Source organism: Dama dama, chromosome 22 (genome assembly GCF_033118175.1).
Source record: "Dama dama isolate Ldn47 chromosome 22, ASM3311817v1, whole genome shotgun sequence".
Taxonomy (NCBI): Eukaryota; Metazoa; Chordata; class Mammalia; order Artiodactyla; family Cervidae; genus Dama; species Dama dama.
This window is the reverse complement of record NC_083702.1, coordinates 12,586,651-12,825,646: the sequence shown is the minus strand read 5'-3', so window position 1 is coordinate 12,825,646 and position 238,996 is coordinate 12,586,651. Positions and strand designations below refer to the sequence as shown.

At 48.5% G+C, this 238,996-nt stretch overlaps 2 protein-coding genes, 2 long non-coding RNA genes and 2 other non-coding genes across 10 annotated transcripts; 3 read left to right on the top strand and 3 right to left on the bottom strand.

Annotated features, from left to right (window-relative positions):
* Nucleotides 1-15,250: 15,250 nt before the first annotated feature.
* Nucleotides 15,251-112,462, top strand: B4GALNT3 (beta-1,4-N-acetyl-galactosaminyltransferase 3). 3 transcript variants are annotated; one of them, XM_061124678.1, is made up of 20 exons: nucleotides 15,251-15,425; nucleotides 88,816-88,919; nucleotides 89,887-89,964; nucleotides 96,934-97,029; nucleotides 97,426-97,516; nucleotides 97,865-97,965; nucleotides 98,311-98,378; nucleotides 99,843-99,921; nucleotides 100,036-100,102; nucleotides 101,910-102,053; nucleotides 102,929-103,038; nucleotides 103,691-103,791; nucleotides 104,004-104,065; nucleotides 104,614-105,391; nucleotides 107,275-107,594; nucleotides 108,303-108,456; nucleotides 108,666-108,738; nucleotides 109,088-109,241; nucleotides 109,836-109,962; nucleotides 111,544-112,462. In XM_061124678.1, the coding sequence occupies exons 1-20, from the start codon at nucleotides 15,257-15,259 to the stop codon at nucleotides 111,650-111,652; spliced, it is 2,985 nt and encodes a 994-aa protein (XP_060980661.1). In that variant the 5' UTR covers nucleotides 15,251-15,256; the 3' UTR covers nucleotides 111,653-112,462. The 3 variants fall into 3 exon arrangements, with proteins under 3 accessions (XP_060980661.1, XP_060980660.1, XP_060980662.1); XM_061124677.1 differs by having other exon boundaries at nucleotides 104,611-105,391; XM_061124679.1 differs by lacking the exon at nucleotides 15,251-15,425 and adding an exon at nucleotides 70,463-70,493 and having other exon boundaries at nucleotides 104,611-105,391.
* TRNAG-UCC (transfer RNA glycine (anticodon UCC)) lies at nucleotides 90,084-90,156 on the top strand. Its single transcript has one exon. It is a non-coding gene; the product is annotated as a tRNA-Gly (tRNA).
* A 2,103-nt stretch (nucleotides 112,463-114,565) lies between the features above and the next one.
* Nucleotides 114,566-189,051, bottom strand: NINJ2 (ninjurin 2). Its single transcript, XM_061124052.1, has 4 exons — nucleotides 188,526-189,051; nucleotides 116,008-116,239; nucleotides 115,353-115,528; nucleotides 114,566-114,930 (listed from the first exon to the last, which is right to left on the bottom strand). Exons 1-3 carry the CDS (start codon nucleotides 188,670-188,672, stop codon nucleotides 115,371-115,373), a joined length of 537 nt encoding a protein of 178 aa, XP_060980035.1. The 5' UTR covers nucleotides 188,673-189,051; the 3' UTR covers nucleotides 114,566-114,930; nucleotides 115,353-115,370.
* On the top strand, nucleotides 124,232-220,360 carry LOC133043226 (uncharacterized). Of its 3 annotated transcripts, none has more exons than XR_009689671.1 (3): nucleotides 124,232-124,284; nucleotides 139,808-139,956; nucleotides 176,819-176,994. It is a non-coding gene; the product is annotated as an uncharacterized LOC133043226 (long non-coding RNA). The 3 variants fall into 3 exon arrangements; XR_009689672.1 differs by lacking the exons at nucleotides 124,232-124,284; nucleotides 176,819-176,994 and adding exons at nucleotides 125,299-125,480; nucleotides 220,297-220,360; XR_009689670.1 differs by lacking the exon at nucleotides 124,232-124,284 and adding an exon at nucleotides 125,299-125,480.
* A 1,842-nt stretch (nucleotides 220,361-222,202) lies between these two features.
* Nucleotides 222,203-222,309, bottom strand: LOC133044144 (U6 spliceosomal RNA). The gene has a single exon (XR_009689886.1). It is a non-coding gene; the product is annotated as a U6 spliceosomal RNA (small nuclear RNA).
* Nucleotides 222,310-228,436: 6,127 nt separating this feature from the next.
* LOC133043224 (uncharacterized) lies at nucleotides 228,437-230,735 on the bottom strand. The gene is made up of 3 exons (XR_009689669.1): nucleotides 230,577-230,735; nucleotides 229,911-230,056; nucleotides 228,437-228,866 (listed from the first exon to the last, which is right to left on the bottom strand). It is a non-coding gene; the product is annotated as an uncharacterized LOC133043224 (long non-coding RNA).
* Nucleotides 230,736-238,996: the final 8,261 nt, after the last annotated feature.

Genomic DNA, 238,996 nt, shown 5'->3' with positions numbered 1-238,996 from the left:
TGCAAATCAGGCCTGCCACCACTGACTTGAGCAATTAGTCAGTAATGTTTCTAACACCCTAGCCTCAATTCCAGTGATCTTCTTCTTCACATTAACCACACACTAAATCTCATCAACACACTAAATCTCATCATCACCAAAAAGCAGTATAATGTGGTGGAAAAGCACGGGCTATGGAGAGTCACGGTCGTGGATTCTGCCATGTCTCTCTCTGGAACTCCAGGCTCTAGTCTCTTCATCTACAGAATCAAGGTGAAACTACGTGCTTTAGCTGGGTGATCATAAGTATCAAGAAAAAGGAAATCTAGTACAACTTATCAATAAAAAGACAAAAAGTGGCCAAAGGGTCTGAAATGGCATTTCTCCAAGAAAATATACAAATGGCCAATAAGCACATGGAAAGATGCTTGACATTCGTTACTGAGAGGTAGACTCAAAAAGGAGATACCACACCCATAGGATGGCTATCATAAACAAGATAGTAAGATAAAATAGGTAACTAATGAGGACCTACTGTATAGCACAGGAACTCTCCTCAGTACTCTGTGATGGCTTTTATGGGAAAAGAATCTAAAAAAGGGTGGCTATAGGTACACATACAGCTGATTCACTTTGCTATACAGCAGAAACTAACACAACATTGTAAATAATACTCCAGTTAATCAAACAGCGAGATAGGTGCTGGCAAGGGTGTGGAGAAACTGCAGGTTTCATGCATTGCTGGTGGGATTCTAGAGCGGTGCTGCCACTTAGGAAGGCAGTCTAATGGTTACTCAAAAGTTAAACACCTATCAAAGGAGGAAACGGGAGGAGGGGTAAACTAGGAGTTTGGGATTAACATATGCACACTGCTATACATGAAATAGATAACCAACAAGGACTTACTGTATAGCACCGAGAACTCTAATCAATATCTTGTAATAACCTATATGGGAAAATAATTTGAAAATATATATATACATATATATGTGTGTGTGTGTGTGTGTGGAGTATGTATGTCTAACAGTCTGTGCTGTCCACCTGAGGCTAACATTGGGAATCAACTTTCTTCAATAAAAGAAAGTTAAACACAGTTATGTGATCCTGCCCTCTGACTCCTTCGGTATACACCCAAGATGAAGTACCCATCCACAGAAATTGTACAGAAATGCTCAAAGCGGCATTATTCATAGTAGCTAAAAAGTAAAAGGAACCCATGTCCAGTTGTAATCAACTGTTCTGTTTTTTGACTTCTATGAATTTCTTGCCATTGTTGTTCAGATTGCAGGGTGTATTTAATACCATTCATTCCTTCATTCTGCATTTCATTTTTAGGTGCTTTGTCCTAGAAATTCTGCTGGATCTTAAGTTTGTAGAGGACACAAAAACTGTGCTCCAAAGGTTGGCGGGAAGGTGAGCGCTGTGGGTGCCGAGGACAGGAGGCAGAGAAAGTGGCTCAAATGAGGTAATGTTTGAGCTGAATCAGCGGTGATTTTGGAGGCAGAGAACTGGGTATTTTAGATGGAAAAACAACAAGAGCAAAGGCAGGGAGAACGGAAAGTTGGGGGAAGTGTGATGTGGGAGACAGAGGCATAGAACATAGGCCATAAGACGTAGTATGAAATTTCACTTGATACAATAATATAAATGTTACATATTTCAAAATCTTTTTCAATAATTGGAAACATTTGGTTTTGCTTAAAAATGGGAAAAAAGACCCAATAACCAAAATCAGAAGCATAGTGATACCAATTCATGCATGAAGAAAGAATTTGAAACGCAAACTCACTTTCTTAAAAATTAGGAGTGAGAAGTAAGTATGATGCAATAATATATGAAACATTTATTTCTTGGGAAATCTTTGAGGGTAAGATACAGTCCAGTGTTCTTGCCTAGAGAACCCCGTGGACAGAGGAGCCTGATGGGCTGCTGTCCATGGGGTCGCACAGAGTCAGACATGACTGAAGCGCCTTAGCAAGCAAGCAAGCAAGGTACAGTCAATATCAGGGTTTGCTGCAGTATCTACAGCAACCAAGCAAAGGATGGTCTTTAGATCTTCAGAAAAAAGCCTTATCTGCTTTGTCTTTTAAAGTTTCTCTTTTAGCCAGGTAAAAGAGTTGCTTAGGAATAAATCACTTTTAAAAATTTATTGAAATACAGTTGATTTATAATGTGTTAAATTCTACTGTACAGCAAAGTGATTCACATACCTACATATATTATTTTTAAAATATTATTTGTGCTTTATCAGCATATTGAATATAGTTCCCCGTGCTATATATACAATTGTTTAGTTGCTAAGTCCTACCCACCTCTTTGCAACCCCATGGACTGTAGCCTGCTCAGCTACAGCCATTCATGCCATGGAGTTCTCCTGGCATGAATACTGGAGTAGGTTGCCATTTCCCTCTCCATAAATCCCTTTTTTATCCATGAAATTTATGTGATTTTGCCCAAGAGAAAATAGCTCTGGCTATGTTATTTTTGGTTCAGTCTTATGATTCCCACTGCTCTCCACCCACACCACACTAGGTTGGCTACCAAGATTCACCCTTAATATTTGCAACATAGCAGACGGTCCTGTCACCACTCACTGTACACAAGAACAGAAGGAAATCGACTGCTGTAGCCCTGATCCAGTAGAGGAATTCAAGGCCAGGTTTCAAGGGAGACATTAGGACTGGAGAGGAAGGGGCAGGTCTGAGGACCATTCAGGAATAGAAAGGACGTCGTTTCTTTGTAATGGAGAAGGTGTGTTAGAAAAGAGTTAAGGGTAGTTCTTTTTTTGTTTGTCTAGCTGCATGAGAGATCCTAGTTCCCCAACCAGGGATCAAACCCAGGCACCCTGCAGTGGAAGCACAGAGTCCTAACCACTGGGCCTCCAGGGAGTCCGTAGAGTAGTTCTCTTAACTCCAAAGTTTCCGGCTTGGGGCACCACGCATATGTGACACTATTAAGTTAGATTTAGCACATATGAGAAGTAGCAGTTTTCCAATAAACTTGAGAAAAGGGATATGGAGGTTCAAAGAGAAGTTAGGATTAAAGATAGAGATGGAGAATTATTAGCATATAGAAAATTACTGAAGTCTTGTATCTAAACCATGGATGCAGATGAGATCAGAGGTGGGAAGCATAGAGAATATGAGAAGGAGGCCAAAGAAGGGAAACCTTAATGGCTAGAGGAGATAAACCTAGAGAAATGAGAACTTCTAGAAGTGAGAGTTTGGCAGGATTGTCAAAGGATGCAGAAAAATAAGGTGAATTAGAATTGAGATAATGGATTTGGCAAGTTAGTAGCAGGTGGAATCAAAGCAATTCCAGGGCACTTCTGTGGTGGTCCAATGGCTAAGACTCCGAGCTGCCAATGCAGGGGATGTGGGTTCAATCCCTAGTCAGGGAACTAGATCCCACATGCCACAACTAAAGATCCTGCATGCTGTGACTAAGACCTAGCACAGCCAAATTAAATAAATAAAGCCATCCCAATGAAGTGGAGACAGGAGTCGACCCATATTCAGCTCAGGAGTGAGACAACGAGGAAGCTGTGAAACAGCTTTAGAGATGAGAAAACCAAGGAATGGAGTGTGATGGTTTCAGGTTGGGGACGATGTGCCCACATGTAGAGACTGAAAGGAACAAGCCGGAGGACGGTGTTGAAGACAAAGGGATGGAGGGCGAGAGGGTATTTGTGGAGGAAGGCACTGCTGGAGGGTAGGGGCTGGTGCTGATGGAGGCGATCAGAGCAGAGAAGTGGGTGGACTGTTAAGGCGTGGCTGCCTCATTCTCATATAGGAAATAAAATCAAAGCCCTCCATCGAGAGTGAGAAGAGGCATGGATGTGACAGGGAGCTTAAGAAGTGTGAAACTACTTGGGAAGACAAGAAGGAGGGAGGAGGGGCGAGCGATAGAATTGTTAGGAGTAGGTCTTTGTTTCTTTTAAAGATTTTTCTTTTCTTGATGTGGACCATTTTAAAAGTCTTCACTGAATCCGTGACAGTATTGCTTCTCTTTTACGTTTTGGTTTTTGTCTGCAAGGCATGTGGAGTCTTAGCTTCCGGGACCAGGGACCGAACTCACACCCCCTGCACTGGAAGGAGAAGTCTTAGTCATTGGACCACCAGGCAAGTCCCTAGAAGTAGGTCTTGGTGAAGGCTGTTGAGTTGAGTTGACGGCCAATAGGAAAATGCCTCAGATGACAGCATGTCAGTCAGCTTCCCTCTCCCCTTCATGCCGCCCCACCCTCACCCCTGTCCAGCTTCCCAAGGATGAGGACACAGAGCCCCCAGAGGATCAGACTAGGCAGACCAGCAGAACAGAAGGCAAGTGAGGAGATGGAGCTACAGGGAGGGCTTGGCTGCCAAGCAAGGGGAGAGGCACAGCAAAGAAGGTGTTTGGAAAATGGGTGGTTTTTTTTTTTGACCTCTTTTTTTAAAAATTTATTTATTTTTTAGTTGAAGGATAATGGCTTTAGAGAATTTTGTTGTTTTCCATCAAACCTCAGCATGAATCAGCCATAAGTACACATATGTCCCCTCCCTTTTGAACCTCCCTCCCGTCTCCCTCCCCATCCCACCCCTCTAGGTTGATGCAGAGTCCCTGTTTGAGTTTCCTGAGCCAGACAGCAAATTCCCATTGGCTCTTTTACATATGGTGATGTAAGTTTCCATACATCTCACCCTCTGCTCCCCTTTCCCCAAGTCCTTAAGTCTATTCTGTATGTCTGTTTCTCCATTGCTGCCCTGTAAATAAGTTCTTCAGTACCATTTTACTAAATTCCATATATATGCTTTAGAATATGATACTTATCTTTCTCTTTCTGACTTATTTCACTCTGTACAATAGGTGTGCAGGTCCATCCACCTCATTAGAACTGACTCAAATGTGTTCCTTTTTATGGATGAGTAATATTCCATTGTGTATATATACCACAACATCTTTATCCATTCATCTGTCGATGGACATCGAGGTTGCTTCTCTGTTCTAGCTATTGTACATAGTGCTGCTATGAACAATGGGATACATGTGTCTTTCTCAATTTTGGTTTCCTCAGGATACATGCCCTGGAGTGCGATTGCTGGGTCATATAATGGTTTTATTCCTAGTTTTTTGAGGAATCTCTATACCATCTTCCAGAGTGGCTGTATTAATTTACATTCCCACCAACAGTACAAGAGCATTCTCTTTTCTCCACACCCTCTCCAGCATTTATTGTCTGTAAGACTTTTTGATGAGCATCATTCTGACTGATGTAAGGTGATACCTCATTGTAGTTTTGATTTGCATTTCTCTAATAATGAGCAATGTTGAGCATCTTTTCATGTGTTTGTTAGCCATCTGTATGTCTTCTTTGGAGAAATGTCTGTTTAGGCCTTTTCCCCACTTTTTGATTGGGTTGTTTGTTTTTCTGGTTTTGAGTTGTATTTTGGAAATTAATCCTTGGTCAGTTTCATTTGTTATTATTTTCTCCCATGCTGAGGGTTGTCTTTTCACCTTGCTTATAGTTTCCTTTGCTGTGTAAAAGCTTTTAAGTTTAATTAGGTCCCACTTGTTTACTTTTGTTTTTATTTCCATTACTCTAGGAGGTGGGTCATAGAGGATCTTGTTTTGATTTATGTCAAAGCAAGTGTTCTGCCTATGTATTCCTCTAAGAAAAAAATTTTTTAAGTCTCTCTGTTGTCACCCTGCTTATTTAACTTATATGCAGAGTACATCATGAGAAACGCTGGGCTGGAAGAAGCACAAGCTGGAATCAAGATTGCCGGGAGAAATATCAATAACCTCAGATATGCAGATGACACCACCCTTATGGCAGAAAGTGAAGAGGAACTAAAAAGCCTCTTGATGAAAGTGAAAGAGGAGAGTGAAAAAATTGGCTTAAAGCTCAACATTCAGAAAACTAAGATCATGGCATCCGGTCCCATCACTTCATGGGAAATAGATGGGGAAACAGTGGAAGCAGTGTCAGGCTTTATTTTTTTGGGCTCCAAAATCACTGCAGACAGTGATTGCAGCCATGAAGTTAAAAGACACTTACTCCTTGGAAGGAAAGTTATGACCAACCTAGATAGCATATTAAAAAGCAGAGACATTACGTTGCCAACAAAGGTTCATCTAGTCAAGGCTATGGTTTTTCCAGTGGTCATGTGAATGTGAGAGCTGTACTGTGAAGAAAGCTGAGCACCGAAAAATTGATGTTTTTGAATGTGGTGTTGGAGAAGACTCTTGAGAGTCCCTTGGACTGCAAGGAGATCCAACCAGTCCATCCTAAAGGAGATCAGTCCTGGGTGTTCATTGGAAGGACTGATGCTGAAGCTGAAACTCCAATACTTTGGCCACTTCATGCGAAGAGTTGACTCATTAGAAAAGACCCTGATGCTGGGAGGGATTGGGGGCAGGAAGAGAAGGGGACGACAGAGGATGAGATGGCTGGATGGCATCACCGACTCAATGGACATGAGTTTGAGTAAACTCTGGGAGTTGGTGATGTACAGGGAGGCCTGGCGTGCCGCGATTCATAGGGTCACAAAGAGTCGGACATGACTGAGCAAATGAACTGAACTGAACTGAACTGATGAACACATGGTTTCATGGTTCTGAGCTGTGAAGTCTCCCCCTCCTGCACTGGCTGGTGGCCTAGTTAGCCCTATAAAAGACTGGTGTGGACCCTGCCTGAACTTCTGAAGAATTACTCACCTCCCAAGGTAACTATGCAGTTTACCCACGTCATAGTGTAGAGACGGTCCTTCATTTAGGACTTGACGCACCTTTGTTTTGGAGCTACCAGATGATAAAACTCATGTCTAAAGTGGTGTGTACTGTGGTGTGGAGTAAGATGGTCCCTGAGATACCCATGGCCCTTACAACCCTCTGGGCAAGTGACCTCAAGGGCGACTCAACCTTGAGTCAGTGCTTCTGTTTGCACATCTTGGCATGTCTTTGCTTCCTGGGCTGCGTGGCCTCTTTATTAAAACAACCACTCATTTTAAAAAAAAATTAACTGTGTGTTGTATTGACACAGAAACTGACTAGTCAGTGGTGAAGAATATAAGGTTGAGAAACAGAGCCAATTAACACTGGAATTTGAGTTACAGAGGCATTTCAAGTTGGCAAGCTAAATATTTGTCTGAAATACATATTCTTTTATTTTGGACAAATATTTATTACAAAATAATATGCTTGATAATGTCAGCTTACCGCTGTCTATCTACTACCTACTTACTTACCTACCTATCTATCCATTTTTTAAAAATATTTTGAATTATCTATCTAAACATTTTAGATAATTCTGGGTTCACATGTGATTGTAAGAAAGAGCAGAGTGATTCTGTGTACATTTTTCCTGGTCTCCCCCCAGTCAGCCACCCCATTTGGACATGGTTAGCCTGCAGTTTTTGCATCCCAATAACTCCAAATTGGACCACAGTGTTGAGCTTGTGTTGGTTTTGTGACATTTTCCTCCCTTTTTAGCTCCCAATTGTCTCATACCCGCTGAGCACCTTAGTATCTGGCAATGTTCATGCTAATTTTAAATGAGCACAATTTTGATACTGTCGTGTTGACTGCTCCAGAGTCTCTTAGTTGACCACCTCATCTTGACATGTGTAAAGTGATAATTAAATATTAAATGACCTATATGAGAAAGGGATTTTTAAAAGAGTGGATATATGTATACGTATAGCTTTGCAATACAGCAGAAACTAACACAACATTGTTAATCAACTATAGTCTAATAAAAACTAAATATTAGAGGGATCCAGAATCTGGATGCTGTAATAGCGTTGTCTTGCAGATTGTTAAAAGATTTCCTTTGGCACCAAGCTCAGTGGTAAGTCGAGGCTGAACTGGTCTGTTCAGGGTTCTTTTATTTCGAGCGATTCCCCACCGCAGCACTGCTTCTCCTGTCACTCCCTGGCCCCAGCTAGCACCTGATAAGCTTCTGCAGAAAATAGCTCTACTCCCTTGGGAAAAGAGCTCTGTTCTCTTTCTTGCTTCATGTCAAAACAACAAACTCTATCCCCCTAGAAATAACCTTATAAAACTCTTCTTTCCCTATATATTCCCTGCCAGTGTGCTCAGTTGATCAGTAGTGTCCAATCCTTTGCAACCCCATGGACTGTAGCCTGCCAGGCTCCCCTGTCCATGGGTTTCCCAGGCAAGAATACTGGAGCAGGTTGCCATTTCCTTCTCCAGGGGATCTTTCCAACCCAGAAATCGAACCTGTGTCTCCTACACTGGTAGGCAGATTCTTTACCACAGAGCCAAAAGGGAAGCCCTTAGAGGGTAAGATGCCTGGATAAAGAACAGGATCTTTGTCAAGGCAGAAGAGTTTCTCATTAGCTCTAAAGGCTATCACTTTCTCCAAAGACGGGACCTTACACTGAACACCCTCCCTGACAGCCCTCCATCACCTTCACCTACGGGATGAAGGTGGGGAGAACATGAGAGGCCAGGAAAACAGAACCCAAACCACACCCCCAGACTTGTTTCGCTGTCTTGTTCCAAGTTCCTAAGCTGGGCTGGTCTCCTTTTTCCAGAGCTTGGCCAGAGGAGAATGTTCTGTGTCAGTCAGTCCTCGAAAATGGACTTTAAATCAGTCTCTGGAAGGAGATGGGAGCCTCTGCCACTACTGAGGGTCAGACGTGGTTCTCCACCCCACCCTAACCCTTCCCAGTCCCAACAAGTCTCTGCTAACGGAGTTTGCCGCCTGCAGAGGGCGCGGAGAGGGGAGCAGTGTTGCTCTTAGCTTTCCCTCTCCAGGGCCAAGCTAAATTCCGGAGAACCACATACAGTGGGGATTTGTGTTTTCTTTCTTCCATCCCCAGTCTGGGCGGCGGCAGAGCTCAAAGAGCAGTCTGTTCTGGGGAAAAGGCGGCGTCTGCCTCTCTCTCAAGCCAGCCCTGATCAAACCCTGAGCAGCCGGTCCTTAGATAACACAGCTGAGAAACCTGAAACCCACAGCTCGCCTGCCTCCCATCAGAGGCCAGCATCACTGTCTGGAACCCGAGCCGGGCCTCTGAGATGCGGCTGTGATTGAGCGCTAAGCGGCACGGCTGGGGTTCTCGCTCCAGGGTTCATAGCCTGGACCTGTGAACTTACACAAAGAAGGTTTTCAGAAAGTCTGTCTGGGGCTTGAGCACTTGAGCTGTTTGGTGGCACCCTGAACATGTCCCAGGCTTTGGCATCATTGTTCTTCCCCGGCAAAGCCATAAGGTAGGTTCACACGGCCAAGCTGAGCACTTGCCTGGGGAGCCCGCAGCATCCCCAGCAGAGGAGCAGATTCAGTGGTACTTGAGGCAAGAGGAGGAACATCCACACTCCCGTGTTTGCTTCATGAGAGGAAGGAGTCCTTACTCAAATGGACTTTGGAGGAGGCACAAAGTTCTGTACAGTCAAAGCTACGGTTTTTCTGGTAGTTATGTATGGATATGAGTTGGACCGTAAAGAAGGCTGAGCACTGAAGAACTGGTGCTTTCAAATTGTGGTGTTGGAGAAGACCCTTGGTCTTCTTGGCGCTGAGAGTCCCTTGGACTGCAAGGTGATCAAACCAGTCAATCCTAAAGGAAATCAACCCTGAATATTCATTGGAAGGGCTGATGCTGAAGCTGAAGGTCCAAAACTTTGGCCACCTGATGCGAAGAACTGACTCACTGGAAAAGACCCTGATGCTGGAAAAGACAGGGCCAAAGGAGGAAAGGGAGACAGAGGATGAGATGGATGGCATCATTGACTCAAAGGACATGAGTTTGACCAAACTCAGGGAGATAGAGAAGGACCGTGAAGCCTGGCAAGTTGCAGTCCATGGGATCGAAAAGTTTGAAGGCTACTTAGCGACTGAACGACAGCAGCCTCCATGAACAGGAACTAAGAATATTTTCTGTGATTATAGTGTTTACTGAATGACTTCTAGGCAGGATGCTTCAGAAGCAGTCCAGATGACAGACCATAAGACAGACGTGGTTACCGACAAGCCCTGTTGGGGAGAAGTGTGAAGTCCGGAGTGGGAGACGCACATGGAAGACTTTATCTTTCTAGGATGAAAGAACAAGAGCAGGAAATCCAGCTTTGCTCAGAGGTCTGGAGACCTACAACTTATTCAGCAAATGCTGAGAACACCTTCAGCGCTGCAGGAGGTGGTGCCAGAGAGCTCAGGCATGAGAGCAAGCTGACATCAGTGTCACAATCCTCAAGGATTGTGCATTCACCTGTGTGTTTGTGCACATGGGGACCAAGTCTGTGGGATGTGTCCCGAGGGGAGGAAAGCAGGACTGAAAGCTTGCTCAGAGACACGGGGGGACTTCCCAGATGGCCCTAGTGGTAAAGAATCTGCCTGCCAGTGGAGGAGATACAGGTTCAATCTCTGGGTGGGAAAGATCCCCTGGAGGAGGAAATGGCAATCCACTCTAGTATTCTTGCCTGGAAAATCCCATGGACAGAGAATCCTGGTGGGCTATAGTCCATGGGGTCACAAAGAGTCGGATACGACTGAGTTAGCCTGTGTGTGTCTGGAGCCATGGCTAGCCACGTGCCTTCCAGACACCACACGTGTACTCTGAGCTGTGGGCTGTCACCCTCATGTTCAGTACAAAGCCTGGCTGTTGTCCGTCAGCAAATAGGAGGCCACAGACAGGAGAAACCATCTTCGCAGAGGTGAAAGAGTATCTTTCCACTGCATTTAGCGTCAGAGAGACATGGGGTGGAGCTTCAGCAAGCACTGATTATCTTCTGTTTCAGCACCAGCTGACCAGCAACCAAGACTACTGCTCACTCTTTCTCTCTTCAGTTTCCCAGCAACCACGCAGACCTGAGTGGAGGGAAACAACTGGCATCACTCAGGTGAAAACCCCATGAGTCAAAGTCCATTTTTCAACTTGGATAATTGTTGACTTGCTGGGGAATCCTCTTCCCCGGGGCGCAGACTGCTGGAGGAGCATCCGTAATCGTTTGGAGGCGATCACAGTGCCTGAAAGGGGAGCCAGGCCCAGCCATCGATGCCAAACAAGCCTCAAAGCGTGTAGCTCTGGTCTGGGTCACGCCTTGCTTTTGAGGGCTGCATTCATGACTGGAGATGAAGTCACAAGCACTCAGTGTGAGCTGCCCGGGATCTTTCCCAGCCAATGAGCTTTGTTCTGACCCTTCAGCATCATGTCTGTGTCCTCTTCTTCAGGTTCCCTTGACTCAGTGGTGCAGTCTTCTTCATCCTTCTACAGTCTTAGCACCATGCAGTCTTACCACCATCCTTCTACAGGGGTGGTAAATATTCATCTGTTTCCTATTCTGGTGTGTAGAATGATTTAGGACCACAGACGGTGGAGCTAAGGCTTGGAGCTTGAACTGGGCTCATGTGATTCTTTCTACCAGCCAGACAGAAGGGCTCAATTGCATTAGAAATCAGAAGTGGACAAGAAGAAGCATTCAGTGAGGGTCTCCACCTTCTCCCAGGAGTGACCTCTGCAGTAGCAAACTCTGCAGAAATATGTGTGAAAGATGGGGACTTCCCTGGTGATCCAGTGGTTAAGACTTTGCCTTCTGATGCAAGGGGTGCAGGTTAGGTAGCTAAGATCCCACATGCCTCAGGCAGAAAAAACAAAGCGTAAAACAGATGCAATATTGTAACAAATTTAAAAAAAAAAGACTTTAAAAATGGTCCACATTTTTAAAAAAATTTTTTAAGGAAAAAAGAGATTTGTGAAAGATGGACTCCTGGAAGGAAGGGACAGGAAAAAAGATGTCTTTAGCAATGAGTGGCCCAGGAGGCAAGGATGAGGGTGGGGAGGAGAGGATGAGAAGAAGGATCATGTGGCTGAGTGAGTTACGGATGTGCTGAGGGTGAGCTCACAGTTTCCAGGGTGAATATATTTCTCCAGGGGAACTTCCAAGGTAGCAATATGTGCAAAGGGGGAAAAAAAAAAAAGCATTGGGTCTGAAGTTAGCAAGCCTGAGTTTGACTCCCATCTGAGACAGAATTACCTTTATTGCCTTGAATAAGCTATTTACCATTTCTGAGCCCATTTCCCACGTGCAAAATGGAATCAGAGAAACCTACAGCGTTGGGTACGGATGATTTATGTGAGTTGATCACGGCCCTTGGGGATTGCACTGTTCAGAGCTCTCTCTCGGAAATTCTCTCCAAGGAACTCAGGCCTCTATGTCTCGGTCTAAGCCACTGGCTTAGTGATGGCCCAGAGCTCCCCATGGACTTATCGTTGGAATTTCCAACCAAGGTATCTCCAAGAAATAACATGTGAATAGCAGGGAAGCTCCTAAAATAAAAGTGAGGAGGAGAAGGAGGTCTGTATAGACGTAAGACTTTGGAAGGTCGGGCTGAGAGAGGACAATCTGGGTACAACAGAAAGAAGCCAGAGGCCAAGATCTGGTTTTCGTCCTGATTTCATCACTTACTGGTTGAAATACCAGTAAGTATGGTATACTATAAGCTCAAACATGCTACATTATTATTATTATTCTTTGGCCAAGCCACATAGCCTGTGGGATATTAGTTCCCCAAACAGGGATCAAACCCAGGCCCTGAGCAGTGAGAGCACAGAGTCCTAAACACGAAACCACCTCAGGTGCTGTATTATAACATAGACATCGGGTTTCAGGAACTGAGAAGGCTAGTGCTGGGGTTACAGGAGTTAATATATTCTGACATCTCTGTAGTCTAGAATAAGAACTGCTCTGGGACTTCCCTGGTAGTCCAGTGGTTAAGAATCTGCCTTCCAAAGCAGGGGACAGGGTTTCAACCCCCAGTTGGGGAACTAAAATCCCACAAAACTGCAGGGCAACTGCGCAGCAACTACAGGAGCCCATACACTGCAGCGAAGACCCAGTGCAGTCAAAATCTAAAAAATAAATAAAAATGAAAGCAGAGTCTGAAGAGGGAAGCAGAGTCCCAGGGTTTTCCTGACCACCTCACCCCTCCCCACCCTGCGTCCTCTTCAAGGACACCATTCAAGGTGTAAGAACAGAGAAGGAGTGAGAAGAGGAGGGCACAATATTGAGAGGTGCAGAAAAGATCAGTCTTTTTCCTTTTTCTTTCTCGTTTTCCGAATTTCTCTGGAATTCACTATTTGGACTAGAAACTTGACCTTTAAAGTGTTAGCTGTCTCTTTCGGTGGAATATTTTTTTCTCTTAAATGGCATGCTCTGTGTTTTATTTCTCCCCTTGTTCCCACATAATAAACACTTCAAGGCTCTGGTTCATTGAAGCAGTTGCATCCGTCTCTCTGGAGGGCCAAACTTTAAGGAGAGAATCATGGGGCTGCCACCAGTTTTCATGACAAAATCCTGAAAGTGATTCAGCGTAATATCCAGGGCGGTTGCCCCAGTGAGAGAGAGACTTCACATGCAGGGATCCTGGTCACCTCCCTCCTGCCTCGGCCAAGCTTCTACACTCTGGGTGCTCCTGTCTTGGTCTCCTGGAGAGGAAGAAGGGGTGGCAAGTGTCCCTATCTGTGGTCTGGACCTTCACAGAGACATTCCCCTGAGGCTACTGGTACAGAATTGTCCTCCAGACTCACCTTTGGCTAAAGAACTACATGGAGTTCTGGGGATATTCGCTCCTGGTGCTGCCTTGGTCCTCAAATGGTAGCAATGGTACTGAGTGCTAAATGGATGCCGTGCTGTATCCTAAGCATGCACAGTTCCCAGTTTTGAAGGCTTACAGCGAAGGTGGAAGACAAATTGTTGTTGATCAGTCGTTAAGTCATGTCCGACTGTTTGCGATCCCTTGGACTGTAGCACACCAGGCTTCCCTGCCCTTCACTATCTTCCAGAGTTTGCTCAAACTCATATCCATTGAGTCGGTGATACAAGGACTCAATCTTGGAAGACAAGACTCAAACTCAAAATAAGTGTGTACCTATCAGTGAATGGCTACGTGTCATGCAGGCAATTGTGTTAAAGCTCCAAGGAGGGTGGGGTTACTCAGGACTGGGCTGGTCCAAGAAAGCTTCATAGACCTGAAATGGACCTTGGAGTAGGAGTCAGACCTGACCAACTGGAAAAGAAAATGTCTGGGAGGCAGTGAATAGGCTCTAATTTTAGCTGGAGCAGCTTTCATATGGTCTTAAGAAGTTGGACGAGATTTTGGAAGGCCTTGAATTCTGCACTTTAATTCATAGCCGTTAGACATTTCTGAGCAGGTGTAAAGGAGTTTTATAAGGACGATCTGGTGGTAGTGGAGAAGATGGGGGGGCGGTGCAGGTGGGGAATCTGGAGTTAAGCGCTAGTTAGAAAGTTACAATAGTCCAGTGAAGCCTGTGGGACAGTGCGACATCCAGCTACTCTCAGTAGTAACCTAGAGAAGGGGATCGGCACTCAATTATGTGAGCTTCTGTCTTTGAGCAGTATTTTGCATGCAGTTCATTTGGCTTTAAAATATCTAGGAAGGCTTGTAATCCTCCACTTTCTCTATAGTCTCCTGAGTGTCCTCCCCAGGAGAAAAATGGAAAAAGAAAACTGCACTGTTCCTTTAGATAGTCCACTCTGCCCCTCTGAACTCTTAACCCTCATTTAAATAAGAGGATAAAATTTTACCTGCCTGGAGGAATATCTTGATGAAGTTTTTAATTCAAGGAGTGAGTTTCCTTATGCTTTTTTGTTTTTTGACTTGTAATTTTTTCCTCAGAACCCTCCAACATCCACTCTCACACCAAGCTCTGTCATCCTAGTCAGAACTGCTTGGGGTCACCCTGGGGGCTGTGTAGCTCTCCTAGGGCCTCTTGGAGATGTGCTGGGAGAGGGGACTGCGGCTGAACGAAGGGGCCCTGGCTCCCGCACTCCGATGTCCACTCTAAGGCAGGAACAGGGTCGCTGCAAGCAACGAAACGCCCCCAGACGAAGCCTCCCCGCGCGCCCCAGCGCCCCGCATGTGCCCAGTTCGACACCACTTGCACTTTGGGAGCAAACCTGCCGGGTCTCCGTACCGCGCAGAGTTTGGATCACAACTGCCCGCTGCGCCCCACGCACCCCGATCTGCGGAGGCGCCAGGGAGTGACCAGCAAGGCGGGAGCAGCAGTCCCCCTCCCGCCGCTTCTCGGGGGCGGGGCCCACCTGTGGCCGGGGGCGGGGCCGGGTCGGGGGCGGGGCAGGTGGGTCGCGGGCCGGGACGCGGGGCGGGGCGGCGCACCTGGGGAACCTCCTCGTGGGCAGAGCGAGGTCTGGCGGCTGCAAGCCCACAGCCCGCGTGGGCAGGAGCCGGGGGCCGGGGCGGGCGGCCGGGGCGCGGCGCGGCGCTGAGCGAGCGGGCGGGCGGGCGGGCCGGGGGCGCGGGGCCATGGGGGGCCCCCGGGCCGCGCGGCTCCGGCTGCTCCTGCGCCCGGTCAAGCTGCTGCGGAGGCGCTTCCGGCTGCTGCTGCTGCTCGCCTTGGTGTCCGTGGGGCTCTGGACTCTTTATCTGGAACTGGCGGCGTCAGCCCAGGTCGGCGGGAACCCCCTGAACCGCAGTGAGTAGCGCCGGGGCGCGCGGTGGGGAGGGGCAGGGCCGGCGGCCCCCGCCTGGGAGTCGTCCCCCCCATCGCGGACCGGGTGTCCACTCGCGGGGTCCCCAGGTGCCGGGCGCCGGTGGGACCCGGGTCACCCCGGCGGCGCTGGGCTCGCAGACCCGCTGCCGGAGACACGCGTCCACGCGGGCTGGGTCCATGTCCCTCTGGGTCCCTCGGCCGCCTCCGCCAGGCCGCGCGCTCCTGTCTGCGGGGCCCAGACTTTGCTCCCTGCCGAGTCTCCACGGCTCGCTGGGTTCGCTCCCCAGGTGCGTTTTCGGGGCGGTTGGGAGGGGGTTCTTTAACGATAAGGCCGAGAGCCACCCGCCTCTCCCCCCTCCCCCCGCCACCTTCCCACAGGCCACTCCCCTCCCAGCCCCTTCCTCTTCCTCCAGTCGCCCACCTCCCGCTGAGTGGCCCCCTCTCGGGGTCCTGACCGCGCACTGTCCCCACACAGCGGGTTGTCTGCAGCCCCCAGACCACCCTGCAGAATGGGCTGAACCCCGGACCCCGGTCAGGGCGCAGTGGGCAGCTCCGTGGACCGGACGGTGGGTGGATTCCTACTCTTCCAAGGGAGCCAGAGCCACTTAATTTTTCTGTGCCTCGGCTTCTTCCTAGGAAAACGGGAGAGGATTGTCTTGAGAGAGAGCTTTGCTTCCACAGGCATGGCTAGCCGAGGCGATTTTCAGTTTACTACTGATGGAGTGAAGTAAAAATCCTCAGTGTCAGGACTATGTGAAAGGTCACTGTCACAGTTGGGATAAAGAGAATCTCCCAGAACTACCAGGTGTCCTTCCCGGGCCTGAAGGGTGGAGGTTTATAATCCCAGAATGTTGTCTGGAATTCTAGATAAACATTCCCCCCATTCAGGAAACCAGAGGAGCCGCTGGTTCTGAAGCTCTGCTGAGAAGATGCTCTGAGTTCTTGTGTCAGCTGCTCTCCCCCGGGTTGGGCGTGGTGCTTTGCCTCCTCTTGTGGCCAAAGACAGGGAATTACTCGGGTCAGTAATTGAGCCGCTTCAGGATCGAGATAGATACTTGTGGCAGAACCTCTGCCTCTGTGGCTGTGGAAATATTTCTGGCTGTGGTGAGGAGACTGGGGTTCCATCCCTGATTCTGCTGCTAACGAGTTGGGGAATCCAGGGGCAGGTGGCTGCTGCTCAGGCCCAAGGGGGAAGTTGGCCCCTTTCCGTGTGGGCAGTCAGATTGTGTGATCTCTCGCCTGAGCATTGCTGGGGTCTGGGCGCTCCGAACAGCATGAGGAAGGGTCTTCCCAGCCAGGTCCATGGCTCTGAGGAGGAGGGTGCTTCCCTCTGAAGACCGGTCTGCCGTCCCACGGCTGGTCTTCCCTCCCCAAGCCTCGCTCTTCCCTCTGAAGGACAGAGTGGGTGGACACTCCCAGACCCATGGCCACTCAGACCAACCCACGTGGGTGAGCCCGGGTGAAGTGTGGGTGGGTGGGAGGTCCGGTTGAGATCTGCCTTCTCTCCTCCTTGGGACACTCCCTCTCAGTGTGGCCACCATCTTGTCAAACGTGGGAGCCTGTGGGGTCCTCTGCACAGATTAAAACCAGAGGGGAAGGCTGTTGCTTGGTGACCTGAGGTGAATGGCCTCCCTTTCCCCTCCCCCACCCCGTTTTCCTCAAGAGCACTTTCTCCTCAGGGAGCTGGGGTGCCATAGTCGTACTCTCTCACACCTGCTCCCAACCTCTGTCTCCTGTCTGCTGCCTCATCCTTCGCCATCCGAAGTTCCTGGGTCTGTTTGCTTTCCCTTCTCGATGCACCATCACTCTCTGCCTGGGTTTCCTTATTCTTTGTTTCCTTTTCCAAACTGACCCTTCTCCAAAGGAATGTCCCCAGCTTCCTACTCCACAGTCAGCTTTCCGCTTCTCTAACCCTCGTCTTTAAGGGTCCTCGGGGGTCCAAGCCTCCCCTCACCGACTCAGTGGACGTGAGTTTGAGCAAACTCCAGGAGAAGGTGAAGGACAGGGAAGCCTGGCATGCTGCAGTCCGTGGGGTCACAAAGAGTCGGACACGACTTAGCCACTGAACATCGAGCCTCTTCTCAGCCTCTTGGAACTCCTCAAGGCCACCTGCTGTCAGGGTGGCTTTTCATTCTGGGCTGTCCCACCATATTCTACTCTTTTCTTCTTCTTTTAAAAGTTATTTATTTATTTATTTTTGGCCGTGCTGCATTTTCATTGCTGCGTGAGGACTTTCTCTATTTGTGATGAGCAGGGGCTACTCTGTTGTTGGGCACAGGCTTCTCCTTGCAGTGGCTTCTCTTGCTGTGGAGCATGGGCTCTAGGGCTAGGGAGCTCAGTAGTTGTGGCTCTCAGGCTCTAGAGCACCAGCGCAGGCTCAATAGTTATGGCTCCTGGGCTTAGTTGCTCCGAGGCATGTGGGATCTTCCCGGACCAGGGATTGAACCCGTGTCCCCTGCATTGGCAGGCGGATTACTATCAAGTATACCACCAGGGAAGTCCTCTACTCTTTTCTGATTTCCTGTTGGAATGAGATTTTTAGATAGTGGCTGTGATTTCTGGCTCCCTGACTCCCGTCATTTGTCTTTAAGAAGCCGAGACACCAGGCATTAAGGTCTTCTCTTGTCTTCTAGGTCTTGCTCCCAGCTGTTCCTCTGGAGGGAGAGTGGGGGAGGAGGACTTGGGAAGCAGAAGGGTGGGAAGAGGGCTGCAGGCCTTCCTCGCTATATACCCTGGCACACAGCAGCAACCGGAACCCCATCTTGACCACCCTGCCTCCCTCTAGCAGTCCTGCCAACTCACCCCACCACCAGCCTCCTGTCATCTGTAAGGCCAGCCTCCATTACCAGGAACCTTTCATTTGCCTGTCCCCGTGTGGCTGCCGCCCTGATCTGGCACTGGGAGAAGTGTGGGGAGAGATGGCAGTTAACAGACTCCAGGGTGGTAAGGTAATGACAGGGAGCATGCTTCCTGCTGCTTCTCGGAGTAACCCCATAGTTTGACATGGGTGATGTGCAATTTGAGCTTCATATTAGAAAAAGATACAGCCACATGGGGAGTATCCAAAATCGTTCACAAATGTAAAAATGGGTTCCTTAAACAAAAGACAGAGAGCTGTTCACTTCTCATTTAAACAAATATTTGTTCAGCACATAGCTCGAGCAGGGCATTATGCTCAGTCACTTAGATGTGGTGATGACTCCGTTATGGTTTCTGTCTCTCGCAGCTTTCCCTCTTGGAGGGCAGTTCGGGTGCATGTGTGAAAATAATCACAGTATGAGACAACCATCATGTTTTACATGGGTAGAACCTACCTGTTGCTGTGACACTTGTGAAAATGAGACATGGCTCTTTGAACTAGTAATTCTTGGAAGTGGTGACATTTCAGGAGAACTTGAGGAGTTGGTAAGACTTTAGCAGATGTAGAAAGAGAACGATGTTCCAGGCAGAGAGGTCAGCAGAAGCCCAGAACAAGAGTCAAGAAGTTCACGTTTGGGAGTGTTGGGTGTCTGGGTTTGGTGAAGGAGAATGGTGCCAGATTAGGGAAGACTTTTAACAACCTTAAAGGGTGGTGTTTATTCAGTAGATAAGAAAACATTTCAAAGTTTTATAACAGAATAGGAGCAGGAAAGGAAATAGTGAAACTGTTTAAGAAGACTGTACTTTGCTGTGGACAGTGGTGCTGGGTTGGGGTGGAAGTTTCCATGCTGTGGCTGCATTGGCCTTTAGCTGTTGGGTCATGGAGCTCCACTGGGGACAGGTCAGGGCTCTAGTGGGACATTCAGAGGGTCTGGGGCAGTCACTATATACCAACACGTTCATAAATGTTCCAGTGTTTCGAGAACTGGCACAGCTGTACTGGTGTGTACTGGCTGAAAGCAACGCTGGGCACAGACTATTACTGGAAGTTAAGGAGTCCATTCTGGCAGGTTTTAACGAGCCAGACCCATTTGTTCAGATTGGTTTAGCTTCGTCCTGCCCGAGGGCAGAGGTCTGGGCTAGAATGGTTTCTAGGTTCTCTGATCTGTAACTGACCTGCTGCTGTGACCAACTTGATGCTGGAACCAAGCAGTCATCTCTGGGCACAGAGCCAGGGCCGAGCAGTCATGCCTACCAGCCTCTTTCCAGATCTCACAAGGCTGGGTCTGCAATGTCCCCATGTAAAGGCCCAGTTTACCTGCTGAACCATCCAGAGTGTCCACAAGCTCAGGAATTCATTGGCTTCCACCACCTGAAACCTAAAACACCTCTCTCTGGCTGGCCTTGCAACTCCTAATGGACTCTGAGCAGACTGGGGAGGTACAGCCACAGAGGTCAGGCTGGCCCTGCAGCTCCTGGGGTCACCACAGCCATTCCGACTTGGAAGGGATGCAAACCCTCTAGTCATGGAGGTAACTCAGGGTAGAAGAGTAATCTGAGATGCAGACTGGGAGAGAGGGAGAAGCAGGAGAGACAGATGTGTGGGCTGAGCTGGGATGCTGAGACTCGGAGCAGCAGAGGCAAGTGGGGACGGAAGCCCAGCTGCTCTGTGGCTCCTTGTGGCCCCTGGAACCTGTCCACGCCACCCTGGGCTGGGCTGTCCCTCTGTCTCCTGGACGCTCTGGCTCCTGTCCCTCTGTCCTTATGTTGAAGGACACAAGTCCTCTGTCTCTTTATGCTGCCATTCTGGCCATCCAGCTGCCGCGTGCAACTTCAGATCAGTATTCAGTTCAGGGAAAATACTGGGCACTCAGATACCTCCTGGGTATGGATGGTAAGCTCTGAATTTCCAAGCACCTGATATTTTCCACTGGCAGATACTTTGTTTATCAGTGATGGATCCAAGAATAGAACCTAGGAATTCTTGCTCCTCGTCCATAATACATAGAAACAACAATAGCCTTTAAACGCAAATGGAAGGATAAGAATGATGCCTTCAGTGCTTTTTTATTAGAAGTGTGTTTCCTTTGGACCAGTGCGGCCTGCAGCAGGCCTCGGGGAAGCAAGGACAGGGACTCAGCTGTGACCACTCCTTTCCCTGGGTTCTGTAGTCCTCTTTGACGTGGGCGCAGAGTCCTGGCAGCCTGGCAGGCCCTGCTCTCCTCCTGCCAACCTGAGACCCTCTGGTGGGCTGAGCCCCGATCCGTGGTACTGCAGATGCCGACTGTGTCCTGGGAGTCATGTGTCCAAGCAGCATGAGATCTTTGCAGTGGCCACTCCTGTGCTGGCTTGCAGAGGGGCTGGGCTGCCTGCAGTAGTTTTCCAGGCCCCAGAGCCTGGCCTTGCCCTCCAGCCTGGGCTTTATGGAGCGGAGCAGAACAGCCGCCAGGACAGGGCTTGCTTTGGAATGGGGCCTGGAGGCTGCTTTTGGACTTGGCCTCTCACTGCCTGCTTCTCCACTGAGTTCCACCAGTCTCAGGGCCTTCCCTTTAAGCTTCCACGAGCACATTTCCTTCTATCCGAGGATGATGAGGCATCAACTAGGCCAAGCACACGTTCTGAGCTTTCAGACAATCCTTCTTGGACCTTGTGACCCGCAGTTAATGGGTCTAAATGTTATCTGATGTAGAAAGGACCCCTGGAAGAGCCGAAGCAGTTTGGACGGGGTATATAAAGGCCATTGCACTGAACGTGTCAGTGCATCTGAGCAAAGCATGATGGATACATCTTTACATTTCTACAGACTCTTAGGTTTCTACAAGTGCTACATTGTATTAGAAGTATCCATGAGATGAGCAAAAATGGATTTTAAAAAAAAATTTATTTATTTGGCTGCACAGGATCTTAGTTGGGCATGTGGGATCTTTGATCATAGTTGCGACTTGCAGGATCTAGTTCTGGGCCAGGGATTGAACCTGGGCCCTCTGCATTGGAGGCCTGGAGTTTTAGCCACTGGACCACCAGGGAAGTCATGAATATTTTTTTTTAATCTCTGTAATATTTTAGTATGTGATTAATTTTTTATGCTAAACTTTTAAATTTCTTAACTGTTGACCAACTTTTTTAGAAAATAAGCATGTGAATTGTCCATGTGGTCCCTGTTTTGTTTGACCTTTCATGGAAGTATATTACATGTACAGAAAAAGGCACATGTAAGGAAGCAGCTTGATGAATCTCCACAGACTGAACATACCCCTGTAAGGAACACTCCAAGGAAGAAACAACCTGACCAGCGCTTTTTGTCGCTACCATAAACATAGATTAATTTTTATACTTTATGGAAGTGAATCACACAGTGTGTGATTTATTTTTTAAATAGTATTTCCTTATGATTATAAAAGTGATACATGTTCATTATACCAGATAATGTCTGTGTGCCTGGACCACATTAACCCCCATAAAATTATCTTTTTGTGCGCTGAGCTTTCCACACAACTGATCCAGTAACTTAAGGAGGGGTCAAGGAAGACCAGGACCTCAGTGCTATGTGTATAGCCCTGTGAGATTCTCCAAGGATGGGATTGAGAGCCATCCAGAAATGTTTCTTCTGGTCTTTATTTTCTTCTTCCCGTTTCAGAGATATAATTGAAATGTTAAAGTATACATCTAATGGGTTTCCCTGGTGACTCAGTAGTAAAGAATCCTCCTGCAGTGCAGGTGACATGGGTCGGGAAGATCCCTTGGAATAGGAAATGGCAACACACTCCTGTATTCTTGCCTGGGAAATCCCATGGACAGAGGAGCCTGGCAGGCTGTAGTCCATGGGATCGCAGAAGAGTGGGACATGATTTAGAGGCTAAACAACAATAACACAGCATAATGGTGTGATATATGTATATGTTGCAAAATGATCACTACAACAAGTTCAGTTAACATCCATCATCACATAATTATAATTTTTTTTTCTTGTGATGAGATCTTTTCTTCTGGTCTTGATAATTGAACTAGCCATGCTCTCTTGAGCAATCCATTCATTTTCCTTTTTATTGGCCATGTAAGTTGTACTACCACTCAGGTTTCTCCCTTTGTGTTGGTTACTAGAAAGCTTCAGTTTTTGGATCATTTGGAAAAATGTGTAAAAGATTTTATGAACTGCATTTTGGCATCAATTTTATGCCTATATTTTTTCATTTTTTTCCCTGCAACTACTCTAATTTATGTCATCTTATCTTCTGTGGTACTTGAAAACCACAAAAAACTTCAGTATTTTTCTAGACTAAATCAGGTTTTAAAGAAATCAGTAAATCAATGGGATATTTAAAAATATGAAGAAGAAACTAACCATCACCTGTAATCCCACTACTTTGACATATAGATTGTTGAAAAGAAAAAATAAAGTATAATAGGTGTGATAACCAGATGCCTGATTCTGGAAAGAATTCTAGATTAAAACCCCCTAGAACCTGAAAAATTATTTTCTCTTCTTTTTTAGTGTATTTAGGTATTGAAAAATTTAATTACATTTAAAAATAAATTCTTGGGACTTCCCTGGCAGTCCAGTGGTTAAGACTCCATGTTACCAATGCAGGGGACACGGGTTTGACTTCTGGTTGGGGAACTAAGATACTACATGCCATGTGGAGTGGTCAAAAAATAAATAAAAATAAAAATCAGTGCAAAAAAAGAAACTCCCGATGAACAAAAAATCAATAATTAAAAAAAAAAATTCTCACCTCCTTGTATATGAAGAAGATATCAAAAGCTTGAAATTTACTAACAAATGCTGGGACCTGAGTGATTGTCTTTGAAAACAATGACATAAATGTAAGGAATTTAATAAAGCTTGGGACACCACTGACAATACTACTAAAACAACACATGGGACTGGACAGGAAGGCCAAGAATCTCGTCTGTCCTGGGGGTCTAGCCCCTCCCCCTAAGGCCAGTCCAGGGAAGAGCGGGAAGAGCTGTGGCTTCTGGATGTCACAGACATCAGCGGTCCAGCGCCTTTACTAACATGAGAAAACAGGCCTGGGGACAAGGTGGTATCTGCCTCCTACCAATCTCTTCTCTTCTTTTAAACTGTTCTTGGGAGTTCCCTGGCGGTCCAGTGGTGAGTTAGGACTCATTACTTTTATTGCCAGGATCCAGGTTTGATCCCTGGTGAGGGAACTGAGATCCTGCAAGTGATCAAAGGTGGAGTTGTGCTTTATGGCACCAAGACCAGGGAACAGGGCCCAGGGTGGAAAAAGGAGAAGGGAGGCTGAGGGAATAGAGAAATGGCATTCCAGAAAGACCAAGGGTTTTATACAGGCATGCCTCAGAGATACTGCGAGTTTAGATCCAGACCCCTGAAATAAAGCGAATATTACGAGAAAGTGACCCACACAAAGGTTTTGGTTTCCTAGTGCATGTAACAGTTGAATTTATGCTCACTTGCATCTGATTCTCTGTGACCCCTTGGACAGTAGCACGTCAGGCTCCTCTGTCCATGGAATTCTCCAGGCAAGAATGCTGGAGTGGGTTGCCATTTTCTACTCCAACGTAACAGTTATGTTTATACTATACTGTAGTCTATCCTGAGAAATCTGTATGCAGGTCAAGAAGCAACAGTTAGAACCAGACATGGAACAACGGACTGGTTCCAAATTGTGGAAGGAATACCTCAAGGCTATATATTGTCACCCTGCTTATTTAATGTATATGCAGAATACATCATGTGAAATGCTGGGCTGGATGAAGCATAAGCTGGAATCAAGATTGCCAAGAGAAATATCAATAACCTCAGATATGCAGATGACACCACCCTTATGGCAGAAAGTGAAGAGGAACTAAAGAGCCTCTTGACAAAAGTGAAAGAGGAGAGTGAAGAAGCTGGTTTAAAACTCAACATTCAGAAAACTAAGATCACGGCATCTGGTCCCATCACTTCATAGCACATAGATGGGGAAGCAATGGAAACAGTGACAGACTTTATTTTCTTGGGCGCCAAAATCACTGCAGATGGTGACTGAAGCCATGAAATTAAAAGACACCTGCTCCTTGGAAGAAAAACTATGACCAACCTAGACAGTGTATTAAAAAGCAGAGACATTACTTTACTGACAGAGGTCCATCTAGTCAAAGGTATGGTTTTCCCAGTAGTCATGTATGAATGTGAGGGTTGGACTGTAAAGGAAGCTGAGTGCTAAAGAATTTGAACTCTGGTGTTGGAGAAGACTCTTGAGAGTCTCTTGGACTGCAAGGAGATCCAACCAGTCAATCCTAAAGGAAATCAACCCTGAATATTCATTGGAAGGACTGATGCTGAAGCTGAAACTCCAATACTTCGTTTACCTGATGCGAAGAACTGACTCCTTGGAAAAGACCCTGATGTTGGGAAAGATTGATGGCAGGAGGAGAAGGGGTCAACAGAAGATGAGATAGTTGGATGGCATCACCAACTTGATGGACATGAGTTTGAGCAAGCTCTAGGAGTTGGTGATGGACAGGGACATGGTAATGGCATGCTGCAGTTCATGGGGTTGGAAAGAGTTGGACATGACTGACAACTGACCTGAACTGAAGTGTACAGTAGTATTATGTCTAAAAACCCCTATGTATATACTTAATTAAAAATACTTTATTGGTTGAATTCAGGAGGAAAAAAAAAAAAATTTTACTGGTTAAAAAGTGCTGGGACTTCTCTGGCGGTCCAGTAGTTGAGACTCCATGCTTTTACTGCAGGGGACCAGATACCTGGTCTGAGAACTAAAATCCTACATGCCATGTGACATAACCAAAAAAAAAAAAAAAAAAATTGCTAACCATCGTCTGAGTCTTCAGTGAGTCATAATTTTTTTGCGATAGTAGCATCATTAAAAAAAAAAGTAACATCAAAGATCACTGATCACAGATCACCATAACAAATAAAATAATAATGAAAAAGCTTGAACTACTTCAGGAATTACCAAAATGTGACATAGAGACACAAAGCGAACAAATGCTGTTGGAAAAATGGTGCCGACAGACTGGCTCAACACTCAACAAAGGTTGCCATAAACCTTCAATTTGTAAAAAATGCAATATCTGCAAACTGCACTAAAGCAAGTTATGCCTGTATAGATGCTAGGAAATTGAGTGAGGTGTAGTTTTCAATTCTTTTCTTTTGCAAATCTTGAATGGCTGCAGAGGTGATTTATTTTAAAACTTAAGTAAAAATATTTCTGGAGTATTTACTTTTCTGGGGGGCTGCTGACTGGGATAAAAAGCATGGATAATTCTTGGAAAAACGTATGGAATTTGAAGACAGGGCAGAGTTCGTATCCATGCTTTATCCTTCACCTGTTGCAGGACTTTGTATAAAGTGTTTATTCCTTCTCAAGCCTCAGATGCTTTGTCTGGATAATGGGCTTCTGTGACCTCCCTGCAGAGCTGTTATGATTAAGTAAGACTCAGTGACCCTCACACATGTTAAGCGCCCAGTGAGGCTCAACATAAGCCCAGCATATGTCAGGAGCTCGGAGAGTGTGGGTTCCCATTTCTTCCCCTTTGGAGTTCACAGTCTGATGGGAGTTAGGGAAAGGCCGGACAGGAATGTGTGGACATGGTCCTCAGCCAGCCCCTTGCTGCTGCCTCTCCAGCTTCTCAGCCCACGACACAGCCATGCCGAGAACCCTTTGCCATCGCCAGACCCTGCACGTCTGCACCTGCCACCACCTCCTTCCACCAGTCTTCTGTTTTTGATGATTGGTGCCGCCTCCTTCTTTCCATCTGCGCTGATGGGGCGGGGCTGGGTGGGTTAGGAGTCAAGGATTTTGCTGAGACGGAGAGTCATCTGGGGGCTGGACCAGGGCACCAAAGCTCTGCAGTTGGGCAATATGGCCCGTGGCTCAGCTGCCCGCCCCCGAGCACGCTCAGAGGATGTCCGGGGCTTGGAGGAAGCAACACTGGACTGTATCTCAGTTTTAATCCCAGCTTTGAAGCTGACTTATCACGGGCGCTTTCACAGGTCCTGTGTCTCTTGGGGGCTTCACTTGGGTAATCTTGCATTCAGTGGGGTGCCTGTTTCAGGGGCAGGTTTGGAACCTCTCTTGGGTCACTGTCCAGGGGGCCAGTCCATCCTTGCCCTTCGGGCCTTCAAGACTCAGTTGCCTGGTGGAGGGGTGGTCACTGTCCCAGTGCTTCTGGCTATTTGGCCTCCAAGGTCACCCATGATAATGTGGCCTCCACACAAGCAGTTGCTTCAGAGATTAAAGGCCTCTCTGCTGAGATCTCCTTACAAATCCTCTGATCCTTTCCTCTCCACCCTTCCTGCCAACCAGGGTCCAAATGGATGTGTGCAGGCCTGTACACACACATGCCCCCTCCCAACTACCTGCCAGCTGGTGTCCAGATCCCTCATCATCACCCCTGAGCCAAAGATTGGCAGGGAGAGCGAGGACATGGAGGGAGTCCTGGGGAGTCAGGGCGAACGCTCAGTCCTGGGTCCTCTTTTGTTATATCAGCTGAGCAGAGTGCTGAGGGTACATCTCAGATGAAGGACTTCCAGCAGCAGAAGGAGAGGAAGTTGGACAGACACAAGTGGGAAGTGGAGGCAGAGGCATCTACCCCATTTTTAAAATTTGATTCAGTGACTGTGTTTTTCATATCTGTGAGTTTTATTTGGTTCTATTTCTGATTTGGTTTCTTTTGTAAAACTGTTCTCCTAGGAACTTCTCTGACAGTCCAGTGGTTGAGACTTTGCCTTCCAATGCAGGGGGTACAGGTTCGATCCCTGGTCAGGACGCTAAGATCCCACATACTTCATGTGTGATCAAAAAAATAAAATAAATAAAACAGAAACAATATTGAAACAAATTCAATAAAGACTTCAAAATACTGGAGTGGGTTGCCATTTCCTCCTCCAGAGAATCTTCATGACCCAGTGATCCAACCCATGTCTCCTACATTGCAGGTGAATTCTTTGCCCACTGAGCCAGCTGGGGAGCTATATAGTACTGCTCTGTAATAGGTTTATATTTTTCACACAAATAATACATGAAAAGCAAGCACAAAAACATTTTTTTTTTAAATTTTTAATCTTACAGTACAGTACATTGCAAAGTGCAGTAGTTCAGTATAACAACTGGCATACAGGGGCCAGCATCAAGTAACCAGGGGCAAAGTTACTGACTGGAGAAGGGAGAGGAGGTGGGAGATGGTGGAGCTGAAGGACTGTCAGTGACAGGAGATGGAGGGCAAGCTGCCCGACATTGATAGAATGCGCATTCATGTCTTTGAAAGTTCACAACTTGACGGCTCATATGTAGGGACTTCCTGTAATGGCTGTTTTTCCCTCATTGCAAACTTGGATCCTGAAACCAGGATGAGGGGAGGACATCCTACAGACAGCCCCATGGGAATGAACCTCTGCCCCTCCCCCCGCCCCTGCACATTTTGTGCTCCGTTAGCATACTTATCAGAGGCTGCCTTGCCTCTGAGTTATTTCTGTCTGTCTGTCTTCCTCCACGAGATTGAATTTCTCGAGTGCCGGACCTGGGCACTTTCCCCTGGTCTCCTTTGTGCAGAGACTTTTAATCTTTTGTGGCTTGTGTACACTTGCAAGAATCTGGGAAAGGACCTGGAGACCCTCTCCCCAGAAATGTGTCTGCCCCTCATATTTTGAGTGCTATTTATGGGAGGTGCACAGGCCCCTGGCCCCTCTCCATAGATCCCTAGTTGAGAACTCTGCCTGTGTGCCTTGCCTGATACCTGTGGGTGACAAGTTCTCAGACTCTGGTTGGCTTGGAGACATCCTCCCAATTAAATCCACCTATGAGAGAGTTGGACCATGAAGAAGGCTGAGTGCTAAAGAATAGACACTTTCAGACTGTGGTGTGGATTCTTCAGAGCCCCTTGGACCGCACGGAGGAAATCAACCCTGAATATTCATTGGAAGAACTGATGCTGAAGCTGAAGCTCCAATACTTTGGTCACCTGATTGAGAAGAGCTGACTCATTGGAAAAGACCCTGATGCTGGGAAAGATTGAGGGCAGGAGGAGAAGAGGGTGGCAGAGTATGAGATGGCTGGATGGCATCACTGACTCAATGGCCATCAGTTTGAGCAAACTTCTGGAGATAGTGAAGGACAGGGAGGCCTGGTGTACCGCAGTCCATGGGCCTCAAAGAGTTGGACATGAGTTAGTCACTGAACAACAATAGCCCTAGTTGCAGAGACACATGTCAGGGTAGAAAGAGAGCCGGGATGCAGCCCTGCTGCTGGGAGATGTGAGGGATTGGGTATAAACTCTGGGACGGAGCACCTGAGTGCAGTAGCTTCACGAGTGAAGAACGGAGCTGGGCCTCCTCTCCCCCAGTTGGTCTTCCCTTGGACTCTTTTTTTCGGATGTGCTGGGTCTTCGTTGTGGTGTGTGGGCTTCTCTTGTTGTGGAGCACAGACTCTAGAGCACCTGGACTCTCTAGTTGTGGTGCCCAAGCTTAGTTGCCCCAAAGTGTGAGGGATATTAGTTCCCCGACCAGGGCTCAAACCCGCATCCCCTGCATTGGAAGGCAAATGCTTAACCACTGGACCGCAGGGAAGTCCCTTCCCTTAGGCTCTTGACTGCCGCTCTCTAGGCTCGTGCTGCCCTTCTGCCTGCCGGTCTTTCAGCCGCATCCTTTCCCTGAGCCTTCCTTGTTGTTTCGTTGTTTTGGTACCAGCTGACCTCACCCTTTCTGGAATGTCAGTTGAACTATCTGAAACTCACAGCTGATGCTTTTCTTTGATCCCTTTCCTTCATCTGGGTTGGGCTTGTGAATGCTGGCTTAGGTTGTCAGAGAAGCCGGAGGTGGCTCTGAAGTGTCTGGGTACCACAGTTGGCTTCATGCTCCCCATGAGCATGGATGGATCCTGGGACAAGGCAGGTGGTCAGGTTAGAATTCAGTGCACACAGACTTCATCAGGCCCAATTCTCCTCCCTGTGGACACTGCCATCCCTCTGCCTTCTGAAGTTGCTGTGGTGTCCTGCATGCCACCTGCTACTGTCTTTACTCCTTCTCCCTCCTTTCCTCCTTCCTGTCCTTCCTTCCTTCTGATTGAGAGCAAGTCTCTGATGTCAGACTACCCAAGTTTAAATCCATGAGCAGATGACTCCCTCAGTGTGCCCAATTCCTAATATGTAAAATGGGAATATTAAGAGTAGTACCCACCTCATTGGGTTTTGTTGTGACAATATTAAGAGAAATAACATAGAAAGTACTAAGAACAAACACTTATTAAATGTTAGATGCTATTTTTTTTATCACTTGATCAGTTTGTAAAGCCCCTTCGTCTCTCTTTTGATTGGTTTTGGGTGCGTTCTCTCACATATCATAGAGTCCTAGGATAGGAATGGACCTCAGAGATTTTTCAGTTCTGAGATGGAAAATGTTTGGGGTCAGTGGCACACATCTCCAGTGAAATTCTTTTCCTGAGCCCAGATGCAGACTCAGAACCTTTCTCAACACAGCTCACCAGGCTGTCACTGCAAACTGATTGGAGTTGCTTCTTCAAGTGTAATGTTTGCCCAGCCTTACTGATTTTACCAGGGCTTCACAGGTGGCTCAATGGTAAAGAACCTGCCTGCCAATGCAGGAGACGTGGGCTCGATCCCTGGGTCGGGAAGATCCCTTGGAGAAGGAAATGACAACCCACTCCAATATTCTTGATGGGAAATCCCATGGACAGAGGAGCCTGGATGGCTACAATCCATGGGGTCACAGAGTAGGATGCAGCTGAGCAACTGAACAGCTGATTTTACCAGTGAAGGATTTAAGGCTGAGAGTGTTTTCAGCCCCTGCCCAAGGAGCAGTGCTGGGTCCAGAAATCCTGGTGCTCACCCAATGCTCTCACCATCCCTTTTAGTTTGCTGAGAAGCTTCTTTTTATCTTAAAAATACTTTTATTTATTTATTTACTTATTGCCTGTGCTTTCTCTAGCTGTGGTGATCCCAGGCTCAGCAGTTGTGGTGCACAGTCGTTGCTCTGCCATACGTGGGATCTTCCTGGTCCCGGGGTCGAACCCGTGTCCCCTGTATTGGCAGAGAGATTCTTAACCACTGGGCCACCAGGGAAGTCAAGAAACTTCCTTTTAATATCTGGGTTTCATGCGGTCCTTTTCCCCCACAATGTGCACTAAGTATATATATATAATTGGTTCTCAGATCTATTTATCTTTTCTTGCCAGTCAGCTTGCTTTGAAGTTATTGCCACTTGGCTGGGGGTGGTCATGTGCCCGACTCAGAGGCTGTTGTGGGTGATCTGTGGCTTTTCTGAACTTTCTCCAGTGACACTATATATTGATACTCTACTGTTACCTGAAAGTCAGCTGCCAGGAAGTTCCTGTTGATGTTGAATTCTCATATTGCAAAGGACAGTCAAGACATGATGTGACATTCCTCATCCAGCAGGTCCCTTTGTCCCCTGCACCCTCCCGTTCTGAGAACAGAGCCCATTCTGCTAAAGAAGCATAGACTTTTCAAAACAAAAAGAAGCAAGTGGAATTATGACTTTGTATCTCACCTCCTTGATTTGAGGAGGGACGGGACTAGGAATACACAGATGAAGCTGATTTTGCTGATTTTTAAAATTGTATTTAGGTATTTATTTGCTTTTGGCTGTGCTGGGTCTTCATTGCTGTGTGGGCTTTGCTCTGCTCTCCAGTCGTGGTGCATAGGTTTGTTGCAGTGGCTTCTCCTGTTGCAAAGCACAGGCCTAAGGCAACTGGGCTTCGGTAGTTGCAGCTCCCGGGTTCTAGAGCACAGACTCAGGATCGTGGCCCAAGGCCTTAGCTGCTCTACAGTGTGTGGGATCTTCCCGGATCAGGGATTGAGCCCATGTCTCCTGCATTTGCAGGTGGATTCCTCACCACTGAGGTACCAGTTCAGTTCAGTTCAGTCGCTCAGTCGTGTCCAACTCTTTGCGACCCCATGAATCGCAGCACGCCAGGCCTGCCTGTCCGTCACAAACTCCCAGAGTTTACTCAAACTCATGCCCATCGAGTCGGTGATGCCATCCAGCCATCTCATCCTCTGCCGTCCCCTTCTCCTCCTGCCCCCAATCCCTCCCAGCATCAGGGTCTTTTCCAACGAGTCAACTCTTCGCATGAGGTGGCCAAAGTATTGGAGTTTCAGCTTCAGCATCAGTCCTTCCAATGAACACCCAGGACTGATCTCCTTTAGGATGGACTGGTTGGATCTCCTTGCAGTCCAAGGGACTCTCAAGAGTCTTCTCCAAAACCACTGAGGTACCAGGGAAGCCCAAATGATAAGAAACTGGAGCCCTTGAATTATGAAAGTCTTTGGTAGGAAAGTATGTAACAAGTTTTAAAAAGATGTTATCTTCTTTCTTTTATGTAGAAAGATCCTAGCTGATGTGGGCTGATATTTTTGTAATCCTAATTTTAAGATTATGGAACTGGCAATTCTTTGTGGCGTTAAAAGATGAAATGGATGACAAATTGAAGAAAAAATTGCAGATAGGTAGCAATAAGTGGGGTCAAACACCTTTGAAAGAGTTCAGAGAGGAGGTGGAAAAAATAATACTCAAGCTTGACTTAGTATGTTGCATAAGAATTCAACTTTATTCTGATGCATGAAAATTGCAAAAAATTTGCATAGGGAACATTTTACAATAGTGAAGCTTTCATTATACACTTAGGAAATACTACCTGTTTGGGGGCAATATTGATGAAAGAGAGCGCTATTCAATTGGAAGTTGATATTTACCACTTTGAGGAAAAGAAGTAGGCACACACTGTCCACAGTGCTTGTTGATATAAAACTTAGTGGGGGTTTGATTTCTGGGAAATGAGAATATAGTGTCATATTTTTAGGGAAACAACCATGAAATACTTTTGGCACCCCTTACAGACCCAAAGTCGTTTTCTGTTAGTTTAACAAGATAAATATATATTGTACATAACTTGGTTTGCTTCAATGATTATGCTTGGTATATTTAGACATTGGAAAGCTTGAAAGGCAGAAAAAAACCCTAAAGTTGTTTCTTCTAAAACCAAGAGAGAAAAAAATCCCCCAGAAAGAGTTGTTTTTCTATACTTTTCTTCTCCTTTATGTCTCTGAGAAGGTCTGGAAAGTTCTAGAGTGATGAACACTTTCCCTAACTGGCAGGGCACTCATGAATAGGTCACGTGGGGGATGCAGTGGCCGCCCCACAGAACAATGGCCCTTGTTTCACCAGGCACTTTGCTCTGGGAGCTTGGAGCTACTCCGGCCACAGGCTAACTTTAGGACCAGAGGCTGCCCCTTCTCCTGAATGAAGGTCGGTCCTTCCCACCTGTCGGGGAAGGTATCCTCGGCTGCAGCCTGTAGGTGGGGGCCAGGTGGGGGGACATTTGCATGCTTGGCCCTGGAGTTAATGGGGAAGACTGCTGCTCCTTTATTAAAGAAGAAGGGAGGAGGAGGTGCCTGGCACAGAGACCCACAAGGCTCCTGAAGGGTTCTGACTCTCAGAACAGGTGAGAGGTGTGGATGGATCAGGAGTCTGTGGTCCAGACTCTCCAGGGTCAGCTCAGCTCCTGCTCAGGACCTTTGGCTGTGCCTTAAGGGTGTCACCATCCTTTCCTGCCCAGACCTGTTCCCTCCACCAGCTGATGGATGCTTCCTGGACTGCCAGAGCTGAGGGGGAGGGGAGCAGGATATGGAATCTGGTCTTCAGGAAAAGGGGCTGCACCTGGGGGGTGAGGGGGGCAGTGAGGGAGACAGAATGAACTGTGAGTGGGGGCATCATACTGCTAAGGAGAAGGTGAGCAGGGGTGTCAGGTGCAGAAGGGAGGCCTCACATGCTTGGCCAAGGAGTGGGAGGTCACTGCTGAGTGGGATGATTGATTGGGTGTGTCCTAGCGGAAGAAGGAAAGAAGAAGCCGAGTTACAGAACCAGAGTATCTGGGCTGGATGAGGACTTGGGGGGGAAGGACCCTGGGCTGGAGTCAGGGGACCTGGCCTCCAGCCTCAGTTCTGAGATGAACTGGCTCTGTGATGTTGAGCGAGTTGGTTTCACCTCCTGGGCCTCAGTTTCCTCGGCTCCTTGGTCCACGAGATGCCCTGTTGCTCTGACATTGTTCCCAAAGGGAGTGGTGTTTGCACCAGCACTGGGGATTCTGCACTGGAAGGGGCTGGAGAAAGATTGGGGAGCTGGAAGCTGCCTGGACTCAGATCCATCTCCACTCCCTTCCTGGCCCTGTGATCTTGCCTTCCCAGGCAGGCAAGGCTGGGAGGGCACTGGGTCCTGTTCCCACTCTGGAGACAGTGGCCGTCCCCCACCTCCCCTCCTGCATTCTCTCCCACTTCCCCGGGTGGAGGTGATGAGGGAGGAGTGAGGCTGGGTGAGCCCTGGGCAATGACGTTTTAGGAGGTGGTCTTGGAAGCTCCTGGCTGGAGAGGTTTGGTGACCCTGAGGGCCTTTCACAGGCCCTGGTGACCACGGGCATATCTCTCTTGTGGCCCCCCTCTCCCCCTCTGCCCTGCTGGCCAAGCCCCACCTCAGAGCCTCAGCCTGCCCCTCTCCACCTCGGCCTAGCCCTCACTAAGTGCCTCTGTGTGCTCCGCCCAGGGAGGCAGGCCTGCTGCCCGGGATCTGCCACTTGTTTTGGCCAATCCAACCACAGGCTCCCTGACCAGACCGTCAGAAGCCAGGAACCTGGCGGTGGGGGTCTTGGGGTCTCTGGCTTGGGCTCTGCCTTGAGAGATGCCCCTTCCCAAGAAGGGGGCGGGCGCTTCTGGGCTCCCCCTCCCAGGGTCCCAGGCTCAGATCAGCGGACACAGTGAATATCCCATCGCTGAGGCTTCCGTGTGATGGGAACAGTGTCTCTGACCCCACAGGACTGTACTGGTCAGTTGAGGCCCTGGCATGTTCATTAGGAAAGCGTGTGTTCCTCTCCTCGTGGGCCTCCAGTGCAGGTCAGGGTGGATGCAGAGGCACCCACGAGGAGAGGCTGAGGTTGTGCACAGATGCTCCTGGGTCCCCCGCCTGGTGGGGGGTGGGGGGCGCCCACTGGGGAGGAGGACCCTGCCCCGTGCTGTCGCCCCACCCGCTCGCTGTCCCCGTGATTACCTCACCGCAGAGCCCGCCTGCCAGAGCGAGCTGCCTGGGTGGAGAGCAGGAGGCTAATTTTAGACCTGGAGACTCCCTGCCAACAGCTGCGGCTGCCGGCCCGCGGGGAGCCCTGGACACGGCCCTCCACGTCTGCTCTCCCAGTGGCAGGGACCACTGGGGCAGGGACAAGTGTTCCTCTGCACAGGGGTAGGATCTGAAACCATGGCCTTCTCCAAGTCTTCTTTTCTCCTCCTTGCCTTTAGATAGCTCAGTCCTTGGGACGTCCCTGGTGGTCCAGTGGCTGAGATTCAGTGCTTCCACTGTGGGGGGGCTGGGGTTCAATTCCTGGTCAGGGAGCTCGATCCCACACGCTGCAACTAAAGATCTCATAGGCCTGGAGGAAGATCGAAGATCCCTCGTGCTGCAAATGAGACTCAGCGCAGCTGAATACTTTTTTTTTTTTTGCAAAGAAATGGAGGATAATTCAGTCCTCCATCTCTTTCTAGGTCGCTCTGTACCCCAGAACCTACTGACGGGCACTTGCATTGTGGGCCAGTGGGCCTCTGAGTGGGTCAACGTGGAGAAGAGAGAGAAGCCCCAAACTGTCCTGATCTTGGGCTAAATCTAGCCTCCCGCTCGCCACCAACCTAATAGTCTACTATTGTGCTTCTCAATCTTTTCCCTATGAAAGTGTTAGTCGCTCAGTCATGTCTGACTCTGTGACCCCATGGACTGTAGCCCACCAGGCTCCTCTGTCCATGGAATTCTCCAAGCAAGAATACTGGAGTGCGTTGTCATTCCCTTCTCCTTTTTTTTTCCCCCTATGGGCTCACATAAAAAATGATGGGAAAATGTGTTTGCATCATACATGGGGTAAAGAGAGAAGCATATTTGTGGTTGAAGTCCTGCTGCTCCAGGAACCCAAGGGGTTGACACTAGGCAGGCACCTGTGTCACCCACGCAAAGTCCACTAGCGGCCAGAACACAGAGGTTGGAACCTGTGAGGTCATCTCCAGCTTGCTCAGTCCCAGCCCTGGGAGACAGCTGCTGGGTTCACTGATGACTTAGGCTGGAAGGGAGGCCAAGGAGCAAGGAAACCATGGACCAGAGAAGCTTGCCCAAGGTTAAACAGATGAAAATTTGTGTACTTACTTTTGGCCATGCTGTGTGGCATGCAGGATCTTAGTTCCCCGACCAGGGATCAAACCCAGGCCCCTTGTAGTGGGAGCCCATTGTCTTAACCACTGGACCACCAGGGAAGTACCCAGATGAGAATTTAAAAAGCCTGTTCTGGTTCTAGTTCTGCTAGGACATTCCTTCATTTATCCAATATTTATAGAATACTGTAAAGTTCAATATTCTGGGGAAACAAAGATGAAAAATAGTTGCTGGGGGACAATCTATTTTTCTTTAAAGAAAATCAAGGAAAAAACAACAGCAACAAAAAGATACTGTTTTTTCCACCATCATGTTGGCAAAAATTAAAGATTTTGACCTTCAAAGGAAAAATCAAGGCAAGCTGCAGGAAGGTGGTTATTTTGTGGGAGGAGATGAACAGAGGCACAAAGGGCTTCACAGGAATTGATTATGTCTATTTCTCTGGTATAATGATGGACACATGGATGTTAACTAAACCATTTCTGAAAGTGAAAGTGAAAGTCGCTCAGTCGTGTCCAACTCTTTGCAACCCCATGGACTATACAGTCCATGGAATTCTCCAGGCCAGAATACTGGAGTGGGTAGCCTTTCCCTTCTCCAGCAGATCTTCCCAACCCAGGAATCCAACAGAGGTCTGCATTGCAGGTGGATTCTTTAACAACTGAACTATGAGGGAAGCCCCTGATCTCTATCCCTTTATATGTATGATATGATTCTTATAAAAAAATTGAAAAAATACAGGGAGTTTAGATAAATGTTTAGAGAGTTAGGTAAGGAGGAGAGAGGTAAATGTTATCACCTAGCAGGTGAGAAGTGCTGTTGTAATAAGAGCCCACTGTGTGTATGTTGTACCGAGCTCATTCGGTGTTCATAATTGCTCTGTAGGGGATTTGAGCCTTTATATAGATTCCATTTTATGGGTGAGAAAACTGAAGTTCACAGAGGTTACTTACCTTGTTCAGGGCTTCATGGCAAATCCTCTTCACAGTCAAGTTTGAGTGCAGATATCCTAGCCATTCCTTGGGTTGATTTCTTAGTCAGTTGGCCTGTGGGGTTGGATGGAGGTTGGAAAGATGGATAATCTCAATCTCTCTAAGCTCATGCTCCCAGTGTAGGATATGGAACTCATTTTACTGGGTGCTCCTTCTTGTGCAAATAATTTGACTATAAAAGCACTGTGTCAGGGTAAAGCTGACATTTATTGAGAACTAAAGCTGTGCCAGCTGCTTCTCTAGTGGTACCTCCTCTGATCTTCCGGCTCCCCTCTCCCCGCTCCTTCCCCCACCCAGAGCAACACATGATTCTTATTTTACAGAGCAGTCTGCCTGACAGCTCAGAAAGAATTTGCCTGCAATGAGGGAGACGTGGGTTTGATCCCTGGGTCAGGAAGATGCCCTGGAAAAGAGCATGGAGAATCCTGTGGACAGAGGAGCCTGGCAGGCTAACAGTTTATAGGGTCCCAAAGAGTTGGACAGGACTAAGCGATTACACTTTCACTTTTTTCCTGCCTCCTCCTCCTCCTCATTCCTCTGTTATATCTCTCTTCTTCCTGCCTTCTCTAGGGGGAACAGCTTCAACTTTGCCTTGACATCCATTCTGGAGCTGAGTTGCTGGGGATTTGAAGCTCTGTCATTAGCCCACCCCCTAAGCTAGCGCTGCTGTCTTTTTGGCCTACGCCAATTTCCATGGTTATCTGTGGGGAGGGACCATCACCCTCAGCTGAGAAGGTGGAGCTTTCGAAGTCCTTAGTATGTCGCAGTGGTTCTCAATCTGGCTGCATGTTTGAATCACCTGGGAGCCTGAAGCACTATTCTGACTAAGACCTCACCTCGAGTCAATCAGCTTGGGGAGGGGTGGGACCTGAGCATCAGCTTCCCAGGTGAGTCTAACGAGCTGCCAAGGCAGACCACCTAAGATCTGTGCTTCCTCTCCAGATGCAAAGAGCTAAGAAATAAAGGGCGGTGATGAAGGGAGAACACAGCTGAGCAGTGACCAGGCTCCCCCCTGGGTCCCAGACTGGTCCAGGATTAGGCCAGGGAGGACTGGAAATGGGGCAAGGAACAGGGAAGGAAGGAAGGAGACCATGAGCAGGAAAGAAAAGAGAAAATGAAAAAAATTTAAAAAGCTTGGTGATTGAGGATGCTAGGTTGCCTCCTGTAATGGCCTTGTACTTGTGCAACACTCCCTGTTCTGTGAGTTCAGGTCCAGCCAGTGAACTTTTGATGAGGCAGTGTGTGAGAGCCGCAGGAGCCACAGAGAAGGGTGAACCCAGCCCCCTTGGTGTCCCGGGACCTATGTTTTTGCACAGACAGATATAAACATTGGAAATAGTGCATGCCTTTGACTTGTTCTCCCCAGCACCCAGAAACCCCTCACCTTGGGCAAAGCTTATTACTCTTGTTTAGAGTCTGTCATGTGAGAGCAGGAACCCTGTGTATTTTGTGTCTTAGTCCCCATTCTATTATTGCCCACAACCCAGCATTATGCCTTGTCCAAGGAAAGCCCTCAATTGATTCCATGTTTGTTTAATTGAATTTGATTATTTAAAACAACTAGAGCAAGGTGAAGGCCAAGGGCATCTGGAGTGTGATTATGTGCTCACGTGTCTGGTACCAGTGATTCTAGCTGGGGGAGGAAGGCTTCATGGTGGAGGTGGGATTTGAAACGGGACTTCCATGAGACAGAGAACTTAGATTAAGGGAGGTGAGGAAAGATGAAGACAGAGGGTCAGCCCAGGCTGTTCATTGCGCCCTGATGGGAGAGGAGGTGACTGCATTCCCCAGGGAAGGTGAGCAGGAAAAGGAAAGAAGTTCTTACAATCCAAAGGCAGCTAAAGTTGAGAGGTAGGGAGGCAGGAGCCAGCGATGGGAAATTGGTACAAGCTCAACACGTGTGTGAAGGACTGATGAACTGGTTTTTTTTTTTTTTTTGGCCACACCGCATGGTATGTGGTATTTTAGTTCCCTAACCAGGGATCGAACCTGTGCACCCTGCATTTGAAGTGTGGAGTCTTAGCCACTGGACCACCAGGGAAATCCCTGTTGAATTTTTTTTTTTTGTCTGTCTCTCTTTAAATATTTATTTATTCGGCTTCACTGGGTCATAGCTGTAGCATGCAGGATCTTTGATCATCATTGAGCCATGCAGGATTTTTTAGTTCAAGTTCGTGGGATCTAGTTGCCTGACCAGAGATCGAACCCGGGCCCTGCCTGCATTGAGAGTGCAGAGGCTTAGCCACTGGACCACAAGGGAAGTGCCAGGGTTGATGAATTGACCTTGTAAGTAAATTTTCTGTGTTCACTTTTAGCCTGATTCTGTAACATTAGGGATCAGCAAATTGGTACTCTTGTGGTGGGCTTGTGCTCACAGATGTCCCATCCAATTTCAGAGGATATGAAGAAACTAAGCTCCAGAAATAAGTGAATAACCTCAGAAGTGGTAATCCCAAGCCCTCAGTAGTCAATGAATGACAGAGAGTAACAGAGTGTGGTTCTCAGGCCTAGCTGCATACTAAACCATCCAGGAAGCTGAATAATCCAGGCAAAGGGGTGGAGGTTACACAGGCATATGTACGTTTGTCAGCACTTACGCAACTGTTTACTTAAAATGGGTACATTTTATTATACAATAAAATACATTCAGTTTAGTTCAGTCACTCAGTCGTGTCCAGCTCTTTGTAACCCCATGAACCGCAGCACGCCAGGCCTCCCTGTCCATCACCAACTCCCGGAGTCCACCCAAACCCACATCCATTGAGTCGGTGATGCCATCCAACCATCTCATCCTCTGTCATCCCCTTCTCCTGCCCTCAATCTTTCCTAGCATCAGGGTCTTTTCAAATGAGTCCAATCTTCACATCAGGTGGCCAAAGTATTGGAGTTTCAGCTTCAACATCAGTCCTTCCAATGAACACCCAGGACTGATCTTTAGGATGGACTGGTTGGATCTCCTTGAAGTCCAAGGGACTCTCAAGAGTCTTCTCCAACACCACAGTTCAAAAGCATCAATTCTTCAGCGCTCAGCTTTCTTTATAGTCCAACTCTCACATCCATACATGACTACTGGAAAAACCATAGCCTTGACTAGACGGACCTTTGTTGGCAAAGTAATGTCTCTGCTTTTTAATATGCTGTCTAGGTTGGTCATAACTTTCCTTCCAAGGAGTAAGGTTTTTAATTTCATGGCTGCAGTCACCATCTGCAGTGATTTTGGAGCTCAGAAAAATAAAGTCAGCCACTGTTTCCACTGTTTCCCCATCTATTTGCCGTGAAGTGGTGGGACCGGATGCCATGATCTTAGTTTTCTGAATGTTGAGCTTTAAGCCAACTTTTTCACTCTCCTCTTTCACTTTCATCAAGAGGCTCTTTAGTTCTTCACTTTCTGCCGTAAGGGTGGTGTCATCTGCATATCTGAGGTTATTGATATTTCTCCCAGCAATCTTGATTCCAGCTTGTGCTTCTTCCAGCCCAGCGTTTCTCATGATGTACCCTGCATGTAAGTTAAATAAATAGGGTGACAATTTATAGCCTTGACGTGCTCCTTTTCCTATTTGGAACCAGTCTGTAATATAGTTAATTTAAAAACAAAACATAGCGTAGCAGAAACCTCCATGGGAGCCAGTGACAGTGTAGGGAAACCTAACCTGTAATTGTCAAATTGCTGGAGGCTCAGTGTGGACAAGCCTGAGAGCTGAAAACTTCAGGTAGGAGAGGTAATGCATCACATAGTGATTACGGTCAACAATACTGAGTCATAAACTTCAGAGTTGCTAAGAGACTAGATCATAATTGTCCCCCCCCCCCCCCCCCGCAAAAAGAAGAATGATAATTATGTGACGTGATAGAGCTGTTAGTGAACACCACGGTGATAATCACTTTGCAACATATAAATGTATCAAGTCAACATACAGTACACTTAATTATGACAATTGAATCTCAGTAAGAAAAAACAAAAACACATTCTAAACTTCAGGGGTGCCCAGTCACTGGAGGTGGAACTTACACTTTTGTGAGTTTTTTATTTCCTGGAGCTCCACCAGGTCCTCACTCATCTGCAGTGAATAGTGAAAGTCGCTCAGTCGTGTCTGACTCTTTGCGACCCCATGGACTATACAGTCCTTGGAATTCTCCAGGCCATAATACTGGAGTGGGTAGCCTTTCCTTCTCCAGGGAATCTTCTCAACCCAGGGATCGAGCCCAGGTCTCCCGCATTGCAGGTGGATTCTTTACCAGCTGAACCACAGGGAAGCCCAAGAATACTGGAGTGGGTAGCCTGTCCCTTCTCCAGCGGGGAATCAAACCAGGGTCTCCTGCATTGCAGGTGCATTCTTTACCGACTGAGCTCTCAGGGAAGCCCCTCCAGTGAATCCTGGAGGAAAATGCTTCCAGCAGGAGGAAGGGAAAGGACCACTTTGAAATGTGCCAGAGACTTCTGTTCTTCTCAACAAGGTCTGCTGCAAGGAGAAGCTGTTTTCCCAGAGCCTGACCTACCTGGGGGAAGGGAAGTACCAACTCCAGGCCAGTCTAGCTTGCTGTCCCATCTATGGGTGGGGAGTGAGAACCGAGAAGCAGCAGTCAAGGGCATGGTCCAGGGCCACCAGCTCACCAAAAAATTGAGACCTGATAGCAGGATTATGCAACACTTCCCTACCCCAAACCTTACTCTCACATCACTAAGGGTCTGTTGACTGCAGTGTAGCCTGTCTACCTAGTATATCTTGTCTACCTTTCAGTAAAAGTTTACAAGGCCTTCTGAAAGGCAAAAACATAGTTTGAGGAGACTAAGCTTCAGAACCAGATATGGTGGAAATGTTGGAATTATCAGATTAGGAATTTAGAAACCTACAATTAATATGTTAAGAGCTTTAATGGGAAAAGTAGACAATATGCAAAATCAGATGATATAAAGAGAAAGATGGAAATTCTAAGAGAGAATGAAAAAGAAATGCTGGAGATCAAAACCACTGTAACAGAGAGGAAGGGTGCCTTTGATGGGCTCATTAGTAGACTGGACATGCCAAGGAAAGAGCTTTGAGCTTGAGGGTATGATGCTAGAAACTTCCAAAACTGAAAAATAAAGAGAAAAAAGACTGAGGAAAAAAATCTCAATACAGAACAGGACAAACTATCCAAGAACTGTGGGACAACTACAAAGGTATGACGGGCATAATGGGAATACCAGAGGAGAAGATAGAGAGGGACAGAAGACATGTTTGAAGCAATAATGACTGAGAGTTTTCCCCGATTACTGTCAGACATCAAAGTACAGATCCAGGAAGCTCAGAAAACACCAAGCAGGATAAATCCCCTCCCCACAATCATATTCAAATTTTAGAAAGTCAAAGATAAACATTCTGAAAGAAGATGGGGGGGGGACGCCTCACTTATAAAGGAGAGAGGTAAGAGTTGCATCTGACATCTCAGAAACCACGCAAGCAAGCAAGAAGAGAGTTCAGTGAAGTCTCTAAAGTGTTAAAAGGAAAAAACAAAAGCAAAGCACCAACTTAGAATTCTGTACCCTGTGAAACTATCCTTCACGAGGGAAAGAGAAATACTTTCTCAGACAAAAATTGAAGAATTTATTGCCAGTATACCTACCTTGCAAGAACTGTTAAAAAAGTTCTTCAGACAGAAGGAAAACTATATAGGTGAGAAACTCAAATCTACATAAAGAAAGGAAGAGCATTGGAGAATGAATACATAAAAATAAAAGCTTTTATGTTTCACAGATAAGTTGTTCAAAATAATAATAGCAACAGTGTATTTGACTGTGAATGTTTATTATGTATGCTTTAAATATCAATGGTCTAAATATACCAATTAAAAGATGGAGAGTCACATGGATTCAAAAACAAGACCCAACTACAGGAAACCAACTTTGAATATAAAGATATTTAGATTAAAAGTAAAAGAATGGAGAAAGATGTATCATGCTAATGTCACTCAAAAGGAAGCAGGAGTAGCTGTATTAACTTCAGACAGAGAAGAAATTTCAGAGCAAAGAAAATTATCAGGGATAAAGAGGGGCATTATATATTAATACAACAGGAAGACATAATAATCCTTAATGTTAACAACAGCATGTTATACTTTCTTCTTAAGCTTACACCAAACATTCACCAAAATCACTTTCTGGGTCATAAAGCACACTTTAAAAAATTTAAAAGAATGGGAACCATACAGTGTCTGCTTTTGGACCACAGTAGAATTAAACTAGAAATTAATAACAAAAAGATTGCTGGAAAACCTCAAATACCTCGAGATTAAACAACATACTTCGAAAGAGTCAAAGAAGAAATTTCAAAAGTATTTTGTACTAAGTGAAAGTTAAAATACAGTTTATTGCAATTTGTGGGATACATTGAAAGCAGTGCTTAGAGAATTTCTAGCATTGTTGAAATGTACGTGTTTAAAAGGACTTCCCAGGTGGCACAGTGGTGAAGAATCCGCCTGCCAATGCAGGAGACTTGGGTTTGATCCCTGGGTTAGGAAGATCCCCTGGAGAAGGAACTGGCAACCCACTCCAGTATTCTTGCCTGGGAAATCCCATGGACAGAGGAGCCTGCAAAGCTACAGTCCACGGGGTCTTAAAAAGTCAGACACAACTGAGCGTACACACACACACACACATACACATATTTATTAGAAAAGAAAAAAGATCTAAAATCAGTAATCTAAGCTTCCACCTTAGTATACTAGAGAAAGAAGAGCAAATTAAATCCAAAGTAAGCAAGAGAAGAAATTTTTAAAATTACATCAGAAATATAAGTGAAATTGAAAATAGGAAGCCAGTAGAGAAAATCTACAAAAACAAAAGCTGCTGGTTCTTTGGAAAGATCAATAAGGTTGACAAGCCTCTAGCCAAGTCACTAAGAATAAACAGAAGACACAAATTACTAGTATCAGAAATGAAAGAGAGGGCATTACTGTAAATTCCATGGGACATTAAGAGGATAATAAAGGAATATTTTGAACAACTCTCTGCCTACAAATTTGATAACATGGGGGAACTAGACCAATCCCTTGAGAGATCCAGTCTGCTAATAATAGCTAGAAACAGACGATCTGAATAGGTATATATCTATTAAAGGAATTCAGTCAATAATTAATAACCTTCCAAAACAGAAAACACAATACTCAGATGGGCTTACTGGTGAATTCTAACTAGACATTAAATGAAGAAAGGATACCAGTTCTCAACATCTCTTTCAGAGGATAGAAGCAGAGGGAATACAATTGACCCTTGAACAATGCAGGGGTTAATTGGTGTATAACTTATAGTTGGCTCTTGTATCTGCAGTTCTTGTATATCCAAGGACGCATCCATGGATCCAACCAACCACAGATCATGTGGTATTGTAGTGTTTACTACTGAAAAATATCCACGTGTAAGTGGACCCACACAGCTCAAACTAGTATTGTTCAAGGGTCAACTTTATTTAAAATTCATTCTATGAGGCCAGCGTTCCCCTACTACTAAAACAGGGCAGAGGGGCGGATTATAAGAAAAGGAAACTTCGGACCATTATCTCTCATGATCAAGTGCAAAAATCTTTAACAAAATATTAGCAAACAAATCTACAATGTACGAAAATAATTATACACCTGTAGTAAAGTGGAATTTATCCTAGATATGCAAAGCTGGTTGAATATTTAAAAATCTATTAATGGGAGACTTCCCTGGTTGTCCAGGGGTTAAGAACCCAACTTGTCACGCAGGGAACATGAGTTCAATCTCTGGTTGGGGAGCTAAGATCCCTACACTGTGGGGCTGCTGAACCTGCAAGCTGCAAATAGCCGCAACAGCTGAGCCCGTGAGCCACAACGAAAGATCCCACGTGACCCAGCAAAGATCCTGTGTGCTGCAATTAAGAACCAACATAGCCAAATAAAATAAAATTTAAAAAAATCAATGTTATCCACCACATCAACAGGGTGAAGAAGAAAAATCACATGATCATATGAATACACACAGAAAAAGCATTTGATAAAATCCAGCATCTATTCATGATAAAAAGTCCCAGCAGTAGAGGTGAACTTCATGAGCTTGATAAAGAACATTGACAAAACACCTGCAGCTAATATTGTACTTAATGGTGAGAAGCTCGATGAATCTCACCTTGGATATAACAATGATTTTCAGTACGACCCCAAAGGCACAATCCCTGGAAGAAATAATTGATAAACTAGAATTCCTCAGCTGGTAAAGAATCTTCCTGCAATGCAGGAGATCCCGGTTCGATTCCTGGGTTGGGAAGATCCACTGGAGAAGGGAATGGCTACCCACTCCATTATTCTAGGGCTTCCCTGGTGGCTCAGCTGGTAAAGAATCCACCCGCAATGTGGGAAGCCTGGGTTCCATCCCTGGGTTGGGAAGATCCCCTGGAGAAGGGAACAGCTACCCACTCCAGTGTTCTGACCTGGAGAATTCCATGGACTATAGTCCATGGGGTCAGAAAGAGCTGGACCCTCCTGAGTGACTTTCACTTTCACTTTTCAGACTTCATTGCAATTAAAATCTTCTGCTGTGCAAAAATCAGTGTCAATAGAATGAGAACACAAGCCACAGACCAGGAGAAACATTTGCAAAAGACATATCTGATAGTGGACAGTTATCCAAAATATGCAAAGAACTCTTAAAATCAACAATAAGAAAAAGAATAGCTCAATTTTTTAAAAATGGGCAAATTACCCAGACAGTTACCTCATCAAAGAAGATATCCAGATGACAAGTAAGCAAATGAAAAATATGTTCAACATCTTTTATTAGGGAATTGCGTGTTAAAATGACAGTGAAGTATCACTACACACCTGTCAGAGTAGCCAAAACAAAAGAACACTCAGAACACAGATGTGGGTGATTCTGTGGAACAGCAGAAACTCTCAGCCATTGCTGGGGCAACACGCCATGGTGCAGCAGTTTGGAAGACAGCTTGTTTGTTTCTTATAAAACAAAATCTACTTTTACCATCTGCTCCAACAGTCATGCTCCTTGATTTTTACCCAAAGGATTGTGTCCACACCAAAACCTAGTCACAGATGTTTATAGCAGCTTTAGTCATAATGACCAAAACGTGGAAGCAACCAAGATGTCCTTCAGTAGGTGAATGGTTCAAATAAACTGGTACATCCAGGCAGTGAACTAGGAAGAAATGAGCTGTCAAGCTATGGAAAGACATGGACGAACCTTAAATGTGAATTATTAAGTGAAAGAAGCCAGTCTGAAAAGGCCATGTGCTGAATGATTCCAAATATTTGATATTCTGGAAAAGGTGAAATTGTGGAGACTGAAAATGTCACTGGTTGTCTGGAATTAGTCAAAGGGAGGGATGAGTAAGTAGAGTGAGAGGAGCCTTTTTCTTTTTTTTAACCTATCCTTTGGTTGCCTCTTTAAAAAAAAAGTGTTTATTTATTTTTTTTGGCTGTGCTGGGCCTTTGCTCCCGCACAGGCTTTTCTCTAGTTGCAGAGAGCAGGAGCTACTCTCTTGCTGGGGTGCTCTGGTTCCTCTTGTTGTGAAGCATGGGCTCTAGGCACAGAAGCTTCAGTAGTTTTTGTAGTACAGTCTCAGTTGCTTTCCGGCATGTGGAATCTTCCTGGACCAGGGATCGAACCGGTGTCCCCTGTATTGGTGGGTGAATTCTTAACCACTACAATACCAGGGAAATCCCCAGAGGCGTCTTAGAACAGTGAATAAAGCCTCTTTTCAATCAATTCCTCCCAGGCTACCACTGTTCGGATTTCTCCGGTAGATCTACTCTGCCTGTTCTTGAACTTCGGTTCGACATTCCCCAGCTTACGACGGCTCGACAATTTTTTGACTTCATGATGGGTGCAAACGCAACAGGCATTCTGTAGATTGTACTCTGCATTTTGAATTTTGATCTTTTCCAGCGGTAGCGATACGTGGTCCACTACACTCTTGCGATGCTGGCAGCGGCAGTCCTACCATTACAGCGTGAACCACTGATACACTCAAACGATTCTGGACCCAGACAGCCATCTGTTCTTCACTTTAAGTACAGTAACCAATAAATTACATGAGATATTCAGCACTTAGGCTTTGTGTTAGATGATTTTGCCCAACTGTTGGCTGATATGTGTTCTGCACTTGGCTAAGCTGTGATATTTGTTAAGTTAGGTGTATTAAATGCATTTCTGATTTATGGTGTTTTCAACTTAAGATGGGTTTTTTGGGATGTGACCCCATCACTAGTCGAGGAAGTTCTGTCTATGAATGGAGTTATACAGTAATGGACTCTCATGTCTGGTACTCTCATTAGAAATGGTTTTGAGATTTGTCCGTGTTGTCGCTTGCATCAGTTTTTTTTTTTTTTAATTGATGAGTAGCATTCCTAATTTTGGCTAAACCACAATTTGTTTATCAGCTCTTCTCTTGATGGGAATTTTAGTTCTTTCCATTTGGTCTATTATAAATAAAATTACTATAAACTTCCTTGTATAAGACTTTGTGTAGACACACTTATTTCTCTTGGGTATATAAGAATAGAATTGCTGGATCATAGGGTAGGCATATGTTTAGTTTTCATAAGAAATTGCTAAACTCTTTTTATAGTATCTGTATCATTTTATACTCTCACCAGCAAGGTATAAGCAATACAGTTGGTCCACATCCTTGCAACGTTGGGCAATATCAATCTTTTAATTTTAGTAATTCAAGTGGCTATGAGGTGGTATCTCGTTAGGGTTTTACTTTGCATTTCTAAGATGACCAGTGAGGCTGAGGATTTTGCCATTACCTGGTGATTATTCCTGTATCTTTCATGAAGTATTTAAATCTTAGGTCATTTTTAAATTGAATTGTCTTCTCATTGACTTTTAGGAGTTCTTTTTATTTTCTGGAAATGAGTCCTTTGTCAGTCATGTTTTACGCATTTCCTGCTCACTTTCAGCCTTTTTCTTTGTCTTTTTTTTTTTTTCCATTTATTTTTATTAGTTGGAGGCTAATTACTTTACAATATTTTAGTGGTTTTTGCCATACATTGACATGAATCAGCCATGGATTTACATGTATTCCCCATCCCGATCCCCCCTCCCACCTCCCTCTCCACCCGATCCCTCTGGGTCTTCCCAGTGCACCAGCCCCGAGCACTTGTCTCATGCATCCAACCTGGGCTGGTGTTTTCTTTGTCTTTTAATGAGAAGTTTTTAGTTTTGATGGGGTCCAGTTAATTTTTTTGTCTTTTATCATTAATGCCATTTATGTCTTGTATAATAAATCCTTTCCTGCCCCAAAGCTATGAAGATATGATTTTCTAGATATATTTTCTTCCAGAAACTTAGCTCTTGACTTTAGTTCTGTGATCCATTATGAATTAATTTTTCTGTATGGTGTGAGATATAAATTAAGGTTAATTTTTTCCATACAAATATCTATATGTTCTAACTCTGTTTTAAAATATTTTCATAGTTTCCTTTCCCCACTGAATTGCATTAGAATCCTTATTGAAAACCAGCTGTGACCAATAGACTCCCTTTTGGACTATCCAAAAAAATTTTTTTTCTGGTTGTGTCATGTGGCCTGTGGGATCTTAGTTCCTGACCAGAGATTGAGCCCACACCCCCTTCAGTGGAAGCCCATCTTAACCACTGGATGTGGGAAGGGAAGTCCGTGGACTATCCAAATTTGATACCCGTATGACTCTGTCTTAATTGCTGCCTCTTTAAGTTTGAAATCTTACAGTATAAGTCTTCCAACTTTTTTCTTTTCCTTTATGATAGTCTTAGCTATCTGTGGTCCTTTAGCTTTCCAGAAATTTTTAGAATCAGCTCATTAATTTCTAGAAAATGTCTGCTGGGATGTTGAATGAAATAAAATTGGGAGAGAATGGACATCTTAGTAATATTGAGCCTTCCAACTCACAAAAATGGAGTATTTCTCTACTTATGTAGGCTTTCTCTTTTCTTAATGACACTTTTCTTCCTTTCCCTTTTTTCTTTCTTTTTTTTTTTCTTATTTTGGCTGTACCCCATGACTTGCAATCTTAGTTCCCTGACCAGGGATTGAACTTGGGTTCTGTCTGTGAAAGGGTCAAGTCCTAACCATTAGGCTGCCAGGGATTTCCCTGTAGGTTTTCTTTAATTTCTCTCAACAGTGGTTTGTGGTTTTCAATGTTAAGCTCATGCCCATCTTTCACTAAATGTATTCCAATGCATTTAATGCTTTATGATACTCTCATAAACATTGTATTTTAAATTTCATTTTCAATTGTTTATTGGTAGTATATAGAAAATACAATTGACTTTTGTATATTGACCCTGTATCTTGCGATCCCACTACATTAATTCATTAATTCTAATAGTTTGTCAATTACTTTAGGTTTTCTAAGTATATAATCTTTCAATTAAGAATAAATGTAGTTCTATTCATTCCTTTCCTGTCATTATGCCTTTTATTTATTTTTCTCACCTTACTGTGGTGACTAAGACCTTCAATGTTGAAATACAATGAATGTTGTCTTTTTTTTTTTTTTACAATGAATGTTGTCTTGATCCTAGAGGGAACACTTTCAATAATTCACCACTGTATTTATCAAGACTTTAAAAACTGTCAGTATCTCAACCAATGTCCTCAGTAGTTCCTGCCTTTATCTATGAGCTTTAACATCACTTCAGGTACATTTTCTATCTCATTTAAACATAAATCATGAAGATTGAGAGGTGGTTTTAAAAATTAATAAAAGTAACAGCTGCCATCGAGGTAGGTGGTGGGTTTTCTACATTTTCTAGGACTGATGGCGCAGCGGCCATGGAGTTCTTGTTGGAAAGGTTGGACAGTGCTTCTCATTGGTCACTTAGCCTAAAGTCTTTTTAATGCAGTTCTCATCTTCATGGGCATAGATCAACTTTAGAAAAGGGTCTTAATGCCCATTCTCCAAATTGCACCAGCAGTCAGAGAGTCCACATTGCAGGCAGGCTCTGGCATTTCAAACAGCCAGGACCTTACGTTAAACTGAACTCTGCTTGTTGTTCAGTCACAGCCATGTCTGACTCTTTGGGACCCCATGGACTGCAGCATGCCAGGCTTCCCTGTCCTTCACTCTCTCCCAGAGTTTGCTTAAACTCATGTCCGTTGTGTTGGTGATGCCATCCAAGCATCTCATCCTCTGCCACCCACTTCTCCTTTTGCCTTCAGTCTTTCACAGCATCAGGGTGTTTTCTGAGTCAGCTCTTCGCATCAGGTGGCCAAAGTATTGGAGCTTCAGCTTTAGCATCAGTCCTTCTGGTGAATATTCAGGTTTGATTTCCTTTGGGATTGAATGATTTGATCTCTTTGCAGTCCAAAGGACTCTCACCGGTCTTCTCCAGCACCATAGTTTGAAAGCATCAATTCTTTGGCTCTCAGCCATCTTTATGGTCCAACGCTCACATCTGTACATGCCTACTAGAAAAGTCATAGCTTTGACTATATGGACTTTTGTTGGCAAAGTGATGCCTCTGCTTTTAAATATGCTGGCTAGGTGCTTACCCAATCCTGATCCTGAATTTAGGAGCCAGGAGGTCAGAAGGTGAGTCCTCTGAAGTCTCTTCTCCCTCCTCCTCATTCCGCAGCAGTCCTGAAGGATTGGAAGGATGGTGGCTTAAGGCAGGGAGGCCCACATTCAGGTAACACTAGTTTGACTTGGGACAGCTTCCCGAGGAATGTGGTTTTCCTTGCCTCGGAGATCCCGTGAGTAGCAGCAGAGGCTGAGACCCACCCTTTGATCTTAGGCTAATGGTGGTCCTGACTGTGTTGGAGCATTCAGGGTTAAGTCTTGCCTTCTGGTAGCACTTTTTTCTTAAAGTTGTGTCCCAAGGAAATGATGGAAGCAGGTGACTCATGGTTACTAAGAATGACGAGAATATCAATGCTCTTGAATGATTTATTTTAATTAATTAGTTGATTAGATTGCATCAGGTCTTAGTTGGTGCACTCAAGATCTTTGTGGCAGTGCACAGACTCTCGAGCTGTGGCACGTGGGGTTAGTTGCTCCGCAGCTTGTGGGATCTTAGTTCCCTCATCAGGGATCGAACCGGCATCCCCAGCATTGCAGGATGGAATCTTAACCACTGGACCACCATGGAAGTCCCCATGAATGGTTTATATCATAAAAGTATGTATACATTAGTACATACTTTGCTGGTAGTGTATATTTTTTGTTTGCATCAGTTCAGTTCAGTTCAGTTCAGTCTCTCAGTCATGTCCGACTCTTTGCATGCAGACCCATGGACTGCAGCACGTCAGGCTTCCCTGTCCATCACCAACTCCTGGAGCTTGCTTAACCTCATGTCCATCGAGTCGGTGATGCCATCCAACCATCTCATCCTCTGTCGTCCCCTTCTCCTCCTGCCTTCAATCTTTCCCAGTGTCAGGGTCTTTTCCAGTGAGTGTTTACATATGTATCTATAAATTATTGATAAAAGCTATTTCGTGTCCTTTTCCCTCACTTGTATTCCAATACCTCTTGAGGCCTGGAGAAAAGGATGGCATTTGTTAGGTCCTTGGGAACCAAGGAGAGCCCCAGCTATGCCCACAGCCAGGTACCCTGTCTGTGACTGGGGCAGAGAGAAGGCTGAGTGCTGTGGACTCAGAGAGCAAGTCGTGTTGACTCAGTCTCTGGCCCACCTCTAGTTCCTGTTTTCTCTTCTGTCATCTCTCAGCCTTGTTCCCTGGGCTCCCTTACTGCCTCTATTCATTCATTCATTCTTCTTTCTTTAACTGAAGTGAAATTCATATAACACTGACCTTTTAAAATGTACAGTTCAATGGCATTCAGTACACCCTCCATGTTGTGTAACCATCACCTGTGCCTGGTTCTGAAACGTTTTCATCACCCCACAAGGAGACTCTGTATGCCTCAGGCAGACACTCTCCTCTTTCCCCCAGCCCTGCCACCTTCTAATCTGCTTCCTGTCTGTGGATTTACCTGTTCTGCATATTTCGTATAAATGTATTCATAGAGTATGTGACCTGTTATGATTGGCGTCTTTCGCTTAGCATCATGGTTTCAAGGTTCATCCATACTGTAACATGTTATTAGTACCTGGTTCCTTTCTATGGCTGACTCATACTCCATTGTGCGGGATAGACCACTCATCTGCTGATGGGACATTTGGGTGGCTTCCACCTTTGTCTGTTGTGAATAGTGCTGAACACTGGTGCATAAATATTTGTTTTGACACCAGTTTTCAGGTCTTTTGGGTGTACACTCTAGAAGTGGAATTGCTGGGTCACATGGTGATTGCATTTTCTTCTGGAGGAATCTCCTTTGTTCATTCTATCTGAGCACTGAACCAGTGCTTAGCTGCCATGCTTAGCTTTCCCGTCCCCATCCTTTCCCCTTCACCTGTCTCAGTGCTGGGAGGTAGACATCCTGTTCTTGGTGAGGTCCGCCTGTCATCTCCTCATTGCTCCTCTCTTGTGCCATAGAACGGCCATCCTCCAGGGAGTCTGGGTTTCCTGCCCTAAGCACCTCCTTGCGATTGTGATCCTTGAGTCACCTTCTGGGTACAGGGTCCTCTGGCTTTCTTTTTTCTTTTCTTTTTTTGGCTGTTCTGTGCAGCATGTGGGATCTTAGTTCCCCTACCAGGGATCAAACTCGTGCCCTCTACATTGGAAGCGTGGAGTCTTGACCACTGACTGCCAAATTTCTTAGTCCCTGCCCTCCGCTATCCCCTAACTGGGATGCCCACCCCAGATTTTCAGAGCAGCGGCTAAGCACTAAACAGACCTCCCTCTGCTCCTCTGGTTTAATGCCCCTCCCCTGCCCTGGCCACTTGCCAGGTCCTCTGTGCTTTCTGCTGGGCTTATTAATACCTTAGCAGTGCCCCACAGTTGACCCGAAGAGAGATTGTTTTCCCTCTTCCCGCTTGATGCTGCCTCTGATGGGTATCATGAGGCCTGCCTTTATACCTTTATGCCTCTTAACGCTGAAAGATGTTTTGTTGTGTTTTGATATGGACCATTTTTACAGTCTTTACTAATTTGTTACAATGTTGCTTCTGTCTTTCTTATGTTTTGGTTCTCTGGCCACAAGGCACCTGGGATCTTAGCTCCCCAACCAGGTATTGAACCCACACCCTCTGCACTGGAAGGTGAAGTCTTAACCACTGGACTTCCCGGGAAGTCCCTGAGAGGTGGTTTTAAATGAGATCCTGTGTCCCCACCCTCAGCTCCCACACCCCATGTGGTCACACACTGCTGGCTTTGGATGCTTCAAACCAGTGTCCTGGACTGTGCACTCGAGGGATGTTCTTGGACCCAGGATAAAGTTTAATAGTTACATCTGTGGACCCATGTGATGCTGATTTCCTGATTCCTGTTTTTTCTTGATATGTTTCTTATTTGGGGGTTTTTGTTTGTTTTGGTCCCCTCCCATGTCGGTTTTCAATGAGCTCTTAGGAAGCAAAGGGCTTCCCAGGTGGCACAGTTGGTAAAAACATCTGCCTGCCAACGCAGGAGACATAAAAGACGCGGGTTTGATCCCTGGGTTGGGAAGATCCCCTGGAGGAGGAAATGGCTACTCACTCCAGTATTCTTTGCCTGGAGAATTCCATGGACAGAGGAGCCTGGTAGGCTATAGTCCATGGGGTCACAAAGAGTCGGACACAACTGAGCATGCACACACACTCAGGAAGGAAGGATTCCTGCATGTGTGGGATCATGGGTCGGGGTAGGGGGATTGGCAGGTATGGCTGGAATGGAACCTACAAAGAAAGAAAATTTCCTGCCTGGAACAACAAACTGAGGGAAAGCAGATGTGTGGGGCTGAGTTAGAAGACCTAGGACACCAGAGCTGAGGAATGGATATTGATAAGTCTGCATTTATAACTTTGTCTTCCTGGATGTTCCCAAGTCCATCCTTAAACAGGCTCCTCCAGCATCTGGATGGCCATGGGGGCACTGCCCTGCCCTGGACGTACAATTGGGAAAACCGGTTAAGTGGTGAGTTGGTGAGTCTAGGAACCCAGCAGTGGAGCTTTGACTAGAAGATACAAAACCTTGGGGGGTGGGGTGCTCTGGGTCAGAGCCCAGAGACCCCAACAGTGTGTTAATAAAATCTGGGGACAATACTCTGAGGGGCCTGGGGAGGTTTCTAGAGGCTGGTCTTCCCCCTCTGGAAGCTTGAACTAGCAGCAGGATGGGCTAGCTAGCATCATGGGAGTCTCCTGTCTGGCTGTGGTCCTTCTGACCTTTGTTTAGGTCTGGGGTTGGGGTGGTCAAAAAGTTAAGGGCCAAGCAGGTGACTTAAGTAAGGATGCTAGCCCTGTGTGGATGCAGGCACACACTGGGTGTGGCGTGGGTGGTGTCTCAGCCAGCTAGGGTAGGGCCTTCTTGCACTCTTTGCTGCTCCTGTCACACATATTTGTCCCAGCCCAGGAAGGGATCTAGGCCCCCTAAATGCTGACAGCAAAGGCCCGAGGAGAGGAGTCCGGGCATCTTGGGCTTCAGGATAAACCAGACACTCAGGGTGAGGATTGGGTGTTCTTCCTGGAGGGGAGATCCGGTCCAGGCAGAGGAACTTGTTTATGGGCGGTTTCGCCATTGCCTCTCATGGGGCATGGGCCCAGTTGGCTGGCCTGTGCAAGCCACCTGTCGACAGGGCTTCCTGCGCCCTGGTGCCCCTGCCCCCTCGGAGTTCTGAGAAGCAGCTGTTGCCGGGCCCCTCGCCTGCCCGTGGCCAGCCTCCCGGATGGAGGATATTGTCACAGCCTGCGGGGACAACTTGTTAGTTCCCAACGATCAGGACACGGAAGGTAGCACAGGAGTCGTGGGGTGGAGACCCTGCTGCAGAGGACTCAGAGGAGGGAGGAGGGGCCAGTGGGAGGAAGGACAAGAAGGACAGAAGAGCCTCAGGAAGAGAGGCCACGCCAGGCCTGGGAAGGAGCTGGGGGAGTCTGGGATGGGGGCGTTCTCAGTGCTGACGTGGATAGAGGGTGTGACCACCCCTTCACCTGATTTCAGGATGGGTGACATCTTTCCTTTTGTTTAAATAAGTTCCCGAGGGACAACTCCTAAATGGATGGGGTGACTCAACAGAGGCCAGCAGTTGGCCTGTGGGGTTCACCCACTGCTCCCTGGCATTTCCCATGAGATCTGGGTGCTGCGGGGAGTGCGTGTGACTCATGCCCCGGGGCCTCCCTGTTGGACGGCCACACCTGGCCCACCTCTTTCTTTTAACTACACACCGGTCCTCCACCTACCCAGGGGCCACACCTCCCAGCTCTGCCTCCCCTGCCAGGGCTGTGACTTTGGCTCACCCCCACCCCCCAACAAGCCCGCCTTTCCTTGGAGCCCCGACATCGCTGCCATCGGGGTCAAATCCTCCCGGCTCTGGCACAAAGCGTCTTTTCCTGTCTGTGTCTCGGATTTCTGACCTGTAAGATGAGCCTCGGGCTCACTGCTCACTCCTTGCTGTGTGGAGCTGTGAATTCCTGTCTTTAAGGAGCTTGGAGCTTGTCAGAGGTTGGCCAAACTCGGCTTCTGTCCCCCAGCAGCCCTGCCTCCCTTCCTGACCACCTACCATGCAGACAAGCGCTGACTCAGAGGCAGGGCCCCCGGGGGCCTCAAGCCTCAGCAGTCTCCCCTTCTCCAGGTCTCACTCTGCTCACCTCCAGAGCATCTGAATGCTGCTTATCACCTGTGTCCTTCTTGCTAAAATTATGCAAATAATACATGCTCACTGTTTAAAAAAAGAGAGAAAGAAAAAGGAGAAAAATCCAACATTGTTGACTTATGTTTAAGTAAAATGTAAGAATCACTACTTCTCCCACCTCTTCTGTAGAATCATGAAATGTGCCTCAAATCCAGCCCCCTCTCTCCACCCGCTTCTCTCAGCGTTTACCAGATTCTCATATTCAAGTGTCTTTAGCTCATCTTTGAGGTCAGGGACTGGTCGTCTCTCTCTATGTCTTCGGTGCTGGGCACAGTGCCTAGTGTATTGTGGGCATTTGTTAAGTATCCTTTGAAAGAATAAGTGAATGAAGGAACAAGTGAATAAGGAGAAGATCTAGCATTCAAATCTCTGCTGCCTCCTTGTTGAGTGAACCTCAGTTTCTTCACCCTTAAAATTGGGATAATAATTCATATTCTTTTGAAGTTAAATACAATGCCAGTGATGGTGTCAACACAGTACCTGGCACAGCGTGAGCCTTCAGTAAGTGCCACTGAATTAGATTGTGAAGGGACCCAGTTGCCCTTCCTCCCCAAACCTGGGCTGCCCCCTGCTACTGAGTGTCCCCTATCCTGCCAGCCACTCCCCTTCCAGTGTAGGGCCTGTGCGGCCAGCCCTCAGGGAGCTCATGGTTGGGCTCGGGAGAGGTAAGCAAGCCCCAGCCAGGGGAGTGGTATACAGATGCTGAACCTGAGCCCAAGGGTGGGGGAGGAGGAGGGACCACAGGGGGGCCTTGGGGTGATGGGCCAGGGAGTTTGAGAAGAATGGACACATGAGTGTCAGGCTGTCATCTATAGATTCAGACAGGATATTCTGTGTAGGAGCCAGGTGTGACATCACCTGCCACGTCTTCCCCAGATCTTAGCTGATCCTTCTGTGTCAAGGTCTCAAACTTTGCCATGATCCACAAAAAAGTACACTTTGCGTTGCCAGTACAAACATACACACCTACGTTCTAGATATAACAGGAGCAAGCTAACAGCACAATAGTTCCTCCAACTACAAGGTGGGGGGTGACGGTGATGTTTTCCTTTCTGTACAGATACTGTTTGTGTCCCACTAAAATGATTTCATGGACCACTTATGGGTGGTGGTCCTCAACTCGGAACATACTGCCTGGCTCAGCAGTTCTATATGAGGTTGTCTTCCAGTCCCTTTCTGTCAGAGCTCTTGATCTCCGGTGTTCAACTGAGAAGCCCACAGCTCACGGAGGGTCAGAATTTATCTGGGATGTACACCAGCTAAGTGGCAGAACCAGGAGTCACATGCAGGGGTATGTGACTCCAAAGCCCACCACCAGGTCATTTCCCTTTCTCTGACACTTTGCATGGGGGTTCTGCCAGCCCTGCGCTGGACTGCAGATCAAGGAACGTTCAACGTGGCCCATTTCTTTGTGCCCTGGGAAGCTTGGCTGAGATGACAGCTAAGCCTGCCATATATTATCAAGTGCCACTCAGCCTAAAACTGAACAAGCAGCCCTCAGGAAACAAAGTCTTAATACATACCCCACCCCCACCAACATGCAAGAGTTGGTTATTGAGAAAAGGTGCAGTAAGATGAACCTACTGCCCTATAGCCAAATATAACATATATAACAGGATCAAACCATGTCTTCACTGCCCACTGGGGCTTGTCTGGTGGCTCAGACTGTAAAGAATCTGCCTGCAATGCAGGAGACCCCGGTTTTATCCCTGGGTTAGGAAGATCCCCTGGAGAAGGGAATGGCAACCCACTCCAGTATTCTTGCTTCAAGAATCCCAAGAACAGAGGAGCCTAGTGGGCTACAGTCCATGGCGTCCCAAAGCATCGGCGACGACTGAGTGACTAACACTCTCTGCCCACAGCACTGGCCTCATAACTCTCTTCCCCTCCTTTGGAACCCCTAACTCAGAAATTAGGGGGTGGTCTCCTGTGCTACCCCAAGGAAAGAAGGAAAGCTGGGGAAAGGCAGGGAGAGAAGAACAGATGAGTTGGGAGGAAAAGAGCTGAGGAAACCAGGAATACAGATGGGCCACGGGCCTCTAGTATCTGAAACCCTAAACCTGTGGAAGGTAGTGAGTTTTATACGAAGAAGGAGGGGATTAAAGGGGTGTCACAATTGTAAAATCATGGGCGGGCGGAGGGAGAAGGATCTGAGTGCCCTATTGAGATAAGGGCAAAGCAAGTGAGACTGTGAGCAGGACTGGTGTCCTACCACGCTGGTCTGTCCTCTTCTTTGTGCCAGACAGCATGGGTCATTGATCAGATTATCATGCGTGCTGACCGGCACGGGCTGGGAAGTGTAGACCTTGTAACAGAGACCACTGTTATATTCGGTTTGCCTTTGTGTATATATATATATATTTTTTTTTAATTAAATTAATTCATTTTTGGCTGCACTGAGTCTTTGTTGCTGTAGTTGGGCTTTCTCTAGTGGCGGAGAGCAGGGGCTTCTCATTGTGATGGCTCTTCTAGTTGCAGAGCATGGGCTCTAGCTGTGGCTCACGGGCTTAGTTGCCCTGAGGCACGTGGAATCTTCCTGGACCAAGGATAAGATATTTAAAAAATGTTTTTATTTATCTGGCTGCACCAAGTCTTCCACTTATTTATTTATTTGGCTATGAGGGTCTTAGTTTCAGCATTCAGGGTCTATAGTTGCATGCAAGATCTGGTTCCCTGACTGAGGATGGAACTTGGGCCCCCTGCATTGGGAGCATGGAGTCTTAGCCACTGGACCACCAGGGAAGTCCCAGTACTTCCCAGTACTTCCCTGGTATGTACAAGGTATTGTGTACATCCCAGTACTTCCCAGTACTTCCTTGGTATGTACACGGTATTGTGTACATCCCAGTATTTCCCAGTACTTCCTTGGTATGTACAAGGTATTGTGTACATCCCAGTACTTCCCAGTACTTCCTTGGTATGTACACGGTATTGTGTACATCCCAGTACTTCCCAGTACTTCCTTGGTATGTACAAGGTATTGTGTACATCCCAGTACTTCCCAGTACTTCCTTGGTATGTACACGGTATTGTATACATCCCAGTACTTCCCAGTACTTCCCTGGTACGTACACGGTATTGTGTACATACTATGTTAATTTCTCTCTATTGATGCTTTTGTAACTCATCTTTCCCCTTTGTGTTCACAAGGTTAAGCAGACTTCTACACTAGTTAATTCACTCCTAAGCAGTGAGTTAGCTGGTTATCTGGTAGCTCTGCTTTGACTCTCTGTCTGGGATAAATAAAAACCAAGTGAAAGGGTAAAGTGGGGGACGAATGAGCACCATGCTGACCGTCCCCAGGAACCAGCGTTGACCCCAGTGTTCTTTCCCACCTGGGACCCCCGAGAGCCCAGTGAGGGTAAGGAAGGCCTGTCTACACTGTCTCCCCAACCCCATCCTCCTTGGATCACAGAGTTTCTTTGGATAAACCCCAGATCGATTAAGAATTGGCTCTTGCTGAAATTTGCCAAGAAGAGACATTTGTCTCCATCCGTGGGGTGATCTTCTGCAATTTCTGGCCTTTCTCACGCTTTCTCGCCCCATTTTTGGAATGTTCCAGTGGATGAGATACTATCTCCCCACCACCCTCCTTTGTCTCTGGGGGAGGATCCCGAAGACCCTCGTTTCACCTGGCCCAGGATTGCTGTCTGCCAGGAGATAGCTCTCTGAATGGGTCTGCCTCTCAAATCGCCGGCATCCGGAGCTGATAGGAGTTGGGGGCGGTGGGTGGGGAGCTGGAAACAAAGCTGTGTGGAGCCCGCCAAGCGTTTTCACTCCTCTCGCATGAAGAGCCCTAGATCGGTGACAAGCGGGAGGCCTGCCACCTGCAACTCCATCCATGGTTTTTTGTCTTCTATTTGCATAGATTTGAGCCAGTTAAGCCTCAGCCAATACTCTTCGTTTAAATCAGACTGTAACCCAATCTCTCTTGCATTTTTTAACCTCAAAAACTATACTGGTACAGTGTGCCTATAGAATTGTCCCTGAAAAATTCTGTGTAGTTCAGAATGTTTTTTAGGGACCAAACTATTTTAAACATATCGTGTTGTTGTTGTTTAGTCTCTAAGTCATGTCCACTTCTTTTACGACCCCATGGGCTGTAACCTGCCAGGCTCCTCTATCCATGGGATTCTCCAGGCAAGAATACTGGAATGGGTAGTCATTCCCTTCTCCAGGGGATGTTCCCCCTGAGGGATCGAACCCATGTCTCCTGCATTGCAGGTGGATTCTTTTCTGTCTGAGCCACCAGGGAAGCCCATTAAATGTATTGGGGGACTGTTATCTGTAATATCTAATGGAACCCATGATAGATCTGCCAACAAAATGCAGTTTTCATTTATGTGTGTTTATCACCGAATCTCAGAAGGTAACATTTGGAATATCCCTTTTTTTTTAATTTATTTTTTAATTAATTAATTTTTTATTGAAGGATAATTGCTTTACAGAATTTTGTTGTTTTCTGCCAAACCTCAACATGAATCAGCCATAGGTATACATATACCCCCTCCCTTTTGAACCTCCCTCCCATCTCCCTCCCCATCTAAAAAATTAATTTTGATTGGAGTGTAGTGGATTTACGTTGTGTTAGTTTCAGCTGTACATCAACGTGAATCAGTTATACATATGCATAGATCCACTCTTTCAGATTCTATTCCCATATAGGTCATTATAGAGTATTGAGTAGAGTTCCCTGTGCTGTATGTACAGTAAGTTCTTGTTAACTGTCTTTTTTTAGTTTTCTATTTTATATGTAGTAAAGATGATTATTATTAAAAATGCTTATTTATCATTTATTTGGCTGTGTTAGATCATCATGCAGAATGTTTCCTTGCAGCACAAGCACTCAGTATTATAGCGTTCGGGTTTAGTTGCCCCACGGCATGTGGGATCAAACCCCGGTCCCCTGCATTGGAAGGCGAATTCTTAACCACTGGATCACCAGGGAAGTCCCTGGAATATCCTTGAAAGTCATCATTTGATAGAGGAGAAAAGCAAGGGTCAGAGAGGTCACAGAGCTCATGAGAGAACAAGGACTCCTGCCCCAGTGCCCATCCTATCACAGGACAGTGGAATACAGCACCGGTTTCTAATTTTGATTCTCCTCTATTTTATTTCTATCTCCTTCCATCTATTTAAAAACTGTATTTTTTAAAAACTTGAAGGCATATAATGCAAACAATGTCTTCTGAGAAGTAACCAGCACAGAGGTCTGGCATGCCTTCTGCTCGGTTTTGTTTATGCCTATACAAACCCCTTTATTTAAAGACAAAAGTGCATTTTTAAATAAAGCTTTTGTTTCAGAATAGTTTTATATTTACAAAAAATATAGATAGTACAGGGAGTTGTAATTTACCTCACATCGCCATGCTAAGGGGCTTCAGTCATGTCCAACTCTTTGCAACCCCATGGACTGTAGCCCACCAGCCTTCTCTGTGCCTGGGATTTCCCAGGCAAGAATACTGGAGTGGGTTGCCGTTTCCTTCTCCAGGGGATCTTTCCAATCCAGGGATCCAACCTGTGTCTCCTGCATTGGCAGAAAAGTTCTCTACCACTGAGCCACCAGGGAAACGCACCTCACATCTAGTTTCCTTTATTATTCACATCTTAATTTAGTTATTACGGTACATTTTTTACAATAAACCAATTTGGGTACATCATTTCTTTTTAATACTTTATTTGGCTGCACTGGGTCTTAGCTGCGGCCTGTGAGATCTAATTACCTGACCAGGGATTGAACCCAGGCCCTCTGCTTTGGGAATGCGGAGTCTTAGCCACTGGCCCACCAGGGAAGTCCTGGGTACATCATTTCTAACTGAAGGGCACACTTCACTCCTGTTTCCTTTCAGAGGGCCCTTTTCTGTTCCAAGGTCCCATCCACGTCACCACACGCCATCTACCCACCATGTCTCCTTAGGCTATGACGGTTGTAAATGTTGCTTGGCTAGCTTCACTTCTATAATATGTGAGATGACTTTTTCCCACATGACTCAGATGTGAGCATCTTTCCAGGTGAGTGAGTGAGGCCTTCCACGCCTTCCTAAGTCACCAGTGTTCTGCTGAAAGGCTCCTCCCCATCCCTTTATCTGCTCTTGGCAGACAGCCCGACTGGCAGTGTCCTGGGGCCTCCTCCTGGGTAGTGAACTAGATGCTTCCTGCTGCCTTGGAGTTTTGACATGACAGGAAGCAGAGACCCAGGGTGTAGATGGACTGATGGAGCTTGGAGGAAAGGGGCTAGGGGCCTGCAGTGCTGCCAGGCAGCCACCTGCACCCCCTGCCCATACTAGCTCCACCAGTTTGACGGTCTACACCGCTGGTTGAAGTGCTTCCCCATAAGAGGGTTGGGCTTGTTCTGGGAAGTCCTTCAAAAGGAAGGGATGCTGACAACGGGAACCACCCATCAATGAGGCCACCACCACCCAACCTCGCATGCAGAACACCCCTGACTGGCCCTGGGCGTCTCCAGCAGGGGCTTGGTGGCCACCTGTCAGGAGCACTTGAGTAAAGGCTTGGTATTGATCTGTGAAAGGAATTTCTGATGATTATCAGTTTTTGGGGTGGCGGGGAGCATGGGCCTCCCTAGTGGCTCAGACAATATAAGAATCTGCCCAAATTTTTTAGTTTTTGGTGTGGTTTTTGTTTGTTTTTTTGGTTGTGCCAAATGGCATGCAGGATTCTATCTCCCAACCAGGGAATCAAACCTGACCTCCTGCAGTGGATGCACAAAGTCCTAACCACCAGATTTCCAGGGAAGTCCCTTTTGATTCTCAAATGAAGTGGAAAAGAGCTGAAAAATTATGTAGCCCAGGTCCCAGGCAGTGGGGCCAGAATGTCTCCTCTTGCAGTCACTTCTCACTTTCTCTGCAGCCCCAGGCTGGTCCAAGGGTGGGCGTTCAAGTAATCTTAGTTGATAAATGAAAAGCTTCCAGATCTTTCACATTGTCTCTGGCTCCTCAGAAGGGCCCAAACTTACCTTCAGACAACATTTTCTATTTCACCTGTTGAGCCCAGGCTGGGTTCTCTGCAGACATCCTCTGGAGCATCAGAGCCTCTGTGTGTGTGCTCAGTCATGTATGACTCTCTGACTCCTTGGACTGTGGCTGCCCCAGGCTCCTCTGTCCATGGGATTCTCCAGCCAAGAATACTGGAGTGGCTTGCCATGCCCTCCTCCAGGGGATCTTCCCTACCCAGGGATCGAACCTGAGTCTTCCACATTGGCAGGTGGGTTCTCTACCACTGAGTCACTCTGATCTGCCTCAAACCCTCTCCACCATCCCAAGTCCCATACCCACCTCCTCAGTTCTCAGTTCAGTTGCTCAGTCATGCCCGACTCTTTGTGACCCTAGGCACTGCAGCACGCCAGGCTTCCCTGTCCATCACCAACTCCTGGAGCTTGCTCAAACTCATGTTCATCGAGTCGGTGATGCCATCCAACCAGCTCATCCTCCGTCGTCCCCTTCTCCTGCCTTCAGTCTTTTCCATCTCCTCAGCCCTGGCCTTTTCCCTCTGACCTCTGACCTCTCCTTTACACAGTCCCCTAGAGCAGAGCTCCACAGTCCTTGCTCCCCTGACCAGGGATTACACACAGACTCCATTTAGGCCTGACCTTCTCCGGCTGGGGACTTAGGCAAGCCAGCATAAGGGAAGAAAGAGACAGCCCTCTGTCTCCTTCCACAAATATCCCCCCAGGAGGCTTCCCACACTGCAAAATAGAACAAGTTCTTTCTCAGAAGGGAATGAGGGAGCCGAAGTCCTTTCTCCCACGCAGCCCAGGAACGCTGACTGGACATTGTGTGACCCATGCTGGTTAGAAGCGCCAGGCTCCACTGGGAAAGGTGGAGACCCTACTGGTTTTTCTCACCCGACCGGGAGTCTCTGCCAGGTCCAAGCAGATGTCTGAGGCAGACACACTCCCGGGATGCTGCTCTGCAGCCCTTCACAGGTGAAGGACACTTCGTCCCGAGGATGTTTGTACCTACTGATGCCTTTGGTCCTCTACGCCCCCTCCTTCTGGAACCAGGACCCCATTTAGGTGGGGGGATGGGCTCCTTTAGCAAAGGGCTGACAGCCTAGAAGTACTTTGCAGAGTGCGTTTGCTTAATAATAAATGAGCATTAGAGGGCTTCCCTGCGTGGCTCAGGTGGTAAAGAATCCACCTGCAATGTGGGAGACCTGAGTTTGATCCCTGGGTTGGGAAGATCCCCTGGAGAAGGGATCAGCTACCTACTCCAGTATTCTGGTCTGGCTTCCCTGCCCATGGGGTTGCCAAGAGTCAGTCACAACTGAGCGACTTTCACCTTCTGGGGCCACTGTGTTTTAGGAAACTCAGCATTGAGAAGACGGGGGCGGGGTTGGGGGGTGCTGGCCAACAGGAGAAGCCGCCCTGGACTGGGAGGGAGCTCTCCTGGAGGACTGGGCTGATCCTGAAACCCGGATGTGGAATGGGAGGACAAAGAGCAGCTTTGCTCCAGGAGTCTTTACTTTCCCCAATGCTCATTTCATCAACCCGAATCAGGTCTCTGCTCCTGTTTGCTGGGACCTATTTTAAGAGAGTCTTATAAATATACAAAGGCGGAAATGTCTGGATCAGGGCGGGGTTGGGGGGCAGGAGGATGTGGTTCACTCTAGGACAGGATCTGACTCAAATCACACCTCCCTCCCGGATTCCAGACTGGGGGTGGGGGGGAGGTGGTGGCTGCCTCTGAGGTGGTGTTTGGAAGGAGGTGGTGTTTGGAAGGAGATGCTGAGAGCAGGTGGAGAAGGAAATGGCAACCCACTCCAGTATTCTTGCCTGGAGAATCCCAGGGACAGAGGAGCCTGGTGGGCTGCTGTCAATAGGGTCACACAGAGTCAGACACGACTGAAGCGACTTAGCAGCAACAGCTGAGAGCAGGACTGGGTGGTTCTAACTGTGGTCTCCATGGTGCGTGTCCCCAACCAGAGCCCTGGACTACAGGCAGAGAGGGTGCTGTGGGCTGAGATGGTGGAAGCAAGGAGCGGAAGGGACCCCAGACCCTCTTGTCCTCTCTTCTGGAGAGCCTGTGCCTTGTCCTGAGAGAGTCTCCTTAGGGATCAGCCCTCTTGTCTTCCCCAAGGATGGAGACTTTATGACAGTGGTCCCGTCCAGGACCTGGTGAATGTAGTCTGTGTAGTCTGAGTCTTAGAAGCCGGAGAAATAATCCAGCCCCCGACCCTTGTTTTTCAGGTAAGGTGAGTGAGGGTCCCCCGCTCCTTTCTTAGCCAGCCAGCTGCAGGACCTCTGCGTGCCATCCAGCCCAAGCACATTTTGACAGGCACGGAGCAGCCGTGGACAGGGCAGCGGGTGCCCTCTGCGGGGGCTGAGCTGTGGCAGCAGAAGGCCGACAGGACAAGGTACCCTCCTGGCCACGTAGCACCAGGACAAGTGTTTTGGAGAACTGGGAATCCTACGTGCATTTGCCCAGAAGCTGAGCTGGTGGCCTGCTGGCTTTGTGAGCAGTGGAGATAAGACTATTGTGTCAGCTCTTTGAGGGGTTGGTGTGGGCTTCCTAGGGGGAGAGAAAGCACTAGTTGGGGGCGGCATCTCAGGTTTCCTCCTGCCATCTGAGAAGCTCTTTGTGGGGGCTGCTGGGAGTTGGTGGCAGGCTGGTAAGGAGAGTCTGGGCTGAGACAGAAACAGGCCCTTTCAAGCAGTGCAAGTCAGACTCTTTGTGAGCTGTTTACCTCCCTCCTGCCTAAGGGTGCGGCGAGAGTCATTTAATCTAATTGGTTTAATAAGTAAATGATCTGGGCCCAGAGAGGAGGGGGTGCGTCTGAGAGGCGGGCAGCGTTATCTACAAACCCTACTGTGCAGCTTTGAAAAGAAACCTGTTGCCAGCTCTCTAGGGATAAGTATCCGGAGCTGGGGGGGAGATGCTGGGGGGAGGGGCGGGGCAGTGGCAGAGATGCCGTGGAAGGGAAGGAGGGAGGGCAGCGGGGAGCCCCAGATGTTGGGTGGAAAGAGAAGTGGAGGTCTTGTGGGTGTATTTGCTCATTAAAGTGTACAATTCTGTGGTTTTAGTATATTCTCGAGGTTGTGCAACCATCACCACTATCTAATCCCAGAACATTTTCATCATTTTCAGAAGAAATGCAGTACCGGTCAGTGGTCACTCCTTACTCCCCTCCTGCCCACCCCAGCACTGGAGATCTCTCATCTACTCTCTATCTCTTGTGGACATTTCACATAAATGGGATCACATGTTACATGACCTTTTGTGCTGGCTTTTACGTAGCATCATTGGAGGCCCATCCATGTTGTAGGCTGGACCTGCATCTCATTGCTTTTTATGGCTGAATAATATTCCATAGTGAACACACTACTGCATTCTGTTTGTTGTTCATCACTGATGGACATTTGGGTGGTTTCCATTTGTAGGCCACCTGAGTAATGCTGCTGTGATGTTTCTATTTCTCCTGGGTATACATTAAGGAGTAAAGTTATGGTATTTATGTTTAACTTTTTGAGGAACTGCCAGACTGCCTTCCCTAATGTCTGCACCATTTTGCATTCTCCCCAGCGGTGTATGAGGGTTTCGATTTCTTCCACCTCTTCCCCGGCACTTGTTGTTGTCCATCTTTTTGCTGACTGCCGTCCCAGTGAGTGTGAAGTGATTCTGTACTTGTTTTGAAATAATTTCTACCTTCTCCTGCCAATTAAGGCAGGTCAGCAGCATCATCCCCATTTCATGCATAGATCAGCTGTCCCAGGTGGAAAAGAAATGTGTTCCAAGTCACAGAGGTGAATCTGTGACATAAATGGCAGCGTTTAGAAACAATGGAAAAGATGGCCTTGGTATTATCGTTGAGGGGAATAAGGCAAGTTGCAGGATAATGTTGTATACATAAACCCATCTGTGTTTTCAAAAACACATACTTCCATTAGATTGGCAGAAATTTTAAAGATGAATACGTGGTGCTGATGAAGTTGCCTGGAAACACACACTTGTAAATAACACAGCTGACAGCATGGATTGTTTTCAAACCATTTTGGAAAGTAATATGACAATTACTAAAATTTTTAAAAAAATGCTGTACCTCAACATCTAACTTTGAAACTTGATCTGTAAAAATTATAACAGCCACACAAGCTACAGGCATCATTTGGAAACCAGTTAACATCTGTCAGTAGGAAAACAGTCTGCTAACTTGTGCTATAGCTGTATACATGAAATATTGTTACAAGTATTTTTTAATGGATTGCATATTTTTAATTATTTATCTTTAACTGGAGGATAATTGAATCCACCTTGGGTTCAAATCCTGGCTCTGCCACTTATCAGTTGTGTGGCTCTGGCCAAGTTGCTTAACCTCCCTGCATTTCAGTTTCCTTATCTGTAAAATGGAGCTAATAATAGTGCCTACCTCAAAGGGTTTCTATGAGAATTAAATGAGATGATATTTATAAAATGTTTAGTACACTGCCTGGTGCATAGTAAATGCTAAATGTATTGACTCTTATTTTTTCTATTATTATCTCCAGTATTTCGGTGCACTTATATGCTCCTCTCATTTGATCCTCATAATCAGTAACCCCATAAGGTAAATCCTACTAGTGTCATTACTGTAGAGAAGGAAACCAAGGCTTAAACATTGAGGTCGCATAGCCAGATACCATGGCATCTGACTTCAGACCTTTACTTTAAAAAATTTATTTGATTCACTGGTCATAGTTGTGGCATGTGGGATCTTCGATCTATTTCATGGCATGTGGGATCTAGTCCTCTGACCAGAGATCAAACCCATACCTCCTGCATTGAGAACTCAAGAGTCTTAACCACTGGACCATCAGGGAAGTCCCCTGTAGGACACTTTTTAAAAAATTTTATTTTACTGGAGTATAATTTACAGTGTTGTGTCAATTTCTACTGTACAGCAAAGTGACTCAGTTATACATATGTGTGTGTGTGTGTGTGTGTGTATATATATATATATATATATATATAATTTATATTCTTTTTCAGATTCTTTTCCGCTGTGGTTTATCACAGGATATTGAACACATTCCCTGTTGTATACAGTAGGTCTTTGTTGTTTTTCCATTCTATGTATAATAGTTTGCATCTGCTAGCCCCAGACTCCCACTCCTTCCCTTTCCCTCTTAGCAACCACAAGTCTGTTCTCTGTTTCATAGATAAGTCCGTTTGGGTCATATTTTAGATTCCACATGTAATATATGATATTTGTCTTTCTCTGGCTGACTTCCTTCACTTTGTATGATAATCTCTAGCTCAATCTGCATTGTTGCAAATGGCATTATTTCATTCTTTTGTTGTGTCCAAGTAGTTCAGTTCCGTTGCTCAGTCATGTCCAACTCTTTGCGACCCCATGGACGGCAGCATGCCAGGCTTCCCTGTCTATCACTGAATCCCGGAGCTTGCTCAAATTCATGTCCGTTGAGTCGGTGATGCTATCCAACCATCTCATCCTCTGTCATCCCCTTCTCCTCCTGCCTTCAATCTTTCCCAGCATCAGGATCTTTTCCAAGGAGTCAGTTCTTTGTATCAGGTGGCCAAAGTATTGGAGTTTCAGCTTCAGCATCAGTCCTTCCAATGAATATGCAGAGTTGATTTCCTTTAGGATGGACTGGTTTGATCTCCTTGCATTCCAAGGGACTCTCAAGAGTCTTCTCCAACAACACAGTTCAAAAGCATCAATTCTTCGGTGCTCAGCTTTCTTTATAGTCCAACTCTCACATCCATACATGACTACTGGAAAAACCACAGCTTTGACTAGATGGACCTTTGTCGGCAAAGTAATGTCTGCTTTTTAATGTGCTGTCTAGGTTGGTCATAGCTTTTCTTCCAAGGAGCAAACATCTTTTAATTTCATGGCTGCAATCACCATCTGCAGTGATTTTGGAGCCCCAAAAAATAAAGTCTGTCACTGTTTCCATTGTTTCCCCATCTATATGCCTTGAAGTGATGGGACCAGATGCCATGATCTTAGTTTTTTGAAGCTGAGTGTTAAGCCAACTTTTTCACTCTCCTCTTTCACTTTCATCAAGAGGCTCTTTAGTTCTTCACTTTCTGCCATAAGGGTGGTGTCAGCTGCATATCTGAGGTTATTGCTATTTCTCCCGGCAATCTTGATTCCAGCTTGTGCTTCATCCAGCCAGGCATTTCTCATGATGTACTCTGCATATAAGTTAAATAAGTATTCCATTGTATATATGTACCGCATCTTCTTTATCCATTCATTTGTCAACGGACATTTAGGTTGCTTCCATGTCTTGGCTATTGCTGTTTTGAACATGGTGTTTATTTCTTTTCAAATTATAATAGTTTTGTCTCGATATATGCCCAAGAGTAGAATTGCAGGATTATATGGCAACTCTATATTTAGTCTTTTAAAAAATATTTAGTATTTTTAAAAATATTTATGTATTTATTTAGTTTCATTGAGTCTTAGTTACAGTTCGAGGGATCTTCTCTGGGTCATGTGATATTTTTCATTGAGGCATATGGACTCTCTAGAAGCAGTTCATGGGCTTAGTTTCTCCTTGGCACGTGGGATCTTTGTTCCCTGACTGGGGATCCAACCCACATCCCCTAAATTGCAAGGCAGATCGTTAACCACTGAACCACCAGGGAAGTCCCTATTTTTAGTCTTTTGAGGAGCCTCTGTACTGTTTTCCATAGCGGCTGCACTAACTTATATTCTTTGAGACACTTTTGACAGTGAAACTGGATGCTGATTATAACTCTGCCAGAACAAACAATGTAGCCGGGGCCTGCCCCTGGCAAGCCTCACCTATAGGACCTAAAGGACCTTGGATTGTACTCTGAGTGAGCTGAGAAGGACTTGGCGTGTTCTGAGCAGGAGGCTGACGTGGCATGCCTTTTAGTGGGGTCACTCAGCTGCTGGACTGTAGGGTCTGAGGGTGGAGGCACACAGACCAGACAGAGGTGTGGTGGCCAGGATGAGGTGGAGGCCGTAGAGGTGTCAGAAGAAGTTGGGTTTGGGTAGTTTTTGAAGGTTTAGATGAAAGGACCTGCTGATGCATTAAATGTGGGAAGAGGAATCCAGAATGATTCCAAGATTCGTGATCCTGGCAATTAGAAGCCTGGAATTGCAGTTACTGAAATGGGGAAGATAGGGAAGAGCAGGCTTGGCAGGAAAAATCAAGAGTTTGATTTCAGGCCTGTTGAGTTGGAGATGTCTCTTGGGTCTCCAGGTGGGGGAGTGGATTCGTCACTCAGAGACACAAAGGTGGACTTCAGGGGGCGTCCAGGGGGCAGCTAGGGAAGCCATCCTCATTCAGACGGGATTCCAAGGACCAGATGAGATTGGAAAGTAGGGGTGTGTAGACAGGTAACAAGGGGTTCCAGACTGAACCCCAAGGTGGGTTGTGCAGATGTGAAAGTAGGAGAAACGAGGGGTGCTATTAGCCATAGGACTGGGCAGTGGCTGGAAGTGGGGCAGTGGGTCTGGCAGGGGTCATCGGCTTCTACCTAGTACACGTCTGCACTGGGAGAGGGTGGTGCTCATAGGCACTTTCATTTTAGTGAAACGCTTCTGTGTTCCAGGTGGAAACCAAGGCAGGTGCCTGGGTGGGGCTTAGAGCTGGAGACAACCCAGCTTGCCCCATAAAAGTTATGACTCCTTGGGAGCAGTGACTCCCTTCCCTTCCCAGGCCCAGCAGCTCCACCTGCTTCCCAGAACACCTGCTCTGGATGCTCCTCCACCACGAGGTCTTCCGGGACTGCCAGGATCCTTATCTGTGAACTCCAGGGGCCTCACTGTACCCTGAGTGTGAGGCAGACTGGGATTGAGGAAGCAGGTCTCACGGGGCTACCAGGACGACTGTGAACTTTGAAGCCAAACAGGACTAGTCTAGTTGGAATCCCAGTTGGGCCATTTACGGGATCTTGAGCAAATCTTGTAAACTCTTTAACCTCAGTTTTATTATTGGGAGAATGGGGAGAGAAACATTAACCTTTCGGGGTTAGTGTGTGTTGGATGGTAATGAATGAAATATGTGGGGGTGGAGTAAACAATCAGTAAACAGCAGCTGGGGCCCCCAGTGCTGAGCAAGCCGTCTCTTATTGTGCCTACAGGGAGGAAATGTTGCTTTAATTCATTCACAGACCTAATTATTAATAATCTTCCCTAAGTGAACAATCAGTGGTGGTGGCGAGGCGAGTGGCCTGAGGCCCTGAGAGGTTAAGGAACTTGCCCGAGGTCACACAGCTAGAAGTGATGGGCCTGGGGCTCGATTCGATTCCAGGTCTTCCCGGCTCCTGCACTGGTACTTCACGCAGAGCTGGGCAGAGCGGCTACTGTGTACATACTAGATGCTCAATAAATCCAGTAAGTGACCGCCGTGCAGCTTCCACTTTCCTTCCACAGGTCTCTTTTTAAGCTTCCTTCCCACTGTGAGCCATTTAGTGTAGCCCTTGCAACTCTAACAAGCTGATCCAAGAAGCCACTTCAAAATAAACACGAGACTGTGCCTTCTTTGTGCGAAGCCTGCATGTGTTTTTGTGTGCTGGTGAGCTCTGAGGAAACCTAGTGCGGTGCTCAGCCTGCTCAGGGGAATATTTGCATCTTACTCTCCAAATTGCCTACAACAGGCTCTTTGAAAGACGGAAAACATATTCCCCTAAGACCTGGGAATGCTAAACAGTTAATAGATCCCCAAGGGTCTTCTGTGTTACTAGGATACCGACCGCAATCATGGGTCATTAAATATCAAAGTTTAAGCTCAGGAGGCCAAAAAAAAATATCTAAGTTTTCTGTGCCTCGCTTGTCTTCACAAGTACCCCAAGTGGGAGAATATTCTAGAAACCATTTCAGTATCACGCAGGTGAAACGAGAGTTGCTCGGACCGAAAGTCTAAGATCTAAGAGGTCGTGATCATAGCAGGTCTTGGCTCGGTGGTTGCAAGCTCCCCTCTCCTAGTCTTTGAAGTGTGCTTGTGGTCCTGGCTCCTCTCCAAAGTTCTCTCTCTCTCACTTTCTCCTTTTTCGGGAAGGATCCGCATTCTGTCCAGTTCGGAGCACGAACCCTTGAGTTCCTCCTTGGTCCCTGCTGGACCTCGATGTTTTGGCTTGCTGAGGTTCTTTTCTTTTGAAGATTTTTTTTTTTAATGTGAACCATTTTTAAAGTCTTTATTGAGTTTGTTATAGTATTGCTTCTGTTTTATGTTTTGGTTTTTTGGCCTCCAGGAACGTGGGATCTTAGCTCCTGGAGTGAGGGAATGAGCTAAGTCGCTCAGTTGTGTCCCACTCTTTGTGACCCTGTAGACTGTAGCCCTCCAGTTTCCTCTGTCCATGGGATTCTCCAGGCAAGAATACTTCAGTGGGTTGCCATACCCTCCTCCAGGGGATCTTCCCAACCCAGGGATCTAACCCGCATCTCTTAAGTAGCTCCCTGACCAGGGATCAAACCTGTACCCCCTGCATTGGAAGGCAGAGTCTTAACCACTGGATCACCAGGGAACTCACTCACTGAGATTCTTTAAGACACTGGGCAGATGGATTCAGGTTGGGTGACTGTGCTTCTCAGCTCTGTTGTTGTTCAGTTGCTAGGTTGTGTCTGATTCTTTGAGACCCCATGGAGCTCAGTATCCTCAGCAAAAAGCAGGCAGACTGAAGCCCCCACCCCCTTACATAGTGCCACTCTGGGGACGTTTATCCTGGAAGTCTTTGCTGCTAGGGGAGCCACTTTGACACCCTTGGCTTTCCACCCGCTTCACGTGTCCTTGACATGGGGGGATTTCAGAACTCATCCAGCCTCTCAGTAATTCCATGCTGCCCCCACTTCTGTGCCCTGCTGGGGCCGGCTGTCCTGTCCATTGCGGTCTGTGGCTCAGAGGAGGAGAGTGTGGGGAACAGCTAGGGGGTGCAGGCTGAGGGCACAGCCTGGCTACAGGGTCTTGAAATGAACTTTATCCTCTGGAGCTATTTGCGCATCTCTGGCCAGCATTCCTGTTATCCTGGCTATACATAGGCTAGACAGAGTAGTATAGATTGGTCCTGCTGGTCATTTCAACAGCAAACATAGCCAATTTGGTGAGGCTAAGACAATGACAATCTGTGAAACCTTAGTGTCAGATAAACAATGTGGCTGTTTGGCCTGGGTTTCCAGGAAAGATGAACTGTGGCAGATGTGCTGTTGCCTTGGTCAGACCACAGAGCCTGACTTTGGGTTCAGAAAGTTTGGTCACTGACACATCAGATGATCAGTGGACTTCATCAGATTTTCAGTCTTGTACTCATTGCCCTTTCCCCTGTAGACCTGGAGCTGGTGTTTTCACTGTTTGATATATAAAAACCCTATATTAATACTTTGCTTTTTAATACATTTATTTATTTTTTAATTGAAGGATAATTGCTTTACAGAATTTTGTTGTTTTCTGTCAAACATCAACATGAATCAACCATTTAATCAGCCATCGTAGAGGGTTTCATTGCATTTGTGAAGCCGAGAGTAGCGTGGGAGAGACTCTCTTGGGGTATTTAGTTCAGTAGTGTCAATGCTTATGGAGATATTTTAATAACTACACTGCAGTCCAGTGAGCAGAGTCTTATTTGTGAAGGTAGAAAACAGACAAGCTCAAGTTTCTGCTTGAGTCCTTTCCCACCAATTCTATATCCCTTCTTATTATCAAGTATACTTACATTTATTCATTTATTGTAAATTTTAAAATTAAAAAAAAATTTTGGCCATGCCGTGAAGTGTGTGGAACCTTAGTTCCCTGACCAGGGATTGAACTGGCACCCCCTGCAGTAAAACATACAGAGTCTTAGCCACTGGACCACCAGGGAAGTCTCTTTGTTCATTTATTTTAAGAAGTTGTTAACCCAGAGAAAAGGGTATTTTTTCCTTCCATCTGTCAATAGAATGTAGATAGATAGCCTGGCAAAGGAATATTTAATGTGCTTGTGGATATTTCTGTGAAAGTGAAAGTCTCTCAGTCATGTCCAGCTCTTTGGGATCCCATGAACTATACAGCCCATGGAATTCTCCAGGCCAGAATACTGGAGTGGGTAGCCTTTCCCTTCTCCAGGGGATCTTCCCAACCTAGGGATTGAACCCAGGTCTCCCGCATTGCGGGTAGATTCCTTACCAGCTAAGCCACAAGGGAAGCCCTGTATGTATAGATAAATGTCTTTTAATAAAGGTGCTTAGAGGACAAGCTATGGTAAAAATGATGAAAGTTATTTCAGTAAAATCATCAGTCATTCATTGAACATCTTCATTGTTTTTTATGCCATTAGTTTATTTAGAAGTGTATCTAGTGCCGCTGGATTTGTTCCTTAAAGTTGCTTTCTTTTGCACTTTACTTCAACCACTTTTTAGATCACCTACTGGAAAACATCATACAAAAGTAAGTTTGAATAAACATTTGAATGTTATGCATTATAATAGACCAAGTTTATTTTATTTTTTACTAAAAATATTTATATTTATTTATTTGATTAATAATTAATTAAAAGATGCTTGCTCCTTGGAAGAAAAGCTATGACCAACCTAGACAGCATATTAAAAAGCAGAGACATTACTTTGCCAACAAAGGTCCATCTAATCAAAGCTGTGGTTTTTCCAGTAATCATGTATGGTTGTGAGAGTTGGACTACAAAGAAAGCTGAGCACAGAGGAATTGATGCTTTTGAACTGTGTTGTTGGAGAAGACTCTTCAGAGTCCCTTGGACTGCAGGGAGATCCAACCAGTCCATCCTAAAGGAGATCAGTCCTGAATATTCATTGGAAGGACTGATGCTGAATCTGAAGCTCCAATACTTTGACCACCTGATGCGAAGAACTGACTCATTTGAAAAGACCCTGATGTTGGGAAAGATTGAAGGCAGGAGGAGAAGGGGATGACAGAGGATGATATGGTTGAATGGCATCACTGACCAAATGGACATGAGTTTGAGCAAGCTCCAGGAGTTGGTGATGGACAGGGAAGCCTGGCATGCTGCAGTCCATGGGGTCGAAAAGAGTCGGACACGACTGAGCGACTGAGCTGAACTGATTTATTTGAGGGCTTCCCAAGTGGTGCAGTGGTGAAGAATCCTCCTGCCAATATAGGAGAGAGGGGTTCAATCCCTGGGTTGGGAAGATACCCTGGAGTAGGAAATAGCAACCCACTCCAGTATCCTTGCCTGTGAAAATTCCCCTGGACGGGGGAGCCTGGCAGGCTCAAGTCCATGAGGAAGCAAATTGTTGGACACGGCTGAGCAAGTGAATAGCAGCAGCAGCATTTATTTATTTGGCTGCACTGGGTCTTAGCGGTGGCATGAGGGATCTAGTTCCCTGACCAGGGATTGAACCTGAGCCTCTTGCACTGGGAGTGTGGAGTCTTAGCCACTGAACCACCAGGGAAGTTCCTCCTAAGGATATTCTAAATAATCCACTCTCCCGTCTTCCCCATATTCTGTAAAGTCTCTTAAGCATTATGGAGCTAACTCCATGGTGTGTCTATGTCTATACTTTCAGCTGTATCTGCATTTATGTGCCCCTGCTTAAAAAATATGCCTCTCAGACAAGTCTCAGATACTTTTGTTTTAGGAATCATGGTCAATTATTGAGTTAAGCTATTTTCACATGGAAGATTCAGAAAATCCCCCATGATGAGACTGCTCACTCCCCCTACCTGTTGTTCTAGTGAAACCACAGGGGTCTTACCCCCTTTGACACCATAGGGACACCCGGCCCAAGCTGAGGCTCTTTCCTGGGAATCTGTGTTCCGAGCGGAGACACACAGGGTTTGGAGCATTGTTAGCTGGTGGGGACTCCATCGCTGCCCTGGTTTGGCCTGCTTGTGTGCTTTTCTTGATTCTGTGGGCCACACTTGTAGTCTTTCCTGAAGTCACCTCGCCTCTAAGTTAGGAAGGGAGAGAGAGAAGGAGGGAAGACAGGCAGGCATGCATCTGATGCTAACTGGACATACTGTCTTGAGGAAGAGCCGGTTTTTCCAGTTCTGGATTTTGGCTCCCGACTCATCACCGTTGTGGCCACGTTACACGTTACAGTATGTGGCTTGCAGCCCACGCGACTCTCCGGGGGAGTTCAAGACATCCCAGATGGCCTCCACCCCCCTGTACTATGTTGATGTTACAGAAACCTCAGCTTGCACTCACGGGTTCCTAATGCTTGCTCTGAGCCTCCGTACCTGTCTCCCTGAGGACCAGTTTGTGGACTGGTATTGGCACCAGGCTGCAGTTCCAGGGGCCCAGGCAACTTCGCCTCTCTCTGAGGCTGGGTTGTGTTGAAGTTGCTTGTTTTCACACAGGCTGGTGGACTAGGACGTCACTGTCCCTGAGGAGGGCCCATCCTGGGTCCACTTGGCAGTTCTGTTCTCCCTCCTAACCTATTACCTGGGAGGCTGCTCTCTGCTCCCACCAACGGTCCCCAGACCACTTGCATCCTCAGGTGAACACGAGGTTCCCACCATGTCTCTACCATGAGGGTGGTAGCCTGATCCCTGCCCTCTGGCCTGTCTCTGCAAGAATGTCAAAGCAGTTTAAGAGAGTGGGTTTTCTTTTAGTATTTATTTATTTTTGGCTGCACTGGGTCTTTGCTGCTGCATGAGGTCTTTCTCTAGTTGTGACGAGTGGAGGGCTAATCTCTAGGTGTGGTGCGTGGGTTTCTCATTACCGTGTTTTCTCTCGTTGCAGAGCATGGGGCTCTAGGAGCGTGGGCTTCCATAGTTGTGGCTCGTGGGCCCTAGAGCATGCAGGCTTTAGTAGTTGCAGCTTGCAGGCTCTATAGCTCTGGCTCAGAAGTTGTGACATAGGGACTTATTTGCTACTCAACATGTGGAATCTTCCCAGGTCAAGGATTGAACCTGAGTCCCCTGACTTGGCAGGTGGATTCTTATCCTCTGCGCCGCCAGGAGAGTCTGTTTTTAGCAGTTTAAAAGACAGTGCCTTCTGGAAAGAAGGCAGGGATTGGAACAGACACTCGCCCACCCATGTTCACAGCACAGTGGCCGAAGGTAGATATGACCCAGGTGTCCATCAACGGATGAACAGAGAAACAAAATGTGGTCCATCCATATGATGATATGTGGTCCAGCCTGCACAAGGAAGGAAATTCTGAAACATGATACCACGTGGATGAACCTTGAAAACATTAAGTGAAAGAAGGTGGACACAAAGGTCAAATGTTGTATGATTCTACTTAGATGAGATGTCCAACAGTCAGATTCATAGAGACAGGAAATAGCATGGTGATTCTAATTCCAACCGATTTACATGGTGGGAATGTAATAATGAGACCTAGTTCCTGCCAGCATGGTGCTAATGGTCGGCCCTCTTCCAGAGTGGGTGCAGACAGGTCTTCCCCCACCCAGGCTCTCCGTAGCCCACTGAATCCCACAGCCTCAGGTGAGTATGGTGCTGTGATGTGGTGAGCATCGAGCCCTTGGCTCTAGCCTGGGCTTACCCAGGCTCCTCTTTGACATTGTTAGGCAAGTCCGTTAACTAGGTCTCTGTGACCCGTCAGCAAGGTGGACACGACTCATAGTGTTGTAGAAACCCGTAATCAAGAAACCAAGCACCACATTCGGAGAGTTGGAAAACTCAGGTTTATTACACCAATGGGCCCAGAGGAGTTAACACCCCAAGCTCTGAGCCCTGAACAAAGGGGTTACAGAGTTTTTATAGACCTAAAATAGCGGGCAACACTAGCTGCTAATAGATTGGTTTAAACTAAGGGGTTTCACGTGTGGGAACAGCAGTCAAGACGGGGAAGGGGATGCCTAACCTTTAACTAGACAGGCGTGATTAAGCAGGCTTGCGGGGCTGGACAATTTCAAAGAGCAGGACAAGGGTGACTGAGATAAGCTCCAGTTCCTAGTATTGTCAGTCCCCACTTTCTGAGACTAGGTAACCTACATGATCCAGACTTTGTAAGGAGCAAGCTGAGTTACAGAGGCAGAATGAGCAGGAGGTTATGTAAAATTTTAACTTTCCCTCTTCAATAGGATCGGGATGAACATATAAGAGAGAGCTCTGATCTGATGGATCCCACAGATGCATCTGGATGGTATGGGATGCCAACTTGGGGCTGGGGGTAGCACATGGAGATGGCCTCCATCCTAAGTGTGGTCTTACCCTTGAGTGATATTCCAGGCACGAGGAATGCAGGCCCCAGGTTCTCCGTTGGAGATCAGAGCAGCTGTGGGCATGCCCTTCTTCCCCGCTCTTTGCCTTCCTTCCCAGGACAGGTTACAACAACCTCAGCTTGACTTCGGCAAGTTAGCTCCATCAGACCTCCCCACCTGGCAGCTGGCAGCCCTTCAGATCAGACCCTGCATCTTCCTTGTCCTCAGGCTGATGGAGAAGGGAGAAGCAAGATGTTTGAAAGAGTATATTGTTTTCAGCGGAGACATCCGGGGGGAGGGGCCTTCGGTTCCGTGGCTCCAGGTACCAAACAGAATCCCTCTGTGGACCTTCGAAACTGTCTTAGCATCAGGGTTCTTCTCTCTTCGTCCTTCCTTTGGATTCTGTTGGTTTCCCACTCAACAAACAAAGGATACTTGTTATGATATATTTTTTAAAAATGAACTGGGGCTTCCCTGGTGGTTCAGTGGTAAAGAATCTGCCTGCCAATGCAGGAGACATAGGTTCAATCCCTGATCTGGGAAAATCTACATGCCGTGGCACAGTTAAGCCCACGCACCACAACTATAGAAGCCTGAGTTCCTAGAGCCCATGGTAGCTCCAAACGCCAGGGCTTCCATGGGCCACGTCAGGTCTTCAGGGGGGTCCTGTCTGCTGGGCTGACTCCAGGGTTTTCTTCCATCTGTGTTGCCTCTCTTGAAGACTGGGATGCTAGAGACTGGTTCTCTGATCCCAAGAAATGTTTGTAGAGCACTTTGTCTGAGGTTCCTGCAAGTCTGGGAGATAGTCACAATGTCGTGCCCTTAGCTCCTGTGAACCTAGCTGCCCGAGGTGTACCTGTGTGTCGTCTGCTGTGCACCTGTGTCTGCTTGTGCTCACCCTGCATGGGGTGGGGCCTGAGTCCAGGGCAGGCACAGGAGGCCACAGACACGTCGGTCCCTTTATTCACACGATGCCCACCCCAAGTGCACCCGGAGTGGAGGGAGCGGAAAGACTCTGCTTCTACCTTTTTCTCCATTGCAACACTTAGCTGAGCTCCAGGGATATAACAGGTGCTCAGTAAATGCCTAGGGATTGGTTGGTTCATTGATTCATGCTCTTCCCAGTCTCCTGACTGCTTACCCTTTACCACCTCTGAACTCCTACTTTTCTCCAAACAGGAAAGGGTCGTCCCTCTGCTCCTCCATGTTTAGAAGCTTGTCTGTGTCCCGGTCCAGAGGGATGACTGGACAAGACAGTCTGACCTGAAGGGTCCTCGTCCATGTCCACCCACCCGAGGGTTAAGTTGATGTGGGCCAGTTTTAGAAATCCTGGACCCTGTTTTGTGTCCATGTGCTAAGCTGCTTCAGTCGCGTCTGACTCTTTTCGACCCCATGGATAGTAGCCCACCAGCTTACTCTGTCCATGGAATTTCCCAGGCAAGAATACTGGAGTGGGTAGCCATTTCCTCCTCCAGGGGATCTTCCTGACCCAGGGATCAAATCTGAGTCTTTTACGTCTTCTGAATTGGCAGGCAGGTTCCTTACCACTAGCACCACCTGGGAGGCCCCCCTGTACCCTGTTACCTCTAGATTTTCCAGAAACCATCTCATTTCATCAAGCGTCTTTGTCAAAACTCCCCCCAGACAGAACTGTGTGTGTAGCTATGACTGTGCTATATTGATCTGGACGTGTACCCCGGGCCTGAAAGGTTGTCAGTTCTGTTTTGTTCTTTGTCACGGTGGTGGTGGTGATGACAATGTCCTGGAGGTGCCCTGGGGCCTGGTCAGACCTTCAGGGGGGCCGATGTGGGTCAGTCCATGGCTGAGGGCTGGCAGGAAGTTACAGGGCGGGTCTGTGTGCAGGCAGATCCTGTGCTCCCCAAGCGGAGCACAGAAGACAAAGGGCATTTGCCCCCTCCCTCCATCTCCTTGCCTCATCCACCCCCTTAGAGTCTTTCACTCAGATCTGGGGGTCCAGGTGAGCAGGACAGGGGCAGCAGGGCTCAAGTGCCCAGCATGTCTCTGCCCAGCTCCCTGCCCCCTTTGGGTCCCCTCAGGCGGCCCAGGCAGGGCGGTAGGGACAGTCCCTGGTGTCTGACTGGCAAGCCCCTGCCTGCCCTGCTCATCCAGGCCCCACAGCAGTTCCCGGCTGGCTTGGCGGGGTGCTGGGGGGTGAGAAGCTAGCTTGGCAGGAAGGAGGGGGCAGCTGGCTGTTTGAGTGCAGCAGCTGGGGGGGCGGTGGGTGGCAGGCGGCGGGGGAAGAGGCTCTTTGGGGCCCTTTCTGTGTCTCTGCTTATCAAATCAGAGGGTCTGGGCAGACATTAGGGCCCCACCCATCTCCCATCCCGTACCCCCTTCCCTCCCATCCATGCACCTGAGCTCCGAGGGAGCGTGACCCACGGCTGCTGCACGGTTCACCCTTGTGTTGAAACGGACAAGGCTCAGAGACCAGGGCAAGGGTAGCAGGCCTGTGTGCAGAGGCTTTCTGTCCTGTTTTCCAGCTCTTTGGGGGTGTTTGGGTCTTTCTGGGCTTCCCTGGTAGCTCAGATGGTAAAGAATCTGCCTACAATGCAGGAGACCCCAGTTCAATCCCTGGGTTGGGAAGAGCCCCTGGAGAAGGGATAGGCCACCCACTCTATTATTCTTAGGTTTCCCTGGTGGCTCAATGGTAAAGAATCTGCCTGCAGTGTGGGAGACCTGGGTTTGATCCCTGGGTTGGGAAGATCCCCTGGAGAAGGGAATGGCTACCCACTACCATATTCATGCCTGGAGAATCCCCATGGACAGAGGAGTCTCAGGTCGCAAATAATCAGACATGACGGAGCAACTAAGCAAGCAGGTATGGCTGTTCCGGAGCTTATTTGGGGAGGTGTTACTGGCCAAATTGGAGGGGTGGGAAGCTAGTATGAGATGTGTGGGGGGTGAGTAGGAGGTGACGGTGATGGTGGTGGCAGGGTTGGATCAGGTTCTCAAGTGTGTCCCGTAGAGAGCGTGGAATTTAAGACTCAGGGTTCAAACCATCTGTCACCTACTATCCCTGTGACTTTCAGTGAGGTTTTTTTATCCTCTAAGCCTTGTTTTCCTGTAGGCTTGTTGTCCTGAATACAATCAGCTATATTTCTTTTACCATAAACATGAGTATGTGTATGACCTATACATGCTAAAGTTGCAATAATAATCGTTCCTCTTGCATCAGGTCCCCAGGGTGTCACGATTGGAAAGGAAAGGCTATGTCTTTGCCGTCTGAGACTCTCTCCCAGGTGACAGTCCCTGGCTCCATCCCTGGCTACCTGTTCCACCTTGGGTTTCTGGTGGCGCCCGGGGCCTGCTGGCGTCCAGCCACAGCAGCTTTGCTTTGCAGGGCCCATGTGACTGGCCCTTGGGTGCACGTCAAGGTCAGAGTCAGTCTTGCTTTCTGGTCGCAGGACGCAGTGCTGGTTCCCAGCCTTGGTGGAACAGTGCCCGGGTGTCACGACCTCCCGTCCCCTGGACAGCCTGCTCTTCTCTGGTGGGACGAGGGCTCTTTCTCGGCTCGGCTCCTCCAGGCTTCATCACCTTGTCTCTGCACAGATGCTGAGCTTCTTAGCAAATCATCTGCATTCATCTCGGGTTCTCGGTCCTTTACCCACCCTCTTGGCTCATCCTTCAGCCCCGCCTTCCTATGGCCCTCGAGGGCTCAGGCCTTCCCGTCTTGCAAAGTGCATCTCAGCTCAGGGCAGACGCCAGCCCTTGGCAGTGCAGCCCTGCCCAGGCCGGAGGTGGTCTGTTGCCCCTGCCTGCCGGAGGCACACCCTCCGCCATGCTCGCCCCTCTCATTTGACACCCATCCTCCCCATCTCAGGGATGGCAACTCCAGTTTTCCAACGGCCAGGGTACAAATCCAGAATCGGTTTTTAAAATTGGAATTTCATTGCTTTACAATATTATGTTAGCTTCTGCTGTACAACGAAGTGAATCAGCCATATATATATACCTGTAATCTGCTCCCGCCTGAGCCTCGCTCCCTCCCCACCCCCCTTGCCACCCCTCTCAGTCATCACAGAGCACCAGGCTGAGCTCTCTGTGCCGTAGGCAGCTTCCCGCTAGCTCGGTTTTACACCTGGTAGTGTACACGTCAGTGCTGCTCTGTCCGTGTGTCCCATCCTCCCCTTCCCCCACTGTGTCCACAAGACCATCCTCTGCATCTGTGTCTCTAGTCCTGCCCTGCGCGTAAGTTCATCTGTGCCATTTCTCTAGATTCCTCGTATATGTATTAATGTAGGATATTTGTTTTTCTCTTTCAGACTTACTTCATTCTGTATGACAGACTCTAGGTCCATCCATGTCTCTGCAAATGACCCTATTTCGTTCCTTTCAGTGGCTGGGTACTATTCCATTGTCTATGTGAACCGCATCTTTTTTAAGCATTTGTCTGTCATTGGACATTTAGGTTCTTTCCATATCCTTCCTGACTATTGTAGATAAAGCTGCAGTAAACACTGGGGTACATGTGTCCTTCTGAATCATGGTTTTCTCAGAGTACATGCCCAGTCGTGGGATTGCTGGGTCTTATGGGAGTACTGTGGTTGTTTTTTTTTAGGGAACCTCCATACTGTTCTCCATAGTGGTTTGCATTCCCACCGACGGTGCAAGAGGGTTCCCTCTGAGTCATTCTTGATTCCTCTTCCCATGTCCAGTCCATCAGCTGAACCTTTACCAATGACCCCAGATCTGTCTGAGCAGCCAGGAGATGCCTCTCTCCCTCCTGGGAACATCTCTGTGGACCACATGACAATACCAGCAAGAAACTCAGACCAGAGACCAGGAGAAACAAATGCAAGTTTCAGATCTGCCACAAGTGCATGTGTGCTAAGTCGCCTCAGTTGTGTCCAAGAGGAGCCTGGAGGGCTGTGGTCCACGGGCTTGAAAAGAGTCAGACACAACTGAGCAACACATGACGAATGTTGAAATATTGAACTGCAATGTGTTAACTGCTTGTTGTGTTCCAGACACTGAGTCCTTTACACAGATGATCTTATTCACTGTGTGACTTCACTTTTGTGCCCTCTCATCTCTAAAGAAGATGACAGTTCACAGGGAGGTGGTGAGGATGCAGTGAAATAATACACATAAGAGTTTTTTGGGAAAAAAAAAAAAAGATAATAAAGGACCATGGTCTGTGTATATGCCGTGTTTTCACCAAAAAGCTGAAGAGATGGTCTCCAGGCCTTTGAAGAGTCCATGCTGTGCAGAGGAGGGGTGCTGGCAGCATGGGGGCTGATGGTGAATTTGATAGCCCAGTTCTCTGAGGGCAGAATGTGAGGCCCTTTGCTGGTGCTTTGTCACCTGAGATCGGGGTGTCTGTCTCCTGGCACAAATGTGACACCTGGTGAAGGAGAGACAGGCCCTGGCAGCTGGCACTCTGGCCGGGAGTGGGAGTTCACTTAGCTGAGGGCAGGTGACAAGTGTCAGTAGCTGAACCGGCGCATTCTTTAGCTCCTGGTCCCTACAGAGAGGCTGATCAGGGCTGGGTCTCCACTGGCAGGGTGAACACAGGAAAAGCCCCACACAGTGCTGGATGCCTACTACGGACTCAGTGAATATTAAAGGGACGGAGGGTAGGGGGGAATAGGTGGGTAATGGGAGGGGTGCAGGGAGCAGCCGGGCAGCAGAGAGGAAACTGTCTGTACCCCTACCGTGGAGTCACTGCTGGCCTACAGTCTGCCTGCTCTGCACAGAGAGAAGAACAGTGGCTACTGGCCATCTGTGGTTCGCAACATTCTGAAGTGGCTGGAGTTCACATCTTCAGCAGATATTGTTGGAGGAAGGAGTGCTAACTGTGTCCGACTGCACACCAGGCCTGACGGACATCACTGGCTCCTTGTGGCATTCCCGTGGGGCAGGCGTCATCACCCCTGCCAGCCGGAGGAGGAAACCGGGCCAAAGAGCTTCAACTAGTTGCTCACGAGGTCCGGCCACCATTTCTCATGGAGGAAAGCCAGAGAGACCTTTCTGACTCCAGAGCCTTCTTGTCTTTTCCATACTATGACATCTGGAAAGACCATTTCCTGCTCCTTGAATTGCTAACCTGGGCTGTTGACTGTCTCGCTCCAGGTATTTCAAAGCCATGTACCTAACTGGGTCCTGCGTCTGTGACCCAGGCAGGGCCCAGTTAGGTTTAACCACTGGCCTCCCCTCCACTCAGTGGATTTGTCCTTGTTCACTGGGAAACCCACCTCTTACCCTCTTTTATTTTTTATTTTATTATTTTATTATTTTTTCTTTTTTTTCTTACCCTCTTTTAAAGAGAAATAAAAGGACTTCCCTGGTAGTCCAGTGGTTAAGACTCCACACGTCCACTGCAGAGGATGCAGGTTCAATCCCTGGTTGGGGAACTAAGATCCTGCATGCCACGCAGTGCAACCAAAAAAAAAGAGAGAGAGAGAGAAGCAAAGGAGACACCAGCATAAACAACAGACTTTTGGACTCAGTGGGAGGAGATGGTGGGGATGATTGAGCGAATAGCATTGATATATACACATTCAGTTCAGTTCAGTCACTCAGTCGTGTCCGACTCTTTGCGACCCCATAAACTGCAGAATGCCAGGCCTCCCTGTCCATCACCAGCTCCTGGAGCCTACCCAAACTCATGTCCATTGAGTCGGTGATGCCATCCAACCATCTCATCCTCTGTCGTCCCCTTCTCCTCCTGCCCCCAATCCCTCCCAGCATCAGGGTCTTTTCCAACGAGTCAACTCTTCGCATGAGGTGGCCAAAGTATTGGAGTTTCAGCTTCAACATCAGTCCTTCCAATGAACACCCAGGACTGATCTCCTTTAGGATCAGTTTGGAATGGTTTGATCTCCTTGCAGTCCGAGGGACTCTCAAGAGTCTTCTCCAACACCACAGTTCAAAAGCATCAATTCTTTGGTACTCAGCTTTCTTTATAGTCCAACTTTCACATCGATACATGACTACTGGAAAAACCATACCTTGACTAGATGGACCTTTGTTGGCAAAGTAATGTCTCTGTTTTTTAATATGATATCTAGGTTGATCATAACTTTCCTTCCAAGGAGCAAGCATCTTTTAATTTCATGGCTGCAATCACCATCTGCAGTGATTTTGGATCCCAAAAAATAAAGTCAGTCACTGTTTCCCCATCTATTTGCCATGAAGTGATGGGACCATATGCCATGATCTTAGTTTTCTGAATGTTGAGCTTTAAGCCAACTTTTTCACTCTCCTCTTTCACTTTCATCAAGAGGCTCTTTAGTTCTTCTTTGCTTTCTGCCATAAAGGTGGTGTTATCTGCATATCTGAGGTTATTGATATTCCTCCCTGCACATTACCATATGTAAAATAGATGACCCATGTGAGTTTGGTGTATGATGCTGGACACCCAAAGCCAGTGCTAGGGAAAACCTAGAGGGATTGGGTGGGGAGGGAGGTGGGAGGGGGGTTCAGGATGGAGGAGAAATATGTATGTGTATTCATACATGATTCATACATTCATACATGATTCAAACTGATGTATGGCAAAACCCATCACAATATTGTAAAGTAATTATCCTCCAATTAAATAAATAACTTTTTAAAAAAGAGAGACAGAAGTAGAGCCAGGCACAAGTTAAAGGTGAGGGACAGATTGAACTCAGAACTGTCACAGTTTGGGAGAAAAACCATGGTACAGAGCTAAGCTCAGTTCCAAAGACAGCAAAGGCAGCTGGGGATTCACAGCGCATAGGCAGAGTGAGGGTCAGTGGATGGGAAGTGACCAGGAGGAGCCATCAGGCTGGGGGACTCCTGCCAGCCTAGCCTAACAGGACCCTGGCTATCAGGTTCAACTATCAAGGATAGGGGGAATTCTGTAAGCAGATTTAACAGTATTCTTCCTAAAACCTGGGCTGGGCAGGCCAAAGACAGGGCCCAAGGACAAGGCCTAGTCAAAGAGAGAGCTCAGAGGAGCCCATCCAGAGTTTGGTCCAGAAGCAGGTGTTCCTTGTCCCTTCCCAGCAAACGCAAGGACAGGGCACGATGAGACCACGGTGAGACTCTGTTGACCATGGAGCAAGTCATCTCGCCTTCTGCGTGACTTCCAGGGGCCAGAGAATTTGGCTGGAACTGAAGACAAGTCCATGGCAAAGAATGTGGGTGTGAGACACACAGGAACTCCGAGGATGGGGTGTGTTGTGTTTTCAGTGTTGCGTCCTCACGCCTGTGTCTACAAGGAGATGGTCTTCAGTCACCGCACAGAGTCCAGGAACAGATGACCCAATTGTCCCCAGGCAGCGACACGGCAGTGCCTGTCCACCCCTCCCCTCTCACGGTGTGAATCACATGGCACCTAGGCCCCCAGCCCCAGCCGCTAACCCAGAGCCCCCAGGGCCTGGGCAGCAATGGGGCTCCATCATTAGCCGTGTCTGAGTGGGGTTAGTGGGGGACAAGCATCTCTCCTGTGAGCTCGTGCAGAAAGTCAGGAGCAGATCCGGAACATTCTTCCTCCTTCCGCCCCGCTCCCCTGTCCTCACCTCACATCACCAGCCCCAGAATCCTGCTTCCCTAAAACATCTCTCTGCTTTTGAACTAGTCTGACCTGTTTCTGCCTGCCAGCTGGCCCGCCATGGAAACAGCAGAGACCTTGATGCGGTGGGATAAACCTGCAAAAGTCTCGATAAACACAACACCAGCAGACGGCTAATGTCTGCATAGAAACCCAGGGGCACTGATTTCCAGCTACGGCCTCTGCCCACCGGATTCCCCACAGTCTGCCCTGAACAGCATCTCCAGGAGAAAATGTAGCCTGGATAAAGAAACACTGGCTGTTGAGACAGACAGACTCTCTGTCTGACCCCGGCTTTGCAACAACAGTGGACTCTGTGACCTTCAGCTCTTGGCGTCTCTTTCCCCATCTGTGCAGTGGGAGTAAACAGACCTGGCCCATCTCCCCAGGTTCTGCAAGGCTCAGATGAGATCATGCCTGGGAGGTGCAAAGGAAACCCTGAAGGGCCACCCCCAGGGCAAGAAAAGCATGCACTGCACCCCACTTTCCAGCTCCCTCTCCCAGAGTCACTCACACACACACCTGGGCAAAATGCTGGTGTCCACCTGCTGTGGCCTGTGTTTGTGGGTTGTGCTCTTTCCTCTATGTCTGCTTGGCTGGCAGTGTCTCTCCCAGTGCTGGTGTTGGGGTCCTAGGACGCTTCGGCCTCCGGGCAGCTCTTGGCTCCTAGTGGCCAGTGATGCCAGTCTCACTCCCATGCAGCACCCGCTGTGGCGTCCTGGGGGGATCATTTAAAAAACATTTTTGTATTTGCTTCTTTGGCTGTGCTGGGTCTTAGTTGTGGTACATGGGATCTTTAGTTATAGCATGGGCACTCTTTAGTTGCAGTAGGTGGGATCGAGTTCCCTGAGCAGGGGTAGAACCCGGGCCCCCTGCATTGGGAGCGTGGAGTCTTAGCCACTGCACCCCCAAGGGAAGTTGCTCTCCTAGGGGCATCTTGAGGAAGTTGTTGCAGAGGTTCCTGCACCTTTGCAGCAAAGTGGCTTCCGTCCGAACTATAGTGGTCGCCCTGATCCATGACTGATTTCACTTTTCATGTTCCCGTTACCCAAGGTCAACCACAGTCTGAAAATATTAAATTGAAAATTCCAGAAATGGACAATTCATAAGCTTTCACTTGTGTACCGTTCTGATCAGTGTGATGAAATCTCTCACCATCCAGTTCCGTCCTGCCCAGGAGGTGGGTCACCCTCTTTCTCCCGCACATCCCGCTGTTGGTCTCCTAGTGGCCATCTCGGTTATCAGACTGTCTTGGCATTGCACTGCTTGTGTTCAAGTGACCCTTATTCTACTTAATACTGTCCCTGAAGTGCAAGAGTAGTAATACCGGGAATGTGAATTTGCCAAAGGGAAGCCTTAACATGTTGCTTCTTTTTGACCATGCCATGTGGCATGTGGGATCTTAGTTCCCCAGACCGGGGATCGAACCTGTGCTCCCAGTACTGGAAGTGCAAAGTCTTAACCACTGGACCACCAAGGAAGTCCCTTAAGGTGCTTCTTTTAAGTGATGAGGTGAAACTTAATAGAAATCTTAATAAAAATAATGAAACTTAAAAAAAAATCATATACTAAGGTTGCTAAGATCTACAGCAAGAGCAAATCTTCTACTCCTGAAATTGTGTGGAAGGGAAAAGAAATTTGTACTGGTTTTGCTGTCAAACCTGAAACTGCGCAGGTTATAGCTTCAGTGCATGAGAAGTAAGTGCTCAGTTAAGATGGCAAAGGCATTCACTTTGTACAGTAAAATATTTTGAGACAGTGACTCATATAACTTGTATTACGATACACTGTATTATTGTTCTATTTTACTTTTCATATCATTAATCTCTCACCGTGTCTAATTAAACTTAATCATAGGTATGTAAGGATAAACAGCATATATATGTAGTTTGATACTATGTGTGGTTTCAGGATATCTGCTGGGGGGTTCTTAAACGTACCCTTCATGGACAGCAGGTTGACTGTGTTTGCTGAGTGAGCCTAGATAAGTGGGTTCCATTTCCTCACCTGAAATGAGGACTAGGTGGTCTTGTTTTTCTTCTTGGCTGCGCCGAGTTTTAGTTGTGGCATGCGGGATCTAGTTCCCTGACCAGGGATCAAACCCGGGCCCCCTGCACTGGGCGTGCAGGGTCCCAGCCACTGGACCCCCAGGGAAGTCCCATGTAGGTGGTCTTGAAAGCCTCTCCCAGTTCCTGGAAGCCTGTGATTCTGGCTCATGTTTCCACATATCAAAGTCTCTGTCCTGCTCAAGTGTTCCCCTCAGCTGGGGGCGGCCGCAGCCCCCCGTGGGCATCAGTGCTGACGGCTGAATTCTGACTCTCCCACCCCACCCTTGGCAGCCCCTTTGTGTGATGGTGAATGCAAAAAACGCGTGTCCCCTTCTCACTGTGGTGTGGCTGTTACCTTCTCAGATTGCGCGTGAGGGCACAGGCGTCAGCCGGCTCACAGCCTCCAGGTCAATCCAGGAGGAGCTGGTCCTCCAATCTCACATCTCCAAGCTGTTACTAGATCCGATTGGTGGGCGCCAGGACCGGGCTCACCCTTTCCTGCCCCCACCCCCAGCTCTGGTCCATCCAGCCACCCAGCAACTAGTTGGGGGGAGGGGGGCTCCCAGTCAGACAACCCCGCCGGCTCTCTGGCTTGGAGGAGGGAAAGTTGTGGAGGGAAAAGCTTAGCTCCACTGTTCTGCGAAACTCATCCTTCCCCATGATGGTTTTTGGGTGAAATAGGCCTGGAGAGGTGGCCTGTGGTGGTCACCGTGGCAGGACAAAGCTCCGCTTTCACCCGGCCTGGATCCCTCTCTGACTTAGGAAAGACAGCAAATCCCAACAGGAGATGAGCTCATGTCCTCGCTCTCTGCCGTGTTGACCTTGGCCGAGGTGTAACTGTCTCCTGACACCCCCACCCCACAGCCAGCCGTGAGGAGCAGCAGAAGGAACGCCATTCCCTCGGTTCTCCCGCCCTGAGTCTCACGGATGTATGTGGCCTTCGGGTCGTACTGACCTTGTTCCTCTCTTCCTCTTTCCCCTCCTCAGGGTATGGCAGCTGGAGGGAGCTGGCCAAGGCTCTGGCCAGCAGAAACATTCCGGCTGTGGACCCGAATCTGCAGTTCTACCGTCCCCAGAGGCTGGGCCCCAAGGTAGATGGCAGGGTCAGCCGTCCCCTTGCTTCTGCCTTAACTCCAGTACCCCCCCCCACGCCCACCCACATAGCCTTGAGGGCATTCTCCGCTTTCCCGTGTTAGGAGAGGCAGAGCTGAGGGACGCCCTGGATGGCAGACTGGCGTTCCCAGCTCTCCTACCTTGTGGGTAGAGATATCCATCCTGCTCTCCCTCCTCAAAGCCTATGTCATGTCTTCAAGATGCCCAAGTCTGAGCTGTCCATGGATGTGGCCTCCATCTCTGCAAGAGCAGGGGCTGGAGGAAGGACCAGCACGTCTCACCTCCTGCTGGGATGACCGGGTTGGTCCTCCAGTCACTATCCCAGGTGCTGGCAGCCAAGAGTCACATATAATGCAGGAGACAGACACCCCTCCCTGCAAATAGCTGCAAATAATGGAGCATTTTCCTGATAGCGTTTACTGGGCTGCTGGTCCCTAGAAGCAGCTCTGGGTGGGGGTTTGGGAACTCGAGGCCAGTTCAGCCTGGAGCTCTAAGATTGAACCTTTTGTTTGTTCTGAGCCTAGAACAAACACTGCCCCCAAGGCTGGACCAGAGCCTAACTGAGCCCGTGGACCTGCAGGGTAGGGAAGAGTTGGGGTGTCACCAGGGGGACAAATGTTAGGATAAATGAGTTGCACCCTAAGCAGGTGTAGAGGAAGAGGGAGGCAGGTCAGGAGAGCCTGGTCTAATTAGAAAAAAATAATTTTGGTATGGGAAGACTGAGAAAAGTCAGGAAAGCAGAAATATCCCAGGAATATACATTGGAGGCAGGTTGGTGGGGGATGGAGTGTGGACCAGAAAAAGGAATGTCCTTAAGTTGACAAGCTTCCGATGGCAGAACTGTGTCTCTTGAACCCTTTGCATCTCCTCAGGCACGTTTAAGGGGCCTTGGTCCTAGCGCCCCCTTCATATTTCCACCAAGTTCATTCTTCTCTTTTCTGCCAGGACCCAGGCTCAGCGCGTGGTGGGAGTGGAAACAGCAGCTACCTGAAGTGGAACAAGCCGGTGCCCTGGCTCTCAGAGGTGAGGCTGCTCCTTGAAAGGCAAGGTTAAAAGAACAGTGTTGATATTAGTAGGAAACTCCAGAGGCCACAGAGCATTGTATTCTAGTGGTTATTATTAAAGTTTTTCATCTAGGGGCTTCCCTGGTGGTCCAGTGGTTAAGACTCTGCACTTCCACTGCAGGGGGTTTGGGTTCAATCCCTAGTTGGGGAACTAAGATCCCACATGCTGCTCAGTGCGGCCAAAAAAAAAATTTTTTTTCATCTAATTTGAAGAAAAAAGTTAGAGTTCCAGGCTCACTGAATTTTCTTCCTTAACTAACATAGAGAAGTGCTAACATTTGCAGGGAGGCTTCCCAGGTGGCTCAGTGGTAAAGAATCCACCTGTCAATGCAGGAGGTTCAATCCCTGGGTTGGGAAGATTCCCCTGGAATCCACTCCAGTATTCTTGCTGGGAAATCCTGTGGACAGAGGAACCTGGTGGGCTACAGTCCCTGGGGTCACAAAGAGTGGGACATGAGTGAGCAACCAAGCACAAATAGGGTGCCAGGCTTTGTGTGTAACCTGTCAGCTTTATGACCCTGTAGGGTAGCATCGTGTCCTCATTTTATGGGTGAGAAAAGTAAAGCTCAAGGAAGCTATGGGACATTCATGCTATGCCAGTCCCCAGTCATAAAATTCGGCTTCCCAAACTGTCTTTCTTGGACCATGAAGTCCCATAAGCTATTCCAGTCAGAAAGGAATCCATTGTGAAATATGGTTTAGCATCTATAGACATCCACTTCCTGAAAATACATGTTAGCACATGAAAGATCCTGAGTTCTGCCATCCTCTATTTGACTTGGTTTCTCCCAACACATACCAAACTTATTCACCTCCCAAACTGCCTTTTTCCATTAAACTTTAGTGCTCTATGAAACCAGTGCTCTGAGGGACTATATACTAGGAAACTCTTGCTTTAGAAAATTTTTATAGGAAGCTGTCCAACGTGTGAATAAAAATTGTCATAACCATCATGACACCTTTTGTTTATGTTAGACTGGACAGATTCTTTTTCTCTTGGTATAGAAACAGAGGCTCAGAGGTTTATTGCAGACAACAAGATTACCTGGAGTAAATGCTTGTGCAGACATTCCAGAGCAGCATGGTGATTTGGGGGTGAACATTTTAAATTTGGGCGTCGGACCATGCAACTTGTCCAGGCCTTTCTTGGCCGGGTGGTGGCGGCCAGCCAGTTGTCTTCATCCACACCTATCACGGGTTGGTCTCTACTGCCTGGGTGATTTCATTTCTAGTCCGCCCATTTGCTGTGGGGCGAGAGTGAAGGAGGTGGTTTCATGCGAAATATGATGGTAGGTTATCTACCGTGAAATTGCCTCTGGTTAAATCCTGAGAGAGAGTGGATTACATCACTGGCACACCTGTACCAGGTGACATCATTGGGTAATTAGGCCCCACCCCACCTGGAGATAGTATTGTGAAAACCATTGGTCCAGCGATTCCGTCTTCTCTCCTTTGAGGCCAGTTTGGATCATTTTTCTTACTGAACCAATTATTTTGAAAGATTGTAACTAAATCATAGTCTGCATTTATTAATCATTAATTTTCCCACTTTTCTTGGCCAGTCAAGGATGGAGATATATATGAATTGCTTGCGTGCAGTGTCCAACTCTTTATGACCCCATGGTCTATAGCCTGCCAGGCTCATCTGTTCATGGGATTTTCTAGGCAAAAATACTGGAGTGGGTTGCCATTTCCTCCTCCAGGGGATCTTCCCAATCCAGTGATCGAATCCCCGTCTCTCGCATTGGAGGCAGATTCTTTATCACTGAGCCATCAGGGAAACTCCAGAGATATATCTATGTATATCTCGATGAAAACAGTAACAAATAGTAAACAGTGATTAAAATGTGATTAACTTTTAAAAGAAATAGTTGATCTTTTAGTAAGTGTGTTTAGCCTTTTGGTGGTAAATGACTGATTTCCATTGGCTTTGGTATTTTATTATTAAAAGTGGCTTTTTACAGTGAATTCCCTGGCAGTCCAGTGGTCAGGACTCCATGCCCTCACTGTCAAGGGCCGGGATTCAGTCCCTGGTTGGGGAACTAAGATCCTATAAGCCACACAAAGCAGCCAAAAAAAAAAAGGAAGAAGAAAAGAAAGTGGCTTATAAAATCCTCATCACAACCCTCATGAATCTTCAGGGAATCACCAATCCAGTCTTTTCATTTCACCAATGAGGGCACTTAGGTCCTGACAATTTAGATAGCTCACATATGCAATCACCCAGCTGCAGTGGTACCCTCTCCTCCAGCCCTTCGTGGGGACTTCTGTTCCTTCTCCTTACCTGTCTCCTGCCTTTGGACCTACAGTTTCAGCAGGAAGTGCTTTATTGAGCATCTGCTAGCTGTTGGGGCCGTCAGCTTGCACTATTATCACCCCTTTCTGGGCGATGGCTTCCAAAGGGGTTGACCAGTCACTCCCCAAGGTGGCAGAGCTCCTGCAAACCTGCCCTGTGGGTGAGCACGGACAGAACCCGGGAAGGCTGCCCGTGGTCTCTTCTTCGACCAGCTCCCATGCCCAGCCGTCAGCTGGCAGCTCAGAGTCTCAGAGGCCAGAAGTGCTCTCGAGTACAGCAGGCTTAGTCATTGCTCTGCTGTTCAGATGAGGAGTGGACGGCTGGCAGGCTGGGCTTCGTGAGGTAACTGCCCTCAGAAACCGTCTCTGTCAGCCCAAATCATGAGACTCTGACTAGCAAGCCCCACTAATTAACAAACCTCAAGGACAGTGCATTCACTGACCGTCGGTATTCGGTCCACTGACCGAAAATTGTCTGCTACTCTGCTCCCCCTACAAAGCCAACATCGTTACAGGAAAGAAATGTGGTGGATACGGAATTGGATCAAAGCAAGTTGGAGTCCACGGGTCATGTCGCGTCGGCTCGGTGACTTGGTGTCTCTCCCGAGGGCTGGGATCCTGACTTCCCTTCTCAGGCTCCACCCCCCATCTTTTGTCCTCTAACAGTTTTATTGAGATATAGTTCACATACCATATAATTCATAATTTTAAAAATGTATATTTAATGTCAGTGCTGGGTCTTAGCTGCAGCACTCCGGCTTAGTTGCTTCAACTGCATGTGGGATGTTGGTTTTCCAACCAGGGATTGAACCCGGGTCCCCTGCATTGGAAGGCAGATTCTTAACCTCTGGACCACCAGGGAAGTCCCTATAATTCACCCAATTAATGTGTATAATTCAATAACGTTTAGTATATCCATAGAGTTGTCATCTGTAACTACCAATTTAGTATTAATCGGTTTTCGTCACCACTAAGGGAAACCCCTCACCTGATAGCTTCACTACCCCCAGCCCCCAGCTCCCAGGAAATGCTAGTCTAATCTGTCTCTCTGGATCTGCTGTTCAGATAGACTCTCTCTATGTGAAGACTCTCGTCATATAGGGAGACTTGTACTATACGTGGCCATTTTGTCTGACTTCTCTCACTTAGCATTACATTTTCAAGGCCCATCCATGTGGCAGCATTTGTATCAGAACTTTGTTCCTTTTTCTGGCTGAGTAATCTTCCACTGTGTGGATGGACCTCATTATCTTATTCTCAGAAATAGGTGTTTGGGCTGTTTCTGCTTTCAGCTCTTGGGAATAATGCTTCTGTAGACATTTGTGTGCAGATCAGACCTGCCTTTTCTCAGGGCCCTGAACCACCACCGTCATACACGAGGTCACCATGGGAGACACAAGTGACATCCCAGTTCAGTTACAGAGCATCTATTCAAATGGGGGTCATGTCCCCCACTAGGATTTCACCAGATGGGGCTCTGGTCCCTTCTTCCATCTAGAGCAGTCTCTTATCCTCATAGATAAGAGTTGGGAGCCCCTTGATTCCCAAAGGGAGCTCACTTGAGGGGCCAGTGTGAGCAAGAATCAAGGGGCTATAGAGACTCTAAACAGGAGTCCGGAGTGCAGGCCTCGTTGTCCTGTTGGGTGGAGGTCACATGGTCCTGCCAAGTGTGCTGGTCTTGTAAGCGTGAATCTGGCTAAGCAGCAGCCTGGTCCATGCTCACACCGGTGCTGGGCTACCCCACTGCCCCCGGGGGGGTGGACAACCTTCATCTCTGCATCTCTGCATCTCAGCCTCTGTAGTAACCCTGGCACAGGCGGCTCGTGCTTCCGCAGATCTCCTCCTCCAGGGACCCCTTTCCATCTTTGCATCAACACTGGTACAAACATCTCTAGTGCTTATAGGGTAAATGAAGCCATAAATATGGCTCCAGGTTTAGCTTCTCTGAGCACTTGTTCCCTTGGATAATTAAGATGTGCAAGGAGCCCCAAGGAGGGAGCCGTAACTCTGCCTGGAGAAATTGTAGATGCCTAGAGAGAGATTTGAAAAGAGCCTTAAAGGATGAACTGGAATTTGCTGGGTGGGGAAGAAAGGAAAAGGCCTTCCAACCAGGAAACTGTCTGCAAAGGCAGAGAGGAGTGTGTGCGGTTGGAGGGAGAGGGGTCAGGAGAGGTGGGGAAGACAGGTTTTGTCCAGAAGCTTCTGGGAACTGTCAGAAGCGGCAGAGTGGCGTGGTCAGATCTGTCTCTAGAAACTTTTTTTTCAGTTTTTATTTATTTATTTGGCTGCACCAGGTCTCAGTTGCAGCACGCCGGGTCTTAGATCTTTGCAGCCTGCAGGATCTTTAGTAACAGGGTGCAAACTCCTAGTTGTGGTGGAGTCTTAGCCACTAGACCGTGAGGCAAGTCCCTGGATCTGTCTTGGATCTGTCTTTAGAAAGACAGTTCTGCAGGCTGTGTGAGGAAATCAGTGATGGGAGACACCTCCACTCTGTTGGGAGGCTCTGTGAGGCCTGGCAGAGGCCCTGTCGTGGTAGAAGGCAGTGGACATTCCTGGGTGAGCACCCACAGGCTGTATTTGCACCCTTCGATGCCCTCCCATTTCCACAGGATTCATTGCTGTGTGTCCTTGGGCTGTCAGTTTACCTCTCTGGGCTTTAATAGTGTCAACCCTGAAAGGAAAAGGTTCAACAGGTATTTTCTCCGCTGCTTGTGACTGGACGTTTCAAGTCCGTCTTTGGCCATGGATGTGCTCTGGCCCTGGCAGTAACCAGTGCTCTTCCCTGGGCCTTAACCCTGCTGGATGGTGAGAAGGGGGCAAAGGGCAGTGCTGACCAGCCTGAGTCCTACATCCCTGCCCGACACAACGTCTCCACAGCGTGGAGGGACACAAACCAAGGTGGGGTCATCATCAAGGCCTAGGGAGGAAGAAGGTGCTGACTAGTCCCTCGGGGGACCTCCGCCTAGAGCCCAAGAAGGGTGAGGGGTGGCTAGAGGATAGGCTCAGCACTGAGTCAGGGCTTTACCCCCTGGGATGTGGACAGTTCCGTCCACCCGCCTGGGTTTCCCCTGCGGCTCAGGCCATGAGGGGCAGGTGGGGGCAGCCAGCTCCACCCTCCCTCGTCCTTCCCCTGTCCCAGCCCCTGTGGCCTCTGGCCCCCTGGCTGAACAAGCAGACTTCCGGGGGTGTCCCCCCGCCCTCGGTTTTCTGTGGACGCGAGTCTCCCAGGGAGGGGCAAAGAGGGGGGCAGCTTGGAGGAGACAACTGAGTCTTGTAAACTGGACTCAGGAATTTCCCCAGAAGTGGCACAATGTCCCCATTCTTTCCTTCCAAGCAGCCCCAGGCCACCCCCAACCTACGAGGCCCACATTCTCTCTCCCACCCACCCCAGCCCCCCACTCACATTCCAGGGAGCGATGGCTGCTCCCCAAGGTCCCCAGGCCACCGAGCCCAGGAAGAGCCAAGTTCTGAGGGGATGGGGAGACAGGCCCTCCAAGTGGGGATGGGGGACCCCTCCAGCTGCACCTCAGGTCTTGGCAGTCCCATCGGGCGTTGGGGGGGGGGGTTCTGCCCAGCCCCTTCTCTCTCCCCCACCACCATCCCTCCCTCCAGAGCTCTTGCTGAAGGCTTTCTATGTGGGAAGGCCTTCCAGTTCTGGTACCCCCTCCTCTGTCTCCCTAAGGCCACTGGGATTTGGTATCTGATGCAGGGAAGAGAGGGCCTGTTCGTGTGGCCTGATGGGGTTCAGCTCCCATACTCTAGAGATGGGGGGCATGGGGAGAGGGGAGAGTAAGATGGGGTCACCTGAAGCGCTGTGTCCAGATGACTTGGCACAGGTTCCCCCTCCTCCCCTCCCCGCTACCCACCCTTCCACCCACTGGGGTCCTGGCTTCCCGGCCATCCCCTCTCCCCCCGGGGGTCCCTGTGCCCACCAGCCCCCAGCCGAGGAGGGGAGGGGACCTGCTCCCTCCTACTTTCCCTTGGCTGCCCCTGAGCCCCAGGCACCTGGGCGGTGGTCCATGAGAGGCTCTGACTCTCGGGAGAGCCAGCTGCAGGACCCTCTGCCGGCTGAGGGGGCAGCTCAAAGACCAGGGAGGTGAGGTTTCACCCAGGCCAGACAGCCACGTGGCTTTCCTCTTTGGAGACTGAAGGCGTGCGTGTGTGCTAAGTCGCTTCAGTCGTGTCCGACTCTTTGCGACCCCATGGACTGTAGCCCACCAGGCTCCTCTGTCCAAGGGATTCTCCAGGCAAGAATACTGGAGTGGGTTGCCATGCCCTTCTCCATGAGACTGAAGGGAAGGGGCCAAACCGGCTGAAACCCAGCCTGGCGCCTCCCACCTGCCACTCTGTCCTGCCCGTAACTCCCCCTGCCTGGGGGATGCAGACCAGCCCCCTTCCTGTGTGGGAAGAGCCCGGAGTGTGTGTGTGTGTGTGTGTGTACATGCATGTGTGTATCTGCGTGTGAACACATGCAAGGCCAGATAAAGAGACCCAGGCTTCAGGGCCAGGCCACGCAGCCATGGGGCCGAGGATGTGAAAGGGGCCGACGCAGACCGTGACCTGGAACTGTGAGGTGTGCTGGCCTGGGCGGGCCAGGCCTCTGTCTCACACTCGCTCCGCCCCGTCCCCGCAGTTCCGCGGCCGCGTCAACCTGCACGTGTTTGAGGACTGGTGCGGCAGCTCCATCCAGCAGCTGCGGAGGAACCTCCACTTCCCCCTGTACCCCCACGTGAGTGCCTCCCGCCCCCTCCTGCCCGGCTCCTGGCTCTCACGACTCCTCTCCCCCCGCAACTTCCGCCTTCCTCCTCTTCCCTTGCTTTTTCTGGTTCACCTCCTTTCCTTTATCCCATGGACGCCCTTCGTCTGCCCACACTGTCTCCCTTGTTCCCTCCTGAGAGATCCTGTCCATTTCCCTACCTTCCTCATGGCTCACAACACAGTTTCCCCAGGGGCCACCACATCCAGTTGTGCAGGTTCAAGGTCTGGATAAAGTAGCACATGGGAACCTGTGCCCGGGTTTCACCTGCCTCACTCCCTCCCTGTCCTTCCGCCAGCCCCGAGCAGACCCGTCGCTTCACTTTCCTCTTCCCTCCCTGGGTAACGATCCCCCGATTTCCTGGCACAGATCCGCACAACCCTAAGGAAGCTGGCCGTGTCTCCCAAGTGGACCAACTACGGCCTCCGCATCTTTGGCTACCTGCATCCCTTCATGGACGGTGAGGCCGCCCCACATCCTGCTGAAGTTCTCAGGGTACCTGGGCATGTCACCTGCCCTGGGCTGGCTGGCTGGACCGTTAGCCCACTTTCAGGGGAGCAGGGTTTGGACATGGTCAGGCCTCATGCATGCCCCCAGGTGGCCACTTCACACCTTGATTTGCAGGGTCCAAAACTAGCTTATCCCTCTCATGCCCTATCCATGGAGTCTCCCAGGTGTAGAAACCCCCGCTTTACAAAGTGGGCAGGCTGGCACAAGACCCCACAGAGAATTTAGTCTCTGAGATGTGAGTGCCCGCTAGGGGAAGTTTCGTCCTGCTCTCACCTGGGAAATCACCCCCCATGCCCAGGGGAGATCCAGTTTGCCATCGCTGCCGACGACAACGCAGAATTCTGGCTGAGCCGGGACGACCAGGTCTCCGGCCTGCAGCTGCTGGCCAGCGTGGGCAAGGTAGGGTCCGCTCAGCCCCACAGGCCCTCTCATCCCCCCAGGAGCCAGGTCACCTGGCCTCCATCAGGACATTCTTACAGAGGGATGGACGGGATGTGGGCGGGAACAGACCTGGAGAAGACTCAGGTCTAGGCCACACCTGTCCTAGTCCTGGTGCCGAGGATTTGTGTGGCTTCTCGGGTTGCATTGGAGGGAACACTTCGAGGAAAGCCGGCTGCTTCTCGGGTGGTCCCGAGCCCCCTCCCATTCCTCAGCATCTCCCCTCCCCCCCTCCTCCCACCTCCCTCCTTTCTCCTTGTCTCCTCACTCATCACTCCCACCCTGCCTCTCTCCCCACATCTCCAGACTGGAAAAGAGTGGACTGCCCCTGGAGAGTTCGGAAAATTCCGGAGTCAGATTTCTAAGCCAGTCAGGTGAGTATGGGTGGTGGTGAGCAGCAGATCCCCCAACCTCCTTCCCGAATGGAGGCAGGCTCGGAGCTGTCCCCTGGGCGGACCCCTCTGCCACCCACCAACCATCACAGAGGTCCAGCAAGCCAGGGCCCCCTGCATTTCCGGAGAATGACAGAGACCTTCTGGCCCATCCTTCTTCACTTTACAGATGAAGACCTGAGGCCCAGAGAGGGCTGTGACTTAATGAGGGTCACACAGGTATTGGGTGGCACTCAGGGCTGGGAAACAGAACGGGTCTCCTTTGTCTCTGCCCGTTTTCTCCATCTCTGGAGAGATCTACAGCTGTGCAGCCCAGAGCCCCGCTGCGTTTTCTGTGCTGCACAAAATTCTGGATGGCAGGGACCCCTGGGCAGGCTGGAAGGAAGGCCCGTAGTGGCTGGGACGGGAACTAGCGCAGCCTCAGAGCGCCACCTGGTGGTCTGCACACACACACACGCATGCAGGAGCGCGCGCGCGCGCGCACACACACACACACACACACACACTTGGTCTGCACACACACACACACACGCATGCAGGAGCGCGCACACACACACGCACACACACACACACAGCCCACTTGTGGGCTTGATGGTTCCTGGAGTGGCTAGGGCCGGAACTAGCCCAGTCTCAGAGCGCCACCTGGTGGTATGCGCGCACCCCACCCCCACCCCCCACCCCCCGCCCCCCACGAGAACGTGTGTGAGCTTGATGGTGCTGGTGTTGGTGTTGATGGTGGTGAAACAGGCCAGCTTGCACAGAGCACTGGCCGTGCCAGCCCCCATGGTCACCACTGCCCGTGCGGCTCAGGAGAGTAACTGAGAACCGGGGCTGAGACCCAACTGCCTGGGTCCAAACCCCAGTGTGGCCACTTATTACCTGGTGACTTTGGGCAGATTACCCAAGATTTCTGTACATAGCATTCATATCTACAGTTAGGGGTTAAGTGAGTTCGAATGTATAAAGCACTTAGCACGGGCTCCCTAAGTGGCTCAGTGATGAAGAGTCCTCCTACCAATGCAGGAGACACAGGAGACTCAGGTTCGATCCCTGGGTTGGGAAGCTCTTTTGAAGTAGGAAATGGCAACCCGCTCCAGTATTCTTGCCTGGAAAATCCCGTGGACAGAGGAGCCTGGCGGGCTACAGTCCATAGGGTTGCAGAGTTGGACACAATGAAGTGTGCACACACACACGGTGCTTACACATAGGAACAGCTCCCTGAGGGTTAGCACTGTTATTTCACATGACTCCCCGAGTGTTCTGGGAGGTTTGTGCTGTTATTATCCCATCTCATGGGAGGGGAAAACTAAGGCTACCCCGTCAGTAAGTGGCGATGGGGATTCTGACCCAGACACTCAGCGGCAGGTCTGAGGGACCAGGGGCAAGGAGGGAGGGATGGGGCGTGTGCGGTGCTGGGAGGAAGCCCTGTACCGTCTCTCCCGCCAGCCTGGCAGCTGCCCGCCGCTACTACTTCGAGGTGCTGCACAAACAGAACGACCAGGGCACCGACCACGTGGAAGTCGCGGTGAGTGCTTGCCGTCCCCTCAGCGCCCAACTGGCCGCCCCTCTGCCTGCTCCTTTGAACCGTGTTCCCAATCAGCCACCTCCAACCCTTCACGTCCACCCTCCCCTCTTCCAGTGGCGGCGGAATGACCCCGGGGCCAAGTTCAGCATTATCGACTCTGCTTCCCTGTCCCTCTTCACAAGTGAGTGTCCTGCCCAGCCTGGGGACGAGGCCAGGTGGGCCAGCCTGCTGGGCTCTGCCCACTGGGGGGCCTGGCATGGGGAGGCCAGAGCACGGATGTGAAGGGTGCGGGACGAGGAGCAGAGGCCAAAGGGACACCATGGTCAGAGGTCCTTAGCCCTTGGGGGTCAGTGACCTGGGAGAACCCTCTGCACGCTCTCGGAGTCCTCGCCCCAGAACAATGCCCATCCACCCCCAGACAGCATTGTCTGCATGATTCCAAGGAGCTCCAGAGACTGTGAGGCTCAATCCAGGTGAAAACACCTCGGAGGGAGGCCAAGCCCCTTCTATGCAGATGAGCCGTCACGGTTCTTGCACAGCTGTGGCCAGGGGAGAGAAAGCATGCTGACCTGTGTTCCGGCTGCAGCCCGTGGACTCTCTGATCACACTCGTCACGGCTTGTGATTTCCTGTCTGGAGGCCCCGCAGAGCAGTCTCCACCAGCGGGTGTAACCCGCGTGGGCCCAGGTGTAGGAGGAGCGGGCGCACCAGAAGCCCTAGCAAGAAGGGAAGCCGGGTCTGGAGGAGCCCAGGAGATGGCGGGCAGTGTGTGTGTGGCAGGCAGGAGAGAGTAAGAAATGGCACATTTGGCTGACAGAAGAGGGTGTCGTGGGGAAGAGATAAGGTGGGTGAGGCTGCCAGCGACCAAGCAAGAGGCCACAGGGTCAAGGCAGAAGGGCCAGAAGAAGGGAGAGTTGGAATCAGTGTGAACCAAGAATAAAGAAGCCCACAGCAAATTCAGGTAGGAAACCTATAAATGGGCCAGAGGTTCCCAGCCTGTAGCATACATAGAAGGAGACCGCTCTGTGGGCCAAGGCAATTGAACCCTCAGACAGAGAGCAAACACCCCTGGAGGCCAGAGGGAGGTGCTGAGCTGGAAGTCTCAGGGCGCCCTGCTCACCTGGGCATGGGCTTATCCTAAGCCTGCTGGGGAGCCTGAGGCAGACACCCTGCATTCACACTCAGCTTTGCCAGCCTGTCAGCTGTGTGATCTCAGGCACAAGACTTTGCTTCCATTTGCGCGAGTTCCTTGTCTGTCAGGTAGGACTCATGATGTATTTAAGCCACAGTGATGACGAGGATTAAAGGGGTTGATATTTACAAGACATTTTTTTGTCTTACAAATATTTTAAGAACAGTGTCTGGTTTATTATGTAGTAAGTGCTCTTCACGTATTTGTTAAACTGAACATACTTCTAAGGACAGATTTCTAGCAGGTGGCAGTAAAACATTTTGAGCAAGAGGTGGCTTTTTCCAGTTCACACAAAACTGTGGTGTGTGCCAGCCATGGGGATGGTGGAGGGGGTCCAGGGGAGATAAACAGCTGAAACCACAAGTTGTGGGGGCACGACTCAGGCGGGCAGGGATTGGGCACATCCTATACAGTATCGGGCCTCCCTCATGTCTCAGCAGGTAAAGAATATGCCTGCAATGCAGGAAACACAGGAGATGCAGGTTCAATCCCTGGGTCGGGAAGATTCCCTGGTGGAGAAAATTGTAACCCACTCCAGTAGTCTTGCCTGGAGAATCCCATAGACAGAGGAGCCTGGAGGGCTACAGTCCAAAGGATTGCAGCGTCAGACACAACTGAACAACTAAACAGACACACACACACATATACACACACACATACGGTACCAGGTTGTGGGGCAGCTGGTACCGGAGCCTTGACCTGGCCCCTTCCTGGCCCCTCGAGAAGGCAGAGGCCTGGCTTCTGGTCTGGCTTCTCCGGGAGTCACAGCTGTCCTGCTCTTTCCTCCCTGGACCCAGATGAGACCCTCCTGAGAATGGACGAGGTGGACCACATCCCACATACAGCAGCCAGCCACGTGGGCTCCCCAGACCCGCTTCCCACTGATGAACAACCACCCGCCGATATGCTGCGGCCCGACCCTCGGGACACTCTATATAGAGGTAAGACCTTGCCACGCACTTGACCTCCGGCCTGGGGATGTATTGCCAGGCCCATGGTGTCAGGGAGGAGACTCGGGAGGCCTCTGTCCTGCACAGTGTCCCCAAACCAGAGCCTCTTTCCTTTCACATGTGTGAAATAGAACACATGTACAGAACAGTGCAGAAATACAGACGGACCGCTTCACAGTCATACCAATCATTACAGAGCAAACGTGACAGGACAAGACGTAGAGCCTGAATCCAGACATGCCTCTGCAATCGCAGGTATCAGTTTCTTACTGGATTCTAGCTCTTGTCCGGTGAGAGAAGTATGTCTCCACTAAGGCGCTGACACCTTAAACTGTCGGGGGCATTTACATCTTAAAAGTTGACGTGGACTTCCCTGAGGGTCCTGTGGCTAAGACTCCTCGCTCCCAATGCAGGGGGCCCGGGTTTCATCCCTGGTCAGGGAACTAGATCCCACATGCCACAACTAAAGAGTTCACACGCTGCAGCTAAGACCCAGAGCAGCCAAATAAATAAATACTTTAAAATAACAATTACGCCGCCCCCCCCTCCCCCCGGCCCCATGACAAGTGGAAGGAAATTCGGTTACTGACGCTGCACTCAGGTGAGGCTTTGTGGCCTCTTGGAAGTTTTGAAAACTGTTTTGAGACTGGCCATATACAGGGATCCCAGCTTTCTACTGTTCCTTGAGCCAGGGGCTGTGTCTGAGCTCCAAGGTGCCCCGTGAATGCCACCCCCACCCTCGAGGGGGGCCAGCTTGGTTTAGCAGCCTCAACCATCGGATGTGGGCTCTCTCACGAGCAAATACAGACACGTGCAGGCTCCAGGCTGCAGCCCGCAGCCCTCAGCCACCTCCTTCCACCCCCCAGTGCCTCTGATCCCCAAGGCTCAGCTCCGACACGTCTTGCCCGACTGCCCCTACAAGCCCAGCTACCTGGTGGACGGGCTCCCTCTGCAGCGCTACCAGGGACTCCGGTTTGTAAGTCTCGCCTGGGTGACAGGGGCTGGAATGGGAGGGGCTGGCTGAGGCTGACCCCCTCCTCCCCACGCCACACCACTGGTGTTCCGCGGGTGCCCAGCCTGGACGGGCAGCCCTGCGGAGCCCGGCGCTGTGTGTGGCCTGGCCGAGGCCTCCTACCCTCTGCCCGAGGGCCGTGGTATTTATTAAACTATAGACGAGGCGCTAGGGAGGTGAACTGTGGAGGGGCTTGGCTTTAGAGAACCCAGAGCCCGTGTGGAGGCCGAGAGGCGGGGTGATTCTGGGCTCCTGGGCCCAGAGATGACGGCGGGGGAGGCTGGAGGCAGGACAGAGGGCCGGGGCCAGCTGTGGGGCAGGGTTGAGAGGGTTTTGGTGGCCGTGTTAGAGCTGTGTTTGAAGGGGCGCAAAAAGCAGTGTAGGGAGTAGCGGGGGTTGGTCCCGGGGTGCAGGAGGCGGCGGGAAAGGCCGCAGGAGGAGAGGTGTGTGGTCTCGGCTGAAGCTGGATGAGCTGCGGCAGAAGACGGGAAGTGGGCACTGGGGAGCCCGGCTCAGGGGCACGTGCCACCCAGGTCCCAGGAGGGGGTGTAAAGAGTGGCCGGAATCCAGAGGCTTGGTCCACAGCAGCCCCATGCCTTCCTCCTCCCCCCGCCAGATTCACCTGTCTTTTGTTTACCCTAATGACTACACCCGCCTGAGCCACATGGAGACCCAGAATAAGTGCTTCTACCAGGAAAATGCCTACTACCAAGACAGGTGAGGCGCTGAGTGGGGGGAGCCAGGAGAGCTCCCTGGACCAAGGGGCTGCGAGGGTGCTCCACCGAGGGCCTTGGCTTTTCCTGGGTGCTTCACACACACACGTGCGCACACACACACATATATGCACACATGTGCACACACACTCACACCCCTCTCCCCTGTACCCCCTGCCAGCTGTGACCTCAGAGCTCCCCTCCTCCCCACTGCAGGCTCAGCTTTCAAGACTACATCAAGATTGACCAGCCTCAGAAGCAGGGCCCAGAGCAGCCAGGTACAGAGTGATGGCCGAGCCTCTGGGCCAGATTGGAGGGTGACAGTCCAGACTGGGCCAGAACCGCCCCCAGGAGCTTAGAGTGCAAACCCTGCAGCCCTTTCCCGCAGGCCTAAGAGATGGGGAGCAGCCCTTCGCCCCCTTAATTTCCAAGACACAAGTAGGGACGTTTCAAAAGTGGGGTGGTCCAGAGGAGGAGATTCAGGGCCCTGGCGGAAGTGCCCTGAAGGCCCGAGGGCCTCGCCTGCCCTGCACTTAGGAAACTGCCCTACAGAAGCACTGTCCTCCCACGGCCTCTCACCTTGCAGGGTTGGGGCCTGACCCCGGCCATCCGCTGAGCCCCTGCTAGCACTTTCTGTCCCTCATGTCACCACCCTTGACAGCAGCCCTTTATGCCGATGGAGACGCTGGGTTAGTTGAGGCTGAGTAACTCACCCTGGGTCTTGCCGGGGACCCCTGCCCACCTCACCTACCTGGTCCTCAGCTGTCTTCTGGATCTTGTTGGGGAGAGGTTGAAAAGCCCATGTGAGGGATGGTTTTAACAGCAGGTTTCGAGGACAGCCTTCTAGAAGAATCCCAGTATGGAGAAGTGGCAGAGGACACCCCTGGCCCTAATGGCCAGAATGCCAGGATGCCAGCGGGGAAGTCGGACACCCCTGACCGCCGCCTCCGAAACCTGCGGAGACTCCTGGCTCGGGCCCAGGAGGGCCTGGCAGTGCCCCCTCCCTGGCAGAACTCCACAGCCTCCCTCCCCGTGAGGCCCAGTGCTGCCCCTGCCCAGCCAGCAGACAAGAAGGAGAGGAAGCCTAGCCTCGAGCCCCATCAGGCTCCACAGCATCCTGACAAGTGGCCCCTGGGTCCCCAGGCTGGGCACTCGCCTCCAGCTAAGAGGCCCAGGCCCCGCAGTGCCAGTCCTGGGAAGATGCTTGGGCGGTCCCAGTGGCTGAACCAGGTCGAGTCGTACATCGCAGAGCAGAGAAGGGGCGATAGGATGGAGCCTCCGGCCCCCAGAAGGGACTGGCCTGAAGAGCAGGATGTGGTGGTGGCAGTAGCCAGCCAAGAAGGACAAACGGACGGCGAGGCTGAGGGGGAGGACGAGGGGGAGGACGAGGAGGATGTGAGCGAGGTGTTGGAGTACCTGTCCATGTTTGACCCGGTGGTGAACTGGGAGCAGACCTTCAGCGCCCACGACCTGGATTTCCAAGCACTGCGGACAGACTGGATCGACCTGAGCTGTAACACGTCGGGCAACCTGCTGCTTCCAGAGCAGGAGGCGCTCGAGGTCACGCGGGTCTTCCTGAAGAAGCTCAACCAGAGGAGCCGGGGGTAAGGTAAAGGGCTCTCTGGGGCCGGGCGGGGAGGGGCGCCTGGGAGGATGCGTGCCTTTGGGTCTTGGTCCCACCGTCGGGCAAGGTCTGAAACCCTCAGGGCCTGGCCCTGGGCACGGGCTGAGCTCTGGGAAGGAGCTCGTGCAAGGAGCCGGTAAAGAGGTGGAACTAGCAAAACTGGCGCTAAAAAGACACCCTGAGACCCCAGATGTGGGCTGGAAGGGCGGCGGCAGAAGGCACGACTGAGCACTTGGTTTTTTTCATTCATTCATTCATTCAACCCACTGATATTTTTCTGCTTCAGATAAAAGGCACATATCATTAAATTCACCATTTAGGAGTGTACAGTTGAGTGGTTTTTAAGTATATTTAGGAATGTTGTGCAGCCACCATCCCTATCTGATTCCAGAATGTTTTCATCACTTTTAAAAGAAACCTGGTTAGCGGTTTGCCTCCTTCCTCCCAGGCCCTGGCAAGCACTTCTCTGCTTGGTCTCTGTAGATTTGCCAATGCCGGACATTTCACACGTGTCTGGCTTCTTTCACTTAGCAAGTGCTTCCAAGGCTCATGCACATTGTAGAATGTATCAGTGCTTCATTTCTTTGTACAGCTGTGTAATATTCCACTGTCTGGGCAGACTACATGTTGTCTGTTTATTCATCAGCTGATGGACATTTGAGTTGTTTCCACTTTTTGCTCTTATGAATGATGCTGCTATGAACATTCATGTACAGGGTATTTGCGTGATCCTGTTTTCAGTTCTCCTGGGGAGATTCCTTGGGATTGAATGGCTGGGTCATAGAGTGACTCTAGGTTTAACATTTTGAGGAACTACCAACTCTTTTGCAAATCATCTGTACCATTTTACATTCCATCAGCGGTCTATAAAGGCTCCAGTTTCTCCATACTCTCATCAATTCTAATTTTCCTTTTTTTAAAAAATAGCCACGCTAGTGGATGTGAAGTGGTATTGCACTGTGGTTTTGATTTGCATTTCCCTAGTGAAACTCCAATACTTTAGCCACCTGATGCGAAGAGTTGACTCATTGGAAAAGACCCTGATGCTGGGAGGGATTGGGGGCAGGAGGAGAAGGGGACAACAGAGGATGAGATGGCTGGATGGCATCACCGACTCAATGGGCATGAGTTTGAGTAAACTCTGGGAGTTGGTGATGGACAGGGAGGCCTGGCGTGCTCCGGTTCATGGGGTTGCAAAGAGTCGGACGCGACTGCACGACTGAACTGAACTGAACTGAGTGACTGGTGATGTCGGGTCAACCAGTCAGCATTTCCAATCGTCTGCTGTGTCTTTTCTTTTAAAATTATTCTTTTATTAGCCATATATATTAAAAATTTTTTTTAATTTATTTGTTTTTTAGCTGTTCTGGGTCTTCGTTGCTGCACGCAGACTTTCTCTAGTTGCAGTGAGCAGGGGCTACTCTCTAGCAGTGGCATGCAGGCTCAAGAGTTGTGGTGCATGAGCTTAGCTGCTCTGCGGTATGTGAGATTTTCCAGGACTAGGGATCGAACCCGTGTCCCACATGGGCAGGCGGATTCTTAACCACTGGACCACTAGAGAAGTCCCCCTTGTGTCTTTCGCACTATTGACTGAACAGAGCTGCATAGTAATGAGGGTCAGTTTCTGAAGGAATCTCTTCACTATGACTCACGGCTCCACCTTACGTGCTGAATACTAAGGGTCTTAGACCTCTAAGAGACTAGCTCATCCATCTCTATGGATCCTTTTTCTAAAGATGATGGCAGTGCTCACTGGGGCGGGTAAACATCGTGTGTGTGTTAACCAGCCGTGAAGCTGGGCAAAGCCCAGGGTCTCCTGACGCACAGGGTGGAGTGACAGAAGCCCCCCACCCTTCCTTCCAGGAGGTACCAGCTTCAGCGCATTGTGAATGTGGAGAAGCGGCAGGACCACCTCCGCGGGGGCCGCTACCTCCTGGAGCTTGAGCTGCTGGATCAAGGCCAGCGCCTGGTGCGGATCTCCGAGTTCGTGTCCACGCGCGGTTGGCAGGGCGCTGATGCCGCAGGCGGGAAGGAGGCTGAGGCCCGGAACCTGCAGGGCCTGGTGTGGAGCCCACATGACTTCCAGGGGCACGTCCCGGGTGCCCGGGCCCCGGAGCCCAAGCTGTGCTGGCCCCAGGGCTTCTCCTGGAACCACCGTGTCGTGGTCCACTTCATTGTGCCGGGTGAGCCTCCCACTGCCTAGGCACCTTCGGCCGAGCAAAGGCCTTGTGAGATTGCGAGCACCTGGTCTCTGCTCCCCGACGTGATCTCACAGAACCTGGGGGAAAGGCTACTTTGGGAAACTGGGGCTCACGGGAGAAAAGTAACTGGTCTCAGGTGACCTGGGCCATCAGGGCGGGGAGCTGAGAAGGATGGCTGACCGGCAGCTCTTCCTGTAGAACCTGCATGCAGGGTTGGGCGTGAACAATGGGCCGGGGCTGCTGGCCTGGGGCAGTGAGACCGGGAGGGGCTTGGGGAGCGGGCTGGCTGGTTTTCACAAAGAGAGGGGGAGGGGAGCCGGTCACAGGAGTAGAACGGGTTGGAGGGGGTCAGACAGGAAGTGCAGGGTGATCGTGGGATGGACAGCTGGTGGGTTGGACTGTCAGGGCCCAGGAGGGTTACTATGAGAGCAGATGACAAGCCCCAGCTCCAGGCCTTCTGCGGGGGCCCTGCCTGGGAGGCTGTGCAGGGAGGGGGTGGAGAGGCCCCTGTACTTGGAGCTCTCCCGCTGCCCTCCGACCCCCATTGCCCTGCTGGCCCTTCTCATAGGCACATTGCCCTAAGCAAAGGTCCAGTGGGACTCCTGAGCACGCAGGACCAGGAGTGGAGGGCACTCCTTTGCATTACTCTGCTTCTTTCTCCCCACCCGCCCTGCCTACCCCTCTGGGCAGTGAAGAACCAGGCGCGCTGGGTGCAGCAATTTATCAGAGACATGGAGACCCTGTCCCGGGTCACCAGTGACCCACACTTCAATATCATCATCACCGACTATAGCAGTGAGGACATGGATGTCGAGATGGCCCTGAAACAGTCCAAACTGCGGAGGTGAGGGTGTTCCCGGTGGGGTGCAGCCTCAGCAACCTCTTCCTGGTCCCATCAGTGCCCTGATTCCCAGTCTAGCTTTTCCCAGAGGATTCACCCACCCAGAGTCCCATCCCAGGAGCCTGCATCACCTCTATGCTGCCCGCCAGCTTCCTCCTGGGACCATCACAGCTGGGTCCTGAGGCTCAACCTCTCTTTTGCTCTCCCCGCAGCTACCAGTACAAGAAGCTAAGTGGGAATTTTGAACGCTCGGCTGGACTCCAGGCTGGTGTGGACCTGGTGAAGGTAAGCGGCCTGAGAGGGGCCTGGGAGACAATGAAGGCTGGTGAAGAGATCCTCAGCTCCTCCGGGAGAAAGGCACAAGACACATGGTCCTCTCTGCTACTCTGCAGGGCCAGGGCCAGGATGGGAGCACTTGTCCAGAGTCCCCAGCATCCACGAAGACAGTCAGGTTTCCCTCTGTGATCACAAGAACTGTGCCCCAATGCCCAGGGCTGTGGAAATCCGTCCAGCACTTTATTTCATGCAAGCTTGTCAGTCACTGAAATGGGAGAGAGCCTGAGGATGGTCCTAGAGTGTCCTGAGCTCCTCACCCTGGTCTAGGGGGACTGCTGATGCCCCCATCTGTCCTCAGGACCCGCACAGCATCATCTTCCTCTGCGACCTCCACATCCACTTCCCAGCTGGCATCATCGACACCATCCGGAAGCACTGCGTGGAGGGCAAGATGGCCTTCGCCCCCATGGTCATGAGGCTGCACTGCGGGGCCACCCCCCAGTGGCCTGAGGGTGAGCCTGCCCTGGGCTCGGGAGGGTAGGAAAGACCTCTGTGCCTTGGTGCTTAACCCGGAGCTGGAGATAGTCCTGTCTACGGCGGCAGCACCCGCTGTCCATCCCTTCCCCTTCCCCGTCTCCGCTCACCTGGCTGCCCTGCTCACCTGGGCAGACCACGAAGTGCCCCAGGGCTGAGCTGATGGCAGCGGCAACAGCGAGGCTGAACAGTTCCTGCCGTATCTTCCCCTTCATTTGTTCATCAGACATTTACCAAGCACTTTCTATGTGCCAAAATGTGTGCCTGCGGAGGATGAAGGGATGGGAGGTTTCCTGCCTGGAGAGGGAGCCGGGCATGGCTGCACCCTTGGGGGCGGCTGTTGTCGGAGCCTCCTGGGGCCTGTCACCAGCGCTTGGTCCCTCCCTGGGGGACTGCTGCCTTCCCTGGACCTGGAAACTTAGCTCAGAGGGCTTTCCCTACAAACAGGAAAAGGGCTCATTCCGATGAGAATCTTCTGCCTCCCAGAAGATACTCTAGGGGTGCGACCCCGGAGCCCCCTCGGTCCACCTCCTGGCCCCGGTTCAGTTCCCCCGGGGCTTGTCTGTCTGCAGGCTACTGGGAGGTGAACGGATTCGGGCTGCTAGGCATCTACAAGTCAGACCTGGACAGGATCGGCGGCATGAACACCAAGGAGTTCCGAGACCGCTGGGGCGGAGAGGACTGGGAGCTGCTGGACAGGTGACTGGGGAGGGGCCTGGGGGAGGAGCCTGGGGCAGGGGCGGGGCTAGAGCCCCCCAGGCCCAGCCCCCTTGGCCCCACTGGACTGGATTCCTTTCCCTGCTGAGTCTGAGCTATTGGAGGGTATCCTGCCTCTGCCTGTGTGGCAGGGCGGGCGTGGAGGGTGCTTGGCAGACTGTTAGGGAAGGGCACAGACTCTGAGCTGTGAGGGTGTGAATGGTAATGTTGTCCCCTGGGTACCTCCCTGCCCACCTGGGAGAACACGGCTGGGGAGGAGGCCAGGGTTTTGGGGGGTTGATGAGAGAGTCAGCACAGGGTCACCATAAGAGCCAGTGTGGACCGTTAAAAGCATCGAGTATCCAGGAGGCTCTGGGTCCCTGGAACCCCGAGAGAAGGGAGCTTTGGGGAAGAGCACAGGCTAGCAGGACACAGGGAGAGGGCATTTCAGAGTGTGTGGGTGGTGAGGAACTGGAGGCTTAGTTTGAGATTCCTCCTCAAAATTCCTCAAGAAATTTGCTGCCAAGGGGAGGAGGGGGAAAGTGGATGACACCTGGAGATTTGAGCTTTAGGAGTGAGGGTGAAGGAGAGAGAGGAGGAGACTCCAAGAGAGAAAGGATGTAATTGCTGACGCTGCATCCAGAGGAGGTAGATGGGGCAAGGTCAGGGGCTCCAGGGGGAGGGGACCCTGATGAGGAAGAGACACTGTTCTCCCTGGAAGACTGGGCACCTCCTCACCGCCTAGTCACTGGGCACCTGCCTGGGCAGGTGATGGACATCCTCCACTCCCTTCTTAGTGGACACCCTCCACTCCCCAGACCCTGGAAGGGATGTGTGGTCATCTCCGGTTCCCAGATGAGAAAACTGAGCCTCCAGGAGAAATTAACGACTTGCCCCAAATCTCTCAGCTCTGACTGTCTTGAAAACCCGATCTGAAAACTTGAAAATTGGATCTGTTTGATTTTCCCCCAGAGGGCAGTCAGGCAGGCAGGAAGGTGACAATACTAAGAGAATTTAAGGTGCAAACGAGGGTGGGTGAGGGAGCTTATGTTAGATAATACAGCTCCCATAAAGCTCCACGGTCAGATCCCAAAGCGGAGAGAAGCCTGGTGTTACCTCCACCCCTGGGGGAAGGCAGACCTCCACAGTTCTGCCTCCTCTGAGGCCCAGGGAGTGAGAAACTGCTCCAAATTCCTGTTACTTCCACCCGCTGGGAACACAGGCCTCCCAATAGACTATGCGACTATGCGGGTGGAAAGGGGGAGGTGGGGGAGCTGGGACAAGGTCTGCTTCTGGACTCCTCCTCCCTCCATCAGACAGGGTGGAGGGACCCCTGCTGGCCAATCTCCAGGTGAGCTGAGTACTTGCGTCCTTCTTCACTGGTCCTCACCGCATCCACCACTGTATCCATTTACCCTTTCTAGGGAGAGGCTCTGAGACACGGCCCAGGCCAAACGGCTCTCTTTGTCCCACACCTGCCTCATGGGAAGTGGCCAGGGCCTGGTGTGGCCGTGGAAGGGGGGCTGGCCCTCCCCCCACTTCCCTCAGTGCTTCTGTGGCTCATCCCACCCCCCTCCCACCCAGGATCCTCCAAGCCGGCCTGGAAGTGGAGCGTCTCTCCCTCCGAAATTTCTTCCATCACTTCCATTCCAAGCGGGGCATGTGGAACCGCCGCCAGATGAAGACGCCATAACCTCGGCAGGGGTGGGGCGCCCGCTGGACCGATGGCTTCGGGCACCTGGACCGCGGTGGCCCGGCCAGTGCCCACTCGCTGCCGGAGCGGGAAGGGAGGGGAGCAGGGGCCGTGGTGGGCCCGAGCAGCCTCCGAGTCGGTCCCCCTTGCCCCGGCGGCTGCCCTCCGCCTCTGGGCCTCCGGGGCCAGGAGACGAGACAGAGGTGGCAGAGTTCTCAGGAAGGGCAGCGGGACCAGGTTGAGGGAGGCGAGCCCAACCTGGGCAGACCACACTGACCAGGAGGCGCCTTCCAGGGCCCACCTGGGGCTCCTTGGGGGGGCAGTGACCATGGACTGGAAGCTCTTCTATTGGGCGAATTTTATTGGGGTTTTACTTTTTTTTTTTTTAACAGAACACCAAAACCACACATGTCCAGACCCAGCATAGACTGTGAGGGGGGGTGGAGTTGTGCATTTAGGAAGGGCACCCCGCCTCCCCTGCATACCTCAGACCCACAGGTGCGTCCCTCGGCCCTGGGGAGCTGGCCCCACGTGGAGCTGTTCCCAGCTCCCCTGCAGATCCATGCCTCCAGGACACACACACTCTCCCAGGTAGCCAACCGACAGCTGGCCGCGGATCAGGGCATTAACCTCACCCTCCAGCTGCACTGACTCCAGGCTGGCTGGAAGCACAGAGGGGACCAACTCCTCCCAGTGCCTCAGGGGTTTGGGGCCAGGGAACCAACAGGGGGTGGTGGGCTCCTGGCTCCCCTGTGCAGGGCATGGCTCCCACATGCATCACAGGTGAGGGAGGGTGGGGGGGGGAATGGCAGGGACGAGAAGCCCCCTTCTGTCCCAGCCACCTGTGAGCTGGGCCTTGGGGACCACATGAAGCAGAGCGGGGAGAGGACGAGGGGAGGTGTGAGGTCCAGGGGGAGGGATGAGAAGGGAAGCGGGAAGCCCGAGTCCTCACAGCTCAGCTCTTCCTGCCGCCTGCAGGGAGGAAGAGGAGAAAGAGCCTCTGAACTGGGGAACGGGCCCCGGGGTGGGGGGGAGGTCTGGGGAGGTCAGGCGAGGGTGTCGTTCTGTCCACAGAGCCGGAGCAGGACTGAAAAGTGAAGCCGTTTCAGGGAGCACAGCCCTCGGCCTCTGTGGCCTGGGGCGCCTTTTCTGTCACCTAGATCACATCGCACATTTCTCTTGCACTAATGATCCCAGGCGCCTCTAGGCTGGGGATGTTTCTACTGCTGCTGCCTTCTGCACTGCTCTGACTCACCACCGGTGTGCTGGATGCGGCCTCGCAAAGCCCAGCATCTGTGAGGAAGGGCCCAGAGCGGGTGCGGCGGGGCCCGGGAGGCCAGCCCGCTGGGCCCAGGCTCGGTGTCGTGAAGGAGTCCAGGTCTCAGAGTGTGGAACTGCAGAGTCCGTCCGGTGGGCCCCGCGCTCACCCAGAGCATGAACTTGGCCTCCGGGAGAATGGAGCCCCGTGGGAACCTTCTGGAGGTTGATGAGAACCCCTGCCTCCCTCCTAAGAAATCAGGAAGGACATGGATTTTTTTGGTTAATAGATTGTGGCTTGTGGATGCTCCATCTGCCCTCAGGCTATGGCCTTTTATGGTCCTGGCTCACACGCCGTGCCTTCGGAGAAGGGCTGTAGGGAGTAGGTGAGAGCTGCGGCTGCCTGGGCGGCCAGGTTTCTTTCTGGGGCTACTTTTATCCCTGGGCGTTGCCCAGCAAGGCCTGAGTCCACCCAGAAGGCCCTCCTGCTTCACTCCTCCTGAGGACAGGTGTCTGCCCAGCCTCCCCTCCCCGGCCTGTCACCCTCTCTGCCCCAGCCAGTGCCTTGCATTCTGTGTTTATTACCTCCACACCATCTGCCTTAATGGAGGGGGCTTGGCATGGCCCCTACTCGGTAGGGAAATGTGTAGGGTGCGGGGAGGGAAAGCGTTAAATACAGCATCTTCTCAGAAAACAAAATGCCCTTGTGTCTTCCTGTTGCCCATCGGGGTGGGAGAGGCTGGGCAGAGGGCCCAGGCTCACGTGGCCATCCCTAAGTTCTGAGGCCTCTGGTGGACATGCCAAGGACGCTCCATATTACCCTTTATCACCTGTCTGTCTGTGTGTTGGAGGGGGCAGCCTTCCCTGCACTGTGGTTTACTCGGGAACGGGACCACGATGTTCCTGTCTGAGGAGCATTTTTTGTGCAATAGATTCATGCGGGTTGGAGCTTTCAGTTGAGAAATGCTGGTGGACACAGGAAGGTTGGATGAGGAGCTGAGGTGTGGCTTATTCTAAGAGAGCAGACAATCGAAAAGTATCTGTGTTTGAGCTGGGCGTGCCCTGTTGATGCATTACAGTACAAAGGTACCATCCTGGTCATATCTGATCTAGGCAGAGATTGAAATTAGTTTCTTTCCTTAAGTACATGCCCAAGACAGGGTGCTGCTGTGAAAGCTGGGGCGGCCAATTTGTTGTTAGTCACTCAATTATGTCCAACCCTTTGTGGCCCCATGGACTGTAGCCCGCCAGGCTCCTCTGTCCATGGGATTCTCCAGGTAAGAATCCTGGAGTGGGTTCCCATGCCCTTCTCCAGGGGATCTTCCTGACCCAGGGATAGAACCCTGGTCCCCTGCATTGCAGGCAGATTCTTTACTGTCGGAGCCACCATCGAAGCCCAGGAGCAGCCAATTGGAGGTTCTCAAAAAGCATCCAGAGCAGACTGGTCTGCTGCTAATGCAGCAGATGGTAATTATCCCAGGCAGGGAAACCTGACTCAGAGCAGAACCCAGAGGATAGGGAGTGACTTAAAAGCCTTTTCCCCCTCCAGGCTTGGGGTTGCTCCTTTGAGCCATTTCCAAGACACAGATGGAGACAGCCAGCCGCCCTCCTGGGTGCTTGAACCTTCACAATCGAAGACACAAATATTGACTCACGGTGGATCTGCAGAAAGCTTTATGGGGAGAAATCATTGCATCCTACAGAAAAGAGAAAACAGGCTGGAGCAGAGGGAAGGAACAGGGTGGGGTCAGAAGCAGAGTCCTTAAGCTGGGCAGACACAGCCTTCCGTAGGCACGCCAAGGCCCAGGAGACAGGTGGGTGGTACTGGAGCTCAGGACTCCAGGCCGAGATGACTCCACTTAAGCCCGGAGAAGAGCCCGTCTTTGTTCCGGTGCCGAGGGTAGTAAGCAGGGATGTCTACACTGCCCTCCAAGTCTAGGAGCTCTCCCTGAAGCTGTATGCTGTGCCCTTCAGCCTGGCAGACCAAGGTGGAGAGAAGGAAGCAGTTCCAGGCCCAGCACCTGTAGGGGAAGCAAAGAAATGAAGAGAAGGCCAGGCCAGACCAGCACCTCAGGCCCAAGTGTCATACAATCCCCCTGGCGCCTTCCCAGGGTGCAGCTGCGGGTTCGGATGCGAACCTGAAGCAGGGCCTGCGGCTCTGTGCTGCCGGCCGGCTCCCTGTGGTCCTGTTGACTCTGTCAAGAACACCCGAGTCTCCCTCTTCCCCCACTAACCGCAGCCTCCACCCTCCCGGGCTGCAGAGAGGCTCAGCCTAGGAGGACAGAGCACAGAGGACTTTGGTGAGTCCCAGCCCAAGCTCCGCTCCAGGACCTCATCCCTGCCCCAGGTCTACACTCTTCCCCTTCTGCCTAGCAAGCATCTCTCTCAGCCCAAACCCGCAGAGGTGAGAAGGGCCACCTGGGCACCTCCCATCTTCCCTCACCTGGGCTCCAGGCCATGTTCAGAGAGGGGTCCCGGCAGGCAGGAGCCCAGTGTTTTGTGCCCCGAAGGCCGTGATGAGGATGTTGATGATGACAGTGATAAAGATCAAGGCGGTGGCCGCATTGTTGAGCTGGTTGAGTCGCCACTGCCTTTCTACCTTGTTGAGGTTCAGTCCAGCTGTGGAGAAGAGGGAGAAGCAAATGAGGGCCTGGGGGTTGGGGGGACAGCCTGTCCAGGTGGGGACAGCCTGGAGCTTCCCCCACCACAGCCCCTCAGAGATCAGGAGTTGGTGGGTGGCCAGTGTGTTGAAATGTCTTCTCCCTCACTGGCCATGTGGGGTGTCCACGCCACCCACACCCATGTGGGGTCAGTACTCAATAGAGCCGACTTTGGAAACTTACAGGGGTCTTCTCAGAGTGGGGAATGCATGCTCTAAGGAATGCTGCTACGAGTTTGAGCAGTCATTTACCAGGCATTGTACTGGCTACTAGATGGGATGCCAGGAGGTAGGTCAGGGTGCCTGCCCGCACTGTGTCATTGTTACTTGGGCACTTGAAGGGCTGACAGCAGGTGAGTGTATGACTGTGGCAGGGAGGCATTCGGGACTTTTCTTCCCACCCACCCCCCGAGGCCAGCTCCAGACCCGGGCTCCTCACCCATGACCACGAGGAGGATTCCGATGACCGCCTGCAGGAGCAGAGAGATGCTAAGGAGGGTGACGAGGGCGGAGTAGTGATGGGAGGACGGACCCTGATCTAGCACCACTTTCAGGTGTGCAGTGTTGGACATGAAGAGTGCCATGTCCAGCAAGCTCTCCGCCAGGCTCTTCTTGGTGGCATAACGGTTCAGGTTGATGGGTCGGCTCCTCCCTGGGCTGGGGCTCCCAGGCTGTTGAGGACAAAATACAGGCTTACCGGGAAGGCTCCGGAAGGGAAGTGGTTGAGAGGCTGGGAAGGGGTGTGCTAAGTCGCTTCAGTTGTGTCTGACTCTTTGTGACCCCATGGACTTAAGCCCCCCTGGATCCTCTGTCCATGGGATTCTCCAGACAAGAATACTGGAGTGGAGTTGCTAATCCCTCCTCTAGGGGATCTTCTCAACTCAGGAATTGAACCTGAGTCTTCTGCATTGGCAGGTGGGTTCTTTACCACTTTCGCCACCTCAGTTTTTCCCTGAGAGGAGAGGGTCACAGAAGACAGGACGAGGAGTTCTGAGGCTGGGTGGGAAAGGAAAAGGCATCTCTCCTCCCAGAACGATGTGGGACCCAAGGCGGGGTGCAGAGTGCCACAGATGGAATGGGAGCTGCGCGCTCGTGGGTCCTGCTCCAACTCGACCTCGTGGGGACCCCTGGAGCCGCAGCCCTGCTCGGGCACACACCCCAGTTGTCATACCTGGCCCATCATATACACAGGTCTGTGAGCACGCATGTATGCACACAGCAATGCAGGCCTGTCAAAAGCTCTTCATTTGTTTGTTATTACTTTTTAGCTAGAATTTATTGATGCGAAATTTACATCTGATTTGCTTTTGAAATATTAAGATGAAGTTTTATTCTCAGGAAGCCACTTACTCTGAAAGAGAGGGTCACAAGCAGGGCTGTGGGGTCAGGGGGCAAACTGAATGCTGCAGGCAACCTGAAGTCACTCAAAAGAACTGGAGTGCGTTTTGAGGCGATTAATGTAGGATGGCGCTGGGGATGGATGCATCGCCTAATGAGAGCCCAGAGCGGGGGAGACACGTTGAAAGGTTCTGGTCCCGCAGGGCACCGTTGCCCCGTGTCCACGTGGTGGCGCTCGGGTACGAAGGAGCAGTTTGAGCAGCAGGGGTGGGGGCGCTGGGGGGGGCGGGGGGAGGGTACAGGTTGGTGTTTCTCCCCGAGGAATCCACTGACAAGGCAGGGTTGGTGTGGTACCTGGACCCACGGAGGCTAGGATGGGAGCCGGTTCACAGGTCTGCCTCGGCTGACCTAAAACCCACCAAAGGTGTGAAACAGGGGTAGAAATGACCCAATGCTGACTTGGGTGGGCCGGTCACCCTGCAGGGTAGGGACTGTGGTTAGAGGACAGAAGGCTGAGAGACCCAGGGAGGCGCTGCCTAGAAAGGGGTCCCCGTGACAGTCATGTCCAACTCTTTGTGACCCCATGTACCAGGCTTCTCCACCCGTGGGATTTTCCAGGAGTAAAAGAGTACTGGGGTGGGTTGCCATTTCCTTCTCCAGGGGATCTTCCCGACCCAGGGACTGGACCCGGGTCTCCCGCATTGCGGGCAGATGCTTTACCCTCTGAACCGCTGGGGAATCCCCCAAAGCGGGGGAAGGGTTTTCTTAAATTCCTCTGGACGGTTTAGATGCAGCCTTGCCCTGAGGCAGAGGGATGGCTGAAATGACCAGAGGGGGCCCTCCCTATGGCCTGAGGATCCGATTGGATGAACCCCCGAATCCTGATGGATGCCCCCCTTTTGTTGACAGCCGGGAGCCCAGGAGCGACCCCTTCCCCCCTCCCCCGCCCCGCCCCGCCCCGCCCAGCGGCCGGTGGGCGGGGACGGCCGCAGGGGGCGCGCCTGCCCCGGGCGCTGGTCCTTTAAGGCCGGGCGTCGCGGGAACAAAGGCCCGGCCTGCGCGCACCGGCCTGAGTCACTTCAGTTCCTCTGCCCGCGCCCGCGCCCTCCCCGCCCGGCCTGGCCCCTCCTTGCCCCTCCTGCGCCTAGGAGTCTGAGGATGCGGCGCGGTGGGCGCAGGCCGCCCGTGGCCCCTGTATTTGTCTGGCTTCTCTGAGCGGGGGCCGGGGCCTAGGCGCTCTGCGCGCCCCCCGCCCCGGCTCTGGACCTCACACTTTGGGCCTCAGTTTCCACACCCACAACCGGGGGTGGGGGCGGCAAATGCCATTCGGGAGGCGTCTGAGTGAGACGGAAAGAGTTCTCCGAGTCTCGCTTTTCCCATCTGAGGTCTGTATCACAGGGAACCCGGCCCCTCAGCGTCTGTCTCAGCCCCCCTCATCTCCGCCCTCGCGCCCGCACTGTTCCTCCAGACAGGCCCCCCAGACCCCGGGGTCCTCCTTAGAGATGCGCGGCCCCCAGCCTGCCCACCGCGCCGTCTGAGCACCCAGGCCGGTTCTGCGGACACGAAGTGGGGGCCGGGCGTTCTCGGCGGCAAGGGCACGTGGGTGTGGAGAGCGGGACTGGTTAGACCCCGCTCCGGGTCGCGGGCGTCCCACGCCGCCGCCGCCGCCGCCGGCGGGCACAGCCGGGCGCGCAGTCTTTCTCGCCCTGCCCTCGGTCCGTTTCAGACTGCCCTGTCCCCAGCCCGCTCGCCAAGTCCAGCTCCCCAGGCTGGTGTGGGTTCCAACCCTTGAAACCGTGGACTGCTCCATTGTTCCTCCAGACGGTTATTTATCCCTTAATCCTTGCTGGCCTGTGTTTTTGTTTTCTTGAGGAAACTTGGTTTGGATAGGAAAGGAAGCCTTTTTGAGCAGAAAAGTAAACACAGTTTTGCAGTTGTTTATTGACCCAGCACCTGGGTGGGCTTCTCTCGTAGCTCCGTTGGTAAACAATTTGCCTGCAATGCAGGATACCTGGGTTCGAGTCCTGGGTTGTGAAGATCCCCTGGAGAAGGAAATGGCAATCTACTCCTGTATTCTTGCCTAGAGAATCCCATGGACAGAGGAGCCTGGCAGGCTACAGTCCATGGGGTTGCAAAGAGTCAGACACAACTGAATGACTGAACTGAACTGTCCATAAAGCCTTGATAAAATAATAATGCACAGTGTACAGGATAGATGATTTCTTGTGTCCCTGCCAAGCCAGGGCGGTCTAGGTGCGGGGAAGTCCCTTCTCTGAGTGGAGTCTCAGGGGCCGGGGATTTACCCTCCAAGAGGCAGAGGTCAGGTGGCTGAGCACCAGGTCAGGGTCAGAGGCCCTGAGTCACTCACCCTAGGCAGCTCCAGGGCAGGGACGACCCTCCATTGAGTCAGTCGACCCTGAGAGGAGCCACATGGCAGTTTCCCTGTGGATCAGCTATAACACAGGGCATCAGACACAACAGGCCCAGAGGAGCCGTGGGCTGTTGGCCTCAAGATGCCTGACTACCCAGAAAAGCCACCTGGCAGGAAATGGCAAAGAGCCAGGCTGGTTTCAAAAAAGGGAAAGGCGGATCCTAGACCAGGAAGAGTGATTCCTTCAGGTGTGTGGATTGGGGCGACCTACTATGCCAGCTCACCTTTAATGAGGTGCTGTAAGGTGAGTGCAGAAAAAAGCAATCCGGGCAGTCAGGCAAGAAAAGGGAAAATTATTAGAGGGAAAAGAGAGAGTGACTGACTCTTAAGGAGAACCAGCGTCCTCCCTTTCTGACAGAGTCCTTCTTATACCCCGCCAATGAAAAATTCTCCGAAGGGATGGTCATGTAGCCGGAGGTCTGGAATCTGGTGGTCTCGAAGCTTTGAGAAGATAGGCGCCAGCGAGATAACAGTCTGCCATTTGGGCAGTTTGGTCAGTCTCAAGGATCACTGTGATTTATTCTTTGTTTGCAAGGTCAACATAATGAGCCATTTTAACAATGAGCCCCCATGTAGACCCTATCACCTGTGAGCCCTCAGCCTCTGTCAGGGTTAAGTGTGAAAAGTCTGTCCTACTGTGGGCTTGCACAGTAGGCCCCGGAACTGGGGATGACAACAGCTTCCTCTTACAGATTACGGACCTTGTGCCTGACTCAGCTAAACACAGGACATGAGTCATCTTACCCAGTCCTCACACAGTCCAGTGCAGTTGGTCAGGGCACCCTTAGGTTGGTTGGTCTGTCAGTCGCTCAGTCGTGTCTGACTCTGCGACCCCATGGACGGTAGCCTGCCAGGCTCCTTTGTCCATGGGATTCTCCAGACAAGAATACTGGAGTGGGTTGCCATTTCCTTCTCCAGGGTATCTTCCCTACCCAGGGATTGAACCTGTGATTATTGTAGTTGAAAGAAACGGAGGGTCTCCGAGAGTCTAGGTAACTTGTTCAAGGTTTGGCAACACAGGTTTTATGCCAGTTCTCTATTTGCCAGAGCCTGTAATTGTAACTCCTACACTTCAGCCTCCCAAAAGACAGACTCCCAGCCTCCAAGGAGTTTAGGATCTAAAGATAGACTCATGTGGCTTCAGATGAAAGAAGACCGAATGTACACTTACTCAGGGGAGGTATAATACCCCTCCAGGGGCGACACTTGCCTTGGGCTCCCCTGGTCACAGCACGGCTGTGTCCTGAGCCCCTGCAGAAAGGGCCCAACACCCATAATCAAAAGGCTAGAGTTCACACTGCTAAGAGGTGACCCGGGCAGCTGGGAGAATAGGGTTGACAAAACTTTCATCTGGATGTTTTGGGTTTTGATCCCTCTGAGTGTTTGAGCTGTCATAAAACAACAACAGCAAAATTAAAACACAGTATGCAAGACTTCCCTGGTGGTACAGTGGATAAGAATCTGCCTGCCAACCCAGGGGACATGGGTTCCATCCCAAATCTGGAAGATTCCATCTGCTTTGGAGCAACTGAAGCCCGTGGACCACAACTCTTGAAGCCTGTGTGCTTAGAGCCTGTGCTCCATAAAAAGAGAAGCCACCGCAATGAAAAGTCTGCTCACCGCAACAAAGAGTAGCCCCCTGCTCAATGTAACTGGAGACCCAGCACAACCAAAAGTAAATACATTATTTTCAGAAAAAGAAGTATGGACCCCAGGAGGCCAATAATTAATATAAAGCAGAACTTATAATTCTGTCTCACCCAGGCCCCAGCTTCTCCATGTGTAAAATGGGAAAAATAGGCCCTGGTTAGCTCAGAGGGCTATCCAAAAGATCAATGAGATAACCTGGGTGAATGTGCTTTGAAGACAAGCCTTAGAGCAAGGAGATGAGAGAGAGGGAAGTCCCTCCCACACAGGCCCACACTCCCACCTGTGGGCGGAGAGGCATCTTGGCCAGGCCCCGCCCACACTTCAAGATTCCCTTTTGTCATCTCAGCAGCCCCTCACACCCTTCTTTGTAATGGTTCCGCACCCAAGGGGGGCTTCCCAGGTGGCACTAGGGGTAAAGAACCCACCTGCCAATGCAGGAGATGTAAGAGACGTGGGTTCGATCCCTGGATGGGGAAGATCCCCTGGAGGAGGGCATGGTAACCCACTCCAGTATCGCTGCCAAAGCCCATGGAGAGAGGAGCCTGGCGGGCTCCAGTCCATGAGGTCGCTAGGGTTGCCAAGAGTCAGAACACTTAACACTCACACATGCCCATCCCATCGGAAACCTTTCTCTTCACCCTGGGGAGCCTCTTTCAGGGCAGGAGGTTCTCAGACAAGCCCACCTACCCTGGGTTCCCTGCTGTGCAGACCCGACTTCCCCACCCCCACCCCCTGCCTGACTGGCTCCCATCTCCCTCTCCAGCCCTCCCTCCCGGGAGGGGCCGAGACTCACCCTCCCTCCTGGGCCACACCACATGACTCACGGAGCCTGAACACACCCCACCCTTCCTCCAGCTCTGCTCCCTCCAGGACTGAAGGCTTTTCTCCCTGGTGCCCACGCCCCAACCCCACCCGCAGGTCAGCCCTCCCTTCTTAGACCCTCTTCTCCAGGAGGCCCCTCCAGTGCTTGCTTTCCTTGGGGAAATACATCTTCCATGTTCCTGGGTGCCCGGCTCAGTGGCTTGCCCACATTAAATGCACAATAAATGATGACAGCATTGATCTTTTTTATATGAAGGATTTACTTCAAGGAATTTTTCCAGAAAAGGCAAAAAAAAGGAGGGATTTCTGAAGGGGGTGTTGCAGACCCAAGAACTGCTGGGTGAGGGGCATGGTGCTTGGACAGTGAATATCAAACTGAAGCCCCTGGCCCAGGGGCAGCCCTTTTTCCTGGCCTCCGGGAACCAATGACTCAGGCTGGCCGCTGCCACTGGCCTTCAGGCCAAAGCCCGCACAGGCCTAGAGCCCCGAGGCCTGCGTCTGGGGCCGGCACTCAGCCTGCTGCCTTGCTGTGCCAAGCACAGTGGGTCTCGCCCTTAAAAGTCAACAGTCTGTAATCCACCGCGGGTGGGGTGTCCGCGGGCTGTTCCCGTAATAACACCCAACTGGTCCAGAAGCCTCCTCTCAGGCCGGGGGCGCAGCCTTGCGAGGCGCCAGCCCTCCCCCAGGTGCCCGCTGGCCTTGCTGCCGGCACTCCGGACTCGGGCCGCTCAGAGACCGCCCCGGGAGGGTGTGCAGCGCCTCCTCGTCCGCCAGGGGGCGGCAGCGCACCGCGCGGCCGGGCCGGAGGGCGGCTGATCCCGCTGAGGTGAGCTGACTCTGACAAAAGGGGGTTAGAGGGACTTCCTAGCGCTTCAGTGGGTATGGCTCGGAGTTCCCAATGCAGGGGGCCCGGGTTCGATCCTTGGCCGGGGGACCAGATCTCACGAGCCGCAACTCAGACCCAGTGCAGCCAAATTACTCCCCCACCCGGCCAAGGTTCTGTGTGGATTTGCCACACAGATACTTCCAAAGAAATGCAGCAGGAGTTCTTTCCGAATAAGCACATTGCTCTGGGGCTTCGAGACCGGCACTTTGCTCCCGGCTTTGGCGTTCTTGGCAGCATTCCCCAAGCCCGCCTGACCCACCTCTGCTCATGGTAACCCTGCCCCATCCTTCTAGGACCAACACGCTGGCCAGAATTTAAACAATGATAACCGAATACTGAGAATGCCGTATACTGGCGTGACCCCCATGAAGGGGGTTTTTCTCTTTTTTTTGGCCACACCAAGCGACTTGCAGGATCTTAGTTCCCTGACCAGGGATTGGATTTGGGCCCTTGGCAATGAAAGCCCGGAGTCCTAATCACTGGACTGCCAGGGAATTCTTGTGAAGTGGGTATTAACAGACTCGTTTTACACGTGAAGATATTGAGGCTCAGAGATTAGCTGCCCAAAGTGACCAGATAATAAGGGACAGTCCTAGCTCCAGAACCCTACACCTGAATTCTCTTTTCTGTTACACACCTGTGGTTCTGAAAGTGTGGTCCCTGAAGCAGCAGCACCTGGGCACTTGGAAACGCAGATTCTCAGACACCACCCTAGACCTTCTGAGTCAGAGATGCAGGCTGGAACCCAGCCATCTGTGTTTTCACAAGCCTCCAGGGGATTCCGACACGGCTGAAGTGTGAGTGCCGTCCATCTACTCCACGCTACCACACTGAAGCTGGCGCTTCACATGCCTGCCACCATCTAAGCTCTATGCTAGACCCTTCCTTCCGTTGACTGTCCCTGAATTCTTTTAACAACACCCATTTTACAGACGAGATGGGTGAGGCTCAGAACAGTTCAGTACTTTTTGCCCTGGGATCACCCAGCTGTTGATCTTAAGAGTTGGGATTTGAACCCTGACAGGCTCTGGAGCCTGTGTCCTTAACCACTATAGTCTTTGCATGCATGCTCGGTCGCTCAGTCCTGTCTGACTCTTCGTGACTGTATGGACTGTGGTCCACCAGGTCCTCTGTCCATAGAATTTTCCAGGCAAGAATACTGGAGTAGGTTGTCAAGCCCTCCTCCAGGGGATCTTCCAGATTTAGGGTTTGAACCCACGTCACTTGCGTCTCCTGCATTGACAGATGGGTTCTTTACCATTGAGCCACCTGGGAAGCCCATTATAGTCTTTAGTCCCTGGAAACCCCTCAGAGGTGTACCCTAGTCTGAAGGATGCAGAGGGAATCTTCCCCGCTCTTCTCACTGAACAGGGAGTAAACCCAACCCTGCGTTTGGCTCCAGCTGGCAGCACAGACAACCAACCCCAGTTCCCAGTGCCAGGTGCTGCCCACCCTGTTTATAAAGCCTGACCTGATCACCCTCAGACTGTCTTCATGTCTTCACTCAAACATTTACAGAACCTTTCTTGGTTTTGTAGAACCCTAGATTTTGTGGTGGAACCTGAGTCCAGATGGGAGACGGCACACAGGTAAGTGAAAACAACTCTCAGAACAATTAATCATAAAGCAAGTAGGTTCATCAGTACCGTTTTGTAGATTCCATATATGTGCATTAATATACAGTATTTGTTTTTCTCTTTCTGACTTACTTCACCTAGAGTGATGGGAAGGGGGATGAAGGCTCAGGAGGGAGGGGAGATATATTTACATACATATATATGTGTGAGTGTGTGTGCTCAATCCCTCAGTTGTGTCTGACTCTTTGACCCCATGGACTGTAGCCCACCAGGCTCCTCTGTCCATGGGATTCTCCAGGCAAGAACCCTGGAGTGGGTTGCCATTTCCTTCTCCAGAGGAATCTTCCCAACCCAGGGGTCGAACCCACGCCTCTTGTATCTCCTGCATTGGCAGGTGGATTCTTCACCACTAGCAACACCTGGGAAGCCATTATAAACCACCTGTATATATATCTATGGGCTTCACGTGGCTTCAGTGTGGCTAATTCATGTTGTACAGCAGAAACCAACACAACATTGTAAAGCTGCTATCCTCCAATTTTAAAAAGTCATAAAGCAAGATATCAACATTCCACATGACAGTGCACCTTAATTTTGTCCCTTCCCACTGGATGATACGTTTGCAGGAGGTGAGAATTATTTCCTTGGAACCTCAGGCAGTTAGAAGCCGCGAGGGCTGTGCCGACAGTCCCTGGCCGCCATCCAGGGGAGCAGACCTCATCGGGAGATCATATCTGACACGGAGATGGGAAAAGGGAAGGTGGTGAATTTCCCACCCCACCCAGCCATAAGCAGAGCCTGCCAAGATCCAACATGTCCTCAGCTCCCTGGCATGTCCAGAGGTCCCTGCCTCTCCCATATACCCCTGCTCCCTGCATCCCCTAACATGACAAGGCTTAACAGAGAATCAAGTGCCTAAAGGGGGAAGCAGAAAGGGAGATAGCAGGGCCTTTTAGTCCCACCCCAGTAGATAAGCTTCACGGGAACAAGGACTTATCTGTCTTGCTCACTGCTGTGTCCCAGAAATCGGCACCTAGCCCAGCGCACTGAATGACAGAATGAGGGCTCTGTCACCCCTGTGTTCATTCAGAAGGGGCTGAGGAGGCAGGACCACCAAGCAGCGCTCCCTGGACCTCCCACATGGAGCTCTCCGCGGGGACAGGAGGTGGTCATCTTCCACGGGCGTGTCCACTCCTGACGCGGCCCTGGTATGACTTCACAGCCTCTGTGTGTGTGTGTGTGTGTGAGTGTGTGTGTGTCCACTGTCTCTGGGGTGAACTGTGCCTGGTGCCGGCCCTGGACAGGCAGGCGCAGGGCAGGAGATGCTATTGTTCTCACTGCTGTACCCAGCTGCCACTCCAGGCGGGTGAGACCCAGAGAGTGGGCACTGGGTGCCCATGAATCAAAGCCAGTGCACATGGCCCTCAATGTCAGCCAGCCCTGGGACTTCTCTGGTGGTCCAGCCGTTAAGACTCCATGCAGGGAGCTCACTGCAGGGAGCGAGGGTTCCATCAGTGGTCAGGGAAACTAAGATCCCTTAGAGGCTGCACAGTGTGGCCAAAAAGTAAAAAAAAAAAAAAAAATCAGCCATCTCTGAGTCATATGCCCCCTTGGGCCCAGCGCCTAACTGCCCCAGCCCCAGGAATCATCAGCTCTCCCTCCAGGCCCAGCAGAGCTGAGCCATCTTCCCTCCTTAGGATCACAGCTCCCGGCCCCAGCTCCTGCAGCCTGCGCAGAGGCTCTGGTGTCGTGGGCCAGGGTCTGAAAGAGATGAAGGTCAGGGGATGGGCGGTTCTGCACTTGGAGCCAGGGCTGCCGTCTCTTCCCCCGGTGACCTCAGGCAGCTTGTGAGACCCTCTGTTTCCCAGCCTCCTCTTTGGCAAAATGAGAGGATGCCAGCCCTTCAGCTCCTTTGTTGTGAGGAGCTAGTGTGTGATTAAAAGAGTGAGCCGCTGCTGAACTTGGTCAAACCCTCGGCTAAAGGGCCATGGAAGCCCCAGGCCCGTCCTCACCCAACCCCCCCGGGCTCCTCGGGAATGACCCATTGGGGTCACTGCCCATGCGGGACAGCCTGAGCTCCAGAACACTTCACATGTTCAGCCTCTCTTTCCATAACTGCATTTCTCCAGCTCTTATCACATTCCAGGCCCTCTTCTAAGCATGTTTATGTGTTATCTCAATTCCTTCTCATAGACCGTAAGAGGGGACAGGCAGGTTTAGAGAAATTAAGCAACTTGCCTGAGGTCACACAGCTAGAGACGGGGGAGTCGAGATTTGAACCCTTGTCTGTCTGGAAAAAGTGGAAGCAGTGACAGATTTTATTTTCTTGGGCTCCCAAATCACTGCAGTTGGTGACTGCAGCCACAAAATTAAAAGATGCTGGCTTCTTGGAAGGAAAGCTATGACAAAGCTACACAGCGTATTAAAAAGCTGAGATATCATTTTGCCTACAAAGGTCTGTATAGTCAAAGCTACGGTTTTTCCAGTAGTCATGTATGGATATGAGAGTTGGACCCTAAGGAAGCCTGAGTGCTGAAGAACTCTGGTGCTGGAGAAGACTCTTGAGAGTCCCTTGGACAGCAAGGAGATCAAACCAGTGAATCCTAGAGGAAATCAACCCTGAATATTCATTGGAAGGACTGATGCTGAAGCTGAAGCTCCAGTACTTTGGCCACCTGATGCAAAGAGCTAACTCATTGGAAAAGACCCTGATGCTGGAAAAGACTGAGAGCAGGAGGAGAAGAGGGTTACAGGAGATGAGATGGTTGGATAGCACTGCCGACTCAATGGACATGAGTTTGAACGAATTCTGGGAGACAGTGAAGCATAGAGGAGCCTGGTGTGCTGCAGACCATGGGGTCGCACAGATTCGGACACAACTTAGTGACTGATCAACAATAAGAACTGTCTGATGCCGGAGTTCCTGCTGTTAACGTTATTTATTTATTTTTACAAAGACTCTTACTGCCGATGAGGAAACCATGCCCTTTTTTTTTTTTTTTTTTAATATTTATTGGTTGTCTTGGGTCTCAGCTGCAGCTTGCAGGCTCTTTAGTTGTGGCACTCAGGCTGAGTCACTCCACAATATGTGGGATCTTGTTTCCCTGACCAGGGATTGAACTTGCTTTCAGAAGTTCTGTAAGCCTCTGGTCAGCTCTTGTCCTTTTACCACCTTCGTGGAAGGCCAGTGTATGTGTGTGCTAAGCCGCTTCAGTTGTGTCCGACTCTGTGGCCCCGTGGACCACAGTGGAAGACCAGAGCCCTGAGTAAATCTTGCCTCTAGTGCCCAGCTGAGTATCTGGCCAGTAGTGTGTGTTGAAGAAAGGAGGGAGAATGGAAGGAAGGAGGGAGGAAAGGCAGGCGGGCGACTGGTCCTGCCTTTCACCACCAGCTGGGACCCAGGCTTCAAGCCCCTTTCCACTGCCCAGGGTGATGTGCAGGCTGTGAGGCAGTTGCTGGGTCACTGCTGTGCCCTCACTTTTTCTAAAAATACAAAGAGACGAGCCCTCTGAGGCCACCAAACAGATCTCCAGCTGCCCTCTGGGGCCAGTGCCTGCCACCGGGCACCTGCTCCCTCTGGGCCCCACCTGACAGCTGACCCTGTATCCCTGGAGCTGTTTACTGCCAGGCAAAGTCCAGATGTGTGGAGGTGGGGGCTCTGAGCGGCCTGTGCTGAGCTGTGGGACACCGGGGCAGTTTCAGGGTCTTTTCCCCAAGCCCGGTCAGAGCAAACCCTTCTTCGCTGGGCTCCGTTCCTAGGACCATCAGTCCCTCCTGCCCCTTTGGAGTCTGAGGAGCAGCTGGGTTCAGAGATAAGGACACCGGCCTCAGAGTCAGTACACTGGAGTCAGGCTCCAGCATTGCCCCCAGCATCTGCGGGACCAGTGACCTCTGTTAACCTCCTATACAACTGGGAGTAATAAGACGACAAAGCAGTGACAGTGTCATCCTGTTTTGAAAGGTATATTTCATGTGTGGAGATGAATCTCATGAGATTCGGACTGAAACGTTAACAGCATCATTGCTGGGCTCTCAGATTGAGATATCCTTATTCTTTGGGTTCTGTCTGTATTTCCAAGTTCTTCCTCAAGGAACACACGCAGTAAAAGAGAAAAATGTTAGAACAACAACCCCACAGTTGAAATTTAAGTGTTTGTCTTGACTTACTCCTTGGAAGGAAAGTTATGACCAACCTAGACAGCATATTAAAAAGCAGAGACATTTCTTTGCCAACAAAGGTCCGTCTAGTCAAGGCTATAATTTTTCCAATGGTCATGTATGGATGTGAGAATTGGACTATAAAGAAAGCTGAGCGCCGAAGAATTGATGCTTTTGAACTGTGGTGTTGGAGAAGACTCTTGAGAGTCCCTTGGACTGCAAGGAGATCCAACCAGTCCATCCTAAAGGAAATCAGTCCTGGGTGTTCACTGGAAGGACTGATGTTGAAGCTGAAACTCCAATACTTTGGCCACCTGATTCGAAGAGCTGAGTCATTGGAAATGATCCTGATGCTGGGAAAGATTGAGGGTGGGAGGAGAAGGGGACGGCAGAGGATGAGATGGTTGGATGGCAACACCAACTCAATGGACATGGGTTTGGGTGGACTCTGGGAGTTGGTGATGGACAGGGAGGCCTGGTGTCCTGCGGTTCATGGGGTTGCAAAGAGTCAGATGTGACTGAGCGACTGAATTGAACTGAACTGAACTTGACTTAAAGGACAGTTTGGGCTTCCCTGGTGGCTCAGTTGGTAAAGAAACACCTGAAGTGCAGGAAAGGTGGGTTTGATTCCTGGATTGGGAAGATCCCCTGGAGAAAGAAATGGCAACCCACTTCAGTATTGCCTGGAGAATCCCATGGACAGAGGAGCCTGGCAGGCTACAGTCCGTGGGGTCACAAGAGTTGGACACGACTTAGCATCTAAACCACCAAAGGACAGTTTGAGGAGAAAGTTAATGAAAGCAGGTTGCAAGCTTTAAAGGGCTTTGCAAGTGTTGGGGGTTCTTATCTTAATATTTATTTTTATTTATTTATTTGGCTGTGTTGGGTCTTAGTTGGGGCACTCAGGATCTTTGACCTTCATTGCAGCATGCGGGATCTAGTTCCCTGACCAGGGATAGAACCCGGGGCCCCGGCACTGGGAGTCTTAGCCACTGGCTGGACACCGGGGAAGTTCCAGTGTTGGGGGTTCTTAACACTCCTTCCTGCAGGGCATTTAGGAACTGGGACCCCAGGTATGGGGAGGGAGTAAGTCTTCCAACTCTGCACGAGGAAACCCCATATATCAGCTCTGCCGCCCTAGGGTTACCCATCCTCACCAGGTTGGAAGGGGAGAGAATGACGGTCCGGTTTGTGTGACGCCCTGGTTGAGGATGGGCACGGCCATGGAGTGGGGTGCCCCAGCCTGCTCGGCGCGTGAGTCAGCAGCACTGGTTGAGTGCCCACTGTGTGCAGTGCCCTGTGCCCTGTCCTGAGAAGATAGCTCTGTTTGCTTTCCTCGGTCAACATGTGTATCGAGCATCTCTCTGTTTTGAGGAAGCCAGAGTACAGAGGGCGTGGCCTGGAGGTAGGGAGCCTGGGCCAGGTTACAGAGTGGGGTGGGCGCCACGTGGGAGAGAGGAACGAAGTGGGAAAGCAGGGGACCACCCCTCTGGGGAGCCTGGAGGACTCTTGTGGACTTAAAGGCTGTCTCGGTTGGATCATGAAGGACGAGAAGAGTCCTCCAGAATGTCCTTCATCTGGAGGGGTCACAGAGCCCTGCCTTGGGAAACGGCTTCCTGGGGGAGAGGCTAGTGGACTGTTTAAGTGGTGTTCATGTAACCCCGAGGGACCCCTGGTACAAAATGTATTAAGAATTTCAAGATGGCGATGGCCTTCAGCCAAGCACAGGGCCTTTCTCTTTTTTTTTTTTCAAGGGGGGCCCTTCTGAGCAGCCCCTTGAAGCCAGCCCAACCTGCTCGCCTGCGTGCATGCTAAGTCACTTCAGTCGTGTCCAGCTCTTTGCGACCCTATGGACTGTAGCCCACCAGGCTCCTCTGTCCATGGGATTCTCCAGGCAAGAGTACTGGAGTGGGCTGCCATGCCCAGCCTGCTCGCAAGTGCAGGGAAAAGGCTGAGGGATTTCTTTCGCTGGGAGGAACACCAGCCTTGGGAAGCCCAGCAACTCTTCACAGCATCTCGGGTTAAGGTTGGGCTCCAGAGGCGAGCTAACCCGACCAGATCTGGTTCTGTACTTAACCCTTCCTGTTGGTGTTTAGGGATGTGTTCTCTTCTCTAATGGTGCCCACAAGGCTGGAGGCACCAGGCCCCCTTCCCAAGTGCCCGGACTGGGGAGCAGCAAAGAACACAAGCACACACGCCTTCAAGGGTGGACATGGCAAGAGATGCTTCTGAGGGAAGTGCTGGCCTCACGTTAAGGCCTCAAAAGATGCACACTTCTGTCTGCCAACAGGGCATCTGTTTCAGCCCTATGCCTCACCCTCTCGTCTTTCTAATGAAGAAACTGAGGACCGGAGAGGCCAGGGGGACTGTCCAAGGTCACACGACTCGCCAACACTGAAACCAGAACTCAGGTTTTACAAATGCCCTGCCAAGCGCCCTTCCCCTAAAGGAGCCCTCTGCCCTGGACTGTGGGGGCGGGAGGTGGGGGCTGCCCTCGGCAGTGGTCTTCAGGCCTCCAGACTCTCCAGGGCTGAAGAAACCACTGCTGCCCACTGGAGGACGCTGCTCACGGGGCTCTAGTGGTGTGGAGAGGAGTTGAGATCTGGGTGGAAGAGGCTCATGACCTTTTCACCCTTAGGCTCATACCCTTTCACCCTTAATTTGAGCAGACAGTAGAACAGACGGAAGGAGAGAGCCCTGCGCCAAAGATAGCCCTGCTGCTAAAACCTGTCGGGGGCGGAGCCTGGGCCCTTCCTGTGGGGGAAGGAGCCCTGCTCTGTCCGGTTAAAGGTGCCGGAGGAGAGTCCTAATGTGGGTCAACAACAAGACTGGGAGAACCAGGAGTGGAGGCTCAGGACACAGGAGCGGGTGTACACATGGGGGTCTGGGTCCCTGTGGTTGTGCTGCCCCCACTCCAGACCTAAGCCCTAGGGAAAGCAGCCAGGCTAAACCCATACACGGCCCCCAGGCAGAAACAACTCCAGTCTCCAATTAGCAGCAGAAAGTGCCCAAGGGCATCAAATATTTACCTTGTACAGGGCAGAATGTTTGCACATGTGTGATCGAATAGAATTTGCACAGCCGCCTCAGGACACAAGCTGAGGCTGTGTTGTAAGGATGGGCAATGAACGCAGAGCGGTGAGGTCACTTCCTAGAGACCATCTGACTAGTTTAGTCCTGGAACTGGGAGAGAAGCTGGGTTTGCTGCCTTGGTCCAGCTCCCTGCCCTGGCCTCTGGCTGGTCTCCACCTCTCTACCTCCTCCCAGCGCTGCGCCCTGGGGCCCGCGGGCAGAGGTGGCAGGAGACGCTGGCAAGTGTTTGTGGAATCAGGATGGCACTTTCTGTCCCTGCATTGAGAATGTTCTCTGTACCCCGACTCGCCACCAACCACTGAACCTCCTCCCAGCAAGGATGTTGGCCCCCATCCCCCCCCCCCCCGGAGGCCTTTGATGATACCTTTGGTCTGCTGACTGGTCTGTTCTCTCATTGGACTGTGAACTCCTTCAGGGTCAACAAATTACAGACAAACAAAGCTGTTTACAGTAAGTTCCTGACATAGGAACGAGTCCCATTCCAAGAGTGTTCCATGGCCATAACACCCTGAACGCGCCCGATCTCCTCCAAGAGCGTGTTTGTTAAGTTCAAAAAAGTGAGCCTAGATACCCAGCTAACACAGGCAGCTGTCCTGTAATAGGTTTATAATACTTCTCACACAAAAACTACATAAAAAACAAACACAAAAATAAACACTTTTGATCTTATAGGACAGGACGTTGAAAGGTACGCCAGACACGTGAACTAACTTATGTGATTGGACGTGTGAACGCACGTTCGCATGTTTGAAAGTTCACAGCCTGAAGGTTCGTGTGTAGGGGACTCATTGTAGTTTATGAAGCAGGGTGACCTGCCTAGGCCCCATGGCTTCAGACAGGAAACAATAGCTACTTGTCATCCATTTCCCAAAGAGCCATGCATTCTTCCTTCCCTGGCCCTTGCACACAATAGACACAGGCAGGCCTCCCCTTTAAAAACATCTTGAATTAACTTAGAAGGAGCACAGTGAGGGAGGGCTGGAGAGGGGTGATCTGTAGGGCAATGGACTCCCCACAGTTCAGTTCAGTTCAGTCGTTCAGTCATGTCCAACTCTTTACGACCCCATGGATTGCAGCACGCCAGGCTTCCCTGTTCGTCACCAACTCCCAGAGCTTACTCAAACTTATGTCCATCAAGTCAGTGATGCCATCCAACCATCTCATTCTCTGTTGTCCCCTTCTCTTCCCACCTTCAATCTTTCCCAGCATCAGGGGATTTGCAAATGAGTCAGTTCTTCACATCAGGTGGCCAAAGTATTGGAGTTTCAGCTTCAGCATCAGTCCTTACAGTGAATATTCAGAACTGATCTCCTTTAGGATGGACTGGTTGGATCTCCTTGCAGTCCAAGGGACTCTCAAGAGTCTTCTCCAATACCACAGTTCAAAAGCATCAATTCTTCAGTGCTCAGCTTTCTTTGTAGTCCAACTCTCACATCCATACATGACTACTGGGAAAACCACAGCTTTGACTAAATGGACCTTTGTTGGCAAAGTAATGTCTCTGCTTTTTAATATGCTGTCTAGGGCTTCCCTGGTGGCTCAGTGGGTAAAGAGTCTGTCTGCAGTGTGGGAAAGCCGTGTTCGATCCCTGGCTTGGGAAGATCCCCTGGAGAAGGAAATGGCAACCCACTCCAGTATTCTTGCCTAGAGAATTCCAAACACAGAGGAGCCTGGTGGCCTACAGTCCATGGGGTCACCAAGAGGTGGACACAACTGAGTGACTAATACTTTTCACTTTCAGGTAGGTCATAGCTTTTCTTCGAAGGAGCAAGCATCTTTTAATTTCATGGCTGCAGTCACCATCTGCAGTGATGTTGGAGCCCAAGAAAATAAAGCCTGTCACCATTTCCATTGTTTCCCCATCTATTTGCCTTGAAGTGATGGGACCGGATGCCATGATCTTAGTTTTCTGAATGTTGAGTTTTAAGCCAACTTTTTCACTCTCCCACAGACTCCTTTAATTGTCAAGCCCCCTGGATATTTTTCTAATCTCAGACTGAGGAAAACCTTTGTATACATAATGTGAAATCCAGAGGTCATAACATATCAGTGAATGTGATCATGTAAAAAGTAAACCTGAAAAGTGAAAGTGAAGTCACTCAGTCATGTCCGACTCTTTACGAGTCCATGGACTATAGCCTACCAAGTTCCTCTGTCCCTGGGATTTTCCAGGCAAGAGTACTGGAGTGGGTTGCCATTTCCTTCTTTAGGGGATCTTCCCTATCCAGGGATTGAACCCAGGTCTCCCACATTGTAGGCAGACGCTTTACCGTTTGAGCCACCAGGGAAGTAAAAAAGTAAACCTATTTGAATACAAATAATTGTAATAACAGGGCTTCCCTGGTGGCTCAGCTGGTAAAGAACCCGCCTGCAGGGAGACGGGAATCCAGTCCCTGGGTTGGCAAGATCTCATGGAGGAAAGAACGGCTACCCACTCCAGGATTCTTGCCTGGAGAATCCCATGGACAGAATCCCATGGATAGCCCTGGTGGGCTACAGTCCACGGGATCACAATAGAGTTGAACACGGCTGAGTGACTAAGAGCGCACGTGATCACAGTAACAACAGCATATGCCCTCACAGCAGTTTTTTCATGCGAAATGCTGTGCCCAACCCTTTCTATACATTAATTCATTTTATTCTCATAAAAACCTGTGAATCTGAGGTTCAGTAGCTGAACCCGTGGTCACTGAGCTGCTAAATTAGACAAACCAGGATTACTAAGCAGTCTGCCTTCAGAGAGGCAGCAGAGGGCTCAGCCCAGGACTGAAGGGTCCTTGGAGGTGGCCCGACGGTGGGAGGTGAGGCTGCTGGGTTGGGGGTGGGGCAGATGGGGCAGGGCCCGTAAGGCACTTAGACTTTATCCTGAGAGCCCTGGGGAGCAGTAAGAAGATTTTCCTTGGCAAAGTGACATCCTTACACTTTAGCAGGGTATTCACGGGCAGTACCACTTCCAAGCAGGTGGCGAATAGTGCACCTCGATCCGGGTTGTGAGGGTCGTGTGGTGGTCCTGGCGCTCTGGCTTCTGTCTGGATGTCAGGGTCATGGGAGTGCCTCTTCTTCCCACGGCTTCTGTGAACCCACAGCGGAGCCAGCTTTAGGTCCTGCAGGCTGAAGGGCCCCCAGCCCTCAGCAAGGTCCCAGCAGAATTGTGTCTAGATTTCACAACTCCCTGCAGCCTCACCCCTCACCTCCTGCCTGCTGACAGCAATCTGCTGGGGAAGAAATAGCCCCGCACGTTCACAGCGCCTGCCTCATACATGTTGTACACGTCGGCCAGCCAGAGTGCTGAGCCTCCTGATGCGAGGCCCCTGCTCTCTTCCAGCCCAGGACCGAAGGCTGGCTGGTCTGCTGCCTTGGCCAAAGGCTCGGGCACCTCTGATTGCAGAAGTCTCTGGAAGGGCAGCGCTATTGGAGCTCCAGGAGCTGGTCCTAAACAGAGGCCTCCTGGCTGAGCCCTGAGCCCCTAGGGGGATGGTGTCTGCAGCGGACAGACGTCACTGAGGGAGCTGTGGGGCGTCACCAGGCTGGCTTCTCTCCCCGGTCGCTCCTCCTGTCTTGTCTTATCCTGAAGCTGGGCTGCCCGCACTGCCAGACTTCGTGGGAGCTGCCTCTGAAGGCCAGGGGTGGGGGGTGGGGTCTGGGCCTCAATGTAACAGGAGAGCTTTCAGAGCAAAGCAGCTAACCGCAGGTGTGGTCTGTGACATAAGCTGTCAGTTTTGGGCAGAGAGAGCCCTCCTCCATTCTCAGCTCTGCTCATCCCTCCAACTGTCTAAAATTTAGGTCAGGCTGTAGGAAAATGCTTTTCTTGTTTGCATTCTTGTTGCATTCTTGCAAGAATCTATGAAGAGAAGTGAAAGTTAGTCGTGTCTGACTCTATTGTAACCCCATGGACTGTAGCCTACCACGCTCCTCTGTTCATGGGATTTCCCAGGCAAGAATACTGGAGTGGGTTGCCCTTTCCTACTCCAGGGGATCTTCCCGACCCAAGGATCAAACCTGTGTCTCCTGCATTGGCAGGCGGATTCTTTACCACTGAGCCACCAGGGAAGCCCCCCCAAAATCTGCAGTGAATAAAAATGTGGACTTTGAACTGAGTGGTGTCTAAGCCTGGCTTTCCTGCTCGCCGGCTTGGTGACTGTGGACAAGCTGAGTTCCCTGATGGAGACAAATGATGGTCCTCACCTCACTGGGCTATGTGCCAATGAAAAGGGAAAATACGTGTAAAACAATTGCAGTGCCCTTGGAACAACACTGGAGATATTAATACCAATGATAATTGCTATCATTGTTGGAGGGAGTCAGGGTTGAGCTTTTTGTGCTTTTCCCACCATTTCCAGAAGCTGTTTTGTCAATTTGTTAATCTTTCCAGGTTATTTTGGTAGTCTCTGTTCTTCCTCTCGCCTTTGAATCTTCAACTCGATTCCTTCAAGCATGTTAGTAATTCTAAGTCTCTAGAATTCAGTGTGTGCTTTATGCTTGGAGCACATCTCAATGGGATAGTTTTATGCAAATGGCTGGAGTTGGGCCCTGGTCTCACATCATACAAAAAATTAACTCAAAATAGGATATAGACCTACATTAAAGAGTTGAAACTATAAAACACTTTGAAGAAAATATAGAAGTAAATCTTTGTGACCTCGGGTTAGACAGTGTTTTTTTAGATATGACACCAAAAGCATAAATGATAATAGAAAAATTAATTGGATTTTGTTGAAATTAAAAACTTTTGAGAATTCGCTGGTAGTCCAGGAGTTAGGACTGTGCGATTCCACTGCAGGGGAGAATGGATTTGATCCCTGGTCAGGGAACTTAGATTCCATTTGCCTTGCTGCATGGCCTAAATAATAGATGAATCATTAAAAAGTAAAAAAAAAAACACAACAAAAACTTTTGTGTTTCAAATGACGCCATCAGGAAAATGAAAAGAGAATAGAATGGGAGAAAATATTTATAAACCATATATCTGACAAAGGGTTAATATCCAGAATATATAAAGAACTCTTCTAACCCAATAGATGAGACGAAAACCCAATTGAACATGGCCATTTTCTTAAAAAGCTGCACAAACAGTTGATAAGCACTTGATGCTGACATAGTCATCATTAGTTATCATTGCAAATCAATGAGACACCACGTCACACCCACTAGAATGACTGCAATAAAAAAGATTGAGATACCAGCTGTTGATGAGGAAGTGCAGAAACTGGAACTCTCATTGCTGGCAGGGATGTGAAATGGTGGGAGCACTTCGGGCTGATTGGCAGTTCTTCAAAAAGCTAAACATAGAGTTACCATGTGCGTTCAGTTGCTCAGTCGTGTCTGGCTCTTTGAGATCCCATGGACTACATGTAGCCTACCAGGCTCCTCTGTCCTTGGAATTTTCCAGGCAAGAACAATACAGGAGATGCAAGAGACATGGGTTTGATCCCTGGGGCAGGAAGATCCCCTGGAGAGTTAACCGTTCTCTCTCTTGTTGCTAAATCGTGTCCAACTCTTGCAACCCAATGGACTGTAGCCTGCCAGACTCCTCTGTCCATGGGATTCTCCAGGCAACACTACTGGAGTGGGATGCCATTTCCTTCTCCAGGGGATCTTCCTGACCCAGGAATCTGCATTGCAGGCAGATTCTTTACCAACTGAGCTACGAGGGAAGTGAGTTACCATATGACCCAGCAATTCCACTCTTAGATATACACCCAAGAGAAATGAAAACATTTGTCCATGTGAAAACTTGTACATGGAGAAACCACCCACATGTCCACCAGCCAAAGCAACTTGATATAATAATCCTATTGTTCACTGGGCAAAATAGTAAGGCATGATTGCTAAGAACACTTAGGGAAAAAAAAAAGACTGAAGAGGGAAGACTTGCCCTACAAAATAACATCTATTAAATAAACAGATCAGTCAACCTTGAAACAGGTCTTAGTATAAATAAGAACCAAATTTAATGTTAAGGAAGTATCACAAACTTACCACAGGAAAAGAGATATACTATTAATGAAATAAATGTCAAATAGCTCAAATTGCTAAAGATAAAAAAAGAAACAATAAAACCAAAAGACAAGGGTTTCCCTGGTGGCTCAGTGGTAAAGAATCCGACTGCCAATGCAGGAGAAGACATGGGTTTGATCCCTGATCCGGGAAGATCCCACATGCCTCAGAGCAACCAAGCCCATGAACTACAACCATTGAGCCTGTGCTTTAGAGCCCAGGAACTGTGACTGTTGAGCCCGTACTCTTCATCAAGAGAAGCAGCCGCAGTGAGAAGGCTCCACCACAAAGAGTGGCTCCTGCTCGCCACAACTAGAGAAAGGCCCGTGTAGCAACGAAGACTCAGCACAGCCAAAAATAATTAAAATTATTTAAAAAAAAAAAACAACCCACAAACCCAGAAGACAAGACAGTGACCCTGTAAGGGGGAAAGATTTTCCAAACATTAAACCAAGTGGCAGAAATCACTAAGAAGAAGACTAATAGATATCAAAATGTTAAAACTTCTGCCACATGAAACACTTCTTAAAAGGCGAATAGTACAGATTTATATTCTGAACAAAGAAACACACTTAACACCTTTTAAGTATATTTATGATCCCAGTTTTCTAAAATAAAGTGGTTTACATACACAGGTAAAAAGTGCAGTTGGAGGCTGTGAGCTCACTAGTACTGTCTGGTTCTACCACCTGTGTGACCTTGAGGGGGGCAGTTAACCTCCCTGCCTGATTTCCTCGCAGGTGAAACAAAAGTAACAATAGTCCCTTCCTGGTAGGGTTGTTGAGAGGACTAAATGGGTTCATGCACGTCAAGGACATAAAAAACGGCACCTGGCACGTAGTAAGTGCTCAGTGACTCTGGAATCGATGTTCTCTTACATACAGGCTTCTTTTTGGTTGACCAGGATACTTAGGGTTATACTGAAAACTTGGTAACACGTGAGAATATTGACATTGACAGACTTAGAAGTTACAGGAGTGAACAAGTGAAAATAGGTCAGGCACATCAAGGAATAACAGCAGTGCATATTATATTACATACAGCCAATGAGATGTTTTATACTTGTGATAAGTTGAGATTGTCTGCAAAATATGGCCAAGTGGAATTCCCACTTCCTGCCAGTGGCCAAGAAGATGTCATGGAGGAGGTAGGATTTTCGAAGACAAAGAAGGGGGTTTCTTAGTTGGAATTGTGCCTCTGTGTGTGCTCAGTAACTCAACCATGTCTGACTCTGAGACCTCATGGACTTTAGACTGATGGATTCTTCTGTCCATGGGATTCTCCAGGCAAGAAAACTGGAGTGGATTGCCATTTCCTCCTCCAGGGGACCTTCCCGACCGGGGGATTGAACCTATGTCTCTTGTGTCTCCTGCATTGGCAGGTGGATTCTTTACCACTGTGCCACCAGGAGTAGTTAGCACTAGGAAGCAGCTTAGGACATGGAGGGAATTCTGGAAGGTGAGGATGGGCTGGGGTGTGGCTGGTCTGCCAGGCCACTGTACTGTTACACGCCAGAGGGCCCCAAGGCCTTTGCCTGGCTGCCCCTCTAGTGTAATGACCCTTCCAGCATAAGGGACCTCTTCTGATCACCATTCGGGTTTTCTTTATGACTCTGGGCTCTTCTGTGTAGGTGTGAGGTCCCCTCCAGAGACAAATTAATCTCTCATATATAAACACATTTCACAAGCATCTGCAGATAAGTTTTCCGCGGAGAAACGAAAACGTGTTGATGGATGGCAGGGGTGGCAGGTGGAGGTAGGGAGCTTGGTGCACAGAATCCTGGCACTGACGCTGTGTGTGAGCCTGGAGCTGTGAACCCTGTGTGCGTGTGGTTACGTGCAGACGGGTACTTTCCAGTGACCTGCTTCTGGTGTGCCCAAGGAGGACTGCAGACTTGGCTGCATCTTGGGGGCTTTGGCTCACTCCCCACCACTCCCGGCTGCGGGGGCAGGTGCCAGAGCCTGTGTTTACTGGGGGATGTCTCCTCTGCTCTGTCCTGCTGCCCATTCCTGGCCTGGGCTGTGCGGGGCATGTGAACGGTACGGCCCTGGCCACAGGCCACCTTCAAAGAAGGAGCTCACTCATGACTCAGCCTGGGCTTCTGAGAAATGAGGAAAAAGGTGGGGAGACATTTAAAACCTGGCTATCCATTGAGTCCAACCACTTGATGTTGTGTGTGTGTGTGTGTGTGTGCATGTGCGCGTGTGCGTGTAAGTGTGCGTGCTCAGTCATGTCTGATTCTTTGCGACCTCATGGACTGTAACCCACCAGGCTCCTCTGTTCATAGGATTCTCCAGGCAAGAATACTGAAGTGGGTTGCCATTTCCTTCTCCAGAGGATCTTCCCATCTTAGGAATTGAACCCGCGTCTCCTGCGTCTCCTGCATTGCAGACGGATTCTTTACTACTGCACCACCTGGGAAGCCCATCATATGAGGTACCCCTAATATGCACCAAATGATTAATAGCATTATCTCTAGATGGTAGAATTCAGGGAAAGTGTAAATCCTTTTTAATACATATTTCTGCATTGAAGGAAAATTTTGGATGAGAACATATTCTTTTATAAGTAGAAAAAGAGATAATATTAAACAGATAAAACACAAACATAAAAAATATTTCCTCCCCAGTTCATTCATGAGTGGGTCTCAAAAGCTTGAGGGTAGTTGTTCCATTTTAGGAATTCATCCTGGGAAAATAATCAGAAATGTGTGCAAGGATTTAGCTTTAAGAGTGTTCATAAAGAAAAAAAAAAAAGAGTGTTCATGACGGTACTATCTATAATAGTGAAAACTGGACATAGCTAATAGGATTGGTTAAGTCATTACGCTCTAATCATACTGTGGGATAATAGCATTTTAAATGCTAATTATTTAAAATGCTTTTATGTAAGATTTGTTTTTAATATAGGTTTAAAAAATATTTGTTTGTTTATTTTTGGCTCTGCTGAGGCTTCATTGCTGTGTGTGGGCTCTCTCTGGCTGCGGTGAGTGGGGCTACTCTTCGTTGTGGCGCCCAGGCTTCTTGCTGGCTTCTCTTGTTGCAGAGCACAGGCTTTAAGGGGTACATGCTTCTGTAGTTGCATCACACGGGCTCATGTTACGGCTCGTGGGCTCTAGGGTGTGGGCTTCAGTAGTCGTGGTACAGGGGCTTAGTCCTGGTGGCTCACGGGCTTTAGTTGCTCCGTGGCATGTGGAATCTTCCTGGACCAGGGATCAAACCTGTGTCCCCTGCATTGGCAGGCGGATTCCTATCCACTCTACCGCCAGGGAGATCCCTGAAGTTTATGATGACATGGTTAGTGTTCAAATAATTTCATTAGGAGACAAAGTAGGATGTTAAAGATGCGTAATTTATCATGTTGTGCACACAGAGCAAATAATGGGACAGTCTACATGACAGTGTTAACTGGTTGTTTCTGAGTGGTCAGATTATAGATTATTTTGATTTTGTGTTGTTTTTCTGAAAGTTACAAAGATTCTATAAAAGGATATATTACTTTGTAGTCATATTGTAAAATAAGCATTTTAAGATTATAAACAAAACCCAAAAAAAAACCCAGTCCCAAAGTGCTGAGAATAACAAAGCTGACTCCCAGAAATTTACGGGGCTCACAACCCCTGAGAACAGGGTAAGGGTCATAGCACAGCACAAGCTGCCATTCCTGAGAACCGAGGCTGCACCAGGCTTTATTTACATCATGTCTCTGACCCTTGAACCTCCTGCCAGGCAGCTCCTGCCTCCACAGAGCTGGGTGCTGGAAGCCCTGGATACCGCCAGGGTGGGGAAGCATGGCAGCTCTCTATTCCTCTCCTCTCATCCCCCACGTCCTGGTTTCTGAGTGGGTAGGGAGGCGCCCAGTAGCAATTTGGCGCTGGGCTTCAACTTTACAGCCTCCTGAGTCTTGGCTGCCACCAGGCCTCAAAGCCCCAGTTCTGAAATTCTCAGTGAATCTCAGGAGTTACTTTGAAGGGGGTCCTCTGGGAGACATAAAGACAAGGTGGCCAAAGCTCTGCTGGACATGGAGCTGAAGCTGTAAGAAAATAAGGTGGAGCGGAGAAAAGGTTTGAAATTAGATGGATGGGCGGGGTGGGGAGGGGCAGGTGGCAGAATCATTGTAAACATTTTCCCATTGCTGTTAGTCTTCTAATACTTATATAATTTGAAAACCTCAACCTTGAGTTCTCAAAGGGAAAAAAAGCGTGTAGATAGTTCTCTGAACCTCTCGATAGTTAAGAAACACCACCAGGTCCTCTGGCAGGGAGACCGCTGTCCTTTGAAAGCTGTGTCCACACCGACCTGAAGGCTTGTTTATTTAGCCTTTTCCTCTCTGTAATTTGCTCATCACTGCCTTCATGGTATCTGGCAGAGCAGCCAGTGCACAGTGATCGCTCGATAAATATTTGTTGAATAAATGAATGAACTGGGTGTGTATCCTCATTCAGAATGCATTCCCCTGCTGGCAAGTAGGCGGGTGCTTTTTGTATTAGTTGCTATTCATAAGAAGAGATACCTTCCTTAAAAATAAAAGAAACCATTTTCTGCATAATGAGATAGAAAAGTCAGGCACAGTTTATTGATTTGTCTGACTCTGTAAACACCATTTTTAGATACATCCCCTAATGAACCTAATAGCAACCCTGTAAATTACCATTAGATTAAGAACGAGCATGTGACTTCAGATATGATCCCTAACAGGGTGGTAACTGAGAAACCCTTGCGTGAGACATGCTGGAGATGCCTACAGTCATGGCTGATGGTGTTGGAGACCTGCAGTTAGATGTGGTAGACTGACTCCTTTATAACTGCTTTATTGACAAGCCATATAATTCACCTATTTAGAGGGTGCAGTTACAGTAGCTTTTAGTATATCCACAGAGTTGTGCACCCATCGCCACAGTCAATTTTAGAACATTTTTATCACCCCCAAAAGAAACCCCATGCCCATTTCCTTCCACCCACAAGGCTCCAGCCTAAGCAACCAGTAATCTACTTTTGTGTCTGTATAGATTTCCCTATTCTGGACATTTTATGTAAATGGAATCATACAAAAGTGATCCATTGTGACTTCTGCTTAATATGTTTTCAAAATTCGTGTTGTGGCATGTATCAATGCTTCATTTCTTTTTCACTGTTGAGTAATAGTACTCAATATTGCCATATTTTATTTGTCTGTTCTTCAGATAATGAGCATTTGAGTTGTCTCCACTTTTTAGCTGTTATGAATAACATTGCTTTACAGTCATTCACTGTGTGGATGTGTATACCTAGGAGTAGAATTGCTGGGTCATATGGTCTATGTTTAACATTCTGAGGAGCTGCCAGACTGTTTTCCAAAGTGGCTGGTTTGGAAAGTGGTTCACATTCTCACCAGTAGTATGTGTGGTTTCAGTTTCTCCACATCCTTAACAACGACTGTTATGATGTCTTTCTGATAATAGCCTCCCAGTGAGTCCTGGAGAAGGAAATGGCAACCCACTCCAGTATTCTTGCCTGGAAAATCCCAATGGACAGAGGAGCGTGGCAGGCTATGGTCCCTGGGGTTGCACAGAGTCAGACATGACTGAGCAACTGACACTTCCCAGTGAGTATGAAGTAGTATTTCATTATGGTTTCAATTTGTGTTTCCCTGATGGCTAATGCTGTTGAGCAGCTTTTTGTGTGCTTGTTGTATATCTTATTTGGGGGGGAAGAAAAAAAGGTCTATTTAGATCTTTTGCCTGTTTAAATATTGTGTTGTTTTGTCTTTTTATTATAGGTTATAAGAGTTTTTTAAAAAATATTCTACATACCAGTTTCTCGTCAGGTATATGATCTGCAAATATTTTCTTGCACTGTGTCAGTTCTTTTTTCCCTTTCTTTTTTAAAATTCTGATTTAATTAATTAATTTATTTTAAAATTATTTATTTATATTGTGGCTGTGCTGGGTCTTTGTTGCTGTGCTTGGGCTTTTCTGTGGTTGTGGCAAGCAGGGGTTACTCTCTCATTGCGGCGTGCGGGCCTCTCAATGCGGTGGCTTCTCTTGTGGAGCGTGGGTTCTAGGTACATGGGTTTCAGTAGTTGCAGATCCTGGCCTCTAGAGTGCAGGCTCAGTAGTTGTGGCACTCGGGCTTGGTTGCCCTGCATATATGGAATCCTCCCAGTCCAAGATTGACTCATATTTTTTTCTAAGAGTTTTTAAATTTTAGCTCTTACATTTAGGTCTGTGATGCATTTTGAGTTAGTTTTTGTGTATGGTGTGAGGTAGGGGTTCAACTTTATTCTTTCGCATGTGGGTATCTGGTCATCCCAGCAATACTTACTGAAAAGAGTATTCCACACCCCGCCTCCCCCCCCGCCCCCCAAAACTGAATTGTCTTGGCACCACTGTTGAAGATCCGTTGATAATAGAGCTGAGGACTTATTTCTGAACTCTCAATTCTATTCCACTGACCCATATGTCTATCCATAGGCCACTATCACACATGATTACTCAATTACTGTAGCTTTGTTGTAAGTTTTGAAGTTGGCAGATATGAGTTCTCCAAACTTGTTCTGTTTTTTCAAGAGCATTTTGGCTAGCCTGGGTCCCTTGAAATTCCATATGAATTTTAGAATCAACTCTGCCAAGAAGTTGGGTGAGATATTGATAGGGATCCCTTAAATCTGTAAACCAATGTGGGGAGCATTGCACTCTTAGCAGCAGTAAAGGTATTTTTAAATGTTTAAACTACAAGGAGATCGCCAGTCCAGGTTTGATGCATGAGACAAGTGCTCAGGGCTGGTGCACTGGGATGACCCAGGGGGATGGGATGGGCAGGGAGGTGGGAGGGGGGTTCAGGATGGGGAACACATGTAAATCCATGGCTGATTCATGTCAGTGTATGGCAAAACCACTACAATATTGTAAAGTAATTAGCCTCCAACTAATGTAAATAAATGGAAAAAAAAAAAAAAGAAACTACAAGGAGAAAGAGACTGGGAGCAGAAACAAGTAGAAAAAGGAGGAGTACACAGTTCGGCCGAGCAGTAGAAGCTGTGTCCTGGTGCCTGCAGAAAGGACCCAATAAAGGGACATAAGCCATCCAGGAGGGCACTAAGTTTGGAAACACAGGGTACCAAGGCAAGTGGGAGTGACATGCGAGCCGAGGCGGGGGATGGGCCTCAGGTCTGTTTACAGAGCCATTCAGCCGAGATGGGTAAACCAGACCACCTGACCTGCCTCTTGAGACATCTGCATGCAGGTCAGGAAGCCACAGTTAGAACTGGCCATGGAACAACAGACTGGTTCCAAATAGGAAAAGGAGTACGTCAAGGCTGTATATTGTCACCCTGCTGATTTAACTTATATGCAGAGTACATCATGAGAAACACTGGGCTGGATGAAGCAAAAGCTGGAATCAAGATTGCCGAGAGAAATATCAATAACCTCAGATATGTAGATAACACCACCCTATGGCAGAAAGTGAAGAAGAACTAAAGAGCCTCTTGATGAAAGTGAAAGAGGAGAGTGAAAAAGTTGGCTTAAAACTCAACATTCAGAAAACTAAGATCATGGCATCTGGTCCCATCACTTCATGGCAAGTAGATGGGGAGACAGTGGAAACAGTGGCAGACTTTATTTTTTTGGGCTTCAAAATCACTGCAGATGGTGACTGCAGCCATGAAATTAAACGACACTTACTCCTTGGAAGGAAAGTTATGATCAACCTAGACAACATATTAAAAAGCAGAGACATTACTTTGCCAACAAAGATCCATCTAGTCAAGGCTATGGTTTTTCCAGTAGTTGTGTATGGATATAAGAGTTGGACTATAAAGAAAGCTGAGCACCGAAGAATTGATGCTTTTGAACTGTGGTGTTGGAGAAGACTCTTGAGAGTCCCTTGGACTGCAAGGAGATCCAACCAGTCCATCCTAAAGGAGATCAGTACTGAGTATGCATTGGAAGGACTGCTGTTGAAGCTGAAACTCCAATACTTTGGTCACCTGATGCAAAGAACTGACTCATTTGAAAAGACCCTGATGCTGGGAAAGATTGAAGGCAGGAGGTGAAGAAGATGACAGAGGATGAGATGGTTGGATGGCATCACCAACTCAATGGACATGAGTTTGGGTAAACTCCGGGAGTTGGTGATGGATAGGGAGGCCTGGCATGCTGCTGTCCATGGGATCGCAGAGTCAGACATGACTGAGCGACTGAACTGAACTGAACTGAACTGACTCAGCCCTCCAGATTTCCTCCCCCTCCCCTTCTCAGCCTGGGGGCAGCTCCTCCTTCAGGCAAGAGATTTTTTTCTTTTCCAGGGCAGCGCTTGTAGAGTGTGGTTGTGAACTGGCTTAGCTCCATGGACTTTGTTAGTAGCCCCAGTAAGGTATAGATGTACAAAAAAATAAGAGTGTTTAGAATTTTTAAAGAAATTTGAAGTTGCCTCCACATTCAGGTGCCTGCTCAGTGGTCTCCTCTTGCTGAATAGTGTACAGGCTGGTTTGGATGTTTGAGCTCCTACTGTGAGTCATGTGTAGTGGTGGGTCATATGTACCATCACGTCCTATAAGACCACTGTTGGTGCTGCCAGATTGGGAGATTAACCATCAGTGTCCAGCACAGATAGGTTGAGAAGCATGTTCTAGAGGCTGACAGGTCAGTTGTCTGTGTAGCTGGGAGAAGGCTGTAGTCCCTGGCTGAATAACTGTGTTCTTAACAGTGGGCTATTCAGCCTTCCTTCCACCCTCATTTAAGAAAACTGTCAGCCAAGTGTATACCCTCCGCCAACATCTGTCCCCAGGCAGGAGTCCAGAAAATTCTCATCAGAAAAGACTTGATGACCCAGAGAGAAGACTCTCAAACACTGACATTTAGAAGTTCCCGCCATTTACCTACAGTGATGTTCTTCAATGGACGAGCCATACTCACACACACGAAGCTTAAACTCTAAGAACTTTTGTTTTTTGAATAGTCTTTCTGCTGATACAACTCAGAATTCAAAAGATTCAAAAAGGTATAATGAAGAGGGCTTCTCTATGTCACCACTTACTTCCCCTTCCAGTAAACTCTTTAGTGACTCACTCACCCTTTAACATAAAGTTACATGAAAAAGACCATAATAAAGAAATCAGAAACTCAGAGAAAAGATTTAAGGATATAGAGATTTAAGAAGTTCAAAAAAGGAAAACAATATCCCTGGAGACAGAAGAGAAGCTATTACATCAATCAAATAAGAACAGTATCCTATTAAAAGAAGGAATATTCCAGAAACAAAAAAGAGAGAGAGAGAGAGAGAGCGAACTCTTAGGAATTAAAAATATGAAATATAAATATATTTAAAACTCAACTTGAAAAGTTAGGAAAAGAGGTTTATGAAATCTCACAGAAAGTAAAAAAAGAGAGATGGAAAGTTAGATACAGAAGATAAGAAGATTAAAGGATCTGGTTAAAAGATGCAACATCCTAGTAACAGGAGCTCCTGAAAGACTGAACAGAAGAGAGGGGAAAGAAATAACCAGATACATAATTAACGATTTTTTTTTTTTTAAGAGCAGAAGCATGTAAGTTTTCAGGTCAGAAGGACTCCTCAAGTGCCCAGGATAATGAAACGAGACCATCACAGGACACATCCCTGTGAACCTTGAGAGTACAGGAAGCCAGAGAAGAATCTGAACACTTTGAGAGAACAGATAAACAAAGGACAGAGAATTGAAATGGCCTGGGTCATCTCAGCAGCCACTCTGGAAGCTAAATTTCTACACTCAGGCAGACTGTAATCAAGTGCATAGACATTTTCAGTTATGTTAGTAGCAAAAGTTTTACTTCCTTTGCTCACCTTCTTAGGATGTCCCTGGAAGGTATGAATGATCAAAACAAAGAGTAGATCAAGGATGAAGATGTGGAGTCCACAAGTGGGGAGAGCTACTTGGCACTAGCCAGAGCAGAGGGGAAGGAGGGAAGGGATAGAGGAAGAATGAAGCCGGGAAGTGGGTGCATGGAGAAAGTAGAGTCAGGAGGCTGGGAGAGGGGCTTCTGTGGTGGTACAGTGGTTAAGACTCCACGCTTCCACTGCAGTGGGCACAGGTTCGATCCCTGGTCAGGAAACTAAGATCCTGCATGCAATGCAGTGTGTGCCCCCACCCCCCCACCAAAACAAGAGAGGCTGGGAGAGTTCTCCCCAGCTTCTGGTCTTCCCAAGGCTCAGTGTTCATCCATAGCTGGCCTTGCGAGACACTTGACATCCTCGTATTGAGTTCCCCTTCCTGCTTAACCAGTTCACGCAAGATTTCAGTCTCTTGCAACCAAAATGTTCCTCCTGATACCTCAGCTCCTCAGAGTTGAAACCAGCAGCATCAGCATCACTTAGGAGCTTGTTAGAGATGGAGGCTCACAACCCTCCCTAAGACCCACTCAACAGGATCTGCATTTTAACAAGATTCTCAGATGACAGCACTGTCCTAGTAGATCGACCTTGCGAGGATGGGCAGATTAAAGACAGTATGTAAAGTACCTAACCCCATAGCGGGTCCTCTGTGAGGTGTTCTGTAGGTGGTGATGGCGAGGATGTTGGCGGGGCTGAGAACACTTGGAATGACAATCTAGGGAAGCATTCCTGGGACCATGGCACATGGCGGCTCAGCACCTAATTACAGAGACAAGGCAGAAAGCACGTCTGTACCAGAAAACGGGTTTCAACTCCACTCCAGGAACCTGTCGGGTTAGTCAGACCAGGTGTCAGCATGGGAAACCATGAAGAAAACCGCCTCTCAGGTGTGGCAGCTGGCCGTGAGTGAGTGACAGGCTGGCTCGGCACCTGGGATGACATCTGATGGGGTGGGGTGGGGGGAGATGTTGGCTAGGCCACTTTCTCAGCAGAGTGGGCGGGCGTCCTGGCCCAGCGCTCAGGAAGCGGGTCAGGAGGACGTGTCCTGAATGAGCAACTCCTAAGTGCCTCTTCAGGCCGAAACCCATGGCCCCGTGGGACGGCAGGGCTGGGGAGGGGTTTAGGAATGAGAGGTGGCTGGGTCGCCCTACGGGGGCAGGGGATCCCTTCCCATCTTGGCAGGAGCAGGGTAGCCTTGCACATGGTTTTCTTGGCTCCAGTCCTTTTAGCTTTCAGCCACCTTTTTTGTGCTAGGGGTTCTGTTGATTTTCCAGTACTGAGCAAATGTGACATAGAGCTGGGATTTTAAAGATTTTTAAAGGAGAAGGTGATGTGCTCATGGGAAGCTGGAGTCCCATGTGAACCCTCAGCACGAGTGGATAGAGGGCGTCATCCCAGGGGCCTGCCTCGTCCGGAGTTACCGGGCAGGCTTTCCACTGTCCACCAACCAGATGGTGCTATATCAGTCCTTGTCCAGCTCTACCCAGGAAGCACCCAAACCCTCCCAGTGTTTGCACAGTAGAGCCCCAGGCCTTTAGAACACCTGTAGGAATCTCACCCTCGGAAACCACAAACTGTCCTCAGCAGAAGTCTGCCCTGTACAGGCTTGTTGTGGTCACCACCTGCGTAGACAGCAGCTATAGAGGCCCGACATTAGCCTCAAGGAGCTGCGGACACAGGCTGCATGCGCCCTAAGTGTCAGGACTTCCTTGTGAGCTGAAATACAGTCTTGGTCCCATTTTACAGATGAGAAAACTGAGGCATAAAGGGATGTGACAAGGTCACACAGCTTGTGAGTGGCAGAACTCACAAGTGGTAGAACTGGCAAACCCAGGCAGTCTGGCTCCAGAACCCCTGGTGGACAGGGGTCCAAGACAGCTCCTGTCCACTAATGCCATTCTGGCCTGAACGGCGTTAGCCAGCTGAGCCTGAGGCAGTGGGGTGAGGCTGGGAGCAGAGGCATCCCCGCTGGCCCGGGTAACACCTGGCCTGTCTCCATCCCTCACTGACTTCCAGTTTCCTTGCACTGTAAGTGGAGTAGGCGATCCTGCGGATTCAGGCCACACAGCGTGCACGGCAGGGTCACTACACACAGGGAGGTGCATCCACTTGTAGATGTGGAAGGACACAGGGACCAGTGAGCACAGACCCCGCCTTTGCCGGCCGCATTCAGCAAGGCAGTTAGTGTCCCATTTTTTAAAATGGGGAAAGTGGTATTTGAATGTGGACGGTTGCTCAGTTCAGTCGGAGCCACGTAGGTGAGGCCCCGAGTGGACCTCCAGCCCAGCTCCATGCCACCAGCTCTCCTCCCACCATGGACGTCATTGTGACTGAGAGCTACGAGGTCCACCCCCAGGTCCTGCTCCTGCAGGCATTTTATCCACCCCTTGCCCTGTCCCAGCCGGACAGGCACTGAATCAGTGCTGCCTGAGAACTGGCGTCACCCCCGGCTCCTTTCTTGCCCAAAGTGGTGTCTGCTTGGCCACAAAGCCACCTTGTGCAGCGTCACTCCTGACACATCCATCCGCTGATACCAGCCAAGCCTCACACCCGTCATGTATGGACCGACCGGTGAGCCGGAAGTGCGTGGCTGAAGAGAAGGTCGGGCTGGAGGCTGAGAGGAGGATCAGCGGGCACAGCCTCCCCTCCATATGGCATGTGCCCTGCGTGCAGAAGGCGCTCAGCACAGCCTCACTGCTGGATTCGCTGCTCCCATCACAGCGGCAGGATGGGCCCCGCGCCTGCAGGAGGTGACTTCAGCCCCCCAGGTGAGCAGCCTGCATGGGCTGCCAGAACCGCAGCCCTGGAGCCATCGCTGTACAGAACTCTGTGTTATCGTGTTATCGCAGCAACTTCTGCAATCTGCTCAAGAACTTCCTGTTCTGCACCCGAGTGAGGGGAAGAGGCACTTCCTCCCTACAGCTTAAGAGAGCAGGAGGTTTAGACATTGCTGGCGTGTGTGTGTGTGTGTGTGTGTGTGCACACGCGTGCATATGTGTGGAAGAACCCTCTCTGGTTTCACTGTGATGATAGACCTGACAGTCTCTAGTTGTCTCCCATTTCAACATTGTTCAGTCGCTCAATTGTGTCCAACTCTTTGCAACCCCATGGACTGCAGCACTCCAGGCTTCCATGTCCTTCACTATCTCCAGGGAGTTTGCTCAAACTCATGTCTATTGAGTCAATGATGCCATCCAACCATCTCATCCTCTGTTGCCCCCTTCTCCTCCTGCCCTCAGTCTTTCCCAGCATCAGGGTCTTTTCCAGTGAGTCAACTCTCCGCATCAGGTGACCAAAGTATTGGGGCTTCAGCTTGAGCATCAGTCCTTCCAATGAATATTCAGGGTTGATTTCCTTTAGGATTGACTGGTTTGATCTCCTTGCAGTCCAAGGGACTCTGAAGAGTCTTTCTCCAGCACCACAGTTCAAAAGCATCAATTTTTCGGCATTCAGCCTTCTTTATGGTCCAATTCTCACATCCATACATGACTACTGGAAAAACCATAACTTTGACTAGACGGACTTCAGTGAGTGATTCTCAAAGGAGAGATGCAGGTCTCATGATGAAAGGACATCAGAATCTCAGAAGTCAGAGTGATAAATGAGAATATATATAGTTGTTGTTGTTGCCCTAGGTCTTCGTTGCCATGCAGGCTGCTGTCTAGTTGGGGTGAGTGGGCTTTTCACTGCTGTGGCTTCTCTTGCTGTGGAGTGCAGGATCTAGAGCACAGGCTCAGAAGTTGTGGAGCACAGGCTTAGTTGCCCTGCAGCATGTGGGGTCTTCCTGGACCAGGGATTGAACTCGTGTCCCCTGCATTGGCAGGCAGATTCCCAGCCACTGCACCTCTGGGGAAGCCCAATGGAAACCTATATTTATCAAAAGGAGCATGATTTTTTTTAAAGGACTGACCCTGCCCTTTCAGAAGCTGTTCCTGTTCTTTGCTCTACTTGAAGAAACTCCATTTACCCCTCGGAGCCCAGTTCAACCGGGAAACCTTTCTCAGCTCCGTGGGCTAAATTTCTCCCTCTTTCTCAATCCTCCCAGAGCATCGGGTTCACCACTCCCCTCCCGCCCCCCCCCCCCCCCCCCGCCCCGCCCTGGGACAGCATGTCCTGTCGGTAGTGCAGAGGGCCACCTGTGGGCTGCATGCTCCTGGAACACAGGAAGCGTGCCCCACAGGACTTCCTGTACCTGATTCCGGATCCACAGACATGCAAGAGCAGGCCCTGCTGATTGACAGAGAGGTGGTGTGGGTGTAGGAAGCATGGGAGGGACAGGGCTGAAAAGTGAGGACTACTGTTTGAGACATGCGTTGTCCATCCCAGCGGACTCTGTCTGGGGTAAAAGGTTACAGAGAGCTCTTTTAACACGATGTACTAGAAGCAAACTGGTACAAAAGGTAATGAGAATTTCCAGAAACAGAGGAAGATCTCAGGAAGGTGAGGGACTAGTTCAAGCAGATTTCTGGATGTGGAAACCCAGAACCACACCGCCATCCTGAGTGGCTACCTGGCCAGGATGGGGGCAGAGTCCTATAGGCAGAACAGCTCTAGGAGCAAACTTGGACTTCTCCAGGAGTGGGGGCTCAAGGAGGGACGCAGGAAACAGAGGCCATGATGATGACCTGGTCACTGGGGCCAACTGTGTCACGCTGCATTGAGCAGCTGGGTGGTGCACTTACAGATTACTAACCTCCTCTGGTTTGTGCCTCACAGTGCCACACATTCTACTGATTGATTATGGGCTGCAGAGGAGAGGAGTGTGTGTGGGTTCAAGGGCCTGACCCTAGACCCTTGGGTGCGTGCCTGTTTGGTAGCTTCAGTTGTGTCTTACTCTTTGCGACCTCGTGGACTGTAGCCCACCAGGCTCCTCCTTGCATGGGATTCTCCAGGCAAGAATACTGGAGTGGGTTGCCATTCCCTCCTCCAGAGGATCCTCTCGACCCAGGGATCTAACCCACATCTCTTATGTCTCCTGCATTGGCAGGTGGGTTCTTTACCACAAGCACTGCCTGGGAAGCCCGGATCCTCAGTTGATAGCAGCACAAAGTTTCCAGGGAGGGAATGTCGAAAAGGCATCCATATGTCTCTTTAGGACAGTGAACATGTACACTCTGTCCCAGAGCAAACAACAGCGACAGTGTTACAGTTGCACCAAGAAACCCACTCCCCCCCATCCCCAAATAGATTGGGGCCTCTTGATTATGAGGTGAGCCTGTCCCCCAGCATCTAAATTAGAAGCTGAGTATACTACCCAAAGCAACCTATAGATTCAATGCAATCCCTATCAAGCTACCAACGGTATTCTTCACAGAACTAGACCAAATAATTTCACAATTTGTATGGAAATACAAAAAACCTCGAATAGCGAAAGTAATCTTGAGAAAGAAGAATGGAACTGGAGGAATCAACCTGCCTGACTTCAGACTCTACTACAAAACCACAGTCATCAAGACAGTATGGTACTGGCACAAAGACAGAAATATAGATCAATGGAACAAAATAGAAAGCCCAGAGATAAATCCACGTACCTATGGACACCTTATCTTCGACAAAGGAGGCAAGAATATACAATGGAGAAAAGACAACCTCTTTAATAAGTGGTACTGGGAAAACTGGTCAACCACTTGTAAAAGAATGAAACTAGAACACTTTCTAACACCATACACGAAAGTAAACTCAAAATGAATTAAAGATCTAAATGTAAGACCAGAAATTATAAAACTCCTAGAGGAGAACATAGGCAAAACACTCTAGGACATAAATCACAGCAAGATCCTCTATGACCCACTTCCCAGAATATTGGAAATAAAAGCAAAAATAAACAAATGGGACCTAATTAAACTTAAAAGCTTTTGCATAACAAAGGAAACTATAAGCAAGGTGAAAAGACAGCCTTCAGAATGAGAGAAAATAATAGCTAACAAAGCAATAGACAAAGAATTAATCTCAAAAATATACAAGCAACTCCTGAAACTCAATTTCAGAAAAATAAACGACCCAATCAAAAAATGGGCCAAAGAACTAAACAGACATTCCTCCAAAGAAGACATACAGATGGCTAACAAACACATGAAAAGATGCTAAACATCACTCATTATCAGAGAAATGCAAATCAAAACCACAATGAGGTACCATTTCATGCCAGTCAGAATGGCTGCTATCTAAAAGTCTACAAGCAATAAACGCTGGAGGGTGTGGAGAAAAGGGAACCCTCTTACACGGTTGGTGGGAATGCAAACTAGTACAGCCACCATTGAGAACAGTGTGGAGATTCCTTAAAAAACTGAAAATAGAACTGCCATATGACCCAGCAATCCCACTCCTAGGCATACACACCGAGGAAACCAGAACTGAAAGAGACACATGTATCCCAATGTTCATCGCAGCACTGTTTATAATAGCCAGGACATGGAAGCAACCTAGATGCCCATCAGCAGACAAATGGATAAGAAAACTGTGGTACATATACACCATGGAATATTACTCAGCCGTTAAAAAGAATACATTTGAATCAGTTCTAATGAGATGGATGAAACTGGAGCCCATTATACAGAGCGAAGTAAGCCAGAAAGAAAAACACCAATACAGTATACTAATGCATATATATGGAATTTAGAAAGATGGTAACAATAACCCTACATGCAAGACAGAAAAAGAGACACAGGTGTATAGAACAGAGTTTTGGACTCTGTGGGAGAAGGCGAGGGTGGGATGATCTGAGAGAATAGCATTGAAACATGTATATTATCAAGTGTGAAACAGATTGCCAGTCCAGGTTGGATGCATGAGACAAGTGCTCAGGGCTGGTGCACTAGGATGACCCAGAGGGATGGGATGGGGAGGGAGGTGGGAGGGGGGTTCAGGATGGGAAACACATGTAATTCCTTGGCTGATTCATGTCAATGTATGGCAAAAACCACTACAATATTGTAGAGTAATTAGCCTCCAACTAATATAAATAAATGAAAAAAAAAGAGTATAAAAAAAGAAAAACAACAGCATATGTCCATATTTATACACAAACTTTATGCAGTTTTTTAGGTAACAGCTCCAAACTGGAAACAACCCACATGTTCAACAATAAATAAAAGAATAAACAAATTGTAGCATACCCATAATACTATTCAGCAATAAAAAGGCATGAAGGTCTAAGATATGCTACAACATGCATGAATCTTGGGAGGGAAGGAAAAAAAAAACCAAAACAGGCTGAGTGAAAGAAGCCAGACCACAAAAAACTTCTAGAAACTAACATAAAGTGACAGAAAGCAGATGAGGGCCTGCCTAGGGAATGGGAGATACAGGGAGGGAGAATGGAAGGGAGGAATTACCAAGGATCACAAGGAAACTTTTGAGGGTGACAAATATATTCATTATCTCAGTTGAAGTGATGGTCTCAGGAGATATAAACATGTCAAAACTCATCAAATTGTACACTTTCAACATGTGCACTTCATCCTATGTTGATAATACCCCCAATAAAGCTATTATTTATTTATTTATTATTATTATTTTTAAAGCTATTTTTTAAATTAAAAAAAATTAGAAGCACAACTTCTGAACACTCTGGGGAAACTGCATGGCGCCCTCCTTCCTCGTACCTTTAAGATGAGTACACACGGAACACCCTTCCATGCAGCAGCCTCTTCAGTGACCTCTTCTGAAGATAGGAATCCCTGGTTAGGTTGATAAAGGACTAAAAATCCCTCAACGTTCACCTTCCCAAGTGAACGTGCCAAGTCTCTGGCACTCGCAGCTCTCAAGCCGCCTGTGTTTGATTAACAGTGTGGTCCCCGCCGCTGTTGTCCCAGGTCCCCTGACCTAGGGAGGGGTTGTCGGGAAGCCTGGTACCTGCTTTGATGGCATCAGAAGAAAGAGGCTGGGGACCATCATATGCTGGCAGAGGCTCCCAGGCTCGTCCCCTTGGAGTCGAAGCCCTGCTGAGCTGAGAAGCCCAGTCCCCCAACTGACCCCCATCCCCACCGCCCAGTGTCCCTCGGCCTCCAGACCTATCCTCACACCAGCTGTAGAGTCCCCAGTCCTGCCCAAGCACAGTCCTTGTGCCCTGCCCTCCCGGATGTATCATTAAGGGCTTTTGGTAAAGCTCTCAGGCTCCTCGAGATGAAAGGATTAGCCTGGCCCTGGGGGTTTTCTCCCAGGTCTCCGAGTTTCCCAGTAGGTGGCTGCAGGCAGAGGCTCGCAGGGTGTCCTCCACCCCCATGGTGTCGATGGATTCTCTGCTCCTCGCATGCTTCCCAAGCAGGATGTTCTCATTTCCTCACCAGCTCTCTCTCTGTTAAACTGCAGAAAGTGGGCGACTACCATGGGGTGGCAGAGCCAGGCCCTTCTCCCTAGGAACTGGCTTCTTCTTCCCAAGTCCACCAGAAGCCACCACTGTCCAACGGGCGGCCTCGGTCACCACCAAGCCCTGCTGTCCCCAACTCTGGGCGCTCCTCTGGTGTTGCAAATCAAAGACCCCACCACCACGTGGAGGCAGTGCAGTGCTCTGGGCAGTAGTTCAGGCTCCGGGGTCATCCGCTCTAGGTATGAACCCTGGCTCTGCCCCAGGCTAGCGACCTTGACTCTTATCCACTGTAAAATGGGGTCCAAAAGAGTTCCTTCTTACAGAGATATTTTGAGGATTAAGTGAGATAATGTTAAAGTGTCAGCCTTCAGTAAGGACGAGCACAGTGGTTTTCTTTTCTGAGAAATGTTGTCTATGTTAGCCCTGTGGTCACCCTATGGATTCTAGTCAGTAGGTCTTCCTTGGATGGCCCAGGCGAGTGGCCTTCCCTGCCTGACCCAGGGCCCTTCCTGCCGCAGAGCAGCTGACTTCCTGCCTGGGCCTGGGGACAGTGTAGACAGATGCGGAAGAGCCGCCCCGGGGTCACTGACCTCCCGCTCCAGACTGGACGTGCTGTGGGTATGGAGGTCTTGCGTCACCTTTCTAAATTTCTTTCTTTATTTTTCGGCTGTGCTGGGCCCTTGTTGCTGTGTGGGCTCACTCCAGTTGCGGCGAGCAGGGTCTCCTGTCTAGTTGCGGTGCACGGGATTCTCACTGCAGTGGCTTCTCTTGTTGCAGAGCATGGGCTCTAGGTGTGCGAGCTGCAGTAGTTGCAGCTCAGGGGGGTTTCAGCAGTTGTGGAGCACAGGTTCAGTTGCCTCAGTCATGTGGGATCCTCCCGGACCAGGAATCGAACCATGTCCCCTGTATTGGCAGGTGGATTCTTAGCCACTGGACCTCTAGCGAAGTCCTTGTGTCACCTTCTTAAGGGTCACCTTGTTTTCCTTTGCCCAGTTTGGGTGATGACATAGTTTAACTCGGTCGCCATCTTCAAAGTCTTTCTGGAGAGAAGGATTAGACTTTGCCGTGTGCAGGTAGGAGGCTTGGTCCCAGCACCCGGCCCTGGAGAGTCAGAGCACGTGGATGGAGCGTGGAGGGGCCACAGCCCAGCCTCCCTCCCTCCCTGACTTCCTGTGGTGGGGGTGGCTTTGAGAAAGCTGTCACAAGAGCTCCTTTCTCTTTTCCCGGCCTTCACCAGCCCAGATCCCTCCCTCCTTCCATCCCCACTGCCTCTCTCCCCCACAAGAACTGTCAGGAGGAAGAACAGGGCAGCCAGGAAATGGCCCCATATCCTCTTTCTGCTTCTCTGAGTCCCACCTGGGGAAAGGATAGAATGAGAGCCGCCCTGTCCTTCTGCAGTGCCTCCAGGGCCACCCCTCGTGTTGTTGGCGTAGCGCTTACGTATTGTTGAGCTTGGTTCTTCAGATGCTCCGCTGACTTCTCCCTGACACAGTAAGCTCCCATAAAGGGGTGTGTGTTTGTTCCTGGTTTCCAGGAACTTGTGGTTATCACTGGGATACTCACTCTCAGCTCTGTTACTCTGGTTGGGTAACTTCGGTTAATCTGACCATTCATCTGGCCTATAAAATGGGAACCCCTGTCTTCTACATGAGGTTGTCAAGAGGATTTTAAGTTGAGTTAGTAGAGGTAAAATCATTTCATAAACTGTCAAGATGAGATAAAAGTTCCAGCTGTTATCATTATTAAAATTACTCAGCGAATAACAGTGCTGCAATTGTCTGAAAGGAATAAAACACTTTTCAGAGGCGACTGAGGATCTAACTTACTAATTCAACGGCCAGCTGAGTGAAGGCCCCATGTGCCCCACCACTGCCAAGTTCTTTAGGGTGCTGGATCACAGCAGCCTTATTCTGTCAACAGGCCTGTCCCAGTGTGTCGGAACCCCTAGCAGGAGAATGCCAAGGTTTTGCCCTGACTGCCCTGTGGTCAGAAATCCTGGGGAAGTCAGTGTCGGAGTGGGGGTAGCAATGGGGTTGGTGTTGAGAAGGCCTCACAGTTTTAGGCTCCAGAACATCACTGCAGGAGGAATCTCGTGTGCAGTGGTGCCCAGCCCCTCCACTTTACAGATGGAGAAACTGAGGTTCAGAGAGGCCTATGGCTAGCTCAAGACTCTGTCAGGCCTTGGTTAGCAGACTGGGTGGACCCAGTGAGGTCCGTGGGGCAGCACCCCACAGCCGAGGGCCGTCTCAGCCCAGCTGTAGCGCCAGAGCGTGGGCTCAGGGGAGACGGGGCTGTTGGCTCAGCAGCTGAACTGCCTCTTACCCGAGACGTCCCGTCTCAGTCTGCAGAGGAAAAGAGGCTCTTGGCCTCCCAGGGGAGCAGAAGGCAAACACACTCGGTTCACAAGAGCCCCTGAGAAGTGACGAGAGCTAACTGACCACACCTCTCTGGGCTCTGCCTGACCTGCCGTCGCCGCCCTGACTCCTGAGCCACCCATCCTGGTGCAGAAAAGCAGGTCTCATGCCCTCCAGGCAGAGCCGGGGACCCACAGACAAGAGGTCCTCAAAAAGGTCAGGTTTCTTTCTGACAAAAACAAATGCCAGCAGGCTCATGAGCCCTGTGGGGACGGGGCAGGGAATGGGGTCCTGTAGTGTCTTTGGAGAGAGGGGAAGCCTGAATGACATTTCTCTCTGGAGTGGGGACATTTGTTCTCAGGACTGTTGGGTTTAATTCAGCAAGTCCTTGTTTGCAGGCCACGGTGTGTCTAGCCCCGAGCTGGGCACTGGGGGTAAGGGAGACAGAACATGTCTAAGACTTGGCGCCCGCTTCCAAGGAGCTCGCTGGGGTTTAAGACTCTCACGTGGGAGTCAGAAGAGACAAAAGGCAGGTGCTATGTTTAAGACCAAAGAGAAAATGCTTTGGAAGGAGTGGAAAACCAGTGTGGTACCACATGGTTCTGAAAGTCATCATGGAAAGAGGCTTTTTTCAAAAAGAAAAATAAAAAGGTGAGGGGAGGGCTTTTTTATTTATTTAAAATATTCATTTAGCTGCACGGGCATGGGGAGCTTTAGTTGTGGCCTATGGGGTCTAGTTCCCCAACCAGGGATGGACTCCGGCCCCCTGCATTGGAGTGCTGAGCCTTAGCCAACGGACCCCCAGGGAGGTCCAGTTATGGGTCTTACCTGAGCCCATCCATTTTAGTTAGTGAGTTAGTGAGGGAGGGAGCCTTTTAGGACAGAGAGCAGCCTGGGTTCTCAACCCAGGTTTCCTCAAACCCACAGTTTCCTCATCTGTGACATGAAGAGCTGAAATTAGACCCATGATTCCTGCTCTGTGAGAGGGGAGGGTCCTCGGTTACCATACAGGGTCCTTGAAACCCGATGCCCACTAAGCATTGTCTCTAGAACAAATAGATCGCCTCACACAGAGCTGCTGTGCTGTTTTCCAACCACACAGATGCTGCTGTAATTTTAAGACACATTAGAAGAATTATTGAATGCCCTGTAGCTTTCTATCATCACGCAGCTTTTTGTTCACAGACACTAAAAGTACAATTACAACTACTTGGAGGAATCCAAAAGAGTGTTTCTAAAAAAATATTTATTTATTTGGCTGAACCAGGCCTTAGTTCTGGCATGTAGGATCTTTAGTTGTGGCATGTGGGATCTAGTTCTCTTGACCAGGGATCGAACCTGCCACCCCTGCATTGGGAGCTCAGAGTCTTAGCCACTGGACCCCCAGGGAAGTCCCCAGAAGAGTTTCTGAAGTGTTCGAGAGGTACAGGCTGGAAGAGTTTGGCTCCTACAGGATGAGATGAAGGGTGAGCGCAGCCTCTCCTGGACTGGTTCCTAGTCCAGCCTGACCACTGACCCCCTCCCCTCCTGGCCTCTGTCTCCCTGCAGAGGGAGCAGAGACTGGAGCAGGTGGTGTGTGGCGGTAAGGACAGGACGGAAGGAGGGGGACAGGCGAGGAGAGGAGGACAGCTTCTGTAAGAAAACCCAGGAAGCCTCAGGATGCTGCGCATGTGAAGGTCTTTTTAAAAAAGGCGACCTGTCACTTCCCTGCATTTGTCATTGTTTCCCACTGCACATGTCCACAGCACTTGGGAAGTGGGAGGGGTTGGAATGTCCTACGACTTCCCCCGACACCCGGTTTCCCACCTTTATCCTCTAGAAAAATGCCTTGTGTTGTTTTGTTTAACTTTTCAGGTCACAGGCCCATTAAGAATCTGATAAAGGTTACAGACCCTTGTTCCAGAAAGTATGCAGCCACACCCACCAGTGCAGGGTTCATTCTGACCATCTCAGTGGGAGCCCCCGTGGCCCTCCCCGCCCCCCGCCGGGGTGAGGGGGTCCTGCTCTCACATGGGCTGCTTTCAATACGTTTGCATTTACCTTCTCCTTGTTTTCCACAGATCCAAGCCCTAAAGTCCCAGAGGACTTTTATTTTATTTATTTATTTATTTAAAAATTTTATTTGTTTATTTGGCTGGGCCGGAATTAGTTGAGGCATGAGGGATCTTTAGTTGCAGCCTGTGGGACCTTCCTTGTGGTACACGACCTCTCCTTAGTTGGGGCACGAGTGCTCTTGGTTGTGGCATGCAGGATCTAGTTCCCCAACCAGGGATCGAAGCCCAGCCCCCCTGCATTGGAAGCACAGAGTCTCAGCAGCTGGACTACCAGGGCCATCCCTCAGAGGCTATTAATGGGACCTCGAAGTGTCCCCTTTCCCAAACTGGTTATTACAGGCTCCTTAGGTTTGGGAGACTTATCAGACCCATGCTCCAAGTTGGAGTTTCGCACACACTGGTCTCCCCTGGAGCTGGGCTCTCTGGGCGGCTGGTGGGAGGTGAATGGAGTCAAGACAGGGGCTTGGGAGCAGAATCCACCCCAGAGCCAGGAACCCCCAACAGTGCTGTTTTTGTACATTTCTATGCTTGAAACTATGGATCTGCAGTGCTGTGATCCCTGGAATAGCAAGAAGGTCTTGTCTCCGGGAAGGACCCCAGCTCCCATGCCCCTTCCCGCCCCTACTCTGCAGGGCAGCTCCCCTTTTGCCTTCAGATCCAGGTGAAGACACCTGTTCTGCTGAGACAGCCTGCTCAGTGCTGTGAGACCCCGAATGAATGAGCCAAAATCAGGGAGGGGCTTCTCCCATCCACACAAGACATTGCTCTGAATCTGAAGGTCCAGTGGTCGCTTATCAATCTGGGCCCAAGCTCAGTTGGCCCAGGAGCACCCATTGTCCGACTTAGGTTCCATCCATCTTGTTCCCTGGGTGAGGGAGGGGCAGGAGGCCTGGAGGGGCTTGGAGGAAACCAACCAGGGAGGGTGTGGGCTGCTGGGCTTGGTGAGGGTGTCATGGTTCACACTGCACAGGGGAGGGTCATTCCCCAAATGCCAGGATGTTGGACAACATTGCAAAGAATGAACTTCATTTCTATTGCGGCCCTTCCTCTCCCCCCTCCCTGAACTCTGATCCCATCCTTTTCCTCTACAGTGAGCTGTGCAAATGACGCATTGTTCTCCACAGTCTCACCCTGCTGGGCCTTCTAGGACCCTAATCGCATCGTTGCCTAGACATCTTTTCAGGTTGTGTAAAGCCAGGAGCACCTCGAGGGCAGATTGGCAGGGGGATCCACATACCAATCACCCCTCTGGATTATTTTATTCTTTGATTTAGAAAATTTAATTTATCCAATAAATACTTATGGAGTGCTAATCAGGTCAGGATGCTAGGATACGAGGAACACAGAGCTATACTAGGATGTGGGCAAATATAAGAACAAATGAGATTTGGGTTCAGCTTTCAGAGAACCAGCTGTCTGTTGGAGGAAATAAGATGCTTAAATAAGTTGTTGTTGTTCAGTTGCTAAGTCATGTCCAACTCTTTATGACCCCCATGGACTACAGCACACCAGGCTCCTCTGTCCTTCACTTTCTCCTAGAGTTTGCTCAGATTCACATCCATTAAGTTGGTGATGATATCTAACCAGCTCATCCTCTGCTACCCACTTCTCCTTTTGTCTTCAATATTTTCCAACATTGGGGTCTTTTCCAATGAGTCGGCTCTTCACATCAGGTGGCCAAAGTATTGGTGCTTCAGCTTCAATAGCAGTCCTTCCAATGAGTATTCAGGGTTGATTTCCTTTAGGATTGACTGGAGGAGGAAATGACAAACCACTCCGGTATTCTTGCCGCAAGAATCTTGGCACTTACGTAGCTTCTTATACCAAGTAGTCAATCAATGAATATGAAAGAAGTAGATAACCTGATAGTGAGTAGCTAGAGTGTGAGCAAGATTTTTATTTAATGTCAGAGAACCTGTCCCCTTGAATAAGGACTGGTATTTTCTTGCCTGAAGTGCTCTCTGTTCTCAGACGTACAATCCCTCTATAACTTGGCAACTCTGGTGAGACACCACGAGGCTACTGGAGGCTGGACACCTGGGGTGGCTGAGTCTGTTCTCAAGACAACGTTGTTCTCAGTGCCAGGCATTGTTAGGGTTTCCATGGGCCTGGGGGGCATTAACCTGAAGTCACTACAGCTTCTGGGCCTGTACCCAGTGGGCCTTCGTCACACAAAGTCCTCCTAAGGCCGAGCTGGTCACCTCCATGGCCTGGTCTGGAGGAGAGAACCGGGTGTGTAAGAAGGCAGTGTGAGCTAAGGGTCAGTACAGAGTGTGTCTGGGCTCTGGCCTCCTGGACTCCTTTCCTAGTTCTGTCACCCCAGGACTAGGAACCTGTGGACAAGCCCTTCTCCCCTGCAGGCTCGGCCTGTTGGCCGCAGCTTCCCAGACACTGAGCGCTCATGACAAGTACGGGCCTCCTGCTCACAGAGGCTGAGGTGCACCAAGGGCTACAGTGCTGAGTGGAGGGATGAGGCAAGGCGCCTGCCTCCACGGGTTTCACTCTTGTTGAACAGAGAAGGTGAAACCCAAGAAAATCATGGCACAGCAGTTACGAGCATAACAGCAGAGGCTGCCTGGTTCACGTATGGCTGTCTCACGAGCTGACGCTGGGCAATCACCTGACGGTCTTACAGATCAGGAGACTAAGGTACTCAGCATCTTAGTCTCCTGATCTATAAGATAATCACACTTAACCGTACAGGAGGGCTACTGCAGGTCAACCAAACCATGTGAAGTCCTTAGTATAGGGCCAGCACACATGAGAACCCCCCAATTGTTTATTATTATTACCGAGTTAAATAATAACATCAGACCTGAAAACATATGGCACGAGGGAGTCTTCCAGGCCATCCCTTTAGAGTTTAAGTTTTTTTGTTTGTTTGAATTGTTTTTGTTTTGGCTATGCTGCATGGCCTGTGGATCTCAGCTCCCCAACCAGGATTTGAACCTGGGCCCTCGGCAGTGAGTGGGCAGTGGTCCCACTGGACCACTGGGGAATTCCCCAGAGTCTAATTTTCCTGATAGAAGATGGCCCTGTCCTTTCCTTTTAGAGATTGCCCCAACACATACCCAGGGCCTGGCAGTCAAATAGGTGCTCGAACACTGGGGGAAATGTAATGAAGCCTGTTTCTAATTTCCAAACGAATGGCACAGGTAATAGGGAATTTAGGACTGTGAGACTGGTGGTGTGAGCTGGGCAGGCAGGGAGGGCTTCATGGAGGAGGTGAGACTGACATAGACTTGACAGATCTGGGTAGGATTTGGACGGACAACGCAAAGCAAGGAGGACTCCACTTGTAAAAGCCCAGAGGAGACGGGATTCAGGACAGGTGGGGTAGACTTGGGGGACACGGCTGTGGCCCTCCACACACACACACACACACACACACAGGGTGGCAGTGGTGAGCCTAGAGCCTGGTCTCTGACTGTGGGGCCAGGCCCAGAGGTGGAGCCAGAATCTGTGGGGCAGATTTCTGGCCCAGCAGCAAGAGCCCATCAGCTGCTCAGCAGACCCTGGCCAGAGCCCTGGGCAGTCGGCAAGGCCAAGTTCTGTCTGTCTGGCTCCTCTTTCACACCAGACAGCCGGCCGCCTGTCAGCCGCCCCTGTCAGCAGGGCAGGGGCGCAGACCCCACACCAAGGCCGGGCGTGACCTGTCCGCAAGTCGCTCCGATCCCGGGCTGAGCTGTGTCCTGCTCAGGGTGGAGAAGTGACCTCGGGCCTGAGCCTCTGACCAGCCTCTGTGTCACAGCCCTTTCCCCAGGGGTGGGGAGCGGGTTTTCTCTTCCTGCACATGCTCTGAGCATCTCTCTGAGGGGTCTGTACACATGGCATCTCCTCAGTTTACTGACAAGGAAAGAGAACGTATCATCACGGTGACGCTCATGTGCTGCAGACCAGGCCCGCCCTACACACTGTCGTCATCACAATGACCCTATGAGGCCAGGGCTGCCGGGGAGGAGTTCACACAGCTAGTAAGCAGATCACACAGCTGGTAAGGAAGTCACACAACTAGTGAGCAGGTCACACAACTGGTAACCAGGTCACACAGCTAGTAAGCAGGTCACACAAATAGCAAGATGGGGTTTGAACCCAGGCCGTCTGGCTCTGCTGGCCACCGTGCCACCCAGCTGGAGGCAGCGCAGGTCCACACAGGGGGCAGCAGCCTGTCTTCCTGGTCCGCCCACCAGCAAACTGAGACTCACTGACCATCCAGGTGACAGAAACGAGACCCCAGTCCCTGGCGCCCTGCAGGCCCCTTACCTCTGCTCAGGGAAACTGAACCAGACCAAATCCTCCCAGGCTCCTTCCTAGAGATGGAGCGCATGGAGCCTGCCTGCCTGTGAGGGTTTAACACCTGAAAGTAGAGGTTTTGAAGGAAAGTGACTCTCCAGTCATAATTATAACTAGAGTGGCCCGCTGCCCTCTACAAGCAGGAAAGCTGATTCTAAACATAGTGGGACGCTGACCCTCCCCTTTGTAGGTGCCCTCACTTGGGGTGGGGGGTCGGCTGTGTGCCTGGGCCTTGGGCCCTCTTGCCTGAGACCCCAGTTCAGCCTCTCCCCTCCTGGGCAGGCGGCAACTGAGCTACCAACCCCCATAAGGGTGGGAGGAGGGGGTCGGCCTCGTGCCTGAGGCTCTGGACAGGAAAGATTTGCTGCTTAAGTAGGTGTCCAGATCCAGGGTGCATCTGAAAACAGAGATGCCTTCAACTTTTGAGTGAGGAAGGGGTTAAGCTTGGGATCTGGAGGAGAAGGGAGGCAAATGTGGGTCTGGTGGGAAGGAACCATAGCTCCTGTCTCAGGCTTGGGGCCCGGGGCTTTTAGCTCCATTTCTATTTCTAACCCAGCGCCAGGCCCTTGAGCACCGCTTGCTGTACTCAGCCTAGCAATTTGGCGACGGCCACAGGTATGTATATAACAGAACAGGATGCTCTCAGGACAGAAGTTCTGGAAGAAACCCCAAACGGAAGGCCGGCCCCCACGCCCCCGCTGGGCAGTCTCTAATGACCCCTGGGGAATGTTCTGGACATGCGTGGGCATCTGCAAATTTACTCACCTGACAGTCGCCTCTGCCTCCTGACCCCTGGGAGCAGAAGTGGGAAATATAGACTCCTCATGTTGTGCATGATGCTTTTTAATCATTCTGATTCCATCTTCAGTTAAGGAGGAAAGGTGGTAAAAATAATAACACCAAAGCACAAAGGTTTCTAGGACATTTTGACTGAAACTCCTGGAAGGCTGGAATTAGGTATGAATAGGGTAGAACCCCAGATTTCTGCAACACCCCTTAGGGGACTGAGCTTACTCTATGCCCTTTAAAATTAGAGATTTTTCACCACTTCAGAATCATAGCAGAACAGCTTGCAGATTTGAAGATAACATAACTGCATTGTGACAAAGCCCAAAATATTTGGTAAGGATGCTCAAGTTAGGGGAGTTCAGCTGAAATAGCAATTTGTGGGTGAAATATTAGCCAGGAAATTGGCTGCAGAATCACCCACAGATTGAAGGAAGGTTGGGGGTGGATGAAGTTTGTACCAGGCTCAGGACATGGAAAAGAATTCAGTAAAGCTAGGAGTTGAGTGTGCTCAGGATTTAAAGTCCTAACGAGCCCCAGGGTGTCTGAGGCATGACCAGTAAGTAGAGTCAGAGATTCCATTCAGCAGAAGCAGACAGGAAAACAAATCTCTTTTCTTTGTTTGTCCTGGTTGAAAACCAAACACAGTAGCCATGTGAAGAGATGCCAGAGCCGGGAGTGTCCAGGCAGGGAGGGGAGGGGCAGCCAGCCTCTGACCATGGGGGATGCCAGCCTGATGGCCCTCCCCCTGCCATCGTCCCCATGCACTGCGCTCTGGAATGGTCACTGGTGTCCTTGCATCTCCCCGATTCTAGCCCACAGGACACTTCCTGCTTAGCCTTTCTTCCTGTGATCCCCCAGAATGTCACCTGGCAAGACTCAGCCTCCCTGTCTGGGACTGAGCAGCTTGAACCCCTTGAGTGTGTCCCAGGTAGTTCTCAGCTGTTGTGGGAAAGCACTGGATGAAGAGGAAGCCCCAGGTCCCGTTGAGGTGCAGCATCTCGGGAAGAGAGCCGGGAGGAGGTGGGGGGAGGGAGGAGAAGTGGGGAGAAGGTTCTCAGGTCAGCTGTAGGGTCCCCCAGTTTTCACCTCAACACAGACAAGTTCCAGCTGACCCACTAATAGCTTTAGAAAACTTGACCCTTTATAGAAATGAAGAAACTTTGTTGTTTCTTCCTTGCTTCAGTCTGTAAAATTATAGCCCTCCCCATAGCTTGGAAGTGCTGGGAGCACGGCACCGCGATGAGGCGATCTGGGAGGGTGCCAGCAGGACCGACGGTGGAAATTTTATGCGATTAACACAAAAGACTAGTGGGCTGGGTTGAATGTGGGCAAGGCGTCATAGGATCTTAGGTCAAGCACGTTTCCTAACAGCAGATTTCAATAAGCAGGGCTGTGTATACACCTCAGTCTGGAGTCGGACTTGGGGCAGAGATGGACTGCGTTTCTTTCCAAGGAAGCCCTATGAGAAATAAATCAGTTCCTCTTCTCCAGTAATTTCGCCCACATCCCCTTCTGGACCAACCTACCTATAAGGGGCCCCACACTCCTATTCAAAAAATTAGTCACACCTTTTAAGAACTTTTAAGGCTGACCTACTGTCTAAATAAATCAAGTGCACATTCCTTTGCCTGGTTATTTAAAATCCTACATAACTTAGCACGCCACCCCCGCCCCAGCCATCCACTTGAGCTCTCTCCTACATACCTGCCCATCTAGTCCAGCTGCCTTCCTCACGTCTCCGGAGGGCTCACTCCTTCCTGCCTTTGTGTTTCAATACCCAGTATCCTTCACTTTCAACCTCGAATCTTTTTTTTTTTCCAAATAACTTTTCACTTTTATACAATTTTAAAGGTTACTTTCCATTTACACTTATGACAAAATGTTGGCTATATTCCCTGTGTTGTACAATACATCCTTGAACCTATTGTACACCCAGTAGTTTGTACCGACCACTCCCCCACCCTATGTTGTCCCGCCTCCACACTGGTAACCCCTAGGTTTTTCTCTACATCTGTGAGTCTGCTTCTTTGGTTATATTGGCCACTTTTCAACCCCCATTTTTTTTTTTTTTTAAATTTTACTTATTTGTTTATTTTTGGCTGTGCTAGGTCTTTGTTGCTGTGAGGGCTTTTCTCCAGCTGGGGGGTGCAGGGGCTTGCCTCTAGTTGTGGTGATGGGCTTCTCATTGGCCTGGCTTCTCTTGTTGAGGAGCACAAGCTCCAGGGCACATGGGCTTCAGTACTTGCAGTTGGGGCTCTAGAGCACAGGCTCAATAGTTGTGACACATGGGCTTTGTCGCTTTGTGGCATCTTCCCAACCCAGGGACTGAACCTGTGTCTCCTGCATTGGTAGGCAGATTCTTTACCACTGAGCCACCAGGGAAACCCTTAACCCCGAGTCTTAATTTACTTTTCCCCTTTGCCAATCCCCTGAAGATCCCACCTTTGGAGATTTTCCCAACTATTTCCCTTTTCATCTCTCCCATCTCCAAGTACTCTTCAAGACACACACACACACACACACACACACACACACACACACACTGTGCCTCTCCAACTATACTGTAAGCTACTGCGAATATGAATTTAATGTTACAGTACTCCACACAAAGTAAATAATTGTTGGTTCATTGTCATCCTCCTACTTCTGTGAGTTAAAGGCTAAACACACATACACCACCAGTCCTGTCCCTGTTGTGTGGAATTTCAAAACAACATAACTTGAAGCATATTTGGGTCCTCTAAGTTTGGTAACAGGGCAAAAAAATGTAGAGAATGTTTGTGCCCAAGATAGTAAGTGGATGAATTCAGATAGTATAAACAGCTTGCTCAACACTGACAATTTGGATGCTTATCAAAAAATTGGGCACCTTGAGAATGTGGTACTCATGCTGGCATTCAAATCCAGGGCCCCCTAACATTAAATCCCTTTGAGGTTAAGACTTTTCCTCCTCATTCTCCTTCTCTTTGAGGGAGTGGATGCAAGTATTAGGAGGAGATTGGAAAAAACTATATATGTCTTAAAATAGAACAGAGCAAGCATATAGACCAGTGGAGTAGAGAGACAGAAATAATTTATTTTTGACAAAGATTCTGAGACCATTCAATGGGGAGAGGGCAGTCTTTTCAGCAAACTGGAAAAAGTGGATATTCTCACATGTAAAAGAGTGAAATTGGACCCTTTCCTTACACCACATACAAAAATTAACTCTGAATGAATCAAAGACCTAAACTTAAGCCATAACTATAGAACTCTTAGAAGAAAACGCAGAAGGAAATCTTTGTGACATTGGATGTGGCAATACTTTCCAAGATATGATACCAAAAACACAAATAGGTAGTAAAGAAAATAGGTAATTTCAACTCCATCAAAATTAAGAACTTTTATGCACTAAAGGACAAACAAAAACAAACAACCCGATTCAAAACTGGACAAATGACTTGAATAGGCATTTCTCCAAAAAAGATGCACAAATGGCCAATAAGCACATAAAAAGACATTCAAAATTATTAGTCATTAAGGAACTGCAGATGAAAATGGTAAAAAGATACCACCTCTTACCCATTAGGATGACTATTATAAAAAATAAATACAAAAAAAGAGCAAGGAGGTGGAGAAATCATGAAATCTCAAGCCTCAGGAGAATCGCAAAGTGGTAAGAATTTAAAATGATGCAGTTGCTGTGAAGAACAGTCAGGCAGTCCCTGCAGAAGATAAACAGAGTCACAGACAATCCAGCAATTCCTCTCCCAGGTCGAATTTCAATCCCAACCCCAAAGGATTCAAAGCAGGGACTAAACAGATGCTTGTGTCCCAGTGGTCATACCAACAGTGTTTACAACAGCCAGAAGTTGGAGGCTACCCAAGTTGTCTGTCAACAGATGAATGGACAAACGAAATGTGGTCCATACATACAATGGAATATTACTCAGCCTTGAAAAGGAAGGGAGTTCTGACTCATGCTACAACATTGAAAACATTATGCTAAGTGAAATGTCAGTCACAAAAGGACAAACATCGTATGATTCTACTTATGTGAGGGACCCTAGGAAAGGTAAAGTCATAGAGACAGAAAGTAGAATGACAGTTGCCAGGAGCTGGGAGTTAGTGTTGAATGGGTATGGAATTTCTGTTTGAGATGATGAAAGCCTTCTGAAAACAGAGTGGTGATGGTTGTGCCCTGTTATTAATGTATTTAATGCCACTGAATTGACACTTCAGCATGGTTAAAATGGTAAATTATGTGGTATAGATGTTTAAGAAAAAGAAATAGAATATAAATTCTATCATGAGGAAACAATCAGACAAATCCAGACTGGGGGTCATTCACCAGAGTGACTGACCTATACTCTTCAAAAATGTCAAGACGATGGAAGGGAAACAAAGGGGAGTTGGGTAATGTTACAGATGGAAGGAGATGTAAGAGACAGGACACCCAAATGTAATGACTAATCCTTGATTATATATATAATGTTTATTTATTTATGTGGCTGTGCCTAGTCTTTGTTGCAGCATGTGGGATCTATTAATAGTTACCTGACCAGAGACCGAACCCAGGCCCACTACATTGGCAGCCCGGAGTTGTAGCCACTGAACTACCAGTGAAGTCCTTCCTTGATTACATTTTAATTTACAAATAGAGGTCATTGTGTGGACAATTAGGAAAAGTGAATATGAGCTGTGTATCAATGTTGAATTTCTTTAGAATGAATGTGACACTGAGGCTGTGTAGGAGAATATTTGTGAAAGCCGATCTATGTGAAGTGTTTAGGGATGGTAACTGCAGCTTACTTCCAACTGAGGGAGGAAATGAGTATCTATGGAAGGAGATAAAGTACTTATGACAGCACTGATGAGTGTAGGTGAAGGGTTTAATGATATTATTGTACAAGCCTTTCCACTTTCCTGTACTGGAAAATTAAAAGTTAGAGGAAAAAGTGGTATAGTCATTCAGATGAGGGGGAAATGCTGACTCTCTGTGACCCCGGGGGGAAACGCTGACTCTGTGACCCAGAGAGCAGAATGTGGATGTTTGCCACATTGGGCCATCCTGTCTTACCTCACTCCCTGGAGGAGCTGCTGTGAACTCTTTCTTTCTTTTTAACATTCACCTATCTATTTGGCTGTGCCACATCTTAGTTGCAGCATGCAGGATCTAGTTCCCTGCCCAGGGATCAAACCCCAGCCCCCTGCATTAGGAGCTTGGAGTCTTAGCCACTGAACCACCAGGGAAGTCCCATGGCGTGAATTCTTTAGGAGGTGAGGACAGAGGCCTGGCCAGAGGCCCTCCACCCCCAGCAGCGTGGCTTCTCTGCCCCCCTCAGCATTCCATCCACACAGCCCACTTTGGTCACTTGAGTATCTACTGTGTTGTGCTCCTCTACACATCGAAGTTGTAAGCCCCTGTGGCAGGACCACCTCTCTCTTTTCCTATAACCCTCCCTCCCCCAACACCCCTAACCCTAGGCTTTGTACACAGCTAAATCCGTATTAAGTGCCTAGTAAATATTTCTCTGTTCATAGACTATTGACTTTGTCAACACAGAGGCATGTGTGGAAGTGTAAGTGGTCAAGGCTGAGGTTAAAAGATTTACCGCCACTAAGGTATTAAAAGGCCGCTGGGTAGGGCCTTGCAGAAGGAATGTCAAGTGTAGGCTTTGACACCCCCTAATTCTCTGAGGCAGCCAAGTGTGACTGATTTAGGTAGTGACTTGAGCTCAGGGGTGGAGTAAAAGAAATACAACCTTGGCAAAAGCTTACGAGTACCTACGCACAGAATGTCCCCAGCCTGGCCTATGGGGCAGCTATTCTCACGACCCAGGAAGCAGGGCCAGACAGGGGACGGAGGGCCTCTCATCCTGGCTCCTGGAACAGACTTGCTGTGCCTGGAGGGGTCTGCACCCCCTGGGATTCAGGCAGAGCTGCACGGGCCCCCAGCAGAAGGTGGAGGGGAGGACAACCCCCAGCAGCACATCGGCAAGAAAAGGCTGCCCACGCCTTCGAGCTGCAGGAACCACCAGGCCTGCTGCATTCCACCTCCGGCTGGGACACCAGTGCTGCTGTGTTGCAGCTTGTAAGGGAGTGCAGGCATGTCCTTCCTGCCCTGAGTAATCTTTCAGTGAGGCTGGAAGAACTAATGGGTAAATTTCCTCTCTGTCCCTCCCAGCCAGGGCTTCCAGGAGGCAGGCCCTCAGCTGCATCGTTACAATCTATTGTTATTCCTATTAAATCACTAGCATGGACACTTAAATTTTAAATTCAGTTGAATATTTTATTACATGCCTTCTTGTATTGGTCTCTTATTATTTCATCCAAGTCCTGGGTTCCCCCACAAAATTACCAGCTTCTTGGGGAATATGCTCTGTGTGACTTTGCCACTTACGCCTCCTCTCACATCCCGTATGGACACAGTAAATATTAGGGGCCCAATAAATATATGAGAATGGATAAATAATCTATTGTATATCCATATTGTGTAATACTGTGCAGCACTTCAAAAGAATGAGATGGTCCTACACATTCTGATATGGAAAGATTTCCAATTCATATGTCAGAAGAAAAATGAAAAGCAATCCGGCATTGTATGAAACCCTTTATGGGGACTCCCTTGGTGGTCCAGTGGTTTGAGAATCTGCCTTGCAGTACAGAGGTCACCAGTTCAATCTCTGGTCTGGGAGGATCCCACATGCTGAGGGGCAACTGAACCTCTGCATCACCACGACCAAGTCTAAGCACTTGTGACTGCTGAAGCCCGTGTGTCCTAGAGCCTGTGCTCTGCAACAGGAGAAGCCACCGTAAGTAAGGAGAAGCCCCCATAAGTAAGGAGAAGCCCCTGCACCCCTACTAGAGAGTAGCCCACGCTTGCCACAACTAGAGAAAAGCCCTTGCACAGCAATGAAGACCCCGTGCAGCCAAAAATAAAAATTAAAAAAAAAAAGAAAGAAACCCTTTATATATTATAGAAAGGACTAACAGAAGAAATAAGGGCTTGGTCCAAATATCTGTTTATTTCCTTTCTCACGTACACCCCCAGTCACAGACATTGTTATAACTAGTGTAGAATGCAGTTATTTCCTGGATTTTCCTTTTCAAAAGAAATTGTTGTTAATGTTAAATAAAAAATATGTGTAAAGGTAGCTAGCAGAGGACTTGTCACGATAATGGTCACACTCATAGAGCACTTACATGGGGCAGGCATTTCTTAGTGTTTCACCAGAATTAATTCATTTCACCCCCATAACAATCCTATAAGAAACTGAGAAAAAAAAAAAAGAAAAAAAGAAACTGAGGCACAGAGAGGTTAAGTAATTTGCCTTAGGTCAGACAGCACAGCAAGGAAATGGAAGACCCAGGATCAAGTCCAAGCCTTCCAGAGCCAGAGCCTGCTTTCTTGACCACTGTGCTGGACGTGTTAAAATGTGTGCCCCTTCCTCACCCTTTCCCTTCCTTCTCCTTCGTATGCTCAGTGATGACACTCAAAACACTGTGTGACAATTAACTGAAAAGAAGAATCCTGTTTCCCACCCTAACCTGTGGCTTCATCTGTGGATTTAAAGGTGTGAGGTACCCAAAAGGAGCTCCTGGTACCTTCTGGAAACTGTGTGTGGGTGGTTACTGAGAGAACATGACCACCTACCACGATTGTGTTTGTTGTTTAGTTGCTAAGTTGCATCTGACTCTTTGTGACCCCATGGACCCCGCCAGGCTTCTCTATCCATGGGATTTCCCAGGCAAGAATACTGGAGTGGGTTGCTCTTTCCTTCTCCAGGGGATCTTCCCAATCCAGGAAACAAACCTGAGTCTCTTACGTCTCCAATGTTGGCAGGTGGAGTCTTCATCTCTAGTGCTATCTGGGAAGTTTCATTGTGTTTGCGTGTGTGGTGTACACAGATTCTCTAGCAAGTGCCTCCTGAGGACAACTTTAACCCCAACTGTGGATTCTAAAGGGGCTTCCCTGGTGGCTCAGACAGTAGAGAATCTGCCTGCAATGAAGAGACCTAGGGTTCTATTAAGTAGAATCTCGGCTTAGCAGACAAGGTTCAGGATTATGGGTATAATGAACCCTACCCGATGGAAGGGGAGGGTAGACTGGACAACTTTTTGAGGATGGTAGGTAGTTAGGTGTATGGTTCTGGGCTCTTCCAAGCCCTGAGGCATGACAACCAACACCACTGGCAAGTGAATCAGGGGGCTTTGCCCCAGGCTCAGGCCCCCAGGAGCCTGCATTATGTGCTGTTTCACATTAAACTCAAATGCCTCAAATTTGCCAGATCTATCATCACAACAACATGTAGCCCCAGCTTACACATGGAATCTTTGCTCTCTGGCAGCCAAATGCATTGGAACAGGCAGGGGTGATCTCATAAGGCAGGGAAGCTGAGCAGTCAGTCAGATGATTCACACATTATTGAGATGGAGGAGGCGAGCATCATTTAATGAAAATATCTGGGTGCTGCAGAATCAGGAGTCTCCAGATGTTTGGCAGCTTAGGAACCATCTTATCTGAAGTCCTTTTACAAATGTGGAAACTGAAGCTTTACAAAAGGGTAGGGGTTAGCTTCCCACCTGAGAAAAGTTAAACTGTTGTTGGTTTTTTTTGGGTAGAGTACCCCTGGACCCCAGCACTGTGGGCTCATATCTTCCCCTCTCTGGCTCCAGGGCCTTCAACTACAGCCATCAATTCATCTCAGGTGCCTGATAACTTTTTGGTTCCTCCTTGCCTTTTAACGGTGTTTTTACCTTTTGAATACTCTGTTCATATCATTTTACTCATATGTAGAAGGAGAATCACCCCCCACCCCACCCTCTCTGTAGCTCTGAAGTTGCAGATGCCCCCACCCATCCCTGCTAGATGGAGGGCTGGAGGTTGGACATGAGATAAGAAGGGATCTGCACAAGTTGTCTGCATCCCCTTTGTCTAGGGATCTGAAGGTATGGGTCCTCCAGGTGGTTTTCAGGCTTCTCTCTTATGTAGTTATGTTTACAAGGTGGAATTACTTGGTGATTTGCTTGTACTACTTTTAAGTAGTAAAGACCAGCCATGGCCTTACAGATGTCCCATCAAAACACAAAAACCCTGTCTTCCCGGTGTACAGCATGTCTGACTTTTAAAGCTGCCACTTTCTCACACTTTTCTGCCCTCCCACTGGGAAGTTTCTCCAGGGGACATGAGATGTGTTTACTACAAGGGGACAAGGAGAGGACCTAGGACCCGGCTGTCTTTCTCAGGCACTGAGCACAGGAGGGTGATTGTGTCCAAGCCTCGCTTTCTCCTCCTCTGGGTTCCCGACCTTTATGCCTGATTTGCAGATGAGCTTCAGTGGGAGAGGTCTTGGACACATGCGGGGCCTTACGTTTCTCTGCTGGGTCAGGGGGCAGGAAGGGGCATGAGGCTGGGGGGAGGAACGTGCCTTAAGCCAGGATGCTCCTCACAGAAGCCAGGAAAGAATTCCAGATCACTCGCTTTGATTAGATCCCTGCGCTGAAGAAAACAGGCTCCAGGGGAAATCTTTTTCAACTCCCTAAAGCTAGGTTATTTCCTAGCCTGCTCGCCCCCCCACCCCCGCCCCCCGCAAATGTCTCTGAAGACAGTGTGACTCGAGGGTACAATCTGGCAAACCACAACCATTCTTCAGCAGGGTCCTGGCTTGGCCTCACCCAGAGGGAGGGCAGTGCAGGGGAAAAGTGTACAGGGCTGCAGCCAGCCAGCCAAGGAGGTGAACCTCAGCTGAACCACTTCCGAGCTGTGACATTCAGCAAATTAAGTTCCCTGAACTGCATGTTTTCTCACCTGTAATGGGGGGGGGGGGGGGGGTAAGGATATCCGCACCGTTGCCCTAAAAAAATCAGCACCCCCCCACCCCAAAAGACGCAAACAAGACGCAAATGGTCTGTTTGACATAAAGCAAGTTCTCTGAAAGCGGCGTCTGTGGTCACTGGTGAGCTAAGGGAAGCCTAGGGAAACTCAGCAGGAAGCCAAGGCCGCGGGGCGGAGAAGGAACCGAAATAGCCCCGGCGGTTCCACGGTCAGCGCGTCCGCCCGCCCCAAGGGAAGAGGCCCTCTACCATCGGGCTGGAGCCGCCGAGTGGGGAGGGGGTGTTTCACTCTAGAAAAGGGTTAGGACTGGCCTCGGCCTTCAGCGGGGGAAGGAAGCGATAAAGCCACGTAACAAAAGCTCAAGGCCAAACCCACCGCCCGCCCAGCGGAGCACCGCCGCTTCCTCCCGGAGCTCAACCGAGTCAGCTGACCTCGCTGTCAGGATGCTGGGCCCCGCAGTGGTCCAGCGGTCTCCTCTCAGCCAATCGGCGGCGGTCCGGCCTCCTCTCAGCCAATCGGCGGCGGCTCGGCCCCTTGCAGCCAATCGGCGGCGGTCCGGCCTCCTCTCAGCCAATCGGCGGCGGCTCTACTCCTCTCAGCCAATCTGGCCCTGCGCGCGGGCCTCTCGTGGCGCTTGGGGCGGGAAAGGCCCTCTGCAGTGCATTGCTTGTAAAGGAGGCGGTCGGGTCCGTGTAAAGAATATTGCTGTTTCCACAGTGCCAAAGTCCGCACTGGTCCTAGTCTGCTCTGGAGCCCTCAGAACATTCGTTAGCAACTGCCAGGCACGGGAAACACCGCCCATTCTCCTCTCTCCAGAATCAGCCACCAGAGACCCTGGCTGGCCCCAGCTGATCGCCCCGCATCTTGCTCGCCGACAGCCTCTCAGCCCCGCAGCCTGGACTGGGGTGGGGGTGGCGTGGTCTTTGCAAGTACACATCGGAAGAAATGCTTGTAGCCCTGAGGTGCAGCCCGCGCGGGCCCAGATGCTGCGCGGGCCCGAGCCGAACTCGGGAACCTTGGCCTCTGTCTTGCTGTGTGGCCTGGGAGTGGACCTCTGGGCCTTCACTTTATCCCTACAGGAATGCTGTAGGGGCGGATCATTGTTTTCGTCCTGCAATTGAGGAACCCCAGCTGCCCAGAACAACAGTTCTACTACTGAAAAGTAGTTTGCAAAGAAGCCAGAATTAATTCTAAGTGACTGGGCTTCATACCGGCACACCACGTAAGGTTCAGACTCAAACCCCCAGGGCTCCCTTGTTTGCATGGGGGAGCAAATCGCAAAGCCAGTGGATCTAGATCTACACTTTATGTCTTATGGCTTCTGAGGTGGAGCAGTGGTAAAGAATTCACCTGCCAAGCCGGAGATGCCTCTTTGATCTCTGGGTTGGGAAGATCCCCTGGAGAAGGAAATGACAACCCACTCCAGTATTCTTGATTGAGAAATCCAACGGACAGAGGAGTCTGGCAGGCTACAGTCCATGGGGTTGGAAAAGAGTTGGACATGACTGAGCACGCATACACACACACACACACACACACACACACAATAGGGCTTTGCTCCTTGGAGCAAAGTTGAGGGTCTTTAAAGCTCCTCTCACACTGTGGGAGCAGTCAGTCCACTGTTTAAGTGGGGACCACATTGCCACTTTTGGGGAGAATCCTGAGTTACTAGCTCATCTTTCAGCTCTTAGATTAAGTAGAACTTTCCTTGACTCCCCTCAACCCCCACCGGCCCGCCCCTGGATCAGCTGCCTCCTGGAGCACCTTGGTAGCCCTTTTCACCCCCAGCTGCTGCCCTGCTGCAGCTGCCTCTATCCTTGTGTCTCTTGCAGATGGAGAGAAGCTGCCTGAGAGCAGGAGTACCTCTTGATGGCAGCCTCAGCGTTTAGCTGGGATGTACCAGGGAAGCCAGTGTTCCCCAGGAACTCCATTTGAGAACCACTGAACTAGAGTTTGGAAGTTAAAAGTAAGTCAAACAGGGAAACTGGAGACAACCGTAAAAGCTTGACTACTTTAGTAGTCATGATGATAGTGATCAACACAGTTGTCACTGAGTGTTTATCATGTAACAGGCGTTGTGGTCAGTGCTTTAGCACAGGGCTCCACAAACTGAAATGGCATTTGAATCTCAGGGGGATCTTGTTCTGATTCAGTCCATCGGGGTGGGGCCTGAGATTTCTAACAAGCTTCCAGGTGATGATTCGTGAATCTCATTATTATGTATGAACTTGTCCTCTTAAAAGCCCCATGAGGTGGGTGTCACTATAATTCCTGTTTTACATACAAGGAAACTGAGAGGTTAAATATCTGTGAATTTGGGTCAAAATAAATAAACTACAGAGCAGTGTGGCAGGGGACAATGGTGTGAGCATTTACAGCTATAGAAGGAAAAACAAAAGCAGAGGAAACAGTCTTTACAAAGGCCTGGTAGGTGGGGTGGGGGGGGCGTGGCCCCAGCGCTGCACAGACCACTCCTTCGCCCCTTAGGCATCATGTGCACTATACTAGCCTGCCAATGCAGGAGCCAAAGGAGATGAGGGTTCGATCTCTGGGTCAGGAAGATCCCCTGGAGAAAGGAATGGCAACCCACTCCAGTATTCTTGCCTGGACAGAGGAGCCTGGTGGGTTACAGTCCTTGGAGTCGCAGTCAGAGGTGACCAGCATGTACGTGTAGTAATTAAGTGCTTTCCAAAAACCCCAAATATTTGAGGCATGAAAAAAATGTATTAGCACCTGTGTATGAAAACTGAGTATTTTAATTGATTTTTCAACGTTCAAATGATTAAAAAGCCTTTCAAGATTGTTTTTACATGAAAGCATTTGTATTTAGTGAATGGTATGGGTATATTTTTGTACATTTGATAAAAAACAGGATAGGGCTGCCCCCCCTGGCCTAGGACCTACTGAGGATAGGTCAGGCCCTGGCCGCACTGGGTCTGGATGAGATCCTGAGGGCAGCCGGGAACCACGGCTAGAAGCAGGACAGTGTTCTCTGTGGCTGCAGTGAGAAGAAAGGGCTGGAGGGGGGCCAGACTGGAGGCCCGGCGGCTTGAGAGCAGATAGTCGCTTACAGCCTCCAGAAGGCAAGAGGATAAAGCCACAGCATTATACAAGCCAATTAGTCTTTGATTCCTCCAGCCCCAATCTGACTCAGCATTCTAAATTTACTTAAGATTTGGGCACATGGGTTTTGCCAAACCCTTTCTCATTAAGGCCAGTGATATTCCAGTGGGGGTTGGGGTGGATTTGAGAGCAAATGTCTGGAGCGGACAGTCAGGAATGTGAACCTCAGCTCTGCTCCTGGCTGTGTGACTTTGCATAAATGATTTAACTTCTTTGAGCCTCAGATTCCTTGTCGGGTCGCTGTTATCTTGTGGGTGCCATTGTTCTGAGACCCAAGTCGAGTTTTCTTTAGGAAGGAACTGAGGGTGGGGTACATAATTTCTCTTTTCATCATCTTCTGAAGTAGAAATTATTATCCCTGTTTTGCAGATAAGGATATGGGCTCAGAGGTGAGATACCTCAGGTCAGTGCTCTCGGGGCAGTGTGTTGGAGAGCCTGCAGGAGTTGGCAGTTCTATGTGATTTCCCTTGGGTCTGTGCACTCCCTCGACTGCTCCAGCCACTCCTTCTGGCCCCATATCTCTTCTCCTTAGTCAGGCTGTGACTCGGGCCTGATGGCCAGCAGCCACAGATGAGCACTGTCCTTGGGAGCCACGAGCCTCCATCCCCCTTCTTACCAGCCTTGCCTGACCTCCCTAACACCTTACGGGTCTAGCATTCATTGCTCAGTCATGTCCAACTCTTTTGTGACCCCATGCACTCTATCCTGCATGCCAGGCTCCTCTATCCACAGGATTTCCCAGGCAAGAATACTGGAGTGGATTGCCATTCCCTTCTCCAGGGGATCTTCCCGACCCAGGGATTGAACCCACGTCTCCCACATTGCAGGCAGATTCGTTACCATCTGAGCCACCAGGGAAGCCCCCTTACAGTGTCTGGATTTCCCTTATTAGAGAACTCATCTTTTTGACACTCAGACAGCCCTGCCCTAGACTGGGATGCTGTCCAGGGTCCCTCCCTGTAAAGGGTGTAGATAAGTAGGTCACACTGGGGTGGCGGGGGAGGATGCTGACTCCTTATAGGAGGAGGAAAAATACTGCAGGTCCCTCCCATGGAGGATGGAAAAGGCAGCAACAGGGCTCCCCTCCACCCTGTCTCTCCATCCCTCGGCCTCTCTTCCCTCTGTCCCTCACAAGAATGGTCTCCTGCAGGCTGCTATTACTGTGAAATGCCTGTGGGGACAGCACAGGCAATCCTGGACTCCTGGGGTCTGAGGACACCAGTGGACACTGTATTGAACCGAAGCTTGTCCACCCTCTGCTCTCCTTCCCCACCCCCACCCCCGCCTCCTCTTCACTCTTTCCTGCCCCCACAACTGCCAGATTCTGGAGAGGAGAAAGCTCAGCTTTCACAGAGAGTCCAAAGCTTCTGCTCCTTGAGCCCCATAGCCCCTGGAGGCCCATGGGACTGGGAGGGCACTGGCTGTCTGGCCAGTGATTGCCTGGAGCTGCTGCCAGAATCCGGTTCACAGAGACTGTTGTGGCAACAGAGCGATCATGGGTTTAGCAAGATCTCTGTTCCCCACTCCCAGCCCTCACCCTGTTGAAAACCGTTCACAGCAAGGGGTGTGGATGAGCATTCAATTGTGTGGATTTCTGTGAAAACCAGAGAGGCAGAGACAGGGAGTGGCCTGAAGGTCCAGGGCTGCCAGCCCCACCCTGCCCTGGCACCCCTAGGGACTGAGCCCTGTCTGAATCATAACACGGGGCGGCCACATTTCTAGGAAACTGCAGCTGAAGGAGAAAGTTCCCAGTTGTGTGACTGAGACTAGCTAGCTGTGTGCAGAGGACTGAGGACCTGTGTCCGGGCAGTCTTCGGGTCCCTGGACTTGCTGCCCAGGCAAGCACACAGTACAAAGACTGAAGCCTGACCCCGCACCTGGGGCGGGGAACTCCCCTGGTTCCTGGATGGGGGCTGTGGAAACAGGGAGTTCACCTCGGCCAGGCCCACGGGTTTTCCATTTTCCTGGCGTGGGGCCTGGCAAGCGCCCAGCTCTGAGGCTGGCTGTCCAGGACACTGCAGCCCTTTTGCAGAGACACTCCATGTTGCATGACCTCATCTGGCTGCCCTTCCTCCTCCTGTCCCCAAGACCCTGGGCTTTTTTTTCCCCACCCCAAGAAAAAGCAAGCGCCCCCCAACTCAGGGCCATGCGGATTGCCCTGTGGGAAGTCCCTACTCTTGCCCGGAGTTGCCCTCTTGGTGTGAGAGGCAGGGCTGGGTAACAGAAGAGAGACATCCGTCTTCACAGTGTCTTCACGCTTAATCTTCCCAGTGGGGTTGGCCTGCCTGACACCTCCCGGACTGCAGTACCCCGATGCGTCTCTCATCAGAGTGGGTGTGAATCCCCCAGCAGTTAATAGTGCAGTGGTATCCGCCTCAAAACAAGAAGGTTGGACTGAGGGGCTGAGGCCTTTGTGCTCTCAGAAGGTTCAGAAGGCGACTGACAGCCCCCCTCCCTGGCATCTGCTCCAGCCTGGGCCCTGGCCTTGCCCCCAACCCTTCTGGACCTTGGGTGGGCTGCTCCCTGCAGGTCTGGTGCAAGTGCTCCTTCATGGATCTAGGAGTACCTTGGAGAAAAGAGGCCAGTCTTGGAGCCTCCATGCCGCCTCCCCACATGCCCCCCACCCCCACCCCCCGGTCTCCCAACATCAATCAGCCATGTCTGTAAACAGTGGCTCTGAAACTTCACGTCCATCAGAATCACCAGGGAATGTGCTAGGATACAGATTACTGGGCCTCATGCCCAGGGCTTCTGATCATGTAAATATGGAGGTGTTCAGTCGCTAAGTCTTGTCCCTATTCTTTGTGACCCTCTGGACTGCAGCACACCAGGCTCCTCTGTCCTCCACTATCTCTTGGAGTTTGCTCAAACTCATGTCCATTAAGTTGGTGATGCCATCCAACCATCTCATCTTCTGTTGCCCTCTTCTCCTGTGTTCACTCTTTCCCAGCATCAGGGTCTTTTCCAGAGTCAATTCTACCCTTCAGGTGGCCAAAGTTTTGGAGCTTCAGCTTCAGCATCAGTCCTTCCAATGTATATTCAGGGTTGATTTCCTTTAGGATTGACTGGTTTGATCTCCTTGCAGTCCAAGGGACTCTCAAGAGTCTTCTCCAGTACTACAATTAAAAGGAGCTCAGCCTTCTCTATGGTCCAGCTCTCACATCCATACATGACCACTGGAAAAACCATAGCTTTGACCAGATGGTCTGGAGTAGACTGAATTTGCATTTCTAACAAGCTCCCAAGTGACCGGAGGCAGCTGCCCCGGGACTGCATCTCAAAACCACTAAGCCAGAGCAGGGCAGAAAGAAAACCTGGGTTTGAGTCCTGACCCCGCCACCCTCCTGCCCTGATGCGGTGTTTGGCCTCCCTGAGCTTCAGCTTGTCCCCTGTTAAAGGCGGAGTCATGGTTGATGGGTGGGTGGGAGGTGGGTGGGAGGATTATTTGCTTTGTGTTTTTGAAGGACCCTTTCACTGTGCCTGCAAATTGAATATGTGGTTAATCAGCAGACACCGTATTTACTGAAGCGTTGTCTGCTGTCCATCGGATACTTGGCTCAATGTGGGGCTGATGTGGACAGACTGTGTGTGTGAGGATTCTAAGGTCCAGCTGAATATCACATGTCTCTGGACCTCAGTTTTTTTCCTCTATAAACAAGGCCTTCATTCTGCTGGGTCTGCTAGGTCTGCCCTATTTCAGTGCCATTTCAAACTTGGCTCTGGGAGGAAGTTAGGTTTTAGGAGGCATGGCCACATTTTTCATCCTTGCCTACCCCTCTCCAGGGCTTCCATCTGAAAGCCCGGGTGCTTCTGCAGAGCTCAGAACATCATCTGTCACCAGAGTCACTGGTCAGTTTACCCCAGAGGAAGGTGGCATGGCCTTCAAGGTCCATCATGGTCTGGTTCCAGCCTACCTTTATAATCTTATTTCTCACTATCTTTTCTCCATTCACCATGTAGTCTAGACAAACTGGGCTACTTGTCCTTCCCCAAAGATGCCCCATGATGTCCTGCCTTTGTTCACAGTGTCCTCACGGCTAGAATGTTCTCTGCTGCTCAGTCCTGTTCATGCTTCTGAGTCTACCCAGTGACTGCCCCCTCCAAGAAGGTATCCCAGATCTTTCTGTCATCTGTCTCTCTATCTAGCTATCACCTCTGTATCCCTCTATGTAATACAGTGATTTTTGCTTTTTTCTGTGGATAATAGCAGATGTGTTGCTGTGGTCGTCAGGCATGAGACATAATTCCATCAGGGATGCAGCCCCCACCCCCCAGCCCCCGTTTATGTCTGATAGTGTTCCTCTGAAGGAGTTTAGTGGCCTGAAGGCCTGTCCCTGGACCTCACATTTCTGAAGTCTGTTCTCAGAACATTCTCAGATGTGAAAAGCTAGAGTTGAGATATTAATACTACATAAAAAATTTAAAAAGTGGGACAACCACTTCAAAGGAGAAACCAGCTAACACAAATTAGTCAGCTGTTTATTTCCATGGTAGTCAGAGATGGGAAATAAATATCCATGTATGTATGTATCTGCTGTGGCTCATGTTCACAAATCTCATTTGCATGTAGGCACAGCTACTTCTCTTATTTTTCTTTTTTAACTTGCAGGGTTTTTTTCCTACTCTAAATATAATATATGGGTTAGAAGAAAGTGTGTAAAGGAAATAAAAAGTAAAAATAAAAGCAAGAGAAGAAAATAAGTATTTATAAGTCAGAAGTAGCCAGTATTAACATTTTGGTATATTTCTTGTTAATACTTTTCCTGTACATATTTATCCTATATGATTTTTAAAGTCAATTGGGATAAATGTTCTGTATAAACATTCTCTATAAATTAATTTTCTGACTTAAAATATAGTTAGCATTTTGCTATTCTTCCTTTAAACTTTTTGTTTTATATTGGAGTGCATGCATGTTAAGTCACTTTATTTGTGTCCGACTCTTTGCGACTCTTTGGACTGTAGCCCACCAGACTCCTCCGTCCATGGGATTCTCCAGGCAAGAATGCTGGAGTGGGTGGCCATGCCCTCCTCCAGGGGATCTTCCCAACCCAGGGACTGAACCCATGTCTCCTGGGTCTCCTGCATTGGCAGGCAGGTTCTTTATCACTTAGGTGCCACCTGAGAAGTCCCATCCTGGAGTATAGCTGATTAACAATGTTGTGATAGTTTCAGGTGGACGGAAAAGGGACTTAGCCATACATATGCACGTATCCATTCCCCTCCAAACCCCTCTCACATTCAGGCTGGTATTTGTTGAAATATTCTTCCCAAACACTGAAAAAAAAATTCCATGATATCTACTTTTTTATTTTTAATTGAAGGATAATTGCTTTCAGAATTTTGTTGTTTTCTGTCAAACTTCAACATCCATGATATGTATTAACAGATGTGTCAAATTTTATTTTGGGCTTCCCTTGTGGCTCAGCTGGTAAAGAATCTACCCACAATGCAGATGACCTGGGTTCGATCCATGGGTTGGAAAGATCCCCTGGAGAAGAGAAAGGCTACCCACTCCAGTATTCTGGCCTGGAGAAGTCCATGGACTGTTTAGTCCATGGGGTCACAAAGAGTTGGACACTGAGCAACTTTCACTTTGACTTTTCACTTTTAAAATTTATTTAACCATTCCTTCATTTTTGGTTACTCCATTTTTTTATATGAATAATATTTCAGTGAACATGCTTGGACATCTGAACATGTGTCTGATTATTTTCTTAGGCTGATTCTAGAAGTGGGGTTACTGGCTTGTTTTTAAGCCTCTTGATATGTAAGACCAAATTGTTTTCTGGATGTCGGTTGCAAGATACTTGCCAAGCACTTTCTAGGCCTCCTGTTCATGAGTCACTTTTACCTCCACTCCCGTTATATTCTATCTCTTGCTGTACTACACTCCTTCTATACTGAGTTTGCATTTGATATGTACCAGTCTTGAGGGCTTCCCTGATAGCTAAGTTGGTAAAGAATCCGCCTGCAATGCAGGAGACCCCAGTTCGATTCCTGGGTGGGGAAGATCTGCTGGAGAAGGGATAGGCTACCTACTCCAGTATTCTTGGGCTTTCCTTATGGCTCAGTTGGTAAAAAACCCGCCAGCAATGTGGGAGAGCTGGGTTCAATTCCTGGGTTGGGAAGATCCCCTGGAGAAGGGAAAGGCTACCCGCTCCAGTATTCTGGCCTCGAGAATTCCATGGACTGTATACAGTCCATGGGGTCACAAACAGTCGGACACAACTGAGCAACTTTGGCGTTAGGAGACTGTCTCCTATCATCCTCCTGTCTCCTTCCACCTCCAGCACAGGTGGAAAAGAGGGGGCTGAGGACTGAATCCATTTAGGGGAATGTGCAAGCTGGAGAAGAGCTCAGTTTGGGAAGGAGAAGGGAGAGCATCTTGGTGTCCACACTCTGGGTGGGGACGCATCACTGGTTCAAAGCGAAGAAAGGGCTGGTCCTCAGCCGTTCATGCATCCAGACTCTGGGAGCCAGGGAAGATGGAAAACAAGTTAAGTCCAGAGCCTGTGAGGGGGCAGTTCCTGTGATGCCTGGATAGCGGTAGTCTGCCTTGAGGACCCGGTCATCCTTTCCCTTGCAGCTGGCCCACTGCAGCCATCCCATGCTCATGGTCCTGATTTCGGAAAGCACCTGCATTGCTGATTGCAAACGCTTAAATTTCTGATTTTTAGGTCGGCATTTCCCAAACTTTAGCTGTACTTTATTCAAGATTTCGGGTTTTAGCAAGAGAAATCAGCAATACGCACAGTCACACACCCCTTGATTCATATCACCCGAGCCATCACACTTCGCTACAGTTAAGACGATGACTGAAACATTCAGGGTGTGCCCATGTCAGTCACAAGGTCTGCCTTAAAGCATATCATGCCACTTGCTTTAGCCTCATCCTAAGCAGTTAAAATTTTGAAATCACAGGTTTGGTAATTTGTTAGATGTTCTATAACACACACTAAAACTATAACGAAAGCTGTGACAAAAGAAAATTGTCAGCCATTGCTAATACTTTTACTACCAGCTGGTGGTAATTGCACCACATCTTTGGGAAACAACTGTTTTAACTAAACAGTTTCTTTATATTATAGTTGACTATGTGTATTTCCTTCACTTAATCATAAGCTTTCCAAAGTCAGGTATCATGGTTTCTTTGGTGCTTTGAGTGTTGAGGCTCAATAAATATTTTCCCTCCTCTGGTTTGGTTTGTTTTGGTGATGGGATATTGGGCAATACGAGTTAATCTAGGTGCTTAACATAAGTGAAGCCTCCAAGGTCAGGATTATAAAGAGGAGAGCAACATTTATATGGTCAAGGAAGTTGCCCTGGGGCTTCCTTCGTGGTGCAGTGGTTAAGAATCCACCTTCCAATGCAAGGGATACCAATTCGATCCCTGGTCCAGGAAGGTTCCACATGCCTCAGAGCAGCTCAGCCCATGCGCTGCATCTACTGAGCCTGCACTCTCTAGCCCATGCTTCACAAGAGAAGCCACCGCAATGAGAAGCCCAAGCACTGCAACTAGAAAGTAGCCCCTGCTCACCGAAACTCAAGAAAGCCCATGTGCAGCCACGAGCAGCCCACATCCAGTACAGCTAAAAATAAATATTAAGAAAAAAATAATGAATAAATATGAAAAAAAAGCTTCCCTGGGATTTCCCTGGTGGTCCAATGGTTAAGAATCGCCTTGAATGCAGGGCACTCAGGTTCAATACCTGGTTGGGGAACTCAGATCCCATCTGCCACCGGGCAACCAACACCACACACCACAACTACTAAAGTCCACGTGCTGCAGTGAGAGATCCCACATGCCACAACTAAGACCCAATGCAGCCAAATAAATATGTAAATAAATATTTAAAAAATAAAAAGTAAATAAAATGGTAAAAAAAAAAAAGGTCACCCTGGTTTAAATACTGTGTCGTCATAATTTGGACTGGAGTGATCAGGCTGGAAAACAGTAAGTCATTCACATTCTATCTATCCTTCTTGGAATAAATAACACCTCTACACGTTTAAGAATTAGTCTTAGAGCAACATTTAGCTCATGGAGAAATTGAACCCACTATACTGACCTCATGAAATAAGAGGAATTTTCCATACCTTGAAAGCACGGAGTGCAGTATGTGGCCATTGATCAGAAGACACGAGTTGGATGAATGGATAAGGTGCTGACCTACAATCAACAGAGCTTAACTACCCCTGGAAAAGCATCCTCAGACAGAGCAAGAACTGTTTACTCAGTACGTGACATGCCGTGGTCTTTATACGCATTGCTCCTCTAGATCCCATGAGGTAGCCGCATGGGAGGAGAAGGTGAAATTCTGCCAACAGGTGACAGAGGCCCCACCACTGCCTGCCACCTCAGACGGCTGAAGTTTCCTGAAAGATCCAAGACTTAGTGTGACCCAGAAGCCAGTCAGGAATTTGTGGAAACTAGTGGATAGCCTTCTGACCAGCCAAATAAACAAAGATGACCAAAGGGAAGTGTGACTAAGATTCCAGAATAAAAGAGTGTATTAAGAGAGGGAGAGAAGGGCACCCTTGTGTCAGTCACCTGCAAGAGGTGGAGACATTTGTCAGGGTCTGGCCAACCCTGCCTCCCCTGTAGCCCTGTTTGCCTCTTTCTTTCTGAACCTCTCTCCCAAGTGCGGAGTCCTTAGCCTGTAAGTTAGGATAGCTTAGCCCAGTCACACATAAGAAATTCGTTCTTCAGAGACTCAAAATGAGCAATACTGCTTCCCCAGCTACTTAGGATCCAGTGGAGGCAAGAACCAGATGAAGTACAAAGAGAGTACACCCCTGGGTCAGAGACCTGGGTTGGAGCCCTGAGTCTTTCATGACCTTAGAGTTGATCCCCTCTAACTCATGGTTCATTTAACAGGTATTTTCTCCTATCCAAGTTACTAACCTGTTTAGCTTCTGAGATCAGATGAGATCGGGCATGTTCAGAGTTGTATGGCTATAGACCATTTAACAGGTATTTTCTGAGCAAAGGCTATGTACCCAGTACAGCCCTGGGCACTAGGGATCCAGCAGTGAATAAACAGGAGGTCCTGCTGGCCTGGACTTCACATCCTAATGAGAGTGATTAGGTTGAATAAGCAATAAACAGGCAGTGTAACTGCTTCCCTGGTGGCTTAGATGGTAAAGAATCTGCCTGCAATGCAAGGAAACCTGGGTTCAATCTCTGCATCAAGAAGATCCCCTGGAGAAGGGAATGGCAACCACTCCAGTATTCTGCTTGGAGAATCCCATGGACAAGAGGAGCCTTCCAGGCTGCGGTCCATGGGGTTGCAAAGAGTCAGATACGACTGAGCGACTAAACACGTACATGCAAGGACAAATCAGAGGAGGTTCCTCCTGAGAGCGAGGAGGGAAGGTCTCCCCAACACAGTGACATTTGAGCTGAGACCTGAATGTGTTAGGAAACCAGTCGCGGGCAAGAGCCTTACCGGCGGAGGGAGCAGCCCACGCGAGATGGGACCACATCTGGATGGACGACAAGGAAGGAGACACAGAGATGAGATGCTGCTGCATCAGTGGTTTGGACACAGTGTTCCAGGCAATCCTAGGACGTCCCCGGTTTTGTCCCAGGAGTGGCGGAGCCAAGGCGGAGGCCCCCCTACCTGGCCCGGCACACATTACAGCTCTGCTTCAATGTGAAGCATGTCCTGGGTGCTACTTAAGATTTTGCTCAAAGAACAGATCCCATGATCACAAATTCCTGATCTCCAGGCTCCTCCATCCTTCCAGTTGCTGGACTCTGAAAAGTCCTCTTCCAGCCTCTACGGTCCGACTGTGTTCAGTAGACAGAGCCAGAAAGTACAAGTTCCAGGGACCTCACCCTCCTCATCGGAATCCCCTCTGCCTCCTCCTGTGGTGCTGGACTGGACTTGCTGATGCCCCCACACCCATCCCCCTGGGGAGGGACTCAGGTATCTCCCTCCTCCTGATCTTGCACTGTTGGAAGGAGATGCTGTGTGCCATGCCAGAGAGCTTTACCCGGAGATGGGGGAACGACTCCAGTTTCTTCCAACCTGTGCTATGGAGAGCTGGCCAACTGCCCCCTCCCTAACCCCAAACTCCTCTCTTTCCTCTTCTCCGGAGCAGAACGGCCCGCAGCCTTCACAGAAGCTCTGGGGTTTGGGGAAAGGCCCCAGGAGGGATGTGCAATCGTCTTCTGGTAACAGCAGCATAATTAACTTTGACTGACGCGAGGAAGCAGAGCCCAAGAGGGATTCAAACAGTCCCTTTCTCACACATTTCAGAACAAGTGGAGAGTCTGGCAGGGAGACAGGGAGAAAAGGGATAAACCGGCGCAAGGGGAAAGTATCCAGTACCAGAATGTCCATCCTTGCTCCCCAGCATCCCCCCTCTGCCCCCGGCCCCTCTCCCCTCTGTCCCAGGAAGACTTACCTGAGGGTCGACGATCCCTCTTTCTGGTTCCATCCTGCTGCTCTCACCGTCCGGGTGCTGGTCAGACTGCGTGGGCTCCAGGCCCTGCCGTCTGGTCTCTGCCATTTCCTCTGGGTGGGAGAGATCTCCCAGCGGCAGGACAGACATGCTGTCCGCCCGTCTGATGTGGGATGCTGTGCTGGCCTTGGCCCCTGGGGAGCATACACGTGCATACACGTGTGTGTGTGTGTGTGTGTGTGTCCGCTCCTGGCAGTGGCATGTGGCTCATTGGCAGGTGGCCTTTTGAGTCGGTGGCGACAGCACTGTTGACCCCAGTGGCCCCAATGCCCCAGAGGCGCTGTCTGAGGTCACTCATCCTGCTTTTAGCAAGAGCGGTTACTCCTGGCAGAGAAATCCTGTGGGTTTATCCCGGAAATTGAGAAACAGCCTGAAGACACCATCTGGCTTCCTGCTGGTGGAGCCAAATAGGGTCCCCAGTCACCAAGGCCGGGGGGCCTCCAGCTTATTTCGAAGATTGAGGCTCAGGGATTTCCGCTTTCCTTAGTTCCCTCTGCCCCTAAAAGTTAAAAAAAATTGTCGTTTACTTAATAGACCCAAAGCATAAGCCTTACTCTACTAAGTGTGTGAACAATACATTTGTATTGACAGTTCAGTTGTCATTTTCTCCCTTGATTAGCTAGAAAGAGAGGAGGAAGAAGTTGTACTTCTAAATTCTGTTTATGCAAGGAGTTGCATTTCCCCTGTTTTTAAAATAAAGCTACCAGGAATGAGTCTTTGTTTGGAAAGATTTTCTTCCTCTTGTTTACCTTAGAGCCAGAAACGCCTCTGGTTTGTTCCCAAAGCTGGTTTTAGACATCAGCTTGTGTGTGTGTGGGCGTGAGAGGCCGCGTGAAATGTATAACCCAGTTTAATGGTGGGGGGAGAAGGGCAGAGTCACAAGTGTACTCCCACCACCCTCAAACACAGCAGTAAAAGGGCAATTTCTCTGCTCGTATGAAGTGATGTAACGTGTTTATAAGTCCCCATCCTGCTGGACAGGTGCTGAGAGGGAGGGTGGACCGTGGGATGAGGGCTAATCTAACAGACACACTTGCATTTAATTTAAATGACAAACAGTCCAGCCGAGATAGAATACACAGTCTTGGGACTTCCTTCGTGGTCCACTAGCTAAGAATCCGCATTCCCAATGCAAAGGGCTCGGGTTCGATCCCTGGTCAGGGACCTAGATCCCACCTGCTGCAGCTAAGAGTCTGCCTGCCACAACTGAGACCTTGCACAACCACATACATAAATAAATATTTTTAAAAAGAGAATGCACAGTCTTTCCAGTTTCCACTCCTGTCCCCCACAGGGGAGGGGTGTGATTTCTGTATGCTTGTTGGCAGAGGGGTGATGGCCTGTCCATCTCTGCTAGTTTCTACTCTGGAGCTGCTAGGCAGAGCCCGACTGGGTCTGCTCCTTGCTTCTGCTGAACAGCCTTGGTGGCTGGTGTCTGTGGCCAGAGTACCTCCTGGTCCTTCTCTCTTTGCTCTTACGGACCCCAGGGGCTCCCTTGCTGACTCTCCCCATCTGGACTCTGGTGGTGACTGGACCACCTGAGACTTGCTATGACTCCCATGAGCTCCTCTCCGGGTGGTCTCAGATTAGTGGTCTCCTCGCCCCTCTCCCCAGCCCCCAAGATGGTTCCCTCTAGAAACCCTCCTACCAGACACCTGGCTCTTGGTCCTGAGTTTCTGATGAAGGCCAGGCCCAGCCCCACTTCTGGTGAAGGATTTACTTTGACAGGGGTGCTCCAGGTTGGTGCGGGGGCAGCCTTTAGGGTGACCTCCTTCCAGACCCCAAAATGGGAGTGAGAGACAGAGCCCACCATCTGCTGAGCCTTCTTTCCAAAATCTACAGCAACACCCACCCCCCACATCTCCACTACAAGGCCACTAAGTGACCAACACTATTCTAAGCACTTCGGCACTCACTCAGTCACTCGGTTCTCATTACAATTCTGCGGGGCAGGTGATACCATGACCCCTGTTTCACATCCGAGGAAACAGAAGCACAAAGAGGTTACGCTGCCAAGGATCGAACCAAGATTTGAACCCAGGAGATCTGGATTCAGAGTCGTGCTCCCACCCATGATTTCAGCTCAGAGAGGGGAGATTGGGACTCACGTCTGAACACCTGCCTTCTCTTTCTCTGCTTCCCTTCTTCCCATAACCCACATAACCTTGGGTCAGAAAAGGTGGGCTTTCTCTCTCTTTCTGTTTGATTGGGACTTGCCTTAATGTGGAACACCTTGATAATAATTCAAAAAGGAAATAAAGACATTTAGAAGATCCTCATTCTTGGGACTTCCCTGGAGGTCCAGTGGTTAAGAATCCCCTTTCTAATGGAGGGGTCATGGGTTCCATCCCTGGTCAGGGAACTAAGTTCCATATGCCATGGGGCAACCACTGAGCTCACATGCCAAAATTAAGACCTAATGGGGTACATGTGCTCACTCAGTCATGTCCGACTCTTTGCGACCCCATGGACTGCAGCCCACCAGGCTCCTCTGTCCATGGAATTTTCCAGGCAAGAATACTGGAGTGGGTTGTCACTCCCTCCTCCCGGGGATCGTCCCCACCCAGGGACTGAAACCACATCTCCTGGGGCTCCTGCATTGGCAGGCGGATTCTTTACTACTAGCCCCACCTAGAAAGACCCAATGCAGCCAAATAAATTAATATTTTTAAAAAAATCCTTATTCTCAACAAAACCTGGCTATCAAAAATACAGTCTCAGTGGAAAACCTTATTTTGAATGTAAGAAGCAAAATATTAATTATTCCTTTCTCCTTGCAGTTCTGTTTGTAACAACCTCAGTCATCCTTTAGACAGTATGATACATCTGGCTCAATAGAGGGGAAATCATAACAAAAAAACGCAAAAGAGAAAAGCACCTGAAGATATTTTCCCTCCAAACCCCTATTAAAAGCACATTGGTTTTAAAAGGAAACAGCTGTAATTGGCTACAGTAATGGTTTCAGTTTGGCAAGATCTTCTTGGATTTGGACTTTCCCCACCTCATAAGCATCGTTTGGAAGTAAATAGCAAGCAGGATTTGGGAGATGGTTTATCTCTTTTGACTGGACCAGGGCTCAGCAAACTTCTGTAAAGTGATAAAAGGGACAGAGAACAAATATTTTTTACCCTTATAGGCCCTCCAGTTTCTGTTACACCTAGTACATCTGTCTCAGCTCTGCTATTGCAGCCTGAAAGCAGCCGTAGACAATATGTAAATGAAGAACTATTGCCATGTTCCAATAAAACTTTATTTACAAAAACAGAGAGTGGACCTGATTGGGTCCCGCAGGTTGTACAATCTGCTGACTTCTGTTTCTAAACAGAAAGAGGATCTAGAGTCTTCATTATCGCAACTAGGTACAAGTTCCCAGACCATGTCTTTTTTTTTAAGAAAAATTTATTTATTTTCTATAACCTTAAAAATATTGAAACATAATTAATTTACAGTGTTGTGTTAGTTTCAGGGGTACAGGAAAGTGATTCAGCTACACTATACATATATCCATTCCTTTTCAGATTCTTTTCCATGATGGGTGATCACAAGATATTGAATGCATATATTCTATTTCAGATTCTTTCCCATTATAGGTCATTGCAAGATGTTGAATATAGTTCCCTGTGCTAAACAGTAGGTCCTTGTTGTTTATCTATTTTTATATAGTAGTGTGCATATATTAAATCGAAGCTCCTCATTTATCTCTCCTTCCCGCCCCCCCGCACCCCGGCCATCCCCCTTGGTTACTCTAAGTATGTTTTCTATGCCAGACCAGGCCTTTCAAGTCTTAGTCCCACTTGAGAAGTGCCAGCTGAGCCCCTACTGCAAAGATGTGAAAGTGTTAGTCCCTCAGTCATGTCTGACTCTTTGCGACCCCGTGGACTATAGCCCACCAGGTTCCTCTGTCCATGAAATTCTCCAGGCAAGAATACTGCAGTGAGATCTTCCCCACCCAGGGATTGAACCTGGATCTCCCGCATTGCAGGCAAATTTTTTTTTTACCATTTGAGCCACTGGGGAAGCCCTGCAAAGATAATATGATATCAAATAAAAATACATGCCCTTGTGAGACACACATGGCAAGTTAAGCTGTAGTGAAGAGTACTTCTGACCTTTGTTTGTAATACTGAAATTGTACCTACACGGAGGCTGTTCAGTCTGTTTCTCTTTACTGCCAGGGTGACTTCTGCAGTGGGAAACCCATGGGACATTTTTAGGGAAACTGCCTCTTGGAAAGTATGTATTTTTTTTTTAATGTGCTTGAACTTATAGGTAAGTAAATACTCAGAGCAACTCAGAAAGTGGTCATGGAGTAGGAGGCCCACAGTGAGACCCTAGGGCTAGCTTACCATGTAGGAGGCACAGAGAGGAGACCCCTTAATGTTGAGTTGATGAGACAAACCCTGGGTGAAAACTGGGTGACCTGGGATCATGTGTGCTGAGTCACCGTGTGTTCTCAGGCACGTTACTGAACCTCTCTGGATCTTACATTCTCCTTCTTGAAAAGTAATGCTGTCCCAAAAGAGAATTCCTAACATCCCTAAAGCTCTTGAATTCTGTTTCTAAAGTGTATTTTTATCGGATACTTCCTGTGTAACAGCATACGATCTCAGATCCAAGTCTGAATTTTAGTAAAAGTTAAGAATCTCTAAGGGCTTCCCCAATGGCTCAGCGGTAAAGAATCTGCCTGCCAATGCCGGAGATATAAGAGACCTAGGTTAGATCCCTGGGTTGGGAAGATCCCCTGGAGAAGGAAATGGTAACCCACTCGAGTATTCTTGCCTGGAGAATCCCATGGACAGAGGAACCTGGTGGGCTACAGTCCATGGGGTCACAAAGAGTTGGACACGACTGAACAATTGAGCAGTCACACCAGTGCAGGGACTGATGAGGAGCCCAGCTGGCCAAAGGGGTCATTAAGAATGAGGCCGGGTGGCTCTGGCACCATCCAACAGAGCATTTACATCTTCAGTGTTTTGTGAAAGCAGCCATTAGCCACATGTAGGGACTGAAATATGACTCAAAATATGAAATATACATGAAATATGACCAGTGTGACTGAGAATCTGAATTTTAAATTTTGTTTAATTTTAATCCACTTACATTCAAGTAGCTGGTAGCTACCATATTGTACAACAGCCAGGAGCTTCTGAAGCAAAAATCACATTTTCAAAGCTTTGCTGAGCAATGGCCACCACTATTAAACATTCCCATCGTGGACACGCATCTAGCAATGGATGTTCATTAGGTGAAGGCTGATTTGACATGAATAGGAACCCAGGGCACGCAGGTCTCACAGGAATGCCCCAGGAGGCCTGGGGATGCTCTTGGTTGTGGTCAGTAAAATTCCCCTTTGTTCTTTTGCATTCAGAGTACGGGGATTTTAACTGTGACTCAGAGCTCCGTGAATGATTAATACCTGGTTCTCCTTGCACTGGCACAAAACACCTCTCACCTCATGATGAAAAGGCTCCTGGCACTCTTTCGGTGGCTCAGGGGTGAGAATAGCTCATCTCTTTTTAGTCATAGGAGAGAGAGACTTCAGACTCTTCAGAGCAAGGGGATCTTTTCTTAAATGAAACCTTGTAGAGACATTACTGTCAAGCGGTTTAAAGGGAAGCTGGTGGGACCCTAGGATCATATCACTCCTGTCCCTGCTGACCCACCGTCTGTTTCTCAAGTTATCCCTAAGGTGCCTCCTGGGAACCACTCGAATTCTGGGCAGGTAGTGTGGTTTATACGCCTCTAAGCACCTCTGGATATGTTGGGGCTGTGTAATCACAAGTCACACAAGATCACGTGGGGTTTTTCAAGTCTTGAAATGACACATTAGGGAAAAAAAAGACAGAGAGAATGGGAGGAAGTTGATTGTAAAAGCACAGTGAAAATTATGACTGTTTACCCCAGCAGCAGGTGGGATACTGGTCCACAGGGCCTCGTTGCTGACAGTGTCCCCAGACAGTGACGTCTGCGTGTCGCCGTCATACCAGGACTTGGGTAGGGTGTGGGGAGGGTTAGGCCAGCAGGCGCCACAAGGGAGCAGGGGCGAGGGTGCAAGGGCTGCGCACACGGCCCGGGGACCAGCGGGAAGGGCGGGGGCGGGGGCTCAGACGGTACCGCTGCGGGTTCTGAGTAGACTGGAGGTCAGAGCTCACAGACTGAGACGGAAGTGCCAGTCCAGCCACTCCATGTTACAGGTGGCCGGGGGCTCAGTGGGGAAGGTGGAAGTGGAGGTTCCTGGTTACCCTTCAATCCCATGGATGTGTACGTGTGATTGTGCGTCGGTATGTATGGGTGTGTATGTGTCGGGGGGCACCAATATGGGGAGAGTTGCTTATGGTTTCAGAGTACTCTATACACACTTTATTTCATTTGAGCCTCCCAGTGACCCACTTGCAATTTACAGATGGAGAAACCAAAATCAGAGTGACCAACCCAGGATCACTCTACTTTCAGGTGATGGAGGCAGGACTTGGTTTAAGATTTCTCCTTTCCAGTTCTTTCTCTTTTCTCTGTGGTGACTACTTAACACGCACACAGACACACCAGTGTGATCTATAATAGGATGTCACACACACTATCATTATTTCTGCCTGTGCAATGCAGCTCAACGAGTTTTTGAAGACAGTATTTCACCATCACCTAAGGAGACAGACCTAGCTTTCTTTTGTTGTTGTTTTTTTTAAACTTTTTATTTTGTAATGAGGTATAACTGATTAGCAAACAATGCCATGACAGTTTCAGGTGAATAGTGAAGGGACTCAGCCATACAGATACATGGATCCATTCTCCCCTAAACTCCCCTCCCATCCAGGCTGCCACATACCATTGAGCAGAATTCCCTGTGCTATAGAGCAGGAGACAGACCTAGTTTTAACTCCTGGGGCTTACCAGTTGTGTCTGTCTGTGTTTAATAGACTTTATTTTTTAGAGCATCTTTAGGTTCACAGCACAATTGAGTACACACAGTGTGGAGAGTCCCCATAGACCTCCCCGCCCCTTGCCCCCGCCACACACACAGAGCACAATCTCCCCCATTGTCACATCCCTGCTGCTGGGGTGCATTTGTTACAAATAATGAACCTATGTCACAAGTCATGATCACCCAACGTCCCAGGTGTGAAATGGGGTTCCACCTTGCTGTTGCATGTTCTGTGGGTTTTGACTCACTGTGTTTTGAGCACTTTGCCTCTTTTCATCCGGTAAGAATGGGGGCCTTAGTACCTAATTTATCAAGATCATGGTGAAGATTAAACTAAGTCAGATCATGGATGTAAAGCCAACTACCTGCCTGGATGGTGTGAGAAGGACTCCATAATGGAGCTAATGTAAATTTTCGTGTGACCCTCACCAGTGTGAGCCTGGCTATTGAGCTCCCCCAAGTCTTTCTCTTATTCTCTTGATCTCAGCCCAGAGCCTCGAGTCTGAGCCTAGAAAATTCTACCGGAGATGAATTCTAATGGTCCTTAAAGATTGCTAGTCTATGGAGATTCAGGGGGCTGCTGAGAGCAGGCTTGGTTCTTGGAGGAGGAAGGGTTGGGTGAAGTAGGAATGAACTGTAAGGACCTTCAAGGGGCATTCATGGGGCGGGAGTGGGGGAGTGCACCAAAAAATCTAATTTGGATGCTTGCCAAGAGACACAGGCGGGGAAGAGAAAGTGCAGGAGGGAAAATCAGAGCACACAGGAGGCTGGGCTCCTGTGAGCGTGAAATAAAGAAACCATCCTGGTGGCATTTGTCGGATGTTTAATACTGTGAACTGTGGGGAACACAGTGGGATTATCCCAGCGTTCACGTCCCCTGCTCCTTCATACTGCTCACCTCTGGACACCTTCGGGTGGGGAGGGAGGTTCAAAGGAGCCTTCATATTTTCCTTGTGGAGAACCTGACCGAAAAGACTATGCTCAGTGCTCTCGGTTGCTCTTTTTTTTTTTTATTTTTAATTATTTATTTGGCTGCACTGGTCTTAGTTGTGGCGTGCGGGATCTTTGATCTCCATATTCACTGTGGCATGTGACATGTGGGATCTAGTTCCCCGACCACAACTGGAACCTGGGGCCCCTGCTTTGGAAGCACAGAGTTTTAGCCACTGGACCCCCAGGGAAGCCCCTCAGTTGCTCAACCAGGTCCTCCCCGCTATTCTCACAGCATCTAGAGTGTGCACAGCCTCCTCATGCACAACTCGGCTGGAAGCCCTCTGGGAGCAGGACCGTGGCATCTGCTTTCAAAGCTCTGAGAGCAGTCAGCCTGTGCGCATGCTCACAGGCCAGGGATCTGGGGCTCCCTCTGCAGAGTGTGGAGCTGGTTCCCCAGACCAGGTCAGATGCCCAGAGACATTTGTGCTGGAAATGCTGGGTAACTCAGACCGTGGTGAGGGGAGCAGGACCAGAAGGGGTTCACTTCCCCTGCCCTTGTCTTAATGTGCCCTGGTGTGAGTCATTTCCTATCTATCTGTTACCTTGGTTTCACTCATCTGCAAAATGGGGAGAACTGTTTTATAAAAGAACATGTGTTCACTTTTTTTCCTCTCAAAACCAAAGTAATAGACATTCAAAATGGAAAATGTAGACTATACAGAAGAATAAGCAATGAAACAGAAATCACCTTTAAAATAACCCAAAGATAAACTGTTAACATTTTGATGTATTGCTTTTCAGTCTTTTCCGTGTGTGTGTGTGTGTGTGTGTGTGTGTGTGTGTATTTTCTCAGAACCAGTGATGTAATTTGTAAGTCCCAATGTGAAAAGGTGGAGCCCCTTGTTAAAAAATCGTTACGCATTTTAAGATGGCCGCAGCCCAGCTTTAAACCAAGTTCAGAGCCCTTGCCAGGTACCAGGCGTTGTGTGACCCATGAATCTGGCTCTATCTAGTCCCGCCTCAGAATAATAACAAGATCAGTTACTGAGTGCTGTCTATCCTCAAAGTGTTTTACTTAAATTTGTTCTAATTTAATTCAACTTTCCAGAAATAAATGTAGCTCTTTCCCCACCCTTCCCATGTTGCAGATAAGACAACAGGGGAGCAGAGTGTTTATGCAGCTAGTAAGTAGCAGAGACCATATCCACACTTTAGTTCTTCTGACTGCAGGCCCATGCTTTCTCCAACTACAGCACACTGCTTCTCATACTAACTTATAAATTAGTAAAAAAAAAAAAAATTTCATAAAATTGAGAATATACTATATGTAAAACCTTGTATTCTTTCTGTTTTTATACCACCCGTACCTTTTTCGTAATGAGTCTGAGTCTATTCCAGCTGCTATAAGAAAAAAACACAGACTGGGTATCTTATGAACAACTGAAATTTGTTGCTGTCTGTTCTGGCGGCTACAGGTCTGACATCAGGGCCCCAGAGTGGTCAGGTGAGGGTGGACTTCCAGGGTGCAGAGACCTTGCTTCATAACCTCACCTGGTAGAACGGCTGGGGGCCTGTGTGCTTTTTTTGTTTATTTCTGGCTGTGTGGGGGTCTTAGTTGCCACACTCGGGATCTTCGTTGCATCGTGCAGGGCCTTTCATTGGTGTGCGGGCTTTCTAGTTGCTCCGAGGTATTTGGGATCTAGTTCCTGGACCAGGAATTGAACCCCTGTCCCCTGCCTCACAAGGCGGATTCTTAACCACTGGATCACCAGGAAAGGGTCAATGTTCTTTTATAAAAGCACTGATCCCACCCAGCAGAGCTCCATCCTCATGCACTAATCACCTGCCAAAACTCCACCTACTGGTATCACCTTTGGGGGTTACTATAATTTCAGCCTGTGAGTCTGGTAGGGGACACAGACATTGAGACCACAGATGGTGGCATTAGATGTAGGAGAAAAATAGTGGCTATTGGTAGGCAATAGTTCCAGATGACACAACATTGAGAACAATTCCATTGCAAGATGATGTTAAATACAAAGTGTGAGTGAACCAGAGCAGGACCACGTGGCCAGTGGAGACAGTACCTACCCCCCGCCCCCCCGCCATCTGATAAATAGACCATGAACACCTCACTGTCTCTGCTCTGGATGCCCTCCATAGTAAGGAAGATGTCTTTGCACGTTCCCAAGAGCCAAGAAGAATTCTATCAGACTTTATTTTCTACAGTTTGCAAAGGAAGTCAGTAGGGTTTGTTTTCCAAGCACTCATTAAATTATTATATTGAATATGATTTCAGCCTTCCCCTTACACACACACACACACACACAAATATCCCTGTAAGTGGTGTGCACTCATCCTCCCCCCTTGGCAATCACAGAGATACATGTAAAAAGGACTGGTTCTGAAGCTCATATTAAAAGTCTCACCATACACCATTCCAGACTCTGGGGAATTCAGTCTGAGTCTCAATAGCCACAAATGTAACCTGGGGCTCTTAAGAGCTACTCCACCAGCGTAATGAGCCTTTTCCCAAAGCAGGGGATTTCTAAGAGCCAAGCAGAAGTCACTGCAAATTAGAATTGCTTTGGAGGCCTTAACTTTTCACTGAAAACTGCCACCATATTTGTGGTCCCTGGGATTAGGAATTGGGGGTGGGGTGGCAAGTAAAGCCTGTTACTGTACACACTTCCTCTCACATGTTACAATCTGGTGTGTGTGTGTGCTGATGAGCTGTGGTTTAAAGGGAGACAGTGTATAGTTACCTTTTAGGGGAAAGAAAGATCACCCAGTGCAGCCTTAGGGGTGTGTGAGAGAGAGAACACAGGTCATCATGTCTGTCTCTGGGGTCAGTGGAATCTTGGGCAGCTGAGCAGCTGAGTGAGGGACACCAGCCTGAGGCCAGTTTCTTTGTTAACAATATCTGGTGGTGTCACCCCTCCCCTCCAGAAGCCGAAGGCATTGGGGTAGGAAAAAAATCCTTCCTCGTTTGGTTTTAAGTTTCCACCTGTCAAAATGCATCTTTCTGGATGACATGGTGCCCTTTTAACCCAGTGTTGCACAAAGAAATCTAATGAGGGGACGTCCCTGGCAGTCCAGTGGTTAAGACTTCACCTTCCAATGCAGGTTCAGTCCCTGGTTGGGGAGCTAAGTTCCCACATGCTCAGGGCAAAGAACCAGACATAAAATGGAAGCAGTATTGTAACAAGTTCAATAAAGATTGTAATGGTCCACATTAAAAAAAATCTTAAAAAAAGATTTAATGAGGAATAGCATCATTAGACTTTAGACACAACACAAGAACAAAGTATTCTTACCCCAAAATGCCATGTCCTAAGGGTGTCCCCCAGGAGGATGGCCCGGGGTCAGTCACAGTGAAGAAGGTGGGACAGGCATGGGTTGGTTCCCATGCCGTGTGCGCCGTTCTCTGCCATATGCAGCCCTCCTGTCCTGGCCCTGGCTTGCAGCTTTTTTCTCTCTGCTGTTTGCTAGCACTGGCGCCCTTTTCCCACTAATAATAACTCACATGAGTTATCAAAGGGAGCTTCAGTGTCTACCAAGTGCTTTCAAGGACATTGTTGCATTTGGGGCTCACAACAACCCAGAACGTCACCTGCATTTCACAGTGAGATTGAGCAACCCACCCACAGTCTGTCAGAGCCCAGGCTTACAGTCGAGGCGTCGCGCACCAAATCCCCTGGCCCTCTTTCTCTGTACATGCTGCCCTGCTCAGGCAGGTGTGAAAACTCCTCCAGCACCCCCCTGAACCTGGCCCCCTCACTCCATTCTGATCCCCCTCCTCTATCACAGCACTTTTTCTCTGCGCTTTCAGTTATAGCATGTGCCCTCTTCCGCCCCCATCCTGGGTGAGCCTGCAGGTTTTTAGCACTTTCAAACTGACTTTGAAAAACTTACAAATGGGAAAGGCCCTTAGACTTTTCTGCCTTTGATTTCTGCCTCCTCTTGAGATGAACACCTACATGAGAAACCAAGAATCCTTGTAATCACAGTGGGTCACATTTTGGTTTCGTTTCTCATTATGATTTTTTAACTATTAATATAGTATAGGTCTACTGTATCCACACTCTAGGCTCAGACAGTAAAGAATCTGCTTCTGATGCAGGAGATCTGGGTTTGATCCCTGGGTCAGGAAGGTCCCCTGGAGAATGGAATGGCAACCCACTCCAGTATTCTTGTCTGGAGAATCCCATGGACAGAGGAGCCTGATGAGCTACAGTCCATGGGGTCCCAATGAGTCAGACAGGACTGAGTGACTGACACACACAGGTCTATTACAGGATATTTGGAGACTAGAGACAAGAAAAGAAAATGCCATAAAAACATCATGATCCTAACATATGACTGCACAGAGTCAACTTTAACAATGATGATGTTTTAGGTAAAATTTGAAACTCTCCTTATTCCTATAATTTTGTTGTCGTTGTTCAGTCACTAAATCATGTCCGACTCTTTGCAACCCCATGGACTGCGGCATGCCAGCTCCCTCTGTCCTCCACTATCTCCTGGAGTTTGCTCAAATCCGTGTCCATCAAGTCAGTGATGCTATCTAACTATCTCATCTTTTTTTTTGTTTGTTTTGTTTTGTTTTCCCATTTATTTTTATTAGTTGGAGGCTAATTACTTTACAATATTGTAGTGGTTTTTGCCATACATTGACATGAATCAGCCATGGATTTACATGTGTTCCCCATCCCAATCCCCCCTCCCACGTCCCTCCCCACCCCATCCCTCTGGGTCTTCCCAGTGCACCAGCCCCGAGCACTTGTCTCATGCATCCAACCTGGGCTGGTGATCTGTTTCACCCTAGATAATATACATGTTTCGATGCTGTTCTCTCAAAACATCCCACCCTCGCCTTCTCCCACAGAGTCCAAAAGTCTGCTCTGTACATCTGTGTCTCTTTTTCTGTTTTGCATATAGGGTTATCGTTACCATCTTTCTAAATTCCATATATATGTGTTAGTATACTGTATACTATCTCATCTTTTGCAGCCCCCTTCTCCTTTTGCTTTCAGTCTTACCTGGTATCAAGGTCTTTTCCAATGAGTTGACTGTTCACATCAGGTGGACAAAGTATTGGAGCTTCAGCTTCAGCATCAGTACTTTTAATGAATATTCAGGGTTGATATCCTTTAGGATTGACTGGTTTAATCTCCTTGCAGTCCAAAGGACTCTCAAGAGTCTTTTCCAGCACCATGATTAAAAAGCATAAATTCTTTGGCACTCAGCCTTCTTTATGGTCCAACTCTCACATCCGTACCTGACTACTGGAAAACTCATAGCTTTGATTATATGGACCTTTGTTGGCAAAGAGATGTCTCTGCTTTTTAATACACTGTCTAGGTTTGTCATAGCTTTTCTTCCAAGGAGCAATCATCTTTTAATTTTATGGCTGCACACTGTTTTTAATAGCCAGGACATGGAAGCAACCTAGATGCCCATCAGCAGACAAATGGATAAGAAAACTGTGGTACATATACACAATGGAATATTACTCAGCCATTAAAAAGAATACATTTGAATCAGTTCTAATGAGATGGATGAAACTGGAGCCCATTATACAGAGCGAAGTAAGCCAGAAAGAAAAACACCAATATAGTATACTAACGCATATATATAGAATTTAGAAAGATGGTAACGATAACCCTATATTCAAGACAGAAAAAGAGACACAGATGTATAGAACAGACTTTTGGACTCTATGGGAGAAGGTGAGGGTGGGATGATCTGAGAGAATAGCATTGAAACATGTATATTATCAAGTGTGAAACAGATCGCCAGTCCAGGTTTGATGCATGAGACAAGTGCTCGGGGCTGGTGCACTGGGATGACCCAGAGGGATGGGATGGGGAGGGAGGTGGGAGGGGGGATCAGGATGGGGAACACATGTAAATCCATGGCTGACTCATGAACATGTATGGCAAAAACCACTACAATATTGTAAAGTAATTAGCCTCCAACTAATAAAAATAAAGGGAAAAAATAAAATAAACTTTTAAGTTTGACATGTTAAAAAAATATTTTTTTATGGCTGCAGTCACCATCTGCAGTACTTTGGAGCCCAATAAAATAAAACATGTCACTGTGTCCATTGTTTCCCATCTATTTGCCATGAAGTTATGGGACCATGATCTTTTTAAATGTTGAGTTTCAAGGCAGCTTTTTCACTCTCTATAGTTTTACCACACTATTATTTGCTCTTAGAATGTCTTTTAAGCTAATGTTCCCTTTGCAAGATACTATTGCCAACGCATGAGCCCAGGGCACTGTTGACTGCTCTGTTGGTCTGTTAGAGAGTAACCACAAATCCAGTTTCATTTAAAGGCCTGGTCTGCTCATGTTAAGCAGTTCCATTGTCCAGTAGGGCAGAGAAAGCCTCCGTGAAGAGGGCATTTGGACTGGCTGATCTTCAGGTAACAGTAACTGTAACAAACACAGCCATGTCCAGATCTGGCCATTCCAAAGTTCTCTGTAATTTAGGCAAATCCAGGATATGTCCCCTGTGGAGGGAAGAGATTGCTTAGGGATAGAAGGAATATATATAAAATGCATCTATGTATTTAGTAGAACTGTTTGCAATTTGGTTTAAAATAACTTAGCTTTGGGTATATATATGTATCTGTATCAAGTCATGACATGGATACATAAAGTATTAGAGATGAAAATGACTTAAAAAATGAGATAAATGACTTTAGTGGTGATGGGTTATATGTAGGTGGAGAATGTACTAGAATTGCCTCAAGATGCCACTTTGTAACAGTTGAATCATTAGATTCAAAATGTATAACAAATACTACAAATCCACATGAAAAACATAAACCACCCGAAAGATAAATGTGCAAAGAGCTTGAACAGTGATGCACAAAAAAAGAAATGCAATTGCTAAATTATTAAAAAATGCTCACTAAAAACAACAATGAGATGCTGTTTCCCACTCATGAGATTGGCCAAAAGTAAAATGTCTGACAATAGCAAGTGTTGGCCTAGGATGCAGCAATCCCACTCCTGGTCATATATCCAGACAACAACTATAATTTGGACCCCAGTGTTCATAGTAGCACTAGTTACAGTAGCCAAGATATGGAAACAAGCTAAATGTTCATCTACAGGTGAATAGATAAGGAAGACGTGGTACTTATATACAATGGAATATTACTCAGCCATAAAAAGAATGAAATAATGCCATTTGCAGCAGCATGGATGGAACATAGAGATTATCATACCATGTGTCTCAACCAGAGGATTTGATGAAGTTTGTTATAACACTTCACATGTAGAGTCTGACAAGATCAGGATGTGAGCAAGGCTTGCAGTCCCTTAATCTCAGGTGGTTGGTTTCCTTGTTTTTTCATTTGTTTTTTTTATTCAGTCTCCTAATCCCGATGAGCTTCTCTGGTTGCTTAAATTTTGCCTCAGGTGTTTCCTGGCTGCTCCTCCCTTTATTAGCAACTGTTGGAATCCAATCTGGGTTCTTCCTGTGAGCCAGGGAGCACAGTTATTTGAGTGTTTTCTCAACTCTTCCAAGAATTCCGTTTATCTGATATCATTCTAGATGCTTGCTATTGTTGTGCAGTCGTGAGAAGCAAATGGACTTTTCAAAACCATGGACTGCAGCACGCCAAGTTTCCCTGTCCTTCACCAACTCCTGGAGTTTGCTCAAACTCATGTCCATTGAATCAGTGATGCCATCCAACCATTTCATCCTCTGTCATTCCCTTCTCCTCCTGCCTTCAGTCTTTCCCAGCATCAGGATCTTTTCCAGTGAGTAGGCTCCTTGCATCAGGTGGCCAAAGTATTGGAGCTTCAACCTGAGCATCAGTTCCTCCAATGAAATTCAGGATGCTTAAGAGAGAAGTTAACTCATTACACATAGCAATTGCATTTTGACATTTGTCTTGTTAAACCCAACTGAGAAAGACTGCCAGGGGATGATCCCAAGTATGTTTACAATACACACTACCAGTAATTATAGAAAGTTAGAAACAGTGTGTTCGTGTGTAGGGGAGTGCATAAATAAGTCACAGTCTATAATAATATGGAATTCAATGCAGCAGATTAAATAAATAAGCTAGATCTATATGACTCAGCAGAAATAAATCCTGAAAGCAAAATGTTGATTTTAAAAATTGCAGGGCTATATAAAAGTGTGTGTCTTCAACCAATGTTTTGTAAAATACATAAACTGGTGCTATACTATTTACAAATGCTTATTTGTAGTAAAAACATAAATAGGGTCTAGATATGCCCCCTAGTTCATGGCAGTGACTGCCTCTGAATGGAGAGGAAGCTTGATCTGGGGATATTCATCGTGGGTCTGTCCATGAATATTCTGGTTTTCCTCCAAGGCACAGGGGGACCGCACTTGCTCACATTCTCAGCAGGTAGGCATCATCCTATGACTTACCTTAGCTAGAAAAATGTTAATAGAGGTGCTACTTCTGGGTGGAAGCTTTTTTTTTTTTGGCTGCATTGGATCTTAGCTGTGGCACGTGGGATCTGGTTCCCTGACCAGGGATCAAACCTGGGCCCCCTGCATTGGTAGCACAGAGACTTAGCCACTGGACCACCAGGGAAGTCTGGTTGGAAGATTTGAGAAGCATATGGACATGACTTGGTGACTGAACAATAAAAACTTCATCAAAGACCAGTCTGATGCCATAGCCACTCGACTTTGATATAAGAATCTTAACTCCAATCCAAACTTGTTATAGGAAACAGTCCTATGAAAACGTTCTGCATTTATTATAAAGCTACTGTCCTGGACATTGTTCATTATATTGCATAGTAGCCAGTAAAATAAGATCTTAGGTAAAAAAAAAATTTTTTTAAGAATTTAACTCCAGGAGAATCTTTTTCTATTGTGGGTAATTAGTAGGCATCCACTTTTCTTTATTTTTTATTTATTTAAATTATTGTTATTATTTATTTTATCTTAAAAAAAACACCTTATTTTAGCCCACATCCCATGGCATGGCATGTGGGATCTAATTCTCTTACCAAGGATTGAACCTATACCCCCTTCATTGGGAGTTCAGAGTCTTAATCACTGGACTGCCAGGAAGCCCCACTATCCAACTATCCACCTTTGTTTATGACATGTTTCCCTTTTTGCTGTGGTTGCCAGGAGGCTCAAAGACAAATGTATCCTCAGTAGGTATGATAGCCTTCCTGCTTCACTTCCTCTTACTTTCAGAAATCCTGATACTAACGTTATGGTGTTCACTGGCCTTTCCTAAAGCTGTCTCACACCTCTTGAGAAAACAGAAGTGCATTGAGCATGAATCCTCTGTCACACCACCTCCGCTTCAGGCGCTGTCTGTTGACTGTGCCCCACTTCTACAGGGAGGGAGCCTCGGCTTCGGGAGGTGGGGGACTGCTCACTGACGCTTAGGCCAGCCCCTAGGCTAAGGAAGAGCCTGACGCAGCCCCGGTGACTCTCTACTGGGCCTGGTGCTCACCTTTCACAGCAGTATAACAAGGGGGTTCCCCTGTAGAGATGTATTTTGGGGTCCATTTGTATTTCTAAAGCAGATGTTTCCACAACTGTCTCTTTTTCCTTCCCCACACAGTACTTCACATGAAGCATAAGATGAGAGATACAGAGTCCCCGTAATTCAGAGGGCTCGGTCATACCCCTGACCCGCACATTTAAGTTGAGGAAGCACTTCAGTTGTGTAAAGCAGCCTTGTGCCTGGAGACAGGGTATTTCACTTCTGTTTCTAGGAATGCTGTGGTCTTACTATGAGACTTGGTCTCCCTAGGATTTGGCATCATTTCCTTGTAAAATGGCATATCTCCTATGTCTTTCTATCAATAATTTATTTTTTTAAATTAGAAATAATTTTATTAAAATACTAAAATCATGCTTATAAATATAATATAATATATAATTAATATATATTAAATAATAATTTCTTATATTATTTTAAGTTCTTAAAAAAATTAACAAAATTTAAAGTTGGGTGACTTTTTTGGTTGTCCAGCGGCTAAAACTCTGTGCTCCCAATGCAGGGGGCCCAGGTTTAATCCCTGACCAGGGAACTGGATCCCACAAACCACAACTAAAGATCCTGTGTGCTGTAATTAAAGAACTAGTGTGCCTCAACAAAGATTCCACGTGGTGCAACTAAGAGCTGGTGCAGCCAGGTCTTATTTATTAAATAAGATCTGGTCTAGTTTATTTTTAAAAAAAACTTTTTTTAAAAAATGAAAAAAATTTTTGTTAAGTTGGTCTTTTTTTTCCTTTTTCTTTTTTAATTTTTTTGGCCATGCTACACATTATGTGGGATCTTAGATCTCCCATTAGAGCTATAAACCATGCCCCTTGCAGTGGAAGCTCGGAATCTTAACCACTGGACTTCCAGGGAAGTCCCTAAAGTTGGTTGTTTTTGATTTTAAAAAGGACCAAATAAAGAGTTGAAATATTGCACATTAGCAAGTGTGTGACTGAGGTGAGCTGTAGAGGGACTCAGTTCCCAGGGTGTATAATGGCTGTGTATTATGGGGTGTATTATGATACAGGAATGAGACCATAGTCTCTGAGGTGGGACCATGGGAGTGTGGGGGTGGAATAACTTCAGACATGGCTATTTTTCAGCGTTTTAAGAGCAGCTTAATCATGTAAGGGAGTCAAATGAGTAGAATTCATGCCAGTAAGATCAGCTCAAGCTCTGTTTCCAAACAAGAGCTCTGAGGATATGTATCATAAGAATTGCTAAATAGGTAGGGTTGTGGTCATTGGAAGGACTGATGCTGAAGCTGAAGCTCCAATACTCTGGCCACCTGATGTGAAGAGTCTACTCATTGGAAAAGACCCTGATGCTCGAAAAGATTGAAGGCAAGAGGAGAAGGGGGTGACAGAGGATGAGATGGTTAGATAGCATCCCCGACTTAATGGACATGAATTTGAGCAAGCTCCAGGAGATAGTAGAGATCAGAGTAGGCTGATGTGCTGCAGTCCATGGGTCAAAAAGAGTCGGACATGACTTAGCGACTGAACAGCCACAGGGTTGTGGTCACATGCACTAAAGTAAGTTCTCTCTGTCTCCCTGTTGGAGAATCGTAATGCATATTAGCATATGAACAATTGAAGTCTCACAGAAAAGAAACCTGTCTTAACTGTGTTTGATTCAGTGTTCATGTATATTTTTAAAAATTTGGCTATATCAAGTCTTAGTTGAGGCATTTGGGATCTAGTTCCCTGACCAGGGATTGAACCTAGGTCGCTTTGCATTGGGCATGTGGAGTCTTAATGACTGGACCTCCAGGGAAGTCCCCAGTGTTCATATCTTATTTGTGCACAGAACCCCCTCCCTGCTCACTTCCAGAAGGCTCACAGGACCTTCCACGTCACATGGGAAGGCGGTATGGTGGCCTCTGAAGGGGGTCCTGGACTCCTCTGTGAGGCTCTGCCACTGTTGCTGAGTAACCAGACCAGGCCCATTAGGGTCTTGATTCCCACACCTGATAAAGGAGGAAGATAATGCTTGTCCACACTTACTGGGGTTGCGTTCAATTATGTCCGCGAGGCTTTGAAAACCTTCAGAACAAGGTTCTGTGGAGGCAATGTCATTATCTTGGCCACTGCAGCAGGCAGAGTAGTAAGTCACGTCATTAGATGCCACCAATCTGGACCTCTCAGAGGCTGCACACTTAGCTTTCTATCCTGGCCTCTGGGAGGGATCTGTATAAATTCCCTACACTTCAATAAACAAACCCACTTCATGCTGGTGCCTTGATTGAGAAGAGAAGAAAGGGAAGAAAGAGGAGTGAATGTAGTGAAGAAGTGGGAGGTGCAGGGCCAGCAGCCGTGCCAGGCAACATCCACCCAGCGTTTCCTGTATGCTGGTACCATCTGCAAGCTGAATACGCTGTGTGTACCACTACCCCATTGCATCCTCACCAAAACCCTGACGAGGACACAGTTACGCTTTTATTGTTGTTGTTGTTGTTTTATTTTGTTTTGTTTATTCAGTTATGTTTTTATTTGGCTGCGCCAGGTCTTAGTTGCAGCACGTGAGATCTTTAGTTGCGGCCTGTGGGATCGGGTTCCCCGACCGGGGGTGGAACCCAGCCCCCCTGCATTGGGAGTGCCGACTCTTAGCCATGGACCCCTGGGAAATTGTGACAAAATTGAAGTTTACAGAGATTGAGTGACTGGCCCAAGGTCATGCAGGTATTAAATGGCAGAGCTAATACCTGAACCAAGCCCAGCTGATCCAAAACCCACGTGATACTAGTGTTTCCTAAGGTGGTACACATGAGATGATCTTAGGTGGTTAAAAAAAATACATTTTTTTTTTGGTAATAGTTTTGCATTTAGGTATTTATTAGAAAAAATATAATATACCTTATAAGCCCATGGTTTTATCAATGAATATTACAGGTTAGGATAAACAAAAAAATTTATGTATATATATTTTAAATAGTAACGAAATAGTACCAGTGGTATGTGGATATATCAAAAATCATAAAAATAGTGCTAGTGACTGAGGTGGAGAATCTCTGCTCCCAACAGAAGTTAGAGGCAAAAAGCCAAAACCAGTTGGATTCCCTTTTTTCTTTTTTCATGTTTATTTATTTATTTGGCTGTGTCAGGTCTTAGTTGCAGCATTCAGGATCTTTTTTTTTTTAATTTTCTTTCCTGTTTTAGTTGCAACATGTGGACTCTTTAAGTTGCAGCATGCTAACTTAAAGCATGCTAACTTTAGTTTCGCCATGTGGGCTGTAGTTCCCCAACCAGGGATTGAATCCAGGGGGCCCCACTGCATTGGAAGCATGAACTCCCAGCCACCAGACCTTCAGGGAAGTCCCTGGATTCACTTTAATAAGGTTTTGGGCTTGCTTTTGTCCCCAAACAAGCAAAAGTGTCTTCTAGGTGCTTCAGAAGGAAGTGCATGAGGGGAAGTTAAGTTCTGTGAATGCTGAGGGCTGGCAACTGCTGCTCTGTTTACCTGGATGGGGTTCGGAGTGGACAGAGGAATATATCTCAGGTTGAGAGCCCCGATGCACAGAAAATCCAAGCCTGACCAGCACCTCTGCCTACAGAGAAGGAAACAGTCACCACCTTCCAGTCCTTGGCCAGATCGCCCTGACTTCCTAGCCAGGGTCGGCTGCCTGGTTCACCTTTCAGCTCTGGAAGGGAAGGGTCTCAGTCCAGACTTCTCTGTTGCAGAGGAAACCCGCTCGACTAGTTCAGGTAAAGCAGCAAAAAAAGAAAGAAAGGGGAATAAACAGGTTTGGTGGACTTATTGGGTTTCCTGCAAACCACAGACAGGCTTCCCAGGTGGCTCAGTGGTAAAGAATCTACCTACCGATGCAGGAGACACAGGAGATGTAGGTTTGATCTCTGGGTCAGGAAGATCCCCTGGAGAAGGAAATGGCAACCCACTCCAGTATTCTTGCCTGGAGAATCCCATGGACATAGGAGCCTGGTGGGCTGCAGTCCATGGGGTCGCGAAGAGCTGGAGACAACTGAGCATGCATGCATACAAGTCACAAAGAGATGGAACCAGGAATGAGAATCCCAAATGGCTGTCTGTTTCTTTGAGTGTCTCACCTCTGCTTCTCTGAGGTTCTGCTTCACTCCCTCTTTCACAGTATCATCAGTCAAGGCCACCTGGGCCCTAACTTTGCATTACTGCATAATTCTAGCCTCCAAAGGACACATACCAGTGTGTGAAGCCTCAATTCTAAATTGCCATAAGAGAGTCTGATTGGCCCAGCTTTCGGCAGGAGTTCCTTGCTCCCAGTGCATTATAGCTGGGTCATAACGGCTCTTCTGAAGTCTGGCGCCTTCACACTAGTGGGTATCGGGTCCTGTGAATCCTATTAGAGGAGCCTTGGGTCAGTATCCACAATATGATGTCCCCTGTGAGCCCCATCTGTCAGGCTCTTCCAGTTCAACCAGCTGTATTTTGATATTTCATGTTTCAGATAAAGGAGTGGATTTTCTGCATCAGTAGCAGTGTTTCTTTTGTTGTACCAACTCTGGCCTCCTTAAGGCTTGAGGGGGATGGACCGTCTTTGGAGGATAAAGCTAGAGTCATTTGGGACATAAGGAGAAAGAATTTAGGGAGTGGGCCATCAGCAGTGCCACTGTGGGTCCCACGTAGGGTATTCTGGGGAAATGCTGAGTTGTGATATTGATTGAGATTTATCATGTCACCAGTAATGGTGACAAAGGAAGTTTGAAAAAACAACCTCATGTAAAGATATAAGAAGAAGAATATTTGGACTTCCCTAGTGGTCTGGTGGCTAGGACTCGGCGCTCCCAATGCAGAGGGCCTGGGTTCGATCCCTGGTCAAGGAACCAGAAGATCCCATGTGCTGCGACGAAACACAAACAAAAAAAAAAAAGATCCCACAGTGGGCAACAGAGATCTGGAGTGTGGCAACTAAAACCTGACACAGGCAAATAAATAAGTAGATAAAGAAAAAATTTTAAAAGACATTAGAATATTGATGGAGAAAAGAAACACAAATAGACACTTTCATGTAATGAAAACAAAATCCTGAACTGTGGACTCAGAGGCATGAGTTTTAGACTTGACTTTGTTCCCAGCTTAGGGACCTCTGACTAATGACATAGCTAGTTGGGGTCCTTATCTATTAAAAACTGGGATAATCCTCCAAGTCAGAAATTTTGATGGTCCTACTGTGTATCATTCTTTGCTTGGAAGAGAAAGAGAATCTTGGAGTAAATGGGATGAACAGAGTCTGATGAGGATCAGAAAGGTCTGATTGCTCGGAGAAGCCAAATTTTCAAGAGATTTGAAAGGTTTGAGGACAGGTTTTGGTAGAAAGGAAAAAGCAAGGTTTGGGGTTTCAGGGTGGAGAAGGAAATGGCAACCCACTCCAGTATGTTTGCCAGGAAAATCTCATGGAGCCTGGCAGGCTACAATCCATGGGGTCACAGAGTCAGACACAACCGAGCAGCTAAGCACACCCAGGGAAGGTTACAGGGAAGGCTTAAGACAGTGGCTTAGGGGTTGGGAAGAGAGGTATAATGCTGGATGGAGAAGGAACCCTGGACCCAAACATGATCTGGATCAGTCACCTCTCTTTGCTGGGTCTGAGCTGCCTCTAGCTCTGTTTTCAGAGAAGGAAACTGCATCAGGAAGGAAATACTATTAGGCTTGTCTAGCTGAAGCAGAGCCTGAGTTGACGTATAAAACAATTAAGGTGAGGAAGGCTGATGAGACATCTCGAAACCTGCATTCAGGAATCTCCCTGGCTCAGAACAGGGCAGTTGGTTTTTAACCGCTAAATTCCTGTTGGTTTTTACCAATAAAATTCCAGGACCGTAACCATCTCTTCCTCACTGTAAATGTTGGTTAGTTTCCTGAGTGTTACCACTGCTCGGGGGCAAGGAATCAAGACTGTGATAAACTATTTTAGACACTGGCAGCCGCAGCAGGTCTCTAGGAAGATAGTGTCTGGGAAGGCAGTCAAAGAGGGACTGCAGTCCTAGGAGGAACCAAAAAAAGAGGCAACTTCTGGGACTTCCCTTAGTCTCCTTGTGGTCTAGTGGTTAAAAATATGCCTTCCAATGCAGGTGATGCCAGTCTGATCCCTGGTCAGAAAACTAAGATCCTGCATGTTATGGGGCAACTGAGCCTGCCTGAGCCTGTCTGCTGCAACTAAGACCCAGTGCAGGCAAATATATAAATAATTAAAAAAACTTTTTTCCAACATGCAGAATTAGATTCTCTGAATATAACACCTTGCTAGGCGCCTCTTTGATTTTGTGTGCTAAGTCACTTCAGTTGTGTCCGACTCTTTGTGACCCCATGGACTGTAGCCCACCAGACTCCTCTGTCCATGGGATTCTCCAGGCAAGAACACTGGAGTGGGTTATCATTTCCTTCCCTAGGGAATCTTCCTGACCCAGAGATCGAACCTGTGTCTCCTATGTCTCCTGCACTGGCAGGCGGGTTCTTTACCACTAGCGCCACCTGGGAAGCCCCTCCTTTGATTTTAGTGACTTCAAACTCAGGATGAAGGAAGGGCTGGTGAGTTGAAACCTGGATTCTCCCTCAGCTCTGTCTGGGGGGTCGCAGGGGTGGTTGGCAGTAGTCTGCAGTCACCCATTGTTCAAAGTCTTTGAAGATCCTAGCAAGCCAGCTGAAAGGAGTTTCTAGTTCCTTAGGCAGAAGGAAAGCAGAATGAGGAATTGCCTGGTGGAGGCAGCAGACAGGAGGGAAACCGGAAGGATGTAAGGAGTCTAGGGACTGGCTTTTTTACTGTTTATGAAGGTCAAGGAGCTCAGTAAAATAGTCTGAGTTCTCTTTAAAGGACCTCAGTGTGTTTTCCCCCCTCTAGCCACACTTGACACCAGAGTCTCAGCTTTCCAAACACACACACACACACACACACACACACACACACACACACACACACACACACACGGGGTAGTGGGGGAAGAAGGGGAGCCGCAGAGTGGAGGGAGAGAGATGAACATAGTAATTGTTTTCTCTGAGATAAGCCCCAAGCTCTATTCTATTCTAAAGAAAGAACACTGTCTCTCTGGGTTTTTTTTTTTTCTTTTTTTCTTTCTTTTTTTCCTTCACCCTTCATGTTTTGTTCAGGGATGAATACTGAAAGGGAGGGAAAGAAAAGAAAGCTAGCATTTACTGAGGGCCTCGTGTGTGCTGAGCACTTTTTCTCATCTACTGTATTTCTTTTCATCTCCGTGTTTTCATCGATGAAGAAGCTGCAGGGTCAGAGTATTTCAGTCCTTTAAGGTCTCCCCGTTGTAAAACACAGAAGTGGGATGTGAACTCTGTTCTGACTTTTAAGCCATGACTCTTTCCACACGGAAGGAGAATGAGTCAGGCCCACTGCAGGCCAGGAGCCACTGGGGACCAGAGGAAGCTGCCTGACTTAGAGAGCAGTGTTCTCAAACTTGCGCATACAGTAGGGTCTCCTGGAGGGCTTCTTAAAACCCAGATTGCTGAGCCCATCTCCAGAGATTCTGATCCTGTAGATCTGAGTGGGGCCCGGGAATCCACATGTTCTTATTTTAAAAATGTTTTAGTTGGAGTAGAGTTGATTTTCAGTGTTGTGTTTATTTCTCCTCTACAGCAAAGTGATTTAGTTATGCATATGTATATATATATATATATATATTTTTAAATTTACTTACTTGTTATTTTTGGCTGTGCTGGGTCTTCGTTGCTTCCCGGGCTTTTCTCTAATTGGGGAGCACAGGCTCCAGGGTGCGTAGGCTTCAGTAGTTGTAGCTCTCCAGCTCTGGAGCACAGGCTTAGTCGTGGTGGCGCACGGGCTTAGCTGCTCTGACGCAGGTGGAATCTTCCTGGACCAGGAATCGAACCCATGTCTCCTGCATCGGCAGGTGGATTCTTAACACGGGACCACCAGGGAAGCCATATTTTTGTTTTCTCATAGTCTTTTCCATTGTGGTATATCACAGCATATTGAATATAGTTCCCTTTGCTGTACAGTATGGCTATACTGTACAGTATAGCCCACCAGTCTCCTCTGTCCATGGGGTTCTCTAGGCAAGAATACTGGAGTGGGTTGCCATTCCCTTCTCCAGGGGATCTTGCTGACCCAGGAATTGAACCTGGATCTCCTGCATTGCAGGCAGATTCTTTACTGTCTGAGCCACCAGGGAAACCCACAGTAGGACATTGTGTTTATCTTATAACAGTTTGCATCTGAATTTCTAACAGTTGCATCCAGGGCCATAGTTTGAGAATCGTTGACTTTGAACCAGTGCATGACCAGTAACAGGAAAGCATCTCCCCGTCGGTGGTCTAGTGACTGTGGAGTCAGGGAACGTGGCAGTGTCACTTCTGTGTACAGTGGCCAGTGCCTCCAAAGTGGCCCTGGAATAGAATTCTCCACATTCTGAAAGCTGATAGAACCAGGATTTCTTGATTTCAGGTTCCATACAGATTTGCCCACGGGCTTTCCTGGTGGCACAGAGGTTAAAGCATCTGCCTGCAATGCAGAAGACCTGGGTTCGATCCCTTGGTTGGGAAGATTCCCCTGGAGAAGGAAATGGCAACCCACTCCAGTATTCTTGCCTGGAAAATTCCATGGACAGAGGAGCCTGGTGGGCTACAGTCCACGGGGTAGCCAAGAGTTGGACACGACTGAGCGACTTCACTCACGGGTTTGCCCACAGGACATTCTCTACTTCATGCAGTTCCAGGATTCTGTACCTGTGAATTTGTCTCCTTGTTAAAATGTACTTGTGACCCCAGAGTCACAGCACCCTGGCAGGGCTTCTGAGGATATATGCAGATGCACACAAGTGCTGCCCAAACACATGCGTGTTCCCAGTTGCAGTGTAGGGGGGGTGGTGGTGATGCTCACCTTCTCAGTTCAGCCGCTTCTGGAAACAAGTGTCCTATTCCGTGTCTACTCAGCGCCATGTTTTCGTAGTTGTATTCTTGTCATTGATGTTTCTGCTGTCGAGAATGGGCGTCGTGAGAAAGTGCTTCCTAGGGTTCTCAAGTGCAGAAAGGTTGGGCCAGGCCTCTCGGAGAAAATCTGTGTCCCTGGTAAACTCCAGTTGTGTGCTGTGGGCCCGAGGTTCAGTGTTAATGACCCAGCAACACGTGTCTAAGAAGATGTCTTTAAACAGAAACACACACAGTTGGTCAGTTGACAGAAATGCTGTGGCAAGAGACTTGCAGGTCCCTCATGTGGAGCGACTTCACAGAGCACGTGGACCCCAGGAAGTGCAGATTTACTATGTATCTGAGGAATCCGAGGGGTAGGGGGCCACGAAAGTTAATTAGAAACGGAGAAAAACTTAACCATTGACTCAGAGACTACATAAGGCTTTGTGTGTGTGTGTGTGTGTGTGTGTGTGTGTGTGTGTGTGTGTGTGGTGTGTGTGTTGGTCCTTCAGCCATGTCTGACTCTTCCCAGCCCTACAGATCCTGTGGAGCTCACCAGGCTCCTCTGTCCTTGGGATTTTACAGGCAAGAACACTGGAGTGGGTTGCTGTGCCCTCCTCCAGGGGATCGTCCCGATCCAGGGATCGAACCCAGATCTCCTGCATTGCATGCAGATTCTTTATCATCTGAGCCGGGCAGATGCAAATACACATACATAAATTATGCAGAACTAGTTCCCCTAGTTACTGCGTGTGCAGAATATAGGAAAATATTAGTGATGACGGCTGTTGTGACTGCCCAGCCTTTCCCTGCAGAGGATGTTCTGTGTTGAACGAGTGGTCTGCTGTCCCCACCTCCTCAGCTCTCTTTGGAGAGCAGTCAGAACCGGCTGTACTAAGGCCGGGCTTCTCACATTCCATACCCGGGCCTCCAAGGAGGAAGGGCAGGGGCCTCACAGCTGCTGTTTATCCCACTTGCATTTGCAGCCGGAGGACAATGGACCTGCTGGTGGAGGGAGGAGAGGAGCGCTCCATTGTTGGCGCAGTGGAAAGCGGGGCTCTGGGCGTGGGGATCTCTGCATGTTTGTCTCCTCCCATCCCGAGTTCTCTCAGGAGCTCAGCCGCTTTTCAGAGATGTGCTATCATGCTGGAAACTCAGAGGAGAAATCCGCTGTCCAGTGCAATGCTGAACCACACAGGCGCTAGGAACACAGTCTAGAACTCGGAGCACGCTTAGCCCAGAGGAGCCCCTTTTGCAGGCGTGGGTGGGCTCGCTGTGCAGGGGTGAGGCGTCTGCAGGGAATGGCCCTGCTCACGTGGATGGGATGGAGCAGACTCCTTCGAGTCAGGACAAGGAAAGCTCATCTGTCAGTTCAGTGTACACGAGTGCTCTCACTCCTTCCTTTTATTTTGTCTGTGTTCTATCTTGAAGGGTTTGTGACTTTTATACACATTGTCCGTCTCTGATCGGTCCCAGCACCAATGCTGGGTCCCAGCACCCAGGACCAAGCTCCTGACTGTTCCCTTACTCCCACCGTTATGGGCACCTGATGCCCATGTGTTCAGCTTTGCCTGGAGCCCCTGCTAGATGGAATGATGTCTTAGTCTCTTCTTTGGTGCATCGATCTTCTTGTCCCACCTCTCGCTGACCCTTTGCATGGCAACTTCCAAGTCCTACTACAACTTGTAATAGATGTGCCTACAAAGGCAGTCCCCCATGTGGATCCGTAGGGGTTGGAGAAAAGTAGTGGGGTCACTGGAAAGAGGAGAGGGAGCCGGAGTAAGAAGTGATTTTGCTACAAGTAAGATCCTGGAAATATTCAGAGAACCAGCTCCCAGGTCATGTTTCCAAACTGTTTTGTTTGTTGCCCTTTGATTTTAAAGTTCAGTCGGATATTCTACCCAGCCATTTGTGTTATTTTCTCCGAGTGTCTCATTTCTTACCTCTGTGCTGTCTGCTCATCTTTCATTGTTCATTTTAGCCTCACTCTCTGAATCCTCACCCTCCTAGTTTCCCGCTGCTTCCACAGGTTCTAGAACCCCACCTTCACTCCAAGCATCTGTGGTGATATTACACATACAGAGCTGGTGATGGGTGTGATGTGACGGTGAGTGCTTATATGAGGCAGATTCTAGCATGACCCTTGTCATAGGAGGAAACTGGAGCACAGCAGGGGTCAGTAACCTGATCAAGGTCACCCGGCTGAGGAGGACAAAGCCGAGGGTTCCTACCTAGTGCTCTGTGCTCTTCACCAACCCACACAGACCCTCTTCCAGCAAATGACCTGCTTTGTACTAACATGGCCACATTTAAAATTTATTGTACTAAAGTATAGTTGATTTACAATGCATCAATTTTTTCTGTACAGCAAAATAATTCAGTTATACATATATATTCTTTCTCTTTCATATTCTTTCCCATTATGGTTTATCATAGGATGTTGAATATGATTCCCTGGCTATACAGTAGGACCTTGTTGTTCTTCCATTTTGTATGTAATAGTTTGCACCTGGTAATCCCAAATTCCCAATCCATCCTTCCCTCAACCCCTAACCCCACCCCCTGCTTGGCAACCACAAGTTTGCTGTCTGTAGCTGTGAGTCTGTTTCATTGTTGTTTTTTAGTCGCTAAGTAGTGTCCGACTCTGTGACCCCATGGACTGCAGCACGCCAGGCTCCTCTATCCTCCACTATCTCCTGGAGTTTGCTCAAACTCATGTTCATTGAGTCAGGGATGCTGTCTAACCATCTCATCCTCTTTCGCCCCCTCCTCCTTTTGCCTTCAATCTTTCCCAGCATCAGGGTCTTTTCCAATGAGTCAGCTCTTTGCATGAGGTGGCCAAAGTATTAGAGCTTCAGCTTCAGCATCAGTCCTTTCCCTCGGCTTGGCAGTCACACAGCCATTCTGTGTCTGTTCCATAGACAAGCTCATTTGGTCATGTTTTAGATTCCACATATAAGTGGTATCAAATGGTAGCCTGGCCACCTTCTCGTTGGTGCTTGTGGTCAGCAGTCTTTCTCAGAAACTACTATGGTGGACATGATGATCTGCCGCACAGACTCTGCTTTAAGGATGGAGATGTGGCCCCAGATGCTGGCTTCAAAACCCATCTCAGCTGCAGAGGGTCCCCAAGCTCAAGGTCATGTTCTTTCCTAGACAGCCCACATCCAGTGACCAAGGGGGGTGTGTAGACTGCTGTTTCGACCCAACACAGAATTATGTGACAAGGTATTTTGGTTCCTGAGTGCCCTGCCGGGCTGGGCGGGACTGCTATCAATGCCTGCTTGGCAGCTCAATTCCTCCTTCTGCTCAATCCTGCTTCTTCCTCCACTATAGCCCCCAAAGGCATTCTCCAATAAACTGAGACTGTTACCATGGGCCTCGGGCACTTGGAGAAGAGTACCATCTTCACTCCGTAGCCTGAATTAAAGGAAAGGGACAGATCTAAGGAAAAGCCAAGGCCAAAGGAAATATTGATGATGAATTTTAAAGATGCCAGAATTATCACCTTGTGTCACTTTAATCCAGTCTCCTCCACTGATCATTTCTGGGTGATTTTGTTATCCTCTGAAACTTTTATGTAACAGTATGGCAGTTCCTCAAAAAAAATTAAAATTAGAATTACCGTATGATCCAGCAATCCTGCTTCTGGGTATGTACCCAAAGGAAGTGAAAAATATTTAATACACCCATGTTCACAGCAGCATAATTCACTGTAGCCGAAAGGTGGAAGCAACCCCAAATCCATCAGCAGATGAATAGGTAAGCAAACTGTGGTGTATATGCATGCTGGAGTATTACTCAGCGTTCAAAAGGAAGGAGATTCTGACACATGCTGCAACATGGATGGACTGTGAAAGTATTGTGTCAAGTGAAACAGGCCACAGAAAGACAGCTATTGTATGATTGCCCTCAAATGAGGTACAGACCAGTCAGATTCACAGAGACCGAAAGAAGAATGGTGTGCCAGGAGCTGGGTGGGGGGAGGGGAGTTGCTGTTTAATGGGGGCAGAACTTCAGTTTTACAAGACACAGAGGGTTCTGGGGATTGGTTGCACAATAGCGTGAATATACTCGATACTACCCAACTGCACACTTAAAAATGCTTAAGATGGCAGATTTTACGTTTGGTCTATTTTACTGCAATTCAAAAAAAAAAAAAAAGGAAAAACTTTCATGTGGCAAGATGTCAAAATTAAATTTCAGCAAGGGAGCGTTTTAGAGAGCATGTCTCAGACTTTTTCCTGTGTACACAGTTCTCTGAAAATGGTCACGATCTGAGATCCTGCCTGGCGTAAGCCTTTGAAGGAGAGAGGTGAATCCCCCCACAGGATACGGCCGGAGAAAGACAAAGCCCTAAAGAATCACGGAAAAGAACTAGCAGGAAGTTCTCAGGGGAAACAGGGCCAAGTGCAGGAGGGCCCGCCACAGGGTTGGCCGTGCGGTGGCTGCAGAGACAGGCGCTTCTTGTGTCCAGCGAAGACGATCTGAAGGCAGGAATAGAGCGGGGAGAGCACCTGGGTTCCTGGCTGCACTCCCACTGGGGCAGGGGATGCACCATGGTCAAAGGAAACAGCCAGGAAGAGTCATTTTCCGTGCCTCTTGCAGGAGGGCAGTCACAACAGCAGGTGCTAAACAGGAAGAACCAGAATGACGGTTTTGAAGTCCATTCAGCACCTAGAAGGGCTCAAAGAGTGAGGTTTTAAAGGCAGAGGTGACAGGGGGTGGGGGGCTTGGATGAATGGAGAGACTGGGATTGACATAGATACACTACTATGTGTAAAATAGATAACTAACGAGAACCTCATTAGTTAACAGGAGTTGGTGATAGACAGGAAAGCCTGGCGTGCTGTAGTCTATGGGGTCGCAGAGTTGGACCCAACTGAGGGACTGAAGTGAAGTGAGAACCTGCTATGCAGCACAGGGAACCCTACTCAGGGCTCTGTGGTGACCTACATGGACTTGGTGTGAGTTGCTCAGTGGTGTCTGACTCTTTGCGACCCCATGGACTGTAGCCCGCCAGGCTCCTCGGTCCGTGGAGTTCTCCAGGCGAGAATATTGGAGTGGGTTGCCATTTCCTTCTCCAGGGGATCTTCCCAACCCAGGAATCGAACCAGGTCTCCTGTGGCTCCTGTATTGCAGGCAGATTCTTCACCATCTGAGCCAGGGAAGCCTGACCTAAATGGGATGAAAATCCAAAAAAAAAAGGGGGGGATATATGTGTACATATAGCTGATTCACTTTGCTGCACAGCAGAAAATAATAACATTCTAAGGCAACCATATGCAAATAAAATTAGTAAAAGCAAACAAAATGACACAAATAAAATAATACAAAAATATACAAATAAAAGCAGAGGTGACAGAGCAAGATGGATAGTCAAGTGTGAGACTGAGGATCACTCAGTCACCTGCGGTGAAAGCTGAAGAGACACCTCGATGGTGCATCTGAGTGTCTCCTGAATCAGGTGGTAAGCTGACTGTGGCCTTGGCTCATTACAATGAAAGAGCAGCCAAACAAGGAGGTCAAGAGGGGAGCTCAACCTTGAAGGAGTTGGATTTCAGAGTAACCGGAGCCAACCACCCAGCCTGAAGCTGCTTTTCTCAAAGCATCATCATCACCAGGCATGGATGGCAGCTGCAGATGCCCCCACTTGACACACAGGTATGTACTCATCACACACCTGTCCTGCTCATCACTTGGCCTTATCGCCTATTCCAGAGGCCTGTAAAAATTGCTTTATCAAAGATGTTATCTGGGTGCCCTGGATGTTACTGAAGGGGTTCCTTTGAAGGGCTTTTGACATTATTCTCTTTCTTCCTTCCTTCCTTTCTTTTGGCACTTTTCCCTTTTTTTCAAATTGTGGCAAAATACATAAAACATAAAATTTGCCATTTTAGTCATTTTTTAAAAAAATATTTATTTGGCTGCACTGTGTCTTAATTGAAGCATGCAGAATCTTATTTATCTGCAGAATGTGGAATCTAATTCCCGGACCAGGAATTGAACCTGGGGACCCTGCTTTGGGAGCACAGAGTCTTAGCCACTGGACTACCAGGGAAGTCCCTGTTTTAACCATTTTTAAGTATGTAATTCAGTGACATTAATTACCTTCACCATGTTCTACAACCATCACCAATATCTATTTCCAAAACTTTTTTGTGACCCAGCATGGACACTCTGTACCCACTAAGCAGTAACCACCTCCCTCCCTCCCCAGACCTTGGTATAACCTCTGGTCTGCTTTCCATCTCTAGGAGTGTGTCTGCTTCAGTAAGTCATATAAGCACGTTCACTCTTTTGCGTCTGGCTTAGTTTACATAGAGTAACTTCTTCAGGGTTCATCCCTGTTGTTGCCAGCACCAGGATCTCCCTCCTATTTAGGACTGAATAATATTCCTGTGTATGGATGGACCACCTTTTGTTTATCCCTCTGTCTGTGGAGCTCCTTTTGACTGTGGTGAGTGATGCTGCCATGAACATGGGTGCCAAATATCTGTTTGAGTTCCTGCTTTCAATTCCTTTGGGTGTTTACCCAGAAGTGGAATTACTGGATCATATGGTCGTACTATGTTTAGCTTTTGAGGAACTGTCAAACTGTTTTCCATGATGGCTGCACTATTTTACATTCCCATCAGCAATGAGCAAGTGTTTGAATTTCTCCATGTCCTTACCAACATTTGTCACTTTCGTTTTTTTAAAAGAATACGTTACGTATAATAGCCATTCCAGTGGCTGTGAAGTGATATCTGACTGTGGTCTTGATTTGCTTTTCCCTAATGACTGGTGATTTGATCATCTTTTTATGTGCTTACTAGTCATCTGAGTAATACTTTGAAGAAATATCTATTCAAGCCTTCTGCCCATTTTTATATTGAGTGGTTTTTTTTTTTTTTGTTGTTATTGAATTGTAGGCATTCTTTCTATCTTCTGGATACTGACTTCTTATCTGATATATGATGTGAAAATATCTCCCCCCATTCTTTTTTTTTTTTTTTTTTTTTATGTTTATTTGTTTGGCTGCGCTGGGTCTTAGTTGCAGTAAGTGAAATCTTTAGTAGGGGCATGAGACTCTTAGTTGCAGCATGTGGAATATAGTTCCCTGACCAGGGTTCAAAGCCGGGGCCCCTGCACTGGGAGCTCAGAGTCTTAGCTACTGGACCCCCAGGGAAGTCCTTCCCCCCATTCTGTAGGCTGTCTTTTCATTCTTTTGATAGTATTCTCAGATGCACAAATGTTCTTTTGTTTGTTTGTTTCTGAAAAATAACTTTTATTCTGAATCAGTGATAAGCTACATATTCATCTGCCACTATTTCAAGTCACAGTTATGTTGACATCTCTCCTTTGAAACAATGAACTGTTTTTTTCTACAAAAAAATATGGAACGCTTCATGAATTTGCCTGTCATCCTTGCGCGGGGGCCATGCTAATCTTCTCTGTATCATTCCAATTTTAGTATATGTGCTGCTGAAGTGAGCACGCACAAATGTTCTTAATTTTGATCAAGTCCAATTTATTAACTTCTTTTGTTGCCTGTGCTTTTGTTGTCAGGTGCCAAGTCACTGTCAGATCCAATGTCATGAGAACTTCCCTTATGTTTTCTTCTAAGAGGTTTACAGTTTTAGCACTTATGTTTAGGTCTTTCATCTATTTTGAGTTAGTTTTTGTGTATGGAGTAAGGAGAGGAGCCAATTTCAGGCATGTGAATATCTAGACTTCCCAGCACCATTTGTTGAAAAGACTATCCTTCCCATTTCTTATTTTCTTTTATGTTTACATATTTTTAAGTTCCCTGCTAAGGTAAGGAAAGTGGGGATTACTTAAACTGTAAGCTGTCGGTGAGCAAAATATATTACATTTAGGTAAATACAATATTGAAACCAGATAACTCTTCTGTGGATCTGTGTTAATATTACAGATCTAAGTCTCACCTCTTCCATGATGCCCTACTTCTTCAGCCTAAAACAATTCCGTCCTGTATCAGACTCTTAGCTTTCATGGCCTATATTTTTTTGCATGAATTTTTATTTTTTAAAAAGTCATCATTACTATTATTATTTTAATGTTTTATCTAGTTACTTACTTATTTGGCTGAACCAGGTCTTGGCTGCAGTTTGCGAGATCTTTTTTTTTTAGTTGCAGCATGTGGGATCTAGTTCCCTGACCAGGGGGTTGAACCTGGGCCCCCTGCATTGGGAGTGTGGAGTCTTAGCCACTGGACCACTGGGGAAGTCCCTTGTGTGCATTTTAAATTGAAATGTATTTGACATTAGCACTGTGTAAAGTTAAGGTGTTTTAATTTGTAAAAAAATTATCAATTGGCCACTTTTTACTCCAGGGTCCCAATTATTTTTCTCACAAACTACAAAAGTTTATTTTTCACAGTGTTTGATGAGGACTCACTTCCTAGACTACACCTTCTCTGTAGCTGGCAGACCGATGCTGGCAGGAAACCTTAGCTCCTCTCTGGTTTTCTCTATAAGGATTCTCAAGTGTCCTCACAATGTGGTACCCAGCTGTCCCCAGAGGAGAGATCTAGGAGACCAAGGAAGAGGCTCCCATGATCTCTTAGACAGTTCATTATGACTCACTGAATGTCAGGCTGAGGATCCATGTTAGGCATGACTTTGCATGCATCCAATGTCCTCTAATGCAAGGTCAGGCCGAGAAGTCTCACCGGTGGTCTGCCATCTGCGAGATGGAGGCCCTGGAGAGCTGGTGCAACAGCTCCATCCAAATCTGAATTCCCGAGAACTAGGGGGGCCAATGGTATGAGTCCTGTGGAGAAGCCACTGGCTCTTCTTGGACACAGTTCTCGGGAACCAAGGTGGGAGATACCCACAGAATCCCCTCGGCGCTCAGGCACACACTGCCTGGGAATGCAGGTGAGTTGGTGCCCTGTGGGGTGAACCTTGTCCCGTGGGATCAGGAACCAGTCCTTCCTGAGCGAAGGGGGTAGATGATTCTGAGGCCCTTTAGCACGGCTCCTTGGAAAGTGCTGGTGCTAAGGAAACGCAGCCTCAGTTCCCTTCAACAGTCTTCCTGAAAACACACCTCTGTGTTGGTTTTCCTCCTTTCCTGTCTCACCCTCCCCAGTTCCTACCCACCTACTCCCACCCTCTACCACCAATGCTTCTACTCAAACTTTGGTCTCAATCCTTGCTTTCCAGGAAGAACACAGGCTAACACAGTAGCCCTAGTCTTCTGATAGCTCTTTTTTTTTTTTTTTTTCAGTCAGAAACAAATGATTTCTTGTAAGCAGTGATACAAGACAAAAGTAAAGTAACTGTTAAGAGTCAGCAAGGAAGGGTATGGCTCTGTGATCAAGATAGAAATACTTGGTTTCTATATCAGACTCAGCAAAGGCAATAGCCTGAAAATAGCCGCTTTTATGGAATCAGCTGTTCTGAAGTCACTGTCAGTTGACCGGAAGCTGTAATTTCCCTGGTCTGTCCTTACAGCGCCTCCGCCCAGGGCATTGTTCTGTGCAGAGGCCGCCGGTGTGATAACTTCTCCTGTGTAACTTGGTTACATACCAGCCTTTTGGTTTTCTAATCAAAGGTTTATTTCCTTATTTATTTATTTCTTACTTGGTGGCCACGCCATGTGGCATGCAGGATCTTAGTTCCCTGACCAGGGATCAAACCCATGCCCCTGCAGTGGAAGCTTGGAGTCCTAACCACTGGACTGCCAGGGCAGTCCCATTCCTTATTTTTTCTAAAATGTAAAATTTAGTGGTTTTCAGTATATTCACAAAGTTGCATAATCGTCTCCACCATCTAACTCCCAAATCTTCTCATCTCTCCGAACAGAAACCTGTGTCCATGACCCATCAATCTCAGATCCCCACCAACCACTTGGCCACTCTCTGTGTCATAAATTGGCCCATTCTGGATGCCTAATATTAATGGAATCATATGTGACCTTTTGTGTCTGGATTCTTTCACTTAGCATAATGGTTTCAGGATTCATCCACGTCGTAGCCTGGGTCAGTACTTCTGGGTTCTTTCTTCCTGACACCAGCCAATTCTTTGCCACCAGCTGGTTGCCCAACAATTTTATTCAGTTATTGAACTAACTCCTGGAGTTAGCTCAGACCCCACAGATGAAGTACTCAGTCCCACAAGACTGCCCCAACATGAGAAACCAGCTACACATGGGGTGCCCAGGCTACCCACATTTCTTCCCAGGCAGCTACAAATTCAGAGGTTCCTGTGATCCCCTCCCCCACTTAAGTTTGATACCTCACTGGGATGACTCCAGCTCACAGATCGGGAGAGTGCTTGACTTACTAGTTTGTTGTAGAGACCACAGCTCAGCACAGACATGGAAGAGGTGCAGGTGGTGAAGTGTGGTAGGCCTCTCACGGCATACCTCCTGTCAGCACTTTGATGTGTCCATCAACCCAGAAGCTCTCTGAACCCTGTTATTTAGGGGGTTTGGGGGAGTTGATGATGCGATTGATTCAATCATTAGCCGTTGGTCATTGAACTCAATCTCCTGCCCCTCTTCCCTCCTTGATGTTGGGCATGGACCTGAAAGCTCCAACCCTCTCACCATAGGTTGGTCTTTCCTGCTGCCAACTCCCGTTCTGAAGCCATCTAAGAGCCGCCAAGAGTCAGCTCATTAGCATAGACTCAGATGTGGTTGAAAGAGGATGGTTATCAATAACAGAAGACTCTCCTATCACTTAGGAAATCCCAAGGACTTTAGGAGCTCTGTGCCAGGAGCCAGGGACAGAGACCAGACATATATTTACTATTGTTCCATAATATTTTATTCCTTGTTATGGCTGAATAGTATTCCATTTGTTTATCCATTCCTCAGTTGAGAGACATTTGGTTTGTTTCTACCTTTTGGCTGTCGCAAATAGGGACGGTGGAACCTGGTGGGCTGCCGTCTATGGGGTTGCACAGAGTCGGACACAACTGAAGTGACTTAGCAGCAGCAGCAGCAGCAGAGAACATTTATATGCAAGTTTTATGTTTTCTTTTCTCTTGGGTAAATACCTAGGAATAGAATGGTAACTCCCATGTTTAACTTTTTCAGGAACTCCTAAGCGGTTTCCCAAACACTTATATATATATTTTTTAAATAATAACTCTCTATATACATTATTTTGGGCTTTCCCAGTGGCTTAGCAGTAAAGAATCTGTCTGCAGTTCAGGAAATGCAGGAGATGTGGGTTCGATCCCAGGTCGGGAAGATCTTTTGGAGAAGGAAATAACAAACCACTGCAGTATTCTTGCCTGGGAAATCCCATGGACAGAGGAGCCAGTGGGCTACGGGCCACAAAGAGTCTGACGCGACTGAAGCGCCTGGGCACACACTGTTTAGGCTTTATCTCCCCATGAACCTTATAAACTCTTTGAAAGAAGGATCAGTGTTTTCCACTCTCCTGAACCCACCATCTTTTATCGTAACACCTCAGTATTTGTGTGTGATCATTTTCTTAGGACAGTGTTTCCTTCACCTTGGTTGTTGTTGCTGTGTACTCGCTCAGTTGTGTCCGGCTCTTTGTGACCGCCTGGGCTGCAGCACTCCCGGCTTGCCCGCCCTCCACCATCTCCCGGAGCTTGCTCAGATTCAGGAGCAACACCAGTCTTACTACCAGCGGGTTGGTGGACATACACATGGCTTTCTTTGTTTCCTTGCTCTCCATGGTAGAGGAATGCAGGCAATGGTTGGTGTGTGTATGTTGTGGAAACGGTCAGAGTGTGGTGATGGTATTTGGATGGTGGTTAAGAGGGAGTGGGCTTCCCTTGTAGCTCAGTGGGTAAAGAATCTGCCTGCAGTGCAAGAGACCCGGGTTCAATCCCTGGGTTGGGAAGATCCCTGTTAGAAGGAAATGGCAACCCACTCCAGTATCCTTGCCTGGAAAATCTCATGGACAGAGAAGCCTGGTGGGCTGCAATCCATGGGGTCACATAAAGAGTCGGGCACGACTAACATTAACACTTACTTAAGAGGGAGTGGGATTAGAAAGAGTGGCTTCTTCAGTTCACGTGCTTGTTCAGACCCCAGAGAATGTTGATCAGTTCTCACTCAAAGCGATGTGTCCACTCATGTGAAATATGTGTACTTTGAGGGGATCTATTTATGTTCCACCAGGAGTCATCCTTTCCTGTCAGGAATCTCACCTGCTGCTTTGTCTGTTTGGTCATATTCCTGGGACATTTTTGTTTCCTGTTGTTTAGTAAAGGTGCTTTTTCTGGGATGTACCAAACCTGGTGATTTTTTTTGAAGATTTTTTTTTTTCCTTTTGATTCAATATATTGAGAAAGAAATGGGAAGGTCAGATCCACTCTAGGCGTGTTTCGGGTTGTGTGTTAAATAGCCATTCATTTTGAAACACAAGGACAGGATTGTAATAAAAGGACATGGAACGGTAAAAGCAAAAAAAAAAAAAAACCCAACAACAAAACAAACAAGAAAAACCAAAGTGATGTGTCCAGTTCTACTGTACTCATGTTTGGCAGTATCTTCCCCGTACCATCAGCTCATCTCAGCTCTCCATTCATGCACATCTCAGAGCCTCACCCCAGGCGTTAATCAGGCAGGACTCTTTCATTGGCACGTGACAAAAAAAACCAACTTCAACTTCCTCGTGAGAAAAGACAAAAGCAGAGAAGCAGTTTCTTGGCTGTAGGTCTCAGAGTTACCGTCTTCAGTGAAGCTGGGTCTACCATCGTCAGATGGATTGCTCACGTCCACTGTCCCCCTGAGTCTGTGGGCTCTGTTTTCTTCTCTCTTGACTTTATTCTCAGAAAGATTCTTTCCCTGGCAGCACGTTGTCCCCTGGAAGTTCCCTCTGCTGCTCACTGTCTCTTTGACATAAATCCTGGGAAGCGAGGCAGCGACCAGGAGCTCGGCGGGTCAGAGGAGCCCATGGAACTCACACTCCTCATCCCACTACCCACCCGAGAGGGGAACGGGAGTGAATGAATGAAAGAAAGAGGGGGCAGGAAAGAAACGAGGAGAACCAGCGGGCCTTTACTTGGCAATCAAGCCACCATCTAGGAAACCACCCTCTCAAGAGAAAGTGGCTCCTTGTTGACCTTCTCACTGCGTTAGAGACAGGAGGCTCTGTGTACCAGGCCTGTGCTGGGCTTTGGCAGGAGCAGGCAGGACACTGGAGCTTGAGGGAGAAGGACAGCTGGTTGCTGGTGAGGCTGGAGGAAGGCCTGGAGCAACTCCTTTGTCTCTGGGAACCCGAGCCTCTTGGGAGCAGTCACACGAGGATGGCCTTGACTGGGGATGTGCTGAAACCGGCCAAGTTCACAATCAGCCTCCCTCAGCCTGGACAACCTTTGAGAGAGGCGTGTCTCTCTTGAATTTGCAGAAATGAGCTGCAGCAGAGGGGGGAACCAACGTTTCTCATGGTTGCAATGTGCAGACTGTGTCAAAACGTGTTGCTGCATCTACGTTGCTCCAACCTTGAGAAAGCAAGGCTCAGCTCAGCCATGAACAGAAGACATAATTGTACGGTTGAGAACTTAAGGAGTTCCAGAATGGCTCCTCCAGATAAATTTATCTTTGCTAGTCATTATTTACTCCACTGCATTTTTCACTTTTTTTATTTGAGTGGAAATACACATTTTCCTGGTCATTAAAAAAATAAGACGTATAAGGTTTAAAATTCAAGCAGTACAGAAGGGTAAGCAATGCTAAGCAATGATATGGATGCAGAGAGTATCCATTATACAAACATGTACAGTCTTGCTCATTCATCTATATATTTGGTGTTTAGTTTAATAGCTAAGTCATGTCTGGCTATTTAGTTTAATAGCCCACCAGGCTCCTCTGTCCATGGGATTTCCCAGGCAAGAATACTGGAGTGGGTTGCCATTTGCTTCTCCTGGGGATCTTCCCGACTCAGGGATCAAACCCATGTCTCCTGTGTTGTAGGTGGATTCTTTACTGCTGAGCCACTGAACGCTATTCCAATGAAAATGCCTTCAGAACATTTTTACAGCTAGACAAGGTGATGCCAAAGTAAATGTTGAAGGGTAAAGGTGCAAAAATTGTGATAAAGTTCTGAAAAAGAAAAATAGGGTAAAATTAGCCCTAGAAGATTGAAATATATTATAAAATTACCATTATTAAAAGTTTGCCAGTGACACAGGTATAGACAGATTAGTGGTATAAACTAGCTATTCAGAAATAGATCCTAACATACGTGTGGGCTGTATGTGTATAAGATAAACGTAGATATTTCTATCTAAAGATAGAATTTCAGGATTTGGGTGGTGGGGAGATTACTAATAAATGGAGTTGAAACATTTAACATACTATCTAGAAAAACAAAACAAAACTGGATCCCTACCTCATTCCTCATATACCAAAAAAAATTCCAGATGTATCAAATGTGTTAGTGTTAAATTGCTTCAGTTGTGTCCGACTCTTTGAGACCCTATGGACTATAGCTTGCCAGGGTCCTCTGTCCATGGGATTCTCCAGGCAAGAATACTGGAGTGGGTTGCCATTTCCTCCTTCAAATACTTAGATGCTAAAGTATCAAATACTTAGATGTTAAAAATAAAACCATAAAAGTAAAACATTGGGAGAATTTAAGAAAATAATCTTGGGTGATATCATGGGCTGAACTGTATTTCCTCAGTATTTGTGTCTTGAAGTCCTAACCCCCAGGATCTCAGAATGTGACTGTTTGGGGAGATAGGGAAGGTAATTAAATTTAAAATAAGGTCGAGGCAGTGGGCTCTAATCCAATATGTTGCTGCTGCTGCTACTCAGTCCTCAGTCGTGTCCGACTCTGTGCAACCCCGTGGACTGTAGCCTGCCAGGCTCCTCTGTCCATGGGGAGTCTTCAGGCAAGAGTACTGGAGTAGGTTGCCATGCCCTCCTCCAGGGGATCTTCCCAACCCAGAGATCAAACCCTGGTCTCCTGCACTGCAGGCAGACTCTTTACCACTGAGCCACCAGGGAAGCCCAATCTGATATAACTGGTATCCATGTAAGAAGAGATTAGGATATAGACACTCATAGAGACAAGACACAGGAAGAAGGCAGCTGTTTACAGCCAAGGAGAGAGACTTTAGAAGAAACCAACCCTGATAATACCTTGTTCTTGGACCTCCAGCCTCCACAACTGCGAGGAGATAAATTTCTGTTTTTTAAGCCACCTTGTCCATGGTACTTTGTTATGGCAGCCTTGCAAGCTCGTACAGGTGACTAAAATCTTCTAAGTGGTGTATGACATTCGGAAGCTATAGAAGAAATGCTTGATAAATTTGGCTACATAACAGTTTAAAATTTCTGCACACAGAAATAAAAACCTATGACAACAATGAAAAGCCTCCCCAAATTAAAAAGACACCCAAGGGCTAATTTCTTTTATTAAAAAAAAGAGCCCTTGATTGCCAGATCTTCCTTCCTTTCTTTCGTTTTCTTCCTTCTTTCCTTCCTTCTTGATGGTTTCCCGTTGAATCCTAATTTCAGTTGTAAGCACCCTGTACAACCTGACACTGTGGGGCTCCTAGTTTAGAACCTGTAGTCTAGACACCCACCATAGGGTTGTGGATCTTTAGCAGATCCGTGGACCTACATCCTTGTAAGTTCTCATGCCATTAAGAGATGGAGAATTGGGGTTTCTTCCTAGACACCCAGAATCATACGTACGTGGGTGCACACACACACCACGAATATTAACTCTCCAATACAGTGCTCTTTGGAGCAGCCTTATACTGAAGAAACCATTTTCTTATAAGCACCGTGATGCTTACTCACCTGGGTGGGAGTAGCCCCCGAGTCGCGGAGCAGAGCCGAGTCATCCACTTCCTTCGCTCTCACCTACGAGAGGCCCACCTGCCTGGGAAGCAGCCTTTGTGGAGCTGTGGTTGATGGATGACTGCAGAGAGAGCCTGAAGAGGCTCTAAAAAAACCCCTTCTCTGTGCTTTAGGCTGAATCACACTCCCAGGCAGAAGTCTCCAGAAGGGAAAGAGGAAGCAGGAGAATCTGTGATCCCCAGGAACCCCCTCCCCTGAACAAACGTGAGGTGAGGGGAGGGGCAGTGTGCTGTCTGTGGGGGGCAGGGAGGATGACTGGGTAAAAATGCATACTTCACACAGTTAACTGTGCTTAATCTCAGTCAGGGAATCTTGGAATGATTTTGATTTTCTTCTTTTTAATTTTCTGTATTTTCTAGGGTAAAATTGGATTGCTTTTCTAACATGAGAAAGAACAATAAATGTTATAAAAATCATTTTGTATGTGAATCTTACCTTCCTAACTAGACCATATAAACTCCATAAAGTCTTGACTGTTTCCCAGACTGAAGTCACTTGGGCAGAAGATGCCTTGCCCGGGGTCAGAATGACCCATGGAGCCATCTGGGCAGCAGGATCAGGGGACTGGGTGTGTGTTACCTGCTTCTGATCTCAGAGGCATGTCATCATGCCCAGTGTGCACCTGGCCTCATGGTGCAGTGTTCCAGGACTCCGTTACTTGGTGGTGTTTTTTGTTTTATTTTATTTACTTTTGTCTGTGCTGGGTCTTTGTTGCTATGTGCAGGTTTTCTTTAGTTGTGACAAGCAGGAGCGGGGGCTGCTCTTTGTTGGGGTGCATGGGCTTCTCATTGCAGTGGCTTCTCTTGTTGCTGAGTGTGGGCTTCAGTAGTTGCAGCACTATGGGCTCAGTAGTTGTGGCTGGAGGGCGTTAGAGCATAGGCTAAGTAGCAGCATGCGGCCTCAGCAGTCGTGGTGCATAGGTTTAGTTGCCCTGCAGCATGTGGAATCTTCCTGGACCAAGGATCAAACCTGTGTCCCCTGCATTGGCAGGTGGATTTGTTACAACTGAGCCACCAGGGCATTCTGGTGTAGTTTTAAACTTTGGGTGGTACTTGCTGGTCCATTAGAAGTTTGCCACTCACAGGTTTAAGACTGGTTGGTGTGAATATCATCCATCAACTTGAATGCTATTTTATGCAAGATGTCTTCTCTGATTTCCTCACAGAGAAGTAATCGTTCCTTCCTCTTAAGTTTCATCACATGTGATTCCTACCACCATAGCATCCATCACCTTCTAAATTTGTGTCAAGTCATGTACACACACATCTTATCTCCTCTCCCAAATGATGTGTTTCTTGAATCAGGATCCATCCTTCTCTTTACAAGGACACCACTCTATGAGGTGGGTGTGTTATCTTCACTTTATACGTGAGAAACCTGAGGACCCAGAAGGTTAACAACATCTAGTGCAGTAGATTAATATCTAGTATCTAGTATAGTAGGTCTTTGGGCTTCCCAGGTGGCACAGTGGTAAAGAATCCATCTGCTGATGCAGGAAATGCAAGAGACATGAGTTTGATCCCTGGGTCAGGAAGATCCCCTGGAGAAGGGCATGACAACCCACTCCAACATTCTTGCCTGGAGAATCCCATGGACAGAGGAGCCTGGCGGGCTATGGTCCATGGGGTCACAAGAGTTGGACTGAGCACACACAGCACACTCATAATAGATCTTCAGTAGGTCACGCTGCTCCTGAGTGATGGAGGCTGGATTCACATTCAGGTTGTCTGACCCGAGTCGGTGCCTTTCCTTCCTGGGCCTCAGCATCCTCCTGCCATGCTCCCTGCACTGAAGGCAGCAACAGTGCAATAGACACTCGTCAAATGAGTTCATTATTCCGTGATACAACAAGAAGACTGGGCAGCTGGTGGGAGACCCTTCCAATTTCCCACACCTCCTCTGGTGGCCAGCGTTAGGACACTTTAGACAGTAAAGGATTTCAGAATAAAGTCAGGGAATACTAAAGGGCTGGATCTGCCTCCAGACCACCATTAGACCAAGTCTGACCAATGTGGACATGAGTTGCATTAACCTAGGGCACTGCTTCACAATCACACGGAAACCTAGCTAAGCCAGTAACTTCCTAAAGAGGAGAGGTTACACATCTCAGAGAACTAAATTATGTCACTGTTTGAACCTTGATGTTGACTGTGTGTTGGGGGTCAGGGGAGGGCATATATATTGTACATGTTATACACACATATTGGAGTAGAAAACATTCTTGCCTGGAGAGTCCCATGGACAGAGGAGCCTGGAAGGCTACAGTCCACGGGGTTGCAAAGAGTTAGACATGACTGAGCACACACTATACACATGTGCACACACACACACACACACAGTGAGGTTTAATGAGAGCATGTGAAGGGCCCAGCACAGAGTGTGGTACACAGAGGAACCGCACGCCTATGAGCCCTGCCCTCCGCTCCACCCTCATTTCCCAGCTAGGCTGCAGGAAGGCACACAGCCGGGGAGAGATGAGTGCTGGTGATAAAACAGATGAGGACAGCTAGTGGTAAGAGAGATGCTGGTCCAGCTCCACAGGACTCAGTGGATGTGAATCAAAGGTGGTGAGGTCCACTGCCAAGACCCCATAGAGCAGCTTTTATTCTTGTGAGAAAAGTCCGTCAGAAGAGGGGTGAGGGAGAGGTCTGCTGGAGGAAAGTTGGGGCAGTTTTCTCCTGGCAGAGGGTGAAATCAGTTCCTGGGATGTCTTCGCTGTAACAAGTGACTGGTTTGTTAGCCAGGACTGGATTAGGTCAGGGATGTTTAGCCATCTACACCTCTCACTGGGTCCTCGGCACCTTAGTGAGGAATAACAGGAAGATTAATTGCAGGCACCTGCCAGTCTGCTCATCCCACATAAAACAACCAACCCTGGATGGTTGCTCTCATTCCAGAACTGCTCAGTCTCCAGCCTCTGTGAAGTGTGCCCATCTGTCTGGAAGAAGGCAGTCCAGGCCATGTTTCTCCCAAGCAGTAGAAAAAGCCAGGCTGAACAAAGGAAGAAGTTTGTCCTAAGAAACTGGAAGTTTACTTAAGAGATATTTCAACAACTTATGTCTTTGGTAAGTCTCCCCTGAAACAGACTCCTAGGAGGAGACATGCATGCAGGGTGTTAGGGTTGTCTTTATTTTTGAAGTTTTTTTCTTTGATGTGGACTATTTTTAAAGTCTTCATTGAATATATTACAATATTGCTTCTGTTTTATTTTTTTTGGCCATGAGACATGTGGAATCTTAGTCCTCCGACCAGGGATTGAACCTGTACACCCTGCGTTGGAAGGTGAAGTCCCAGCCACTGGACCACCAGGGAAGTCCCAGTTATTTTTGTTGTTCTTGTTGTTGTTTGGGAGGTGGAGTGTCCTCTCAGGAACGACACATGAATGGCAGTAAGGGAAGCAGGTTTGGGCAGAGGGAGGAGGTGAGTTTGCATGCTACAGCACCAGGGCCTCTGCTGAGCCCACGGTGGCTGGACAACAGTGCAGAGTTGTCCCCAGTAAAACACGGTGTGGCCTTCCATCCCCAGTGACCAGCCATTGCATGCTGGCCGCCCCAGAGAGGGGTAGAGCCTTGTGCGAGGCAGCCCCCTCACCCTCCCTGACCCTTCGGAGGGGGCTCAGCTGTGAACCATCAGCAGCTAACACCTCAGCGGCTGGAACCTTCTCTAGCCCACCGTGAGGTGGTAAGCCACGTTCAAAGTTCAAAATCTAGGGAACATGTCAGACTGTCAAGATTTTAGAGAGTAGTCATGAAGGAAAAATGAAGAGAAGCCCACTTAGGAGCGAAGATTTGGGAAGGGGAGGAGAAAGGGCCATTGTGTAATTGGCAGCTTTCCAGAGTGCTGACGGGCTAGAGCCTGGCCCAGGTGGCCTGAGTACAGGCCAGCGAGGTCTGGGGTGTGATGGAGAAATCTGCATGTTCCTTACCAATTAAGGAAGTAGAATCAATGGACTCCTACACCTGGGAACTTATCCCGTAGCCTGGAATCAGAGTAGTCACTCAACAGATGTCTTTTTGAATTGAATAGCGTTTCACTGGTTGGAGTTTCTGTCTGAGGAATCCATTGGTGCTCTTAGTGGAAAGTGTGGGGTTTTTTCCCAGAGTGTGGATGCACCAGTATGCTCACCTTGATTTAACTGTATAGGGATTTAAAAGTCCTATTCATGACACGTGTCAAGCCCTAGGAAGAAAAGGTAAGAAGATGAGAGTTTGTTAGATCTTGACAAAGGAAAACAAAAAACCACAACTGAACAAACAACCTTATCCATCCAATGGCTCCCTCTGAGACTGACCCTTTACATGCCCCAAAACAGGCACCAACCAAATCCCAACGGACATGCATCTCGGCAGTTGTTCAGCTATGCTGGTGCATATGGCTGAGTATCTCTTCTGCACACGGAAGGCTTCCAGTAAATGATTGTTGGATTGAATTTCATTGCTTTGGTAGTCCCGGCCTTGGCATCTGATGGCTTTCTTTCAGAAGTCAGGTTACTTTTTCTTGCCAAAATATGACCATGACCATTTTTCCCTCCTTAAAATAATCCAATGGGAATCGTCGAGTAATTTTGAAGAAATTCAGGGCAATCCATTCTTACCTGCATTGTCCAGTGTCACTAGCCACACATTTAAGGTTGATGGATAAAAAACAGGACACCAGTTATATTTGAATTTCAGATAATTAAAGACTAAATTTTTAGTGTAAATGTGCCCCATGCAATATTTGGGTTATACTTATACTACAAAATTATTGGTTGCCTACCTGAAATTAATAATTAACTCTGCATCCTATATTTTGATTTGCTTTTTCATTCCAACCCCAAAGAAAGGTAATGCCAAAGAATGCTCAAACTATTGCACAATTGCACTCATCTCACACGCTAGCAAAGTAATGCTCAAAATTCTCCAAGCCAGGCTTCAATAGTATGTGAGCTGTGAACTTCCAGATGTTCAAGCTGGTTTTAGAAAAGGCAGAGGAACCAGAGACCAAAATGCCAACATCCGTTGGATCTTCGAAAAAGCGAGAGAGTTCCAGAAAAACATCTGCCTCTGCTTTATTGACTACACCAAAGCCTTTGACCGTGTGGATCACAGCAAACTGTGGAAAATTCTTCAAGAGATGGGTATACCAGACCACCTGACCTGCCTCCTGAGAAATCTGTATGTAGGTCAAGAAGCAACAGTGAGAACTGGACATGGAACAACAGACTGGTTCAAAATAGGGAAAGGAGTACATCAAGGCTGTATATTGTCCACCTTGCTTATTTAACTTGTATGCAGAATACATCATGAGAAATGCTGGACTGGATAAAGCACAAGCTGGAATCAAGATTGCTGGGAGAAATATCAATAACCTCAGATATGCAGATGACACCACCCTTATAGCAGAAAGCGAAGAAGAATTAAAGAGCCTCCTGAAGAAAGTGAAAGAGGAGAGTGGAAAACGGCTTAAAACTCAACATTCAGAAAACTAAGTGATGGGCATCAGGTCCCATCACTTCTTGGCAAGTAGATAGGAAACAATGGAAACAGTGAGAGACTTTATTTGGGGGGGGGGGGCTCCAAAATCACTGCAGATGGTGACTGCAGCCATGAAATTAAAAGACGCTTGCTCCTTGGAAGAAAAGTTATGACCAACCTAGACAGCATATTAAAAAGCAGAGACATTACTTTGGCGACAAAGGTCCATCTAGTCAAGGCTATGGTTTTTCCAGTAGTCATGTATGGATGTGAGAGTTGGGCTATAAAGAAAGCTGAGCACCGAAGAATTGATGCTTTTGAACTGTGGTGTTGGAGAAGGCTCTTGAGAGTCCCTTGGAGAGCAAGGAGATCCAACCAGTCCATCCTAAAGGAAATCAGTCCTGAATATTCATTGGAAGGACCGACGTTGAAGCTTAATCTCCAATACTTTGGCCACCTGATGTGAAGAACTGACTCATTGGAAAAGACCCTGATGATGGGAAAGATTGAAGGCAGGAGGAGAAGGGGATGCAGAGGACAAGATGGTTGGATGGCATCACCGACTCAATGGACATGAGTTCGAGTAAATTCTGGGAGATGGTGATGGACAGTGAAGCCTGGCATGCTGCAGTCCATGGGATCGCAAAGAGTTGGACACGACTGAGCAACTGAACTGAAGTCTGGTAACCCTACACAGGTGGCTAGCTAAACTTAAATTAATTGAAGTGCATAAAAATTTTAAAATGTATTTTCTCAGCCTTGCTCGCTATATTTCAAGAGCTCAATAGCCATCTTGAATAGAACAGATATAAGAAATTTCTGTCATTGCAGAAGGTTTTATTGGACCCTAATTTGCCAAGCAAAAGATCACAGGAAAGGTTTCTTTTTACACACTTAAAAAAAGTTGTATTTGGAGCCTAGAGGAGGACCCCTTGTAACATAGCCAAGAAGCCTCAGTCTCCATTTGTTACTTTTACTGAACATGCAGGGTATTTATTTATTCCCAACAAGTGGGTCTCTATGACTGAAGCAGTTCCTGCACACTGACTTTTGTGGAGGCAGGCATCCTGCTTTTCTCCTGGGACTACCAGAAACTAAGTCAGCTCTCAGATCAGAGCAGATCAAAATTTAAAGTGTCCTAAATGAAAAAATGAATGTGTTGTTATTTGACTTATCAGTCTCCTCACTCACAGATTTTTCTTAAATTGATAATCAGATGACATCATCACCTAGATTATCTTTTTATAACCCAAGTCTGAGATGAGCTTGGAAAACACAGAAGTCGTCCCTCCCTTAATTAGCCTTTTGGGAGAAAACCTGTTTTGCACTGCTGCCTGAAGTGCTGGGAGTCTTACAAGGAGCAGGAGTCAATTAAACTTCATAAGAGACACTTGCCAAAAGTTGATTTTTCACATATGACTCGGTGGATCTTAAGTAGAAACTGGCCAACATGCCAAATGTGACCAACTTAAAAGTGAGAAGACTATATCAACATAAAGGTCAGGAATCTAAAGGATTTTACATAGTCAACAGTTGTACACCAAAATATTATAAAAAACAAAATTGAAGACAAATGACTTAAGTTTCAAAATATTGCTACATGTGTCACAGAGTTGATGCCGTCTATATATGAGAAATTCTCATAGATCAATAAGCAGAAGACAAATACCTCAGTAGAAAAATGACCAAATGATTGGAAAGTCACAAAATAAATACAAAAGTTACAATACAAAATAAATACAAATAAATAAATACAATACAAAATAATACAAAATAAAATAATACAAAAATAAAATAATACAAAATAAATACAAATAAATAAATACAATACAAAATAAATACAAGTTTAGTGTCTAGGATAGTGACTGTCACACAGTGGACACTCAGTAAATACCCACTGGATGAATGAATGTCTATGAAAAACGCTTGATTTCAGGAAAAATAAAAAACTGCAAATTAAAATGACAGTGAAATATCATTGGTTGTTGCTTGTTGGGTCAGTCTTTTAATGTACCCTCCAGGGCTTAGTGGTTGGTATCTAGACATGTGCATGCATGCTCAGTCACACAGTTGTGTCTGACTCTGTGACGCCATAGACTATAGCCCACCAGGCTCCTCTGTCCATGGGATTCTCCAGGCAAGAAATACGGGAGTGGGTTGCCATTTCCTCCTCTAGGGCATCTTCCCGACCCAGGGATCGAACCCACATCCCCTGTGTCTCCTGCCTTGGTGAGTGTGTTCTTTACCACTAGCACCACCTGGGAAGCCATACACAGACATGGGATGAATCCACATCAAGCCCTTTCTCACACCGAATTTTCCTAGTTGGAGAAGGAAAAGGAGGTCTGTCTTTGTCTTTGGCATGCTGGCTGTCAGGGTGAGCTCTAGAGCCAACAGTGGCTGTAACCCCCACTTGAATGTGGCCAAAATATAGAAGTAGAAATGAGACGGAAAAACAGAGGGAGAGAGAAAGAGAAAGTGCTCTGGTGAAACTTGAGTCGATATATCCAGTCAGCTTTAAGGCTAGTGTACTTTCTTCCTTTCTGTGGTTTTGTGAACCAGTTAATTCTACTTTCTTTTTTTTTTTTGCTAAATTTAGCATGAGCTTGGACTTCCACTTCCTATCAAGATGGTGGTCAAAGGGACCAAAATTACCCTCCCACCAGAAGCAACAAGAAAATCTAGAGAAAGTATTTTTTTAAGTAGCCATTTTCAAGATATTGGATATCAACACACTGCTATATTCAAAATGGAAAACCAACAAGGACCTATTGTTTAACACATGGAGCTCTGCTCAATGTTATGTGGCAGACTGGATGGGAGGCAGGTTTAAGGGAAAATGAATACATGTATATGTAGGGCTGAGTCCCTTCACTGTCCACCTGAAACTACCACAACATTGTT

Bases quoted from the DNA above. Each gene is read 5' to 3' on its own strand.
- B4GALNT3 (XM_061124677.1), top strand. From the start codon at position 15,257: ATGGGGGGCCCCCGGGCCGCGCGGCTCCGGCTGCTCCTGCGCCCGGTC. The intron at 107,595-108,302 runs GTGAGCCTCCCA...CCCTCTGGGCAG, and splicing joins GGTCCACTTCATTGTGCCGG to TGAAGAACCAGGCGCGCTGG. The intron at 108,739-109,087 runs GTAAGCGGCCTG...ATCTGTCCTCAG, and splicing joins CTGGTGTGGACCTGGTGAAG to GACCCGCACAGCATCATCTT.
- NINJ2 (XM_061124052.1), bottom strand. From the start codon at position 188,672: ATGTCTGTCCTGCCGCTGGGAGATCTCTCCCACCCAGAGGAAATGGCA. The intron at 116,240-188,525 runs GTAAGTCTTCCT...TGTCCTCAACAG, and splicing joins GAGGGATCGTCGACCCTCAG to CCTGGGAGCCCCAGCCCAGG. The intron at 115,529-116,007 runs GTGAGGAGCCCG...TCTTCTCCACAG, and splicing joins AATCCTCCTCGTGGTCATGG to CTGGACTGAACCTCAACAAG.